This window comes from Cricetulus griseus, chromosome 5 (assembly GCF_003668045.3).
Source record: "Cricetulus griseus strain 17A/GY chromosome 5, alternate assembly CriGri-PICRH-1.0, whole genome shotgun sequence".
Taxonomy (NCBI): Eukaryota; Metazoa; Chordata; class Mammalia; order Rodentia; family Cricetidae; genus Cricetulus; species Cricetulus griseus.
The window spans coordinates 137,895,325-138,183,682 of record NC_048598.1 but is presented as its reverse complement, the minus strand read 5'-3'; the positions used below and the strand labels follow the sequence as shown (position 1 = coordinate 138,183,682).

Below are 288,358 nucleotides of genomic sequence, written 5' to 3'. Positions count from 1 at the left end.
AAAAAAGCAAAACAACTCAGAAAGCAATTGTGCACATCATCCAATTATTGTCCATTAAAATTTGTATGAGGCCAAGTAAAATTGTTTGGTAGACCCTGTGTGCACAGATGAATGCCCTAGCCAAGAGGTTAATTTGACTAGTTATATGAAGATCTATTCACAAACAACATCTTAGTGGGTTCAAGGTCAATAAATTACTTAAAAATCAATAATAAATGGACAACTAAAACACTGTCCTTAAATCAAAGCTGTATTTTAGAATTTCACCCAAACTCAACCACCTTGCTATGCATGTAGAACATGGCATATCCCTCAGCACACTGAAACTGAAGCATCAAACATGAGACATCAGATATCAGCCACTCAGTATGAGCATCTACTTTTGCCTTCCAGAACCTTCAAGCATGGCAAGGTGTTGCTTCAAGAAGATTGATAGCCTGCCCCTTTAATATATATTCATGATCTTTCGACATACCTTCTTTCTGTAACTGCTAGCAATCGGAGATGTGATCATAGCAGATGCCCAGACCTCAAAAAACAGAGGGGAATTGTCAACTGCTTCAGCTCCTTAAGGTACTTTTGACATTTTGTTATACTTGCTTAGATATATTAACATAAAAGCAACATTTTTCTTGAAGATATGAACAACTTTGCCCTGTCCTGCAGTGAATAGGTCTAGGGCTCTTCTGTTTCAAATGACCACTCCTAACAGGGAATCTATTTGATTTCTAGTTTGGGCTAGACTCTGAGCTCCTCTCTTTCATGGTCCTGCCAGGTTTGGGGGTTGTTTGTTGTTGTTGTTGTTGTTGTTGTTGTTTTTGGGTTTGGGTTTTTTGTTTTTGTTTTTTTTTGGTTTTTGTTTTTTGTTTTTTTAAAAAACAAAAAACAAAAAAAAACTTTTGTTGGACATGGGATGATTCCACCACTGCAAAGAGCCTGCTTCTACCAAGCCATCCAGAGCTTTTTCCAGTGGGATCAAAGGTGCTGCTCATTTGTGAGCATGCATGTTTTTATACACTGGGAAGGGCAAGGAAGCATTGTCTCAGGCCACAGAAATATCTGATCTTACATACCCCAGACAGCAAAGTACCTCCTGCAAAAGGGATCTTATTAAAAAGGCCTATTACTGAGTGTCGTCTTGACTCAGGCTGCCACCCGAAGGCCATGTCTGGGTCTGTGGCCCTGTAGCAGCAAGGGTCTGGATTGACATATGCTGCTTAGGTTACCACCAAGCACCATGAAGATGCCTGGGGTCAAACCAGCCACCTGAGACCAGGTTCGTATCCAAGGACCAGGATGAAGCCATGTGTGAGTGGCCTGCGCTGCTACTCAATGACATGGCAACATCTGGGCCCATGCTGCTGCTGAGGGCCATGTCTGATGCTTCTGTAGCCTTCGAAGGCCATGTAGACACAAAAGATCAACTGCCACTAGTGTCTCAGGGCCATGCCGTCACTAGGGGGCAGTGGTGATGTCCAGAACCAGCTACTGCTAAGGAATATATTGGGGTCCATGGTCCTACCATGGCTGGGGGTCTGACCTGAAGTCTGGGTCCTGCATTGCCACTAATGGTCATGTAGAGGCCCAGGAGAGGCCATGATGGTGTCCAGTCACCACATGGCTGCTGGAACAATTCCCACCTGTGATGGGGAATGCCCTTCTGTGTATGTTTATTCTTATTGGCTAATGAATAAAGCACTGTTTAGTCAATGAGGCAGAAAGATAGGTGGGACTAGGAGTCAAGGAGGATTCTGGGAAATGTAGTAAAGAAGTCTTGCGATCCAGGCAGGAAGTAACATAACAGGCCGACTTATATATAAGCAAGGACAAGAAGGAAGTCATTCCTTTTCTCTTGCTCTTCCTCCTGGTCTCTGCTCTGGAGTAGCCATGTGATGCCTGGTAGGGAGAAAACAATTATTCTTAGTAGATTTTTGTAAGAAGGGAGCTTGTACCAGTCTGGACATGGCCACTCAGCAGAAATGAGGAGAGTGCAAGTTGAAAAGAATAGCAGGAACAGAGAATGAAGAAAGGATAAAGCTCATGAGAATATTGTTGAAGGTGTTTAAGTATAATTCCTACTGGATTATTAACCACCTGAGGGTTTCTTGCAAGGAAGATGGATCTGCAAAAACTGTTAGTCAAGCTTCTCACCCGGGGGAACCAAAGCCTCTCATGACATAGGCAAATGGGCAACTTGGCAGTTGAGTTCCAGGCTAGATGTGTGACTAAGAGACAGGTGTGAGGACAATGTCAACATTTTTAATTGAATCAGGAATGGTCCATGTGTATCTAGGTGTCTCCCACTCCCTCTCTTGGGCTGAATGCCAATAGCTAATGGCAAGCCTGTGTGCCCTTGCAAATAACCCATACTAGCACCCAGACCTGTGCTGTGCTTGTGAAAGGCCAGGATAAAGAAGACCCCCTCAGCAGACAAAATAAGGCCTAGGATATAGGGTGGCTAGCCGGTTCAGCAACTCTGTTCCAGGAAAAGGCTAGCCATAAAAAGTTAGATTAGAATCTTACAAGCGATCTTAAGGAATAGGGAGCTTCCCTTTGTGATTTCCCTCGGGACCTTTCACTGGTGTTTTGGGTTGGGGTTTCTTCCCTCACTGGTATTCTTGGTATTTTGGGTTGTGGTTTCTTCCCTAGGGACCTGGTATTTTTGGTATTTTGGGTTGTGAATTCTTCCTTTAAAAACCCCTATTCCCAGCCATTCTGGGTCAAAACTCCTCTACCCCTGAGTGGGATATGAGTCTCAGCCCCAGAGCGCTGGTTCCTGTCAATAAACCTAGTGTGATTGCAGTAAGGACAGTCTCTCGTGAGTTCTTGGGGGGAGGGGTCGCGTCATCCGGAGACTTAAGTGAGGATCTTCCCTCTCGGGGGATCTTACACTTGCTGCACACAGTCCCTTCCCAGGGTGGAAGGACATAACCAGCAGAGTTAGTGAAACATTAAAGAGATGCAGTTCAATTAATCAAACCACAAGAACTCAATACCTTAGGCCACTAAGTGGGAAGTTTAGAAAAGCTACAGGCTCAAAGGCTAGCTTGAAGTCAGCAAAACCAGGTTGTTTCACTGATCTATACATTGTTTTCTGAAGAGCAATTGTAGATTTTCAATGGGCACACAAGAGTATTCTGTTGTCTCTCAGTTGGAGTCCATGGGACAGATTTAACCTGATTAAGATAAATCCAGCTACTTATCCCAATGATCTTTCCTGCCATCAGAGTGTCCAAGATGGCAACATAGGGTTCCCTCCATTTAGGAGTAAGTTGCTCTGACAGGGAGCCTACTTTCCAAGTTTTTAGTAGTACCCATTCTCTGTTGATTTTTGGATCAATAAGGCTATGATCTGGGGCTAGGAAATCCTGGATAGCAACTTCTCTAACTGCCCTTGGAAACTGTTCCAAATTAGTAAAATGTTTTAGCATCTCTCCAGGCTTCAATCTGCTATTAAGTCTTTATATAAGTATGGTTGCCCATAAATCATTTTGTGTTCTTGGGGTGTCCCATATCCTTAAGGCGATGGGGAGTATGGTTGGCTATTTTTCCAAAGTCTCTTGGCAAAGCATGACTGAGCATGTTTTAAGGTTTGATTAGCTCTTCCTACTTTTCTAGAGTAGAATGTAAGAATGTAAATAATATTTAATGTCTAATGCCTTTGTCACTTTTTGGGTCATTTGTCAAGTAAAGTAGGAGTCTTAATTTTGTAGCAAGTGAGGCAATCCAAAGCCAGGGACAATTTATCTTGGAAAATAGTCTTTGCTACTTCTGTAGCTCTTTCTGTTCTGGTGAGGGAAACCTCTATCGGCCCTGTGAACACTTTATGAGATAAATTTGAGATCTTGGGGACAAGTGGTGGAAAGTTATGACAAAGTGGAGTGTTTGTGTGGCAGTTTGAAAGTGTGGTGGGTTGTAACAATTAGGTTTTTTTGTTTTGTTTTGTTTTGTTTTTGAGACAGGGTAACAATTAGTTTTAATTAGCAACTTGATACAACCCAGAGTGGTGGGGGAAGAGAGTCTCAATAAGGGACTATATAAATCATATTGGCCTCCTGAGCCTGCCCCTCACCAAGACTGGACCTTCCCAGACAGGAAGGCCCACCCTGAGCCTGGCCACACCTCACCCTTGTCCCCTGCCTGCCACCTGAGGTGACTCTGGGCCCTGCTCTGCCCCCAACTTCCCCCATCACTCCCTCCTCTCTTCTCCCTGAGACTGCCTCTTGTCAAGAGTGGACTTGAAAGTGTGGTGGGTTGTAACAATTAGGTTTTTTTGTTTTGTTTTGTTTTGTTTTTGAGACAGGGTAACAATTAGTTTTAATTAGCAACTTGATACAACCCAGAGTGGTGGGGGAAGAGAGTCTCAATAAGGGACTATATAAATCATATTGGCCTCCTGGGCCTGTACAAGACTGATCCAGACCCCAGAACATGGATGTCAATAAGGAGGCCTCTGCACTCCAGGGAGCCTCTGGTAGTGGATTAGTATTTTTCCCTGGTGCAAGAAGGGACTTTGAGAGCCCATCCCATATGAAGGGTTACACTCTGGCCCTGGACACATGGGGAAGGGCCCAGGATCAGCATAGGAAGACTTGGTGGACTTTGCTGAGCTCCCGTTGAGGGCCCTACCCTGCCTGGGGAGTAGTGGGTGGATGGGGTTGGGGGGATGGGCTGGGGGTGGGGGAGAAAGTTTGGGGGTGAGGGGAGGGAGAGGGAGAAGGGACTTGAAATAAGCTTGTTCCCTAACTAGAACTAATAAAATAAAATAAAATTAAAAAAAAAATCATATTGGCCTCCTGAGCCTGCCCCTCACCAAGACTGGACCTTCCCAGACAGGAAGGCCCACCCTGGGCCTGGCCACACCTCATCCTTGTCCCCCCTCTGCTCTCTGCCCTCCGCCTGCCACCTGAGGTGAGTGTGGTCTCTGCTCTGCCTCCAACTTCCCCCACTACACACTCCTCAATTCTTCTTGAGACCACCCCTAGCCAACAGTGGACCCACCCAGACCGGAAGGCCCACCATGAGTCAGTACACACCTCACTCTTGGTTTCCCCCTCCTCCCTCTGCCCTTTGTTTGAGGAGACTAGAAGAGAGGGAGAGACCCCACCTGCACCCACTGGAAAAAGGGGTGGGAAGACGACGGAATAAGAAAACACTCAACAACAGAAGGACCAATATGACACCACCAGAATCTAGGGACTCCACACCATCAAGAACTGAAAAGCCCAACACAGAGGATGAAGAAGAGACTGACGTTAAGAATTATTTTATGAAGATGATAGAAACTATTAAAGAGAAAACAAGAAAATCCCTTAAAGAAATAAAAGAAAAAAACAAGCAAAAAATTATATGAAATGGAGGGAAACAAACCAAAAAATTCAAGAAATAAACAAATCTCTTAAAGAAACTAAAGGAAGCCAAGAAAAAACAACCAAATAAGTAAAGGAAAAATTCAAACAGTTCACAGTTTGAAAGCAGAATTAGAAACAATAAGGAAAACACAGAATGAGGGGATGCTGGAAATAGAAAAGCTGGGTAAATGATCAGGAACCACTGATGTAAGTATAACCAATACAATACAAGAAGTTCTGAAGACCCGCTAGAGGATACACAGTCATCCCCCAAAGAAAATCTCAAGTCCAACAAATCCCTAACACAAAATATCCAGGAAATATGGGATACCGTGAAAAGAACAAACCTAAGAATAATAGGTATAGAAGAGGGTGAAGAATTTCAGCTCAAAAGTACAGAAAACTTATTCAACAAAATCATAGAAGAAAACTTCCCCAACCTAAAAAAGGATATGCCTATGAAAGTACAAGAAGCTTACAGAACACCAAATAGATTGGACCACAAAAAGAAGTCCCCTCACCACATAATAACCAAAACACCAGACTTATAAAATAAAGAAAAACTATTAAGAGCAGCAAAAGAAAAAGACCAAGTAACATAAAGGCAAACCTATCCGAATTACACCCGACTTCTCAATGGAAACTTTGAGAGCCACAAGATCCTGGAGAGATGTTCTACAAATGCTAAGGAAACATAGATGCCAGCCCAAACTAATGTATCCAGCAAAGCTTTCAGTCACTATAGATGGAGAAAACAAGATATTCCACGACAAAACCAGATTTAAGCAATACATATCCAGCCTTACAGAAATTACTGGAAGGAAAAATCCAATCCAACAAAGATAACTATCCTCAAAAAACCACAGGCAATAGATAATCCCACTTTACCAAACACCCAAAAGGGGGGGGGGGATCCACACATAACAACAACAACAACAACAACAAATCCAAAACAAACAAGAATCAACAATCAATGGTCATCATTATCCCTCAATGTCAATGGTCTTAACCTGCCTATAAAAAGATACAGCCTAATAGAATGGATATGAAGACAGAATCCATCCTTCTGCTATATATAAGAAACACACCTCAACTTCAAAGACAGGTGTTACCTCAGAGTAAAGGGTTGGGAAAAGATTTTCCAATCAAATGGGCCCAAAGAAACAAGCTGGTGTAGCAATCCTAATATCTAACAAATAAGATTTCAAACTAAAATCAATCAAAAGAGATGAAGAAGGGCATTTCATACTCATCACAGGAAAAGTCCATCAAGATGAAGTCTCAATCCTGAACATCTATGCCCCAAATACAAAAGCACACACACTCATAAAAGAAGCATTACTAAAGTTCAAATCACACATAAAACCTCACACACTTATAATAGGAGACTGTAACACCCAACTCTCACATCTAGATAGGACCACCAGACAGAAACTAACAAAGAAACAAAAGAACTAACAGAAGTTATGACCCAATTGGGTTTAACAGATATCTATAGAACAATCCATCCAAACACAAAAAAAATATATACCTTCTTCTCAGCACCACATGGAACCTTCTCTAAAATTGACCACATACTAGGCAACGTAGCAAACCTACACAGATACAAAAAAAAATTGGAATAACCCCTGTATCTTATCAGACCACTATGCTTTAAAGTTAGAATTCAACAATAGCACAAATTGCAGAAACCCTAAAAACATATGGAAATTGAATAATGCGCAATTATACCATTCCTGGGTCAAAGAAGAAATAAAAAAAAGAAATTCAAGACTTCCTAGACTTTAATGGGAAAGAAGACACAACACACCCAAACTTATGGGACACTCTGAAAGCAGTGCTAAGAGGAAAGTTCATAGCAATAAGTGCCCACATGAAGAAACTGGAGAATAGTCATATTAGAGAATTAACAGCGCAACTGAAAGCTCTAGAACATGAGGAAGCAAACTCGCCACGGAGGAGCAGATGCCAGGAAATAATCAAACTAAAGGCTGAAATCAATAAAGTAGAAACTAGGAAAGCATTACAAAGAATCAATGAAATAAAGAGTTGGTTCTTCAAGAAACTCAACAACATAGACAAACCTTTATCCAAACTAACCAAAAGGCAGAGAAAGAGCATGCTAATTAACAAAATCAGAAATGAAAAGAGAGACATAACAACGGACACTGAGGAAATCCAGATAATCATCAGGTCATACTTTGAAAACCTGTACTCCACAAAATTCAAAAATCTAAAGGAAATGGACAATTTTCTGGATAAATATCACTTACCAAAATTAATTCAAGAACAGATAAGCAAGTTAAACAGACCTATAACCCCTAATAAAATAGAAGCAGTCATCAAAAGTCTGCCAACCAAAAAAAAGCCCAGGGCCAGATGGTTTCAGTGAGGAATTCTACCAGAAATTCACATTGTTCCACACAATAGCACACAATATCAGCAGAAGGGACATTGCCAAGCTCTTTCTATGAGACTACAATTACCTTGGTACCCAAGCCACACAAAGACACAACTAAAAAAGAGAATTACAGATCAATATCCTTCATGAACATGGATGCAAAAATATTAAACAAAATACTGGCAAATCGAATCAAAAAACACATCAGAGAACTCATCCACCATGATCAAGCTGGCTTCATCCCAGGAATACAGGGATGGTTCAACATACGAAAATCCATCAATGTAATCCACCATATAAACAAACTAAAAAAGAAAAACCACTTCCATCAGCTTCTGGATGAAGGCTCTAGGATGGCATATAAGCCAGTCATCAATCTCATTGTCAGGGGAGGGCATTTTAGGTAGCCTCTCCACTGTTACTTAGAAGGTTAGTTGGTTGGTGGAGAGGCAATGGTGGAGAGGATAACCTAAAAGCCCTTCCCCTAAAATGAGATTGATGACTACTCTTTATGCCATCCTAGAGCCTTCATCCAGTGGCTGATGGAAGCAGAGACAGACATCCACAGATATACACTGAGCTGAAATCTGGAATTTAGTTGAAGAGAGGGAGGAATGAAGAGCGAATGAGTCTGTACCAGGTTGGAGAAACCCACAGAAACAGTTGGCCTGAACAAGAGAGCACATCAACCCCAGATGCTGTTTGGGAGGCCAGTACAAGACTGATCCAGACCCCTGAACATGGATGTCAATAAGGAGGCCTCTGCACTCCAGGGAGTCTCTGGTAGTGGATTAGTATATTTCCCTGGTGTAAGAAGGGACTTTGAGAGCCCATCCCACATGAAGGAATCACTCTGGCCCTGGACACATGGGGTAGGGCCCAGGCCCAGTACAGGAAGATTTGGTGGACATTGCAGAGCCCCCATTGAGGGCCCTACCCTGCCTGGGGAGTGGTGGGTGAATAGGGTGGGGGGTAGGCTGGGGGTGGGGGAGGAGGGATGGGGGTAAGGGGAGGGAGAGGGAGAAGGGACTTACATGTGAAACAAGCTTGTTCCCTAACTTGAACTAATAAAAAAATTTAAAAAGATAAAATAAATAAAAAAAGAAGGTTAGTTGGTGTCATCCTCGTAGATCTCTGGACATTTCCCTAGTGCCTAATTTTGCTTTAAACCTATACTGGCTCCCTCTTTGATGGTATCTCTTATTTTGCTCTCTTCTATTCTTCCCCCTACACAGCCTTCCTGTTCCCTTATGTCCTTTTCACCCCCTCCTCTTCTCCCTTTCTCATTCTCCTAACTCTCTCTCCCCTCCCCCATACTCCCAATTTGCTTAGGAGATCTTGGCCCTTTCCCCTTTTCCAGGGGTACCATGTATATTTCTCTTAGAGTCCTCCTTGTTGCCTAGCTTCTCTAGTGGTGTGGATTATAGACTGGTAATCCTGTGCTCTATGTGTAAAAACCATATATGAGTGAGTACATACCATGTTTGTCTTTTTGTGACTGGGTTACCTCTCTCAGAATGGTTTCTTCTAGATCCATCCATTTGCCTGCAAATTTCAAGATTCCATTGTTTTTTTCCACTGAGTAGTACTCCATTGAGTAAATGTACCACATTTTCTGATGGAAGTAGAAGCAGATACCCACAGCTAAAAACTGAACTGAACTGGAATCCAGTTGCAAGAAGAAGTGATGAGAACGGGGTCAAGACCATGCTGGTGTGGTCTTAGTTCACAGACTGACCACTGAGAAACCAGCATGGAATTGATCCAGCCCCCATAAATGTGGGTGTCAGTGAGGAGGTCTTGGAAATATATGGGGCCTCTTGTAGTAGACCAGAACTTATCCCTAGAGTAGGAATGGATTTTAGGACCCCATTTCACATAGAGGGATATTCCCTCAGCTTAGACACATGGGGGAGGGTCTAGGCCCTATTCTTTGACAAAATCCAACATCCCTTCAAGATACAGATCTTGGAGAGATCAGGAATAACAGGAACTTGCCAAAAGTAATCTACAGATTCAATGCAATTCCCATCAAAATCCCAACACAATTTTTCACTGACCTTCAAAGAATAGTACTCAACTTCATATGGAAAAACAAAAAACCCAGGACAGCCAAAACAACCCTTCACAATAAAGGAACTTCTGGAGGCATCACCATCCCTGACTTCAAGCTCTATTATAGAGCCATAGTCCTGAAAACAGCTTGGTATTAGCACAAAAATAGACAGGTTGACCAATGGAATCAAATTGAAAACCCTGATATGGACCCACACACCTATGAACACCTGATTTTTGACAAAGAAGCTAAAGTTATACAATGGAAAAAAGAAAGCATCTTCAACAAATGGTGTTGGCATAACTGGATTCTGACACGTAGAAGACTGCAGATAAACCCATATCTATCACCATGAACAAAACTTAAGTCCAAATGGATCAAAGACCTCAACATAAATTCAACCACACTAAACCTCCTAGAAGAAAAGGTAGATGGTACCCTTGAACAAATTGGTACAGGAGAATGCTTTCTGAACATAACACCAGTAGCTCAAACATTGAGATCGACAATTAATAAATGGAACCTCCTGAAACTGAGAAGCTTCTGTAAGGCAAAGGACACACACAGCAAGAAAAACACCAGCCCACAGAATGGGAAAAGATATTCACCAACCCCACATCTGACAGAGGGCTGATCACCAAAATATACAATGAACTCAAGAAGCTAGCCACCAAAACACCAAACAATGCAATCAAAAAGTGGGTTGCAGCACTAAATTGAGAATTCTCAACAGAGGAATCCAAAATGATTGAAAGGCACTTGAGAAAGTGTTCAACATCCTTAGCCATCAGGGAAAGGCAGCTCAAAACTACTCTGAGATACCATCTTACTCCTATCAGAATGGCTAAAGTCAATAACACCAATGACAGTCTATGCTGGAGAGGATGTAGAGAGAGAGGATCACTCCTCTATTGCTGGTGGGAGTGCAAACTTGTGCAACTTCTTTGGAAATCAGTATGGTGGTTTCTCAGGAAAATGGGAATCAGTCTACCTCAAGATCCAGCAATTCATCTCTTGGGCATATACCCAAAGAATGCACATTCATACAATAAGGACATATGTTCAACTATGTTCATAGCAGCATTATTTGTAATATCCAGAACCTGGAAGCAACCTTCCAAGTTCCCTCAACTGAAGAATGGATAGAGAAAATGTGGTTCATTTACACAATGAAATTCTACTCAGCAGGAAAAAAAAAACAATGGAATCTTGAAATTCGAAGGCAAATGGATGGAACTAGAAGAAACCATCCTGAGTGAGGTAATCCAGTCACAAAAAGATAAGCATGGTATGTACTCACTCATATTTTTAGACTAGAGCAAAGGATTACGAGTCTACAATCCACACTGCCAGAGGAGCTAGGAAACAATGAGGACCCCAAGAGAAGATTACATAGTCCCTTGAAGAAGGGGAGGGAGACAAGAACTGCTAAACAAAGTGGGAGCACGGGGTGAGGGGAGAGGAAGGAGGTGGGAAGCAGAGAAGGGGAGGGGAAGGGGAATAAGAGAACTGAGACAGGGGAGGAATAGAGGAGGGCAAGAAAGAAGATGTCTTGATAGAGGGAGACAGTACAGGTTTGGAGAGAGGTCTGGCACAGGGGAAATGTTAGGGGATTCACAGGGATGACCCCAACTAAGAATCCAAACAGTGGTGGTGAAGATGCCATTGATGCCCTTCCTCTATAATGAGATTGATGTCTACCTTGGTTACCATACCTAGAGCCTTCATCCAGTAGCTGTTTCAAGCAGAAACAGGCACCCACAGCAAAGCATTGAACCATACTCCTGGAATCCAGTTGTGGAGAGGGAGTAGGAGCAAAGGAGCCAAGAGATTGCTGCAGAAACTGTTGACCCTGCCTAATGACAGCATGGAGACCCTAGTCATAAAGCTGGGGAACAGCATTGGACAGAACCAAGCCCTCTGAATGTGGGTGCCAGCTAGGAGGCCAAGACAGTCTATGGGAACTCTAACAATGGAGCCAATCTTTAACCCTAGGGCACAAATGGACTTTGGGAGCCCATTCCCTATGGAGGGATACTATTGCGGCCCAGATACAGTAAGGAGGGCCTAGGCCCTCCCCCAGATGATATCTGACTTTGAAGGTCTCTGGCGGAGGGCCTCACTATCCCTGGGGAGGATTTGGGGATGTGTTGTGGGGGTGGGGTGGGAGGGAACATAGGAGGATAGGAGGGTGAGGGAATGGGGGGAGTGAGTGTGTAAATATGAGTAGTAATTAAAGAATTTTTTAAAAAGATGATACCAAGAAAAAACTCAGATTGGCTTGTTTGCCTTAATTAATGTGGGGAAATGGAGCCCCAGAATGGGCAGCACCATTCCCTATTTGTGCTGTCTAAAAGTAGAGAAAATTTAGTACTAAGCAAGCATGCCTTCACTCCATCACTGCTGACTGTGGATGTGCTGTGAGAACCTGCCATTGGGATTTCCCCACAGTGTTGGACTGTAACCAGGAGTTGTGAACTACAACAAACCCTTCCTCCCCTAAGTGGCTTTTTTGTCAGGATATTTTATCACAGCAACAGAATCAAAATGAGGACAGGAACCAAATCATTGAGAGGCAATTGCCTCTTAGAACTGTATTTATAGTTTTCCTACATGTTAGGGGAGTGGAGTCTACACATTTTTACATAACAGATGCTGAATAATTCAGAAAGACAAATGAACCTGACCCAAAAGCATCTGCTTGGCAAACAGGAATAGCCAAGAAGAAGAATGAAGCTACTTGCTATAACTATATCCTGTTCTGATAGCACTAATTAATCTTCCCCAGTTTAGAAGCAAAAATAAAAGTATTGCAGTTACAATCATTTCTGGGAGTCATAAATAGGCTACAAGAGATCTCTGAATTTATTATGATTACCAAACCTTGGGAAAAGACAGGGAATACATGTTTAAACCTATGTAGGCAACCATACTCTGCTGATAATTTTGTTCTTAGTAACACAGCCAAAGAAGAACATTAAAATAGTGAGTATGCTCTGGCTCAAAAACAAAAATTTAATTAGTCAGAAAAAAATGTTGTGATACAGTAAATTCATCTCCATAATAAAGACAAAAGGTGATGAAGCAGTCTTGGCTGGATAGTTCATCTTCCATCTTGATCAGTAGGAGACTTAAAGAGAGATTAAGCATTCGAACAGATGTACATACTCACTGAGAGATGGGAGACACAGAGAGAATGTTTTATGGTGTTACAGCATTGAGGATAGGGATCTAATTATTCCAGTGGTGAGCTGACATTCTACATAGCTATTTCCTTGGGATTGAAACATTATCTTGAGTAAGAACTAGCTGAGGAGATTCAGACAGTTTATGAAACTTACTAGGCTCAGGGAATTCTAAAAGCCCCAAGTTCACAAAGACTTTCCTCAAGGTTATAGAAAGCAGTAAACAATTGCTGGGGAGAGGAGACACTGGCCAGCAGAGCTGCCTGCAAAGCTGTGTGGGGAGCTCCAAGAATACAGCTTTTATGAGCCATCTCCCACAGTGGAGTGGACTTCTCAGCCATGCAGCTACCTTTGATCATCCAGGAGCCTGTAACTCTTCACCCATACTTCTGAAAGTAACCCCAATAAACTAATTTACTAAGTTAGGCTTGGGTGGGACTGTGCCTTTGGTCTATGTAGACACCCTATCTTAGGTGGGTAGACATTTGGCTTCCAAAGAAGTTATGAAACAAAACATTAAAAGACTATAAACACATTTGTGGTGTTGTATTCCACCAGCTAGATGGGACCTTCAGACCAACCCAAGACTCTCAAGTGTTCTGAGATCTGAAATATGTAAAACCTTTCATCTGGTTGAAGAGTCATGGACCCTGTATTAGCTGTATCATTCAGACAGATGTATCACCAGCCTAATCAATGCTCTAGTTTGAGGCTGGGGCATTGGAGCTGAATGGCTAATGCCATTTAGTAAAATGGTCCTCATCTCAAAGGGGGTTGCAGGATCATGCTAATGTGTGCTTTAACTTAATGCAGGCACACTAGGAAGAACTGATGTGGTCTATAACTGGCAGAAGTCATTACACTTTAAAAAGAATTCCAATGTGAATTTCCACATCAAACAAATAAGAGCCTCCTGATGTATTGGCTGTTACCATTACTACTATGCACTACTGAATAACTACTGATGCTTTCTGCTTTGTTTTGTATGATGGAGCTTTTCATGGCCTAGTTGTGCAAGCCCCAAGGATTTAGGGGGCTGGGCATGAACACTTACAGTCACTGAACATCAAATTAGGACAAGGCTTCCAAGTTCATTGTCTCATGCCAACGAAGATTAAAGACACAGACACTCCTCAGAGTATACAAAGTAGAAAGAAGCTTTATTTAAGAGAATTGCAGAGAAATGAGAAATGGAGGGAAAGCAAGAAATTAAGAAAAAAAAAAAACTGATAGAAGTTCCCAGAGTAGTGTCACTGGCACCAGCACCAGCGACCAAAGAACCGGACCAGGCGAGAGTCTGTGGATTAAGGACAAAACTCAGGTCATTCGGTAGAAGTGAATGCCATCGGTTTATTGCAGCCAGCAGCTTATATACAAGAGGAGAAAGGAAAACATCACCTGATAGCAGAACGCACTCCCACGCCTCATCATAAACAAGGAAACCACAACCCCTGCCCAAGGCCAACGAAGCAAGAAGGGGATGGGGGCAAGGCATAGTGTTTCAATAACAAAAAGGCCATAACAGGATGGCCTTTAATAGTGGGCGAGGCTTAGAAAAACAGGAGGTACCTATGGTTATGCTGGAAAACAACTCACAGAGACCCCGTGGGGGCTGGGTCCCAACATCTCCCCCTGTTTTGTTTTATAGATGACATGCATGAAGTTTACAAAAGTCCCTCCACGACAGGCTTTCAGTTGTCCCACCTCACAAGATAATTTTGCCACTTCACGAGGAGCAACATAAACGGCACAACATCCACAGGAGTAATCCACATCCACAAGCGCAATCCAGTTGTTCTTGTAATAAAGTTAGTTATAAAAGTCCAAGTTGTATTTGTCCATCAGTAGCATTTTGAAGTGACAGAGTTGATGCAACCTCTCCAGAAAGCTGATCCAACGTGGCAGCAACAGCAGTTGTCTGCCTCAGGGCTACACCAGCAACTGCAGCAGCACTTGTGGCCTCAGCAATGGCAAGGGCAATCTTGAAATCTCTTTTTCTCGATAGGTTAGGGGAAACCTCGTGCTCACATTCACTGACAATGGAATCACTCCTGGAACTCGCACCAACACCATGGAGTCTTTAGCTCCCCAGCCATTTGTCAATTTGCAGGATCTGGAAGAACAGAGACCCTCCCTCTGGCGGTCCAGTTTGTTATCATCATCAGCCAAACTGGGGCATGCAGACCCACAGGCATCACTATTAGCAGTGCCTTTACCAACGCCCAGAAGATTTCTTGAGGCTGGACCTTCGTCAACAGCAACAGGGTGCACACAGCACTCAGGAATCCAAACCAGGGATAGAGTGAAAGACCCCTATGGGGTGAGACCCTGGGGTGAACACTTGGGAATGTGGCAACCCCAATCACCAGGCAAGAGCAGAGGAGTTGGACCCCAAGCTGGGGTCTAGGGGCTTCTTAAAGGCAAAAACTGCAAACAGATGGGGTCTGGGATGGGTGAGGGTAACAGTTCTGATTGGTTCATTCCAGGTGGCCGACCACAATCTCCAAGTGCAATCTCTGGGCTCATGGGTTCTTCAGGGCAGTTACATCTCTATCTCTGGGAACCATTTGTTAGGGTGGAATTCTTCAACCTTAATGGTTCTTTCCTGTTAAGGTCATAAATTCAGATTCTCACATATCTGCAAAGAAAACATCTTAGGCTGGGGTCCTTCAGGATCTCATTGCATAGCGGGCAAAAGAGATTCCACCCAGCCAAAAAGAGAAGCTTTTAAAAAGGGTAGACCATAAGTTTGGAGGCCATAAATCACAGAGTTTCCATGGTTACTTAAGGTCATACAAAGTACAGAGTTAGTCAGTAACTATACATTTTAAGGGAGATACACTTGACTGAGATAAGACAGGGCATGGGCTTGCAGGGTTAGAGAGTCACAGGTCTGTCAGTTATCCCCTGGGCTGGGGATCTTTATGACCAGCAATTAGCAAAGGAATGTTAACAGGAGTGGTGGGCAGTTACCTCTCCTTCTCTGAGAGCAGAGGATCAGGCGCCAGTCATAGCACTCCTCATTTAAGGAGTTAAATTTTTCTTTATAAACTTTTATTAATTTGAATTTTTGGTCTCTCAGGAGCATTCCTGGAAAAAATGCAAACAGGTCCCCTCGCCCGCACTAATACAGGGTCAGGGCCCCTCCAGATCCCCGATGAAAGCTCTTTCCATCTAACTTCTCCATAAGCATGGTGGTCACCCTGCCAATTTCTATCTGCCACGGAGTGACCTTGTTTATCGATCAACAAAAAAATTAAAATATATAAAACAGTAGACAAATGTGTATTGGGGGTGGTAGTATACTCCCCCTTTTTGTTTTGATTAGATAATTTTTAAGTGTAGTATGAGCTCTCTCAATAATAGCTTGGCCTTTTGGATTATAGGGTATGCCAGTTTTATAAGAGATAAAAAACTCAGAACAAAATTTTTTAAATCCATCACCAGTATAGGCAGGCCCATTATCTGTTTTAACACATTTAGGAACATTCATATAAGTAAAGGCAGTCAAGCAAATGAGCCTTAACATCTTTAAGTTTTTCACCACTATGGGCAGAAGCAAATATCATTCCTGAAAATGTATCAATGGAAACATGAACAATTTTTAATTTCCCAAAGGAATTTATATGGGTAACATCTATTTGCCAAACATCATTGGGTATCAAACCTTGAGGATTTACCCCTACTAAAGGAGAATGAAAAAAAGGTGCACATTCAGGACACTGAGTAGCAATTTGTAATGCTTGACCTTTGGTGCATCCAATGTGAAATTTTAGTGATTGGGTATTAATATGAAACTTATTATGTAACTACTTGGCCCTATCATAAGAACTGGAATCTTGGGTTATAAAAACCTGTTGTGTTAAAGAATCTACCAAAACCTTGCCCTCTGCCAAGGGTCCAGGGAGTCCAGAATGTCCCCTGATATGGCCAACAAAAAGTGAGCACCCTCTCTGCCAAAGCAAGGATTGCACCAAGAAAAGACAAGAATTCACTTTGGAAACTGGCACAACATATGCAGAAGTTTCAAGAGGCTTAATAGTTTGAGCAACATAAATACTATCAGTATAAATATTAAGGGGTTCTTCAGGAAACAATTGCAAGGCCAGAGTCAAGGCAGTTAGTTCTGCCAATTGTGCAGAAGAAGTGCCAATATTAATAGTTTTAGCTATTCCTTCAGATACTACAGAGGCTGTACCATTCGCTGAACCATCAGTAAATACAAGATGTCCCTGCGGGAGAGCTTCAGCATGAATTATTTTTGGAAAAATAACTGAATGTGTCTTTAAAAATTGACATAATTTATGATTGGGATAATGATTATCAAATTTACTAATGGGAGAATAACAAAGCATGCTCCAATCATCAAATTTTTGACTTAAATAATTTAGCTGTTCCTTATTACAAGGCATAATAATCATGTCTGGTTCCTTCCCAAAGGTTTGTAAACTCAGTCTTTGTGCCTTCCAAATAATTTGCAGAATGGCTGTACAATATGCAGTAACTATTTTGGAGCAAGTGGCAGAAGAATGAATCCACATTGAAGGACCATCCTGCCAAAATACCCCCAGCAGGGCATGTTTAGAAGGAAAAATTAACAAACTAAGTGCTTTCGAATGATCCATATAACATAGGTCAGCCTGTTCTAAGGCTTACTCTACCAATTTTAGGCACTTCCTTGCTTCTGGTGTAGGAGATAAAGGGAGCCAACTTCTGCCTGCCTGCCCTGGCAAATCCCACCCCGGGATCTGCAGGCAGACTGAATCGGTCCCTGAGGACCCTAGGATCCTGTCTCTGCTGAGTTCGCTGGGTCATTCCGGGCCCCACAGAGTGCAGAGAGTCCAGAGGTGAGCTGATTTGGCCCCTAACTTGGGCCCAACTTCCATCTGCCCACCCTGGCAAATCCTCCCCAGGAATCTTCGACAGGACAACTCGAACCCTGAGGTCCAAGTAACCCAGAGTCTGCTGACATCTCTGAGCCAGTGCTGCTCTCACCCACCTGGAGAGCGAGCGCCTCAGACCTGCCTGCACCCAACTTGAAACCCATCAGAGTATCAAAGTCAATTGCACACACCTGAAGAGAACACCGGACCCATACACACCAGGAAAGGAAGTGATACCAACTGTACCCATTGGAACAAGAGATGGGAAGACGACAATATAAGAACACATCCAACAACATGAAAACCAATATGATACCACCAGAGCCTAGGGACTCTACACCAGCAAGACATGAACATCCAAACACAGAAGAAGCAGAAGAGAGCAACCTTAAAAACAGCTTCATGGAAATGATAGAGATTCTAAGAGAGGAAATCAGAAAATCCTTCAGAGAAATGGAAGAAAAGACAAACCAAAAGATGCAAGAAATCAAGGAAAGCCAAGAAAATACAATTAAATAGCTGAAGGAAACAGTTCAGGACCTGAAAACTGAATTAGAGACAATAAAGAAAACACAAACTGAGGGAATGCTGGAAGTGGAAAAGCTTAGTAAACAATCAGGAACCACAGATGCAAGCATAACCAATAGAATACAAGAGATGGAAGACTGAATCTCAGACGCTGAAGACAAACTAGAAGAAATAAACTCATCAAGCAAAGAAAATCTGAAGTCTAACAAAACCATAACACAAAATATTCAGGAAATTTGGGACACCGTGAAAAGACCAAACCTAAGGATAATAGGTATAGAAGAAGGTGAAGAAACCCAACTCAAAGGTGCAGAAAACATATTCAACAAAATCATAGAAGAAAACTTTCCCAACCTAAAGAAAGACATGCCAATGAAAGTACAAGAAGCCTACAGAATGCCAAATAGAGTGGATCACAAAAGAAAGTCCCCTCGTCACATAATAATTAAAACACCAAACGTACAGAATAAAGAAAAAATATTAAGAGCAGCAAGGGAAAAAGGCCAAGTAACATATAAAAGCTAACCTATCAGAATTACACCAGACTTCTCCATGGAAACTCTGAAAGCTAGAATGACCTGGATAGATATTCTACCAACTCTGAGAGAACATGGATGCCAGCCCAGACTACTATACCCAGCAAAGCTTTCAATCACTATAAATGGAGAAAACAAGATATTCCACGACAAAACCAAATTTAAACAATATGTAACAACTAATCCAGCCCTACAGAAAGTACTGGAAGGAAAACTCCAACTTAAGGAAATTAACTACACTCACATAAACATAGGCAATAGATAATCCCACTCTACAAGAACACAAAACAAAAGGCAGGGTAAATTCACATACAATACCAGTACCAACAACAAACCAAAAACAAACAAGAATAAACACTGAATGGAACTTAATTTCCCTCAATATTAATGGTCCTAACTTGCCTATAAAAAGACACAGGCTAACAGATTGGATACGAAGACAGAATCCATCCTTCTGCTGCATACAAGAAACACACCTCGAATTCAAAGACAGACATTACCTCAGAGTAAAGGGTTGGGATAAGATACTCCAATCAAATGGACCCAAGAAACGAGCCGGAGTAGCTATCCTTGTATCTAACAAGATAAACTTCAAACTAAAATCAATCAAAAGAGATGAAGAAGGTCATTTCATATTCATCACAGGAAAAATCCATCAGGAAGAAGTCTCAATTCTAAACATCTATGCCCCAAATACAAAGGCACCAACATTCGTACAAGAAACATTATTAAAACTCAAATCACAAATAAGGCCTCACACAGTTATAATGGGAGACTTCAACACCCCACTCTCACCACTGGACAGGACCACCAGACAGAAACTTAACAAAGAGACAAAGGAACTAACAGAAGTTATAACCCAATTGGGATTAACACACATTTATAGAACTTTCTATCCAAACACAAAAGAATATACCTTCTTTTCAGCATCACATGAAACCTTCTCAAAAATCGACCACATTCTCGGCAACATAGCAAACCTCAACAGGTACAAAAAAATTGGAATAATCCCCAATGTCTTATCAGACCACCATGCTTTAAAGATAGAAATCAAAAACAAATCAAAGTGCAAAAAACCTACCAACTCATGGAAATTGAATAGCACGCAATTGCAACATTACTGGGTCAAGAAAGAAATAAGAAAGAAATTAAAGACTTCCTAGAATTCAATGAAAATATTGACACAACATACTCAAACTTATGGGACACTTTGAAAGCAGTACTAAAAGGAAAGTTCATAGCTCTAAGTGCTCACATGAAGAAACTAGAGAATACCCACACCAGAGATCTGACATTACAGCTGAAAGCTCTAGAAAAAAATGGAAGCAAATTCACCCCAGAGGAGCAGAAGCCAGGAAATAATCAAAGTGAGGGCAGAAATCAATAAAGTCAAAACAGAGAAAACAATTCAAAGAATCAATATAACAAAGAGGTGGTTCTTTGAGAAAATCAACAAAATAGACAAACTGTTATCCAAATTAACCAAAAGGCAGAGAGAGATCATGCAAATTAACAAAATCAGAAATGAAAAGGGGGACATAACAACGGACACTGAAGAAATCCAGAGAATCTTCAGGTCATACTTTGAAAACCTGTACTCCACAAAATTGGAAAATTTAAAGGAAATGGACAATTTTCTGGACAGTTATCACTTACCAAAATTGAATCAAGAACAGATAAGCAACTTAAACAGACCTATAACCTCTAAGGAAATAGAAGCAGTTATCAAAAGTCTCCCAACCAAAAAAAGCCAGAGGCCAGATGGATTCACTGCAGAATTCTACCAGGAATTCAAAGAAGTGCTAATACCAATACTCCTCAAATTGTTCCACAAAATAGAAGCAGAAGGGACATTGCCAAACTCTTTTTACGAGGCTACAATAACCTTGATACCCAAGCCACACAAAGACACAACTAAGAAAGAGAACTACAGACCAATATCCCTCATGAACATTGATGCAAAAATTCTCAATAAAATCCTAGCAAATCGAATACAAGATCATATCAGAGAAATCATCCACCATGATCGAGTAGGCTTCATCCCAGGGATGCAAGGATGGTTCAACATACGAAAATCTATTAATGTAATCCACCCTATAAACAGACTGAGAAAAAAAAATGATCATCTCACTAGATGCCGAAAAAGGCTTTGACAAAATCCAACACCCCTTCATGATAAAGGTCTTGGAGAAATCAGGGATAACAGGAACATGCCTCAACATAATAAAAGCAATATACAGCAAGCCAACAACCAACATCAAATTAAATGGAGAGAAACTCCATCCAATTCCTCTAAAAGCAGGGACAAGATAAGGCTGTCCACTCTCTCCATACCTCTTCAATATTGTCCTTGAAGTCCTAACTAGAGCAATAAGACAACAAAAGGAGATCAAGGGAATACAAATCAGAAGGGAAGAAGTCAAACTCTCACTATTTACAGACGATATGATAGTCTACATTAATGACCGGAAAAACTCAACCAGGAAACTCCTACAGCTGATAAACACCTTCAGCAAAGTGGCAGGATACAAGATTAACTCAAAAAAATCTGTAGCCCTACTATACACCGATGACACATTGTCAGAGAAAGAAATCAGAGAAACATCACCCTTTACAATTGCCACAAACAACATAAAGTACCTTGGAATAACACTAACCAAAAAAGTGAAAGACCTGTACCATAAGAATTTTGAGTCTCTAAAGAAAGAAATTAAAGAAGATACCAGAAAATGGAAAGATCTCCATGCTCTTGGATAGGCAGGATCAACATAGTAAAAATGGCAATCTTGCCAAAAGCAATCTACAGATTCAATGCAATCCCCATCAAAATCCCAACACAATTCTTCACTGACCTTGAAAGAATAATTCTCAACTTTATATGGAGAAGCAAAAGATCCAGGATAGCCAAAACAACCCTGTACAATAGAGGAACTTCTGGAGGCATCACCATCCCTAACTTTAAGCTCTATTACAGAGCTATAGTCCTGAAAATAGCTTGGTATTGTCACAAAAATAGACAGGTAGACCAATGGAATAGAATTGAAAACCCTGATATTACCCCACATACCTATGAACCCCTGATTTTTTACAAACAATCCAAATTTATACGATGGAACAAAGAGAACATCTTCAACAAATGGTGCTGGCCTAACTGGTTGCAGACATGTAGAAGACTGCAGTTAGACACAAGCCTATTGCCTTGCACAGAACTTAAGTCAAAATGGATCAAATACCTCAACATAAATCCAGATACACTGAACCTATTATCAGACAAAGTGGGAAATACCCTTGAATTAATCGGTACAGGAGACTGCTTCCTGAACATTACACCAGTAGCACAGACACTGAGGTCAACAATTGATAAATGGGACCTCCTGAAACGGAGAAGCTTCTGTAAGGCAAATGAGACAGTCAGCAAGACAAAACGGCAGCTCACAGACTGGGAAAAGATATTCACCAATCCCACATCTGACAGAGGTCTGATCTCCAAAATATACAAAAAACTCAAGAAGCTAGTTCCCAAAACACCAAACAATCCAATTAAAAAGTGGGGTACAGAACTAAATAGACAATTCTCACTGGAGGAATCTAAAATGGCTGAAAGACACATGAGAAAGTGTTCAACATCCTTAGTCATCAGGGAAATGCAAATCAAAACAACTCTGAGATGCCATCTTACTCCTGCCAGAATGGCTAAAATCAAAAATACCAATGACAGTTTATGCTGGAGAGGATTCGGAGAAAGAGGAACACTCATCCACTGCTGGTGGGAGTGCCAACTTGTACAGCCACTGTGGAAATCAGTATGGTGACCCCTCAAGAAAATGGAAATGAGTCTACCACAAGATCCAGCAATTCCACTCCTAGGTATATACCCAAAAGAAGCACATTCATATAACAAAGACATCTGTTCAACCATGTTCATAGCAGCATTATTTATAATAGCCAGAAACTGGAAGCAGTCTAGATGCCCCTCAACCAAAGAATGGATAGAGAAATTGTGGTGCATTTACACAATGGAGTACTACTCAACAGAAAAAAACAATGGAATCTTGGAATTTGCAGAAAAATGGATGGAACTCGAAGAAACCATTCTGAGCGAGGTAACCCAATCACAAAAGATAAACATGATATGTACTCACTCATATGTGGACCTGCTTTATGATACACAGTAGTGACCATGCTTTATCAGAGCTGTTTTTACTGATGTTGCTCAGAAGGGTTTCCTCCCAGATGATGACTGAGAAGCTAATTAAAAAAAAATGGTGCCAAGTACCACAAAAGTAACAGAACTGTGCTGTTTTCTGGGATTTTGTTTTTTACTTTTTTGTTGTTGTTTGTTTGTTTGTTTGTTTGTTTTTTGTTTTTTGCTTTTTAAATGGAGTGTGCTGGATGTCTCTACAATTTTGTTAAAATGACTGCAGAACCTGGAAAAGCTGTTGCTGCTATTGATGCATAACATATTGCCATTATTGCTTTTTTATATAAATATGTATATATGCTAATTGAAACTCAAATATGTGATGAATCCAAGGTGTTTCAGAGAGTGCTCACCTGTGCATGCAAATTTGATTTCATCTTTAGTAAGTAGTAAAGTTATATGCTTGCCAAAAAAAAAAATAAGTGACACACTGGAAGACAAATGTCACACAATTTCAATTTTATGTGTAACCTAGAAATGATGAACTTATGGGAACAGAGAGCAGAATTGTGGCTATTAGGCTTCAATGTGGGTTTTTAACAATGGGGAAACGATTGGTTTAAGGATATAAAACTGCAGTTGGACAAGAGGCATGGACTCTGTGAAGTCTTGAGGTCTACTGAGAGCATGATAAATATGGTTGATAACAATATGCTATATTTTAAAAGTTGTGAGATAGTATACTTTAAGTGTTCTCAAAACAAAAATGATGAATATGTGTGATATAACATGTTAATTGGTTTAATTTAGCCATGCCATTGTGAACATACTGTATTGTGTATCATAATTGTATATGACTTTATTTATGAACTAAATAAATGAATGAAAAAAAAGAAGGGACTTTGAGAGCCCATCCCATGTGAAGGGATGCTCTCATCCGGGACACATGGGGGAGGGCCTAGGCCTGGCCCAGGATGATGTTGGGGAATTTGGGGAGCCCCCGTGGAGGGCTCTACCCTCTATGGGGAGGGGTGGGGGAAAGGGGATGGTGAGGATGGGGGAGGGGGAGAGGGAGAAGGGATTGACATGTGAAATTATAATTTGTAAAAATTAAATAAAAATTTTTAAAAAAGGAGATAAAGGGAAAGAATCTCCTTTCAAAACATCAAAAAGAGATTTCAACTCTCCTGAGGTCATTTTTAATGAAGGTCTAAACCAATTAAGATCTCCTAAAAATTTCTGAAAATCATTTAGGGTTCTCAAATTATCCATTCCTAGATGTATCTTTAATGGTTTAATTCCCTGTTATAACAATTGATGTCCTAAATATTGATAAGAGTAAATTTGTTGCACCTTTTCTGGTGCAATTATTAATCCTTGATCTCCCAAGACTTGCTGGAAACAAGCATAATCTTGTAAAACTAAATCTTAGTTGGGTGCAGCCAGAATACCATCCATATAATGTATAATATATAAATCCTTATATTTATTTCTAACAGGTTGGTGGGCTCTGGCCACAAACACTTGACACATAGTAGGACTATTTGTCATTCCTTGAGGCAGGACCACCCAATGATATCTAGCCATGGGTTCATTAAAAGTAAGAGAAAGTATCCTAAAGGCAAAAGCATTTGCAATCTTGTTTATAAAGAGGGATGGAAAAAAAAAAAACCTTAAGATCTATAACTACAAGAGACCAATCTCTAGGGATGGCAACAGGGGAGGGCAACCTGGGCTGGGTGGCACCCATGGGCTCCAAGGTAGAGTTAATTGCTCTCAAGTCCTGCAAAAGTCTCCATTTGCCTGATTTTTTCCTGATCACAAAAATGGGAGTATTCCAAGGGGAGGTGGAGGGAACAATATGCCCTGTGGCTAGTTGTTCTTAAACCAAGGCATAGGCTATTTTTTTCCTTAGAAAAGGGCTACTGTTCAACCCACACCGGCTCATCAGATATCCAGGTAATGGGAATAGGTGGAATACGAGGTTGTGCAACAGCGGCCCTTGGGATAAATTTGTATTTCCCAGACCTATACGGTTTTCTGATAGTCGCAAAACCTGATCCTCAGCATTAAGGCATGACGTACAACCCTGAATATGCTTTCTAAGTCCATCTCCTGGTTTCCATTCTATTCATCATGCGGTCTACAGGACAAGTAGTCAAAACAGCGCCCATACCCAGAAGGATATCACGACCCCAAAGATTAATAGGCAAATGGTTTAAAACAAAAGGTTGAAATGTCCCTTTATGACCCTCTTCATCTTTCCGATGTAATATCCTACTACTTTTCCAAGGAGCAGTAGAGGTTCTTATCCCATGAAGAATATATGAAGATTGATCCAGTGGCCAGTTCTTTGGCCAATGTATCCTGCAAATAACAGAAGTATCTGCTCCTGAATCTAGAATACCCTTAATGGGTTTTCCTTCTACATATAACATCATTGTAGGTCGATCTTCAAAGGTAGAAGTCCAACAGACCAATTGGCCTGTAGAACCGAACCCTGCATTTCCTCAGGAAGGTCAGATGGTGGGATTATGGTTCCCACATTGGGGCATAATTACAAGCTGGGCTATTCTTTCTCCTTCTGGAATAACCAAGACTCCTCTTTCTGCTGACACCATAATCTTTATCTCTCTTGTATAATCTGGATCTATAACCCCCGGTAAAATTCTAATGCCTCTCGTATATGCACTACTCCTACCCAGAACTAGTCCTACACTATTTTTAGGAATTGAGCCAAAAACTCCCGTGCCTAAGGCTTGGGGACCCATTTGAGGTGTCAGTACTGCTCTGGAGGTGGTGCACAGGTCCAATCTTGTGCTTCCTGGTGTTCCCTTTGGGAGGTCTGTAATGTGTAAGGGTTGTTTTGTGGAATGAATCAAATGGGGTTGGTAACATTGCTCCATACACTCTGGTTTGGGGGCCCCAGAGCGAGGCACTTCACCCATTTCCCTGTTGAGAGATTATTGGGTTACCATTGATGTCCATCTTCGATCTACAATCATTGCCCCAATGCCTGCCCTTGCGGCACTTTGGGCAGAAACCTGGGATGGGCCTAGCTTTCTTCTTGGGGCATTCTTTTCTGAAATGGCCAGACTGACCACATTTAAAACAACCTTTGTTATTTTTATTACCTTTCTGTATAGCAGCAGCTAAAATTTGTCCCAAAGCATGATTCCCATCGATATCCATACAAATCCTAATAAAATCATTAAGAGACTTCTGGCGATAAGGTCAAAGAGCTTCCTTGCAATATTTATTAGCATTCTCATAGGCTATTTGTTCTACAACAGGCACGACAGTTTCTACTGAGCCAATTATCCTGCCCGCCAGCTGTAACAGGCGCTCTACAAAATCTTGAAAAGGCTCAGAGGGTCCTTGTAGGACCTTGGTCAATTGTTCCCCCGCAGCCTTGTTAGGCAAAGCCTTCCAGGCCCTAAGTGCAGCAGTAGCAATTTGTGCATAAACAGCCAGATCATATGCTATTTGTGCTGGCAGGTTATTGTAAGTGCCAGCTCCAGTAAGCATACCAACATTTCTTTGAGGAAAACCTGCCTGTGTGTTCATTTTGACTGTGGTGATGCATGCCTCCTGAAATTCCCCTGGCCGTGACAAATAATCTCCTCCATTAAGCGTTGCTCGAGCAAGCTGTTGCCAATCTTCGGGGTAAGATTAAGTGTTGAGAAGGACTCCATCATAGCTATTGTGAATGGAGCCAAAGGGCATAACTGCAGACAGCCTCTTTCAAGTGTTTAAGCTCCTTAAAGGTAAGGGGCACATGCTGCCGCATCACCTGTCCTGGATTATTAGGGTCAGGGACTTCTATAACGGGGAAACCCAATGACTTCCCAAAAACTACCCCTCTGGGAGATGAAGCATTATGATCAAGAACACAAGTAGTATAATCCTCATAAGCAGGGGGAGCAGATGCAGGCAGGCGGCAAGGTTTATTCTTTATGCTCTTATGTTTTTCCTTAATTCCCATCTCCCTTAATTGCTTTTGTAAATCTTTAATTTCCTCTTCCGATTCATTTTCTTCCTTAAAATGATCCTTATCCTCATCCTCTTTATCACTGGACTCAGATCCTCTAGCAAGAGATTGACGAGAAATGTCACCTTGTGTGGTTGCAAAGGTTTATCTCTATCTCTGATATTTGTTCCTTAATCTCGATGTTCTTACTTAAGAGGGCATCCTTGACTAATCTCCATAAGGAAAAGACTGACGTAGGCACTCCATCTGGTCCTTCCTTCTGAAGAGTATTTTGTAAATCACTCTTTACTAGTTCCCAATTTTAGTCCCCCAATAGTCAAAAACCAGGGACTAGTCCTTTCTAAGACCCCGAAAAAACTGCAAACTGTCTTTGTTTTAATGTCTGTGCCTTGCTGTTTCAATAACTGAGTGAGTTGGTCCTGTAAAAGTAACGACGAACTTGAAATCCCCATTTTGACAGTCACTTACCTACAGTAGAGTTACTTACTTTTGATTCGGCACTGTCAACCCAAATGTGCTCCTTCTTGTCTTGTGGCCACAATTGTTAAGAGCAGTCCATCAGGATGCCTCTGCTTTCCAGGATCTCGGTGGGACCTCCAATTGTCACCGGTGCTAGCACCAGAGACCAAAGAACCGGACCAGGCGAGAGTCTGCGGATTAAGAAGGACAAAACTCGGGTCATTTGGTAGAAGTGAATGCCATCGGTTTATTGCAGCCAGCAGCTTATATACAAGAGGAGATGGGAAAATATCACCTGCTAGCAGAAAGAACTCCCATGCTCCATCATAAACAAGGAAACCACAACCCCCGCCCACGGCCAACAAAGGAAGAAGGGGATGGGGGCAAGGCATAACTTTTTAATAATAAGAAAGGTTCATAACAGGATGTTAGTGGGCGAAGCTTAGAAAAACAGGAGGTACCTGAGATTATGCTGGAAAACAACTCACAGAGACCCAGTGGGGGCTGGGTCCCAACAGAGTAGGATGGTTTTCAACACCAGAAATGCCACCAAACTTCCTTTTCTATGGTTCTTATAATGAGTAAGGTAGAGACTAGACAAAGGCTAAAGTAATTAGTATGAAACTGGTTAGTTCTCTGAGCTATCATGGGTTAGAAGACCCACATGCTCTATATGTGTTCTCCTGGACCAACAGGAAGGTAGTCATGTGCTGTTTACATGCTGCCTAACCAGCTAGGGGAGGCTAAAGCCCCCTCAGCCAACTTCTGACTTGTGCTTTCTTAGCTGCTGTTCTTGATTGTCTGCTAGCTAAAAGTGGCTGGTGTTGCCACTGTCAACCTTGTTAGTGTCTCTCTGTTAATTAGACCATGTTCCCCTTGTTTTTGTATTCACCTGACCAGCTCACATGGCACAGAGTTAACCCTATCACAACCACCAAGATGTCACTGCAGTTTGAGTTTTCTCATCTTTAGCTCCTTGTCTGTGAAGTGCTCTGTGGTGACCTCCTAGGTGGAAGCTGCCTGTTAGAAGCTATTCTTATTTACAACGTAGCCTGCTACAATTAGTACACCAGAAGCAAGAGCGGACAAGAGGACAATCAATAGCATCTTCTATCGGTTCTTCCCTGGCTTTGGGAGGTGGTAAGGAAACAGATGGGTAGGCAGCCTGCTGACACTAGCCTCGAGCCCTGTCTCTCTCCTCTTGTCTATCTTAGTTTTCTCATACCCCACTACAAGTCCTCTTATTCATCTGCTTCAGTGCTCCAGATTTTATTATCTTAACCTTCAATCTCCCTTTGACCCTAACGTCCATCCTTACCATAACATTTGTGAGTTGCTTGGAGTTTTAACCAAAGGTCCTTTTCCCTTGATTTATTGACTACTGAGAGCTAGCTCCTGTGTCACTACTATCCCTTAGATTCTGACCTACCTGTAACATGTCACAAGTCATATAATTGTCACAGCCACCCTTGGAAAAAGTCTAAAAGTACCAAATACTGGTGAGCATGTACAGCAAGCAGAATCTTCATGGTGGGAATGTAAAATACACATCAACTTTAGAAGATAATGTAGCAATTTCTTAAAAAGTTAAACATGCATCTACCATATAATCCAGCCCATGCACTTTAGATATGCACACAATAGCAAAGGAAATGTGTGTTCATACATATTTTCTTGCACAAAAATATTCATAGTAGTTCTCTTGAAGGTAGGTTGAAACTAGACCTACTCTAACTGTCCATTAACTGGTGATTAGAAAAGAAACTGCTCTTCATCCATACAACGAGATACACTTAGCAATAAAATAGGAACTACTGTGGAGGCCATAGATGAATATCCAAACAATTACACTGAATGAAAGAAATCAAACAAAAAGAGTACCTACCATGACTGTATTTATGTAACACTTAAGAAGATGGAGATGAGTGCACACAAACAAAAACAGAATGGTTGCTTATGTATAGGGCAGGAGAGAAGAAACTATAAAGGAGCACAGGGAGACCTGAGGGTCTCCTCACATGCTCATTTGTGGCTTCACACAGATATACATATGTCAAAACTTGCCAAATTATGCACATTAGATATGTTCCACATGTCAATTACACCTCAATAATGCCATTTTTAAAATCCTGAACTCAGTTCATCAGATTTTGAGAATGGAAAGGATGAACAGAAATCTGTTTTACGGCCTCAAAAACATTTGGGAATGATGTTAAGTATGTAAGGAATCCATGTTTACCTCCCCTCGGCTGGCCTTCACATACTTTAAATGATACATCTTGCTGGCTCTCTCCACTCACCACCATCTCTGTCATTTTTAAGAGAAGAATGAACTACTCTTTATATCTTGGGGAGTCTATAAATTACATATATAGCCAACATTTACAAATATTTTAAAGGGAGTGCTCTTCTAGCAAGGTAATATCACATGAAAATTTTCAACACAATAATCTCTCACAGTATCAGTAACTCTTATCTGCAAAATGCATTAAGAAACTACAAAAGCCAGAAATTAAGAAGAACTGGCTCTGTGGGAATTACTAGTTATTACTCTTCAGACAAAGCTATCTTTTTCTCCTCTGCTTAGCAAGACATCTGTTTCTGCCCTTCCCTCATCTGCACTCAAGCTTTTAACCTAGTCTGCATGCCTCCATTTAGATTGATTTGCACCAAAGGTCCTTGAACGGCCTTGCATAAGCATTATATCGTTATGCTCAGTCTATGAAGACTACCATCTAATGGTCTGGCATTCAACTCTTCAAATCTGCCATCCTGTATTCTAGAGTCTGGACCCCTTTACAGTACTTATTCAAAGACTGGATGGCATACTCTCCACATCATCTCCGCTTCTGAGAGTGGAGGCAGTTTTTCTGAAGGGTACTTTCCAGGTACAGGGCCACGCAAGGCTTTAACAATTTCAAGATTAGAAAGATACTAATGAAAATTCGTAGTTGGTAAGTCCACAAACTCCAGAATTAAACATCTCTAACTTGAGCTTCCATCCCTGTCACTTGCTGTGTGGAAATTTATGCCTAATTTTTGATCACTAAAATGGGGCTTAAGCTATTTTAATAGCACTCCCTCCTGTTGTGAAATACAGAATTGTGGCCAGATTCTGGCATATAAACCCAGCACTAGAGAGGCAGAAGCAGGTGAATCTCTGTGAGTTCAAGGCTAGCCTGGTCTACAAAATGTGTTCCAGGATAGCCAGGGCTACACAAAGAAACCTGGGAGAGGGGTAGCCAAGGGGCTCACAGAGTCTGGACCAACAGCCAGGGAGCCTTCATGGGACCCACCTATGCTCTCTAGATATGTGTGACCGTTGTATAGTTTGGTCTGTTTGTGCGACTCCTAGCTGTGAGAGCAGGAGCTGTTCCTAATGCTTTGGCTGGCTCTGGGGAACCTATTCCTCACACCAGGTTGCCTTGCCCATCCTTAATACAATAGGAAGAGCTCAATTCTACCTCAGCTTCATGGGAGGCCTGTCCCTTTCTGAACAGAAGCAGAGGAGTGGATGGCGGAGGGGGAGGAAGGAGGGCAAACTGCCGGTGTGATTTAATTTAATTAATAAAAGAAGAAACCCTGTCTCAAAAAAAAAAAAAAAAAAAAAACAGAAACAGCTAATTGTGACTAATCTTTGAGATATTTTCATATATACATATACATGAAATCAGTATCTCACATAGTCATAATGTACTGAGCGGAGGGGGAAAGGGCCTTTGCTTTGTGGGTTAGAGATCCCAAAGACCTAAAATCAAGACTAGTCAAAAAAAGATACGGTACCCAAGTTAAAAAGGCCAAGGATGCTGGAGCCCAGACACCAGCTCCCCAGGGAAAACCCAGCCCATTTCCGGCGGCCCCACCCACCTTGTCACTCCGGACCCCGCCCCTCTCCGCGAGGACCCGCCCTCCTACTCGCGATCCTGGCTCCGGATTGGGCAAGTCTGAAGGCTGTACACACACCCGACACGCGCACGCCAGGCGGGGCCCTCGCGCCTGCGCAGCAGTGCGGCCAGCGGCTGGCCTGGCCGGGCCGCGGGGGGAGGGGGCGGCCCGCGGAATCCTGCTCCGTAACAAGCGACGCGCCGCGCCCGGCGGTCCGGCTGCGTGGGCCGCTCGGGTGGGGCTGAGCGCTGCGGCTGCGGTGGCTGCCGCCGCGGCGGGCGCGATGGAGGCCGTGCCGGAGCCCCCGCACGCTCGCCGGGGGCGGCCGAGGCAGCCGGAGGGGCTGGTAGATGCGGCGCGGCGCCGCGGCGGCGGCGGCGCCCGGGCTCTCCATGAGCGAGCGGCGGCGGCGACGGGTGCGGCGGCACGGCGGTCTTCGGTCCCGCGGGAGGTAGGCGCGGAGTAGTGGCCCGCGCCCCGAGGCCTGGCCGCCGCGGAGGGAGGCAGGAAGGGTGGGCGTGGCGCGCGGGCGTGGACCCTCATCCCCCACCCCACCCCACCCCACCCCACCCGGAGGACTGCAGATCCTGGGAGACCCTCTGTAATGCGGTGCTCGGTTCCCGCGACAGGTGGTCGAGTCCTCTGGGGAACACCCTGTGACCCCTGGGCATGACAGCGCGGGAAAGGGGTCATGTTGGTGGAGAAATTGAGGTTGGGGAGTTTCCCTGGCTCCGTCCAACCGAAGGAGCTGGGATGGAGGCAGGTAAGAGCCAGAGAGTACATCCTCCTCCGGTGACTACGTGCCAGAAACTCGGGGCTATTCCAGTAAAGCTCTTTGCAGCCATCTCCCTCCTCCCTACCTCCCCCCCCCCCAAGTTTTACTGCAATTTACATTTGGACAACTGACCGATTTACTGCTGGAATTTTTAAGTGTGCTCAAGGTCTTCCAGTGTTCCCCTTTGAAGTTAGGTTCATGCCCTGTATCTAAGCGTTGCAGATTATAATCATTGCTTTTCAGAGCTGTGGTTATTCTTCATTTGATCACATCCAAGACATAATTTGAACAGAAACACTAAGGGTTTATTCTTCCCTTTCCATGTATAATATTTAGGAATCTGAACTTGGGCTCCTAATCCTTGCTACAAAATTATTTAAAATTCAAGAGCAAATGAAGATCATGAAAAGTTTTTCTCATATTTAAAAATGCTTGAATGACTTTTTAATTCTAAATGAAACTGGTCAATTTATATTAAGAAACGTGTTTGTTTCCTTGGCTTCAGATTTGCCACACTCTATTTCAGAGTAATTGATGAGAGCCAGTGTGTTAACAGACTATATATAAATACCCGTATTTCAAACTAAATATAGTACCAAGTAATTTAGAGTGCAGTATCTTGTCTCAAGTGGGAAACCGTTTACGTGTTTAACGCACAACAGAATTTGGTAGAACCACAGAGTGGTTTTGAACTTAATTTTGGACATAAAACACAGGTTTACACTTGTGTTTGTGTTGTGTTTAGGATGATATTTGAAAAGAACAGGCTGTCCCTGGTGTTGCTTGCCTTTAATTCCAGCATTTGGGAGGCAGAGGGAGGTGGATCTCTGAGTTCAAGGCCAGCCTGGTCTACACAGAAAGTTCAAGTACATCCAGGGCTACCAGAGAAACCCTGTCTTGGAAGAAAGAAAAAGAGAGGGGGGGGAGGGAGAGAGTGAGAGACTGACTTTAGCCATTTTCTTTCTCCCTCTCTCTTTTTTGTTGCTCAGATATATCCCCTTTTCTTAAAAATAAACTTTTCTGTAAAAGTAACATTATAAAGCAGTATTGTAATTTATAGTTATTTATCCAAGTAAAGTGAAGCAACTTTTACAAAACAGTTTCAGTAAGAACCTTTTTTTATTGCTTATGTAACATATGTAGGACACAAACACCTTTGTTGAAGTAGTGTCAGTGACTTTAAAAGCAGTATTTGGCTGTCCTCAAGGAAAGGGGAAGTATGGGTGTCAATTTAAAAGGGAAGGACACTCCACTTTATTCCCAGAACATGCAAAGGGGAGAGTCGGGATATTAAGTTCTAAGAGTCTCATAGCATGGGCTCTGTAGTTAGGATGAATACTAGCACAATCCTAGGTGGCAAATAAATATCCAAAGTGAATAGAAATAATGGCTGTGCTAATATTTGAAATGCTGTGTTCACTTCTCTTTGTCTTTCAAAGTCAATGCCAGATTAACCTTCATGTAGAGCAGCAGGTCATTACACAGTTGTTTTATAGCATAGATGCACTTTGCAGTATAATTAATATAAAAACCAAGAGATGGCTCTTTTGTACTTGAAAATATCAGCGAGTGTCATTTCAGTTTCTTACGTTGAACTGCCTGTGTAAACAAGGAACTGAAGCATAACTTGTAATTGGGGAGGTAGAAAGAGGCTTACATTAAGAATAAAACCAATTGAATTTAATATGTATCTAGTTTTATGAGCATGTTAATTTTGCAAACTGATAAGCATTTCTCTATGGCAATTATATCTTTTAATAGCTTTAATTTTCATTTATGATTTATTACAAGGTTTTCTTATAACACAGGTAGAAATTAATATAATTAATTAAAGGCCCATCAGATGGTCATTCTATACCTTAAAAGGGGGATTTGGCTGTTTTTTTTTAAGATTGTTCTGATTTTATATATTCAAGTGTCTTATGTATGTAAACTGGAGTTACAGGCAGTTGTAAGCCTCTGTGTGGGTGCTGAGAACTGAACCCAAGTCACCTTCAAGAGCAGCAAGTGCTCTTAACCACTAAGCCATCTCTCCAGCCCCCATATCTATTAAAAACTAATAAAAAGCCTAGGTATCAAAGCTCATTTCTTTAAAAAAAAAAGATATTTGCTGTGTGTGTGCACACGCACACACGAGCGTGCATGGTCTCTCTCACATGTGTGTGGCCACTCATAGCATAGCATGTGCGGAGATCAGAGAGCAACTTTCTGAAGTCAGTTCTCTCTCTCCACCCTTCTGTGGGTTCTTGGGATTAAACTCAGGTCTCCAGGCTTGAATGGTACTATCTTGCTTTCTGTCCCAGGTTTTGACTTCTTCAATGATCTTTTCAGAGACCATGCATATTTTCAGTGCCACACAAATGCATTATATTGTTGTTGTTGTTATTTTCATATTGGGAGGCCATCTAACAATGTAATTTGACTCTGTCAGTACATTTATTTTCATTTAAATGTATCTTCCATTACATGCTTCATTTTGCACTTTTAAAATGCAGGATGAAGACACTGTTTGAAGAGATCAAAGCATCAATTAAAAATAACTATAACCAAGATCGATCATTTTGGAGGCCTGTTCTTCCTTGGGGAGGAGTTTTTACTATCAAAGCTGGCCGCAAAGCAGTATCCTGTACACCCCTCTATGTTGAAATCAGACTGAAAAATACCTGCACCATAGATGGATTCTTGATGTTACTATATGTCATTCTTAATGAAAATGAAAGTTTCCCCAGGGAACTCTCTCTCCATTTTGGCAGGGAGTTTGTAGACTGTTTTCTTTATTTAATGGACACCTACAGTTTTACAACTGTGAAGCTGCTTTGGATTTGGGACAAGATGGAAAAACAGCAATACAAATCTGAAGTTCATAAAGCTTCATTAATAATTGATTTGTTTGGGAATGAGCATGATAATTTTACAAAAAATCTTGAAAATCTCATGTCTACCATTCAAGAGAGTTACTGTTCTAACTGGCGCTGTCCGACCCGAGTTCAGGAAGATCAGCAGCGCACAATTAGTATAAAGTAAGTTGCTCTCAATTCTATTCTCTTCACATTTCGTTTTTAATGAACTTTGCTTAGTTGCATGCATCTATGTACAAAACCACCTGATAACTTCTTAGTAGAAAAAGAAAGATACCCAATATTCAAAGTGAATCATTCTTGGTCCTAGTTTACAAAGTTCTTTATGCCCTCTTAAATGTTTAAACTTCAGTGTTTTAGAGTGTTTTATCTTTTGAATGGTAAACTAGTCTGTCAAGACTAGTTCTACATAAACAAGAAAACTAAAAATACTCTTTTGTGGCAAGGCCAGAGAATATTTATAGTTAGGAACTCCAAATTTGGCTTCTCATATCTGGAGAGGATGTGACTGAGAATCTCTAGCATTAAGTGCAGACGGTGCTGGGGGTAGCTGAGTGGTTTTGGCTTTCATCGAGAACACAGACTTTCATGATGCTGAATGATGGTGGGAAAAGCCACGCTGAGAAGACCTGGTGGAGTGACGGCAAACATTAGCTGTCTCAGGACTGGTAGGGAAAAGGACTGATGCCACGAGTGAATCCAGACATTTCCAGACGTGAATTTGGCTGTAGTCAGGAAAAACAGCTTACTAGTTTGGAAATGCACATTGTACATAAGCATATGTTATCTATTTTCCTATATTGCTGATAAGATGGAGTTGATTTGACACCCCCGAGGGGGAGTTTTTTCTGTCATAATGGACTAAAGTGCCTCATAATTTAGTTTGTTTTTTTAGAATTAGCATCTTGTCAATCGGTAAATGTTTTACATCTATAATTTGATACTGTTTTGTATTTCCCTCACTTATGTCTTTCATCATACTGTAGACTTTTAAGCTTATTTTTTGTAATCTTTTTATTTAAAGCAGGCTCTGAAGTTTTCAGAGCAAGCATTTCTAACAGATGAGGCAACGAAAACAAGGCACAATTGTTAGTGGCTTACTCTACTAATCAGCTGTTGTCTGGAGTCTGCATCCAACTTTCTGCTCACCAGAAATCAACTGCTGAGACACATTTTTTTTTAAGTTAAAGAAGCAATAACTGTATACATCAGGATCAGTTTACAGGAAACTTTATCCAGGCGATATTTATTGATTTCAACTGCTTCTATAGTATTTGCCTAAAACACAAGCCTGGTCAGGTATACTCTTGCATGACTGTAATGCCAACATGCAGGGAGTTGAAACCAAAAGAAGGATCATTGTGAGTCTGAGGCTAGCTTGGGCTACAGAGTGAATTTCAGCCAGCCTGAGCTAAGATTGAGATCCTGTCTTAAAACAGCCCCAAACCAAGATATCACAGGTTGTGTGTTTCATATCATTTGTTCTGCTCATTGTACCCTAGCCTCTAAAATTTATCATTCCAAAAATGAACTGAACTGTTCAAGCCATTCTTACTTGCATTTTGCTATTGTAGTCCTCCCCAAGAAATTCCACATGGAAACTTGATAAGACTGGCTGTGGATGAGTTATTCTGTTCCAAGATTGAACTTTGTGAAGAGCGTGGGTGAGTATAGGATAGACATTTCAAAATATTTCTATTGTGTTAGAAAGAAATCTAGACTGGTAAGATCTTTAAAATTAATATACTTCCAAAACAGCAGTGCGTAATAATACATGTAGTCTAACAGTTTTTCAGTGTTCCTAGTCTAGTTTAGTATGTCATCATATGTTGTTTTGTTATCAGATATAAATATACAATATGGTACTATTACCCATTGATGAATACAAAGCAAACACCTTTCTCTTTTTCCTCATTGCTGAGTAGGTACAATAAAACCTTGGTTAACCGGAACCTGGCTAATCAGACCCTCAATTAAATGGACTTTTTTCTGCATTCCTCATTTAGGAGAAAGGTAAATGAAAACCAAAAAAATTTAATATGGTAAAAAAAAAGTCAAAAGGGGCATAAATCCCAATCATTTAGCAATTTCTATGTCCACATTATTTTGTGCATTAAAAGTTACTATTTAGAAGTCTTATAATACCATAAAAGATCATAAAATAATGAAAGATAAAAGATACACTGATTATTTTTAAAACCCCCAAAAGAGAGAGAGAGAGAAAGCATACTTTAGCAACATGTTCTGAAGCATATGATTTTCTGGTTAACTTAGTGTAGTCAGTAGTGTTTGTCAACCAGAAGTCTGTGCCCTGAGCATTCCGGTTAATCGAGATTTTACTGTAAAGTTGTATTTTGATCCATATGCTTAATACTTATTAATACCAAAGAGAGAGAGAGAGAGGATTTGCTTCATATTAATAGAAGATCCTAAGCCTAAAAAGGTGGCATTTTCTTCCTCAGTTATCAAAACCATCTTGAAGAGAAAACTGTATATATAAATAACAGCTATTACAGTGGTTCAACAGATTCATGCTTTTATAACTTTTAATATAAACAATCAACTTTTCTAGGAGTTTTTCAAGCATCACTTCTAGTATAGAGAATAGACTATATAAACCTCCGGGACTAGGAAAATAAGATAATAAAACAGAATAGAATCTAATCTAATATCTAATAGAATATCTATGCTTACTCAGAAATTAAATACAGTTCAGAAGTGTTGAAAAGCCATTTGTCACATGTATGATAATGTTCATGCCCACTTTTCATTTTAGGTGTGGTGGTTTAAGAGAATTTTCCCAACGAATTTTCTGCCATGGGGCACCCCCTTTTGTTGTGTTAAATATGCAGCATTGGAAACCTGAAGATCTGGCTTATGTACCCTATTACTTGGATTTATCTGATCACAAGTAGGTAGTGTTTGTTTATTTGCCCATTTTATGAAACTAGAAAAAAAACTTCATCTGCCATGATTTTTACTAGCCATTAAGAAGATATTGTTAGCTGAATATGGTAGCACACACCTTTAATCCCAGTACTCTGGACTCAAAGACAGGTGGGTCCAGGTGAGTTTGAAGCTAACCTGTTGTACCTAGGGAGTTCTGGACCAGTCAGAGCTACACAGTGAGACCCTGGTTAAAAAATATAGTACGTTAAGAAAAAAATCAAGGCTTTCTAGATTCTGAGATTTCTGGATTCTGGGATCAGAGTCCACGTTGAGGAAGCCTGTTACTAACAGCATGCATAATGATTAGACTGTTTTCAAACCTAGTCCTGCCTTTTACAAGATCTGTGACATCTATCAGTTGTCTTACTGATAAAGCAGAAATGATAGTGTACATCTGGAAAAGTAAATGCATTTTTAAAAGAATGACTTAAGGCCGGTTTATCCTAACAGTTTTTATACATTGTCATGGAATGTGCAGGTATTTGCTGGAAGGTGCCACTCTGTTTAACAAAGAGGAACATCATTATTCTGCAGCTTTCCAGATTGATGGACATTGGATGCACTATGATGGCCTCAGAAATGTGAATTTAATTTTGTTAAATAAACCCCCAGAGTTTCTCCTCTTGTCATCATTGGTTTATATTCGAGCAACAGAGAAATAAATATAGACTGATGCTGAATAAAATTGTTCTCCCGCTTGCCCATGCTCCCCTAGATGAAGGGCTCTTGTTCTGTATATACTTGGTATCCAAGGAAACAGTTCAACTATACTAGTTTCAGAGATGTATTTTTCATTGTTTTGCCCCAGGTAAATGTTTTATATGGAAGATCTATGCAAAAAATGTATTTTTAAGTATTTTCTGGGTTATTTTTATATAAGCATATGTTATGTTCAAATAAAATGTATTTCGTGGCCTTTGTAATTTTTATTTATATATACCTCAACAGTTTTTACAGTTCTATCCTTAAATCCAAGAAAATACTTGTCATTTCAATTCTAAATTTTCCTTTTTAGGTACCTGAGTAAATCCTAGGGTAAAAGTCAGCATTTTGGTTATCTGACTATTTCTTTGCCTTACCTCCAAAGTGCACTATTGGATTCAGTAGGATTTGAATGTGCAGCTCATGGATGAGTTATTTTACCCATTACTTAGTTTATTCTACATTTTGCCAATTTCCTTGTAGCAATTTAAAAGCTATATACAAAAATTTTCTGTAGATTAAACCATTTCTTTGTAGTAGCAAGTTACTGTAACTGTTGCTGAAGTGTACATCCACCAGTACATTTCAAGCATTAAGTAAGCCTCTGATTTCAGTTACTGTAAGCATTACAAACACATTACATAGCAATCCTAAATATCTTACCGTTAAATGTAACAAAAATTTCCCAGTAAGTTATTTTGCAGACAAGGCAACTATCAAAAGTATTAGGCAACTGGATATTTATTAGTGTTGGACTAATAATAGAAATGTATTTATGTATTTAAGAGGAAAATGGAGAATCTAGTAATTTTTCTAGTTTAGTTTTTTTTATTGGTACAAAAGAAAAAATATTTTTAAAAAAATCAGTAACATCTGGCTCTCTGGAAACTCCTCATTGACATCAGGAGGCTTGGGTGTGTAATGCCACGGATGCAGAATCAAAGCATTTTACAGTTAGCAGAGCTTCATGTTTTGTTATAAATAACCTAAAGTCACTATCTTTTTGCAATTTGAAGGGAAAATATTTTCAAGGAAGAATACTTGATGAAGTATTAATTTTAGTGTTTACATTACAATAAAATAACATTGTTTATACTTGGGGATAAGATTTGGTGCAGTATATCTGAAGACTTTACATGACAACAGAGTTCACTGCCAAATACCAAACTGCTAAGGTTTCATTATAAATCTTCCATTGCTGTGGTGCCATGTTGAGATAACATGCTGTAAGAGTGGGAAAAGGTGGGTGAAATCTTGCTAACACTGTCTCATTTGAGTAAATATTATTAAAATTATTTTTAATATAAGAATAAGAATGGCATTTAAAAAATAACCCAGGGTTTATCTAAATAAATCCCCAAATATGGTAAATGGAATTTGATTTACAGCAAGCTTTTCTAGTAACAATGTATTGCATGAATCAAACTATACAAAGCATAGATACTAGTGTATACATACATATATACATACATACATACATACATACATACATACATAGTATGGTTACATTATTAATGACTTAAGTTGTTAATGCAGATTCTTCAGGGAATTGCACTTTATTTGGAACATTAGTTTATTGTACAATGACTTACCTACCTCACAGGGTTGTTGTGAGGGTAAAGATGTTAAAATTTTTACTACCTTGAACATGCTAATAAAAATATTTCTACCTCTTTTGTGTATAGGCAGTCTCCCAGATTGTCTCTTACAAACTTTTTACCATTTAAAAAAATTATTTAGGTATTCTTTTTTTTTTTTTTGGTTTTTCAAGACAGAATTTCTCTGTGTAGCTTTGGAGCCTATCCTGGCACTCGCTCTGGAGACCTGGCTGGCCTTGAACTCACAGAGATCCACCTGCCTCTGCCTCCTGAGTGCTGGGATTAAAGGTGTGCTCCACCAACGCCCAGCCTATTTAGGTATTCTAATATCATGAAAAAAATTAGTAGTAGCTCATATCACTAATGTGTGGTGGGATTTAAATATGGCTTCTGGGCCCTGAGTGGTTGGAGTTGAAGAACAGGTCACTGGCTTTTAGAAAAGAAATTACCCACAACTGGCAATCAGTGGATAAAATCAAACAAGATCAGCTAGAATATCCATAGAATGTGATGGTGGAGAAGAAGGATATTCTTTTTAAGTTAGACACCCTTTGAGAAATCAAGCTGAAGAGAGTCAGAAGAAAGGGAATATTTTCTTTAATCAAAATGCCACAAACTACCACTTAAAGGGGAAGAAGTAATTTTATAGATTTATCTACAAGTGCGTGGGTTAAGGTGAACGGTGTCACCTTCCAATTAATGCCAATCTGAGATTTACTTACTAAAAATGATTTTTATGCATGTGTGTTTCTATGTAGTGTGTATACATGTATGTGTTAGCTTGTGTTCAGTACAGAAAAGGTGTGTATGCATGCATTCATATGTGCATGTGTTTGTATATGTGCTCATATGTTAGCTTGTGTGCACTACAGAAAAGCTTGTGTATGTACGCATGTGTTTGTGTATATGCATGTGTGTTAGCTTGTATGAACTACAGAAAAAGTATTATCTTTGTTAAATAAACAAGGGATTGTGCAGTAGATTGCCCCAGTTCTTGGATTAGGCTTGTATTATTTAACATGTCTTGCTCAAATTTTTTATAAATTGAAATTTGCGTGTCGAGTTTTTGGTTCTATTTAGGTTTTTTATTTTGCCAATTCATCCATTTTGGGAAGTCTATTGAGATAGACAAGGCATCAGCTCATAAAGCATGTTCGCCTGGCAATCCCACTTCTAGTGATGCCAAGCGTAACAGTGATTGATCATGCTGTGCTTCAAATCTGTGTAGCTTCAGCAGCTCTTGGTGGTTGCTGCTGGAGTTGTGGATGATTTACCAATCCTGTTGTCCTTTCAGTATTTACTTTCTGGGATTCTGCAAAGGAAGTATTTCAAAGCAATCATTTGATTACCTGATATGTAAAAGAAAGGCAGTGGAAAAGGTTACTCATTGCTTATTTCCTTTCACCTTAATGGACACATTGAACTTTTTTCCATATATCAATTTATTTATTCATTGGGAATTTCACATCATGCACCCCAATTTCACTAATTTCCCAGTCCCCTGATATCTACCCTTACAGCATCCCCTTCAAAATTTAAAAAAAATCAAACCAAACAAAGCAACCTCTTTAGTCCCCAGTCTTTCCCTAATACCTCTTCGTTCATCTCAGTGGCACTGGGAGTCATTGTGTATCACACAGTATACCCTTTTGTTCAATCAGCTTTACTTGCGGATGTTCATTGCAGTGAATCATTAGTCTGGTTCAAAGCCCCTGGTTTATGGTACATCATCACTAGACTCTCACGAAACTCCTCTTGGATGTCTGCATGGAGATTCTGTGGGTATTGTTCCATAGGATCAGTCTCTTCACTCACACCAGCAGGTCCTAGATGGGGTAGATGTTGGGGTTGACCAACCCAAGACCCGGTTGTGAGCCTGGGTGTAGCTGAGCTACTCAGTCTCAACTACTGGGGCCAACTACATCAGGTGAGGGGCAGAGACAGTCTTCCTATGCCCAGGCCAAGAGGTCCAGTTCTCCCACACCCATGTTGAGGGGTGGGTCCATCTCTTGAGTGGGAGGGGCAGCTCTCCCATGAGGATTAGAGCCAGCTCTCTTGCTGCTGTATCCAGTAAGAGGCAGGGCCAGCTATCCCAGGATCAGTGAAGGGCGGGACCAGCTTAGCATGGCCCTCAGACTTCAACACATATTTCTTCTGGCCCCCTGTGGTAACACGGGCCACAGACACCAACACAGACCCCAGCTGCAACAGGACCACAGACCTAGACACAGCCCTTGGCAGAAGCTCAAGCCTGGATGAGACTATGGCTCTGGGTGGCAGCACGCACCACTCAGATCAGCATGGCCCTCAGACACCATCAAGGCTACAGGTCATGGCCCAGAACCCAGGCATTCACACAGACTTTGGAGACATGGACATCAACACAGACCCTGACTGCAGCAGGGCCACAGACCTAGAAATGGCCCTCAGCTGCAGCTGTGGCCCAGTTGTCACAATGGCACTGAGTAGCAGCACAGACCACTTGGATCAGTATGGCTCTGGCAGCCTTTGGACACCAATGAGGCCCAGCCTCTGGACTTCCATTTGGTTTTTGGTGGTAACATGGGACATGGATGCTAACACAGACCTGGGCTGCAATAGTACCACAAACCCAGACAAGGCTTTCAGCATCAGCCTAGGCCTGGGCATCACCATGGCCCCAGATGGCAGAGCAGGCCACTCAGATCAGTATGGCACAGCTGCAGCATGGTTCTTAGACAACAACATGGCCTCAGGTGGCAGGGCAGAGCCCAGACACCCCCACAGCCTTTGGTGGTAACAGGAGCCTAGGACATCAACTCAGACCCTGCATGAAGTAGGCCAGGAACCCAGACATGAGCCTCAGCTGCAGCTCCGTCCCTGACATCACCATAGCACTGAGTGGCAGCTCAGGTCAGTATGGCCCCTGTGGAGGCACAGCCCTCAAACATCTACAAGGCCACAGGTGACAGCTCAGACACTGGGCATCCTTGTGGTTCTGGTGACAACATGGGCCATGGATGTAAACACAGCCCCTGGCCCTCTGAAGCAGCTCAGGGCTAGACATCACCACGGCCCCGGTGACAAGCAGGCCTCCCACATGATCCTATTCCTATTCCCTCAGCCCCTTCGCTTCTGTCCACCTCTCTCCACAGCACACGATCCACTCTGCTTCTCTTTCTCTCCCATTTCTCCAGCCTACATTTGCTTGTCATAATGACACCAACCCACTGGGCACCACAAGGCACTGTGTAGGCCCATGGATGCCTTCCAACCATTCCAGGCCTTGAAGACCTAGGCTGGCCGGTAGCTGGCTAGCGCCTGCCTGAGCTGAATAGCATCAGGAGGGCCTGCCCACATTAAACTTTTTATGTGTTTGCTCATTTGGAGACAGAATCTCATTATGTAGCCCAGGCTGGCCCAAAACTTGACAGCCATCCTGTCTATGCCACTCCAAGTACTGTTTTTTCTGAAATATGTAGTACATTATCCATAGTCACTACACTACACAATAGAGAACCAGAATGCATTTTAACCAGTTAACTACAACTTACTACCCATTGGTTGACATTGCCTCATCATATCTGCCCCTTTACCAAAACACCATTATTTTCTCAACTTCTCTGAGGTCAATTGTTTTTCAGATTCCACATATGAGGTCTTACTCATGTCTATTTCTTTGAAGAGACACGCACTGACCACAGCAACTCTTTTTTTGTTTTTCATACCAACCACAGTTTCCCCTCGCTTCTACTCCCCCATCCACTCCTCCTCCATCTCCATTCAGAAAGGGGCAAGCATCCCATGGGAGTCAACACACCCTGGCATATCAAGTTCAGGCAGGACCATGCTCCTCCCCCCTGCATCAAGGTTGGGCAAGGCAACCCAGCATGGGGATTGGGTTCCCAAAAGCCAGTTAAAGCACCAGGGAAAGGTTCACAAACACAGCAAGCTACACAACTGTTACCGACATGCAGAGGGCTTAGGTCGGTCCCATGCAGGCTCCCTAGCTGTCAGTCCAGAGTCAGTTCAGGTCAGCTGTTTCCCACAGCAGCCCTTAAAAAGGAAAACATTTAATTGGTGCTGGCTTACAGTTTCAGGGGTTTAGTCCATTATCATCCTGGCAGGAAGCATGGCAGCATGCAGGGAGACATGGTGCTGGAGAAGTAGCTGAGAGGCCTACATCTTGATCCACAGGCAGTAGAAGAAAAAAATGTGTACTGGGTATAGCTTGGACATGTATGAGACCTCAAAGCCCACCCCCACAGTGAGACACTTCCTCCAATAAGGCCACACCTACTCAACAAGGTTACACCTCTTAAAAAGGGGGAAATGTGGTGATGTTTGTGATCTAACAAATAAAGCTTGCCTGAATATCACAGTACAAAGCTAGTCACACTAGTTAGCCATAGAGGCCAAGCAGTGGTGGTACACACCTTTAATCCCAGCACTCAGGAGACAGAGGCAGACAGATCTCTGTCAGTACAAGGCCACTCTGGGCTACATAAAATTGATCCAGTCTAAAAGAGAAACAGAGCTCACACACAGGTTATCCCAGCACTTGGAGTGACACACTTTAATCCCCGAACTAAGGAAGTGTACACAGGAGTGATACAGCTGGGCAGAGAGAGGAATATAAGGTGGGAGGAGACAAGAGAGAGAGACAGTCTAGGCAGAAGGCAGTCTGAGGAATAGTGCAGTCTAAGCAGTCTGAAGAGGCAGTCTGAGCACTGGTAGAGGTACCAACTCTCTTGTGGCTGGGTGCTTTGCTTCTCTGATCTTCAGCAAACTTTATTTGCTAGATCATAAACAAAATGTCCAAGCATTCACACACTTGTCTATGGCACAATTCCTATTCAATCCACCACAGATGATATTCTAGTATTGTGTAATTATATTTTCTTTGTGCATTCATCTGGTGATGAACACTTTCATTGTTTCCATTTCATGGCTACTAGGAAAGGGCTACAAGAAGTAAAGGAGTATTCACATTGCTTTGGAATGTATGTATGTATCCTTTGTATACATAGCCAGAATTAGCATTTCTGGAACATACGGCATTCTATGTTGTTTTTTTTTTAATTTTGAATTATGTGTCTCTGTGTGTGTGCATATAAGTGCAGATGCATTCAGAGGTCAGAGGTCAGTGGCTTCCGGTCCTATAGTAGAACTGTAACAACAGTTATGAGCTGCCTATGTGGATGCTGGGAATTAATCTTGGGTCTTTTGGAAGAGCAGTAAGTGCTCTTAACTGATGATCCATATCTCCTTCCTGGTAGTTCCTTTTTTTTTTTAAAGAATAATATCTTGTATATCTTGTTCATTAATTGGAAAAATACAAGATTAGAAAAACTGTAAAAGAGAACATATACTTTATGCATAGACTCAGAGGTGTTAGCTGGATCCATTGCTTTGGACTTGAGAAAGAATATCATGACAGTGGGGACAAATAGAAAAGGTTGTTCACATCATGGTGGCCAAGAAGCAAAAAGGCGGCTCAGGAACCAGATCTATCTTTCCAGGGGACATTCTCCATGACCTACTTCCTACAACTTTCCTTTTTAAAAACATGGGTTCTGTCTTAGTTAGGATTTCTTGTATTGCTGTGAAGAGACACCATGACCATGGCAGCTTTTATAAGGAAAACATTTAATTGGGGCGGCTCGCTTACAATTTCAGAGGTTCAGTCCATTATCATCACCATGGAAAGCATGGCAGCGTGCAGGCAGACATGGGGAGGTAGTTGAGAGTCCTACATCCCGTAGGCGATGGAAAGTCTACTGAGACACTAGGTGGTATCCTGAGAATTGAAAACCTCAAAACCCAACTCCACAATGACATGCTTCCTCCAACAAGACCAAACCCATTCCAACCAGGCCACACCTCCTAATAGTGCCACACCCTATGAGATTGTGGGGGCCAGTTACATTCACGTTGCCACAGGTTCAGAGGATCAAATTGAGGTTCTCATATTTGCAAAGCAATTGCTTTATTGACAGATCTATTTCCCCATTCCAAGTTTATTTTGATAACTGGTGAGATATGGTGGCCTAGTTTTAGTCTGCTATATCTTGACATACAGTGGCCCCAGCACCACTGATTATTAAAACTTTCCTTTCTCCAAAGTATGTTTTACCACTGTTGTCCACAAATCAGTTGGCTGTAAGATGTGTGGGCTACTCTTCCCCTACCCCATTCCATTGGTCTTTTGAATGCCAGTATAATGATGTAAAATATTTTGTAAGACAATAGTGTGATGGTTTATGTACATCTTAAAATTTTTTTACTGTGGTATCATTGGTATTTTGGCAGCAATTACAATGAATCTTTGGGAATTATGGACACATTTGCACATTGATGCTCCAATGAACCTTAGATGCTTCTGGGCATGTATGGTGTGTGTGTGTGTGTGTGTGTGTGTGTGTGTGTGTGTGTGTGTGTAAAGGAATATTATTCAGGTCTAAAAAGTGAAATCAGAAATTTTGCAGGAAAATGGATGGACTTAAAGAGTGTGTAACAGACAAAATGACCCAGTCTCAGAAAGAAAAACAAAAGCTCATGTTCTCCATCATATGTGCATCTTAGCCTATAATGCATACATACATTTAAACAAATATGTGTGGGTATGGTGTAACATTTGAAACAGAGAACAAGAAAGGATAAAAGATAAAATCCAAACTAGTGAGTCCACATATATAGTATATATGTTATACTTTAAGATCTCTCAAGGGATAACACATTTTCAATGCAAAGTCAATCCTTAAACCGACAGTGTCTACATGTGATTTCATGAGGGGTTGTTACCTTACTGGGAGATTTGAATTTTAAATTGTTTGTTGTTTGAATATTTCTATGGACTGTAGTTCTTTGTATTATTAGTGTCTCTTATTCTTTTAGCATGAATTTTAGCTATTCATGTTTCTAAAGTGTGGAAACTATTAAAAGTATGTTTAGAATATTGTAATTTTGGAAACTCCGAATTCCTGGGAATATGAGGAGTGGATGGGGGAGTGTGTGCATGTGTATATATTAGATCATTATCTATGATTCTTCTGATGGACAACTAGGTTGGCTCTACTTCCTTGCTATCATAAATAGAATAACAAATATGGATGTACATATATCTCTATGGTAGAATATGGAGTTCTATGGTTATATAACCAAAAGAAGGGTAGTCCTTTTAAGTTTTTGAGGAACCTCCACATTGGTCAATCACATTGGTTGTATTAATTTGCATTCCCACTGCAGTGAATAAGAGTCATCCTTTCTTGATATCCTTTCCAACATTTGGTGTCAGAATTCCCGACAATGCCCTTTCTGACTGTGGTGAGGTGGTGTCTCATTATCTCATAGATTTTGCATTTCCCCAATGACTAGGAATATTGAACACCTTTAAAAGTAGTTATTGGCCATTTGTGGTAGGTTTTTTTTTCAGGTTGTCTATTCAATTTATTAGTCCCTTGTTGACTGGTGGGTTTTCTTTTTGCCCCTGGTGTTTAACTTTTGCAGTTCTTTATTAATTCTGATATGAATATTTTGTCTGAAGTATTACAGATGGTGAAGTTTTTTGTTTTTTTTTTTCTCCCTTCTATCGGCTGTGTGTTCTGCAGTTTCCTTTACTGTGTGGTTTCAATCAATTGCTGTGTCTCAGGAATGTGAAGACTTCATTAAATGCTCCTCCCCGCCCCACTTTATATTTAGCCAGATTTGTTGAACTTCTTTTCTCTTAGGAAAAAAAAATACAAAAAATATTTGAAATAATTTAAAATATTGTCAAAACTACAGAAATACAATGAAAGAGCTTTACTAGAGCTTTTCTGAATTAATCTATCCATTTGCATGATTGTTTCATCTTTCCTTTTCTTTCCCCTTTCTGAGACAGGGTCTCCCCATGCAGCATAGGCAGAGCATGACACTTAGTCCTCCTGCCTGGTCTTGAGGTCTGGTTTGGCATGAGAAGGGGCTCTGCATTCCATTCAGTTTGTTTCAGATTCTTCTAATTCATCTTATTATTGTGCACCACTCCTCTTTGACACAATTGTCCCAAATGAAAGAAACATCTAGCAAGTTGAAGAAAGAACCCAAGAAGTTCAGAGGAAGCTCCTAAAGTAGGAAATTTTCTATTGTGTGTGTGTGAACTGGGGGTGGGGGGGGTATTCTTGAGTACTCTGTTATTTCTGGTTGTGCCAGTGGCCTTGTCAGAGGAGCAGCAGGTGCCAATTGAAGTTCAAGGTGTCAGTCCACCAGGAGTCAAATTCCTGATGAATCTTGAATAGACAACTCCCCCCCCCACACCTTCCCCTGTCCCAAGAAGACCACAGACTCCAGAATTTCTTTTACTTCTGCTGTGTGTTTACATGCTTGTTGCTGCCATCTTTCTCTGGTATCTGGCATGGTGTGAATGGGTGTGGGTAGATCCCCACTGCTATAATGTAGTGTCTTTATCTCATGGAAACATCCTGCCCTACTGGGCATTTTTACGTGTGATTATGAAGATGATTTCTTCTTAAGCTGTACTGTTTAATTGATAATAATAATGTTTGTTCAAATAGAGTTTTGATGATAAAAATATAAACAAGGAAGTGTCACACAGCTAAAACACATGAGTTTCTGTTGAGGAGCCATAGACTGTGGCTTAGGTAAATGATTAAGAAAATCATTTGATTAAGAAAAACAATTGAGTCCCAGCAGTGAGTCAGGGGCCAGCTTGGTCCACATAATGAGCTCCACAATGCCAGAGCTATGTAGAAAGACCCTGTCTCAAAAAACAAATAGCCTCCCAAAAAAGGAATCTTAATTTCAATATTTTAATAGTCCACCTTTCCAGATATTTCCTAATACACTTGACTTCATGTACAATACACTTTAGGCTGTATCTGTTAAGTTCCAAAATTAAGTCTGAATTTCCCCCAACATATGAAGTCACAGAAAACTGACTCAACACACACAAGGCCTGCACAGGTTCAATGCAGACAGAGTCACAGCACTAACAGGGGGAAATGGACATAAGCTCCCATACCTAATCAAGAAGCAACCTTCAATCGATATTTGTTGCAAGGGAAAAATGAGTTTTCTCCAGTGGATACACTGGGTATATAAACCACACTTAAGTGTAAGGACCATATCCAGTAGAAGATGGCCAACACAAGACCAAGTCAATGGTATTTTTGTAGTTCTTTTCATCCCAAATTGTTTTGGACTTTTTGTTTGTTCTTTTATTGGTCTTTTGCTTGTACATTCTGGTTTCTATTTTTGTGTGTTTCTTGTTCTTTTTGTTTTGTTTGCTTTTCATTTTTTAAAGAGAGAACATGGCTTGGTATATAGAGAGGATCTAAGAGGAGTTTGGGGAGAAAAAAGCATCAACAGAAAAAAAAATTAATAAAACATTTTTTCAAACAAACAAAAAAATCAGGCATAGGACAGTGAGCTGGCACTCACATAACTCACAATTGAGGTGTCAGGCTGGCCCAAGTCCCTGGCCAAGGGGAGTCAGCCCCTTCAGGGAAATAAAAACTACACACTCTGCAGACCTGTTATTGCCAGAGTCCCCCTAAAAGAAAAAGTTTATAACAATTTCCATGTTGGTAGCAGTACCCCTTGAGCCGTCCCCCTTCCTGACTCAGTGCTGTGCCCCTTTCTCTCAGAGACAGTCCTTCAGATCTTACCCCAATAAAGCTTTGTTCTGTAGCCTCAGTGCAGCTTCAGTGGTTTGGCTCCCCTGTAACCCTTACACAAGGCATCTTTAAGTACTTTTGTTTTTCACAATTTCATTGACAGCTATTGTTTATGAGATTTTAAATTTGTTTTGCAAGGATGTTTTAGCTGCACGTGTCTGTGTGCTACATGTGTGCAGTACCTGCAGAAGTCAGAACAGGATCCTCTGGAACTGCAGGTTCTGGGAATTGAACCTGGGCCCATCTGGAAGTCCCTTCATAGCTATTGTTTTGATAACAATATTGAATGTCAGGACCATTTATTGAAGTAGTTCATAGACTAACAATAGTAAACAAATTTCCCCTTCTCGTGAAATCCCTTCTGACATAATTTACATCTTCCTTAAAGTTGGTTGCTAGGCATTGAAAAAAAAATCATGAAGTGTCTTTTGCAAGGAAACATGGCATTAGGGATCACAATGTTAAGCAAACTAAGCCAGACTCCATATTAGGGTACCACCAAGTTTGGTTTGTGGAACTGACAAAGAATGGTACACCCTGAAAAGACCAACCCAGAGAAAGTTAAAGGGACAGATTGGAGAGATATGACAGCAGTAGATGCTGGGTGGAAAGTGAAAGTGACCAGGCAAGAAAGTGGATGCCACAGTCACTGAGGAGGCAGCAGCATGAGATGGGAGGAAAGGAAGAAGGGGAAGAGGGGTGAGAACGGGGCAGAGGGAGAGAGTGAGAGAGGCAGAGGAGGAGAGGGGAATAAAAACTACAGTTGCTATTAGAACTGCTCCCAAGGTGTTTGCTGTGGGCTCTGGATCCTGGGCCCTCCCTTTCCCGGTTCATTGCTAGGGTATTCTCCCTTAGGCAGGCTTTTTTCTCCTCCAGTGGATTTTTCCTCTAGATGCCCTTAGGAGTCGGCAACAGTCCAACCCTGGAGCAAGCAGCAGGTCCTCTTAAAGGGGCTGCTCCATCCCTGCTTTCCAGATCTGGCTAATCAGTTCACCCAACCCTCCTTCACTAGCATTACAGGCTTGTACTGTGAAACTGTTGCACCTTATCTTTTGTGGCATCCGTGCGTCCGTCCGTCCGTCCATCCATCCATCCATCCATCCATCCATCCATCCAACCATGCAAAAGAAGAGTGACTTACGAGTTAAACACAACAAAGATTAGTTTAGTTCACAGTAATTATTACATGATACCAATTTACATTTTTCAGTTTTATTTTAAACACTTCACATTAAATGAAATATAACTATAACCATTACAGAGCATTACCACAATAATATGCACAAAGAACTCTTAAAATAAAAAAGGATACAATCTTCAACAAGTTAAATGCCAATTTACTATGTAAACAAAAATAAAATAAAACCCTGATGCTAAAAAGTATCTATTCAGAGGTAAAATACAGATACAAAAACATTTAAACATGAACCTTACCAACAAGCAACCACACTCTGCAACAGAGGACACCCACTGGTACTTCACATCTACAATGCTTCAGAATCCTGTTAAACTCACAGCCATCTTCTGGTTCATGACACGGCACAATTCATAAGGCAAAGATATAGGCATTATCATCCAGTTCTTTAATTTCACATGTATATTAAGGCAAACTTGGAACTTTTTGCTTGGTATTTTAAAATAAGTGGGACTTTACACATGATAAATTGACAAAATTAAAAGTAGAAGACATGTGGATATGTACTCTGAAAGACATAGGTGACAATTTTTCTCTCTGCAGAGATGTAAACTAGAGTTTTATTTGACCATATTCACACTAGTAAGATTTGTAAACCTTTTGTATTTAAAATGTATTAAACTTATTTTCCAAATGTGAATATCAACACTGAATTCAGTACACACTGGAAGTGAAGAGCCTATAAATTCCCAGCCACAGAATCATTGTCTAATTAAATCTTGTCTAATTAAAGTGCTGTATACAGTGGGAAAGAAAGGGTTAAGTAGCAGAACAGGATGTTAACTTGACATGTCCCATAGCTGTGTAACTTTCTGGATAGAAAGTTTAGAGAGATTATCATAAATTTATTGAACTTTAAGCAGTAACTTTATTGTAGAATTTGATTTTCCTAAAAATGAGCACTTTGGTGACAATACCAGGAATCCAACGCCACAACTGAAAACAAAACAAAAAGCAAACAACAGAATCCAGCATGTATATATACATGTATTTTCCTCAATGTTAGCCAGAGCCATGATGTTCTAGAAAATAGGTTTGTGTGTTTCCCTTCCTAGTTTTGTTTTTCCTGTAGGAAATATACTATCCAATTCTAAGAAACATGGAAAAATTTAAAAGTAATTTGTGTGTGTGTGTGTGTGTGTGTGTGTGTGTGTGTGTGTGTGTGTGTGTGGTGGTGGTGGTGGTGGTGGTGGTGGTGGTGGTGGTGGTGGTGGTGTGGTGGTGTTGGTGGATACCCAAAGAGGCCAGAAAAGGGCATCAGCTGGAGCTGGAGCTATGGAACAGTTGTATGCCTCTCTGCTTGTTGGAAACCAATCTCGGGTCAGCACTTAGTTTTAACCAATGAGCCATCTCTCCAGACCCCACTGGATTCCAATAAAACTACAATTTTGACAAATCTTGCTTGTGTCATTAAAATCTAACTGGACACTAAGTATTTGTTTATATATAAACTAAGCTTCAAGTCACTTCCTATGACCTTGGAAATAAGGAATTAGGTTATAGATTTTCATAATCATTATTGGAATAAATGAACTCCACTGTAGTTTACTCTTTTGAGTGAAGAATATATCCTACTTACATTTCAGTAGATGCCACCACAGCATCTAATATGGTGTCTCACACATATGTCAAACTATAAAAACCTTTCAAAACCAAATTCCATTTTCCTATCATTTGATACTAATCCTATAATTTGATATTCATTCATATTTAAACAATATTAACAATAATATGAAATTTGCAAATATCCTTTGGGTTTACCTTAAAAAAATCAATTAAGTTCTATTACTACATACAATAAATATTAAATAACCAAACACTGCATACACATTCTTTGACATAATTATAGAAGACAAGTGACATTACAATTGATTAGATTATGTTTCCCTGTCACTCTTTTCCAAAATATTTTGGGCAGTCTTAAATTGCCTTCAAGTTCTTGATTGAACATATATATACACATATATATCCAATATATATTGAATGTATATATGTATATAGACATAAACCCGGGGATTTTTGCTCTAACATTTTACCCTTTTTTTGCATAGGAAACATGGAGCTTTACATTCACAACTTACCAGCACAGTATTCATACGAAACTTCTCAAATTTGAAGAGAAATCTCTGTTGTAAACTTACCAGGTGTCAGGACACATATTTAGCTCTGGTTACTATGAACAATACAACAGGATTCCTAAAATACAGTGTATTTCTAAATTTTAAGTGCTAAGTTTTTTTTGCTTTGTATGTTTTTGTAACTTTGTTTACAGGATCATGATCCTACTGTTGCCCAAAATGTTTTGCATTTAGTTTTTCAGCAAAATAAAACTTAAAATTAAAAAAAAAATAGTACATACTTTTGATCTAACTTAGCAAATGACTATGTATTTTATATGAACTATATACTGGAAACAATATATGAGTAAAGCACTGTTGAAATAGAATGTTCAGAAAAGATGTGTTTATATTTAAAATAACTTTCTAGTCTTTCAAATTCACTTCACTTTTGTGAGGAAGAGATTAAAAGTAGCATAACAAAATACATTTAATAATTTGACTGATATAAACAAAAACATCTAAGCTGGGGATTTAAAAGTGAGTATGTGCAGGAATCTACTTTAAAACTCTTTTCTTTAAATACGGTTTAGACCAACCACAATAGTGCACCTTATTACTATTCAACAGATTTATTCAAATCAATGAAAAAGTTATTGCTATGTGTCACTATGATATTCAAATAAGCGACACAGAAAATACTTAGTTGATTTTATTAGCTCCTGTTGAGTTCTAGGTTAAAAGAGACTAAAAATTACTTGCAAGGCTTCATAATCTGTGCAAATATTTGTAGAGCATGGTGTTGTTACTTTATGACTAAAGATGATTTTACATAGCTTCATAGTATATCCTCAAATCTACAATGGGTAGTTTATGGAAGAACAAGAAAAACTACAAATTGCCCAGCTATAGTTTTTGGGCAGTAACATATATGCGAACAGGTAAAGCTAGGCTTTATAATTACAAATGGCTTCTTAACGATAGAGTAGTATGGCACTTAAGAATGAAGGATGAGTTCTTTTCTTAGGAAAAAATATTCACTGGTCTTATAGACGTTATAAAGAGAAAGAGAGTGTAGGTAGGTAAAAAAAGAAAAAAATAAATGAGAAAAATTACTAATATGAAAATGCAAGTACCAACAGTAATAAAATGCAAGTTAATGTGTTTAAGACTAACAGATATTTATTAAACCATGCTAAAATAAGTTAACTATTTTTTTAAAATAAGCTGTCAGTGGCTGTAACAAACAGTTTTGAAAGATAGTTTCTTTAATCAAAGCAGAACCTAATTTAGAACCATTTATTCAAGTAAACATCGAGTTCCAGTTTTCCTCCATAAGTTAAAAATACTCAGTTACCTAAGAAATGAACAAAGTAACACACACCTGCCTAGCATGTTGTGTTCAGTTGGTGCATGTGTTTGGACATGTAATTTCTAGAACAAGAAGAAAATAGTAACAATGAAACAGCATCACTCTTTAAGTCACCATTCAAAAACCATGGGAAGTATAACTCAAGCCATTCAGATGATTTTAGATGTTAACATTAATGCAATCACTAACATTTTCCATAAGCACAAATAAAATCAAGCCAGTAAAAATGAAAGATTATTATAGTACATCATGCATCTCACATTGAACACCCAAATAACATTGGTTATAGCTTTGTTATACATCCTACATTTAGCACCATTTTAATATTTGAACACTGAAAAAAAATTAAGACCTTAAAAAACTAAAATTAAGAATATATGAAAAACCAATATGCATCAAGGGTGGTACCAAAGAGCTTTCAAATATATTTACATTAACCATCAGAAGCCTGCTGTGTAACACCAAAGAACAACTGAAACTGACACGATTAGTTTTCTATCCATGCTTACCAAAGCACAGATGAGGCCATCTAGCCCATGTAGAAAAAGCATAAACAAATGTCACATCTTAAAACAGAGCCCCAAATAGGATAATAAAAGCCATTGTTTTGCAACCTCATCACACTAGTAGCCCTAAAATCATTTAGCAGAAAGAGCCCTCAGGTGACTGACATGTTATTTACAATCCTTGAAAGTACCCAAAGTAAAAGCAGCCCTTTTTAAAAAAAACAACATGAAGTATATGAATTTGCAACCAACAATCACTATCCACATTCTGTCCAGTCATTCGATGCACTCCAGATTGGAAGCTTCTCTCATCCTATTAAATCATGATATAGATCAAGAAAGAAGAGCTTAAATTATTTAAAACAAAATTAAAAAGCAGCAAGGTTTTCTCTACATTTAGGAATATAAAAACTAATCTATCCCAGTCTTAGTGGAGAAAAGTGCACAATTCAATTGATTAGGTCTTTCCTTTTTTTTTTTCCTTTCTTTTTTCTTTTCTTTTTTTTTAATTATTGATTCACTGTAAAATCAAGAGCGATTCAAACTATTTGTCAGTTCAGAGTACCCAACAAGACTTTGAGTCTTCATGCCACTTCAAGTTAAACAAAGCAATGCAGCTTTCAGGTTCAGGACACTGGGCATTCTTTCCTATGGCCCCACCACGTGCGATTTCCACGACTTCACACTTCTCATAGTGCAGTTAATCCAAAATTGCAGCGACAGTATATCATGCCAGCTGAGTCCAGCCATGTATCTGAGATAGGGTCGTATTTCTGTACTGTGTTCAAATAGGAAGACCCTGAGTGACCACCGACTACATAAAGGTAGTTGTCAACTACTGCAGCACCAACTCCTAAGGCAGGTGGGGGAGAAGAGAGCAAACAGGTTAATTATGAAGTAGACTATGTCTCACTGAGAATAAAATAATTCATATTTTAGTGCATTTTCAAAATAATTCATTTCAGCAACCTACTATAATTGTACAAGCAATATAGGCTTACTAGAGAAAACAGAATGAACAAAAACCTCTTAGCAAAGCAGTCATTGCCGTCACCTCTGCTCTTTATTCTACTCTTCCTCCCTCCCTACTACAGGAAAGTACTTTCAAAATATGCTTTTAGTTTTGACACACAGTAATTTGGACTTGCTCACAGGGTACAGTGCCACATTTCAGTGCATGCATAGAATGTACAATGATCAGATCAAGGTAACTAGCATACTTTTTGTTTTTTTGAGACAGGTTTTCTCTGTGTAGTTCTGGCTGTCCCGGAACTCACATTATAGTCCAGGCTGGCTTCAAACTCACAGAGATCTGCCTGCCTCTGTCTCCCAAGTGCTGGCACACATTTTTTTTTTTTTTTTTTTTGGTTTTTCGAGACAGGGTTTCTCTGTATTGCTTTAGAGCCCATCCTTGCACTTGCTCTGTAGACCAGGCTGACTTCAAGCTGGCATGCATTCTTAAAGTACTAGGAAGAAAGCAGTATATTTATAATGTATATTTGCATGTCTTTCTATAAATTTGATAAGGTTTTCAAATATATCATACTATGTAGATTATGTCTTAAAAATTCTCTCTTGGGCTGGAGAGATAGCTCAGCGGTTAAACACAGACTGTTCTTCCAGAGGTCCTGAGTTCAATTCCCAACAACCAACTTAAATGAGATCTGGTGCCCATTGCTGGCATGCAGGCAGAAGACTGTCTACATAATAAATAAAACAAAAAAATTAAACAGAAAAGAAAAAAAATCCTCTCTTAGAGGCCAGGCATTGGTGGTGCACGCCTTTAATCCCAGCACTTGGGAGGCAGAGGCAGGTGGATCTCTGTGAGTTCAAAGCCAGCCTGGCTACAGAGCAAGTCCCAGGACAGGCTCCAAAGAAATACAGAGAAACCCTGTCTCACCCCCCCAAAAAAGAATTCTCTCTTAGATATTACCACCTGTAGTTCAAAAACAGTAAGTCTATCCACATTTAAAGCATTCTCATGTTTTTATGGGTTTCCCTATTAAGTGTGCCCAGGAAACTAGTATGGTTAAATAGTTCATTGTATTTTGTGCTTTTAATTTCTCTTGAGTTCTTATGATTCTGGAGTTTCTTCAATCATAAAAATAAGAACACTCACCAGGTAGTGGTGGCACATGGCTTTAATCTCAGCACTTGGGAAGCCGAGACAGGCAGATTTCTGAGTTTGAGGTCAGTCTGGTCTACAGAGAGAGTTTGGGACAGCCAGGGCAACACAGAGAAAGCCAGTCTCAAAAATCCAATAAAGAAATAAAATAATAATAAAAAATTTCTAAAGCATTTTCATCATTTAAAATTGCTCTTTAAATAATGTCATTTGAGTTTGGGTTCAAAAATAATAATTTCTCCTTATACCTAAGGATGTATTTTTCTTTTTTCTCTAGAAACCCTAAAATCCAGTCCTTTTTTGACTGAACTATTCTACTTGCAGAGGAAAGAATAAAAGAATATTTGATAATAAACACAAAGATACTGATTACAAAACAAACAGAACAGCTGGGAGAAGGGGACAGGAGAGATGGCAGAGTAGACACACAGTACTTTTAGACATCCTTAAGAGTCTGAGGAAACGCTGGATGGGTATGAAACAGACGGCTACAGTAAGGAATTGCAAAACCCTGGTGCACAGGATCAACCACAGCCCTGTGATTTCTCTATTGCAACCAGCAACGGCACAGACTTGAATGATTTGGACATTCCCAGAGGACGACGCTAAACCCACACAGGCAGAGTGCCTCTGATAGGAGGAATCACATCCAGGTTGTGTCCTAGATTCATCTGGTGGGAGCAATTTCAGAGGGTTGAGCCAGCAATTCTACATTAACAGGCTTACACACCATACAAACTCTGACAGGACTCAGACTGCAAACAGCCCTTTGTAATCTAAACTGTAGGGACTCTATAGGGAAAAACTGACTTGCATACCAAATCTAGAAAACAACAAGAGTGTGTGTTGTATGTGTGAAATATGTGTATATATGCATGTGTCTGTGAGTGTGTGTGTGTGGGGGGGGTGTGTGGTGTAAGTGATGTGTGTGTGTATGTATGCATATGTGCTGTATGTGGTGTGCAGTATATGTATATGTGTGAGGCATGTATGGTGTATATGGTTTCTGTGTAGTATGTGTAGTGTATGTGGTGTGTGTGTGTGTGTGTGCGCGCGCGCGCGCGCGTGCGCGCTCCTTTGAAGAGATACTGATAGTTTTCCTCTTTCCCTCCCTTTCTTCTCTGTGTCTCTCTGTCTCCTTCCTCTCTTTTTTTCTGGATGGCCTGTCTCTATTTACTTTGCACTCTCCCTATTATTTTTAGTGTATATGTATGTTGTATGTATAGGTATATCTGAGACCAAAAACAAAAACAAAACCCACCAGTAACGACTGAACTCTAGATGCCTAGACCCCATAAACTGTATGGACAATGAATACAATATGTCTCTATAAATTAGCACCCCTAATTGTAATGCTCCTTGAAAAAAGAAACTTAGTTGGTGCATAAGACAAGGTTTTCAAAGCAGAAATGATTAATATGTTTAAGGAATCCAAAGAGGATACAGAAAGAAGATAGTGAAGCGTAGAAAATACCTCCAGGAAAATAAAATCAAAGAAGAAGAAATTTCCCCCAACTTATGATTATCCAGGTATAAGAGATCTATGGAACACCAAGTAGATAAGAGCAGAAAATAAGTTCTCCAGGACATATCACAGATGGTCCTAGAAGAAATACTTCAATCTGAGGACAGGGTAAGCACACTCAAGAGGATGCAGAACTACCAAAATGACAGGAATTAATACACACTTCTTTTTTTTTAATCTCTAACAACACATTTTCCTTTTTAATTAAATATTATTTTATGCATGTAAATATTGGTCAACATACATGTTTGTGTACCACATGTGTGTCTGATGCCTGTGGAGGTCAGAAGAGAGCATCAGATGCATCAAACTGGAGTTACAGATGAGTGTGAGCCACCACGTGGGTGCTGAGAGTTGAATACAGGTCCTCTAGAAGAGCCAACATGTGCTCTTAACTGCTGAACCATTTCCCGACCCCCACCTCTAATACACTTTAATTGTCCCTACTTACTTACTGACATATACCAACTATATAGTAACTAAATCTTCTGTATACTCTGAATACACACCTCTTAATAATAACTCTAAATATTAATGGTCTTGATTCCCAAATAAAAATATATGGTTTGGCAAAAACAAAAAAACACATGTAGGTCAACAGGATAGAAATAAATTCCCACAGCTATAGCCACCATAACAACAGAACAAAAACACACACTGGAAAAAAGACAGTTTTTTTTAACAAAAGGTGCTGGGACAATTAGAAATCTGCATGTAGAAGAATAATACTAGATGCCAGTTTTCACCCTGTACAAAAATCCATTCAAAATAGATCAAAAACCTTAATGTATGATCTGAAATTTTGAACTACAAGAAGAAAATGAATAGAAAATGGCTCAAGCCAGAGAGGCATTAGATAACAACTCTCTAATCAGGACTGCAGCAGCTCAGCAAACAGTAAATGATAAAATAAGATTGGACAGCAAAGGGAACCACTACCAGTGAAATAGCAGCCTACAACCCAGAAGACATGCTAGGCTAGATATGTATCTAATAAGGAAGGAACTAGTATTCAGAATATATACATGACTCTAACAAAAATCCAAATAACTCAGTTAGTAAATGAGTAAACAAACTAGAGAATTCTTGAAAGTACAAATCCTAAGCACATGAAAAAATGTTCAACAGTCCTCAGTTATGAAAGTACTGTGGATCACAAGTGTCTTGAGATTCCATCTTACACCAGTGAGAATGGCTAATATTCAAGGAAACAGCATGTGCCAGAGAGGACACATGGGATAGGAACTGACAGACCATTGGTAAAAGTGTAAATCGTTCCATCTATGACTGAAATCTGTATGGAATTTCCCACAATACCCCAAACAGAACTCCTACAGCATCCAGCCATCCCACTGCTTGGTATACACCCAAAGGAAAGAAAGTCAGCATGTAAGAAAGATACCTGTAAACTCAAGCTTATTGTGGGAGGCAGATGGAGTCAGGAGAAATGGCAGAAAGATTACAGGCCAGTATGTAGCACAGCAACATGAAATTTAAAGTGACCCTCCCTCAAAACAAGGTAGCAGAGAACCAACTCCTGTAAAATGTTTCTTTGACCTCCACAAACATGCACCACACTGTGTACCTGCTGCTCTCTTTCGCCCTCTTTCATTTTGTATCTCTCTCTCTCTCTCTCTCTCTCTCTCTCTCTCTCTCTCTCTCTCTCTCTCACACACACACACACACACACACACACACACACACAATTACGCAATATTTTTTCTGATAAAATAATATCTTTACTGTTAAGGTCCAAGATGATAGTATTATAAGAATATCACTATATAAAGCATAGCCATGGATGCTGAGTTTAATTAGTGAACACCTCAAGATGTAGTTTAATTCTAGAATATTTACAGAATATTTACATGCATAAGTCCAGGTTTCAATCCCCAGTACCACAAAACAAGCAAACAAACAAAAGAAGAAATAAATAAGTATTACCTGTCCTGGGCTCTTTCATTGGTCTACACACTGTCCATTGGTTTTGATGAGGGTCATATCTTTCAATGCTTGACAAATGGGAGACACCATTATGCCCACCTACCACAAAAATAAAACCTAGCATAACTCCGACACCAAAGTGAATCCTTTTATCAGCCATGGATGCAACCATCTCCCAGGAATCCTTACTTGGATCGTAACGCTCCACACTGCAAGTATTTACATGAGGAAGAAATTAATTCATAGGTCATTTTGCTATTCTTTCTGCCAAAGCAAAACTAAAACTAAGTAAATAGATAAAAATAACAGTAATTTGGCCCAAATGTTGATGTATCTGTTTTCAGGTACAAAAGTTTATTTTGTGGACAGGAAACAACAATAGCTGCATGTTATTCTTGTATATAGTTAGATAAGATACCCATGAGGGACTGGTTGAAGGACCAATTTCATGGATGCCCCCATCCCCCATACAAAGTGGTGATATAGTGTATATATAAGCAGAAAACTTTTTCATTAGATTGCTTGCAATGAGTAAAATACCACTCCAAGAGATAAAATTCTTTAGAACATCAGTTTTTGGGTTTTGTTTTTTTGGTTTTTCCAGACAGGGTTCTCTGTGGCTTTGGAGGCTGTCCTGGAACTAGCTCTTGTAGACCAGGCTGGTCTCGAACTCAGAGATCCCCCTGCCTCTGCCTCCTAAGTGCTGGGATTAAAGTCATGCTCCACCACCGCCCAGCTAGATCAGTTTTTAACTAAGGTTTAGAACTATGATTCACAGTACATACAATCTTGTAAACTTTACCTTTTCTTGCCTATATTTCTTCTTTATTCCAAGAATAAACTACAAAATACAGAAATCTCTCATTCTCACTCTAGTAGTGTGATGACATGTCTAGTATGACCGTAGAACATAAAAGATTTTAATTTTAAAAGCTGCTTCTTTAAAAAATTATTATACAGGGGCTGGAGAGATACCTCAGAGGTTAAGACTCTTCCAGAGGTCCTGAGTTCAATTCCCAGCAACCACATGGTGGCTCACAACCATTTGTTATGAGATCTGGTTCCCTCTTCTGATGTGCAGATATGCATTGTATACATAATAAATAATAAAAATTATTATACATAATATTTTACATATATTATACATACACACCTAAATAATATACATACATAAACATGGCTGTAACTATACTGTAAAAAAGAGAGAAGCACTTGAGAAGTGGCTCTTTCCTTCTATCATAGGGCCTAAAGAGTAAACTCAAGTTTGCCAGGCTGGTACAGCATGCACATTTACCCACTGAGCAATCTTTTATTTATTTATTTTTTTTCTGAGACAGGGTTTCTCTGTGTAGCTTTGGAGCCTATCCTGGCACTCGCTCTGGAGACCAGTCTGGCCTCGAACTCACAGAGATCCGCCTGCCTCTGCCTCCCGAGTGTTGGGATTAAAGGTGTGCACCACCAACGCCCGGCCCACTGAGCAATCTTAATGATCTAAGATTTTAATTTTATGATGTTTTATAATGTACTGGAGTACATGAGTTACACTTCTATTTTATTCTATTAAGTAATGTAAGAAAAGATCATGCATACACACAGATATACACATAGCTGCATCATATAAAAATCTAAATTTGTCTCATTTGTCTTAGGTTTCTGAGCTCTAAAATATAGTTCACTATATTAGATGAATATAAAATTTAATAGGAGAGATTTGAATCTCAGTGATAAAAAACAATTATACTTAGAACAATCTAAATTCTTAAATGCCTGTCAATATCACTTAAGCATATTAAAAAGCCCACCTATACAAACAAATTATTTAAAATTCAAAATGACTATAAATTGTGCTTCCTGCAAACATAAGCAATTCAATTATCATGTTAAATACCTGTTCATGTGAGCAGGGCCATACCCTCCAATGGCATAAATCATTCCATCCAGAACAGCTGCAGCAAAACAACTTCTTGTGGTGGTCATTGGGGCCACAGGCTGCCACTGTCTGATTTTGGGGATATATTTCTCTACAGATTGCAAGTAAGACTGTCCATCATATCCACCTAAAGCATAAAGTTCTCCTGCAAGCACTACTACTCCAAGAGTACTTCGGCTCTCGTTCATTCTCTCTAGAGAAGTCCACGTATTTGTATCAGGATTCCAACACTCCACTGAATTTTCATGTTTTCTGACAGTGACACCAGGACGCACACTAGTTTCAATACCACCTATAACATAGACTTTTTGGTCTAAAACACAGATTCCAAATTCATATCGAGGAATATTGAGGGGCGCCAGACCAATCCAAGAGTCATTCTGAGGAAAGTACATCTCCACACTAATGAATAAGCAGAAAAATAATAGATTAAAAACCTGAAATGGCCCATCAACAAGACTTGCATTAGTAATCAAGGTCATGCAAATGAAAACTACAATAAATCATGATGCACCTTCCAGATTGCTTAAAGTACAGCCAGAAAATAACCACTGGCAAGAGTGTTGTGCAAACATGAACACACTATGGCTAAGAATGTAAACTGGTACAAACTATTCTGGAAAACAATTTTATCTAACAAATTTGAAAATATAGACCTTGACTTAGAATTTCATACTTAATGTGTCTTCTCTATTGAATATCCACTATAGCCAATTTTGTAGTGGGCAACATATCCAGAAATGCTCAATGGAGCACAAGACAATAATTCATCAAAAAGAAAATGCTAAATAAGATGTAGTAAACATCTGTCCTGTGACTTAGAAATCACCAGAGAGCAATCTCCTTTGACTCCATAGGCTGAGCATAGTGTGACAGGATGTAGGCGTAGGCCTGAGGAAGCCTTAACTCTATATATGGTTTTGTTGGGTTCTGTTCACTCAATACCTCACAGTATGTGAAGTCTTATAGTCTCACAGTTCTCGAGTCTCCTTGTTGCTCAGCACTTAGCAGGCTCTCTGCAGTTCTATCTCTACCATAAACTGCTGCCTAGACCTTCCATTGTTTCTATGTATTCTTAGAAACTTGTGTAGATAAGCCGACAGTGATTGTGTTTTGAATCTCTGCTGGGTCAAGCTGCAGCTGGGCCTGCTTGAACAAGAGCTGGAGTAGTCAGAGTGCTATGCTAAATGCTGTGCCCAGAGTCCTGAGGTGCCTTTAATTTGCAGACCTGTGGAGGGCGGCCTGGGCCTATGCCTAAAACTGCTCTGCCCACCTAGAGCTGTGGCCCTGTGGTAAGAAGAACATCCACAAAGTCTATCAAATGCTGCCAGTCTCTCTTCCTCTCCTGATGGCAGTTTCTGACTTCCTTATATCCATGCCGGTCTCATTGGTCTGTGGGATTCACACAGCCACATCTTTTGTTTGCTCTTAAGCAAACCTTTTCAACCCTTGGCATGCAAAGGCTGTGAATTTCTCAACTTTTCCACTCTAGCTCTCATTAAATTATAAATTCTATCTTTAGGTCATTTCTTTCACATCTTAAGTAAAAACAGTCACACAGAAAAACTGCTGCTTAGAAATTCTTTTGCCAAGTAACCTAGCTTACTGCTCATGTACCATATTATTTGCGTTCTTTGCAAACTTTTAACAAGTTCTTTGCAATTATGTAACAAGGGTGGCATTTCCTCCAAGTTCCAAGTCCATGTCCTTTGTGTCTGTCTAAGGCTACATCACAACAGCCCTTTACCACCCATACTTCTCCCAATATGCTGGTCATGTACTGTCACAGGTAAGGTCTCAGAAGATTCAGACTGCTTCCTCTTTGTTAATCTAGAACTGTATTTAATATTCTATTCAAGAAAACCTAGTAAAATTGTCCAAATCCGAACAACATGTACCCATTATCCAGCTTCCAAAATGCTTCCACATTTCCAAGTTTTTGTTACAGCAACAGTCTTGTTTCTTTGTACCAATTTTTCTGTCTGTTTTCTGCCATAACAGAAAATTATTGATTGGGTATATTATAAACAACAGAAGTTTATTTGGGTCATGGTACCTAATGCAGGTCCAAGATCAAGGGTCTGTCTCTGACCAGGGTATTTTACTACATCATAACGTAGAAGAAGCTATTAGAAACACACAAAAGGGGGACCAAAGGAGCCAAAGTCCTCTCTTGTTAGGAAAAGCTCTTAATCCACTCATGACAGCACATGCCCATGCTCTAACCACTTCTTGAAGGTTCCACCTTTCAGGAAATGTTGCATGGAGGATTTAGTTTCAACATGCACATTTTGGGAACACATTCAAACTGTAACAGAGTACATGTACTGAAATAAGCTGGCATGAAAAAACCAGGTCAGAGACCTGCTTGGTCTTCAGCCTGCTCCCCTCTTTATTTTGGCATCTTCTTTCAAATACACTCAGATGTTTCTATTCAAGGACAAAAAATAACAAAATCAAACCTTTCCAACCACCCACTGCTGTCTTCACTTTCACCTTTTTCATTCATTCTCAACATGGTATAAAGTATCTACAGCATTTCTACAATTTCATTGGAAGTCATTAATGGTCTTTATACTACCACATATAACAGTTACTATCTTTGTCTTTCTGGACCTTTTCTTCACACTTTAATCTGTTGAACATTTCCTTCCTTCTAGACAAACTTAAATTCCTTGGAGTCCATGACAATATTTACTCTTGGTTTTCTATCCCTAAAATGTTTCTGGATTGACATTCATTAATCAATCATTTTTCCTTTATTTATGTCCTTACTGGACAAAAAAAAGGGGGGGGGGACATTTATGCTGATAACAGAGTTCATCAAAGACTTCATAGCTTAATTTTACTTTTCAGTTCTGTTGTGAGACCACTGATACATGCATTCACATTCAGTAAGCAATAGGACACTTTTTACTTGGATATTTAATAGGTACTTAATCTCCATATGTCTGAAACTTGAGCACACTAGTCCCTTAATGTGGGTCCTTCTTGGTAGTAACCCTTCAATCCATTATTCATTACAAAATCTCATCCATATTTGCTTTCTCCCTCTCCTTCAGCATCCTCCTCTATCCATCTAAAAACCAAATTCCATCAATTTACTTTCTCGAAAAATTTCTTAAACTCCCATATTCCCTTGCCCGTTGTTGTTGTTGTTGTTAAGATATTTATTTTTGTTTAATGTGTATACTTGCATGCCTGGTGCCTACAGGGGCCAGAAGAAGGTGTCTAGAAGAGGGTGTCAGATCTCCTGGAATTGGAGTTACAGATATTTGTGAGTGCCAAAGGGTGCTGGGCTCTGCAAGAGCAGCCAATACTCTAAACCACTAGGCTTTATCTCTGGCTCCCCTTGCCTGTACTTCTACAATAGCACCTCATCTACCCACTCAGAGGCTAATCCTGGTTCTTCTGTGTTCCTCTAAAATGCAGCCAGAATGATCTGATATGTAAGTCTGATCATTATACTACCCTTTAAAATACTCTTTTGTTACATATATAAGCATCGTCTCCTTGGCATACAGTAATACCAGATACGGATCACATTGACAACTGTTTCACTAGTCAATCAGAACTTTTTATTTTTCATTATCAAACAGTTTTTATTTTTGTTTATGAACTACACTATACCATGCCATTATCTCTGCACATTACCTCATCGTCCCCTTCTCTGCTTGACTCTTGTTTTCCTTTTAATACTTACCTTAGACACTAACTTCCATACAAAATCTTCACTAAGTCGTCCAAATGGAATACTCCTCCTTAATCATTGCACAAAATTATTTTTATCATTGCATTAACATACTATATGAAATATCTGGCCCTTTAATAAATTATGAATTTATTGAAGGCCCTTTAATCTGGCATTCTTTGGTATAGAATTTAACTGAATGATCATTAGGTTGGCTCTAATTTTTCCAAGTTGTTAATAATGCTGCAATAAACATCTTCATGAAAATAATACTTTAAATTTTACTATGATAGGCTCAATGAGGAAAAGACTACTAGATATGAATGTAAGAACATTTTTCTGATTTTCAATGACAAGTTCATTGTTGTTAATATTTGAGAAACCAAGAGGCAATTACACAAGGATTTTTTTCAATATGTATTCATATTTGGAATTTTGTCATGATGTCAGTTATTCAGTTCATGCCAATATTCCATTCTTTTAAGCACAAGTCAAACAATCAACATGTGTGATTACTGCAGAAAATACTCTACTTGTAGCCCGATCTTAATAACAGTATTTCTAGGCTATAAAGGAAATGGATAGTGAAATTTGTTTAAATATTTATAATATATGAAATGCCATTGATCAAGTTTCCTCTAACTAGAAAAAGAAAAAAGTTTACCAGAGTTTTGGAAATGGCCAGAAAGATATCCACAGTATTAAAAGAATGTATCAAACATGACCATTTTCATGCACTGATCTCTATGAAATGAAAGACAAAGAACCTCAAGCTAGATTGTCAGTGTTGAAGGATGACTTGCATACAGAACTTAATCAAGGCTGGGCAAGTTACACAGCCATGAGCTAAAATTCAGTCCATCTGCTTTTACAAATAAAGTTTTATTGGAACACATCCATGCTTAATCATGCCTATGGTTGCTCTCATCCCACAAAGGTGGAATTAAGTAGATGCAACAAAGACAAGAGGGCCCACCAGTAGTCTGAAATATTTTCCATTTGGCTCTTTACAGAAACAGACTGTCAATCTTGGTTGTAAAATATTAGGAAAATAAAAAGAACTTTTTACAATTGTAAAAAGCACAATGAAAAAAAAATTTCACATGAAAGTTATTATTTATGGTAGTTTATTTTCTCATTTCCTTGATTTTCTAATTAATTGTTTCCATCCAAACCCACTCCTGTCCTCAGTCTGCCCTCATCACAGGTTCCTAGCTCTCTTCTTTAGCACATTGTCAGAAGGAAGAGGAGGAGGAAAGGGAGAAGAGTAAGGAAAGGGAAGAGGGGAGGAAGAGGAGGAGAAGGAAGCAGAAATAATGAAACATTAGAAAAATTAGTATAAAACCAGGTTAGATAAATGTACACACTTGGGGTGAGAAGGACTAACAACTGAGTATAATAGAGAATGTATGGAAATATGATTAAAATACTCTCATAAATATTTTAGGAAATAAGAGAAAGAACACCAAAATAGCAAGTAAAAGGAAAATAAAATTATTTTTTAAATATAGAAAATTAGCACATTTAAAAGGCACAGTATCTGTTAGCATTACTCCTTTAAAAAACCCATTTATTTACCTATCCAAACAGGCAAAGAGTCCAGATTTTCCTCCTACTGCACACAATACTTTGGGAGCACAACGAGGTCGTGTTATCAAGACGGTCTGATGAGACAGTCTATGTTCAGGCATGAAGTGGTACTTTAGTGCTTCATTCAAGAGATGTTTACAAGTACGATCATCACGGATAAGATGATTTGCTTCATAGAGCCGAGTGAGGAACTTAACACTCAGCAATGGTAATCGTACACTGTTCAGCAGCTGTGCTAAGTATTTCTGGCGTTCTTGTACATCATACTTGATCCAAGACTCTAAGGCATAAAAAACTGTCTCTTCAGTAGCTACATTCAAGCAATCATTGGAGACAATTTCATCCAAATCAGCGTGCGTAAGCTCAAAAAACTCTTCTGTCTGGCAAACAGATTCAAAATTCTGGCATATGTATTTAGTAGCTGCCAAATAAAGGTCATGACAACCATACGTCTCTGCAAAACGGGAAATTCCAATACAGTTACCAGGGTCAAGCTGGCTTTCAAGAAATGCACAACATTCTTTCAGGACAAGTTTTATCTGGAGTAGGTTTGCTGCTGGCAGGAGAGATTCAACCGTATCCTGAGAAATGAAAACGGTTCCCGTATAGGCATACTCCACAATGGCCTGCAGTGCAGCTTCATCAATGCACTGAAACTCAACCTCACTGTTCTCTTTCTCAGAAAGGTTGCCAGTGAACATAGCTTTAAAGTATGGGCTGATGCTGGCAAGTACCACTTTGTGAGCATGAATTTTAACATCACCTACTCGAAGAACGATGTCACAGAGTTCGTGATGCTGACGAAGGAGATTCAAGCCCTGCAGAAGTTGTTCTGAATGTAAGTGGGTTAAGTTAGCAAGCATGTAGGTCGGGGATGTGTGGTCCATCTACAGAAATTAAAAGACACAGACAGTTATTTCAAAATACCCATGCCAGTGTGAATCTGTGTCCCAAGAGCCCAAGTCAGACTTGTTTATTCGCCACTTTGCTGGGTTTAAACAATGAACACTAAAACAGGAGACTTATAGAGATAGAAGGAATTTAGCTGTCATTTAATGCAACTCCTTAGTTATAGATATTAGGAAGTGGAGAACTAAAAGCCTTAAGGACTTTCAGACACAAACTAAATTTTTCATTGATTATTTTCATTAAAGACTCAGCTATTACTACAATAAAATACAAACATATGGAGAAAAAGTTGCTTACAGCTAAAGTAGTTTTGAAACACTAGACATTTGCTATTTTCTCAATACCGTTTGACAGCAACTTTGCAAAGCATAAAGTTCCATATAAGGATTTATAGCACATGTAATTCCAGTTTATTAAATTGTCTCTTCTTATAGACTCAATGCTCACTAATTTATATTCTTTCCAACAGCAGCCTTTCACTCCAATAATGCTCGTGTGATTATTAGGGTTACAGTTCTCTATATAATGTACTAACTCCCAAATACTTTCATAGTAAGTGCTAACTATTGTCTATAATCTTCCCTTTTTCATGCTCCTTTCCTCAATACAAATTTTCAAAAGTCTAGGTTAATATTAAATTTCTCTAAAAGTCTATTCCTTTACAAGCAATTGACTTAATTCTATATGTGTAGACTTGTAACCCCCCTCCCGCCATTTGTCTGATTTAACAAGGAGAACTGTATTCGGGCTGGATAGTGGACAGTGAACAATCAACAATGCCAATGGAAACAAGAAAGATAGAAAAGGAAGAACTAGACACTTTATAAGAATATATTTCTCCCAGACTAAACAATCACATTCCAAGATAGTTACAAAGACCTACAAATGAGATTCTGAACTAAGTAAGACCAGATACAGGGTTGGACACTAATCTTAAAAGCAAGACTAAATTTTATAAACAGTCTGAGAAGACTCATCTTAACTCCAGATACCTCTCTAAAATTAGCAATGATGTGATTTATTACCTTAAATGGATTAAGTCTAGTCTAAATGAGCTGGGAATGATAAGGCACGTTAAAGACATTGCTTCTTCTCACCACGAGCTTAGAGTTTTCCATCTAAAAAGTGAGTTGGTTTTTTTGTTGTCGTTTGTTTGTTTAGAGGCTAGTAAAGAATTCTATAATGCCTCTCAAGGTTTTTGAAAACAAATCTAAAATTATAATTTAGTCCAGGTAGGTAAATACTACTAAAAGAATGGGGCCTGGAGGGAGGAATCCAGTGGTGTACTGTAGAATCATGACCACACTCTGGCTCTGCCCTTTCCCTTTATAGTGATGATGAAGTGACCATGGAGGGCAGCAAAACCAATGAACAACAAATTAAGAACCCTAAAAGACCTGACATTTAACATATATTTTGATAGGTATAAAATATAAACATTCCAAAACACTGGCACAAGCATAAAGGAGAGAAGTAACTAATGTGAGGGATGTTTAGACAGTTTAGGGATTTTAGTTTCAGTACCACTTTAATACCCTAATCTGATGTGGGTTTAAGCTTTATTAACAGAACTATAATGCACGGAATATCAGAAAGGAGACTTTCACTTTGTTCTGGAAATGTCAGTTCACATCAGGTGCATAGTCTGTAGGCATTATCCTAAAGGGAATTGAAACAAACCATAATACCCCTGAAGAGAAGAATTTAGATCATGTTGAATGACTAATAGTACTGAGTGTACTGAGTCTAGAGAAAAGGAAAACAGGGTTATGTGGCAAGCCAAGGGATAAAAGCTGCTCAATTATAGTAAGGGTTGATTTGAGAATTAGATGAATTTATACATATGAAATGCTTACAATAGCATTGATGAGTAAGGTCTTGACAATCTCATTGACTTTTTATTTATTTGTTTGTTTATTTATCTATTTATTTATTAATTTTGGTTTTTCGAGACAGGGTTTCCCTGTGTAGCTTTGGAGCCTATCCTGGAACTAGCTCTTGTAGACCAGGCTGGCCTCGAACTCAGAGACCCACCTGCCTCTGCCTCCTGAGTGCTGGGATTAAAGGTGTGTGCCACCAATACCCGGCTGACAATTTCGTTAACTTTATATTCATGAATTTTTTTTAGTTGTTTACCTGAGTGGTATTTAGCCCTCTATGTTGTACTACCATTTAGTATTAGATAAGAAATTCAGTCTAGGATCTGTGGTACATGTGTTATAAATGTATAATACAATATAACTTGTAAATAATACATGTACACACAATATATATCAGCACATGTGTGATATATATTACACAGATCTAGATGAGCACAATATAATTTTAAGAGACATAGCTCTAGAATCAGACTGCTTGGGTTATTATATTGTCTAAACTGTTTAATAGCTCTATGATCCTGTGAAGGTCATCTGAAAGTCTCAGTCTTCTCATGTGCACAGCACAGCAGAACAGTTATTAAAAGGGGAGGAATGTCTTTCTGTTGCTGGCATATAAGTACCCAAAAATGATTAGATGTTACTTATTATCAGTGTTAATATTAGCCCTAAGAAGACTTGAGTTTTCCCGCCTACAAAGTGACTCTCCTGTGTTTACCAAAAAAGGAAGGAAGCTAGCTTACTACCAACTGAACAAATACAACTAAGGCCAATGCTGCACTATTCTTTCAGTAAAGATACAGTGAGCCACGATATGATTTGGATAATGTATTAGATTTAGACAGTTTACTTCTTAGACAACAGAAAAAATGGCTCTATAGTAAACGGCCTAGATCCTTGACCCACCCATAGAAAATGACAGTGCCGGACAAGAGGCTGGCTGCCTGACTTCCTACTAGTTCTTAAGGATCTAAGCTTACACTCTGTGAAGCTAAGCAGTTTTAAATTCTGTGGTTCTATTCTAAAAGGGTCTGGACATCATCATAACTTAGAACATGGGAGAACTTATCTCATGACACACTTAGAAGATAAGATGGAAAGGTTAGTGAGAGATGCCCCACATTAGCTCCTAAGAGCCCTCTTTTTCTCCAGTGTTCCTGGAGAATCACAAGGTACACTAAGACTCTGATATGCTTCCACCTTGCTGTATAGGTTGATGCAAAGTCAATAAGGTGCTATAGCAAACCTGTTTCCATACACTTACATTCTTAAGAGTACTTCTTCATCTCATCTTAATCAATGTGTGAACTATTCATGTCAAGTGTCAGTTTATTCTACACCAGATTAATAATCAAAACTATCAAAAATTAAAAATAGATGAAGAAAGGGCTCTGGTAAAGAACACTTATATACGTTCTTTCCACCATATTGGCCAGCAGGTGAAAACACTTTGCTGATCATGCTTCATGGCTGAGTTTGAATGACAGTTTGTTCTCTTTCTCTCTTACACACATGAACAATAAATGAAATTTAAAATTTTTAAATTAAAAACAATTATTGAGATTAAATACACATAAACCATATTTTAATGCTCAACTAAAATAATTATAAATAAAACTTTAAAAAGGGAATGTAAAAAATAGGAACTTAAAATTAATGACACCAGATTTAATATATTCCATTATTAAAAATTTTAATTTGACCTCTTTCCTTTCTCAGGAAATATGTCTTAAAAATTTACAGAAGTTATTCAAATATAGGGCTTAAAACACGGTGTTTGTACCAAAGTATCAGTATCACTTAGGGTCCTGCCAGGAGGGACTATTCCTGTACCTCATCACAGATATAGAGTGAGGAAACACAGGGCTGAGGGGAGGCCAGACAGCCTGCTTTCAGCTCTCCTGGTTTTTTCCAGGCTTTGAGAATCAGGTCAATTATTTCTAGCCTAAATACTGCAAATTTTACTTGCAACTTATTCAATATTCATAGCTTTTATTGTAATTGGTTCTCAGGTATTTATCCATAAATGCCTAAAAGTAACTCAAAGAAAAAAATAATTTCTGATCTTCAAACCCCATGCTATTAAATAATTTTACAATGTTTCATTTACCTCAGTAACAACCTTGTGGAGAAGGAAGGGCAAGTACCATTGAAAACAGGAAAGAGGAGTGAACAATATATGAACTAGAGCCAGAAAGGTCTGAGTTAAGTCTACATTTGGCTACCTAACAGTTTTGTGACTTTGGGCATATGTTAACTTAATATATAAATACATAAAATATGTGATATCAGAGCTGAGACTGGTGTTTCACGTCTGCAATCAAGCACCGAGGTGGCTGAGGCAGGAGATTTATGATGAGTTCCAGACCACCCTGAGATACAAGGTGAGATCCTGTCAAATCTAGAAAAGTAAGCCTATAAAGAACAAATGATAAATGGTAAAAAATGGTAAAAAAAAAAAAAACTTAACAAGTACTATATATATGAACTGAATTAGTCAATACTGAATAAACAGTATCAATGTCAAAGTTTCAACAAGGCAACAGCATTGTAGTTTATTTCTGATGATATTCATGCTGTGCTAATATCAATAATACGTTAAAAGAAGACGTCATAATTTTAGGTTCTAAAACAAAGATAATAAAGATCAGGCTTCGAGTTTAGTACCTATCTACTTAACTGACATCTAAGCTACAAAGAAGTGGTGCAGAAATCATCTGGGAGGCAATTAGTTGCCACCATATAAATACAGATCACAGCCATAGCAAGTAAATAGAGAAGAAATTAGAGTTGCTTCAAAAAAATATATATATATATGTATGTATATATACACGTATATGTGATTTAACAAATCAGATTCTTATCATAACTGCTGTCATTAAATTCTTTTCCCATTGTTCAGCTTTCCTTACAGTAGAACTCAACCTACTATAATATATATTTACCAGTATACATCTACAGAATAAAGTGGCAATATTGCATTTTCTCTGAAAATTATTTTCATTATATGTAGAAAAACAAAAGTAAAATTAGCTGCCTGTCATTAATAAAACTCCTTGTGTTTTGGGTTTGGAAACATGTAGCAGAAATAAATATAGAAAGACCCTGTCTCCAAACAACAAAAGCTTATAATTCTTTAACATTATTAAAGCTCTGACATAAATAACTAATAAGATTCAGAACAGAAACAGAAAAAGGCAATTAAAAACATATAATCAAATAATACATAAAAATATAAAGATTAATTATGGAAAAAATCAAGTTTTATCCTACAGTTTTGGCATCCTTTTCACTTGTCACCAAACTTCTAAAATCTCTAAGCATAGCAAAACTAATTTGAGTTTTCCTTTCTTCTGATCCTTAAACTGTATCTAATACAGATGAAGGATATAGAATCTGTTATGAAGAATAGATAAGTTAATATTTACTAAGCAGTTAGCACAGTATTTGGCACATAGCACACAATAAATGGACTAAAATTATTGGTTCCATTGTACTTAGTAATGACAACTTAAATTATACACATTTTTATAGTTTGCAGAATTTACTTTCATTTCTAATATTTCAGGGATACCTATAAAATTTGCATAAGAACATACAAAGTGATTTGTTGTGGAATAGAATATTTGTTTAATTGTGTAAAGATGTGTTGCATTTGTTTTGTTACAGAGTAACTGTTTAACTATATAAAGATGTGTTGGATTTGTATCTGCTGCATTTGTTTAACTATGTAAAGATGTGTTGCATTTGTTTTACCTTGCCTGCCTAAGGCAAGTCTAATAAAAAGCTGAAAGGCCAATTGCCAGGCAGTAGAGGGATAGGCAGGGCTGGAGGACAGAGAGAAATAAGTAGAAGAAGGAATCTAGGCTGGAGAGAGAACGAGGAAGAAAGGGGAGACATCCAGGGCCAATCAGGCAAGCAGCCACCAGACAAGCAGATAATGGAGGAAGCAGGAAAGAAGGACATACAGGATGAAAGAAAGGTAAAAACAAAGCCCCTAAGCAAAATATAGATGAAAAAAAAAAGGTTAAATTATGTTATAAGAGCTAGTGGGACGAGCATAATATAAAACCGAGCATTCATAATTACCACTAATAATAATAAGTCTCCATGTCATGATTTGGGGGCTGGTGAACCAAGAAAGTCTGCTACAGTGACTCATCCAACAAATTCATTATCTCTAACTCTGGAAATAAGACATTATCTAGAGCAGCTGTGACTATCCTTCTTAAGCACGGCTGAAAGAATGAAAGTAGCACATGCCTTCCTGCAATCTGCTACCTTGGTTTAAATTATTTTGAAAGCATTGAAGTTTTGCTTTAAATTTGCAATTTTCAGCATAGCCCTAACTACTTCATTTCAATTTCCCGAGGCTTACTTTTACAATATAACAAAAAGTGTATTCATATTCTATATTCTTATTAAAATACTGTTCTTTAGCACATGCCTTTACTCCCAGCACTTGGAAGGCAGAGGCAGGCTGATCTCTGAGTTCAAAGCCAGCTTGGTCTACAAAATGGGTTCCTGGATAACTAAGGTTATACAGAGAAAATCATTTCTTGAAAATCCAAAGTGGGGGGGCAGGTCCTTTATCTAACTCTATTATTGCATATGAATGCTTTTCTAGTAAATACAGAAAGGACTCCTAAACACTTATATTTTTAATAGATATAAAATAAAATATATTTAAACAAATAAGAATTATATTCTATAAGATCATCATAAAAGATAGTAAAATATGCAACAATGAAGTCTCATTTCCTAAATATCCACAATCAAACTAATGTATTTTCCAAATCTCCAAGGAGTCATAATGTAATAGATATAAATAAATTACAATCTGTAACACTCATTGAGCCACAGGGAACTGAGAGAAAGGACTCATCTTGCTTTGCTCTTTTTGAAGGAAAGGGACAGGGCAACTGCTTGACTTATGGGTCTAGGTCCCTTGAGTAGTGTTCTTTATAGGCCATTTTTAAATTTTTGCCATAACTAATAATGAAATATCATTCAAGACTTTCTAAGTTCCTTTTCTTTGATACCAATTTCCACACAACCTTAGTCTGGTTAGTAACTTGGCTTCTTAAGTTCTTAGATCATGAAGAGTATGCTGGAGTTTTCAATGTGAAAATTCTGATCACCAGAAAGAATAACCTTCTGTGCCAACATAAACTGGAATTCTAATGTGTACATTCTAATGCACACATCATCCTCCTGTTTCCTTTCTCGTGGACTGGGTTCCTGAAGCTTGGGTACATATGAATACAAGTATATATTTAAGCTTTTTAGGTTGGAAATAGGAATCTGGGAAGCCCTCCTCCCATCCCCCAACCTGTGCTTTTTTCCATAGTACTGTGAATGTCATCCAGAACCTTGCATATGCTAGGCAAGTTCTCTACCAAGACCCAGCCACTTGGCAGTCAGTCTTTCTCACTGACAGGTGTTACAGTTATCTCTTGGTTTTCAGTCCTGTCCTTATTCTGCCTCTAAAAATAGAAAAGGGGTGGGGACAGCAGTGCTTTTGTTGTTGTTTTTCTACCAAGCTTGGGTAAATCCAATTACTCATCAAAATGATCAGGAAAGCCATGTATGTAGCTCAGTAGCAGTGCATTTCCCTAGCATAAGCAAAGTCCTGGGTTCAATGTCCAGCACAGTAAAATAAGACAAAACAGCAGCAGCAAACCACAAACCAAAAGCTAATGAGAAAACTACCTAGGCTTTCAACAAAGCATAGGCAACATGGTCTTACAGTCATGTAGTCGTGACTACATGACTACTTTTAAAAAAAGAAGAAAAAGAAAAAAGAAAAGAAAAATCTATGATAAATTGTGCTGTAATAAAAATAGAGAAAATTTCAACTTGCATCACCAGTAATATCAGTTATTGTCATAAAGCACTTTGGCACATATGACTCAATTATTCCAAGATTTCAAAAAGTAATATGGCTGGGTATGGTAGCACATGGCTTTAATCTCAGCACTTGGGAGGCAGAGGCAGGCGAATGTCTGTGACTTCAAGGCTAGTCTGGTCTACAAAGCAAGTTCCAGGATAGGCACCAAAGCTACAGAGAAACACTGTCTCAAAAAAAAAAAAAAAAAAAAAGAACAAATAAACAAGTTCAAGGCCAGCTTGGACTACACATAGCAACAGTTATGTTTCAAATACTGAAACAAAAGTTGCTCTTTCATACCCAAAGCGTTTGACCTTACAGGAGATACTCTTACTTTTACTTATAGTTTCATTTGCAAAGAGAAAACACCCATCAGCTATCAAATTCTCAGTTCGTTTAAAATAATGTCTATCAACCCTAAATCCTCTGGGCAGAGTCCTCTTAGGACTGTGATGCCAAGAACTTGCACCACAGCTGAAATTGTCTAGTGATCTCCGTCTCCAGGAGACCGAGAGTCTGCAGAGACACTCGAGGATCCTACTGGGAGATTGGAGAAGTGCAGGTGGGGCGAAGGGGGTGAGTCCCACAGAGGAGCTACCTTAGAAAGATCTTAAGCACTAGGTCTAATGCAAAGCGGTTAGCTAAATAGCGGAAAGTGCGGATTCTGCACATCTTTAAGGAAATTTAGTGGTGCGGACAATGAAAAGTGACAGAAGCCTTTTACACTCCACAGCCAGCAGGCGGAGAGGAAAAGGAAGCATGGGAGAGGACGGCGGAACAAGAAAGGTTCCCAAAGACTTGGAATAATTTTTTTTTAAAGAAGAAAGGAAAAAAAAAGGAAAAAAAGAAAGGTACTCAGTCTATAGGAGTGACCTTGGCTGGGTTCTCCTGTACTGATAAGCAGTCTGCTGGAAGAAAGGATCTCACTCGGGATGGCAGAGAGTAGAACGTTTACAATGGTAACCAGCCCTGCAGAACATGTCGCCTCTGTGCCTGCTCCGGTACAGACCTTTACCTCTTTACTCCGGCTCATGTGGCACACAGGCAACACTCGGCCAAAGCCTGCACCGCGGGAAAACAGCAAAACGGAAGATACCTGAGTCCCAGGAATTACACCTGCAACGACAGGAGGAGGAGCCACGGAAAACTGGAAGCGGGACAAGATCCCCAGTTGCGCTGGTCAAACCTCAACTCTTACGGGTGGGGCGGGAAACTTCCGCCCCGTGCAGGGAAGCGTCATTTCCGTCTAAGGTCTTGACCCCGCCTCGCCACGCTGGCTACGTTCCAACATTCCGATTTCCTCTTCCAGGAGTCTCCTGCCTAGGCTAGACTCCCTACGTAGACTACATGACCCAGCATGCACCTCGGGACCCTGGTTTCCGGGTCAAGAGGTCCGAGCGGGGTGCATCACCATGGAAGCGCTCGGTTTGGTCACGTGGTGGCCCTGGTTACGCCGGGTGGCGGCGGTGGGGTCCCGGGCTCAGGCGGGGGCCATTTTGCCGGAGGCTGGCTCCGGGAGTAGAAGGCCCGAGTGGCCTGGCAGCTGACGGAAGCCGTTCCTCGCCATCCTCTGCACCTCGGGCGTCGGAGAGGAGCTGGAAGGCTGGGCTTCATCCAGCCCTCCCAAGACGGCAATGGTTCCCTCCAGCCATCGCTTCCTGACGACCCTCCATGGCGGCCGCGCCTTCCGAGCTGCTCCTGCTGCCTCCTCCTGCAACCCTCGGTTCCTATCGCCTCCCGAGCCGCGGTCGTCCTTCCGCCCCAGGGACTGATGGTCGTCGAGCCGGGGCCACCATGAGAGGCGAGAAAAATTACTACTGCCGTGGGGCTGCGGGGGATCACGGTTCCTGCCCCTCAACGCCGTCGCCTCTGACCTCGACCCTCCTGCTGCCGGCGGACGTGTCAAGTAGCTGGTCGGGGCCTGGCAGTGGGCTGTCGGGAGGAGATGAGGAGGAGACTCGGCTCCTTCAACTCCTGCGCGCCGCACCGGATCCTTCCGAGGCGTTCCAGGCTCTGCAGGCTGCCTTGCCGCGGCGGGGCGGCCGGCTCGGCTTTCCCCGCCGCAAGGAAGCCTTGTATCGGGCGCTGGGCCGAGTGCTAGTGGAAGGCGGCGGCGATGAGAAGAGACTCTGCTTGCAGCTCCTCTCGGACGTCCTTCGGGGCCAGGGGGAGGCGGGTCAGCTGGAAGAGGCCTTTAGTTTAGCGCTTTTGCCCCAACTAGTTGTCTCGTTACGAGAGGATAATCCAGCCCTACGGAAAGATGCGCTGCAGATCCTGCATATTTGTCTGAGGCGTAGTTCTGGCCAGGTCCTGAGAACGCTGATCCAAGGCCTGGAAAGTCCAGATGCCCGGCTTAGAGCTTCCACCGCGCTGTTGCTCCCTATCTTGCTTACTCCTGAGGATTTGTTGCAGGGCTTGGATCTCACGGAGATAATAATATCTCTGGCCCGAAAACTTGGCGGCCAAGAGATGGAACAAGAATCCGAGACAGCATTCTCGACACTTCAACAAATTGGAGAACGACTTGGTCAAGAGAGGTTTCAATCGTACATCTCTCGTCTGCCCTCTGCTCTGAGGAGGCACTACAACCGCCGCCTGGAGTCCCAGTTTGGAAGTGAGGTTCCTTATTATTTGGAGCTAGAAACCTCTGGGTTTTCTGAAGATCCTACCCCTTGTGTAGTGGCTCTTTCCAGTAGCAATCTTAAATTTGGGATTATTCCTCAGGAGCTGCATGCAAGATTGTTAGATCAGGAAGACTATAAGAACAGGACTCAGGCTGTTGAAGAACTAAAACAGTTGCTGGGAAAATTTAACCCAAGTTCTACCCCTCATTCTAGTCTTGTTGGTTTCATTAGCTTGCTGTATAATTTGTTAGACGATTCCAATTTCAAAGTGGTCCATGGCACACTTCAAGTTCTGCATTTACTGGTCATTCGCCTGGGAGAGCAGGTACAACAGTTTTTGGGACCAGTTATAGCGGCTTCTGTGAAAGTGCTAGCAGACAACAAGTTGGTGATCAAGCAGGAATACATGAAAATCTTTCTAAAGCTAATGAAAGAAGTAGGCCCTCAGCAGGTGCTTTGTTTGCTCCTGGAAAATCTCAAACATAAGCATTCCAGAGTCAGAGAGGAAGTAGTGAACATTTGTATCTGTTCCCTCCTGACCTATCCCAGTGAGGATTTTGACTTATCCAAACTGTCTTTTGATCTTGCTCCAGCTCTTGTAGATAGCAAACGCAGGGTACGCCAAGCAGCTCTAGAAGCCTTTGCTGTTTTGGCATCATCAATGGGCTCAGGTAAAACCAATGTCCTTTTTAAAGCTGTAGATACTGTTGAATTGCAAGATAATGGAGATGGAGTGATGAATGCTGTGCAGGCCAGATTGGCCAGAAAAACTCTACCACGGCTAACAGAGCAGGGATTTGTGGAGTATGCAATACTCATGCCATCTTCTGCCCAGGGTAGGTCAAGCCATTTGGCACATGGAGCAGATACAGACTGGCTTATGTCTGGTAACAGAACTCAGAGTGCACACTGTTACTGTGGTGACCACACGAGGGACAGCATGCAGCTGTATGGATCCTACAGTCCAACGATCTGTACCCGAAGGGTATTAAGTGCTGGAAAGGGGAAAAACAAATTACCATGGGAAAATGAGCAGCCTGGAGTCACAGGAGAAAATCAGACCTCCAATTCCAAGGACACTAAAGATACGGAGCAGGTATGCTTAATTTTCTTGAGTTGAAAAATGAAAAATTTACAACGAAAATTTCTGAATTAAGTGCTGATTTGGACATCCATTACAATGGTTATGTAAGTCCATTTAGTAGGGTTCCTTCTTGATTAAATTTGAGGATCAATGTGATAACGGACAATAAATGGGTTTCAATTATGGCTTATTGTTTTCATCATGTCATTCTTCTCGATCATACAACAAACACCAAATACCTAGTAGGTACCAGAATTAGTTCCAGTTCCAAGTGGTTTCTGGAGAAAGTTGCAAACTGGCAATTAACATGTATTAAGTGCTAGAATAGAAATACAGGGTGTTGTGTAATACCAAAGGTAGGGAAAATAGTTCCATTAGACAAAGCAAAATAGCCTTCAGAGGTCTGATCTTTGAACTGGGATTCCTGTCCCCCAAAAGCTTTCATTTTAAAATGTGTAAATCTACATGTAGATTCATAGTATAGTCAGTACTCATGTACTTCATCTGTATTTGCCTGTTTACATTGTGTAATATTTGCCCCGTAGTTTATGAACCATTTGATAGTAAATAGACATATTTTGGATTTCACTCCTTAATATTTTGACATACGTCTTCTAAAATGTTATTTTCTAACTATTACTGTGCTTTAGAATACTAACAGTAATTAAATAGTATATAGCTTTTATTTAAATTTCTCCATTTATTCCCAGTGTTTTATATTTTTTATTTTATTTTATTTATTTTATTTATTTTATTTTACCAACCAAGATCCAATCATGGTTGTTGTGGCTGTTGTCTTTTATCCTAGTATTATGTCCCTACCTTTTTGTGGGTTTTGTATGTTTTTTCATGGTAGGCCCCTTTTCCTCCTGAAGGCTGGGGTAATTGTTTTGTGCAGTATCTCACAATTGCTAGTTTGTCTGATTGTTTCTCTATGATTAGACTGAAGATAAAAATTCTTAGGAAAGCTCACACCTTTAATCCCAGCACTCGGAAAGCAGAGGCAGGCGGATCTCTGTGAGTTCGAGGCCAGCCTGGTCTACAGAGTAAGTTCCGGGACAGGCTCCAAAACAATACAGAGAAACCCTGTCTTGAAAAACCAAAGGAGGGGAAAATTCTTAGCAAATATATTACCTAAGTAATGGATACAGCACAAAGGGCTTGTCCCACCTTGAGTAACACATCATTTATCGCTTGATTTAAACTGACAACAAGATCCATTATAAAGGTATATTATTCCCTTTACCATAAATGTTACATACCTCAGTAACATTTTACTCATTGTTCTTGACATCCAGTGAGTATTTTTACTTTTATTAAAAGTTATTACATTGGGGGCCATAAAGAATGTGATTAAAGACAAAAAGCATTTCTTCTATATTTGTTGCCTAAAATTCTTTTCTATGTGTAATTATTATACCTATAATTTTTGCTTCAAGCTGGGTGGTGGTGGCACACAACCTTTAGTCCCAGCACTTGGGAGGCAGAGGCAGGTGGATGTCTGTGAGTTCGAGACCAGCCTGGTCTACAAGACCTAGTTCCAGGATAGCCTCCAAAGCCACAGGGGGATCCTGTCTCAAAAAAAAAAAAAAAAAAAAAATTTGCTCATTAAATTCAAGTTTGTACTTTTAAAGATTTATTTCTATTTATGTGTTTCTGTGGTTATGCCTGTGTGTGTGTGTGTGTGTGTGTGTGTGTGTGTGTGTGTGTGTGTGTAAGCCAGAAGAGGGTGTCAGATTTGGTGAAGCTAGAGGAAATAATAGGATTCTGTAACTTGGCCCAGTATTGGTGCTGGGGACCAAACTCTATCCCTGTAAGAACAGCAAGATCCCTGAACTGCTGAGTCTTTTTTCCATACCCAAATTAAGTTTTTAAAAATTTATTTATAATTCAAATTTTTATTAAAAGTAGATTTTTTTAATGCATATATATTTTAAACATGGTTTCTCCTCGCCCAACTCTTCCCAGATCCTCCCCAACTCCTCAGCCACCCAGATCTACAATCTTCCTCAAATTAGGAAATAAACAGGCAACTAAAAAAACAAACAACAATCCAGAACAGGACAAAATAAACAAACAGAAAAAAAAAGAGCCAACAGAAAAGCATCAGAAACACTCAAACACATAGAAATCCCATAAAAATATAAAATCAGAAACATAATACATAAGCAAAAGATCTGCAAGGTTTTAAAAAAATGCCCAGACAAAGCATTATGGGACAAAAATTTCCAAAATCCCATTTAGTTCATTTAATGTTGGCCATCAGCTTGAGTTTTTTGGTGCTAAATTACCCATGTTTGACCAGTGGCTGGCTCCTGTCATCTTTCCTTGGCTCCTGTCATTTTCCTTGTTTCACACTGGGATCAGCTGTTTCCCCATAAGCTCCTAATATTGACAGTATAGTAGAGTAATAATATTTCAAAACCAAATTCTGCATATGTTTTCTCTCATTGCTAATTCTTTCCATTGCAGATCAGCCTTTTCAGTGGACAGAACCAAGATGTTTTTTGTTTTTTGTTTTTTTTTTTAAGTAAGTTCCTCTGAGTAATTCCAACTGAATTGGGCAATGCAGGTTCTTTGTCATTTTCTTTTATAAAAGCCTAGCTTCCAACATCATTGTAAATAAAGTTCAAGATTTTTTTGTAGTTCTTTTGGTTTTTGTTTTCGGTTTTTAATTTTTTATTTTTTTTCCCTGAAACAGGGTTTCACTATGTAGCTCTGGCTGTCCTGGAACTTGCTATATAGACCAGGCTAGCCTTTAACTCACAAAGATCCACCTCCTGAGTTCTGGCATTAAAGGTGTGTGCCATTATGCCCAGCTCCATAGTTTTGTTTTGTTTTTTTGTTTTGTTTTTTTCTTTTCTGTTTTTCAAGACCAGGCTTCTCTGTGTAGCTTTGGAACCTGTCCTGGTACTTGTTCTGTAGACCAGGCTGGCCTCAAACTCACAGAGAACCGCCTGCCTCTGCCTCCCAAGTGCTGGGATTAAAGGTGAGCCACATTTATCTTTTTGCAGTAGTACTGAAGCAGATGGAACTGACTCCTAAGTGTTCTCATTTCTTCCCATTCCAAGGAGTTGTATTTAGTTTTAGTTGTATTTGTGGTGCTGGGCTTGAATCTAGGGCCTTGACGTACTAGGTAAGATGTTTAAGTACTTACCATACTAGTCTGAGATGTTTAGTGGGTATGTTAAGATTCTGTTCTGGCAGGGCATGGTGGCACATATTTGTAATCCTAGCACCTGGGATGGGGAGGCAGGTGGTTGAGGTGTTAAAGGGCATCTTTGGCTACTTAGTGAGTCAGAGGCCAACCAGGGCCACATGATACCCCATATCAAAATAATAATTGTAATCATAGTAATATTCTGGTGCTGACCATAACAACAGGAATCAGAGAATAAATGCATTTCTGAAATGCCAGTTTGGACTAATTTATATGAAAGCTGTGGTGAAACTGAAATTTACCATAGAAATCAAGTTGTCGATATGTACTCAGAGAAATGCTCGTAGAAATACACTATAAGTTATCTAAAATGAGGGCATGGACTAAATAGATGAAAATGTGCAGCTATAAAGTGTATATGTATATTATTCTTGTTACTGTGTGTTTTATAGAGCAGATCGGGGATGATAGCTACACTAACTGCAAAGTGCAAGTGGCTTGTGAATTCCCTGCCCCTCCCCCCACACTTAAATAGCCTGCCCGGGAACCTCCAGCACATCATCGGTAGCACATCATGGTGGTAGAGTCAGTGAAAGCATAGTAAGAAGAACAAAAAATTCATCTTTTATGTTAGGCTCCTGCTTTGATGATATATGGGGTTTTGGCAAGGGACCCACCATTGTGGTCACAATAAAGAACAGTTTACCTGCCATGCACAATCTCTGTGTTATGAATGCTTATCTCTTCTCCCCTTCCCACCTCTAGGGGAACACATCCCTTATTTCCACACTTTTGCCTTTTTCTGAGTTTTGTGAAGTTGTAGTCAGACAGCATCTGTGCCAGCCTCATAGAATGAGGCAGGAAGTAGGTCTTATGTGGCTGCCTTCTAAGTAAGGCTATAGAAAATAGACATAATTTCCTCTGCAAATGTTGAATAGATTTCATTAATGAACACAACTGAGCATGGGGCTTTTTGTTCTGGAAGGTGATTATTTATTCAATGAATCTAGAGGCAGACCTGGTCTGTTTCATCCTAATATTGATGTGACTTATGTGCTTTTCTTTCATTTCTGCTGTTAGAAGTGTCTAACTAAAAGCTTATCCGTTTTATTGATCTTTTCAAGAAGTCAGACTTTGGTTTTGCAGAATGTTTCTCTTGATTTCCCATTTTTATTGATTTCTATGCTAATTTTTATTACCTTTTTTCTCTGCTTTCTTTTAATTTAACTTGTTCTTTTTCTTGTTTACATTTTATTTACTTATTGGAAGAAAGTGGGGAACATTCATGCCATAACACGGGTAGGAAAGTCATAGGACAACTTGAGGGAGTTAGTTGGTTCTCTCTTTGAGCTGTGTGGGTTGGGGGGGGGTTGACCTCTGCTCATCAGGGTTGGCTGCAGTGCCCTTACCGGATGAACCATCTTGCTGGCCCAACAACTTTGATTTTTAATAATGGAAATAATTTTGTCATTCCAGAAACATCTTTATCTAATTTGAAGTTTGTTTAAATTTCACTTAATATTGTTTCTTTGACTACGTGTAATTTACAAGTATATTTCCAATTACTGGTTTGTTTTTTAGTGTTGTCTCTGTGTTGCTGATTTCTAGCTTAATGTCTTCATTAAATTTCTTAGTATGTTTTATAACCTAGAATGTGTCGTCTCTTTCTGTTTGTGTGTGTACATGCATGAGAGTGTGCTTTCTCAATTGTGTGTAGAGGCCAGAGTTTGACACTGAGTGACTTCCTCTACAGATGTCTACCTTCTGTACTGAGATAGGGTTTCTCATTGAACCTGGAGCTCAAGGATTCTTCAGCAAGCCCCAGTGATCTTCCTGTTTTTGCCCCACCCACTTCTCACAAGGTTACAGACACTGGTCCTCATTGCTTATACAGCATGTATCTGCCCTTCTAACTATCTCCTTAGCTCATAATGTTGTATTATGTTGATGAATGTCCTGTGTGAGCTTGAGAACAATACCTAATTGTTGTTAGATGAAATTATCTATAGCTGTTATATCTAGTTCATTCATGTTGTTGAGTTCAGCTGTCCTTTCTGTTTTTCTCCATGGATCTGTCAGTTTCTGATACAGAGCTGATGAAGTCTCCAACTGTAATAGTGGATTCATTTATTTCTCTTTGCAGTTTTGCTTGGATTTCCATCACATAACTTGACACTATGTTGTTATTAAAGATGATTTTATTTTCTAGGATTATTGATCCCTTTATCTTGTGGTACTAAAGCACATACTGAAGGCATTCCCACTTGCTCTTCCAATGTTTTTTATCTTGCTTTCTCACAATTGCCAAATTTCAGTTTATATTAACATGTACTTGTATTTTTGTCTTTTTCCTGGATAGCCTCTTACATATTATAGGGTTTTTTTTTTTATTTTTTATCATGACCTAATTATTCCAGCCTTGTTGCCATATTTGATGCTGATTCTAATGCTTTTCATTTTCTTCTATCTGTGGTTTTGTTACTAGCTTTGGTTTGGTTTAGTTTTTTTTTTTTATGCCTTGTAAGTTTGGTTGAGAGTTGACTTTGGTGTACTAGAGAAAAAGTTAGTGGTAAATAGATGTTAAAGTGAAGGGCAGGTTGGAGAGATGGCTCAGCACTTGGGAGCACTGATTACTCTTTCAGAACACCCAGGTTCAATTCTCAGCACCCACATGGCATCTCACAACTGTATGTAACTCCAGCTTTAGGGAATCCAACACCCTTACATGCACGCAAAACACATAAGAAAAATGCGCATAAAATAAAAATAAATTAATTTTAGCAGGGCAGTGGTGGCACATATCTTTAATCCCAGAACTCGGGAGGCAGAGGCAGGCAGATCTCTGTGAGTTTGAGGCCAGCCTGGTCTACATAGCAAGTGGCAGGATAGGCTCCAAAGCTACACAGAGAAACCCTGTCTTGGAAAAACCAAACCAAACAAAACAAAATAGGTGTTTAGTGTGGGGGAAGTGTTCTGTAGTCCTGTAATTAGGAGCGGTCATGCCTGCACTCTGGATTCAGAGATCCACCCATGCATGCCTTTAACCTCCTGAGCCATTTGTATAGGGAAAGCTGACTGGAGGGAACTGTAACTGACCATTTCCCTTCAATTGGATCACTTAGGTTCTGGTAGAATTTCAGCAGATCAGGCTTTACTTAAAAGGAAAAGCTTCTTCTCAGGGCAGGCCTTGGTAAGCATAGAAAAGCTCTGTGTATTTCACAATAACTGCTAACATTTTCTCTTTCCTTGCAGAAACATTTAACTTTTTACTTCTCTCCTCAATGTAAAGTCATGATAGAGTTCCTGGAGGTAAACGCAAAGAAGAGTGGGGACTCACTCCCTTGTGACTTGCTCCTGTCTCTAGAGCTGTAGCTTTCCCTGTGCTGCTATTGAGCCTCGAGCAATTTGTTAATTAACAGTTCTTTTCCCTGTCCTACCTTTGTCTACCTCAGAAAGTTCCGCCTGTCGGTTAAAATTCTAAGTATCTATTTGTTGCAATTTGGCTTTTAATGACTGTCTCTGGTGGATAAACTTACATGTTTTGAATTGGTGTTAGAATTTCTCATTTCCTTACACACTGGAGTGTAAACTAGATGTCTTCCCTCTATGTGTATGGGCACCTGCATGTGCGTGCATGCCCATGCTTTTGTTATTGTGCGTCTGTTTGTAGTGCTGGAAATTGTACGTGGAGTCTTACACGTGGTAGGTGAATGTTCTACTGTGTTCTGTACCCTCAGCCCTCCTTGACACTATCAATTTTCACTTTTGATAATGTATTTACAAAGTTTAAAGTCAACCACAATTACTTTGTTATTTTAGTATCTCTTTTGTTTTTTAAATAAATGGATACAGTTTTGCTCCAAATCTCTAATAGAATTAAAGTTGTAAGCCTCAAGGCATTCATGAAAGTAAAAGTTGGAATAAATTTCCAAAACCCATTAATAACGTTATCAATTTATGTATTAAGGTAGCCTGGGCTAAATGGCAGATTTGAGGTCAGCCTATATAAATCAGTCAGTCAATCACTCAATAACAGGCTTGGTAATGTATTTATAGCTAAGTTGGTAAAGTGCCTGCCTAGAAAGCTGAGATTGAGTTCAGTCTCCAGTGCTTCAAATATTGGGTCTGGTGGCTCATACCTGTAATCTCAGCATTTGGGAGTCAGAGGCAGAAAAATCAAGAATTTAGGTCATCTTTGACTACATAGTGAATTTGAGCCCAGCCTAGGCTATGAGACCTTGTCTCAGTTCCTTCAAAACAAGCAACTTTGGTATTGGAGCTTGTCAAAGTCATGAAAGTTATCAGTGTAAATGTTAGATGATTACCAATAAGTAGTTTTCTTTTTAAAATTCTAGAATTCTCTGTATATGAAAATGTTTACTTTTAATATTTGTAAAAAAACATGAAAATTATGATATGGGAAATAGAGAACTGCATATTCTCTTTGATGTGGAAGCTAACAACAACAACAATAACAAAAGTCAACCTGAATGTAGAAGCGTTATTAGAGTTTGGAAAGGTAATAGGGGAGGATGGGTTTTAAAAATTTGAAATTAATGTAAAAGAATCCTTACTGGGTTACCTACTCATGATGGGGGATGTCCTTCTGTATATATGTTTCTCTTACTGGTTGATGAGTAAAACACTGCTTAGCCAATAGAGGCAGGAAGATAGGCGGGACTAGGAGACGAAAAGAGAATTCTGGGAAAGGTAGGCAGAGAGACGGCAAAGAGACGCCATGTATGCATTATAGAAAAGTAAAGAACAGAGTTGAGGTATAGTAAAAGTAGCATTTCTATCTTGGAAGAAAAAAATAGTGTGTCATATTGAATAAGTTTATTGCATACTCAAGAATATTTTTCTCTTATCTGAGTTTTGTAATTGGATCTAAATTGTTTTTTTCATATTTATTACCAAGGAGGCTTAGCAAAAATTTGCTAACTCACTCTCTTCTCAGTTTTCAGCTAATGACCTCATCCCATCTCCAAAACTAAAGCCCTCTCAAGGAATGCCAGTCAATGATGATTTATGTTTTAGCAAAAAAAGGTCAAGAAACTTATTTCAGAGTAGTCGGGATTTTAACTCAGATTCAATTCCTACGTGTGGTAATGGTAAGTAAATGTTTAGGATAATAGGTGTGTTGAACTAAGTTAAAGATTCTCTAAACTTCATTATCCATTTGAGGGCTTATAAAAACTATGTATAATCCAACAAGCAAGTCTTATTTAATAAATGCTTGTTGAAGATTGGATAAGAGTGGGCACTTTGGCATAATTGTGTCATGAGATCATAGGTCTCATGGCAGGCTGTTAGTAATGTAGGGCCATCGTCACTTAATAAGCCTCTAATGTTTCCTGAGAATCTCTGCATGTCAGATGCTTTTCTTAGTGCTGGGGGTGTGCCTTCAAGAAAGGCATAACAAAGCCAAAAAAGTTTGTATTCTATGCTGGATGTGGTGATTGCATACCTTTAGTGCTAGAACTAGGGGAGGAGAGACCAACAGGTCTGAGTTCCAGGCCTTGTCAACAGACAGTTTCAAGCCAGCTATGACTACATAGTGGGACCCTGTCTCAAAAACAAAGCAAACAGAAAAGCTTCAATTCTAGTTGAGCAGGGGAGCAAATATTAAATCAGTGTAAGACTTGGTAGATTAGATTTTGATGTGGAAGAGGAATAGGAATATTTTAAACTATATGATTAAAGGCAGCAGTATTCAGGAGGGGATGTTTAAAGCAAACCAGTAGATGTGAGGAGAGAAGAGCAAGTGATTTCAGAACAGAATAACTAAGATAGTTGAATGGAGGACTTGTTTCACAAAGGTGGCAGAGACTAGAATGATAGGAATGAAATGGAAGAAGTGCAAAGCTGAAAGTTCCAGACATCAGTTGTAAGACTCTTTCTTAGACTACTGAACCAACTAGCCTTTATTCCGAGGAGAATTTTAAAGAAGTGCTACCACTTGCCTTATACTTTCCAAGCTCATTCTGGATGTTTTAGTTAAAACAGGGGAAAGGGGGCTGGAGAGATGGCTCAGAGGTTAAGAGCACCGACTGCTCTTCCAGAGGTCCTGAGTTCAATTCCCAGCAACCACGTGGTGGCTCACAACCATCCGTTATGAGATCTGGTGCCCTCTTCTGGTGTGCAGATATACATGGAAGCAGAATGTTGTATACATAATAAATAAATAAAATCTTTAAAAAAAAAGGGAAAGGAAGACAAAGGGAGAGTTCCTTGTCATAATCCTGGCTGAAGTTTACAGAGGGCTTAACCAGCATAGCAGTGAGAAGTGATTGGATTCTGATTACATACCGTAGGTAAAAATTGACATGATTTGCTGATAGATTCCTTACAGAGAGTGAGAAAAGGGAGGTAAAAAATAACCTAAGAACTTTTGCCAGAAAAGATGTTTAATTGTGTAACTTTCATAGAAAGTAGGTATTCTTCCAAGCATGATGGTGTATGCCTTCAGTCCCAGCACTGGGAGACTCATGAGACAAATCTTTCTGGGAAATGTTGGCAGCTTGGACTGTCACAGATAGGTACAGATAGGTAGTAAGACAGGCAGTGTGGGTTCTGACTTACAGTTCCTGGGCACAACCAATGGCCATCAAGATAAAGTTATTTATAAATACGTGAGATTTCTGACACTAGCTCATATGCTACTTCGTATGATCATAATGAAAACTTGTTATAATTAAATACTGGTATTTTTCATAATTGTTATTCTAAAATGTTACACCTTTTAATTTTGACTTAAATATGACTAATTAAAGTTTATCAAATTCTGGTGAAGGCTAATGCAAATTAAAAATAACATTAAATAAGTACTATGTGCATGCAGTTATTTAAATTTTAAAGCTAAGTAGGATGCATTGTGTTTTTTTTTTAGAAACTATAACTTTCTGACAGGTTGTTTCAGATAAGACAGGATATAAAATGGACATGATGGCTAATGCCTGTGGTCTGAGCAATTGGAACGATGCAGAATTGCCATGACAAAGTCTGGGCTAGCCTGGGCTACATGGTGGGAACCTGTTTCAAAAAAAAAAGGAAAAAATGGAGGGGTGTAAGAGTATATATACAAGTGTATACACGACTGTATACACAAGGAGTTGTGAAAATTGATCTGATGGTAGCTTATTAGAACACTTGCCTAGAACACAAACTCTGGTTTCCATCCCAAGAACCATTATTTTAAACACACACACAAACAAAAAAGGTTGTGCCTGTTTTTGCATGCCTTTAATTCCACCACTAGGAAGGTAGAGTTAGATGGATTAGGAAGTTCAAGGCTAGCATAGGCAGTGTCACCACAGACAAAAGCAAAGCTAGGACAAAAGTAATGCAGAAAGAAAGATAAAATAACAGAATTAGTCAGGCTTATCAATAATTGCTGCCAACTAAATAAGAACTTACCATTTAAATTATAGTGGATGGGACTGGAAAGATGGCTCAGTTGGTGAAGTACTTGCCTTGCAAACATGAGGACCTTTGATAGCAATCTCTGGTATCCCCGTAAATGCCAGATCAGGACAGTGCACCTGTAATTCCAGTGTTGGCAAAGCAGAGAGAGGGTGATTCCTCTATTTGACTACTGTCAAACTACTTTAGCCTAGTCCAAAAATAAGGTGGAGAGCAGTTGAGGACCAGAGCTGGTTTCCACATACACATATATACCTGCACTAAGTAAATAAATTAATTAATGCAGTTGATAGTTTTTTCTCTCTGAAAAGCAGGTGTGTGTGTGTTGGAGGTTTATGGGGTAGCAATACAGCTCCATTGTAGAGAATTTGCTTAGCATGTGAAAGACCCTGTAGTAAATGCTAAATGTCACACACTTTTAAAAAGTCATTATTTAAAAGTTATCAAAAGTAAGTTGGGAGAAGATAAAGTGTAGAAAAGCTACAGTAGACGTGCTCAAAGAATAAGTATGTTGATAATGAAATATTTCCACCAAAATTATAAGAATGATTCACTAAAAATACTTTTAATGTATGTACTTGAGATAAATGCATATACATGCTTACATAATACAATTTTATAAAATTACAAGAAGAAAATAAATTTACAAGTATAGAAATTTTCAGTAGGATAAGAAAGCTTGGGATTCAAAGATATGAAGTGTTAGTGCTTAAAATTTCTTCTATGCCTGACACCATATAAAAACACAAATGCTGTATGGGGGGATCCGAATGTGAAAAGGGGAAGAGTCTTTGAACTCTAAGACAATGTGTACATATAAATAACATATTCTTGTTGTTTTGTTGCAGTATATACTAGCCTAAATTTTGGCAGTAAGACACAGCAAACATTTGGTAGTCAAACAGAACGAACTTCTTCATACTCTGGTTCAAATACAAGCCCAGGACCCTTTATTCTTCCATCCTATGCTCTCTCATCTCCTCGAACTAGTCCAAAGCACACATCTCCTCTTTCTGTATCTCCAAAGAAATCTCAAGATAATTCCACTAGTTTCTCAAATTCTTGGCCTCTTAAAAGCTTTGAAGGACTATCAAAGCCAAGTCCACAGAAAAAACTTGTCAACCAGAAATCATCTGACCCTATAGGTAAGAACGTCGGTAAAGATTAATGCTATGTTTATGTTTGAATACATGCTTTGTAGTTAATGTATTATAATGTTGTTAGATTTTAAAACCTGGCTAATTATATTTTCTTCTGACCTATAAATATTTGGGAAAGTATTTAACAATATATTTAATAGACAAAATAAATAATTGAAATTTATTTGAAGTGGCCATTTCTTTCCTTACATTGCCACTTTAAGACATCTTTTCAGAATCAGGAAAGTAATAATGCTTTATAGTAGAAAGGAACATGTTGTTTAAGGGCCTGCTGGCAAGTGTTACCATTCAAATATAAAATATCCTTCATATTTTACTATACTATCTATTCATGTATTTGACATTCCCTAAGTATTTATTATTTGCTAGAATTATTGTAAAACATTTTCTTTTGTTATTAACTAAAATATTGTCTCTTAATAATATGCTACTCTCATATCATGGTATTAGCATATAGGTTCATTCAGACAAATTCAGCTTCCAAATAAAGTGTACAAAAAGGCATTCCTTATATCCTTCATGCTTTCCTGTCCTCAGCCTCTAAGATAAGATGTTCTGCTTTAGAGATACCCACATAACTAGAGTTCAGTTTATAACCATAAGCTCAGTGCTTTCATCTTCAGCCTATTATGTCACAACTTTCTCCTCATGCTGATCCTCCATATGCTTTTACTAATCTATTTCTTTTCCCTATAAGAGCAAATATCATATTGAAAACCAAGACTTTGGTCTGTGAGTGTGACACAGTGGTAGAGCTCTTGCTCTTAGCATATGTGAATTGTTGATTCTGATCCCAGAATCTCAGGGGTGGGTGGGTGTGTGTGTGTGTGTGTGTGTGTGTGTGTGTGTGTGTGTGTGTGTGTGTGTGTGTGTGTGTGTGTGTTGTGTGTGTGTGTGTTTGTGTGTTCACTTGGTCTTCCTATCAACCAGTGCTGCTTCACATATACCAGTCACTGAAATATTGCTTGTATAATTAAGTCAAACCAAAAGAATAACTTTCTGGCTTATTTTGAACTTTTAAAATTAACAAATATTAATCATGATGACTGATAAGGTAGCTTAGTATATAGTATTTTAATATAATATGCAGGGATTCCGTATGCTTATTTTTGCTGTATTTATTGGGGAACACTGGTGCTTTTATTCCATTTTATTTTACATAATAGTCTGTTTCTAATATAAGATAATTGTTGCACTTTCTTGTTGGGGCCGCCAACCTGTAAATAACAACTTTGAGGCTTATTATTATTATGAAAGCTTGGCCTTTAGCTTAGGCTTGTCTCAACTAGCTCTTATAACTTAAATTACCCATTTATATTAATCTACGTTCTGCCATGTGGCATTACCTCTCCCATCTTGCACCTCCTGTTTCCATGTTTAGCTGGTGACTCCCATCTTTCTTCTTCCTAGAGTTCTCTTTGCCCATAAGTTCCACCTATACCTTCTTCTTAGCTATTGGCTGTCCAGCTTTTTATTATACAAATCACAGCAGTATATCTTTGCACAGTGTATAAATATTCCACAACAGATAATGTACTTTTTAATTTTAAAATACTATATTCTAAATACTTATGACTCAAACTTACTCTGAAGATAAGGGAAAATAAAATACATATTTTTCATGCAGGAGAAAATTCTCAAGAAAAAATTACGCCAGTTCAACTTACACCTGCCTTGGTGAGATCACCTTCTTCCCGAAGAGGCCTAAATGGGACAAAGCCTGTCCCTCCCATACCTAGGGGAATAAGCCTTTTGCCTGATAAAACTGACTTAAGCACAGTAGGACACAAAAAGAAACAACCTGATGATATTTGGAACAGTGAAAAAGATAGTCTTACAATTGATCTTTCAGAATTGAATTTCAGGGATAGAGATTTGGACCAAGAAGAGGTGAGAACTCATTTTTTAATTATTAAAAAATCTTTAATATCCTGTAATATAATTGCTGCATAAGGAAAATAATAGTGCTTTTATGCCATAACAGTTTTTCTTACATATAAAAATAATTTAGTTTGGGGGCTGGCAATGTAGCTTACTTGCAGCTCAGTAAGTTGCATGACTTTTTAGAGATTCATTGCTTTGACATGTAGCTCTTACAGGTTTTATGTACATTTCATATTCTATAAAATGGCTTACTCCAGTTTCATCTCCAGGATGTAAGGAGCTATAGTAGCTGATTAGTTTCTTTCACTTGTAATCTGTAATTTCTACTTTCAGAGTCACTGATTCAGTACTAATTGAATTCATATAGTATATTCAATCATTTTGTCATTTGCCAAAATGCCATGGTTAATAGTAGGGGAGAGTTGTCTTCATAACAGCTCATAGCCTAGTAGGTTGTTTATTAGCCCAAGCAATGGAGTCTAGTTTTTATTCTCTGCATATATTAATATCCATTTTGTTTGCACTAGATGGAGGAGTGGCTAGCTTGGCAAAGTTAATGGCATTCAAATATCTAAGGAATATATATATATATACATATATATATATATGTATATATATGAATTTAATCTCACGAGTTGTTTTCTTTCTTTTTCTTAGATGCAAAGCTCTCTTAGGTCCCTTCGTAATAGTGCAGCTAAGAAAAGAGCCAAGCTGAGTGGCGGCAGCAGCACCTCTGATATTGACAGTCCCGACTCTGCAATGAAGCTTGAGCTGACCATGGACTCCCCATCCCGATCGTCCTCTCCCAACATCAGCTCGTACAGTGAAAGTGGAGTGTATAGCCAAGAATCGTTGACCTCTTCTCTTTCTACAACTCCCCAGGGGAAGAGAATAATGTATTTCATTTTCTGACATGTTAATATTCACTTATAAGTGTGATTTAGACCCTTAACACTGTATCTGCAGAAGACTTAAAACCATTTAATTTTTAGTTCTTAAAATGTTTAACTACACCAGGCGTGGTGGCACATGCTTTAATCCTAGCACTGGGAAGGCAGAGGCAGGCAGATCTCTGTGAGTTTAAGTATAGCCTGGTCTATGAGGCAAGCTGCAGGCTAGCTAGAACTATATAGTAAGACCCTGTTTGAAAATAGAACAGAAAGCGTTTAAATGCCTTGAAGATACAGTGTGGAAGTTTACACATACTACCTTCCTTGTTTACCTTGGATGGAATAGGGATAGAGAATGTGACTCCATCTATAACTTAGAGCTCCTAATTATTATGGGTCTGGTATCAAACACCCAGTTGTTTTCCTAAAATTTATTCCAATTCTCTTCATCTCTTAGCTCTTTTCTAGATCATTTGCTTTTTTGCCAATTATGTTATTTTTTTTTTTTTAATTTTAACTCATCGAGAGTTCACTCTGGTTTATGAGTAAGCTCTTCCCAGCTATTGCCCCACTATTTCTTAGAGCTTGGGACTCCATACATGTAGCTCATGTAGCCTACCCAGTGAGGAGTCATCCTGCTTACAGAATAGTGCTGGGATTCAAGCCCCGGCTATCTCATACCAGCTTTCCCAAAAAGCCTCTGCTCTGAAAAAGTGACCCTCACCCTGGACTCTGGGCATTTCTGTGACCTCATAGAATTTGAAATATTCACCCTTTATTTGGACTGAAAGTCCATAGTAAAATTGCCATGATATGGGTAGAGAGATGTATATTTAAATAATTGCTAAATAGCTTCTCTAAATAGTGATATAATTTTACACTACCATTGGTAATGTGAAAGCTATGACTTGCTTATTCTTGCTAAAATTTGATGGGTGTCAGCCTTTGTGGTTTTTTAGGGGGAGGGGTTGTATTTTTGTTTGTTTTTGGCTTTATTTGGGTCTTATTAATATACAGACATCAGAAGTAAATTTTTAAAATTTAAAATTATTTTCAATTTAATAAACCTCTCACAAATGGAGGTAAAGACTGTCTAATTAAAGGCCAGGCATGGTGGTAATCAAATTTAATTCCCATTACTTGAAAGTCAGAGGCAAACGGATCTCTGTGAGTCTTTACAATGAGTTCTAATACAGCCATGACTACATAATGAGACAGTCTCAGAATCTGAACAAAACAACCCCCACAAGAAACAACAAAATATTTTTAGCCACAGTTCTTTGTTCTTCATGCTCATCTAGTATCCTAATGTGTTAATGAAAAGAATGTACAATGAGTGATAAAAAGTGATGCACAGCTCTGGATTCCAAATGTTTATTGAAATTACTTTGTTTCATTAGGTCTGACATATTTCCAACATTTGGATCAAAACCTTGCTCAACAAGACTTCCTTCTGCAAAGAAGATCTCCCATGCTGCTGAACAGAGTCCCAATACAGGTATCTTGTTTTTGTAAATGTGCTTTATAAAGACTATGGCTGATTTGTATTATTAGAAAAATAAATACGTTTTAGATTTAGTTTTTGGTCTCATCAATTGACAATAATCATAACTCATTAAAAAGCCATTCTAATGAAAGTGAATACAGCTCTAGTTTTGAAAGAAATGTTCACTTAACTCAGTCATTGATTTCCCTATGCCAGGTTCTTCCACTAAGTATTTTTATTTAGCTGGGCGGTAATGACGCACACCTTTAATCCCAGCACTCGGGAGGTGGAAGCTGGCAGATCTCTGTGAGTTTGAGGCCAGCATAATATACAAAGTAAATTCCAGGACAGCCAGAGCTACATAGAGAAATCCTGTCTCAAAAAAACAGAAAAAAAAAAGATATTTTTATTTAATTGAAATGCATTGAAACCTGATGGTCACCATTTTGAGACCTCGATTAGTAATTCTAATGCTGCTAGCTAATGCTAGTTAACTGTTACTTGTTTTCGTGCACATGAACAAAGTTAAACACAGAAACGCTGTAAAAATGATAAAGACATCATGCCTTTACTACAGATGTTTCCAGTGGATGTTTCCTCATAGATTTTTACAACTATTACTGCAAATAGCACTGAATTTTCTAAATGATTTTCCTGTACCATTAGTAGAAACATTTACAACTAAAGCCAGTGTCTTCCACCAATGTCTAGTATCTGGATTAACTGTTCAAACTAAGGATTTTAAAAAGTATCAGTTCCTTCTGGAAGGCCTTTATCATTTAAAATGATGTTTTAGTTTTATTATTTTTAGAGAAGGTCTCATGTAGCCAAATAATCTTGATTTGTTGTGTGAGGATGGCCTTGAACATCTGATCTCATGCCTTGATCTCACAAATGCTAATATTCCTCGCATATATAACCATACCAGTTTTATGTGGTTCTGGGGATCTAACATTGCTGAAACCTTTTGTCTACTGTTTTCCTAGCCCAGCTTCCAACAGCTAACACTTTTCCAACTATTTTATTTTCATTAAAGTATTGCACTATTAACTATTTGTTTTATTTTATGTGCATTGGTGTTTTGGCTGCATGTATGTCTGTATGAGGTTGTTAGATCCCCTGCAACTGTAGTTCCAGACAATTGTGAACTGCCATGTGGGTTCAGGGAATTGAACCCAGGTCCTTTGGAAGAGCACAGTGTTCTTAACTGCTGAGCTATCTCTCCAGCCTCAAGTATTGAATTATTTTAAAATGAAGTATATTATTATTCCTTGCTGGTTTATAATGTAGCTATGTATAAAAATGGGCAGAGATGCAAATATGTTGAATAGGAATTTTTATTTAGTCAACATTATGTAGCTCCAGTAGTGGTAAAGTATTAGTATAGTATGGACAATTTAAATATGCAAGTGTGGACTAAATTCTTTGTTACTTATTAAAGGGACATACACAATAAGTGTTAAATTTTATTCTTTATTAGAGATATAATACTATTCGAGTATTTGCAATAGGCTAGGCAGTGTACTAAGTTCTTTATGTGTATTTGCTTGCTCTCTCACATGCATGTTTGCTCTCTTTTTCTTGCTTGCTTGCTTTATTTTGCAGGTATAGGGGATGTACAATAAGGAAGACCTCACTGTGTAGATCAGGCTGACCTTGAACTTATCATATAGCCTGTGCTAACCTCAAACTCAGGGTTCTCCTCCTGCCTCAGCTTCCAAGGCACTAGGACTTTTTATTATTATTATTATTATTATTATTATTATTATTATTATTATTTTATTTGCATTGGTGTTTTGCCTGCATGTATGTCTATGTGAGGCTGTCAGATCTTGGAGTTATAGACAGTTGTTAGTAGTAGTTGTAGGTGCTAGGAAATGAATCTGGGTCCTCTGGCAGAGCAGTCGGTACTCTTAACTGATGGGCCATCTCTCCAGCCCTGCACTTGGACTTCTTAAGCATACACTACTATGTCTAGCTCGTTTCCTGCATTTTACACATGTGACAGTTCTGGGAAAGTTTCTACTCTTCTTCCCATTTTACACACATTAAAGGTCTTCAGCAGTTAAGTGACAGGGCAGAAACCTATAGTCTGCTGAGCATGATTCCAGATAGAGTTCTTAATCGTGTGAAGTATACTGCTTCATTAGCCAAACCTTTGTACCCATCACATGGGAGCAGAAGAGAAAGGTGTGAAGAATGTAGGCCCCTTTAAATCCACTATTTTAACATTGGAATTTTTTTCTTTTTTGTGAGAAGTTAAGGATGTTATTTGTTAATTTAATCAGTTAAGTTCTTGATTTGTTTTTTGTAGCCCCACTTGTCCTTGAACTTTTTATGTAGCCTAGGCTGACTTCAGACTTGTAATCCTCCCCATCTCTAGTTCTTGGATGCTAGGATTACAGGTATCCACCACCACATCAACTTCAACATACAATTATTTGGTCGACTCTTTCAAAATTACATTTTTTATTTAATTGAATGTTATATAGTTTAAAATACGGTAAAACTTTAAAAATTACCAACATAATTTTTAATATTATGCTACTGATCTTTTCAAAAGGGTAGTTAGCAAAATAGATTTAGAGAAGATATATGCACCTATTGTAAATATTACCTAAATTATTTAAATAAATATGTATTTTATTTTATAGGGATTACAACATCCACTGTAAGCATAATTGGTCAACGTATGAACTATGGGTTTGGATGTGGTGATTTTGAAGATAATAGGTCACATGACATTTCACCTAGTGCTTTAAAAATACAAAATAAGGAACACCCAAGACATAAGCATACAAAAGGTTTGTAAATTTCATGACAAATTAATTTTTAATATTTAATATGACTCATAATCTTCTCTAAACATACCAAGAAAAAAATAACTAAGAATTCTTTAAGGTTTTTAACTTATCATTCTACTGATAGGTTTTTTTCTGAAAAAACTTTTTAGGGATTTATGGTCTATGCTCTTGTCTAAAGGAGCCAATGCAAAGGACTAAACATTAGCTAAAACTAGGAATCTCTGGGCTTTACCCCAAGAACGTGCACAGGTACATACATACAAACAGATTTTTCTGTAAGACATTTCATCACTCACATGAGAACAGTCATGTGAATAAATTGATTATGTAAGTGTTAACCATGGAGCCAAGATGTGGCAACAGGAATGTACCTTCCTTACGATAGAACTTCTGGTTATCACTAGCTCTTGTTAACTGTTAGATTTTAAAACTGCAATAGTGAACAGGATTTCATGTGAGTGCTTTATCCATTTCCCAGGTTACTCCATGGTAGCTGCCTTTAAAGCAATTTCCTTAGTCAGCATAGTAGTTTCTACATGTCGTCTCAGCACTTGGGAGCTTGTGGCTAGAGGATTACCCTGAGTTTAAGGCCAGCTTGGAGTATGGGTTCCAATAAGTAAAGAGTTGCCTTTTTTTTTTTTTTTTTTTTTTTTTGCGTGTGGCAGCTGAAACTGCTAAGATCATTTAAGCTGGGCATTAAATGATCTCAGTCTGCAGTCTCAGCACTCATGAGGCAGAGGCAGGACACTTGGGCACTTGAGGCTGCTTGGGATACATAGCAAGGCTCTGCTTAAAAAATGAGAAAAAAATGAAAAAGGTAGGGGGGCAGCCTCTGTGCTTCATTTATTACTTCTGATCATCTTAAATTATGGATGGGGAGGCAGTGTTAGGATGTATGCATGTGTGTGTGTAGAAGTAACCAGCTAGCCTAGGAAAGTATACTTTGCCTTGAGATTGACCTCATCTGTTTTGGGACATGAAATTTTTTCCTCCACTTTCACTGCTTAGCTTTCTGATGATCATTTTACGACTATGTGATTGTATGTTTCTCTCATCTTCAACCCTGGCCTGTGTAAACTCCTTAAGGGAAGAAAGGTTTCTGTTTTTGTTGTTTATCTCTTTGGTATCTAGAGTATAGTGGGTATTCTAATTTTAAATATTCATTGAATTAATTGATTTGTATTTATTATGAAATAAAGTTTCAATTTTAAAAGGCTACATAATATCCTGAAATATACTATGAGTGTTTTTAAATGTGCCTTTTTGCCTTTCTTTCTTTGTTTCTTTTTTTTTTTTTCCATTCCTTTTTCTTTCTTTTAGGACTTACAAGGTCATCAAACTTACAGCAAATTTCCAGTTTTGACTTCACATCTATAAATACCTTATCAGAAGACTCAGTAGTAATTGTTGGAAAAGGTATTTCAAAGTTGTCTAGCTTTTAAATTTATGTATTCATTACACATAAGCAACACTTGTCAACATTAAATTGAAATAATTAAAAATGAATACTTAATTTCATATTTCTGCCCTTCAATGAAACTTTGGGACGTTCATGTTAGTAACTTTCAAAAAGTAGTTCGATAATTCTGAGACAGTTTAAGGATAACTATGATAATTTTATTATAGTTAAAGTCAAATAGCAGGTTTTATCAGTGTCATAAATAATAGAACTTTATTATTTCTAATGAAAATTCAGAGTGAACCCTTGTTATAAGGTTCAGAGATGCAAGGGGACCTTGAAGATACATAGTTTCAATATCTTTAAATATTACTTTCTATTTCTTAAAATAATGTCTTAGTTACTTTTGTCATGACTATAACTAGATACCTCACAAAAAGCAACTTAAGGAATGAATTTGGCCCCTGACTTATTAGAATATAGTGCTTGGTGGTGGGAAAGTCATAATGGCACAGTGTGAGCTAGGTGCTCATAGTGCATCTCCAGTAAGGAGAGCAGAAAGATAAGTGCTAGCAGAGACCATGGAAGATACTATTTCACTATGGTAGGGAGGCATGACAGCAAGTGGCAGTCATGGCGGTAGGAAGCAGAGACGGCAAACTGGGAGTAGAGCAAGGCTGTGATTACTCTAAGCTAGCCCTTCTAGTGGCACTTCAACAAGGCCATACCTCCAAAACCTCCCCAAGTAGTGTTACCAAGTGGGGACCAAGTGTTCAAATGCCTGACACTATGGAGACCACAGTTTTATTCAGTAGCCTCTTAAGGACCCCCTTTCATGGAACCTATTCCTATCTCACATTGCCTGGACACCCTAATTTTCTAGGATATAGATGCAAGTTTCCATGGCCTTTTATCTCTTACTTTTTGCCTGCATGCAAAATTACCATGTGGATTATGCTGCCAAATTCTGCTGCCAGCTTGGGTTGTAATATTTGGGTGTTTGCAGGCAGTGCTTCACACTTCTGTCATGTTGTGTGTGCAGGCAGGAAGCAGAGTGAAGTGAGGGCTGGTGCTCCAAAGTTTCTTTTTTTAGCTGAAAAACTAAGATATGGTAACATACACAGCAAGGAAGGCACCCTTTTCATTTACTTATTTATTTTCTTCTCATATATTACTTGCTGACCGGTTTCCCTTCTTTGTCTCTTCCTAGCCTTGCTTCCCCCACCTCCTGTTTCTCCCCAATCCACTCCTCCTCTATTTTCCCTTCAGAAAAGGGCAGGCCTCCCACAGATATCAGCCAAACATGGCATATCAAGTTAGGAATGGATCTTTTTGTTCCATATTATGAAATAGATTTTGCTAGAAATAATTTGCTTGATAATCTCCTCTAATTACTTCTAGACAATTCTTGAAGATTTACAGTCTATACTTTCATTTTGTATTGTGTCTTGGTCAGTGTTCTGTAGTGTCTCATGTTTGTTTGTGCCCCACGTTGAGGGGTCATATGTAGTTGACATCTGTAGTAGCCCTACATTGCAGCTCCAGTCTGTAGGAACCTGTCTTTTCGGGGGCTTCAGTTGTATCCAGCCATCTTGCCCGGTTTGTACCTGAGAGGGGGAGTGTGGATTGAGGAAACGGCAGGTAAAGATACTAAGGAAAAGATAAAGACAGAATAGAGTTGGGAGGGCATTCCAGTGAATACTGGACATGCCAAGTTTGTTCTTCAACATTCTTATATACCCCAACCAAAAAGGGGAAAATGGCAATAGACTTCTTTATCAAGATACAAAGAACAAACAGACTTTTCTTCCTTAATTCTCCAAACATTTAGTAAACCAAATCTCTGACCTTGATGGTTAAGAGTAACCACACCAGAGACCAAGTCTTTTCTTATTTAGATAAGACATCCATGCCTTAGACCTTTAGGTCTTATAACTTCAACATTGGAATAGTAAGGGTAGTTTTGAACTCTCTGGACCTTAAGTCAAGATGAAGTGAAGCCATTTTTATGGATCCTGACAGTGTTCTAGTGCTATGAAGAGACTGTACCAAGGCGACTCTTATAAAGGAAAACATTTCATTGATACTGGCTTACAGTTTCAGAGGTTTAGTCCATTATCATCATGGTGACAAGCAAGGCAGCATGCAGGCAGGCCTGGTGCTGGAGAAAGAGCTGAGAGTTTTCCATCCTGATCTGCTGGCAGGAGGAAGATAGAGACTCTGGGCTTGACATGGATTTTTTTTAAACCTTACATCCCTCCCCCAGTGACACACTTCCTCCAACAAGGCCACACTTCCTAATGCTTTCTAATGGCAATACTCTCTGATGACTAAGCTTTAAAATTTATAAGCCAGTGGGGGCCATTCTCATTCAAACCACCACATCTTATATCCATGGACATATTTTTACTTGTCTAGTTTTCCATATAAATGTTTCTATCTCAGGGTTTCTGCTTTCCTTTCTTCCTTGGGTGTCTAAACAAATCCCAGTTCAAAGTTGTGCTCTTGGAAATCATCTTCAATACCTAGTTCACATCAGTCTTATGAATCTTCCCTTCAACTTGACTTAAAAATGCAATTTTGACCCATGTCTTCATGAATGGCTATCTTCTTGCATGGGTAGGATATTTGTTTATACATTTCATGATTATTTAACTTGTGTTTCACAGCATATTGTTTGCTTCTTAAATGAAAACCCTTAAAATTTGTTGTCTGGAGTGCCATTACAGAAACAATAACTGCTTGATGGTTGGTTGATTGCAGGTGTATTTGGAAGTCCAAATTCAGCACCAACAACTTGCAGCCCACCAGTGATAGACACTGTGGAACAGGATACATTTTCAGTGAAACCCAGCATTGAACCGCCATCAGGAATTTATGGAAGAGCAGTCCAGCAAAATACTCCATCATATCTTGATGTTGAAAATGACAAAGATGTAAGCTTCTCTACCATTCTTTAACTACGTCATTATTTTCTTTATATGAGATGTGGGATATCAAACACCTTTTCATTAACAACTTTAATTTTATTTTGTGTGTGTGTGTGTACACACATGCTGGTGTGGAAGTCAGAACATAACTTTGTGTGTTGGTCCACAACTTCCACCTTATTTGAAAGAGCATCTCTGTTACTGTGACTAGCTTTTGCACAAGCTTCTGGGAATTCTACTGTTCCTATTTCCCGTCTTGCTGTAGGGAGAATTGGAATTACAGATGTATAGTACAATACCTGGCTTTACTTGTGTTATAAAGTTTTGAGTTCAGCAAGCTTGAACAGCAAACCTAAACCTCTCTCTCTTTCTTTCTCTCTCTCTCTCTCTCTCTCTCTCTCTCTCTCTCTCTCTCTATCTATCTTAAGACAGAGTTTCTCTGTGTAACAGCTCTGGCTGTCTTAGAACTTGATTTGTAGACCAGGCTGGCCTCAAACTCACAAAGATCCACCTACCTCTGCCTCCAGAGTGCTGGGATTAAAGGCGTGCACTACCACCACTTGAACAGCAAACTTGAATAACACTCTTTATCCACAGAGCTGTCTCCTCACTTGATTAAAATTTTAGGTAATTGAAATTTCTGAATTTAGTCACTTAGATTGTTGATACACAGTATATAAATATATAATATTATATTGCATAATATGTTTTATGCTGCACCTGTGCTATATATATTATGATTGTGAGTGTATATATTCAAACAGTGACACACTAATGCTCTTAAGCACAAGTTTAATTGGATGTTAGTACTACATAATTCTTTCAGATTGCAGGAGTTGTAAAGTAAGGACTGAAAAGCATGTAGTTGGTTTTACCTGTAGTTCTAGCACTTTAGGAGGAAGAGGCAGGAGAATCAACTTGATATAACCACATTGAGAGGGCAAGGCCAAGCCGTACTATATGAGACCCTGTCTCAAAACAAAAAATATCATTTGTCTTATATAGACATTTAATATGCTTATGTATCTCTTTCTCCACACACAATTTTCTAAGATAAAAATATTTTAAATGTCAGACTTCCTGAATGCATCCAGATATGTACGTGGACTTTTTTGTCCCACCAGCTAGTTCCAAATAACCACTCAGAGATTTATTATTAATTATAAATGCTTGGTTGATAGCTCAGGCTTGTTACTAGCTAACTCTTATATTTTAAATTTACCCATATTTCTTAGCTACCCTCTGCCACGTGGTGGTACCTTCTTTCAACATGGCATGTTCAGCTTGCTTCTGTGTGACTTTTTTGTTCTGGTGACTCTTCAGACTCCACCCTTTTTCTTCCCGGCATTCTCTCTGTCCTGAAAATTCTGCCTAGCTATCAGCCAATCAGCTTTTTATTAACAATGAGAGCCACACATTTTACAGTTTACAGAAGGATTATTCCACAGCACAAATATTTCAACTTTTTCATGCAGACTAAGGTTTCTATGGCAAAGTCTACTTATGACAAGATGAGACAAAAGAGAAAAGAAGAAAAAGAGCTTTTTGATGCTAAAGATGGTGAAAGGAAAGAGCTGAATCCCTGGGAACGAATAAAACATACAGGAACTGAGAGATTGACATCTGAAAGTAAGTAATTTTGTGAATGCTAGTTAAAATCATGTCCAGTATAGTTATAACAGAGATCGGTGGAGTCAGTAGATGGACCCAATTTATTAAGTTTTGGTTCTGCATTTGATTAGCTTTAAGAACTGGGAACAGGCTTCAGTTTTTTGCATATGTAAGTATCCAGGTTGTTTTCATATCCAGATTAACTCAACAGTCCCTTGCATCCTCACTGGAAATACTCCTCTTTCACTAGGAAGTGCTATTCCCTTGTTACAGTTGAGGTAATTAAAATAGTGAGTTAGTTTTTGTTATGTCTTGGTCAAAGAGGTACACTCTAAGGCTTCTAAGCTGGCTCAGAGGGTAAAGGCACTTGTTGCCAAACCTGATGACCTATGTTTGATTCCCAGGAATCTAATGGTGAAAGGTGAGAACTCTCAGAAGTAATCCTCTGCCCCCCTACAAGTGCACAGTGGCATGTGTTTACACAAATAAATGTAATTTAAAAATTAAGTCACTACTGATCAACTGTTCAGTTTGTCCTTGAGTGCTACTATGTTTTTACATGTAGGCAAGAGTAGGTGCCATGATTTCTGGGGTATAGCTTTGGAGTGTGTGTGTGTGTGTGTGTGTGTGTGTGTGTGTGTGTGTGTGTGTGTGTGTGTCCATGTTCAGGTGTGTGCACTTATGTGTTTGTTTTGTGTATTTATATATGGGTTTGTGGAGGCTACAGGTTGACATCTAAGTCATTTTCTACCTTGTTTTTTGAGTTGGAGTCTTCACTGAACCTGGATCTTATACAATCAGCTACACTAGCAGGCCACAAGCTGCAGTGATTCTTCTCTCTCTGCCTCCACTGTGCTGAGATTAGAGGCCTGTGCTGCCATGCCCATCTCTTTACATGGGCCCTAGGGCTAGAAACCAGGTCCTGATGCTTATGTGTCAAGTACTTTACTGACAGCCATCTCCTGGGATGTCTTTAAGACCACTGAATAAATTTTGGCTTTAGTACAAACTAGGAAAAAAGAAAGGGTTAAATTGAAATTTATTTTGTGAGCTTTAGTAAACGTTAAGTACTACTACTTAATTACTTTTGTTAAACTAGACTTTGTGGACTATATTATCAATCTTAAATTTATGTTGAGTTCAAAGTACATATCAACAAGAAATAGAAGAAAATTAATGCATAAATATAATCTTGCACAAAATTTTCTAAAAATAAAAATAAAATGGTGTAGTTTTATTTTTATTTTTATAAGAAGTGCAGAACTCTTCTTGACTCCTGTGAACATAGAGCTCAGCAGAAGGGAGGTTGGTTTGTAGATTTGCTACCTGAACATGGCCCTACAACCTGTTAATGTAGGCAGTTTTTGAAAAATTTCTTTGCCATTTTTAAAACAATTTCCCCACTCCCCATACTTCCTCCCCTCTCCCCTTCCACCCTCCTGCAGTCCCCCACACTTCATTTTACTCAGGAAATCTTGTCTTTTTCCCCTTCCTAGGCAGATCCATGTATGTCTCTCTTAGGGTCCTCTTTCTTACCTAGGTTCTCTGGGGTTGTGACCTGTAGTCTGGTTGTCCTTTGCTTTCTGTCTAATATCCACTTGGTATTTGTGAAATTTAACCTATTAATATTCTCAAATAATTTCACCGTGTTTTAATCTTATGAAAGCTAGGGAGAAGGAGCTGGAGAGATGGCTTAGTGGTTAAAAATGTTGGCTAGGCGACCTGGTTCATTCCCAGTATTCACATATCAGCTCACTACTGTCTGTGACTCCAGTCCCAGAGATCTGATGGATTTTTCTGGCCTCTGCAAGCACCACACACACGCACACGCACGCACGCACGCACGCACGCACGCACGCACGCACGCACAATAAAACACTCACTACACATAAAGTTAAATAAAATACAATTTAAAAAGATAGTTTTAAGAGTAATAGTAAAGTACAAGCAGTAAAGAATCATAAGTTTGGGAGTGCCCATTGTTGCTACTGATGTTGACTGGTTTTGTCTATAATGTGACCTTTACATTAGATTTCTGAAGCCTATGACTGCTTTCTTAAATTGATTCATATATTACCTAAACATATGACCATACATAGGAAATGGTGTTGTAGACCAACCAGAATTTAAATATTTAGTTGTGTTTATAGTTATAAACATATCGGTGCTAAAATTTTCTAACAACAAGCTTCTAGTTAGTTATATCTCTATTTAAGAAGATTCCCTGGGGCTAGGGAGATGGCCCAACATTTAAGAGTATTTGAATTTGGTTCTCAGCAACCATATCAGGTGGCTGACAGCCACCTATAACCCTAGGTCCATGGGAGTCTGAAGCCTGTGGCCTCCAAGAGCACTTACACTCACATGCCCATACGCCCACCTACCCATAAATACAAACTTTTTTTTAATTAAAAAAATCAGTAGTTTCCAGTTCACTAGATTAGTGTTACCCAAAGTATGGTCTAGGTAAACTTTATATTTTTTTGAGACAGCATCTTGCTCTGTGGCAGTCTTGACTCAGCTTCCCAAGTTCTGCAGTTACAGGCTTAAACCACCATAACCAACTAAATAAACTGTTTGTTACTCATCTGTCTTTCTTAATGTCTTAGTTAAGGTTACTGTTGCTATAATGAAACAGCATGACCAAAAGCACTTTACTTGGGAAGGAAAGGGTTTGTTTGGCTTACACTTCCATGTTACTGTTCATCGTAGAAGGAAGTCAGGGCAGGAACCTGGAGACAGCAGAGGCTGTGGAGGGGTCCTGCTTATTGGCTTTCTCTCTTTGGCTTGTTCAGCCTACTTTCTTATGGAAGTGAGAACCACCAGCCCATGGGGTGGGCTCTACCCACAATGAGCTGAGCCTTCCCACATTAGTCACTAATTAAGAAAATGTCCCACAGATGTGCCTACAGCCCAGTCTTATAGAGGTATTTTCCCAATTGAGGCTTCCTCCTCTCTGATGGTTCTAGTTTGTATCAAGTTAACATAAAACTAACCAGGGCACCACCACCCCTAGCATGCCCCCCTCACAATTTCATGTTCTTTTCTTTTCAATCCACAGAGTCCTGTTAGTACTACCATATATGCATGGTGTTGGGGCTATCCTCTGGAGCATAGATGGTAGTGTTTTTAAGATAAGGTTTTATATAGCATAGCATAGGCTTGCCCTAAACACACTGTGTAACCTCAGGTGACTCCTGATCGTTTTGTCTCTACCTCCTTCCAAGTGCTGAGATTCTAAGCGTGTGTGTGTGTGTGTGTGTGTGTGTGTGTGTGTGTGTGTGCGTGCGTGCGAGTGCGTGATACCTGATGGAAAGTAGATCTGAACCAGGAAAGCTAATTGAAATGAGTTTATTTATTCTTTGTTTGGCACATCATCTTCCTTACATGTCAGCTACTATTTCCTAGCACCCACATTGAGTGGCTCACAACCACCTGTAACTCCAGTTCCAGGGAATCCGGCACCTTCTTTTGGCCTCTTCAGAGGCCCACACTTACTCATGTGTAATCCACACACTAGACAGTCTAGATGTAAAGAAAAAAGAACCTTTAAAACATTCATCAAGGTCTTTAATAAAGAACTCAATCAATACATTGTTGCGATTGGGTTTTCAATTTTTGAAGCATTTGTATGTATACTAGTGTACAGCATCAAATGAAAGTTCTGATATTTGTGATTTCAACATTTTCTTATCAATATCATGATTAATAATCTTTTATGATAACCATTTTCTAGTGCCTAATAACACCTTTTTAAAAATTATTACATGAAAGAGAACCAATGGATTTTTGTTCACTTACAAAAAGCCCATTCTCTATTGTCTTTTCCTTTCTAATACTTAGATATGGTCTTCTGCTGTTTATGCTGAAAGATGCTCCACTGCTTGAACGGTGCTTTGTATCTGGAAAATGTCTGGGAAATACCTGGAAGAAGCACCATTCATATTGTTACACATGGATTTAGGGTTAGAGTGTAGATAGAAGGAGAAGAGAGGGTGGAGGGATTGTCACAAGAATACATTCTATACATGAATGAAATTGTCAGAGAATAAATAAATAAAAATGCTTTATCAAGAGAAAAGCCCTCTTGATATACTGATATAATTCTCCCTAGATAAACTCTACCTTTTTTTTTTTCTTTTTTCTTTTATTTTTTGCTTATTTGAGACGGTTTCTCTTTGTAGCCTTGCCTGTCATGCAACTCACTTTGTAGACTAGAATAGCCTTGGACTCAAGAGCTCCGCCTGCCTCTGCCTCCCCAGTGCTGGGAGTAAAGGCGTGAGCCATCACTATCTGACATGTACCATCATTAAATTAGTAAGTGTATAGTAAAACAAGTATACATCCATGATTTTTTAATTAGACTATATTGATTTTCTTTTGTTCTTAAAACAATACTTTTTTTTAAAGATTTTATTTATTATGTATACAGCATTCTGCTTCCGTGTATATCTGCACACCAGAAGAGGGCACCAGATCTCATAACGGATGGTTGTGAGCCACCATGTGGTTGCTGGGAATTGAACTCAGGACCTCTGGAAAAACAGTTGGTGCTCTTAACCTCTGAGCCATCTCTCCAGCCCCAAACAATACTTTTTTTTTAGCTACCTCAGCCCCAGTCAAACAGCTTTTATGCTCTTAGTAAGCGTCCATCAAAGCAACAAACTCCTACGAGAAAAACCTAAGATCAAGATATCTCTTCCACCAGGAGATGGCATCTGTGCTGGGAGGGGGCAGAAGCTGGAGCCGACCCTCTGAAGAAGGCTGTTCACAGTTGCTACTCTCAGTGTGGTGGCATCAGGGTCCTTGAAGAGAATGTGTCGAATTTAGAGACCCCCATTCTGTGAAGGGTTTTAATGAACCCCACTGCTTAGAGTAAATAAAGGATAAAGCAAGATTGGTGGGGGATAGGTCCTAAAAAAAGTAATCCAAAACAATAACAGAAACCATAGATCTGGTATGGCTCATGAATTTATTAATAATTTTGGATGTACATCCTCCATATGTTGCTAGTGCTACAACTCAGTTGCTCTGCATTAGTCCTAGTTGTTAGAATTGTCATTCCTGCTAACCCAGAAATGCCAGTTGGTGTATTGCAGTGTCTTCTTGTAAATTGGATCTGTATTTTATATGACCATTCTTTTATATGAAAAAAGCTAATTAAAAGATACAGTTTTAAATAGATGTAATTAGAGTTATCACAAGATTTTTGTTGTTTTAACAATAAACTAATGCTACTAATGTTATGAGGAAATACTCTTATAATATCTATAGTTGAATACATTTATATCCTTTATATTAAGGTTCTTTCTTGCCTTATTTAATATTTTGTTTTAGGTGATGCATCTCCTGGAATCATTTCACAATATAAAGAAAGAATATCTTCTGTCACTCATAGTCCAGAGATAATGGATTCACTGGAATTACGACCGTTTTCCAAGCCAGAAATAGCCCTGACAGAAGCCTTACGGCTTTTAGCTGATGAGGACTGGTAAGTTACCACCCTTCTTATTACTAGCCATAGTATCACTGAAGATTATTTTATTTCTTAAGCATCTGAGTCTCCCGAACTTATTAATATAGCTGTCTCTGGCCCAGATGTATTAACAGTTATGTTTTAACCTGTATACCATAAGGACACAGTTAGCTTCATTATGAGCTATACAAAACCTTTGGCATTATACTGTATCTCATAATTCATTTGAAATATAATGTATAACAAGCAATTTTAGGAACAACTGCAGTATTGGAATCGTTAAAAATCCCAAATGCTGTGAATACTTGCCAGTGTTTCAGCTGGAGTGTCTGCTGGCTGCGTTCTGCCTCCTTTTCTGCTCTGTTCCCTTAGAATCTCCTGTGGTACTGTTCTACACCTCAACATCACTTTTGCTTCTGCTAGACTATGCTTATTAACATCAAACTGTGCCATTGAGCTTGGTTGGTCAGTGATAACACACACTCTTGACATGTGCCAGGCCATTGGCTTGATCCCCAGTAATCCCCCATCCTGCCCCCAGCCAATAAGTATGCTATAACATATATCTCCAATTAAAAAAAAATTCTCTATTAACTGTGTGCATTTCCCCATTTCTACCTCCCTGCCACACCCTTAAACTGAACATTCTCAAAAAAAGGACTTATTGACACCACAGTTTTACCTCACTTTACTCTTAGCCTTCTGTAATTGGCTTTCAATTAGGAATCACTTCACTAAAACTACACAGGAACTATTTTGCTAAGTCTACACTGTTCATTCTTGGTATCTTCGTCCTGGAAAACTTTTTTCACTTTTGCTTAGAAAAAGCAGTCTCCCTCTGATTCTTTTATTCTATTTTCCCTGGGGAGTACTGTGGAATTCAGTCCTCTGGTGTTCTCTAAGCTACTTTCATTCTGTACTTCAGGGACAGTCTTTCCTTAGCAATCATTTCTTGTAAAGAGCCACAAAGCATATACTTTAGGTGGCAAATGTCTCTACTGTGAATACCCAACTCTGCTGTTGTATGTTAAAGAGCTGGAGATGGCGCACAACTATAATCTGAGCACCTACCTGGGAAGTACAAGCAGGGAGATCAGGAGTTCAAAGCCAGTTCTTCTCTACTTCACATTCTTTATACTTACAAGATGAAAACCATCAAATCCGATGGTACAGCTAAATACCAGCTGAGTTCCCTCTCTTTTGTTAGTATCCACCTTTCATCTGACCCTTTAACTCAGATAATGAAGGATAAATACAAGCCATAGAAATACCTGGTGGTAGTTTTCACTGCTTTGAGTTATTTCCTCACTAATGAACTAACAAGTAGTTTTTTTCTTCCTTTTTTTCTCTTACTACTTTTGTATCTTTTGTTATTTGTCTCCTAATCTCTTTTTTGTTTGTTTGTTTTGTTTTTCAAGATAGGGTTTCTCTGTGTAGCTTTGGAGCCTGTCTTGGCACTCGCTCTGTAGACCAGGCTGGCCTCCACCTCACAGACATCTGCCTGCCTCTGCCTCCCGAGTGCTGGGACTAAAGGTATGTACCACCAATGCCCGGCTCTCCTACTCTCCAGAAAGAGTACTGGTTCTTTTATTGAAATAATAACTTCACTTGACTATTATGGTGTTCCTTGATATTAAAAGTTCTTTAAGCTGGACAATAGTGGTGCATGCCTTTGATCCCAGCACTCAGGAGGCAGAGGCAGGAGGATCTCTGTGAGTTCGAGGCCTGGTCTATAAAGCAAGTTCCAGAACAGCCAGGACTACACAGAGAAACTCTGTCTTTGAACACTCCCCCGCCCAAAAAAGTTCCTACATGGATTTTTGAGATTACTAATTAATAAGGAAGAAAATAGTTTCCTCATTGCCCCCCCCTCAAAAAAAGACATTTGAGATTCTATTCTAACTATATCCTGTTTCAGAGATGATTTTGTTATTTGTCTGTCCATAGGGAGAAGAAGATGGAAGGATTAAATTTTATCCGATGCTTAGCTGCTTTTCACTCCGACCTGTTAAATACGAAGCTACATGAAACAAACTTTGCAGTAGTTCAAGAGGTAATATCAGATAAATTGAGGTTGTTTAATTAATTAGGAATTAACATACACACTTGATTTTCACACTGTTTAGACAACTCTGTAGAGCATTCTGAATTTGTAATACTTGAAAAGTTATTCGATATTGATTTGGGGGGTAGATATATAATAACACATAATCATGGCCAAGTTGGTGGCGCATGCATTTAACCGTGGCACTGGAGAGGCAAAGCAGGAGGACTTCTGCGACTTTGAGGTCAGCCTAGTCTACTGAGTTCATGTAACCAGATGTATTAATTTAATGTTAAAATTCAGTCCCGAGTGATGTTGTTGTGTTTCTAACAGCGTGGGGGGGGGGGGCAGTTCATGTTTAAAAATTGTCTTTTAGGTAAAAAATTTGCGGTCTGGTGTGTCCCGTGCTGCTGTGGTGTGTTTAAGTGATCTTTTCACATACCTGAAAAAGAGCATGGATCAAGAACTCGATACTGCAGTAAGAGCTTTGCTGCACAAGGCTGGAGAATCTAACACATTCATAAGGGAAGATGTGGACAAGGCGTTGAGAGCTATGGTGAATAATGTAACCCCTGCACGTGCAGTCATTTCTCTCATCAATGGAGGACAAAGGTAATGTTCAACATAACCCCGAAACACCCTGAAACTGAAAATTAAATTGTGTTTCTGTGCATAGTGAGGATAAAAGCAAATTTTGCATAAATAATTTCTCCCTGATAAAAACTGTAAATTAAGCATGAGAAGAACCATAATATTGTTTTTCTAATAATATCACATATGGCCAGGCAATTGTGGCACACACCTTTAACTATTGTCAGGTGTTTTTCACTTCTGGGTACATTGGGACTTTAGGGTAAGATGACAGGCTAGAAGCTGCCTCTGAGCCTGGTATGGAAATGGAATTCTCAACAGAAAGGTTTTTACAACTTCAAATAGACATGATCAAGAAAAACCTCTCGATGATGGATCATAGTCAAGACGTAGAAAGTTGTAATGAACCCCATTATTATGTATAATTAATAAATGCTAATAAAAACATTGTTCCAAATGCAAAACACACAAAGGACATTAATGAAAGCTATGAGGAAGGGGCTGGCAAGAGGGATAAGCTGTCAGAGCTTCATGCCATCATGCCTGATGACCTTTGTTTGGTCCTCAGGACCTGCATGGTGCAAGTTTGAGGAGTTCCCACAGTGATCCACCGACCTCCACACTCCACACAGCATAAATACCCACATTCACACTCTTAATGATTTAAACAGCAACAACAAAAATAAACCTGTAAGGGAAAAACACCAGCTTACCTACAAAGACTGGCACATCAGAATAACATCAACTCTCTCATCAGCAACACTCAAAGCCCAGAAAGTGTGGAATGATACATTTTAAGCCATAGAAGTATATAGCTGCCAACTACAATTGTTATATATGGCGAAGCTATCTTTTAAACCTGATGGAGAAACATAATGCACAAACTAAGGCAATTCATGGTAACTAAACTAGCACTGAGGAAAATACTTCAAGGAATACTGTACATTAAAGAGGAAGAAAGTCTCATTCATGTGAGTACTGAAAAGAATTCATTTCATGCCAGGAGTTGGTGGCACAGGCCTTTTAATCCCAGTACTGGGGAGGCAGATGCAGGTGGATCTCTGTGAGTTCGAGGTCAACCTGGTCTACAAAGCAAGTTCCAGGACAGCCAGAGCTGTTACACAGAGGAACTCTGTCTCAAAACAACTACAAAAAAATCAAAACAAAACCAAAGCAAGAATACATTTTATGAGAGGAATAGATGAACACGGGAATTTATGCCATACCTGGCACAATAAGTGATTAAGCCCCTAGTGTGATTAGGGAGGAAGAAAAGAACTAACATTCCAACCAAGCAGAACCAGCCAACAAAAATCATTGCAAATTGGCAATCTTTCTGTAACAACCTTAAATATAAATAGGTTCAACTCTGCCATTTAATAGATGCATATCATACTGTGTGTGTTGTTGTACACCTTTAACCCCAGGACTTGAATGGCACAAGCAGGCAGGTGTCTGAGTTAAAATCTGCCTGCTCTACTTAATAAGGTACTGGCTCATTGGAGCTATATAGTGAAAACCTGCCTCAAAATAAATAAATAGAAATAAGAGATGTGGACCAGCTGACAAGATTAAAAACCAAATCCATCTGTTTATAGGAAGCACACCTCACTGGGAAAGATACCAACTGAAAGGCAAAACATGGATGTCAACATTTTAAGCAAATGGAAGCCAGAAGAAGCTAGTGGAGCTTGTTTTGATACTGATAGAGTTCAAAACAAAAGTAGTCAGAGAGACAATGATTAATACATATTAACAAAGGGAACAATTTATCATGACATTATAATAATTGCAAATGCACTTAATGTTGAGACTCCCACTTCAGAAATAAAACACACAGACACACACACATATATATAAAAGAAAGGCCAGAAAGGTCTTGATTCAGAACTAGTATATGACTCCATTGTCCTACTCAAGTCTTTCAGTAGGTCAGCCAAACTAAAATAAGACAAATAAACCTCAGCGTAAGGTGTGGTGGCTCAGTAGGTGAAGGTGCCTGCTGCCAAGCCTGACTACTTGGGTTCTATGCTGCATCCCATAACGGAAGAAGAGAACCAACTCCTGAATGTTGTCTTTTGACCTCCACATATGCACTAGGACTTGTGTGCTGGCACACTCATGCATCTCTCTCTCTCTCTCTCTCTCTCTCTCTCTCTCTCTCTCTCTCTCTCTCTCCACACGTGTACACACACACACACACGCACACACATAATAACAACAGATTAACTGGATTTAATAGCTATCTATAAAATACTCCATCTCACAGGTGTGGAATACACATTCTTTGCAGAAGCCCATAGAACCTTCTCTAAAATTGATAACAGTATAGGCTATAAAAGCAAGTCTTCTAAGAAAAAAAAATAAGTTATTTTTATTTTGTGTGCATTGATGTTTTCCCTGCATGTATATCTGTGTGAGGGGGTAGGTCCTGGAGTTGCATATGGGCTGCCATGTGGGGGCTGGGAATTTAACCCAGGTCCTCTAGAAGAGCAGTCAGTGCTCTTAACTGATGAATCATGTCTCCAGCCCCCAAAAGCAAGTCTTTTTTTTTTTTTTCCAAGACAGGATTTCTCTGTGTAGCTTTGGAGCCTATCCTGGCACTCGCTCTGGAGACCAGGCTGGCCTCGAACTCACAGAGATCCGCCTGCCTCTGCCTCCCGAGTGCTGGGATTAAAGGCCTGCACCACCAACGCCCAGCAAAAAAGCAAGTCTTAATAAACAAGAAGTAATTGACATATTTGATGTATCTTCTTGGGGAAAGATAACTAATGTGAGTCATTTGTGATTTCAGCCTCCCAGCGTGATTGATGTTAATTTTTTCCTTCTTTTTATTCTTTGTGTCTTTCAAATCATGCATCCGGATTCCTGTTCCTTCATGTCTTCCCTCTGCCCTTGCAAGCTCTCCCCCAAATGAGAAGTTGTTAAATTTTTAACAAATTGTTTGTTAAGCTATGACTGTTAGAAAATAGTTCATTCCTCAACTTCGATTGATTTGGGCATGTTTTCTTTGTAGCCATTTGCACATTGCAGTAAGAAGATGTACAGCACAGCACTTGGCAGATGTAGTAGAATTTATGGAACCTGAGCGTATTTTATCTGGAACAAAGGATATGGCTGAACGCTTATTGCCTGCTGCTGCTAAGTTTGCTCAAGATAGCTCACAAGAAACCAGGTGAATAATTGGTAATATTTCCTGAGGGGTTTTTGTTTGTTTTAATTAAAAATGTATAGGTATTCATTTTGTGTATGTGGTACATGAGTGTGCCATGGTGTGCATGTGAAGATCAGAGAACAGTCTGAAGTAGTCCAGTCTCTCCTTCTACCATGTGGGTTCTGAGGATTGAAATCAAGTCATCCGTCTTGGAAGCCGGTGCATTTACCCACTGAATCGTCTTGCTGGCCCCTAAGTTTCAGAAATAAGGCTTAAAGGGGGAAAAAAGGATTTTTTTTAAAAATGAACATTTTTCTAAATAGAAAGATGGGGTACTGGATTGATACCAAGGATAATCTTATTTTCCAATTTGTATATGATACCAAGCAAGTACATCATGAATTCTCCAAATGTACAGGTGCCACTTCATAATTCTTAGTAGTAAGTTGTTAAGTGACACAAGACTGTAATGGGCAGAAGTTCTAGTGGCAGAACTTCATTGTGGGCAAAAGTCAAGTAATATATTGAGGGGAAAATTATATTTTTAAAGCAACTATATAAAAACAAAGGAAAGAATTCACTTGTATAATGCAGGAATATGCTTAACAATATTATCAACAGAAAATAATGTATTTATACTTTGAATATTTCATGACTTTATGGTGACTATTACTTGAGCCAGTTTAGGAAGGTTAATAACATTCAACAAAAGAAGGCAAGATAATATTTATAGCATGATATCTATGGTGGTGGCAGAAATGTTTTATTTAGTAGGAAGCCTAGATTAAATTCCTCGCCTATATCTCTGTTGCCCTTCAGTAAGTTATTTAGCCTTTATTGGTCAGTTTTTGTAAATTTAGGAAGATTGGACATGGTAACCAATAGTGTCTTGGAAAAAACATCTAAAATTTTCTGGGAGAAATATGTAGTTTCTGGGGGTGGTGGCACATACCTTTAATCCCAGCACTCAGGAGGCAGAGGCAGGAGGATCTCTGAATCAGTCTAGTCTATAGAGTGAGTTCCAGGACAGCTGGGGCTACACAGAGAAACCCTATTTTGAAAACAAAACCAACCAACAAACAAAAACATTTAGAAATATTCAGGAGAGCCAGGCATAGTAGTACATATCTGTACTCCTAAAACTCAGGAAGCTGAAGCAGGCAGGATGATCTCAAGCTTGAGGTTAGCCTGGCCTGCTTAGAAGACCCTCCTCAAAAACAACCAAAACAAGAATTCAAGAGGATTAAATCATTGACAAGTTAGAAGGAGAAATAAAGGATTCTTAGTGGTTATGTGGGGTATGTTTGTATTTTACTAGCCCTTTTTTTTTCTTTTGTGTGTTTCCTTTTTGTACTGAGTCAAACCTAGAACCTAATATACTCGAGGAAAGTGCTGTACCACAGAGCTATGTATGCCCAACCAGTACTAAGCCTCTCTTTTAGTTCATGTTGTTAATAATTTATAGTTCAGAGAATGCATTTCACTATTTGTTAATATATGCCAAAGTACTAATTATTTCTCACAAATCCATAGGTATTATGGCCGTAAGATGCTTTTCCTCATGATGGGTCATCCTAACTTTGAAAAAATGCTGGAAAAGTATATCCCGTCTAAAGATTTACCATATATTAAAGAATCTGTTAAAAATTTGCGGCAAAAGGTATGTGAATTAAGTTTGTTGTGTAAAGTATTTTTAAAGCAAAGCTTATAAGCCAGACACTCACAGCTATTGCAAGGTGAAGGCCAGAGAGTCAAAGGAGGTCAGGACATCATCAGCTTTATATTGAGTGTTGATCTAGCCTTGGCAACATAGTCCCCAGTCTCAAAAAACAGGTCCACCCTCCAAATAAATAAATAAATAAATAAAGTAATAGATAACAACTAACTAAATAAAAGTAAGTACAAGGTGTATTTTTTCATAAAGGTAAAGAATATAAACAATTGTTTTTTAGATTATTCCTATGGTACCCATTTTGAAATAGGGCTAACCACCATTTTTTTTTTTCCTAACCTGAAATTCTAAGTAAGTAGTACATACATCTAAGGAGAAGTATATACTATCAAGCCTAAAGGGTAAATGTTTATTGCTTATTGAGATTTAAATTATGGGGTAGGAGAGATGGCTCAGTGGTTGAGACCACAAATACTGTTCCAGAGGACCCAGGTTCAATTCCCAGCACCTGCATGGAGACTCACGGTTCTCTGTAACTTGAGTTCCAGAGGATCCAGTATCTTCTTCTGAACTCATGGTCGCAGGCACACATGTGGTGCACAGGCTTAAAGGCAGATAAAACACATAAAATAATAATAAAATAATTTTTAAAATAAATCTTAAAAAGAAAACCTTAAATGATGGTAGGACATTGAAGGAAACTTTAAATGTGGTAGGCTGTTGTTTGGCCTATTACAATTGTAAGACTTGCATTGCAATTCTGAAAGTTTACAACCATATAATATTTAATATAGCACTTCATATCTATAACTAGAATTTTAATTTTTATAAAATGAGAGTAGTAAAATGTGAGAAAACATTTTGTGTTTAATGTAATGTACAATTTTTTATGGTTACATTTATTTGTTTATTGAAACAAACTTTTTTTATTTTTCTATACCACTCTCAGTTCCCCTTCCCTCCTCTCCCCTCCTCTTCCCTCCACTCCCCCTCACCATGTAATGTACAATTTTTGTATTGTAACTTCATGTCATTTTTTTTAATGACATGGGTTAAGGAGGACTCTTTATATAATGTATTTTTTTAAAAGATTTTATTTATTGATTTATTTATTTATTTATTATGTATACATATTCTGCTTCCATGTATATCTGAACACCAGAAGAGGGCACCAGATCTCATAATGGATGGCTGTGAGCCACCATGTGGTGGCTGCGAATTAAACTCAGGTCCTCTGGAAGAGCAGTCGGTGCTCTTAACCTCTGAACCACCTCTCCAGCCCGAGGACTCATTTGTAAAGGGTTATTACAAAGATGCATAATAAACAGGCATTTTAGAATTTCATAGACATTCTTACTCATATAGAACTTACTAAAATAGTCATGTAAACAACTGACTAAAATGAAATTGATTTTATTTGTGAGTCATTTCCAGTATAATAAATAGAAAAATGTCTTAATTTTTTTAGTGTGTGTATGCATGTGCAAATGTGCGTGTGTGCACTTGTTTGTGTATGTGTATATACCTGTGTACCATGATAAGAATGTGTGTAGGTTAGAGGACAACTTGTGGGAGTCAGTTTTCTCTTCCTAACATTTGGATCCTAGGAATGCAACCCACACTCTCAGGCTTGGCAGCAACTGCCTTTACCTACTGAAACAGAGCCTAAAATAGTTCTAACCAAATGTTTATTCTCACTCTTGATGTCATACAGAAATTTACTATTTGTGGATTATATTTGTTTTCTGTATAAATTTTAAGCCTTGAGAAAAGTACTTTAAGGTTTGGAAACATGGTTCAATGGTTAATGGTAATTAATACTGCTCTTGCAGAGGGCTTGAGTTCATCAACCATAGTGGACACCTCTCAACTGCCTGTAGGTCCAGCTCCAGGAGATCTAAGGCCCTCCTCTGGCTTCCATAGGCACTCTATTCAACGTACTCATTTGTATATATATACACATAATCAAAAATAAAATATAGTCTTTGGCCGGGTGGTGGTGGTGCATGCCTTTAATCCCAGCACTCAGGAGGCAGAGGCAGGCGGATCTCTGTGAGTTCGAGACCAGCCTGGTCTCCAGAGTGAGTGCCAGGATAGGCTCCAAAGCTACACAGAGAAACCCTGTCTCGAAAAACCAAATATATATAATCTCTTTTGTTTTTAATTTTAAAGAGTAGGACAGGGTTTGGTGCTACACACTTTTTTTTTATCCTAGCAGATGGCAGGCAGAGGCAGGTGGAGTTCTGTCAATTTGGCTAGCCTGGTCTGTAGAGTGAGTTCCAGACCAGGCAGTTCCATGGTAAGATCCTGTTGAGTAGTGGTTTTTGGTTGTTGTTTTTGTTTTTTTTTGTTTTTCGAGACAGGGTTTCCCTGTGGCTTTGGAGGCTGTCCTAGAACTAGCTCTTGTAGACCAGGCTGGCCTCGAACTCACAGAGATCCACCTGCCTCTGCCTCCTGAGTGCTGGGATTAAAGGCGTGTGCCACCAACGCCCTGCAAGAGTAGTGTTAAGTAATGGTGACTTAGATCATTAATGGGCAAAGCCCAGGGTTTAGTCCTCAATATGGCAGTGGTAGGAGAGTATATAATTTATAGCATACTAACATACATTTATTTTATAGTGCTGACATCAAATCTGTTAGTTTACCACTACTCTCAAGATATTTTATGTATCTAGTAACTTTAAAAGCCTATATTATTAACCACTTAACATTTCAAAGATTTATCATTTATGTTTGTGTATGTAGTTCTGAGCATGTCATCCTGAGCATGGAGGTCAGTGAACAACTTTGTAGTATTGGTTCTCCCCATTCAATTCCAGTTAGGTATCAGGGATACATTTGCAAGTGCTTTCACCCACTGAGCCATCTCTCTAGGCTCCATAAAACACAATGTGTTTTACCAGGCTGCTTTGAAAAGCCATTGTGTATGTTATCGCACTGCTAATTTAAATGTCTCCTGTTGACTTTGTGTTTACTTACAGGGTTTGGGAGAGATACCACTAGACACGCCATCAGCAAAAGGAAGGCGATCTCATACTGGCAGTGTTGGACACACGAGGTCATCATCTGTTTCTCGAGATGCTTTTAGTTCAACCGAAAGGTAGTATAATCTGATAGTCCGCACTATTTGAGAAATAATCCTCACTATCTCAACAATACTAGCTCAGTAGTATTTGTCAAACTGATGAATCTTAAAAGATTAGTAAAGACATGGAAAATTTGAGATGCCTAGTTTTAATTGGGCAGTTCTACATAGGTATCTTTTATATTTTTACATACATATGTCTTTAAAATTGTCTATGTATTTTAGTATAAATTTAATACCAAATTCAAGTCTAGAGTTGGCACATGTGCAGGTCTGGGGCCGGGGGTGTCATTGGTAGGATATCTTCCTAACTTGCATGAGGCCCTGGTTCTGATGCCCAACATCTCATAAACGACAGTGCTTATACATGTCTGTCTCCTGACACTTAGAAGACTGTAGGTCATCCTTGATTATATAGTCAGCATGAGCTCATTTGTAGCACAAATAATAAAAAACCAGAGACAGTTATTAGGGGTTCAAGCTGAAGATGAGAAAAGCAAAGCTGCCAGCCACTAGAAAGTTCTTACTTCTACCAAGGCACAAACTGAAGGGGCAATGGTGTCTTCAGAGTGATTGCAGACTGCAATCCTCTCCACCAAACCTCAGACTCCCTGAGACTGCACTGAGCTCCTGCCTTATATTCCTCTCTAGTGCTGGCATTAAAGGTGTGTCATCCTAAGTGCTGGGGTCAAAGCTGTGAGCTCTGTTTGTCTTTTATACTGATTCACTCTCATGTAGCTCAGGGTGGCCTTGAACTCACAAAGATCCATCTGCCTCTGTCTCCTGAGTGTTAGGATTAAAGGTATGGCCACCATTGCTTGTCCTCTATGACTAGTGGTTTAGGTGTGAGGCTAACTAGTGGCTTAGCTCTGTACTCTGATTTTCAGGCAAGCTTTGTTAGATTACAAAGTATCACTGCACTCACTCATTCATTGAAGTATGCTTTGTAAAATTTTTGCTGGATACAATGACTCAGTCCGGTAATACAGCACCTGGGAGACTGAGGCATGAGTGTTTCTATGAGACTAGCTTATACTGCATACCAGATTCCAAGCCAGAATGAGCTACAGAATGAGATTCTTTTTCAAAAAAACAAAATAACAACAAAATGCTTTTGCTGGTGTTGGTATATTCCCATAATCTCAGCTACTATTGAGGCTGAGGCAGGAGGATAATGAGCTCAGTGGCGAGTTTTGGACATCATAGTGAGACCATGTCCCAAACAAAAATGTGGACTGAGTGAGTGGCTCTTTGGATGAAGCTTGCTGTGTAAACCTGAGTATCTGAGTTTCAGTTCCCAGCAGAGATGACACTCCTACAAGCTCACTGACCAGCTAGCCTGGTACATGCAGTGATAAATAACAAGGGACCTTGTCTCAAACTAGGTGGACCACCAACATCTAAAGTTGTCCTCAGACCTCTAATCTCACCACTAGGGAAGCAGAGGCAGGTGGACCTCTGTGAGTAGGATGACAGCCAGGACTATTTAGAGAGACCCTGTCTCGAAAAAACAAAAGAAACAAACAAAGGGAACAAAAAAAAAAAAATGAACAAGATCAACAAAATAAATATGTTGATTGGGGGAAAATGCTGTTTTTAACTTGCCTGCAAAGTTAATCCTTTATTGGTATTAGAAAGTAGAATTTGAAGAGCAGTGTACTGTTCGCTAATTTGTAAGGCTGTTTATTGTGCAGTAATTGTCTGAACATGGAAAGTGACTTTCATAGAAGACTGCTTTCCTTCAAGGAGTCTGAAATGCTGTCACATCCTAGGCAGACACAATGAAAGTCCAGAGAAGAGTCTTTGTCTTTAATAAGCTTCCTTGTTAGACAGCATCTCACATTGGATGTGTTCTGTGCAGTGCTACTGGGAAGGGTCCCTTAAAAGCTTGCATCTAGCCAGACATGGTGTCATACGCCTTTAATCCCGGCACTGGGGAGGCAGAGGCAGGAGGATCTCTGAATTTGAGGCCACACTGGTTTACAGAGCCAGTTCCAGGACAGTCAGGACTGTTACACAGAGAAATCCTGCCTTGGGGAGAAAAAAAGTTGAATTTATAGTAAGAATTTTTAATTTTAGGCTTTGTAGGGAAGTAAAAATGAAATTTATCTTTCATTTTAGGGAAGTAACTGAAGTTCGAGAAGTCCCCAGAAAACCAGCTCCTCGAAATTCCTTAGAAAGTGCTGAGTACATTAAAGTCATAACAGGTTTATTAAATGCAAAAGACTTTCGTGATCGTATTAATGGGATTAAACAACTTTTATCAGATACTGAAAACAATCAGGAGCTTGTGGTTGGCAACATTGTGAAGGTAAGAAACACAAAGTTAATTTTACTAAGCTTTGTGTGTGTGTGTGTGTGTGTGTGTGTGTGTGCCCTACTACATTTCTAGAATTCAGAGGACAAATCTGGGGAGGTAGTTCACTCCTTTTACCCATGGAACCCAAGGATCATTAAATTCAGGTCCTTGGCCCCTCAAGATTAATCTACATGAAAAAGGAAAAAAAATTAATATAGCAAATCACCCAAAACCCTGGAGCTTAATTTATGTTATTTAAAAGTGTTAAAAAAATAAGTTTAATGACAGGAATGGATTACATAGGATTTGCTATGTTAAAAACATTCTAGGAAACTAAAATGTAACAGGAAAAAAAAAAAATAAGAAAATGGTCATGTTGGGGGCTGCAGTTCAGGCAGAGTGCTTGTTCTTCCAAATGACCCGAGTTGAACTCCCAGCACCCACTTCTGGCAGCTCATAGCTGCCTGTAATTCCACACCCAGGCACACACACACACACACACACACACACACACACACACAACACACACACACATTTCAGTTTTTTTTTGTTTTGGTTTGGTTTTTTGGCCCACTTATGGCCTTTTTTTTTTTTTTTTAAATTTATTTATTATATAAATAGTGTTTGTCTGCATGTTTGCCTGTATGCCAGAAGAGGGCATCAGACCTTATTCTAGATTGTTGTGAGCAACCATGTGGTTGCTGGGAATTGAACTCAGGACCTCTGGGAGAGCAGTCAATGCTTTTAACCTGTGAGCCATCTCTCCAGCCCCTGTTAAATTATTTTTAACATGAAAAATTAAAAATAAGTAAGCTTAAAGAATGATTAGTTAATGTCCTTAGCTTCATAGGTACCTCCTTGATTGCCTGACCTGGCTAAAGTCTTATTTAGGTGTGGTGATGCATGCCTTTAATCCCAGCACTTGGAAGGCAGAGGCAGGGGGATCTCCATGACTTTGAGACCAGCCTGTTCTATAGAGTGAGTTCTAGGGTAACCAGGACTGTTACATAGAGAAACCCTGCCTCAAAGAACAAACAAACTAATAGGATGTGTGTGTGTGTGTGTGTGTGTGTGTGTGTGTGTGTGTAAAGAGAGTATGTAGGAGAAATAAGAGGTGGCAAACAAGGATAATATAGTAGATATAAGCATTGTTTTACTTTAAATAATTCACCAACTTATTTTCAGATCTTTGATGCCTTTAAGTCTCGACTTCATGATTCTAATAGCAAAGTGAATTTGGTGGCTCTTGAAACAATGCATAAAATGATTCCTTTACTTGGAGACAACTTGTCTCCTATAATCAACATGCTGATTCCTGCAATTGTAGATAACAATCTCAACTCCAAGAATCCAGGCATCTATACTGCTGCCACAAATGTTGTTCATGCACTGAGTCAGCATGTAGGTAAGGAATCCAATTGGTATTCAAATTATTTTGATTTTACTTTCATGCTTTCTCATCCTTTGTATTTTTTATATGTTGAAATAATTAACATTTTAACTAATATATCTTAAACTTTTTTCATAGATTGTATTAGTGATGAAATACTTAAATTGACTGTCTTTTTTCATTGAGTTCTAAATTTTTACCTCATGAAATGAAATGTATTATAAATTTAAATATAAAATATAACTAATCCTTTTGGGACATAACATGGAAACCTATTGAGGACATTATAAAACTTTAAAAATCATTCTAAAAGCATGACCTATGCATGCCAAAAACTGGATTTAGTGGGTGGAAAGACTACAAGAGTCAGAGGACTAGGATGTCTGCTATGAAATAGTGTCTTCTACATAGGACAGGGAGGGAGTTGCATCAATGTTAACAATATGGGTATAAGAGGAAGACTGGAACAATGTTATTACCATTTGACTTGCCAACATAGATAGGGGAAATCTCACAAGTCGCCACCCTTACATGAAGAGTCACAGGCAATTATTGACTGCTATGAGAGAGAGAATCCGTCTTCTCCTCAGACAAGCCCCTGATAGGTTATACAATCCTAAATGGTCAGGCCAAAGTACATTTGTATATGAGTACATGAACTCAGCTGGATTTATTTATATATACATAAAATTATATATGTAACAATAATGAAAAGGTCATAAAGTTGAGAAGGAGTGGAAGACGTATAAGGAATTGGAGTGGGGAGATTGTGTGACGGAATTGATGTAAATGTTGTACTCATACATGAAATTCTCTAAGAAAGTATTAAAAACTTTAAATTGTAGTGATGAGATATCTCAGCAAGTAAAGGTGATTTTACTGGGTGTGACAATGTGAGTTCTATTCCTGGAACCTACATGATGGAAGGAAAAACCCCTCTAGCCTTTACAGAAGTCCCTGGCTGGCCTGGAAATTGCTATGTAGACCAGGCTGACCTCAAATACAGAGATCTGACTGTTTCTGCCTCCCCAGTGCTGGGATTAAAGGCATGTGTCACCGTGTCTGGCTAGATACAAGCTTTTAAGGGACTTTTCCCAGTAGCACGGTACAGAACACATCCAGTGTGAGATGCTATCTAAAAAGGAAGCTTATTAAAGACAAAGACTCTTCCCTGGATTTTCATTGTGTCTGCCTAGGATGTGACAACATTTCAGACTCCTTGAAGGAAAGCAGTCTTCTATGTAAGTCATTTTATATGTTCAGACAATTTTGCTTATGATTGGGATTTAATACAAAGATAGATACCAGACAAAATCTTTGGGTGAAAGCTCCAAGTCTGAAGGAACCAGATGCAAGCAAAACCCTTTTTTAGATGTCTCATTATGTAATGTGCACACACAAAATTAATTCTTTTAATTTGCAAAAGATTATATTAAGCTGATAAAGAGAAAGGATATATCCTGAGACAGAAACCTTAGCAAACTATACAGTAGACAAAGAGTTCATATCTAGAATATCTAAAGAACTCTCAAAACTCAACCTTGAGCAAAAAAGTCCAAGTAGAAAACAAGAAAAAGACATGAAGAAGCATTTCACTGAAGAGGACATATACATAGAAAATGTGCCTACAAAAATGTGCCCACAAAAGATATTCAGCATCACTTTGCCTTAGTGAAATGCAAAGGCAATTTAAGACACTAATCACTATATGAGTGTTAGAACAGCTAAATTTGTCATTTGTAAGTGTGACTGAAGCTAGAAAAATGGCTTACCAGGTAAGAAAGCTTGTTACTAAACCTGATGATTCCCAGGATCCATGGGGTGGAAGGAGAAAACTGACTTCTACTACACTTTGTCTGTGGCACACATGTGCCCATACAGTTACATGCACATAAAGGAAGAAAGTAGAAGGAACCGAATGCTTGTGGGCTGCAGAAGCAGTGGATCTTGAGAGTATATTTCTTTTTTGTTTGTTTGTTTGGGTTTTTGAGGCAAGGTTTGACTGTCTTGTTCTGTAGATCAGGCTGACCTTTAACTAACAGAGATCTGCCTGTTTCTGCCTCCAGAGTGTTGGCCACCACCGGCTGTCTGTTGAATACATTTCTAAGAGAGTATCAATAGTATAGCCACTCTAGAAGAATTTAAAGTTTCTTTAAAAGCAAAATATAAACTTGTGTAAAACATTACTTAGAAGCTGGGCGTTGGTGGCGCACACCTCTAATCCCAGCACTCGGGAGGCAGAGGCAGGTGGATCTCTGTGAGTTCGCGGCCAGCCTGGTCTACAAGAGCTAGTTCCAGGGCAGCCTCCAAAGCCACAGAGAAACCCGGTCTCGAAAAACCAAAAGAAAAAAAAAATTACTTAGACCATATCCAAGTCATAGCGTATCCTTAGAATACTATTTTGCAGTAGAAAGGAGCAAACTTGATATTTGGGTTGATTTGTATGGATCACAGAGGCATGATGCTATTTAAAAATAAACTGAGGTCATGCTCTATTCTGTTTGATTTATTCATATTTTCAAAAGGACAAAATCACTAGGTGATGAACATTCTAGTTGTTGCCTGCATTTATGTGTGATAGGGAAGCAAGTTTTGGTGTTTTTATGATTTAGTTCTTAAGTGTACTACAGGGGTACCTTTGTTGAAGGCAAGTCCTCAGTCCATGGAACTGATTGGAGGTTTTAGAAACTAATGAAGGCAGAACTCAATTATAACAAATGGTTAGATCATAGCAGACACTTCCTTGAAGGGAAGAGAGGACCCCAGCCTCTCTTCCCTTCCCTTCCTGAATTCCATGAGGTGAGCTGTTCACACCACTGTAAGCCTCCTTCATGATGTCCTGTACTGCCATTGGCCCAAAGTAAGGGCTAAGTGAGCCTGGACTCAACTGAAAGCATGAGTCTAAAGCAACCTTTTCTCCCTTAAATCCATTCTCTCATGTGTTTTATAGCTACAAAAGGGGCATAGTTAGCAAGATGTTTATGTGAAGGAGCTCTGTATCTTATTTGTTGCATGAATCAGAGTATGTGAACAAATGGAATAGAGCTGTGTATGTAGAAGGCTTGTCAGTACTATCTTTATAACTTCCTGTGAATCTTTTCAAGTTTGGAGGGAGAAAAGGAAAGGGGGAAATTATATAATTATAATAAAAATATTTTTCCTAAAAATCAAAATCACTTCATAAAAAACCTTTTTGTTGTTGTTTTATGATAAAGCCACCATCATTTGTGGTAGTTTCTTTAATGCTTTATGGATATTTTTATTTTCATCTTTTCCACAAAAATCTTACAGTTATAGAAAACTATAAGTAGGGAGGGAGAGGGACCTGGGACATGGGATTGACATGTAAAATAATTTTCTTCCTTATAAAAAAAAAGAAAACTATAAGTAGTGATTAAGTATGTGGGCCTCTTAATTTATTACATCTATACTGTAGAAATTATTTTTTCCTATTGTAGCTCATTCTTAGACATGTCTCTTTTCTATTTTAGATAACTACTTACTTCTACAACCATTTTGCACAAAAGCTCAGTTTCTAAATGGAAAAGCAAAACAAGATATGACAGAAAAACTTGCTGGTAATTAGTTTTAAGTAATAATTTCTAAAGTAATGTACTTTTATTATGAATTTTTATGGGCATATATTCATTGTAACCAATGCAGAGTTTATGGAGAGACATTTCCATGCAAGTATATCATAAAAGTTGACCATATGTTACTGCCCCGTCCTTTCCCCAGCTCCTTCCCATTATTCCCATTCAGTCTTCCAGGCCAGGCCAGGCATTGTCTACTTTCCTACTTTTCCTGTCCATTATCTACATGAAATTTATGACACACAGTGAGGGAAAACCGCAACATTTAGCTTTCTGAGTCTGATTTATTTTGCTTAAGATGATGATCACCAGTTATGTCCATTTTCCCACAAGTGATATTAAGGATAAACTGATGGGTATTTCCCTTTACTAGAGCTGTCAATTCCTTATCATTGCTGTACTGAATAGAAATAAATTGCATTAGTAGTCTAAAAAAGAACCTTTTAAGACATGTTCTCCAAAATATTCTTTAAAGTAAATCTAGGTCTGAGGGTGTAGTTTTATAATAGATTTCTGGCTTAGCACTCTGAAACACCTGGGTTTGATGCCCGGCACTGTGGAGTCTTTAAAGAGGAGAGGGGAGAGGAAGATGGAGAATTCTGTCCTTTGTTAAATGGGCATTAAAGTCAGTGTGGATGCTCAAGGAAGATTGATACTTCCTGTTTTGTTTGATGAAAGGTCCATGAATTGAGCTTTATAAATTGTACTTAACTGCATTTGGAAAATATTGAGATTTACTATAGGTTTGATGTTTCTGTTTAACCTTTTTTTTTCTCCCTGAACTAGTTGTCGTGTGTGTGTGTGTGTGTGTGTGTGTGTGTGTGTGTGTGTGTGTCACTCTGAGATCCCAATATTTGTAAGTTTTGCCTAGTTTTTGTTGTTGTTTGTTGTTGTTGTTTGTTTTTAAAGGCAGAAGCCCATATTTGGGGTACTTATTATTTAACAGACCTTTAATTTACTTTGGGAAAGCGCTGACTGTTGCCCATATTTTATGTTACAGATATTGTCATGGAACTTTATCAAAGGAAGCCACATGCCACGGAACAGAAAGTGCTGGTGGTTTTATGGCACCTCTTAGGGACTATGACACATAGTGGCTCCCTGCCTGGAGCTGGCGGAAATATACGAACAGCCACAGCTAAATTGTCGAAAGCACTTTTTGCACAGATGGGTCAGAATTTATTAAACCAGGCTGCATCTCAACCACCACATATCAAAAAAAGTTTAGAGGAATTGCTCGATATGACAGTTTTAAATGAATTATGAGTTTTTGATGAAATAGTTATGATGAACAATTTACATAATGACAACTGAAATCTTTTTAAAGCTATATTTTGCATTTTGAGTGCCTGCATCTCATGTCCAGTAAATTAAGTCAGTGGCTATGTTTATTTGCAGCCTATTTGTGAGTACAGATCTGTCCTTCTAGCCATCACATGAAAACCTGAAATAATTAATATAAGCTATAAGTCATGAAATCCATGACGCCTGGGATGAACTAAATTTTAAATGTTTTTGAGACAAATCCTGCTCATTTGCACTATTCTATAGAAACTGCAATTTGTTGCCCCATATGTACAATTAGATTTGTAATTAAAAATATACTTTTTATTATGTAATCATGTTCTGCTATGTCTCATTACTCTACCTTGTTTTATGAATTGGAAGAAAAGTCTTTTAACTATGTTATTCCAAAATAAGTTTTGTGTGCTATTTGTGAATAACATGTTTCTGAATCAGTCTGCTAATATGATTATGCAGTATTAGCTTGCTATTGCTGCTGTGTTACTATGGTATATTTGCTAAACTTTTGGGTTTAATCATCTGCACAATTGTGAAATTTAACAAGTTATAATAAAGCATGATGACCAAAGCTTAGAAAACATTAAACATTTGAATGCACGTTTGAGAAACGTGTTGAATGTAACTTTCTTATTTTTTTGTGTGCAAACACTAATTTTTTAATTTCTGTATGTCTGTCCATTTATAAAGGTGTTATTTTGCTGCCCAGTTGTGTAATTCTCAAAAATAGTGCCAGGTCTTCTATAGTTTTTTTTCAGAATTCTTGGGCTTACGAGTACTGTATGCATCTTAAAGAAGAAAAGGAATGTTATAAAATAAAAGGATTTATTTCTGTAGATGTGTGACAGGTGTCCTGTTTTTCTAACTCATATATGTTAAAATGAAAACAATGTTTTAGTACTGACCATTCTTTCATTTCATCAGCCCTAACAATAGTAACCTAAGAGTAGACCCAAGTTGTCATTCTCAACTTACAGGAAATTAGCTACATGACATGTGAGTCTCTTCTCCTTCCCTGATTTCTGAGAGCTAGGCTGGATGCATTTTAGGTCTTGCCTTGTTGTGTAATTCTGATTCCCTGGGTGTCTGTGCTTACTTAGTGTGTTTCCAGTCTATCGGCCCCCTCTGGGGAGGGGATTTTCTGGGAAGAAGCCGGGGTCTTCTGTACTCACAGATGGCAGTTGTACACTCCACAGCTCTCTCCTCCACCCTGCAGCCGTTGTTGCCAGGTCTGAAACAGTGCTATATCTAACTTTGGGGGAAACAGCAGAAGAATAAATTTTGAAACTATCTGAAGATAGGCGAAAGGGTGGTAAAGACTTAGCATTACTTTATATAATTCCATATTTTGTATTTTCTTATAGGTAAACTATAGGCCTGTACTTAAAGTTTGTTAATTATAGACTTTTTCCGAGTATGGTCAGAGAACAAATATTTTTAAGGAACTCTGAAGATAAAACTTCTGGATTCAAATTACAGCTTTGTATTAATTCTAGAACCAAGTTTATATTCAAATAATTGTAAATTACATAAGCAAAGGGATATGTGGTGATATATTATTTATGAAAGATCAAAATGGAAAGCTACCTGCAGCCATAGAGGCAGGCAGTGGTGGTACACACCCTAATCCCAGGACTCGGGAGGCAGAGGCGGATGGATGTCTATTAGTTCCAGGACACACTGAGATACACAAAATTGGTCAGTCTAAAAGAGAAGCAGCTCACGAAAAGGATCACACGCCTTTAATCTCAGCACTAGGGAGGTAGAGAAAGGAGTGATATGGGGGGGAGGCAGAATATAAGGCAGGATTGCAGTCTGAGGCTTGGTGGAGACAAGTGTGGTCTGCATTGCACTCTGAGGATTCATGGAGCCGGGATCACCCATTTCAGTCTGAGGTAGAAGATGTAAAAGCTAGTGACTGGCTGCTTTGCTTTCTCTGATCTTCAGCTTGAACCCCAATATCTGGCTCTGGATTTATATTATTCATGTTATAGGGATATATGTTGCATATATTTATATATAGAATACAACATGATGCTTTCCTATAAATACTTTTTTGTGTGTGTGGTGAAAACACGTAAAGCCTCTAAAATCATTTGCAGGGTACATTATTATTAATGGAAATCATTATGATATACAACAGATATACAGATCTTACTCTCACTTCCTTTAGTACAACCATTTTAGGCTACACATTAGATCATTTTATTTTATTTTTTTAAAAAGATTCATTTATGCCTGGCGTTGGTGCCGCACACCTTTAATCCCGGCACTCGGGAGGCAGAGGTAGACAGATGTCTGTGAGTTCGAGGCCAGCCTGGTCTACAGAGCGAGTGCCAGGATAGGCTCCAAAGCTACACAGAAAAACCCTGTCTCAAAAAAAAAAAAAGATTCATTTATTCATTATGTGTACAGTGTTCTTTCTGCCTACAGAGCAGAAGAGGGCACCAGGTTTGATGATAGATGGCTGTGAGCCACCTTGTGGGTGCCAGGAGTTGAGACCAGGTCCTCTGAGAAAATAACCAGTGCTCTTAACCTCTGAGCCATCTCTCCAGCCCACATTAGATCATCTTAGATCACAAGTTACATCATGTTTGTGGCTGTTCCTGGTTTATTTCACTTAGCATAATGTTCTCCATTTATACTCAAACTGCTGCAAATGACAGGGTTTCCTTTTATGTTTATGTATATAACATATTTTCTTGATCCACTGAAGGATGCTTAAATGGATGTCTTAGAATTACTGTGGCTGTGATGAAACACCATGCCAAAAAGCAAGTTGGGGAAGAAAGGATTTATTTTGCTTACATTTCCAGGACAGGAACTCAAGCAGGACTGGAGACAGGAGCTGATGCAGAGGTCATGGAGGAAGTGTTGCTTACTGGCTTGCTCAACTTGCTTTTTTTTTTTTTAATTTTAAATTTTTTTTTTATTTTACATACCAACCACAGTTCCCCCTCCCTCCTCTCTTCCTGCTCCCCCCCCTTTCCTCCCACTCCATCTCTTATTCACTCAGAGGGTAAGGTCTCCCTTGGGGAGTCAACAAAGCCTGGTATATCAAGGTGAGGCAGGACCAAGCCCCTCCCGCCTGCATCAAGGCTGAGCAAGGTATCCCACCACAGAGAATGGGCTCCAAAGCCACTCATTGTGGCTTTGTTTGGTTGTTTACTTGTTTGATTTTGAGATGGGATCTAGCCTTGAAACAATGATCCTTTTGCCAATTCCTCCCCTGTGTTGAAATGACAAGTATGAGCCTTTAAAACCAGGACTCAGGAGGCAGAGACAGGCAGATCTCTGTGAGTTCAAGGCCAGCCTGGTCTACAAAGCTACACAGAGAAACCTGTCTCAAAATAAATAAATAAATAAAAAATAAATAAAACAAATATGAGCCTCTTCACTTGACTCTTTGTGTGTTTACAATGTATTTCTTTAATGACTAGTGATGTTGGACATTTTTTTTTCACAAGCCTGCTGGCCATTTCCTTGCTCTTTGTGTGTGTGTGTGTGTGTGTGTGTGTGTGTGTTGTGTGTGTGTTGTATATGTATGTACAAGCACATAAGCAACATCATGTGTGTAGAGGTCAGTTGGAGGACAACTTGCATGAGTCAATATTCTCCTTCCACTATAGGAGCTCTGGGAATTGAACTCAGGTTGTCAGGATTAATGGCAAACATCTTTCTTCTGACCCATCTTGCCCTCCCATTTATGTTCTTTTGCTGTTTGAATCATGTGCACATTAAAAAAAATAGGATTCTTTGTTTTCTTGCTAGTTGTTTGAATTCCCTTTCAAAGTTGGCTATTAATCCTTCATCAGCATTATGGTTTGAAAATATTCATCTCATTTCAAGTGTTTTCTTTACGCTGTTGATCAATTCATTTTATTTATATTATTTATGATTTATTAAAGCTTGCCTGAAGATTCAGAAAGCAAAGTCAGCCTCAAGCTATAGAGAGCAGGCAGTGGTGGTACACATATTTAATCCCAGGACAAAGGCAGATGGATCTCTCTTGAGTTCAAGGCCACCAGGGCTACAGGAGAGTGAATCAGTCTAAAAGGGTAACAGACCTCACATCAAATCCCAGCACTTGAGACATATAAAAGATAGGATCAGAGTCTTCAGTAGTCACTCTCAGGAGTCTCCAGCCACACTGAGGAAAGCATAGCAGTCTGGGATTGCAATCTGGGGTTTAGTGGAGCCAGGATCCCCTTTCATTCTGAGATAGAGGTATGAGCTATTGGCCAGCTGCCTTGCGTTTCTGATCTTCAGCTTGAAGCTCAAACTGCAATATCAGTCTCTGGGTGTTTTATTTTTCGTGTTACATCTGTGCAGAAGTCTTGTTGGGGTTTGGTTTAAGTTAGTCTGGTCTGGACCCAGTCTCTTGATACCTAGGGTCTCCCATGTTGCTCAGGCTACTCTGGGGTTCATGTTGATTCTTCTGCCTCAACCTACAGAGAGCTGAGATTATGGGCATGTGCAGGAGCTTTTCATTTGGATGCACTTTATGTATTTCTATTTTTGAGGTCATATTTTAAAGAAACCTACAATACTTAAGTTTTTTGGGGGGAGGGTTCGAGACAGCGTTTCTCTATGCTTTGGAGGCTGTCCTGGAACTAGCTCTTGTAGACCAGGCTGGTCTCAAACTCACAGAGATCCATCTGCCTCTGCCTCCTGAGTGCTGGGAATAAAGGCGTGCGCCACCACCACCTGGCTTTAAAGTTGTTTTTTTTTTAAGATTTGCTTATTTTTATTTTACTTTCATATATGCCTATGTATGTTTGGTGTTTGTGAAGGTCAGAAGAGACCATCAGATCCCCTGGAAAGTGGAGTTATAGATGCTTATAGCCACTATGTGGGTGCTGGGAACTGAACCCAAGTCCTTTGCAAGAACAGTGCTCTTAAAACCTTGCCATTGTTCCAGCTCTCCAGCTCCACTTTCATGAGATTTTTCTCATGAAAACCTGGAAATGACTGAGCTTGGAACATCATGCTAAGTTAAATAAGTCAGGCTGGAAAAGGAAAGTATTGCATCCATCTCACACTGAAGGAACAAAAACAAAACCAAAAACTAAAGATATAGTGATAGAGAATAAAGCAGACAGGATGGGATAGGAAAACGGTGGTTATATGGCTTTAAAATGTGAAATAGTGGATACATATGAACAAATGCAGATAGCTGATGTACAAGAGGAGGACTGTAGTTAATAGTATTATGTTAATAGTCGTTTAAAATTATTTGGGGTTCTTGTTGAGTGAATATAATTCAGTTGCTTCTGCCCCATACATACACAGACATCAAGGAAACCCATGTGAGGTAATGGATGTGTTAATTTGCCGTAGAAGCACTTTACTATCCATGAATCCCATAGTATGCTTTAAAAAGAAGGAGGGAGGAGGAGGAGAAGAAGAGCGGTGGAGGGTTTCTTCCCAAATGCTGAGATTACAGGACTGTGCCACTATAGCTGGTAGCTGGGTGTGGTGATATATTATTTATGACTAATTAAAGCTTGCCCAAGGATTCAGAAAGCAAAGTCAGCCACAGGCATTGCAACCAGGCATACACCTTTAATCCCAGCAGGCAGAAGCTACGACTCAGAATTCAGAGGTAGACTGATTTCTCTGAGTTCAAGGCCAACCAGGAATACACATGATGGAATCGGTCTAAAAGAATAACAGATCACATGCCTTTAATTCCAGCACTAAAGAGGTGTAAAAGATAGAGGCAGGGTCTTCAGTATTGAGTATGAGGCATTCATTCTCCAGCCACGCTGAGGAGAGACTACAGTGTGAGGCTTGTGGAGAGCTCCTGGAGACAGGATCAGCCCTTTCAGCCTGAGGCAGAGGTAAGAACCTAGTTGCCAGCTGTGTTGCTTTTCTGATATTCAGCATGAAGTTTGAACCCCAATATCAATCTCTGGGTCTTTTATTTCATGTTACAGCTGGACAATGCTATGTCTTGAAAAGCATAGAAAAAAAAACTAACCAATCAAATAAACAAACAAAAAACCCTTGTACTGAATAGTCCAGAAAGAACCACTTTGCTCTTTTACAAGTCTAGATCTTAGAAAGAAATAGAACACCAAAATTGGGATTTGAGAAGTTACTACTTGCAAAGGTTGGCTTTAGGAAAACCTGGGGTCTGGAAGCAGCAGCAGCTAATGTGGAGAGAGACACTTCCATCAGACCTGAGACCCCCTAAACAGAGAAGGGGAATTGAATACTCCACTTCACTCCTCCATGCCATTCATTCAAGGACAACCGGCGGGATCCAACAGGAGCCAGGGAGCAAGGGAGACTGACAGTATGTAAGGGTCAGTCTCCAGAGAACAGAGCGGGCTGGCATAGACCTGATCAGGAGGAGGAAAATGTATTACAGTAATAAATAACCCCTTTCCTCTTTAGATTTTGTTCTTGGCTTGGAGATCATTTGACTTTAAATACTATTATAGATGCCACTAGACTGTAAGCTACAGTATTTGCTCTAATACTTTTTTCTTCCTAATGCCTATAATTGGGGTATAAAATTTAAAGTAAACTATGTCTCAATCTGTTTTTAAAGTGGTTCTTGTCGTTTTCATTTTGCCTCGGCTGCTGCTTTGAGTCTTGTGTAGCCTAGGCTCACCTCAAACTCACGCAGTTGAATATTACCTCAGACTCATGATTCTTCTGCTGCTACCCGCCAAGTGTGATTATAGGCATGTACCACGATGCCTGAGTAATTTATGTTTTCAGTGGTGAGAAACACATTTTAGGCTAATCATATGGGATGTTTTAGATACTTAAGAGCTCTAGCACAGTGAATTATTGGGAGTTAGAGAAAAACTGTGAGGAAGTTGGTGGGACTGTTAAAGACTGTCCTCTTTTGGTCTCTCTAGGAATTGCAAGCATGTTGTCCTCATACATACACACAGGCAAACAGCCATGTAAAACAAATACAGCTTTTTTTTTTGTTTTTCGAGACAGGGTTTCTCTGTGTAGCTTTGGAGACTATCCTGGCACTCGCTCTGGAGACCAGGCTGGCCTCGAACTCACAGAGATCCTCCTGCCTCTGCCTCCCGAGGGCTGGGATTAAATGCATGCACCACCAACGCCTGGCTAACAAATACATCTTAAGAAATATAGTGCCCTCTCTTGATTGCTCCTTCAGATGGTAAACACGTAAAACCTGCTGAGTTTTAGAGAATCCAAAACTGCCCGACAAAGAGGCAAAGGGAAAGGCGTGACCATTCAAAGGAAAAGAAATGCAGAATGTGGGGAGACGTTGGTTGTTTGGGAGCAGAGGCGCAGCTTAGGTGATTTATAGCTCACGGGGTTACAGCCATCTTAAAAAGAAACATTTCTGGAGTCCAATTCTAGAGGGAAGGTGTAGTGATATGATTTATTAAAGCTTGCCTGAGGGTTCAGAAAGCAGTCAGCCACAAGCTGACACACCTTTAATTCCAGCAGACAGAAGCTAGGAGGTGGTGGTACACACTTTTAATCCTAGTACTCAGGATTAAGAGGTAGAGGGATCTCTGTGAGTTCAAGGTCACCCAGATCTACACAAGAGTGAATCAGTCTAAAAGAGAATTATAGCTCACACCTTTAATCCCAACATTAGGGAAGTATATAAGGTCTCAGAGAGGCATTCATTCTCCAGCCACACTAAGGAGAGGCAGCAGTTTAAGACTTGGTGAAGAGCTCCTGGGTGGGTTAACCCTTTTAGCCTGAGCTAGAGGTGAAAGCTAGTGGCCGGCTGCTTTGCTTCCCTCCTCTTCAGCTTGAAACCTAGTATCTGTCTCCCAGTCTTTTATTTATTCGTGTTACAGGAAGGGCTAAAACCCAGTTGTGATTTTTACTGAAGCCCAGACAGCAGGCTGGTGAGTGATAAATAAATGTATGCTTACTCACCCTGTTACAGTCTTACAACGAGAAGACAAGAGTTTTACAAAGATATTTAGCAGTGGGAACTAGAGTCTTCACAACTGCTAAGATCGTCAACTCAAAGCTGTCTTTCTTTGCCCAGAGGGAAGCTTTATATATAGCTCCCTCAGAGCCTCAAACTCTCAGGCCCATTGAGGTTTCCAGGGTCAGAGCACTTGCGTGAATCAGAGCCCATACTGTCTTGACCTTTGGAGGATTGAGGCTGAATTTTTGGCTCTTTCCTGATAAATTTCTACGGGTAAAGGTTAGGAAAAATATTTCAGAGGTTTCCTTGGAGGCTGAAGTTGGGCAGGGAATACGTGGTGTTTGGGGAACACCGACTGAGGAAGAACAGTCTCTGACTGGAGACCAAGGAGGGCGGGGTCGATGGTGCCCGTACCACGTGACCACCGCGCCGCAGGATTAGCCAGCGCATGCGCAGTGTGTCCCCGAAGAGGCGGCGACGCTGCTGGTGGTGGTGGTGGTGGCGGCTGAGGGAGCTGCGTGGACTGAGGCGTTGGGAGGCCCATCTTTGGCGAGGTTGGCCCAGGCTTCGGCTCATGGCACCGAGCGGCGTCCGTCGTGAGGTAGCTGCGGAGGGCGCCCTGAAGCGGGTGGCCGGGGAGGCGCCGGGACGGGAAGGGCCTGCGCCGCCTCAGGCCGCACCGGGCCGCGGCCTCGCCTGCTCGTCCGGCTCGAGGCCTGCTGGCTGGCGTGCGCTGGCGCCGGGCTGGCTGCGCGTTTCCTCCCGGGTCCCACCTGTTGGGAAGAGCCGGGCTGGAGGGGTGCGGCGGGAGGGCGGGGAGCGAGCCTCAGCCTGGCTCTGCGAGCCCGCTTAGCTTAGCGTTGGGGCTGAATCCTGTGCCTCCCTGGCCCCGGGGAACACGGCGTGGCCGGGGCGACAGGAAGTGGAGGGGCTCCTGAGGGCCAGAACATCGGTCACTGCAAAACAGATACGGTAGGCAGGCGTCTGGGGGAGGGGAAGGGGCGGACGGACGGAAGGACAGACACGTGAAAGAGCCTGGTGGAATCCTTTTTAAACAATCGTGATCAGGAGCCCGCACGGTTCTGGGTACGGTCTTAGTAGTGATGCAGAATGTTTCAGATGTCCCTTCTGTTCGAGAACTTACACCAGAAAACTCACGTATTCAGAAATACTTTAAACGTTTTCAGGGGCTGGAAAGGGTAACGCCAAGAATGCTTCTTCCAAGGCAGCTTAGGGTGGGAACTTGGTGCTTTGTACTCCATGGCAGTCTTTTAAGACTTTTGAGAAAAATAACAACTGTTAAATCCCTTCCTCCCCTCATGTTTATAACTTCATTCTAGAGTTTAAAAATGTGGAACTTTCCACTGTTCCTCTAAGGCATGGCGGCTAGTGCCCTTTACCTGCTGAGCCATTTTGTAGGCCCCAGAATTTTTAAAAGACTCGATACTTAGTAATATTTCTGTCTTACAGTTGGATTGAGGAAAAAAAATATGTTGTGTATCAAGTGTAAAATTCAGATTTGTTCCGGGCGTTGATGGCGCACGCCTTTAATCCCAGCACTCGGCAGGCAGAGACAGGCGGATCTCTGTGAGTTCAAGACCAGCCTGGTCTCCAGAGCGAGTGCCAGGATAGGCTCCAAAGCTTCACAGAGAAACCCTGTCTCAAAATACCAAAAAAAAAAAAAAAAAAAAAAATCAGATTTGTGTATTTTCAAGGAGGAGCAGAATCTTCTGTTAATGTGTTAAGAATTCCGTGTAAGGCATAAGCTCAGAAGATTATGCAGACATTGTAAATATATAAACAGAATTCAGTTTCTGGGACATGATTGTTTAAAATGAGGAAACAAGGTCTGCCTGTGAACATCCTACTTAGTCTCTAAAAACCGGTTGCCAAAACCACTTGTTATAATAACCCCTTTCTTCTAAGAGGTATTCAGATGACTCATCTGTGGCTGAGACATGGAGTAATTTGTGGATTGTAAAGCCAGCTAGCTAGTTAACTAATGACTTCAGTTTATATATATTACTTACGTGGTTTATGGTAACAATCAATGATAGATCGTGTTTTTTATGCCTCTGTGAGCATAGGCATGCAAAGCATCAGGGGAAAAATTGTTGGGTCATATGCATAATGTTTATTGAGTTTACATCATTGTAAGTCATTTTCTGAAATTCCTTTTAATTTTTAAAATAGCATCCTGATTGTTAGGCAAGTATTTATTTAATAGGCTCCAAATAAAATAAACAGTTGAATTTACAGTATAGAGGGAGTGTTTCCATGTAATATATACTTAGGTTTTTAACCTCACATATTTGAGTCTGCCATCGATATCATTTTATAAGAAAATGGCATAGCATATGAAAGTATGCTTAGTAAATCATTAGCGTGTTGAGTTGTGGAATGAAGAGTTTTATTACTCTGAGGAATACCATTTTGCCAAGTCAGGGCTGGATATGTCATCTGTTCAAGGGTTTCTAGGGATACAACATTGAGCAAAACAAAGTTCCTTCCTCCCTAAATTTAATAATCTATCTTGTAAGATTTGTTCATCTGTATCAATAGTCGGGCAGTGCAGTATTTTAACTTATTTTTGAGGCAGGGTTCCTCTGTAGCTTTGGAGGTTGTCCTGAAACTCTCTCTGTATAGCAGGCTGGCCTCGAACTCACAGAGATCCCCCTGCCTCTGCCTCCTGAGTCCTGGGATTAAAGGCGTGTGCCACTTTTTGTACTGCACCCAAAATGGGTGTTGAATTGTTTGTGTATTTCAGTATATACTGTTCGTTTTCTTACTTCTTCCTCTGTGTGTATATGTCTGTAGTGGTATTTGCATGTCAGTCAGGTGGGTATGGAGGCCAGAAATGTGGGATACCCCATGGAGATAGAGTTGAAGGCAGTTATGAGCAGCCTACCATGAAAATCGTAGATGCTATAAAAACCTGAACCACCTCTGCATCCCAAATACAGGGTCTTCTATATAGCTCAAACTGGCTGGACTTTATGTAACACAATTCAGTACAAATGTGTAGGAGAGATAGTAATTATTACAATAGCAATGTGAATGAAGAGTGCTTGCTGCTTTTGTAAGGGAAACCAGGTTTGGTTCCTAGCACCCATGTTCGGTGGCTCACTGCTTGACTGTAACTAAAGTTCCAGGATATTCAGTGCCCTCTCTGATCCCAGGCACCTGCACACATATGGTGCTGTACATCTGTTCAGTCATACACATGGATGTGTAAAAATGTGGGCAAATACTGACTCGAACTTCTGGATCAAAGGAAAAATAAAGATCTGGGGTTATGCTTAGTATCTCTTGAAGAGTTACGTGATATCTGGTGGACAAGAGTTACCTATTCACTATGCCTCTTACATTATCTTTACTCGGAGAAAACTCATTTTGTCAAGAGGCAGTGTACCTAATCCAGGTAAGGGATTAGGAGGCTGTAAATGCTGTAAGGGCTCTGGGAAAACTTTTGCTTTTCTCATTAGAAAAGGACAGTTTTAACTAGTGTACTTCTGCCATTCATTTTCTTCCTCTTTGATTTTGAGCATTTCTTTAAACAGCTTCTGTCTAATGAAATAGTAGAAATTAACCAAGAAAATTAGGTGCCAACATTGACAATTGTAAGCTTCACAGTGCTTCTCAGTCCTCCTAATTCTGAAACCCTTTAATACAGTTACTCATGTTGTGGTTACTCCCAACCATAAAATTATTTTTGTTGCTACCTCATAACTACTTTTATTACTGTTAGGAATGGAAATGTAATTCTCTTTGTTTTCAATAGATGACCCCTGTGAAAGGGTTGTTCAGCCCCCAAAGAGGTCGCAACCCAAAGTTGAGACCCGATGCTAACACAATTCCTGTTGCATAAATTTCTTTTAGATGTGTACAGAGTATGGTCTTGAGGACCATATGTGTCTGGAGATAGCTAGCGGTCTAACACAAATAGTAGACTTACTTAAAACTTTGTGTGATTTAAATTTGGGGGAAGGAGTAGTTAACTCAGGTGCAGGGTTCTCCAGTATTATCTTTGTAGGTGATAACAGCTATAACAATATCAAAAGGTTGGGCACAACTTAACTAGTTATTGCCAGGTGTGTCTGGCCTTGTAGAACGTGCTTGTAATCCCAGGTACTTTGTGGCAGGAGGATTGATGGTTATTATCAATAGAATTTCTATTATTTGTAAACAGATAAATTAGTAAAATGTACTAGTTCTCCTGTTTATGTTTTTAGTAGGCAGATAGGGATTTAAAAAGTGTGGAGCAGGAGACATGGGTCAGTGTTTGAGAACACTTGCTCCTCTCCCAGAAGATCCAGATTCAGGTCCTGACCCCCACATGGTAGCTCATAACCATTTGTAATTCTAGTTCCAGGGGATCCAGCATTGTCTTCTGACCTTGGGGATTAAGCTTGCACATGATACACATACATGCAGGCAAAACATTTGTGCACATAAAATGAAAAGGTAAATCTACAGAAAAAATTTTTGGTCATGATAAATAAGTTTACTAGCATTTGGAATCTGTTTCTCTTTTGTGTATGTGTGTGTTTCTGCAGATCATTCACTGAAGACCAAATAAGTAGCTATGCAAAATTCTCACATGGATGAGTACAGAAACTCTGATAATGGCAGCACAGGCAACAGTTCAGAGGTAGCAGTAGAACATCCAGATTTTAGTACTGAGATTATGAACGTTACAGAGATGGAGCAATCACCCGATGGTTCTCCCAGCGTGAATGCATCTACAGAAGAAAATGAAATGGCAAATGCTGTGGACCTTCCAGTGACAGAAACAGAAGGAAACTTCCCTCCAGAATTTGAAAAATTTTGGAAAACAGTAGAAACTAATCCTCAGGATTTTACAGGCTGGGTATATTTGCTTCAGTACGTAGAACAGGAGGTTAGTAACTATTTAAATGGTCTGTATAAGAGGGTCAGAATAATACAGTAGTATCATCAATTCATGGCTTTCTGTTTTGTAACTAAAGTTTAATCTCTTAATGATCCTCGGGCTGAGTTCAATAATACTAAAAAGAAGCATGTATTTTAGCTTTGAAAATTATATAGCATTATGCGTTGTGCAAAGTATGTAGACACAATGCTAAATATTGTGTAATAATTGAGGTTTGTGTGTGGGTATGTAAAATTAGTGAAATAGTTACCTTGGGGATACGAGAATGCACTTCAGTGAGGTGGAGCACACTGGCCTAGCAGCATCTGTGAGATCCTGGGTTTGGTCCCCAGCTCTGGAAAACAAAGAAGCTACCCTACTATTTGGCAAAGTTAGTATTTATTCTTTCTTTGATGAAAAGTTCTAAGATGTTTAAACACCTTGTTTTATTTTCATCAGAATCACTTGACGGCTGCCAGAAAAGCATTTGACAAATTTTTCATACATTACCCATATTGCTATGGTTACTGGAAAAAGTATGCTGACCTTGAAAAACGACATGACAACATTAAACAATCAGACGAGGTGCGTACATCAATGAATACAGTTTTCTCTGTTAGGTACTGTAAGCCAATTAATAACAAACAGACTCTCTTTTTCTGGCTGGCAGTACCTACCATTTATGATCAAACTTTTTTTATAGGGTATTTTATTTGCATTTGTCACTATTGTGGCATTTGTAGCTAATATTTTCTCTCTTTGTTGGCAGGTGCGTTAAACCTCTACAGTTTGTCAAGCTTTGCAGTGCAAGCCTCTGTATTACACTGCAGCTTAACAAGTAGGGCAGGGCTTTTCTCTCACTTACATTTATTTCTCAATTTCCAAACAATATAGTTGGTTTGCTAGTCACGTTTGCTACGTCTTATTGCATTTTTGGTCAGACGCTGTCATTGATGCTCTAATGGGTCTGTGCCCTATGGTCTGTAACCCAAAGCCTGCCCACACAACCCGGTCAGAATGCAGGGACTGCTGCGCTTTGAAGATCAAGACTCTGCACGTGGGGATCAGAACATTGCCATGTTCTATCCAACCTCCACCCAAATGGTAATGGTAGATTATTTAAACAAAATTCCAGTAATTAGTATTTCTAAGGTTCACCGGATAACACAGTGTTGCCTCTCTTTTAAGAAGTAATTAAATATTTGAGGTACAGTTTATTGTTTTCTTCTTAGGTTTATCGACGGGGGCTTCAGGCAATACCTCTTAGTGTTGATCTTTGGATACATTATATAAACTTCTTAAAAGAAACATTGGAACCTGGTGATCCTGAGACAAACGGTACAATAAGAGGGTATGTTAAATATTTGATACTTAATGTATTTGAAGACTTAGACATTTAAGTATTCAGAGAACTATTCATAAATACTAAACTGGAAGTTGATATTTATTTGCTTCATTCCTGTTACTAAAAAAGTAGTACATGAAATAAACTTACTCTTTATCAGAGGTTAAGAGCACTGACTGCTCTTCCAGAGGTCCTGAGTTCAATTCCCAGCAACCACATGGTGGCTCACAATCGTCCGTTATGAGATCTGGTGCCCTCTTCTTTTTTTTTTTTTTTTTTTGGTTTTTTGAGACAGGGTTTCTCTGTGTAGCTTTGGAGCCTATCCTGGAACTCACTATGGAGACCAGGCTGGCCTCGAACTCACAGAGATCTGCCTGCCTCTGCCTCCCGAGTGCTGGGATTAAAGGCGTGTGCCACCAATGCCCGGCCTATCTGGTGCCCTCTTCTGGTGTGCAGATATACATGGAAGCAGAATGTTGTATACATAATAAATAAATGAAATCTTAAAAAAAAAAAAAATGCAATCTTCCTCTTTCCCACATCCCCTTAACTTATGTGTCTAGTTTATAAGTTTACTTGTTGCTCACTTGTGATTAATGTCTTTGGGGTGGGAGAGGGTGTTGAGATAGGGTTTCTCTGTGTGGCCCTTGTTGCCCTGGAATTCACTCTGTAGACCAAGCTGGCCACAAATTTAGAGATCCTCCTGCCTCTGCTTCCTCAGTGCTGGGATTAAAGGTGTGCACCACCACTTCGGGGCTAAGGCAGTTTATTAGCTTTTTGTTTTCATGTCTGCATGTTACGTCTGTATGCTACCTGTGTGCCTGGTGCCCCAAGAGGCCAGAGAGGGCATTGGATCCCCTGAATTGGAGTTAGTGACAGTTGTGGGCTTTGATGTGGGTGCTGGGAATTGAACCTGGGTTTTCTGGAAGAGCAAGTGCTTTAACCACTGAGCATCTCTCCAGCTCCACAGTTAATGTCTTAATGTCTGCCTCCAGATGTTATATAGTGTACAAATTTGTGAATTTTACAGACTGTTCTTCACCTTGTTTTTATTTTCCAGAATGTTATATAATATCTCCCATTTTTTTAACTTGCAAAAAATATGTTAAAGTCATGTTTTTATTTGTACAAATTTTTATCATAGGAAATAATTTTGCAAAATTGTCTCTGAATGTATATTTTTATGGAATGCACTAAAAATAGAACATCTGTTCTATCTAACAAAGACATTTTAACTAACATTCCTCAATTTTACACTTCCACAAATATATGAAAGTAATCATTCCCCCATGATAATTTTTTTAAGATTTATTTATTATTGGTTAGTATAGTGTTCTGCCTGCATGTATGCATACACACCAGAATAGGGCACCAGATCTACAGATGGTTGTGAGCCACCATGTGGTGGCTGGGAATTGAACTCAGGACCGCTGGAGGAGCAGTCAGTGCTCTTAATCTCTGAGCCATCTCTCCAGCCCCAATAACTTTCTTTTCCTTTTTCCTTTTTTTGTTTTTCGAACTAGCTCTTGTAGACTAGGCTGGCCTCGAATTCAGAGATCTGCTGGGATTAAAGACATGTACCACCACCGCCCAGCCCCAATAACTTTCTTTTAATATGGGTATATTAGGGTTGGAGAGATGGCTCAGCAGTTTAGAGCACTTGCCGCTTTTATAAAGAATATATGTGAACTGGGTGTTGGTGACACACACCTTTAATACCAGCACTTAGGAGGCAGAGGCAGGCCAATCTCTGTGAGTTTGAGGCCAGCCTGGGTCTACAGAGTGAGTTTCAGGACAGGCTCTAAAGCAATACAGAGAAACCCTGTCTTGAAAAACCAAAGGGAAAAAAAAGGGAATACATGCATATATCCTGTTTTCCTGTTTCTTTTTCAGGATACCTACAGGATAGGTTTCAGTAAATCTGTTTATTATGTGTATATATTTTAGTCATTTTGAGACTGTGGCTATTTTTCAGCATATTCATCTTTAATAGTCTTATTTTCCCTGGGGTTAACTACTTCTCACTCAACCATGTTTCTCATTTGTCTAATAGAAGGCTTTTCATATAGCTTTCCAAACAGGCCTGTTAATAAAATTTAAATCTTATTTTTCTTTCCCCTCACCCTTTTGTAGCTGTCTTTCTTCTCCAGTGTATAGTCTATGCTGTCATCTAGTCCTGCCATAAAGTTTTTGGATTTTTCTCATCACCATGGATCCAAGAAATGCCTTTGCTTTATTCAGGCTCTGTTGTTTATTGTCCTATTCTTTCTTGATTATGCCTACCTTGTAAGAAGTGTATAGCCAGTAGCTTCTTCATAAAGAATACTTGAAATAAAAAGTTATTTAAAAGCCATTCCGTTTTTTTTTGTTTTTTGTTTTTTTTGAGGAATCCTGTTGGTCTAAGGTTTACACTAAGCAATTTCTTTAGAGGAAGAGCAACTGATCAGCCTGTTGCCCACCATAGATTAAGCAGACCTCCATCTAACCATTCTCTATTATGTTATCTTTCTTTCCCCAGCTTTTTGTGGTATCTGGTAATTTTCTGGATACACTGAGATTGTTCTTGGGTAGTAATACTGTTTTTCTTTTTCTTTTTCTTTTTCTTTTTTTTTTTTCCCTGAGACTGGGTTTCTCAGTAGCTTTTAGTGCCTGTCCTGGAACTCACTGGCCTCTAACTCACAAGAGATCTGCCTGCCTCTGCCTCCTCAGTGCTGGGATTAAAGGCGTGAGCCACCACTGCCCAACTCTTTTAACGTGCGTACTCGTGCATGTACTCACTTGGCCTCGTTAGATTTATCTTTGTATAGTAAACATTTCTTCCAGTATTAATGTTTTTAAACTTTGTTTTGTGCATGGTAAAGGGGCTTACTGGTTAAAAGCACATGGTGTTTTTTCAGATGACCCAAGTTTAGTTTCCAGTATCCACATGTGGTGTTTCACAACCATCTGTAAATACAGGTCCAGGATATCCAGTGCCCCCATTCTGGACTCTGTATATACTCATAGTCATATAGACAGACAGACAGACAGACAGACAGACAGACAGACAGACAGACAGACACACACACACACACACACACACACACACACACAACAATAGAAATACTAAAAGTGTTTATAAAGAAAAGTAGTAAACTTTGTTTGGTGTTTATTATAGTTTTTTTCTTAATATATTAAAACATTCAGTCCTGACAGCCGAGATGGCTCGTCTTTAATCCTGGCACTCTGGCAGGCAGATCTCTGTGAGTTTGGAGTAGGGCTGGTCTACGTAGTGTATTCCAGGCCAGCTAAGGCTACATGATGAGTCCTATATTTAAAAATTAAGTTATTGGATTCTGAGTTCTGTGTCTTTATTACCAAGAGTATTAAATTCTGTATTTTTAATTTAAGATTTTATTTTATGTTTATGGTGGTTTGCTTGCATGTATGTCTACAATGTATATGTGCCTGGTGTGTGTGGAGGCTATAAAAGGATATTGCAGCCCCTGTAACTAGAGTCACACGATGGAGCCACCTTAAGTGTGCTGAAAATCAAAACTAACTGCTAGCCATCTCTTAAGCTCTGTACTTTAATTTTAAATGCTTTTCTATTATTTACCTGGCTATTGTGGAATGCACATTTTATCATTCCTTTTTGCTAAATAGTCCAGGCTTTCTTTGTTGATTTAACATGCCTCCCTTGTGCATACCTTTAATGCTAGCACTTCAGGAGGCAGAGGCAAGCAGATCTCTGTGAGTTTGAGACCAGCCTGGTCTATAAAGTGAGTTCTAGGGCAGCTAGAGCTGTTACACAGAGGAACCCTGTCTAGAAGAACAGAAAAGAAGATAAATAAAATTTAAAAAAAAAAAAAATGCTCCCCTTTATGTACATTAAATTCTCACACATTCACTTTTCTGTTTTTTTTCTTGGACACTAATCTGCTTAAAAATATATTTTTGTTTTGTGTGAATTAATGTTTATTTGTATACATATATGCATACCATGTCTTTGCTAAGCATCCAGGAAACTATGTCTTAATTTTTTATGATAATTTCAGGAAATGCTTACTGCCTTATCCTTATATAAAAACATTTGTAGTTCTAAGACTATAAAATTTGAACTGTCTGTTTTGCCTAAATTAGACATTGTGTTAAAAGATAAATTTAGGAAATATGGCCTCTTTGGTATAAATGCACCTAGTTGTTTTGTTTTTCACTTGAAATTTTATAACATTTTAAAACTTCTGATTGTATGTATATGGGGACAGTGTGTACTGTAGGCCGTGAGCTTGTGAGAATTCCACTGTGCAAGTCTGGAGGATGGAGCTCCAGTCCTCAGGCTTGCTGCTGGCAAGTTACTTTACCTGTTGAGCTATCTCACTGGCCCTTACTTGGTTTTAAGATGCTTATTTTGAAACTATGTACCAAAAAGTGTTTTTTTGTCTTATTGTAATGTTCATGTTGTACCCTGAGTGTATATGTGTGGGATCCCAGAGTTGACTTTTCAGGTGTTTCTCTTAGTTACTTGATGACTTATTCACTGCAGTGGAAATCTCTCAGTTGAACCCAGAGCTTGCCACTTAGGTTATTTAAGCTACCTGGCTTTCCTACTGCTCTGATTATGGCCAGGCTGCCATGCCATCACCTAGTATTTACAAGGGTTTTGGACATTTTAATTCTATTCTCACATTTATGTAGTTAGCACTTAACTTCCTGAGCCATCTCTCTAGTCCTGAGGTTTTGTTTATTAAACATCAAATCTAATAATAAACAGGTATCTCTTGAAATTTAGCTAAATACCATTAAAAAAAAAAGTGCTCCCACAATCAACTTTTAGAATTGAAAGGTGGTTTTGATAGTTCTAAATTCTATGCATACTTCTCATGAGTTTATATATATAGTTTGAGTCCCTTGTTCAGGCATTTTTGCTAGAGAAATCCTCGAATTGAGATACAGTTTGTAAATTCTTCAGTTTTCTCTATTCTAAAGGAATCATTATATTTGACATTTCAAATACATAACAAGTACTTCATCTACCATGTTCCTATTACTTCTTTGAAATGTGTACATTATACCTTGTAATTATGTATAAGGTAAACTGCACTTATCTTTTCCTTTTGTTTTTTCACTTATTCTTCCTTTAAGCAACTGTTCTATGATTGCTTCTACTTTTTCCATTCATGCATGACTAGGAAGCAATTAAATAATAATATTTAGGAGTTATTTTATTTGGGGAAGATAACTTAACAGCAATTTAATTTTTCAGAACTTTTGAGCATGCTGTTCTAGCTGCAGGAACAGATTTTCGATCTGACAAACTATGGGAAATGTATATAAACTGGGAAAATGAACAGGGCAATCTGAGAGAAGTTACAGCTGTGTATGATCGTATTCTTGGTATTCCAACGCAGCTCTACAGTCATCATTTCCAGAGGTATGTTGAAAGATCTTTTCTTTGAAATATCTTTGGTTATGTAGGTGATCAGTTCCCAATATTGAGCATTACAGTTTATTTTGAAATGTTATATAGGATCTTATTAGAGGAAACTAATTTTCTAGAGAATAAAAATTTATGTCTTAATTTAGTCATTTTTTCTGTATCTTATGAAATGTTTAATATACTAGTTTTATATTGAAAGTTATTCTTGTCCATTTTGTATCTGAGGTACTTTAGAACGGTGAAGAAATGAGATATAGTGTTTTATAAATGATTTTTTTGTAATACTAAATTCATATGGTACTTGGCAAATAATAAGTGCTTTTTTTATATTAATTTTTTGAGATAGTGTGTTTCTGTGTTCCTCTGCTGGCCTAGAGTCTTTAATCCTTCTCATTCAGCATCTCAGGATAATAGACATAAGGGGTTTGGCTAGCTCTTTATTTTATTTTTACAGCTTAATGATTTATAAAATGTACATTCCTGATGTTCACAAACATATGTTTATGTACAGTAAAGATTGCAGTATGGGTGTTAACTTCTTTCTCTCCCTATTCAAATTATTTTCATCCCATTAAAATTTTACACCCTGATTATCTGGTTATGCATCATAAATAACTTTTCAAGATCGTTACAAGTATTTAAAATTTCTGTGCTGTGTACTGTGGTTTCCATGTTTAGTTTTGGTTTTGTTTTCTTTTTTCTTTTGAGATAGGGTCTTGCTAGGTAGCTCTAGCTGGCCTAGGACTTACTGTGTGGCACCGGTGTGCCTTGACCTTGCATCTCTTCCTTCCTGTGCTTCCTGAGTCCTGTAGTTGGCGGGTGTGTGCCACAATGCTCAGCTCCATGTGTCTTTTCCTGCTGCAAGGTATCCCACTGATCAGAACCCAGAAAGTGAATGAGATTGTGTCTTTGCTGTTTTCTTTTTCTTTTTTTAACTCCTTAGTATGAGTGTAAGTAACATGTACTTCATGTGGAGTCGTTTTCTTTTGAGACTGTTTCAGCTAGCCTTGTACTTTTGATTCTCCTGTCTCACCTTGTGTGCTGAGATTACATGTGTATACCACCACACTAAGCTATTTTGTGGATTTTTGTTAATTGTTATGTGTAAGGTTGTATATTGAAAGTTTTACATGATATGAATTTTACAATTAAGTGTAATAAAATATTTGTAAACTACTATAGATAAATTTGCTAAAAATAGAAGTTACATGGACTTGTGCTGGAATAGGAACTAGAAAGAAAAATGTAAGCAGAGACATTGTAGGTCAGTGTCCTATCTCTATTGATGAGTTAGAGCAGGTAGACAGGTTTCTAGGATATAATGAAGTAAGTTGTAAATAATTAGCACAAGACTTGGTATTTGATAAATATGCATGTTGTACAAGTGAAGATCAAAGACAAGGATTTTTATAGACCAATTCTTGTTTAAAATGCGATGACATTTATGTTTGCAAGACCTTTATTAAGGAAATGCTAGCTTTCTGTTGCTGAAACAGTTGCTTTTTTATATTTTATAATTTTTGAGAGTTTCATACGTTGTATTTTAATCATATTTATCCGTTAATCTCCCTACTGTTCTTAACTGTAATGTGTGTGTGTGTGTAGTTTTGTTTTATTTTGTATTATTTTCTTAATACATAACCTATACACTCATGGTGTGTTAAGTCATCCACTAGCTGGTCAACCTACTAGCAACCAGCCATACTTAGAGAAAACTGACTTTTTCCCAGAAACCATTAACTGTCAATAGTAGCTGCCCATGGTCATTTGGCTTACTTCAATGCCTTAGTTGAAGCAGAACGTGCTGTTGGGAAGTACATGGTTTCCAAAGCTCCTCATTTCACGATTACCTGGAAACAGAAAAATCCTCTGGGAATGAGATAATGTCCTTCAGACAGCCTTCAATTTTTTTAAATGTGTGCTTTTCTTTATTTGCAACGGAGCTATATTCTCAGTTCTTCCAGATCTTTAGATTTTTATATATTCTTTTTTTTTTAAGATTTATTTATTTATTTATCATGTATATAGTACATGCCAGAAGAGGGCACCAGATCACATTACAGATGGTTGTGAGCCACCATGTGGTTGCTGGGAATTGAACTCAGAACCTCTAGAAGAACAGTCAGTGTTCTTAACCCCTGAGCCATCTCTCCAGCCCCAGATTTTTATATATTCTATATGTTCTATATATTTATAATATATATATAGATTGTGGCTTGTGTACATGAGTGCAGTTGTCTGTTTGGAGTATGGAAGAGGGCATCAGATCCCTTGGAATTGGAATTAGAGATGGCTGTGAGCCAACTAGCATGGGTACTGGGGACTGGACTCTGATATTTTATGATAATGGTGAGCCTTCTTTCCACTCCCCCCACCCCCCAAATCTTTTTTTCAAATGAGTATCCTGCTAGGTTTTATTTTTGTTTGATTTTTTGAGACAGGGTTTCTGTGTGTAGCCCCGAGTGTCCTAGAACTCATGCTTTATACCAGGCTGACTTGAGCTCAGAGATTAACCTGCTTCTGCCTCCCAAGTGCTGGGACCTGTTAGGTTTTTAAGCTTGAATATATGTGGTCTGGCACTATGGCTCAGTGGGTAAAGGTTCTTACTACTAAGCCTGATGACCTGAGTTCAATCCTTAGTACCTACTTTTGGAAGAAGAGCATGAACTGTCATTGTTGCTCCCTGGCCTTCAAATTGCCCCCCTCCCAAGAATAAATAAATTTACTATTTTATGATTTGTGTGTATTATATGAATATTTTACCTATACCTATGTATGTGTGCCATGTGTACTTGGTACCTGCCTCTGCAGGTACCTGTAATTTGAGTTTTAGGCAATTGTGAGCTGCCATGTGGGTGCTAGGAAATGAACTTCAGTCCTAAGCAAGCAAGACCAGCAAGTGTTCTTAACTTTTGATTCATCTTTCTAGCCCAATAAATGAAATTTTTTGTTTCTTTTGTTGGCTACTTGATTGGTTTTGTTCTACTTTTTCTTGAGATTAAGGTCTCACTGTTTAAATCTGGCTGGCCTGGACCTTAATTTGTAGACTTGGCTGGCTTTGGATTCACAGAGCTCTGCCTGCCTCTGCCTCTCAAGGGCTGGGATTAAAGATATACACTACCACACTCAGCAATTTTTTTTTTCAGATTTGTGGGAAAATATGTATGTGTTTGTCAGAGGCTGAGGGACTGAAGTCTTGTGTTTTTCTTTTAGATATTTTTTTATTTTATGTGTGTATTTTATCTGCATGTGTGTCTGTGTACCACATAGGTTCCTGATGCCTATGAAACTGGAAGTACAGTTAGGATGCTGGGAGTCAAACCTGAGTCCTTTGGAAGATCAAGCAGCCAATGTTCTTCAGCCCTCCTGTGTTTTTCTTGATTACTCTTTACCTTATGTTTTGAGACAGTATCACACTGACTTAGGGGTTATCCATTAGCTGGGCTAGCTGGCCAGCAAGCCCTGGGGAATGCTACTATCAGCTCTGTTAGTGACTTTAGCCAGAAAGTACATAACCTTAAGGGCAGGTAGTAATGGGAAACCAAGAGAGATCCAACAGCAATCGTAAAGAGACTTGGAGGAAAACCAAGGAATTGGTGATACCTCAGAAACCAAGCTGTGACGAAGATTCTAAAAGTAAGAAGACATGGTTAGCAGCCTCAGATGTTGAAGATAGAGTGTACTAGAGAACAAATACCAATTTAATTTTGCATGTATGGTAATTGGTGGCCTTAATTAAGCCAATGTCATTAGGTTGCTAAACAGAAATGTGTGGATAAGTAATTGGTAGGGGGGATGATAATGGAAACATTTCGTGATTGCTTTACAGTTTTAGTGTGAATTAGTTATGTCTTACTTAAATTTGCAAAGTAGATATCTTCTGTTTTTAGATTGGGAGAAGAGAAAAATCAAATAATCACAGAGTTGGAATTTACGTACCTGTTCTCTACATTGCACTGCAAAGACAGAGTGGAAACTATATATCATTAAGTGGTAGAACTTTAATACAAAGAAAGAAATGTTAGGATATTTTAATTTGTTTCTCTACTTATTTGAAGGAGTAATATGTAGGAGGTATCTGACGTGTGTGTTTTAATTCTTCCTTTAGATTTAAAGAACATGTACAGAATAACTTGCCTAGAGATCTTTTAACTGAGGAACAGTTCATTCAACTGAGAAGGGAATTAGCTTCTGTAAATGGACACAGTGGTGATGATGGACCTCCTGGTGATGACCTTCCATCAGGAATTGAAGACATAACTGATCCAGCAAAGGTAACCTTTTAAATCATATGTTCAGTGTGTAAGAAGCTAGGTAGCATATGTGGAAAGGTGATAAGTTGTGGACATTTAGGTCAGTATGATTTAAGTGTGAATTTAAAGGAGAAAGTTATAACCATGAGACATCTGGAAGTAATTTACTTTAGGAAAAAATATTTTACTATTCCTATCTATCCCTATTTTCAAAAAAACATAAGAAATTGGCTCTCTTTTTTTTTGTTTTGTTTTTCGAGACAGGGTTTCTCTGTGGCTGTGGCTTTGGAGGCTCTTCTGGAACTAGCTCTTGTAGTCCAGGCTGGTCTTGAATTCACAGAGATCTGCCTCCTGAGTGCCGGGATTAAAGGCATGCACCACCATTGCCCAGCAGAAATTGGCTTTTATAAATCATATTTAAAGGTCGGTGTGGTGGCCCTTAAAAGGCAGAGTCAGGTGGATCTCTGTTAGGTCTAAGACACTCTGGTCTCCATATGAGTTCTAGGACAACTAGTGCTATATGTACACAGACCCTGTCTCAAAAACCAAAGCAAGCTGGGTGTTGCTGGCGCATGCCTTTAATCCCAGCACTTGGGAGGCAGAGGCAGGCAGATCTCTGTGAGTTCAAGGCCAGCCTGGTCTACAGAGTGAGTGTCAGGACAGGCTCCAAAGCCACACAGAAAAACCAAAAAAAAAAAAAAAAAAAACCAAAGCAAACAAACAAAAATTATATTTAAAATATTAACATCTAACAATTAAAAACTCTGTACTAAAGACTGAATAAAGACTGAAATATGTGTAGAAGATACTTAAATGTGTGCTGTTGAGAATTTTCAGTATGTAACTTACAAGATTTTTTTTTCTTTTTTTCCAAGCTAATTACTGAAATAGAAAACATGAGACACAGAATCATTGAAATTCATCAAGAAATGTTTAACTATAATGAGCATGAAGTTAGTAAGAGGTGGACATTTGAAGAAGGTGTAAGTGTTTTGTTTTATAAGTCCTCAAAATATAAAAAGATACTCTTTTTTACTTTTTGTAAATAACTTTGAGGTATACTTGTCAATTGTATTTAACATTTTCCATGACCAGGTTTAGAATCTTACTGCATTCAGATTTCAAATGCAAGATTCCTGATAAATGTGCTTACATTTAAAAATCAACTTTATTGAGTTATACTTTATGGACAACAGAACAGCTGTTCTAAGTGTGGGGATTAAGCTCAGTTTGTAGACTACTTGCCCAACATGCATGAATCTCTGATCCCAGCACCACATTTAGACATTTCGATACCATGTTTGGTATCGAATCTTATAACTCAGCACTTGGAAGCTAGAGATAAAAAGGTTCAGAAATTAAAAGTCATCTTCAGTTACCTACTAAGTTCTATGCCAGTCTATACTACATCAAACCCTATCTCAAAAATTAAAAATACACACACCTCTCCATTTTTTCCTTATAAATTTAACTATTTTCTGACTGCTTGTGTAGGTGTATGTCACATGTCAAACAGTTTACCTATTTGAAGTATGCAGTTCATTAGTTCACAGATACTTACTACCATCAGCATGGTCAACTTGATTACATTTGTCTCGCCTTTCCTCGTCAGTTGTTCTTATTCTACTTACAAAACTGCAGCTTGGCTTCCTTAGCCCTAGGCTTAAGGTTTAATGTAGCTTTCTTTTTGTAAATTACCCTCTCATGGCCTAGCCTATGAATGGAGTTATACGTCTATTGTCTGTGTCTGGCTGTCAAAGAATTTGATGAATATACAATATAATTTATCTTAGAAATCAAAATAAAGAATAATTCCTTTACCTTAAATGGTCTCCTTGTCCATTGTCATTCCTATCCCTGTATAACTATGTTAAAATGGTTCATTTTAAAAATATGTAAATTGCTGGGCGTTGGTGGCGTACGCCTTTAAGCCCAGCATTCGGGAGGCAGAGGCAGGCAGATCTCTGTGAGTTCGAGGCGAGCCTGGTCTTCAGAGCGAGTGCCAGGATAGGCTCCAAAGCTACACAGAGAAACCCTGTCTTGAAAAACCAAAAAAAAAAAAAAAGAAAGAAAGAAAAATGTAAATTAGTAAATAAAACTAGTGTGTTGTCTCAGTGGTTTAAGACTGCGACTGCTTGCTGCTGTTATAGAGGATCCAAGTTTGGTTCCTAGCACCAATGTTGGGGGTCTCACAACTGTAAATCCAGTTCAGAGGATCCATCTGGACTCTGGACACTTATACCTGCATGCAGGTAGTGCACATAAACTCATGTAGGTACACATACACATACACATAAGTAAAAATAAAAATATGTATATTGCTTACAAAGACCGAATAATGGAAAATGTTTTCTTTTCTGTTGTCGAAATTATGGTGATTAAACTTAATTTAAAAAAATATTTTATGCCAGGTGTAGTGGCATATGCCTTTAATGCCAGCACTTGAGAGACCGAAGCAAGCAAACCTGGGAGTTTGAGGCTAAACTGATATACAGAGACTCTCTCTCAAGCTCCTCCCCCCAGAAAAAAAATAAAATTTTTTCTTTGTATTTGAAATCATTTGTATCATTGTACTTAAAATATTTTGGTTTATATTTATTGCCATGCAGTAATTTTTTTTTCAACAGATTAAAAGACCATATTTTCATGTGAAACCATTGGAAAAGGCCCAACTAAAGAACTGGAAAGAATACTTAGAATTCGAAATTGAAAATGGAACTCATGAAAGAGTTGTGGTTCTCTTTGAAAGATGTGTCATATCTTGTGCCCTCTATGAGGAGTTTTGGATTAAGGTAAGAAAATTATATAGTGTTTAACTTGAATATATTATAAACATTGATCTAGTGACTAACCTTTTTTTGTACTTCTGTTGAATGTTGTTCATATAACTATATCTGTTGCATTAGGAGATGGTCTGCTTGCAACCAGATTTGACTGCTGCATATGCCAACCTCGTTGCCTCTCTTCGTCCTTCCTTACAGAAACTAGTCTAGTGGTTCAATAAAGGTGCTGAATGGGTTTACAAATAGAATTTTATCGTTCTGTCACATATTTAATCACATGTTCAACTGTAAATTATTCAGTATTTCCTCTTTTCTGTATGTAGTATGCCAAGTACATGGAAAACCATAGCATTGAAGGAGTGAGGCATGTCTTCAGCAGAGCTTGTACTGTTCATCTTCCAAAGAAACCCATGGCACATATGCTTTGGGCAGCTTTTGAAGAACAGCAGGGTAAGGAGGAGAAGGTCCAGTTGATGTATTTTAATTAATTTTTGTGAATGGGTGTTTTGCCTGTATGCATGTCTATGCTTAAGTATTTGCAGAGACCAGAAGAGGGCATGGGATCCTTTGGGACTGCACTTAACTAATGGTTGTGGGTGCTGAGAAGTGAACCTGGGTCCTTAGTAGTAGCCAATGCTCCTAAATGCTGAATCTTATTTCCAGCCCATTTCCAGCCCTTCAATGATACTTTATGTAGCACTTTGTTAGTATGGAATTATAGGAATTGAGTACTGAGGGATGTATGAGGAAGAATTTGATAACTTCTATAAAAGCTATGTCGTTTCCTTAGCAATTCAGCCTTGCCATATCCTAAGATTAGCCATAGACAGTACAAAATAAGCATGGCTATTTATTACCTCTCCACACCCCCTCAAATAGAGACCTAGATTTAGCCTGTGGACTGTTTTTCAGTTCTTGGTATCAAGTCTATTTCAGAAATTTAAACAAGTGATATATATAAAGTCTATTTTAGAAATTTAAGTAAAAGTATAAATATTTAATTACTGTTTTAGGGAACATTAATGAAGCCAGAACTATCTTGAGAACGTTTGAAGAATGTGTTCTAGGATTGGCAATGGTTCGATTGAGAAGAGTAAGTTTAGAACGACGTCATGGAAATATGGAAGAAGCTGAACAGTTGCTTCAAGATGCTATAAAGAATGCCAAATCAAATAATGAATCATCATTTTATGCTATCAAACTAGCCCGACATCTTTTCAAAATACAAAAAAATCTTCCAAAATCAAGAAAGGTACTTTTGGAAGCAATCGAAAGAGATAAGGTATGCATATTTTAAACAGTAGCTTCCATACAAAACTAGTGCTTTTTCCCTTCGGCAACCATGATGAAAGATTTGGTCTATACAGTAATATATTTTATTACTAAATGAGGACAAAAGTCCCTCTAAACTGATGTTGCCATTTCTAACATTTTCTAATTATTTTTAATTTAAAGTTTGAGAAAATTATGATTTCTGAGTTAAAATTGTAAATATTCTGGTCTTTGTAATTAGCTTTTAGAAATTTTATGAATTTCATGATTGTGAAGTAGAATTAAAGAGCCCGGGAGAAGACTTTAGGACCAAAAGCAAAACAGTATCAAACAGTCTGATAATTTTCTTTTGCATAACAGTTACTTTTACCAGGTGGTGGTGGCGCACACCTTTAATCCCAGTGCTCATGAGTCAAAGGCAGGCAGATCTCTTATTTAGGAGGCCAGCCTGGTTTACACATCAAGATAGGACAGCCAGAGCTGTTACACAAAGAAACCCTGTTTCAGGAAGAAAAAAAAAAAATCCTTTTGTATAATAGTAAAAGCTAGTGTAATGAAAATGTTTCATTTTGTAGATTTTAAGCTGTATTGGGCCTGTTGAAAATACAAGTTTATAATTAAGTATATATAGTTACAGGTAAAGGTATAATATATAGATTATCCTTTTGTATTTTAATTTCCAAGCTAGACCAAGTCCAATGAACTAACATAGGATATTGAGCTTTAATTGATTGGCATGTAACAACATAACACAGTTTGGGAAATAATATAGAGTGGTGTTACAATCCACCAGTATTGCTAAAGAAGCATAGGGACTGTGACCCAGTAATAAATAGAATACCTGCCTACTGTTCTCAGTGCCACAGGACAGGGAAAAATATTTCCTAAAGAATATGTTTCACTTCATTATATACATGCTGAAAACATTGATATGAGTTATATTTTAATCTTAGATATTTATGCTTTTGTAGGAATATTACTAATTGTAGTAATGTTACTAATTGATACTTCTTTTTACTTAGGAGAACACAAAGTTATACCTCAATTTACTTGAAATGGAATACAGTTGTGACCTCAAACAAAATGAAGAAAATATCCTCAATTGCTTTGACAAAGCCATACATGGTTCATTGCCTATTAAAATGAGAATTACATTTTCTCAAAGAAAGGTGGAATTCCTTGAAGATTTTGGTTCAGATGTTAATAAGTAAGATCTTAAATCCATCATCTTTTTGAATGGAACATGAGCATTGTTATTTTGTGATGAGAATTTGTGGCTAATTTATATATTGCTAAGTTCATTTAAAAGTTTTTATCATGTGTATGATGTATATGAATGGGAGAGGGTTCATGTGTTACAAGATGTATATGAGGAGATCAGAAAACAACTTCATGGGGTTTTTCCTACCTTTTCATGGGCGCTAGGGATCAGACTCAGATCATCAGGCTTGCCTAGAGCAGGTGTTATGTACTAAAGAACCTTGTTGGAGCTAATGGTAAATTTTAAAATGTTTTTTAAGGCTACTTTTCCTTTAGAGACATGTGGAGGTAAATTCAGTTTTGTAAATGGGTATATGCTTAATAGGACTTAAGCTTTATCATCCCTTCAAAACTATTTTGTGTGTGTATATGCCATGGTGCACATATGGAGGTCAGAAGACAATTTGTAGCAGTCAGTTCTCTCCTTCCACCATGTGGGCCTCACAAAAATGATAAAAACTGAACTACGAGAGACATGAAGGTAGGAATGTGGGTTGGCTGTAGTTGATGTAAAGCTCAGTGGTAGAATATGTGTCTGTCATGTACAAGACCCTGAGTTCAGTCCTCAGCAATGTGCACAGAGCTAGGATAGGACTAGGTGGAAAAGGAATGCCATTTTGTCTCAGCTTGAAAAAGAAGGTAGATGTGGTCACACTCATCTTTTTACTGGACTCATCCTCCTGAATCATAAAAGTTGAGGATGATGTAAGCATTTGCAATAGATTAGAGGGCAAAATCTAAACTTAAGATTTAAATCTGATAACCCTGAAAGTAGAAATACTACCTAAAACATTGGTAAAGTTCCCATATTTCTCTCTTGCTAGTAAGTAAATATCCCAGTGCCTAATAGGCATGTATATGCCTTTGCTGATAATGATTTACAGTGATTTCCACTGAAACCATTAGAAACTTGAGTGTCTATATGCATGTGCTTGTTTTTGATAGTATGTAAGTTTTCATCTTGACACAGCAGCTAGTGTTTTCAGTTCAACTAGTCAAATCATACTAAGTATTTTATATTTATGTAGTATAAGATTTATAGCCATTTAAATGAAGACAGGTACTGTTACTTTAGCTGATGGAGAGAGGCTCACTCAGATACCTAAATTTTTCAAGTCATGTATTATGAGTATGGAATTAGACCCTATTTCATAGTTTCTGCTCTTAACTACCTTGTATACTATATAATCAGTACTTGTTTTACACTAATGAAGGTACATAGAAGGACTGACTTTATGTAATGTCAGCTTTTCATTGGGATAGTATGATTCTTGGGTTCTACAAAAGTATATGAAATAGTATATGCTTTATCTGTCAAGCTTCCTAGAAGAGATATTCTCATTTAGTTCCTACTGGATTCTGATGAAAGAGAGAAGCACAGTGATGGAAATAGAATACATGTAACATGCATGAGTGGAATAGTATGTGCCATAGTCTAAGTATTGAATTCAGGGCCTTGTACATGGTAGTTAAGTACTTTACCCAATGACCCAGTGGTTCTCAACCACTTTCAAGGGACTACATATCAAATATCCTGAATATCAGATATCTACATTATGATTCATAACAGTAGCAAAATTAGTTATGACGTAGCAATGAAAATAATTTGATCGGCTGGGCGTTGGTGGCGCACGCCTTTAATCCCAGCACTCGGAGGCAGAGGCAGGCAGATCTCTGTGAGTTCGAGGCCAGCCTGGTCTATAGATCGAGTTCTAGGACAGCCTCCAAAAACAATACAGAGAAAGCCTGTCTTGAAAAACCAGAGAGAGAGAAGGGGGGGAGGGAGGAAGGAAGGGAGGGAGGGGGAGAGAGAGAGAGAGAGAGAGAGAGAGAGAGAGAGAGAGAGAGAGAGAGAATGAGAGAGAGAGAGAGAATGAGAATTTGATGGTTTGGGGTCACCACAACACGAGGAACCATATTAAAGGGTTGAAACATTAGGAAAGTTGAGAACCACTGCACTGAACCATTGAACCTACTTCTCCAGAACAAAGGCCAGGTTTTTTTTTTTTTTTTTTCTGTTGTTTTTTTAAATTGTATCCCTAGCTCACCTTGGATTCAGAGATCTTCCTGCCTCCTAAGTGTTAGGGTTAACAGCATAAATAATACATATCACACCTGTCCAGAACAAGGATCTTGATTGCATTGTTCAGAGCTTCTACCATCAGCACTAAACAGCAAATTCTTAGAATTGGCGCCTACAGAATTAAATGAAATATCATTTTGATTTGGTGGTAATATCCAAACAAATTACTGGTTCAGTGAGAAGGTACTATGTAGGCCCTGAAACATCATGTAGGTATGCAACATCTGGGTATCAGAACTAAGATTTCAGTCTTAAAAATGATTCCAGTTAAAAATAGATGTAAGTTGTTTTTTTAATACATCCCTATGGATTTTCTTTTCCTTCCCCTTCAGGCTTCTGAATGCATATGATGAACATCAAACACTCCTAAAAGAACAGGATACCTTAAAAAGGAAAGCTGAAAATGGGTATGTAACTTCATGATAAATTGGGAAGGGATGCTTAAAAGGAATAAAAAATTCCATATGGAAATTGAGAATTCTTTTTAAAACATGCACTTTTGAGTGTTACTTTTGTGATAATGCATACTTTTTATGGCTTGGGAAAATGGCTGAGCAAGTAATAAGGCCACTTTCAGCCTACCACTCTCCAAGGTACAAAAATGAGGATTTCATTGAACCTGGAGATAGACTGAGAGTTGGAAAGCCATTAGGATGACTGGAGTTTGGCCACTGACCTTGGGGATTGTAGTTAAGGAAATGCTTATAGTTGGAATGACACAATCTTGTGGCAGTCACAATGGGATTGTGTAGCTAGAAATGATTGGAGGTAAGTTTATGCTGTGATGTTTGGTCAACTACAGCATAACTGCTTAACTGTTAACAGATTATGCAGAAATGTGTATTGTGTATACAGTTTCTGGTGTCTTACTTGGTTAGGATTAAAGGCATGCACTACCACACCAGACTAACAAATGAAGCACAGGTCACATCCATACCTTAGGCCAGTTTGCCATCTCTGGCACAAAGAAAGAACTGAGGGTGTAATTTGTCAGCAAGAGCTCACCCTGTATAAATGGAGAGCTGTAGATTTGTGGAGAGTAACAAGGCTATAAAGTCAAAGGCCAGATTGGAAGGAGTTTTACCTTGTTAAAAAATCTGAAATCCATTACTTAGAATGGTCATTTGAGGACAGGGATCAGTACCATCTGTGCTCTTGGCAGTTATTCTAGATGGCAACTCATGAATGTATTAATGGTAGGTAAAGTTCTTAGGATGGAGAAGTTTGGAGATTGCTCCGTAACAAAAAGTAAACGGGGCACACTTAGCCTTTGGTCTATTTATCAGTTTGTCTAGCTAGGCTCCCCCCTCCCCCAGTCTTACAAACAGCACCTTGCTCCCAAAAGATGGTTGAAAGCATTAACTAAAACAAATGTATATAGTGTAATCATCTAGAAAAGTTCCTATCTGGGAAATTTGAGTTTCTATTTTGACCTTTTATATAGTTCAGAAGAACCAGAAGAAAAGAAAGCCCACACCGAAGATATGTCATCAGCGCAGATCATTGACGGGGACTTACAGGCAAATCAAGCTGCATATAATTACAGTGCTTGGTATCAGGTAGGTCTTCGTAATTTATTCTTTGCAGTGGTTCTACATTGTATATTTCCTTATGTGATTTAGTACTGGAATTTCACAAGTTAATTTTATACTAGTATGCTGACATATTTTACTTTTACCTTTTCAGTACAATTATCAGAATCCTTGGAATTATGGACAGTATTATCCTCCACCTCCAACCTGATGGAAAAATGTAAATTTCAGATTGGTTATATGAGAAATTCAGAATTATTTTTTTGAAGGATGTAAACATAGCATAAGCTTGTTGTGTTTGATAATTTGTCTTCCCAGTTTCTGTGTAACATTTGTTTAGTTAATAGTAGAAAATGTCAATTAGTAGTGTACCATAGAAACTTTCCTACCATTTTTAAAATTTACTTTATATTGGAGAACTATTTTTTTTATTTTTACTTTATTTTCATTAAGTGGTCTAGAATTCTATTGCAGCTCCTGCAAAAGATTTGTAGCCTTAAGTGTAGGGGAAAAAACTGACTGCAAATCATGTCAGTTACAAGATTCTGGGAAAAAAAAAATAAGGGCTGGTTATTGAGAATTTTCTCTCCTTATAAAATAGATTTAAAAGAAAGATTTTTAATCTTAAATCCTAAGGTTGTGTATATGTTTCAGTTATAGTTGGAAATTTGGCTCTAATTGTAAGAAAGATGAACTATTAATATTATAAATGAGAAAGTATAATGTCAACATCCCCTTTTGAAATGAAATATCAAAGTATGTTTTGAAAACTTTGTATCTAGAATGTTCATGTAAAACTTGTGAGGAGTAAGCTTTCATTTTGATCAAAGTTATCGTTTTTGTAATAAAAATGACTCATGCAGCAATTGTTTATGAATTCATTTGGGGGAGGTACACCAAAAATATAGATTAACATTATTTTGAGGTAAGATTTCTCTAAATTTATTATCTACCTACCAGGATGTTGCTTCATGTTCTTAACCTTTCACCATAGAGTAATATTTTTAAAACGCCCTAGAGAAAGCTAGCATTCTATTTGGATGAATCCCCGAGTCCTATTTTACCTAATCTGAACATTAATACAGCAACACAGAATAACTCAGTCGAGTCAAGATAATCCATGACATTTTTATTGAGCCTTGTAGTTTATTACATGAGGTAAAAGGAAACGCAGTTCTCTTTAATACTTTACACAGCTATAGTAAAATATGAAACTTAAAGGGGCTCCCAGGGGATTACATTTCTCAAAAATTGAGATCAAGTAAACAAGCTTTAACTCCTTGAATTTTCCAGTCCACTCTTCCCTTAAAATAGTAACAAGCTCTAATTAGTCACATTAAGTTTCAAGGCCAAGTTTTTATTGTTGTTGATGTCTTCAGAGCTGATGCACTGGTTTCAGTCAATATCTACTAATTCCACTTCAAAAATGAGTTTGGTATTTGGTGGAATTCTGTGAGAAATGGTCAAGGTAAATTTGATGAAAAGTGCCTCTCCCCCAGACACTATAAATTTGGCTACTAGTAATTTAAACTCAAAAAGAAGAGTGTTGGTTTTGGTCCCAATATTTGTGTGCTACAGACAGAATTAGTTCAAAGATAGCCCAGGGAGGTTGTTCCAATAAATTTAAGAGGAAAAGATATGTATTTGATTCAGAGGCTAAAGTTTCCTAAGTGATCAATAGAAACCATAAAAGTTGAGTTTCAACAAGTATTCTTATCAAAATGCCTCACTAATGCTACCAAATAGTATTTAACACATCTAAGTGTATCAACATTTGTATGAGGCAGAGCATGGCGCCACTGTGAATTTAAAGCTAAGTTCAGGAGTGCTCCTTGGCACACAACTTTAATGCCAGCACTGGGAGGCAGAGGCAGGCAGTTCCAGGGTAGCCAGGGCTACACAGAGAAACCATCTCCAAAAAAAAAAAAAAAAAAAAGTAATGGTTTCAAACAATGCTTTCACATGAGATGAAGCTGAGAGCTAGCTGTTTTGTTAGAAAATGAGACAGGGTTTCTCTGTAGCTTTGGAGCCTGTCCTGGAACTTGCTCTATATGTGAATTTAAAATTTTAAGACTAGAGAGGATTACCAATATAAATTTCCCTCCCTATCACCCACAAATTGTACTATCAATACTAATTTGGCCAACAAGTGTAGAAACAACAGCTAATAATTACTTTTCACTTAACTGTTAAAAGTCTAAATGGTCTAGAATCATTGCCTTTCTGCTTTTTGTAAATGCTGACAAACCAGTTTGTCATAGAAGTACTGTAATTATTAATAAATGCTTATTAACATTTGTCTTGTAGTCTTCATTTTACATGTGGTAACTATTATTTGTTCATTTGATTTCTAAACTTTGAATTCTCACTCAATTAAATGATACTGTGGCACAAAACTGACCCATAAATATGACCCTTGTGTGGCTGGAGAGATGGCTCAGAGGTTAAGAGCACCGACTCTTCTTCCAGAGGTCCTGAGTTCAATTCCCAGCAACCTCACGGTGGCTCACAACCATCCATTATGAGATCTGGTGACCTCTTCTGGTGTGCAGATATACATGGAAGCATAATGATGTATACATAATAAATAAATAAAATCTCTTAAAAGAAAAAAAAAGACCCTTGCATCTGGAGGATTAGAAATTTAAGGTTAGCCAGAGCTACAGAAGACACTTTCTCCAAAAAAGGGATAAATTTACCTTTAAAAGATGAAAGTTGGAATTTGGGCTGGAGAGATGGCTCATCGGTTAAGAGTGCTGGCTGCTCTTCCAGAGCTCCTGAGTTTAATTCCCAGCAACCACATGGTGACTCACAACCATCTATAATGAAACTTGGTGCCCTCTTCTGGCATGTACATGCCAGAACTGTATACACAATAAATAAATCTTTAAAAAAGAAAAAACAAAGCTGAAAATTTAAAAACTAATTAGTGTTAGTTGTTAATATGGTGTGCACTTTTAATCCCCAGGACTTTTGGAAGCAGACATGATTCAAGACTTGTCTGTACAGTTCCAACCTGGCAAGGATACATAGTAAGACTCATCTCAAAAAAAAGGCAGACCTGTACAGCCAGGCACACTCCCAGCCCTCGGGAGGCAGAGCAGGCGGATCTCTCTGAGTTCGAGGCCAGCCTGGTCTACAGAGCGAGTGCCAGGATAGGCTCCAAAGCTACACAGAGAAACCCTGTCTCCAAAAACAAAAACAAAACAAACAAAAAACAAAACAACAAAAAAGATCTGTTCAAAGTTTGATTACTTTGTATCAGAAGAAAGTATCAGCCAGACAGTGTGACATTCCTGTGGCCTCAGTAGACAGAACTGCCTAATCAGGAAAGCTATACAGAAATGATTCTTGATTTGACAGCTTATTTCCACAGCATCTTTCACATCTCCAAAAAAGGCTACTTCATTTATGTGCATGTGTGTGAACACATACCACAGTGTGCAAGTAGGTTCCAAGAGTCTGATTCGGGTTACAAGACTGGTGGCAAAGACCTTACAAGCTGAGCTATCTATCTCACTGGCCCAGATCTTAAATATGTGGGGGTCTTGTGTTGGGGTGTGTAATAAAGGAAAAAGGATACTTGGCATCAGGCTGTCCTTTCTTTCCATAGGCCCATTCTGGTTCAATCTCCAGTCGAGCCTTTTCTCCTTTACTCATAGTCAGGAGCGCTTCATCCCACTAGAAACAAGAACAAAACACATGGAATTACAGAACAGCAAATATACATATTTTTTTTAAATTCTATTGGTGCTGGAAGATGGTTTATAAATTACGGGACCTTAACACTTTTGCAGAGTTCAGTTCCCAGATTGCACACCACACAGCTCCTATCTACCTGTAACTCCAGCTCCTGAGGAACCCCCTGTTCTGGCTTCTGTGGGTACTTATATGCACATAACATACAGAACACAAAAATAATTATTTTTTGGTTTGAGACATCCTAGTTTTTCTATTTAGCTGTGGTTTATGCAGCCTTTGTACACCAGGCTGGCCTTGAACTCATTCAGAACCACTTGCCTCTGCCTTTCAAGTGCTGGGATTAAAGTGTGTGCCATCAGGACTATAAAAATAATTATTGGCCAGGCAGTGATGGCTCACACCTTTAGTCTCACATTTGGGAGGCAAAGGCCAACCTGGTCTACAGAGCTAGTTCCAGGACACCTAGGGTAGTTTCATACAGAAACCCTGATTCAAAAAACCAAAATAATAATCTTTTAAAATTTATTATTTCCCTAATGTAATGTGCTTGGATAAATTCCTAAATCTTTGTCTTCAGTTTCTTCAACATGAAGTCTCAAGTTAAAAGCAAAGCTCCACTCAAGTCTTTTTTTCTTGTTAGGCTAGAGATCTAACCTCATACATGTCAATCAAGCTGCATCTTTTACTTAAACCTCTGACTTGCTGTTTTGCTCAGTTTTGAGTTCTACACAGGAATCTTTAAGCCTCAAAGTAAACGTTTTGGATGTCACCATTTGAGTTTCTGAGGAACTACAATAAAACAACAGGCAATCCCTAAATTGAAAAAAAGCTACACAGAGGAACCCTGCCTTGAAAAAACAAAAAAGAAAAGTAAATATAATTTGAGGAAATTATCAACCCAACTTGTAATTTCTTCAATGTAGTATGTAATAATAGTTAATCCTACGTAAGCCTAACTTATCCTTAAGGTTTGTTATTTCTCATGTTTGGACAAATAAAAGCATGTTGTGTCTCAAAGACTTAGTATTTCTTCTAAGAACATACAACAAAAAAGCTATATACTGTTTTTAAAAAAGTCTGTATCTCTGTCTCCCCTCCCTTCCCCCACCCCCTTTTCCCAATAAAACTTCCTTCTCATGTTGAAAAAAAAAAACAAAACAAAACTTAGGAAAGGCTGTTTTTTCCCTCTGGTAAGCTTATACTACTGTATGAGTCCCCATTATATTAAATTATACTTCTTAAAGCTTATAGCTCTGGAGTTTTGTCAGTATTCTAGTTTGAGACAGGGTCTCTAAGTAGGCCTGGCTATGCAGGAACTTGATAAGTAGATGGGTGGAGCCTCCAATTCAAGGTCTAGCTGCTTATCTGCTTAGAGTTCTGACATGAAAGACGTGAATAAGCATGCCTGATTCTTAACTTTATGGATGGGGAAATTGACACCAAAAAAACTTGTACCAGGTCAGTCAGCAAGGTTACTAAAGTCTGACTTTAAAGATTATTTTCATTCTATCACCAACCCTAATTATTGGACTTTTCAATATGTCTATTGTGTGTTTTGAATGATAATGACCCATAGGCTCATATATTTTCCTGTTTAGTCTCCAATTGATAAACTGCTTTGAAAGATTAAGAAGTGTGGCCTTTCCAGGTGTGGTGGGGCACACCTTTAATCCCAGGATTAGGGAGAAAGCTGCAGGTGGATCTCTGCCTACAAAGTAATACCCAGAGAAACCCTGTCTTGAAAAACAAAAACAAGTGTGGCCTTGTTGGAGAAGGTGTGTTCCCGGGGGAGTGGGCTCTGTGGTTTTAAATGTCCACACCAGGCCCAGCATCTCTCTGCCTGCTGCCTGCAGATCAGGAAGTAAAGCTCTCAGCTACTTTTCTAGCACCATGCCTTCATGATCCCTTACCACACATTAATGGACTATGCCTCTGAAACTATGCAAACCTCCAATTATATGAGCTGGATGATCATGGTGTCACTTCACAGCAAAAGAATAACTAAGACATATTCAGAATCTAACATAGTAGGACCACGCTAGTCAAGTATTCCATCACAAAGGTGCTCACCACCCCCATATCCAAACTTTTTAAGAGCCTTACACCACAAACAACATCTGTTAGAATACCCAGGGATTCTACTTACTCCTCTGATAACCTTGCCTACTCCGACCTTGAAGCTTAAAGGCTTGGCATTTTTCTTCTTCTTTGAACCTGCAAAACAGATTTACACTTAAATATTGCAGTTTTAATTACCTTCTAAACTGTAGTATTAGGTATTAAGAACTGCCCAACAAAGTCACAAAAATAATCTTAAAACATGTTTCAAGTATGATTGTTGTAACACACACCTACCTACAGTAGCCTCAAGGTGAACATACTGTAAAAGCAGAGAATCAGGACCACTAAATAACATGCTGTACTGCCTCCTTTCTTCTTTGGAGGGAGAATTTTACTATGTAGCTGACCTAGAACTTACTACTTAGACCTTGAATGTACAATGAATTTCCTGCCTTTTGTCTCCAGAGTGCTGGGATTATTTGTATTTTTGTCTTTTACATTAAAATCTTAAAAGTATTCAGGGACATTACTGGGTTTGAATATTGCTTTTTCCTTACTAACCTTATGAGACTTCAAGGGAACCTATTAAGTGGTGATTAGATAAATCAGGGATATAAATGCTTTTTCAATAGGAACAAGTTCCTCACTCCTGTGGAGCTGTGGCACTGACCTCCCTCAATCAACATAAGTGCTACCCTTTATTTAGTCCCCACATTTTTAGGGCAGAGAGCACATGACACCAGGTGCAGAGCAGATGACACTTCCACTGAGCTCTTAGAGTGCCACAACTAAGAGACAAGCTAAACCTCTTGAATAGTCTGTTGGTTATAAAACAGATACAAAGCTTTCCTCCAGTCCTACCTTTGCTTCCCAAATAAGATTAGCCAGCCGACAACCCATGAATGGTAGACCACCAAGAAAATCCTGGTACAAAAGACACCAGGGACAAGTAACAGCAAAGAAAAAGAAATAGCCCTTGTTCATCTCTCTACTGCACAAAAGATAAGACTTACTTGTTTGAATATTAGTATCAAAAACAGTTCCATCCGGGAGTGTCCCTGTATACCAGCAGTGAACAATGTCTCCCTTTTTGGGAAAGTTTGTTTTATCTCCCTTTTTTAGAATAGATTTTGTATATTTAGGTGGACCCTAAAAATAAAATACATAGTTATTTATGTCCTTTTAAAAAAGATGACAATACTGATAGGTAATGGTTACCAAAGTTAGATCAGAGTAACAAACTACTTGTAGCCAACATGAGTCAAGAAACCATCTTAATACAATGATGAGAATATTATTCACATGAGGCCAAAATTTAATGTCAAATAACTTATAGCATCCTTCGAAACTAAAATTCTTAAGGCATGACTTTGTTAATTATTCAGTACCATAAATTCTCAAAGTTAGAAAAGCAATACTAAATTCCCAAGGTACTGTGACATCCCCTATCCCCATACCAGCTTGTATTACCAGATATTTTTTAGCACATCTAATAAAAATGAATACAGTGATACTGCCTCCATCCACAGCTTGAACATGACCCCTCAAGAATCTTAGATAGAACTAGGAATGGTGGCACACATTCCCAGTAGTCAGAGAAAAGCAGATCTGTGAGTTCAAGGTCAGACTAGTCTACATATTAAGTTCCGGGCCAGTCTGAGTTGCAACAAATTTTTGAGGGAAAAAATGCTCATGCAAATAAATGGTTTCTGTATTTAGAAATAGAGCTGCATTATCCAGATTAATTTTTGGTTTACAAATCTTTTAAAACAAGAAGCAAGGCTAGGTATCAAGGATTTAAAATATATTTTGTTCCTGAGTTTGGAAATGAGAGAAACAGTATTTTTATTCTTTCCTCCTTACCTGTCACAACTGGTCAAGTCATGCATTCAACTGTCTGCCACCCTTGACTTTAGATTCCTGCACTTCCCAAACGAGTTAAATTTGGTCAGTCTCTCTGCTAATAGTCTCACCCTTTCGTAAAGATTTTATTGACCAAACTAGCCAGGGTCTTATCCTCTTCTGGGCTAGGTCTGAATCTTGACCTGTGAAGACTAGAGGAGCAGTAACAGTTTCCAATATCTCAAGGGCCTTATTCTAGGGGCTCACCAGACATCCTGCAAATCAGATATTTACACTATGATTCATAACAATGGCAAAATTAGTAGCAAGGAAATAATTTTATGGTTGTGGATCACTACAACATGAGGCACTGTATTAAACTGCATTAAAAGGGTCACAACATTAGGAAGGTTGAGAGCCACTGCTCTAGGGTTATCCCTCTGAGAAATTCAACACTTTAAGAAGATTCTACTACTGTCTGTTGCAGTCATCGCTAAAGGTTAAGAAGGCTCTTGTCTCAGTCTGTGGTTTAAGAGCCTAACAGGCAACACATAGGTTTCCTACTACACCTTGGGTCTCAAAAACATCTGTACTTCCTGCTCCTGTGAAGTCTTTGCCAATCCCTCTTCCTCACTGTTACTCTTCCTTAAAAGGTCCAGTCACCCATTCATGTAGATGGAGCTTAGCTCTGAACAAAACTGTCTGTACAAATTTAAAGTCTGCTGGGTATATCTTTGACATAGGTAGTTCTTGACTGAAGTTCAAAATTACTACTCTATTCCTGAGTTGAATTCCCAGCAACCACATGTTGGCTCACAGCCATCCACAATGAGAACTGGTGTCCTCTTCTGGCCTGCAGGCAGAACACTGCATGCATAATAAGTAAATCTTAAAAAGAGAAAAATTAGTACTCTCAGGACTGCAGTGGTGTCAGGACTGCAGTGGTGGCACAAGCCTTTGATCCCAACACTTGGGAGGCAAAGGGAAGTGGATCTCTGTGAGTTCAAGGCCACCCTGATCTTCAGATAGGGTTCCAGGACAGGTTTCAAGGCTACAGAGGAACCCTGTTTCAAAAAACAAACAAAAAACAAAGGCTACTGTAGGGGAACTTGTAGCCACGCCTTCTTAGCGGCTGGCTACAGATCTGCCTGACCATGCCTTGCGAGGGTGTGGTCAAGATGATGTAGAGTAAGAGTTTGAGTTGGCCTAGTTTCGCTTTCAGTTTTCACCCCTTTCTGCTTGCATACTGACTGATGCCACACCGGCTGGCTAGGTTGCTCTGTGCTCCCGGCTAGCAGCCGACCTGCTTTAGCTGAGCTTCCCAGAACCATCCACCTAGAATGGAGACAGTTTCTAGCTGCCTAGAGTCGAGGTAGGCCTTGGGTTTCAGCAGAGGCTTCCCCTGGCCACTGCTGCAGTAAAAGCATCTGTTTAAGTGGTTGCTGCCGCAAGGCCGTATACTCTCTAAGATAAGCACAGCTGCTTTTGTGACTTCTCTCCACTGCTGACCAACTGCTGCCAAAAGCGGCGCCGAGTTGCTGAACGCCTGTGTCACCTGCTGGTCAAAGATAGTTACTGCATCTGGAGTAGAAATCAGGTAAAATTATGGCGGAATATTTATCATTTGCTAAAAGATAGTTACTGCATCTGGAGTAGAAATCAGGTAAAATTATGGCGGAATATTTATCATTTGCTAAAATTGGTAATATTTTTGCTTATTATGTGAATTCAATGATTGAGGAGAATGCTAATCTGCCAATTATGGAGTATATATGCCGTAATGGTAGTTAGCTTGATGGTACAAATAATATTACTAGCTAGAGGGCTCAGGAACAGGGACAGAGATAACCTCACCACCTGCTTGCAGGAAATAACAGCTTTATGCAATGAGGTTTTGGAGAACAGATTAGGTCAGACCACAATTGTGCAGCAAGTGGAACAGAGATTATTTATGATAAGAGAAACACAGAGAGAACCTCGATGTCTGAGGCCTTACAGGCTAGGCTGTCAGAAGACTGTGGCAAGCCAAAGAATATCTGTAGCCAGATAGAGATAGGCAACATTACCCAGAAACTAGATGCAAAGGTGCAAAGTACCCAGGATAGGGTTGAAGAATTGGACAATGGCATTCAATCAATTATTGAAGCCTCCAAGGTAGCAGATCACAAATTTGAGTCTAGATTTGAATGTTTGGAAGATAATTTACAGTACAGGGCTGACAGATTACATAGGTCCATACGGTTGATTGCTAAGGACTCAAAATCAGCAAATCATGACCTCGAATCTAGACTTCAATACCTAGAAGGCAGTTTCCATGCCATCCAGATGCTGCCTAAAGATGATCGTATTAAAGACCTAGAAAAACATGTAAATGAGCAGTTAGAGCAATTTACAGATTCACTAACATGCTTGGAATCTTTTATGATTAAGGAGATTGAAACTTTTCAAAATGATATCATTATGAGGCTTAAAGATCGTTGGGATGCCTCAGAAGCAAAATCATTCCAATATCAGGCACCTATTCCACCCAGGTATCGTGACTATTCTTCTAAGGTTGTTACTCGTACACCATTAGTGTACCCAGCTACCATGGTAAAAAAAGCCAGCATCTAAGAAACACCCTCATGGACGGATGGCTTATGAATAGCAACCTATACAGCTGAAGGATCTTAAGAATATTAAAGAATCAGTTGTCTCATATGGTCTCCATAGCCCATATGTTAAACAGCTATTACATTCATGGGCAACCTTTAACAGGGTGACACCCACAGATTGGGAACGATTGGTAGCAGCTGTACTTGAAAATTCATGCCAAATCCAGTGGAAGGCATTAGTAAGGGAAGAGGCAAAGCTCCTTGAGCGTCAGGGCATAAAGGAAGGTTTTGAAGCCCCTCTAGATAAGCTTCTTGGTCAGGGTATTTATGCTGACCCACAGATTCAGGCTGAATATGATGACGACATACTGTCTCTATGCAGGAAAGCAGCATTAAATGCCTGGGATAAGGCTCGTGAGCCAGGAAAATGCCTAGAAGCTTAATCCAGAATAGAACAGGGACCTACAGAACAGTTCCAGGACTTCTTACAAAGGTTAACTAGGGCAGTAGAATTACAGGTAACAGATCCAGAAACAAGACAATCAATTATATATGCAATAGCTTATGAAAATGCAAACCCAATATGCAAAAGAATACTTTTGCCTTTAAAGATCAGATCAGCTCCTCTAGAAGAAAGGGTTTTGTATGCAGCCAACATTGACTATAATGTGCAAGATACTGAAGTTTGGGTAGGAGAAGTCATCTCCAAAGGTTTAAAACGGCAACAGGAAATTAAAAGTTCTAGAGGTGAGGATGTAAGGGCTTGGCAAGAAGCACCTTACAGAGGTCAACATAGGTACCAAGAGGCTAGAGGTTACTACTACTATGAACCAGAACCTTCGGTAGGAAGAGACTTCCCCTGGAGACCACAAAGGCACCAGGAACCTAGATGTTTCAACTGTGGTAAAAATGGGAGCTACTAAGAGAAATTGTAGCCAAACAAATTCCAACAATGCGTCATACAGAAGGCCACTGCCTTCTGGATTGTGTAGAAGATGTGGTAAGGGCAGACACTGGACCAATGAATGTAGATAGGCCCGGGACGTAGAAGGAAACCCGTTAAGGTCAGGAAACCCCGACGGGGGGGGGGGGGGGTGTCTCAAGAAGGCCCTCACATCGAGAAAGGTCGGGTCATTCACAGTAGCAGTGGGAGAGAATCTCTCACAGGACCATTAGACAGTTCTTTGTCTACTGTGAAAAATGATACTGCTTTAGATGGTAGTTTGAATAGTGATGAAGAATCAAGTGTGAAAGGACAAAATGAGAAACGCATATTTTGGCAAGCTTCTATGAATGATAAAAGGCCTCAGTTGAGAGTGAAAATTAATAATAAAGTTATTTCTGGCTTATTAGACACTGGGGCAGATGTAACTATTATTACCCAAAAATCTTGGCCTCAGAAATAGCCTCTTAGAGAGGCAAATGTACAATTTTTAGGAATTGGAACTCTATCTAGAGTTCGACAGATTGTTAACTCAGTGGTCTACATTGGACCAGAAGGACAGAAAGGGATACTGAAACCATATGTGGCAGATATAGCTATAAATCTCTGGGGTCATGATCTCTTACAGCAATGAATTCTCAAGTACAGCTGCTACTAGTTTTTACCAGTCTGGGCATCAGCCTGTTAAAGGTTTCCCATGAATATAATAGCTGTTTTACATATGGGCTATGGAGACCATATGAGACAACTGATTCTTTAATATTCTTAAGATCCTTCAGCTGTATAGGTTGCCATTCATAAGCCATCCTTTGGAAATAATTCGTAAGAAATTTTCACAATCTCTTGTTTATCATTACATGGATGACATTCTTTTATCAGATTCTAATAAGGAAACTTTGGAACATATGTTTGAAATGGTGAAGGAAGTTCTGCCTCGTTGGGGGTTACAGATTGCTCCAGAAAAAATACAAAGAGGAGATTCTATTAACTATTTAGGTTACAAGATAGACTTACAGAGAATCAGACCTCAAAAGGTACAAATAAGAAGAGATCGTTATCAAACTCTTAATTCTCTTCAGAAATTATTAGGGGAAATTTCTCAATTACAGACGATTATTGGTGTAGAAGGACATGACTTAAAGCATTTAAAAATGGCCCTTAAAGGTAATAAGGACCTAAACAGTCGGAGAATATTATCTGCTGAGGCAGAAAAAGAGTTATAATGGGTAGAAAACAGAATATTGGATGCGCATGTAGATCGAATAAACCTTGATTTGGACTGTTATCTTGCCATCCAGAGAATACCCTTCTGGGATTCTGATGCAGAGAAGACACTATATTGGAATGGATATTTCTGCCACATAAACAGAATAACATAGAAAAGATTTCTGATTTGATTTTAAAGGGAAAATTAAGACTTCATCAACTGATTGGAAAAGATCCAGTAGAAATTATAGTACCTTTAACTAATGAGGAAATTTCCTCCTTGTGGAAGGATAATGAATATTAGCAAATAGCTCTTACTGACTTTTTGGGGACAATTAGCAACAACTATCCCAAACTGACAGAATTAAATTCATAAAAAAGACAGTTTGGGTTCTTCCACGTATTATAAGACAAACTCCCATTTCTGGAGTTCTTACCTTCTACACTGATGCCAACAAATCAGGTAAGGCAAGTTATAAAGCAGGTGAGGAAGTAAAGTAGTTCAAAGTCCATATACATCTATACAGAAGGCAGAATTATATGCAATTCTCATGGTACTTATGGATTTTACAGAACCTCTTAATATAGTTACTAAATCCCAATATGCTGAGAGAGTTGTATTACACATTGAGACTGCATAATTTGTTCCTGATAATACATAATTAACTTCTCTGTTTTTACAATTACAGGAAACTATCAGAAACAGAAGTAATCCTATATATATTACACATATCAGATCCCAGTGGGTCTGCCAGGCCCACTAACACAAGGCAATGATGAGATTGATTGCCAGCAGGTTGTAATCCTAAGGGCATTCGGAGAAATGAGATTTGGCAGATGGATGTCTTTCACTTTGCAGAGTTTGGAAATTTGAAATATGTGCATCATACTATAGATACATTCTCGGGGTTCCAATGGGCTACTGCTCTTAACTCTGAAACAGCTGATTCTGTAATTACACACCCGCTAGAGGTGATGGCAGTTACGGGTATACCTGCACAAATAAAAACTGACAATGCTCCAGCATATGTCTCTACAAAATTGGAACAATTTTTCCAATATTATAACATAAAGCATATTACCGGTATACCACACAATCCTACAGGACAAGTAGAGGTTGAGAGATCTAATAGAACACTTAAGGAGATGCTCAACAAACAAGCTTGGAAGACTAAACCCCCCAAACACAGGTTGCATAATACTTAATTGACACTAAACTTTCTTAATGCCAATGAAAAAGGACAAACAGCTGCAGAAAGACACTGGACTTCAGAAAAAACTGCTGAACTCAATCAGCCGGTATACTTCAAAGATGTACTAACCTCTGAATGGGAACCAGGACATGTGTTACGTTGGGGTCGGGGTTTTGCATTGGTTTCTATAGGAGAAGAAAAACTTTGGATACCATCTTGACGAGGAGAAATGATAGGTATTCTACTAAGGTATATCCCAAAGGAAAGGGAAGTGTTTTGCTTTTATCTTCACAGGAAAACTCATCTCCAGAAGGCAAAGGACACTGCATGGGTAGATGCTTAAGAAGAAAAGGTAGCTATAACCATCAAACAAAAGGAACGTGCCATATGGTAAACTTTACAGCTGTCTCTCAGAGAGCTCTATTTCTCTTTATTTTCTAGTCCTTATTCAATTAAACCAATGCTGGATTTAGAGGGGATTTGGCTTTCCTCCTTTAAAGTCCAAGCACGTTATTTAACTAAACTTTAGTGTTTCTGTATTGTATCAAGAAGCCAATTGATGTAATACAGAATGAAAAAAGAATTTGGGGACTGTCTTTGTCTTTTCTTGGATCTTTCTTTCAAGGTGTACACCTCTAATAATTGTTATGCTCTCATGGTTGCATTCCCCAGCATGTGTACATACACAAGCAAACATTTCTCTGCTAATTGTTTATGTTTGAGTCCCACACAGTCAATGAAGACCTGCCTGACAGCAATCCCTGGACTCCCTGGAAAGAAAATGGGCCACACCTCCTTGACTGAACTGGATCCAACTTGCTCCATTTCTACGGACATTCTGGCCAAAGCTTCAGATACTGACTTCAATCAAGTTGAGGATTTCAAGCTAGATCTTCTACCAAGAGAATCCCATCTAACAAGGACTGGATACAATCCATTCAAAACTTTCACTACATTAACATTTTCTTTCTACAGGACCCCACATGACTATCATCGTCCCATTTCAGCAGGAAGTAATTTGGAGGATGCTACGTCCCCTTTCCCCATTGTTGTCACTTAGGATAGTGTATATACCTAGTTAGGGATAGCTTCCTATTGTTTATGGTTGGGACTGGAAGGATATTTGCAGGCTTGGACACCTCTTTCAGATGACTTTAGGATTTAGTTAAAATAGTTACGGTATGATATAAGCAGATTGTTGTATCTTCTTATATTTCACCTTTATGATTATTAATTTTGGATACTTTACACTGTTAAGTTTTAATCCTCTTTTAGACTAAAAGGGGAATTGTAGGGGAACCTGCAGCCACCCCTCTTAGGGGCTGGCTACCGGTGTGTCTGACCACGCCTTCGAGGTCAGGGTGTGGTCAGGGTGACGTAGAGTGGGTGGCGTTGTATTTCTCTTTCGGTTTCACTTTGGTACTTGCTGTACAGACCACTGTCTCGCCGACTGGCTAGGTTCCTCTGTAAGTAAGGCTTTTCCCTATTAAATACCCTTATATTTCTACCTGACTCCATATTGGTAATTTCCCACTATAGGCTACTCTCATGCCAAAGATACAATCTTTGTGGAATACTGTCCATTTTCAAACTCAGGACAGCTGGCAACCATTCTCTGCAATGCTTCCTGAAAGCCTCTAAACCAACACCTGACACTAGGTTTCAGTTTTTTAAAACAAACACACACACCCACACACAGAGTCAGAGATGAATCTTTTTTTTCTTTTTTTTTTCTGTTTGTTCATTTGTGTTTTGGAGACACGGTTTCTCTGTATTGCTTTGGAGGTTGTCCTATAACTCACTCTGTAGACCAGGCTGGCCTCAAACTCAAGAGATTCACCTGCCTCTGCCTCTGCCTCCCAAGTGCTGGGATTAAAGGCATGGGCCATCACCCAGCAACTATATTGCAATTTTATAACAATACTACATCTTATACAAGGAATTTTGCTTCCTCAGGAACTTAGTATCGTCTGGAGACATTATAAATTGTTACAAGTGGGAGGGGCTTAGGGATTGTTGTCCTTGCCTAATTTCTGTTGGTATGACTGTGACAAACATCATGATCAAAAATAACTTGGGTGTTGTGGAACATTACTTTAAGATGTGCTGTGGAACATTTAATGATGCAAAGATGTGTTGTATTCTTTTTTTTTTTTTAGGACAGGGTTTCTCTGTAGCTTTGGAAGATGTCCTAGAACTTGCTCAGTAGACCACCCGGCTGTGTTGTATTCTTTTATGTTGCATTTGTTTAACTCTGTGAAGCTGTGTTACTTTGCTTGACTGGAACACCTAACTGGTCTAATAAAGAGATGAATGGCCAATACAAGGCAGGAGAAAGGATAGGCGGGGCTGGCAAGCCGAGCAAATAAATAGGAAAAATCTGGGCAGACAGATCAAGGAGCAGGATAAGGAGGATGACTCCAAGGGCCAGCCACTCAGCTATGCAGAAAGCCACAGAATAAGAAATAAAGAAAGGCCGGGCGTTGGTGGTGCATGCCTTTAATCCCAGCACTCGGGAGGCAGAGGCAGGTGGATCTCTGTGAGTTCCAGACCAGCCTGGTCTACAAGAGCTAGTTCCAGAACAGCCTCCAAAGCCACAGAGAAACCTTGCCTCAAATCCCACTCCCTCACCCCCCCCCAAAAAAAAAGAAAAGCTGGCTAGAAATAAGCCAAGCTAAGGCCAGGCATTCATAAGAATAAGCCTCTGTGTGACTTATTTGGGTGCTCGGTGGTGGGCTCCAAAAAGAACTAAAACCAAAAAGGTAAAGACCCAAAAGAGTAAAAAAACCAACTACACTTGGGGAAAGGGTTTATTTTGGCCTTCATGTCTCAATCAAAGTTCATAACTAAGTCAGGGAAGGAACTCAAGGCAGGAGCAAAGGCAGGGACAGATAAAGGAAAGGTACCGGCTTGCTCAGCTTGCTTTCTTATATAACCTTAGATCATTTGCCTAGGGTGGGCTGGGCCCTCCCACATCAATCAAGAAAATGCCCCCACAGACAAGCACACTGACCAATCTGATGGCAGCCAATCTTCAATGGTGGTTCCTCTTTCCCATGTGACTAGTTTTGTCATAATAGCAAAACCAACAGCACGAGATACATTAAACATACTATAGCCCAGTATAGTGTCCATCGACAAATATTAAATTGAGCCCTAAAGCTCTCCTTTTGCCCGGACAAACACAAAAAATAAGCAAAAAAGGCTAATTTGGGCATGGTAGCCTATGCGAATCCCAGCCATTGGGAGACTGAGGAAAGAGGATTGTCACGTGTCACAACAAACTTCTGGGGTTTTGTCCCTGCTTCCCATCTACTTGGAGTGCTAGAATTGCAGACAATCCACAACCCCATCTGGCTTAGCAGGGGTTTTAGGAGTTCCACAGTCCTCTCTCATATAATGTGAATATTTTTACCAACTGAGCTACTGCACCAGCCCATTACTGTCTTAAGAGAAATGTATCCTATAAGCTAGATGAGGACAATGAATTGAATTCTGATTTTAGAATATTGTCTTTTGATTATGGCCACAAACTAACCATACTAACATGAATTCAGACCAGGCCTAATGAACACTTTGTGCCTGTACTTCATTTTTTCCTCTGTAGTTTCATAGTACAAGCATAGAAAATAACAACAGGGATGAGTACAGTATTACTAAGACTACAAGAGCCAGGAAGAGAGAGAATATGTAATTGACTTCAATGTCCCCAATTTAATAAAACAAAGGAGAGCTAAGGACCCAGGAGAAGTAAAAGGAGAAAAGTATTTATAGGACTTCTAAGCCAAGAAATAACGGTCAAAGCTATAGATCTTAACAAAAATTATCTATTAAAATTGTCTGGACTGTTTCTAGCTCTTAAAAAATTATGTTTTGGCTGGGCGTCAGTGGTGCATGCCTTTAATCCCAGTACTTGGGAGGCAGAGGCAGGAGGAATATCTCTGTGAGTTCAAGGCCAGCCTGGTCTAAAAGAGCTAGTTCCAGGACAGCCTCCAAAGCCACAGAGAAATCCTATCTCGAAAAACAAAACAAAACAAAAAACCAAAAACAAAAACAAAAAAACAAAACAAAAACAAAAAAAAAAAACAAACCAAACAAACAAAAATCTCAAAACTGTGTTTTACTAGAAATTCTTTTTCTTAACACACACACACATTTGTTTTGAGACAGGGTTGTATTACATCACCCTCACTGAATTGGTATTCACTATGTAGATCAGGTTGCACCATTACCACCACCCCCTTTCTTAACTTTCTAACAATGTATCATCTTGTCTTATAACATTTTCATTAGGATACACTATGCTCATTGCTTTTGAAACCCTAGTAATCATAGATTTATTTACTTTTGTAGCCACTCAATAGTTATTCAATAGATAAAACAGTCATCAAACATAGTTATAACAAAACTCCAAATTGTTCTTTGTATACATACTCACAAACATTAATTTGCTCTTTTTGGAAAAGACTGCAAGATTCACTGGTTTTAATCACATAACTATTTGACTTTACTACATCTTAATTTACAGTCTGTGAATACATACCTGAGTGCTATAAAACTAAATGTAGATTATTATCACTGATACTGACTGCTTGCAATGAATAAGTGTAAAGCTGGGCCTAGAATTCCTGTACTTAGGTGGGTAAGGCAGGAGGGAAAAAAAAGTTTCAAGCCAACCTTCAAAAAGCTAAACCCTAAAAAGCAAAACCCTTTCTCCAAAGCAAATAAACAAACCCCCAAATGGTTAATCAGATTCTTCAAACTTTATGTAAGAATGTTAATGTTAAACCTGGGATGGAAAAGATGAGACATGAACCCATACCCTGAAGCCAAGCCTGGCACATCATGTTCATTAGAAAAGCTAAAAATAACTTAAAAGGAAGTTTCTTTACTTCAGAGCAACTTAGCTCCCAAATCAGGTTCTTAAAATAGTTCAGAAAGCCTGAGAGGTCTGGCCAGAAGCTACTGCTCTTTGGTTTACTTCTATACTAAGAACTGGGAGGGGTACACCTTCGCTTTGAAAAGTAGCTGTACTCAACCATGCCTAGTTTATTTACAAAGCAAATGTTAGCTAGCTGGGCTGGGGGCTAATCCCTGCTAGTCAGGTGATGGAGGCCAACCTGCACAATTTAGTGAAGCCTTTCTCAAAATTAAACAAGTACTTGGAATTAATCTAGTGGTACAGCACTTGCCTACCATGCACAAGGTCCTAGGTTCAATCCCTAGTATTAAAGGAAGAATAGTAAAAGCCATCATATACAAACCTCATCAAGAGTCTCTTCAGATTTGGTTTCTTTGGGTTTATCGTCATTAAGTTTCACATTTTTCACTTGTTCAGACACTTTACTTACAGTTTCAGTACCCTTGAAACGCTGTTAAAAAAAAAAAAATTCTAATATGAGTACTAGAGACAGGCCAGTAACTAGGAAGAGTGTCTAGATTCCACCATTCAATAAATGAGCACCTGCACAATGAAGACACATTCATGTATCAATAACTCAAACAAAAGCAAATCACCCAAGGGAATCATGTAAAATCAAAGATATTACTGGTTATGATGACCCTCAAACCATTTCATGGTATAAATTCTAAACAAGCACCATGACCTTCAGACAAGGATATCAGACACATACTACTCATGACTATTTCAATAACAACCCTTTTCTGTAGATGGTGGTCACTCTGCAGTAAACAAACACTAGAGGGTTTCTTTCAAACTGTTTTTATCACCTAAACTAGTCTAAGTTCTCCCATGACATAGAACTCACTGTTTCCACATAACAAGTTATAACAGTGTAGAGAATGTCAACTGGCTTATGGATTTATGACTTAAGAGTGTGTGTAGTGATTCATAACACTAGGTTTTTTTTTTAAGTCTGTTTTTTTAAAAATAACACCAAACACTCAGCCATGTTGTAAAGTAGCCTTGCTTGATATAGCAGAAAGTCCAAATTATGATCACAGTTAAGAAAAACTGCAGGTGGAAAAACCTCAACTTATTCTTCAAAAAAAAAAAAGTACATTTAAAATTTGTGTATGAAAATAAAATTTCTAAATGAAGTTCTTCTAATAGGATGTTATCACTTACCTTAGTTTCAAAAAGATGGTTGTAGGCTGTAACCAAATGGTCCTTATTAGCAGTCTTAGCTACATTTTTAATGTTTCCCAATAGCTTATGCTCTGCAAGAAACTATAAAGAGAAAAGCTCATTAATTAAACCAATTTTCCTCGGAGTAGGAAGGATCTAAATTTAGAAAATGTTGTCTGGAGCTAAGGATGTACTCAGTAGGCAGATGCTTGCCTGGTACACACAAACCCCTGGATCCATTCCACATACCACATAAACTGGTTTTGCTGACGCACACCTGAAATCCCAGCACTGAGAGGTAATCAAGACCATGGCCAGGTACATAGTGAGTTCAAGACTAGGCTGAGATACATGAGACCCTGTCTCAAAACAAGGAAACAGAAAGAAAATGTAGCCTAGTGTGATGAAGCTGTAGTCTGAGGCAGTAGGCTCCCTTGAGCTCAGGAATTCAAGACCAGTCTATATAGACAATAAGACCCTGTCTCAAAAATCAAGAAACTTAAAACAATCTTTTTGTGCTAGCTGCTACATTTTCTTTCTTTCTTTCTCTCTATTTTTTTTTTTTTTTTTTCCTTCGAGACAGGGTTTCTCTGTGGCTTTGGGATTAAAGACGTGTGCCACCATCGCCCGGATAGCTGCTATGTTTTCAATAGTAATAATGAAGAAATAAACACTGTATTTTATATCCCATTCTTAAAAGGCATATTTTAAATATTAAAGGGTTAGACATACAGTATATGGTAGACAGATTCATTCTAACCTTTCTCCCATTATAGAATACACAGAGAAAACTATCTAGACATTAAGCACAGTTTGAGCAGCTGCTCCTGGTAGAATGATATTTATATGCCTTCAGAAGCTCACCACATCAAGCAAAACAAACAAACAAACAAACAAACAAACAAATGTAATATAACAAAGCACCTTTGATGATAAGCCAGAATGCAGTTTTAGGCCATCTTACACTACTTCACAGTTAAGACTCTCAAGAAACAAATAAACAAAAAAAGCAACAACAATAATAAAATCAATTCATAGTATGTTTATCTTAAATCAGGCGAGGGTTAGAAATCTTGTGTTAAAAATTTTTAAAAAATTCTTGTGTTTGTCAGTGAGTGTGTGTCTGTACAGACATACAAAAAGCATGCACGGTGTGCTCATGGTCCTTGCTTTCCACTTTGAGACAGGGTCTCTCTTATAGGCTAGGAGTCCTAAAAGCTTCCAAGGATTCTCCATTCTTCACTTCCCATGCAGCACTGTGAAATAAGTACTACTACTTCCTGTAGCTTCAGACGGTTCTGTACATCCTAACTCACAGCATCACACTTGTGTCAAACACTTCACCCATTGAGCCATTTCTCCATCCTTTACTGTATTTGGAAGTTGCTGGTCTCCAAATTTTCATATTTTTTAGCACCTAGGTGGTTTTTGTTGTCGATTTTTTTTTTTTTTTTTTTTTTAAGACATGGTTTCTCTGTGTAGCTTTGGAGCTGTCCTGGAACTCACTCTGTTCCAGACTGGCCTCAAGCTCACAGAAATTCACTTGCCTCTGACTCCCAAGAGCTGGGATTAAAGGTTTGTGCCACCATCGCCACCACCAACCTCTTTTGAGAAGCAGTCTCAATAAGTTACACTGGCCAGTCTAGAATTTACTATGTATATAGTTCATGCTGACCTGGAATTCACAGAGATCTATCTACTTATACTTCTGGGATTAAAGGTGTGCACCATCACATGTTCTACAAATGGGTGGATAAGATGGAGACACGGTTGAAAACTGCATTAAAAAGAAATAATTTCAATGATAAAAGACTAGCAAAATATAGAAGTAATCAGTTACTTCAGCACTCTTGTGACTTTTTTGAATAAGTCTAAGAAGATGTCTAAAATACAACTATCTAATTTTTTACAATTAACAGAAATAATGACCATCAGCTAATTAAGGTAAGAAAATGATCATTGGGGACCATGGTCAGTTTAACCTAACAGTATAAAAGAAAAACAGTATAAAAGGAAAAAAAACACTTTAAAGTCTACATTGGGATAAACTGTTTAAAGACAGACTAAAGATGTACAGTATTGAGGTATAAATGTCTAACTCTTTTGTTGGAAATCAGAATGGCTCAAAAAAAAATAATTCCATTAAAATGGCATAAGGGTCTATCTGCATGGTGTGTTTTCCTTTTCATTCTTGTACATTCAAACATGAAGCATAGTGCCTACTCCTACTACACGTTATATAAAAAGTAGCTGAACTATATCCTGATGCCACATTATGCATATTCGAGGAACTGGAAGTGTAAGAGTTCTTGAATCTCCCTGTCAAGATCCTAAGTGAAAATACAGTCCTTTCAAAAGAACCCAGAAACTTACAATTGTGGTAATAGTACGACTGGAAAAACACAGGCCTGGGTTTTGAGAATGATCACTGGAAAATATGCATTTAAATGGCTGTCACCGAAAGCATTTTCGTACTTTGGAATCACAGAACACTCGGTATTTTGACATTTTAGAATTTGAAAAACTGTAAGAAAATCAAATTCAGGCAGCACCTTCTGATTTTAGGTGGTAGATGGAAGAACAACAGCGTGTACCATCATCATTCAGCAATTTAAAGAGATAAGGAACACGACGACATGGTGGCGCATGACTCTTATCCCTAGTACTTGGGAGGTGAAGGAAAGGGGATCAGGAGTTTGTAGCCAGTCTGGACGACAGACGCTGCCCTCCAAAAGACATTAAACAGGGGTGGTTGTTGGTGGTGACCAGAATGATCATTTCTGAAGGACAAAAAGTCAAGTCTGACAAAAATAACCTGTGACTACAAATGGGTGGCTAAGATGGAGTCGAGGCCTAAAACTGCATTAGCAAACTACAATTTTTGAAATCTGCGTGTTTATAGCCATAGGAGACCCCAGGATAAAAATCTCAAATTGAATTCCCTTAATTATAAAGGTAAAAGGATTTTGTAACAAGTTAAACCATCCTATCTCGGGCTTTTCAAAATCACAGATTATTACAGCTCGGTATTTAGTAAATTGATAAGTAAGATGCACACACGTCTCCCTCATCTTTACACCCCTCCCATTTCCCAGTGGCCAGCACTCTGCGCCCGGGAATCCTGCATTCCCCATTCCTCGCCCCCGCCTCAGACGCCCACATCTCAGGTTCCTTTTCTCAGGCGGCCTTACAGGTCTCAGCTGAGATTTAAATCTACGACTGCAGCTAGCTCGCCTGCCCTAGGAAACGAGGCCGATCCCCGCGGAAACAGGGGCGGCCCAAGGGGCGGGAGGGTGCGAGCTCACGAGGGCCGCTCGGGCCTGGCCCGCACCGGCCACCGAAGGCGAGGGCGGGGGCACCGAGGAATCCGGGATGTAAGGCATCTCAGGGGGGTGAAGCGGCCCTGGATCGCCCCGGCCCGGCCTCCCAGGTGCCTCTGGTACCGAATCTGAACCGTGATCCTGCAGAAACTTGATAATGTCCTTCTTGGGCAGCTGCTCGCTGCGCAACTGCTCCACGGTCCATGCACGCTGGGGAACAGCCGCCGCCATCTTCCCCCGCTGCCGCCGCTGCACTGAGCCAGCCCGCCTCAGTCCAGCGATGCTCCGCCCCGGGGCGTGGCCTGGGCTTGCGCCACGCTCTAGGGGCGGGGCCTCCGCCTTTCTGAGTCAGCCCGCCAGTCCTGCGTAGCCACGCCCTCGAGGCGTGGCCAGGGCATGCGCCATGCTCGAGGGGGGCGGAGCCTTCGCCTTTCTGGGCAAGCGAGCCTGGGTCCAGGCGTGGCTCGAGCACTGCAGGCCCTCAGGGGCTGGTTCTCCGCCTTTCGGAGCCTGAAAGCCTGGGTCCACGCGTGACCCCGCCCCCGGAGGCACTCAAGGGGCGGGGCCGCCGTGATCCTAAAAGGAAATGGGCTCGTGGGATGTCATGTCTGGGCTGCGAGGACTCTGTAGGGTCCTCGCAGAATGAGAAATGTGTGTGGGTGGCTTCTTCAACTGAATGAGGTGATGATGTCAAACCTCCTTAGTTTGATGCTTTGTGTGGCATTCCTTGGTCAATCATTTAAAGAAAAAAACAGCATTCGGGTCTGCATCTCATTTTATCTAGTTCTACCCTACTCTCATCTGAATTGGCTTAGTCCTTGCCCATCTAAACTTTATTTACACAAAACTAAATGCAAACTGCCCCCAACCGAACTGACAGATGTTTGTGTACAAACAAATTTAGAAACTTGAATAAAACACTGGAACGAAGCTCCACTTAAAACGCCTCTTTGCAATAGTGAGGGTGGTGTACAGCAGCAGCTATAGGGTGTGTTTGTACTTTGCTTCAGTAACTGATGGAACGCATTTGTACCGGTAACCCAAGTACGAAGTAGAAGGGTATGGCTAACAGAACTGCACAGGGACGCTTACAGCTCTAAGCCTGTAACTATTATGTAACAGTGCAGACACAGTGCAAGCCCGCAGCACTTGGAAGTCCCTATAGCCCCTTGCAAGCTGAGGCAGGGCAGGGGCAGTTCAAGGACGTTTGGGTCTACCTGGGGAGTTCCAGGCCAGAATGAGCCTCAGAGCAAGATTCTGTGTGAAATAAAAACAAACAGAGGGAAAAAAAAAATGAAACCCCAAGGCAAAATCTTATCTTTTCGTTTTCCAATAAATACAGGGCCAGAGCGCAATCACTTTTCTTTTAGACAGGCAAAGTATCAAAATAATGGGTTGCCATCTCTAACACAGAAGACTGCACTTTTCTTAGCGTAAGTGGAGAAAAATCGGAATTGTTTAACTCTTCTTACTTTTGCTTTTACTTTCATCTTCGGGTTTAAATATTCAATAAGGTTAATACTCAACAAATTATGAGTATACATTAGTCATGACACCTCATCACTGGAAGCAAACTAAAACCTAGATTCTATTTACTTACGTACTTTTTTGGCTTGGAAACTCTCTGAAGCCAAGGATGACCTTGAACTCGTGATCCTCCAGCCTCTACTTCCAGCAAGAGTTACCTCGCCTAGTTGTAGATGGCATTTAAGCGCTCGCGGCGTGGGGTGGGGTGGGGTGTGTGTGTGGGGGGGGAAGGGTAACAAAACTGAAACAAAACCCAAAAACTTGCAAAGGAGACCAAATGCAGAGCCCACCCTCGCATGTGCACTGCGCATGCGTTTCCGCAGGTTTCCGGAGCAGCAGCCAATCATATCCCCGCCGAAGACCAGGCGGCGGCTTTTTCAACCCGACGGGCTGCGGCCAGCCCCGCCCCTGGGTTCCACAGTGTCGCCCGCCAGAGACTGATGGGCGTCCGAGCCTCGGCGGTTGCGCGGCCAGCCTGGCGGGTCCGACGGCGGAGCGCCGCTGCTGGTGGGCGCCATGAGCGGACGGCAGAGAACGCTCTTCCAGACGTGGGGCCCGAGCCTCGTGCGAGGCGCAGGCGCTGGGGTCGGCAGCCAAGCGCGCTCGCCCGCCGTGGCGGAGGCGCCGCAGGAGGAGGATGACGACGAGGTGCTGCTGGTGGCGGCGTACGAGGCTGAGCGGCAGCTGGATCCCGAGGACGGCGGCTTCTGCGCGGCTGCGGGCGCCGTGTGGATTTACCCTACCAATTGCCCGGTGCGCGACTACCAGCTGCACATCTCCCGGACCGCGCTGTTCTGCAACACCCTGGTGTGCCTGCCCACCGGGCTGGGGAAGACCTTCATTGCGGCCGTGGTCATGTATAATTTCTACCGCTGGTTCCCTTCCGGCAAGGTAGTTTTCATGGCACCCACGAAACCCCTCGTGACACAGCAGATGGAGGCTTGCTTCCACGTCATGGGCATTCCGCAGTCTCACATGGCTGAGATGACAGGTATCTGAGGAAAAACTCGGCTCCCTGGGAAAGGCTGGCTCTTGTGTCAACTAGCCAGGCGGAAGAATTCCCCAATGCGAATGTTTTCATCTTTCCCCTAAGAACACCCACCGTCTGTCGGTAGCAAAGCCAAGTCTGATGCATTGACTTGCTTTAGTTGCTTTCAGAGATATCATGTAAATTGCCAGTGTTTTGAAGCAATTGTGTGTGCATGCTGAATGTATTTTTTTGGCATCCTATCCAAGAAGGATTTCCCCATTGAAGAGTTTGCTTCTCCCGGGGTTTTATGTTCTTTAGGAATTATCTAAAGACATTGCAATTGTAATCTTTTATGAGCCTGCTTCCACCCTTGGGTTGCATCACAGCTCCAAAATGCAACATTACAACGAATTGTCCAGTTGTTTTCCCCTTAAGGAGAGTACCAGAGCATGAATGTATTCAGAAACTAGGCCAGGATTTTTATAGCCTACCGATGATGGTCTAAAGTTTCCCAATGTTTACTATCTTGGTGTGTGTTTCTTCTGTTTTGTTATGAAGTGGGGATTTGCTGTATAGCCCTGGCTGGCCTGGAACAGGAGGTGTAGAACAGGCTAGGCTTGAACTTACAGTTGTCCTTCCACCTCAACCTCTAGAGTGATAGGATTACAGAGGACTGCCACCATACCCTGTTCCAATGTCACTTTCATTCACAGGTTCAACTCAAGCTGTCAGCAGGAAGGACATATGGTGCAGCAAGCGGGTCCTTTTTCTTACACCTCAGGTCATGGTAAACGACCTTACTAGAGAAGCTTGTCCTGCTGCCCGAATAAAGTGTCTTGTGGTTGATGAAGCTCATAAGGCTCTTGGGAACTATGCTTACTGCCAGGTAATCATTTTGTTAAAAGCTCTTCTGTAGAGGAGGCATATACTGGGTTTTTTTTTTTTAAGGATTTATTTTTATTTATTATATATACAGTGTTCTTTCTTTATGTTGGCTTGCACCTCAGAAGAGGACATCAGAACCCATTACAGATGGTTGTGAGCCATCAAGTGGTTGCTGGGAATTGAACTCAGGACCTCTGGAAGAGCAGCCAGTGCTTTTATCCTCTGAGCCATGTCTCCAGCCCTCGAGAGACATTATTAAGGAGCATTTGAGGGACAGGTCTAAATGATGGAAAATGTTGCTGGTGTGATTATAAAAGCTTCACACTCACTGTGTCAGAGCACATGGTGAAGGGAATACACTCCCTGTCCATTCAGGCTGGGTCTGCTGCTCTTTTCCTTTTCTTTTTCTTTTTTGAGACAAGATGTCACAATGTAGCTTTGCTGGCCTGGAACTCACAGAGCTCTGCCTGCCTCTGCTGAGACTAACAGCATATGCCACCACGCCCAGCCCCTAGCTTGCCTCCTAACTTTAACAAGGCCATTAATGTCAAATGTGGAACATGTTTCTTGGCTTCCTTCCCAGTTGAAGAATTTGCTTCTCCTCATATCTTATGCTCTCCCATAGGAATTATCTAAAGACAGTATATTTGCATTCTTGCACAAGAGCCAGAGCTCCAAAATGAAACATTCCAATGAATTGTCAAATTGTTCTCCCCTTAAGTAGAGCACCTGGCATGAAAGCATTCTTAAAGTAGGCAAGGCTGTTTAGTCCATCGATAAGCCTGGTCTTAGTTTAGGCAATAATTTAAAGTAGGACATATGTGGAATTTAGGAAGTAATAATCTAAACTTTGGAAGTGGATATATATTGCAGTAGTTTGGCATTTGGGTAAGATGACAAACAATTGTCAGTGTTATAGGAGTTAGTGGCATAGTATATGCAGTACACCTAACTGCACTTTCCACTTGAGTACTCTGAGAAGCACTCTGACTCAGTTGGGTTCGGTCATAGAAGCCATTCATCTCTTTACACTAAATACAAATGATCTTCTCTTTCCCTCTTCTATGAAGGAGACATTGTCTGTTCTGTTCTACCTTGGTATTTTTCATAAAGCTTTTTTTTGAAGATTTGTTTTCTCTTTACACACACACACACACACACACACACACACACACACACACACACACACACACGTGGGTGGGTGGGTCTACACCTGTGATTGAAGGTGCCCTCGGAGTCTAGAGTAGGTTGGTGAATACCCTAGAGCTAGAGTTCCAGACGGCCAACATGGGTGTTGGGACAGAAGTCAAACTTTCTGCAAGAGCAGTATGCACCCTTAACTGCTGGGCTGTCTCGCCAGCCCAAGTAGCCTTTATTATATGTGTCCGGTTTGGAGGATCTGTTGCTATTGTTGCTGTTGAGACTGGGTCTGCCTGTGAATCCAGGTTGGCCTCTGACTTGGGATATTCCTGAGTCAGCCTCTAGAGTGCTGGGATTATATGCATATGTCATCATAACCCATGACTGTGGAGATGTGTAATATCCATTATGCAGTGGATAGTAAAGAGGACAGATCGCAGAGGAATTTTGAAATCTGACATGTATAGATACTAAATAGCGTAGAAAACAGTAAAGCTGGTGGTTTTACCAAAAGTGATGACAGTAGGTTGAGGACAGAGAGTAGGAATAGAAGTGGGAGAAAGAAGGAAAGGAATTTGACTGCCAGTTTATGATCTGTAGTTTTCTTGGAGATAAGTATTGTTACTATATTACTCTGTATTATCCTAGGGAGAATTATCTTTCTTATTGCTATCACTTTAGCTATATCTGGGAAATATATTTATTTCAGTTTTTTGTTTCAGATTAATACAGACTGTGTTGAAATTTACATTTTAGGAAGATATTTAATTATTGTTTCTTTTTGTATATTTATTTGTTTTTTGTTTTTGTTTTCATTTTGGGGGGTCCAGAACTGGCTTTGAACTCACTCTGTAGCCAAAGATGGCCTGCAAGTAAATGCTGGTCCTTCTCCTTCCCCAATGCTGGATTACACTGCACCCATCTTGAGAGATAGTTTAAACTTATTCTAGCTCCTTTGAAATTGCTTTTGTAGAATTAGCATTTATTTAGCTCATTTTATTTTCAAAAGGTGTCTAGGCATTATGTGATTTTTGTTTTGAAGCAGAGTTGGAATTTAATAAAGATATTTTAATATAGGCTTTAGTACAAGGATTAAGAGAAGGTGTCTAGAAACTTCTGAGAGACACACCTGAGAGCATGGGTATAGGCTTCTCTAGGAAGAGTCATGGAAAGTGAGACATACCCAGTATGAGTACATGTTTCAATGAATACAATTGACATGTATTGACTTAACTAATAACAGAACAGCCCCTGAGTCATTCTAGATACGAGTGACAACATGCCCACAAGCTCCTTGAAACTTGAACTCGCTGTACTCCTCAGTTTCCTGGGAGCTGAGGTTGCAGGCTCCCACCATATTCATACTAAAAAGGATTTTTTTCTAAAGTACCAACCCAAAGAGCAGTGTGTTTATATCCTCCTTGCTGCGGCGATGCCTTTGCTTTTCATCCTTCACTTCTAGCGCACTGCTCACTTGTTTTGTTTTGGTTTTTCAAGACAGGGTTTCTCTGTGGCTTTGGAGGCTGCCTCTTGTAGACCAGGCTGGTCTTGAACTCACAGAGATCCACCTGCCTCTGCCTCCCAAGTGCTGGGAATAAAGGCATGCACCACCAACATCCAGACTGACTAGTTTTGTCAACTTGACACAAAGTAGAGTCACCTGGAAAGAGGGACCCTCAACTGAGGAATTGCCTCATCAGTTGGGATTATGGACATGTCTGTGGGTCATTTTCTTTTCCTTTTTTTCTTTTTGGATAGGGTTTTTCTATATAGCTTTTGAAGCATTTCCTGGAACTCCCTCTGTAGAGCAGACTGTCCTCAAACTCACAGAGATCTGCCTGCCTCTGCCTCCTGAGTGTTGGGACTAAAGGCGTGTGCCACCACCGCCCGGCTCATTTTCTTGATTAATGATTATTGTGGGGTGGCCAGTCCCCTGTGGGTGCTGCCACCTCTGGCAGGTGGTTCTAAGTTGCATGAGAAAGCAAGCCTGGCAGGCTAGTTAGCAGCCTTCCTCCATGGTCTCTGCTTCAGTTCCTGCCCTGACTTCCATCCTTTCATCCCATAAGGAAATGAACTTCCACCATCACTTCAGCCATCAACTGTAACTTGTCAGATGAAATAAACTCTTTCCTCCTGAAAGTTGCTTTTAGTCAGTATTCCCTCACAGCAGCAAAAAGCAAACTAGAAAAACACTAAGACAAGATTAGTTATTGAAAGCCGGATGTTAGTGGCGCATGCCTTTAATCCCAGTACTCTGGAGGCAGAGGCAGGCAGATCTCTGTGAGTTCGAGGCCAGCCTGGTCTCCAGAGTGAGTGCCAGGATAGGCTCCAAAGCTACACAGAGAAACCCTATTTCGGAAAACCAAAAAAAAAAAAAAAAAAAAAAAAAAAAAAAAAAAGATTAGTTATCGAAGATACTTTATTTTGCATAAAAGCTTTTGTTTCTGCCATGCCGGAGATGAACCTTAGGGCTTTCCTTGTACATGCTGGGCAAACACTTTTCCTTTGAAGCTACATCCTCAGGCCTTTTTATCAGTTCTGGTTTTTCCTCTGTTTTCTGGACCTCAGTCTATAGCCCAGGCTGGCAGAGAACTCATTGTGTAGCCCAGGCTAATCTTGATTTTTGCTAGTTTTCCTATCTCAGCCTCCTGTATTCTGTGCCCCATCATGTCCTAGCTTATTAGTTCTTAATCAAAATAGTTTAGAAGTCTGCTTTTTGTGTAATGTTATGCCTTTATATGTAATGTCTAGCATCTTTTTAAAATTGTATTAATTAATATGTTTTGAGCAGTAGTAGATTCAGTGTGAGTATCTGGAAACCTAAATCATTTGTTTATGGGATGAGATGATTAGTGGTAGTTCCATGCAGCAGAATATCCTGGTGTCAGTGGAAGAATAAACCATAGTAGACCAGACATAATGTCTTGTTTAACCAAACTATTTTTGTTTTCGCATTGAGCAGATGAAACTACAGTGCTTTTTTTTTTTTTTTTTTTTTTTTCCTAAAGGTTGTAAGGGAACTGGTCAAATACACAACTCACTTTCGAATCTTGGCTCTTAGTGCCACACCAGGTAGTGATATCAAGGTAAGTGCTGTGAGTTTCTATTATTATGTGTAAGAAAATACAGATTTTTATATGGGGCCAGGTCAGTTTTCCATTTTAGTGTTTACCTGGTTTGCTGTGAGGACTGTGGCATTTCCGCAACTGCAGAATGTTTCTTTGTCCTCATAGCATCTGTCCTGCTGTCCCTTGCCCCTCTTTTATTCCATTCTTTGTGAGTCAGGTTCTGGTCATTGTGCCAGGCAGGCTTCTTGCTCAAGGGATCATTCTGCCTCAGCCTTCAACTTGGTTACTACTGCATGCTTGAGCCCCAGCGATAACAGGGGGGCTGGGACTTGAATCCAGAGCCATAAGCATCTGTGTCAGTGCTTCTCCACCCCGCTGTGTTCCTAACCTCTTTTTAATATGTATTGAGTCATGGTATTGCTAAGGAAGTAGCCCAAGCAAGTCCTATCCTTGTTTTAGCCTCCTGAGCATTGGAGGCCTGTGCCACCTTGCCTGGCTAGTTTTTTTTTGGGTGGGGTGGGGTGGTGGTGGTGGTGGTGGTGGTGGTGGTGGTGGGTGGTGGTGGTGGTGGTAATCTTCCAAGTTTCTTGGCATCAAGACAGCGTAATGTATACAAATTGAAATATTATGACTTTCACATTGACATTGCCTCCTCTGATGTTAGCACTGATATAACTGTACATTTAAACCATAATATTAAAACTGACACACTAGTAAGTCTTCTGCAGATCTTGGTTTTTCCAAGGTGCCTCCACCCTCACCCCATGCCTCTTAGCACTCTGGGTTGTAATCTAACTTCTCTTTTCTCCCTGCAGCCTGTCTTATTGCTCAGTCTCACTTCCCATGACTCTCTGGTTCTGAAGAGTAGGATCCAGTTATTTTTGTAGAATATCACTCAGTTTGGGTCTGTCTGGTGCTTGATGTGGTGAAGTCATATTGCTCGGTTTTTGCAAGAAGGTTGACTTGGAACCTTTCTTGGCATAGGCTAGCAAGGAATGCCTGCTGTGGATTGGTCTCTTCTGGTGCTGCTGATCTTGACCTGCATTGGTTAACGTGATATGATCTAGTCTTCTGCATTGTAAACTTAGCTTTCTTGTAGAGCAGAGTTGCTGAAAGCCTGCAAATATCCCATTTCAGCCCCTAGTTACAGTTCTAGCTGCAGCAGTTATTGCTTTAACATTTGCATGGTCATCATTTCTTATCTCCTTTCCCAAACTTCTTTTACTTTTTAAAAAATTTTTGGGAAGCCAGGTGGTCGTGGCACACATCTTTAATCCCAGCACTCAGGAGGCAGAGGCAGGTGGATCTCTGTGAGTTCGAGACCAGTCTGGTCTACAAGAGCTAGTTCCAGGACAGCCTCCAAAGCCACAGAAAAACCCTGCCTCGAACCCCCCCCCCAAAAAAAATTGGGGGGACAGGGCCTTAAGTTATCCAGGGTGGCCTTGAACTCACTATGTAGTCAATGATGACCTTGAATTCTTTTTCTCCCCCCCCCCCACGCCTCAAAGGGTTTCTCCATGTAGCTTTGGAGCTTATCTGTAGACCGGGCTGGGACCTTGAACTCTTGATCCTCCTCCCTCTGCTTCCTGAGTGCTGGGACTATAGACATATATTACCAGGCCTGTTTTTATGCTGTGCTGGGGATGAACCAAGTTACCATGCATTCTAGTGCAAGCACTCTACTGCCGCAGTATTCCCAGCCTTAAGTTTACACTTGTGGTGTGACTTCTGCAACAAAGACCCATGTTCTCTCAAAATCCTATTTACTTATTCATTTCTTTATGTCTGTGGGCACTAATGTAAATTTATTGTGTTTCTGTGGACTAAATGAAGCATTATTTTGTTGTCAGTTGTCCTAGCTTTTGCCCCATTTTTAAATGGCTTCTGTGTCTATTAGTCATATATCGCCATACTATACCACCTGTTGCTTTAAAAATATATATTTTGCATCACAAAATATTTATGCTCATTTAATGTTTTTTCTGTTCTGATCATTGCATCAGCCATTTCTCGAAGGAACTCTGGGAAATAGTAAAAATGCACTTTGCCCCAATTGGTGCAGCATATGGAACCTGGGCAGCACACTCTGCTTGCATTCTGCCACTCGTGCAATACCCCAGTCCCCAAATTGAATTCTGCGTTCACCTGCCTGACATCCTGGTTTCTTTATCTGTTGACGCTTTCCAACATTGTTTTACCTCTCGCAAGCTGCAAGGCTCTTCTTTTCTCTGTACACAATCTTCTTGTGCTTATCCTTTGTTCGTGGATCGTCTTCATGACAGTTAGAAATTTGCTCTCATCTCTCCTTTAAGTATGCTTGATTTTTCTCTCAGATATTAAATTGTTGCTTAAATATCTCCTTAAAAAGGATCTGTTTTAACTAAATTATCAAAAGTCAGCTTTCCTGATGTTAGTTTTTCTTTTTTATTATTTGTGTGTGGGTGCACCTGTATGTGCATATGTGTGTGTGTTCATGCTTGTGCTCGAACACAGAGCCCAGACGAGGATGGCAGGCATCTACCCTCCTTATTCCTTTGAAGGTAGACCTGTCACTGAACCTGCTAGGCTAGTGTCTGTCCATCCCCAGGGCTCATCTGGTCTCCCTGTCTCTGCCCCACCTTACTGGGTTGTAATCATGCACATACAGTCACACCCAGCTTTTCACTTTTACTATGGTATTGGGTCCAAATGTAGTTCCTTGTGCTTTTAAAGCACGTACTCTTACCCACTGTATCCTCTTTTCAGCTTCAGATTCATCATAATCTGCCTTTTTAAATCTTTCTGCCCCAACTAAATTATAAAATACATGCGTGCAGTGCTTAGGCCTATTTTAGCAATAGTTTATCACTAACTGAATGCCTGGTCTGTGGAATTTACAGATATTTGTTGATTGGGTATGGTAGCTCACAGTTGTGATCCTAACACTTACAGGGCTATCACTGGAATAGTACCTCTAGTTTGAGGCCACCCTGAATTATATAGTGAGATCCAGGCCAATCTGAGCTACAATGAGACTGACTCAAAAAACAAAGAAAGAAAATATGGAACAACAACAAGAAAATTGTTGAATGAATGAAATATAAAAAAAAAATATTTCTGGATATGGTTTTGGAAATGCCTTTAGTTCCCTCACTGAGGAAAAAGAAGCAGGCAGATCTCCCTAAGTCTGAGGCCAACCTGGTCTATGTGGTGAGTTCCAGGCCAGCCAGAGCTGTACAATAAGATCCTGACTCAAATAAATAATAGCAAATGAAAGCCTTCATTTTATGAAATAGTTATAAAAATGTAGTCCTTAGATCAATGGACCTCATATAGTACGGGGGAGTATTTGGGTACACAAAGGTGAGTGAGATGTGATTCTTGTTTTGGAAAGTTATTTTATTATTTTAATGTGTGGATGTTTTACTTCCATTGATGCCTGTCCCCTAGAACTATAGCTAACACACAGTTGTGAGCTGCCATGTTGGTGCTGGGAACTGAACCTGGATCCTTTGGAAGAGCAGATAATACTCTTAACCATTGAGCCATCTCCCCAGACCCTAAGCTATGGTTCTTGTCCCAGAGGATTTTTTGAGTTAAACTAAGTCAGAATTCCTTTCATTTTTGTTTCACATTTATGAAATAGAGTCTCACTTTGTAGCTCAAGTCAGGGTTGAAACTTAGTGCAAAGCCCAGGCTGGAGTTAGCTGAGACTCTGCCAAGCATACAGTTGCATCTGGGCTTGTTTTGTTTCTTTTTAACTATTGATCACAGTGTCAGTGCTGTAGTCTTCTGATACAGTCATTTTAAGTCCCAATGCAAACTTTGAGTGAATTTTACCTCAGAAAGGTATTACATCATCTATGTATTTATTTGTTTATCCTTGTGTTTTTGATGTGGGGGGTCTTATGAGCTCAGTCTAGCTTCAGATTTATAATTCATCGTGTTATCTGATTTACACCTATACTTCTCTGATTCTGCCTAGGCTGTACAACAGGTGATTACCAACCTACTAATTGGGAAGATAGAGCTTCGTTCTGAAGATTCTCCGGATATTTTGCCCTATTCTCATGAAAGACGAGTTGAGAAGCTTGTTGTTCCCCTGGGGGAAGAACTTGGAGCCATCCAAAAGACATACATCCAGGTAAGCCATTTTCATCACTTTGGGGTTCTGACAAATGAGCCAGGGATGGAATTATTTCAGTTAGAATATAGCAGAGTATATATACAGTACTTTGTTTCCTATAATATGAAAAACATCTCTGAAATTGAAACTTGGGGTCAGTCAGCCCCATTTTTATATGCACAAAACCGTTTTTTCTTTACAAAATGGGCCATTTGTAAAACAGATTAATAGCCTTAAGCTGGATATGGTGGTGTTGAGGTTGACCCTGTCTGCCTAATAAACGTATATTTAAATGACTTGCAACTTTTTTTGTTGTTGTTGTTCTTGCATCGAGATAGAATCTCCCTATGTAGCCTAGGCTGGACTTGAACTTGTGACTCTCTTGTCTCATTCTCTTGAATATTAAGATTACACAGGAATTGTGGGAGGTCCCTGCAGGCTTTACAGCCCACAGGGAAATGATCTGTGTGAGGAAAGAATGAAACTCAGTTCAGCCCCGTTTTAGGTAACTGGTTCTAGGCCAAGACTTCTAGAGTCTGACATCAGAGTGTTTATTTTTGGCATATTTAAGCACAGCACAATTTTGGAAAAAAGTTTTCAGATAACAATGAACTCAGTTCCAAGCTTAAGGCATGTTTTCATTGAAGTTCTTCACAGTGTACATATGGCTTCATCTGTGAGATGGGTTCTTGTTGACTTAGAAGCAGTACTGTAGGTAAGGGTCTATGGCATCGATTCTTAGCCTGTGGGCTGCGACCCTGTGGGGGCTGCATATCAGATACTTCCCAGTTCATAACAGTAGCAAAATTACAGTTATGAAGTAGAAATGAAATAATTTTGTGGTTGGGGGTCACTACAGTATAGGAACTAACTGTATTAAAGGGCTGACGCATGAGGAAGGTTGAGAAGCACTGCTCTAGGGAGAATGACTGAGGTAATCATAACCCCTGTCCATAAGATAACATGCAAGTCACTTAGGTTGTGAAGTACAGGTGACATCTCTCACAAGGACAAGTTTTATGGACTAGAAGTAGTGCTCAAGGTTTTAGGGGGAAAGGGTATGCAGAAAGTAAAACATAAATTCTGGGGGTACAGGCTCATCAGACAGCAAGGGATCATCAAGTTGTAAACTACAACTTTCCTGGAGAACAGCCAAGTATCTTCTCCCCTTGGAGAGCTCAGCTGTGTGTTTAACTTTCCTGACTTCAGTGCTTATCTGTGGGCACAAGGAACTTTTTGCCCTCTATAGGGAGTGTGGCAACATTTCTGATGGGGGGGGTGGAAAGAAAGAGAATTAAGTATGTACTCCTAAATGTATAACTATATCCACCTCAGTCTGTACAGCGTTACATATATGTGCGTGTTTTCAGCACAAAGTGAACATATCTGTCATTCAGCTAGAAGTTCTTTTGTTTTTGAGACAAGGACTCACAGAGATCTGCCTGCTTCTGCTTTTAGGTGCTGGCAGAAGTTTCTTTTTCTTTTTTATGTGCATTGTTGTTTTGCCATGGATATCAGGTCCACTGGAACTGAAGCTTTAGATAAAGACAGTTGTGATCTTCCATGTGGGTGCTGGGAACTGAACCTGGGTCCTCTGGAAAAGCACTTAGTGCTCTTAACCCCTGAGCCATCTCTCCGGTCAGGTTTTAAGGACTAACCCTCTTTTTTTTTTTTTTTTTTTTTCCTTTTCGGTTTTTCGAGACAGGGTTTCTTTGTGTAGCTTTGTCACCTCTCCTGGCACTTGCTCTGTAGACCAGGCTGGTCTTGAACTCACAGAGATCCACCTGCCTCTACCTCCTGAGTGATGAGATTAAAGCTGTGTGCTACCACCACCTGGCTCAGAAGTTTCTTTATCTTTTTTTTTTTTTTTTTTGAGGAATACTGTTATGTTTTTATTTTAAAAAAGGAAAAGAGAAAGCTGAGGGATGAGACATGTTGACTAGTTTATTATACGGCCCGGCAGAGTATGGAGACTAAGAGAGAAGAGGAACAGGGGTAATGGCTGACCGCTATGGCCGGTTGCCATAGAGGCAGAGAGAGTGCATAGGTGAGAGAGAGCCAAGAAGAAACAGAGAAGGAGAGTAGAGAGGACTTTATAATATTCTTACAATATGGATTTTCAAATGGAAGGGATTTTCCTTGCCAGATGTTGTCTAGCATTATCTTGACACTTTGTTGTTGTTTTAACTGGGAGCAGGGGGACAGGGGAAAAAGGGTATACAGTACTGCTCCTTCCTAGTACATAGAGAACAGAAAGTGACTAACATCCTGCAGTGGACACATTAGCCACCTCACCATGAGGAGTTCCCTTGCCCAGTTACCATGTACCAGTATTGTAGCTGCTGAGAGACTGCTAGAGTTTGATTTTGGAGGCAGTTCTGTCTGTCCTTTATAATCAGTCTCACAGGAGAGAAGAACTGAGTGTTTTCAAAACTTCATTCTCATGGATGAAAGATGGTTCTCATTTTTTCCCACTTAGCCCACTGAGAGATGGGTAAAATTTCCCTTTCCTCAAATCTGGACTTGCCCTGATTTAGAGAAATAAGCTAGTAGGCCAGGCATACTAGCTTATAGTGTTAGTTTCAGCACTTGGGAGGCAAAGGCAGGCAAAGTTCTGTGAGTTCTAGGCCAACTTAGTCTATATAACATGTTTGGGACCAGCCAGGGCTATGCAGTGAAAATCTTGTTTGGGAGGGAGGGAAGAAGGAAGGAAGGAAGGAAGGTTGGGGATGTTAAGTGGTAGAGCACTTGCCTGCCTGCCTTGTGCAAGACTTTGAGTTCAAACCCCCAGTGCTGAAGAGGAAATGAAAAGAATAAATATGGCATTAAATTATAGTTGAATGTAATGGAATACATGCTTTTGCCAACTCTTAGGTGGATGGTGTCTGGATATAAAGTCAGTGCTTTGGAATTTCAATATCTTGTGTTCATTTAAAAATTAACTTCATGGTGTATTTTTATTAAATGAAAGCTTTTAATATATAATGAAGTCATTATATTTGAAAAAGGACTTGAAAGTAAGCTTGAACTAAATTTCTTTACAATTTCCAGATTTTGGAAACATTTGCCAGTCCCTTGATTCAGAGAAATGTTTTGATGAAAAGAGACATCCCCAATCTAACAAAATACCAAGTAATTCTGGCAAGAGACCAATTTAGGAAGAACCCGTCACCAAATATTGTGGTACGTATTTTCAAATAAATTTCGGTGACTGATTAAAAGTTTATTGAGTGCCTTGTAAAATGTAAATGATAAATTCTTAGGTATGTATTAATTAGTTCAAGAAGAATTTACATACTATTTATTGTAGGTGTGGTGGTTCACATTTGTAATTCTTGTATTTTGGAAGCTGAGGTGGTAACTGATGCCCATGATTTCATCCTTGGGGAAGTTGAGGCAGGAAGATTGCTGGGTTGCTCAGAGTTCTAAGATAAGGCTACGGGTGGTGAGCTCTGTCTCAAATAAACAAAATAGGTTAGTGGAAGGAAGACAGGAGAAAAGGGTATGGGAGAGAGGGAAGGAGGAAATTATGCCCTAATCAAATACAGGAAAGTAAGTCTCGTTGAGCTTTTAAAGCACCTACAGATGTCTCTGTTTGTTTCTGTATAATGACTGTAGCCATACCTGTCTCTGTGGTGCTAAGATTAAATTAGTTGTACAGGAATAGACTTAGAGCACTGCCTAATATCCAGTGTGACCATGATGACATGTTTACTTGGCATTGCATACTGATTGAATGTGTGTCCTATCTGGGTGGCACATATCTACAATCCCAGCACTTGTTAGATCAAGGCAGGAGGATTGCTTTGAGTTTGAAGCCAGACTGGGCTATATACTGAGTTCCAGGCCAGCTTGAGGCCACATAGCAAGAGCCTTGGATACACTCAAACACAGAGAGGGGCTGGGGGGATTAGCATGAGGCTAAGTCTATTCAGTTGTTTTCCATTCCCATCATACCTCATATATTTGCCTCGGTGCTTGACCTATGATAGATAATTATAAACAGCTTTGAAAGAACACATGAACCAATATATTGCAAGTAATTTACCTATGAAGAAAAATGATAGATACTGGTTTCCTGTTGATTTTATTTTTTTAAGGGACAGGCTTTATAAGGAAACTACAGGATACTTCCATAGCCCCACCCTGTAACATGACCCCCTGTAGAACCATCAAGTTATAACTATTGTAGATGGTTGGTTATTCTGGTCATTTGAACCATATTGTGTTACAGTAACAATTGGCACGGAGGGTGTATCTTCCCTTTCTTCTCTGGTTAAATTTGACGTGTGTGTCTTCCAGGGAATTCAGCAAGGCATAATTGAAGGAGAGTTTGCCATCTGCATTAGTTTATATCATGGATATGAGTTATTGCAGCAAATGGGGATGCGATCCTTGTATTTCTTCCTTTCTGGAATCATGGACGGAACTAAAGGTAAGTTACATGAAATTATTTTAAAGAACAATGAAATGTGTTATTCTGGTTCAGGGCATTGAGCAGTTGGAGCCAAACTTCAGTTAACTTTTTTTCAATTAAAAATAAATTTTTTTCATGCAATATATTCTGGTCACTGTTTCCTCTCCTTCATCTTCTCAGCAGTCTTTCCCAGTGATCCAACTCTACTCATTCTTTCTCTCTCTCTTTAGAAAAAAAACAGGCGCCAGGCGTTGGTGGCATACGCCTTTTAATCCCAGCAGTCGGGAGGCAGAGGCAGGCTGATCTCTGTGAGTTCGAGGCCAGTCTGGTCTACAAGAGCTAGTTCCAGGACAGCCTCCAAAGCCACAGAGAAACCCTGTCTCGAAAAACCAAAAAAAAGAAGAAAAAAAAAAAAAGAAAAAACAGGCCAAAAAAAAAAGAATAAAGATTAAATGAAAAAAAAAAAGCACAAAACAAAGAGTATGAGAAACACATATACACACAAAAACAAAACCAATAATTACAAAATCAGAAGCTATAAACTCAAAAAAAGACCAGTAAGGCAAAAAAATACCCATATAATACAATTTGAGACACAAATCTCCAAAAAATACCTTTGAGTTTCGTGATGGTGTCAGTGGGCATGGGGCCTTAGAAGTACGGTTTGTATACCCAGTGAGACGCGATTGGAGAAAGCTAATTTTTCCTTTGGAAGCTGTTGTCACTTGGAGACAGCTTCTAGGCTAGGGATGGGAGCGTGTGTCCACTTCCCCCTCAGTGCTGTTTGAGTTCATATGTGTCAATCCTGTTGGGTCCAGAAGGCTTTGTTTTCCTTGGTATCCTCCATCCTCTCTGGCTCTTACACTCCTCGGCCTCGACTTCTGCATAGCTCCCTATCCTGAGGGGAGGAGTTTGATGACGACATTGGTAGTATTGAAGCATCTGTACTGGCCTGTCCTGAGGGTTCTGACAGGATACACCCTCAGCTGCAGCCACTAAGAGCACCACCTGTGCACATTTTAAAAGGGCCCTGCCTACCTCCCATTTTTCTCTGTTTCTCTTTTTCTCTGTTACTCTCCTGTCTCTGTCTCCCCCACCACCCTTTTCTCTCTTTACCCCTTTCCTGCCACTCCTGTCCGAAGAGGCCAGTGTCCCCGCTCCCCTCCACCCTTTTCCCATTCACTTTCCCCCAATTAAAAAAAACCCTCCACCCAAGCTCTGTCTCTTGAGCGCCACTTTTAAAAATTACAACGGATGTCTCATTTAGGACTGGCTATTCCAAGGTCTTTCATTCTCCTCACATTGTACAGATGTGGGTTTCTGTGTTAGTTCCCATCTACTACTACAAAGCCTCTATGAAGGTTCAGCAATGCCCTGACTTACGGTATGCACTGTGTCCTTTGGAGTCATTTCATTACTGTGTAACTTGAGTTAACCTTAAATATTTTGTCTTTAAAAGCAGTGGGCTAATGTAATGAAGTTCATATTTCATTGTTTTTGATAGCTTGCTAGAAAATAATGCATTGTAAATGTGGAACTAGGCTATGCAGTAGTGATACACTCCTTTAATCCCAGCACTCAGGAGGCAGAGACGAGGGAATCTCTGAGTTTGAGGCTAACCTGGTCCAGGATAGTCAGGGCTATACCCTGTCTCAAAGAAACAGGCAAAAATGTCAGACTAGAACATATGATTGACTTTCCTGTTAAAATCTGATAATTTGCCTTCATAGTTAAAGTTTAATTTCTTTTTAATAAGCAGTAAGTGTCAACAGCTTTGCTCTTGATTATTTGTGAAACCTTTTCATACTTTGTGAAGGAATGACACGGGCAAGGAATGAGCTTGGCCGAAATGAGGACTTCATGAAGCTCTACAATCACCTGGAAAGCGTGTTTGCTCATGTGCGAGATCCTTCAGCCATCGATGCTTCAGCTTTCAAGAAAGGTGTGAATTCCCTGAGAAGTTTGTGTCTGTTTAACCAAATACAGTGAGTGGTAGTGCTTGCAAGGTAGGATCCCATCAACCCAAGACTTTAGGCCAGCCTCAGCAGCATGGCAAGACCCCTTCAGAAAAAAGTAAAAAAACCGTTTATGGTTTTTCTTGATTAAAGTTAATGTTGAAACTTCTCTAGGTTCACATCTGTCTATACTTTTTTCTCCTGGTATAACAGTAGGCCTGCCTGTTAAATGCATTTTCTTCAGTAAGTTAGGATATTAAGGTTGATGAATACAAATTTGTATAAGGCTAATAAACTTTAAGTAGTAGTAACTGGTAGTAAAAATTGTCAGAACTTCTCAACATTGAAGTATGGTTTAACTACAGGTATTTTTCCCTTTTACTTTGCTGAGACCATTTGAATTCTCAGAATGAAATTTTCTTGAAAATTAAGGTTTTTGTTTACACTTACATGCTATTGAGAGGATACTTACATTTGACAGTTAAAAAAATAAGATTTTAGTGTTTGGGGCCTTTTTTGAGACAGGGTCTCATGTAACTCAGACTAGCCTTGAGCACTTTCTGTAACTGAGGCTGGCCTTGAAGACCTAATTCTTCATCCTCTACCGCCCAAGTGCTAAGTTTACAACTGTGTACTACTGCATCTGGTGGAAAAATTTAAGTTTTTTTGTTTTGTTTTGTTTTGTTTTTGTTTTTCGAGACAGGGTTTCTCTGTATAGGCTTGGTTGTCCTTGAACTCACTCTGTAGACTAGGCTGGCCTTGAACTCAGAGATCTGCCTGCTGAGTGCTGGGATTAAAAGCATGCCATGTTTTTTTTTTTTTTTCTTTGTTGTAGATTTATTTTTATTACTTTTAAGAGTGTGGTTGTGTTCGTGTGCTCTCACTCACTTGTGGAGGCCAGAGATGTAAGATCCCTCTGGAGCTGGAGTTACAGGCAATTGAGTCACCTATTGTGGGTGCTGGGAACTACACTCAGGCCTGCAAAAGAGCAGTTATGCTCTTAACTACTGAGACAACTCTCCAGCCCCAACATGTTTTTTAAAAAGATATTATTCCACAGTAAGATAATTACTGTGGGCTGAGCCTGGTGGCACACATGTTTAATCACAACCCTCTGGAGACAGAGGCAGGCAGATCTCTGTGAGTTCAAGATCATAATTGATATGGGAAAATATAGAGAAAAATAATGTTTGTTTGTTTTCTCCCCTTTTCAGGAAATAAAGAGAAAAATTTTTTCTATAGTCATCCAAAGTTAAAGAAACTGGAAGAAGTCATAATTGAACACTTCAGGTCATGGAATGGTAGGTAACAATTAGGCAAAGTAGTTACTAAAGAAAACCTAAAACCCGAGGGAGACGGTGGATTCCAATTACTCTGGATAAACATATTTAGAATTTCTGAGAAAGTTTGGATGGTCAAGAGCAAAAGAAATGATGGGATTTAAAAAATAAGGTTTTACATGAAAAGTTTAGTTTTGGGGGCAATATAACAGCTTAAGTAGGTTTAGTAACTGCTGTGGTCTGGGTCACTGGGAGACACAGGAGAGCAAGTGGCACAGTCAGGAAAGCGTTGCCCTTACCAATTCCTTCCACTCCCCAAGCACCGAGACACTGGGCAGTGCCAGAATGAACATAGGCTGCCTCATGTGGTAATCGTTGGCAGAGGTTGAAGGGCTAGCAGGTTTGGAGCTCGCTGGTCCCATTAGACAGAGCATGTAGTGAAGATGGGGAGGGTTGCAGTCAGCTGGAGCTCCCCAGTGCTTCCGTCTGCAGAGTGTGTAAAGGGAGGCGACATGCATTGGTTGAATTGATGGACTGGTCAGGTATTGACCCAGATACTGACCACTATTTTATGATATCTAATGAGAGACAGGGAGTCCAAAGTGTCTTTCTGAAGTGGTTACTCATGAGTATGCAGCTTCAGGCTTGTGCTTGCTAGCAGTTCCTCTCTAAATGCTGTTTTGTTTTCTTTGGATGTGGTCCTGGGCATTGAACACAAGGCCTATCTACTACTGGTGTATTTTCTTAGCCTTAAATACTTTTTTAAAAACATAAAGTATTTCTTGTTCCACAGCTAAAAACACCACTGGAAAGAAATGCCTTGAGACCAGAGTAATGATCTTCTCCTCATTCCGAGATAGTGTGGAAGAAATTGCAGAAATGCTTTTACAGCATCAGCCCGTTATTCGAGTGATGACATTTGTTGGCCATGCTTCAGGGAAGAATACAAAGGGTTTTACCCAGAAGGAACAACTAGAGGTAATTATTATTGATTTTGTAGGTAATGAAATAAAAATAGAATGAATTAGCTGTGTTATAACCCATCTTCTAATTGCTTACTTAAAGATAATTTTATAAGCAGGCCATGGTAGTGCATGCCTTTAATTCCAACCCTCAGGAGGCAAAGACAGGCATTCTCTGAGTTCAGGGCTAACCTGGTTTACATAGAATGTTCCAGGTCAGCCAGAGCTACATACATAGCAAGATTGTCTCAAAAACAAAACAAAATAACCCCCCCCAAGAAAAACCCCCAAACTCCAGCAACAGCAAAAAGGATAATTTTATAATTAATATGCAAGTAAAGATAAGTATGTTTTGAAAGATCAGATCATATGTTTATATAGTTTTGAAGCATTTGTTTATACAACCATGTAATTATTTTTGGTGTTTTGAGATAGGAGTTATATATAGGTCTTCAACTGCTGATGTTCCAATCTCTACTTCCCAAATGCTAGGATTTCAGATATATCCGTTCCACCTGGCTAATGTTTAATGAGTCTATTCTTGTATCTCTAGCATGTGGCCATGTGTGTCCCTGGGTAGGGTTCTAGGAGTAATGAAACATTATTTTAACTTTTTACAAAGATTTTTTTAGTGTACAGAGTGGGGAGGGGTTATGTATATAGAGGCCAAATGTGCATGTCAGATCGTTTGGACAAGTTGAGGATGTCAGTTCTCTCCATCTACCATCCCAGAGACCACACTCAGGCTCTGTGGCTTGCTGGCAAGTGTTCTTACATGCTGAGCCATCTTTCAGGCCTGAGACATTCTTTCTGATTTGCTTATTTGTTGAGAGACAGGGTATTAACTTTGTAGCCCTAGCTGGCCTGCAGCTCAAGGATCCTGCATGCTGGGAATAAAGGTGAGCATCACCATGCCAGCACTGAACATTTTTAGTTTAGATACACCTGACCATGTGTTTAGTTCTAAAATATGATAAATGGAAATAATTGCCTCAGGATTTTTACCTGCCTACCTCTCCTTTCAGTGATGCTAAAAGTAAAACCTGGGCTTCCTCATAAAATAAGAAACATAAAGTTGTTAACAGGTTCACTTGGCATCATAGTCATTATTAAAACAAAGGAATTACGACTGTTCATTTTTATCAGTGCTGTTTTGACTTATTTTGTCATTTTACGACCCCCCCCCCCTTCCGTGTCCTTAATGCTTTGAAATCTGATTTCACTTTTTTAAGGTGAGTAAGAAGACCTGCAAGATCTGTGATTCTGTGGTTGATGTTTGAATTGTTTGTGTTTGAGGTGGTGAGACAGTTCCGTGACGGCGGGTATAACACGCTGGTTTCTACCTGTGTTGGTGAAGAAGGTTTGGATATAGGAGAAGTCGATCTTATAATATGCTTTGATGCCCAGAAGAGCCCAATTCGCCTCATACAGCGCATGGGCAGAACTGGCCGTCGACGGCAAGGCAGGATTGTTGTTATCCTCTCGGAGGGACGGGAAGAGCGTGTAAGTTGATTGTGGAATCGTAACAACTCAAAGACAACTTTGGCAGACTTTTAGCATTCAAAATCCAAACCCTCCGGGTAAATGCGGCTTATATTTCCCCATTTTTTATTAGATTCGTAATGTTTTTGTCTGATTATAAGAGTTTTTGGTAAAATTCACTTATTCAAGAAATACATTTTACATCAACGTAACTCAAAGGCACCTTTCATTTCAACAACTAATATACATTACTTGATTTTACTGTTTCGATATACTTTTTTTTTTTTTTTTTTTTTTGAGATAGGGTTTCTCTGCATAATAACCCTGGTTGTCCTGGAACTTGCTCTGTAGACCAGGCTGGCCTCAAATTCACAGAGATCCATCTTTCTCTGCCCCCTGAGTGCTGGGATTGAAGGTGTGCACCACCACATTAGGACAAATTCAGGGAGCAAATACACAGTTTCACATCACAGAGTCTCTCATCATCTATGGTAGCTTTTAGAAATTGATTTAAAATGTTTTATTTACCCTTCAATTCAACCTGAAAACTCAATTTCCTGCAGTAGGACTGCCCATGTGATAATAATGTGTGTGATACCCATGAAGAGATCCTAATGAATGTAATGTTTGTGTGCCAAGTAAAAGCGGGTCCACACTCTGACTTTATCACCTAACCAAGCCACCTGGTGTCTTTATTTAGTTGTGCGTTTTCTTATCTGTGAAATAGTAGTAATGACTCCCACTTAATGAGCACTGTGCATTGTTTCAAGTGTGCTGGAGTCGTTGTATTATTTTATTGTCTATTCTGGTCCATGCCTGTGAGCAGAGTGGCCTTTTTGTTGTTGGAGGCAATGAAGAAAGTGGAAATAGACAGATGACCAAGCTGAAATAAAGGTGTCATTTCCTCTCCTGTAAATCCTCTGCCTCGCACTAAGTATAGCTGTATACTTCTACAGACGCTAGCCATCAGAAGCAGTAAGCCAATAAAAATAAACAGGCCCAGGAAATTCTCACAGACATGTATGTATATTTCCTTTCTGCAAATAGTTGTTAAGCTTATATAACAGTAGATTTTATAATGGTTCTCCTGATCTGTTTTCCCACTCAAGACCACAGCAACCCTGTTCTCTACTACTTAAGTGAATCAGAGTTTAATTTTGTGTTTAAAGTGATCTCGAACATAGTAATTGCTATTATAGCTAAACGGTTATTATAAAATCAGTGAAATTTTATATTGTGTGTTTGTTTTGCAGACATACAACCAGAGCCAGTCCAACAAAAGAAATATTTATAAAGCTATTTCAGGTAACAGGCAAGTGCTTCATTTTTACCAAGGAAGTCCACGAATGGTTCCTGAGAAAATCAATCCTGAATTACACAAGATGTTCATCACACATGGAGTCTATGAACCAGAGAAGTCTCGGAGTGTGCAGAGGAAGTCACTGTCCTCAAGGCGTGGTAAATAAAGCTTTTGCACTTGACACATTCTTTACCCTCCTCCCTGTTCTTAGTATGCCCTATTTTTGTTTTACACTCTGGGTCTTTCCTTCCCATTTGTACAATGTCAGGATTCCTGGAGCACAGGCTCCAGCAGCTCAGGCTCCTTTCTGTTACTTCTCACAAAGTGTGTCTCTAGATGAACAGGCTGTCGCCTCAGTTGAACCCAGGTGCCCTCCCTGCAGCTTTGTTTCTGTCCTGCTCCTCCTTTTCCTTCGTCTGTTCCAGGAAGCATCTTGATTCTTACCCTGTTTACCATGCTCATTGGACATGGACACTCTTGGCCTTAACATGCTTGTTTGCAACAATGCCAACAGCATGCTGAGTTAGTAGACACTCCCAGTTTTGTCATGGCAAGGATTATAAAGCATTCCTTATTGAATTGTTTTCTAAAAGGCTTGGAACTGGAAGATGTTGGCTTCACCTGAAAGGAACAGCATTCCCTATCTTTCTTTTTTTTTTTTTTCCTTTAGAGAGAGACAGGGTTTCTCTGTGTAGCCCTGGCTATCCTAGGACTCGCTCTGGAGACCAGACTGGCCTCAAACTCAGAGATCCTCCTGTCTCTGCCTCCCGAGTGCTGGGATTAAGGGCGGGCACCATACTACCTGGCATATTACCTGTCTTGATACAGTATTTCTTCTTTGAAAAACTCAGTGTATGTTCTAAGATGTTTTCAGTATTCTCTTAGGAAAGATAAGAGATTGCTGATGTGACAAGGGGAAGACACGGTATAACAGAGGGAGAAGGAAGTTTTCTCCTCTAGATGTTCACCCAGGCAGGGACAGCCCTGCCATGCACATTCCCAGGATTAATGGTAACTTGCTACCATATAGGAGGACACCGCCATCAGCTACACAGCCTTTCATTATTCATCTCAGTGTACTATATTTAGATGCCAGCCTGGACTACATAGCAAGTTCTAGGTCACATTTGAGACTGTCTCAAAAATCAAAGCAAAACAAAATTGACATATTTGCTAGTGTCCATTTTTCTATCCCCCATTCTGATTTTTCTAGTGTCTTTGATTCAAATTATGTGACTGTGTTTTATAGTTTCTCATAAACCATCATACATGTGCACTAGAATATAATTCATCGAGGTATAGAGGCCTGAACTTCTTTTAAGTAACTGAGCCACTGGAGTTTCTTCCTGTTTAAAAACTGGGAGAGGGGACCTGGAGAGATGGCTCAGTGCTTCAGAGTACTGGCTGCTCTTCCAGGGGATCCACATGGTGACTCACAACTGTCTGTAATTCCCTGTCCCAAGGAAATCTGATGCCCTCCTTTGGCACATAGACATGCATGTAGGCAAAAAACACCCATACACATAAAATAAAAAGAAATAAAACTTAAAGTAAGCCAGAGACCCCCTAAGATTATTTATTTAGCTCAAGCTCTTAATTTTTTTTCAAAGTCAAGAGTTGGTTTTGTTTATTTAAAAGTAAAACATAATTGTTATGATTAAATAATAAGCATTAAGTACAATAATTTAAAGTACTAAATTAATAAAAAAATTCTGCATGTAATGATATAGAATAATACATGAAACAGTGGGTTCAGTAAGGCAATATCCCTGTGTATTTAACTTATTCAGTTAAGAAATATTACTCTTTGTAACAAATTACATTGCTTGATAGAATTCTGGCAATAGCCCTAATTCTCACCAAAAATATAACAACAACATATGTTAACTGGTTTGATCAGAAATTACTTCTCTTATAGAAATATATACTTAACATATGTTTTGCTTGTAAATTATGTATCCTTTTTTGGTAGAGGGAAGATTGTATGACATCAGGGTCTTACATTGCCCTGGGCTGGCTTCAAATTCCCTATGTTGTAGATGGCCTTGAATCTTTGATCTTTGTACCTCTTCATCCCAAAATCTGGGATAACAGGCGTGCAGTCAAGCTCTTAATTTTACAGCTGGGAAAACGTGTCAGAAAACTTGCTTTTATATAACTTTCTACACAGTACTGAGGAATAGTGCAGACCAAAGTTTCTGAGTTCCTAGTTTAGTCACCCTTTGAGTTTTTTTCTGTCTGAGTTGGGCCGGAATTCTGCTTCACACTCTCTATTCCCCTTGCCCTTTTCTCCTCCCATCTGTCCCTTCTTTTTTTTTTTTTTGTTAAGATTTTATTTATTTATTATGTATACAACATTCTGCTTCCATGTATATCTGCACACCAGAAGGGGGAACCAGATCTCATAACGGATGGTTGTGAGCCACCATGTGGTTGCTGGGAATTGAACTCAGGACCTCTGGAGGAGCAGTCAGTGCTTTTAATCTCTGAGCCATCTCTCCAGCCCCCCCATCTGTCCCCTTCTTAAAACTTAAACCCAAAACGCTGTTGGTTCTCCCTCCCCTGAAGCTTCAGCTAAGCATTTTAACACTGCTATGCTGGTGCTAGTTTTCATTTGTAAGTTAATCTAACTCATTTGCACAACAGATTTTACATAAGAGTGTCCAAAAGAAGCTAGGGCTGGGTCTCGTTTAGACCTAGCTCTGTCCTACTAATGATGACACCCTGGCTAAGGCTCGCTCTTAGGCTAAAACGACCAAGAGGCGAGCGAGAGAAGCTTAGACAAAAATAGAATGGAAAAGTCAGGCACGGTGCTTTGACGTGACCCGTTCTAGTTTTCAGAAACAGTCTTGGTTTGGCAGAACCAGAAGTTATTTTTACACAGAGTTCAGTCAGTATTGTGTATTTTGTGTTTGTCTTGCAGATTACTTTAAACCTCTTTTCAGCTATTGTTTTGACTTCTAGGAATGAAAGCTACTAATTCAAATAAAGATGGGCTCTTATCAAGAGAGGAGTTTAACCTATGGAACAAACTCTATAGGTTAGGAGACAGTGACACGGTGAAAGGAGTGGCGTTGCCTGAGTCTCACTTCCCCTCTTTACAGGAGGACAGAGTGGTGAGTTGACGGTGTGCAGTGGTTATGCAGTGGGTATGGCAGCAGTGACAGGCTTGTGGGTGGAACGTCAGTTCACGTAAAGTAATGATTAGTTTCAAACCGTCAGGCACTGCTAGCATTTCTCTCGCTTGCTTTCGTGTGTTTTATGTAGGTTGTACTTTGATTTCGTGTGACTTGGTCATCGTCATCCTGAAGTACAGCACAGGTTGCATCACTGTTTACCTGTTGCATCTGAGGATTCTGAATCTTACTAGCATATGTTATGTTGTCTTTTGTGCCTTTGTGCACCCTGGTCTTATTTGTTTGTAATTTTAGTCAAGACTTTAAGTTGGATGCTCTTGCCTGCATGGGCAGACCTGGTGAGTTTAGTTACAGTGGAGAACTGACTCAGGTTGTACGTACTGGGAGCTGGAAGATGCTCCGGGATTGTGTCCTCATATGGCTATGTCATGTTGTAATCCCTAGCAGGGAGAATGACAAATGGCAGTGGGCAGGTAGAGTTGTGATCAGTTTATCAGAGACATTATGGGTGTCACTTCATTATATTGTGGGACCTGTGTGCAGCAAAGTAATGATTTCAAAATCAAGCATAACTTTCTCAAATATTTGCTCCTAACATGTTTTACAGAAACAGGAATATGCTAAATCATAACTCAAAAGACGGTTAATTTTAAATGTATTTAAAAGACCATCTTTATACTTTATAAAATTACCTTCCTTTTTTCCCCTTAAGAATTTTAGTTGAAAGTGCCTGTGTGGATTTATTTAACTGATTTATGCTAAACTTGTTATTTGCAACTGAGCATGTTTCTAAAATTGGCTTGTGAAATCGAATTTGTTTTTTTTTTTTTTTTTTTGAAATCCTAATTAAGACTAAAGAACCAACTACTGGAATTCGTCAACTCTCACTCTCCGAATGGAGTGTGTGGCAAGATCACCCGCTTCCTACACATCAAGTTGACCACTCAGATCGTTGCCGCCATTTTATAGGCGTTATACAAATGATAGAAGGAATGAGACATGAAGAGGTAGACTTCCCATTCAGCTTTCTCTCCATTTCCCTCTTCCCTCTTGTTCCCTCCTCCCCCTTCTTTTCTCTTTCCCTCCCCTCTCATCCTCTCTCTGTCCTTTTTTGGAGGCAGGATCGTTTATGTAGCTTCAACTCCAGACTAACTGCTTCAGTCTTCTGAGCCCTGAGGTTCCAGGCATGTGCTGCCCATAATCCTCCTGGCTCTGTGGCTAGGGCTTTCTCTTGCTAGTATGCCAATGAGACTAGAAAACTAGAATCCATAACATTGATTTCCTCATTTCTTCTTCCTCCTCTTCCTACTCAGAAGTGTGGAGAGGTGGGTGGTCTCGTTTATGAGCAGCCGAGGAATTAGGACTGAAGAAGCAATTCCTACAGAGGAATAGGGAATGAGACCACAGCTTTGACTGATGACAAAACAGTAAGACAGATTCACCACAAAAGTTCCTGGTTGGGAATTTTTAAAAAGGTCTTGGTTGAGAATTTTGCTTGAAAATAGAATTATACCCAAAGCTGTAGCCTACCATTGTTTTAGGGGCCTGGAAAAGTGTTTTTGCTAGGTAGGGGTATATGCCTATAACCCCAGTACCTACAAGGCCAGACCCAGTCTCAAAAAGCAAAACAAGCAAACAAGGTTTGCTATTGAGAATTTAAGTTTACTATGTGTATGTATTTTTAGGAAATTGAATTTTTAAGTAAACATTAGGTTGAAATTGGTCTTTGTAGGAAGAGCCGTCACAGTGGTTCTGTGTCTTGAATACTGAGATTAAAATATTAACCAATGATTTCATAGTGATGTCATTTAGTTTTTTTTCTTGATTTCTTAGAATTTGGAGGATATAAAAAACTCAATTAAATGACATTGTTTTTGAGAATTTTGTTTTGTTTTGTTTTTTGAGACAGGGTTTCTCTGTAGCTTTGGAGGCTGTCCTGGAACTCACTCAGTAGACCAGGCTGGCCTTGAACTCAGAGCTCCACCTGTCTCTGCCTCCTGAATGTGGGGATTAAAGGTGCATGCCATCACTGCCTGGCTAGAAAAATATTGTAATATAGGTTGAAACTCATTTCTTATAATTGGCTCATTTTGTTTTTCTGTGACTTTTTCCTGTTTCTTATTTTTTTTAGGATGAATGCAGCTATGAACTGAAAATTAAGCCTTTTCTACACATGGAAGATGTCAGGTCAACATTTAATACTCCTAGGAATGCAGATAATAATCTAGCCAGTGTCACCAGTGTTCCTCACAAGATATCTTCCTTTAGACCGAGTGTAGATGAAGGCAGTTCCTTCTCGGTGATAGTATCTGACGAAGTGTGTGCTGAGACTGTTAGACAAACTCCTCCCAAATGTACTGAGATTACTTCTCTGAGGGAAAAAGCTTCTAGAGCAATGGGGAAAGACCCGACTAGTGAAGAAAGTGATGACGATGCAGCTTCTTCAGACACCGGCAGGCGTTCTCCTGCAGAGGCTGTTTCCTGGGTAGACCCACTGAAGGGCGAGAGGGGGGCAGGTGCAGGTGGCATCACCGCTCTGCCTACTGATAGTGAGGATGATAGCCACCCAGGACCATTACTAATGGAGCGTCAGGCTGCAGATAAATCTAACTCATTTGCCCGGTATTCCTTAGATTCTGGTTATAGCAGTTTCAGTGATGAGAAATCTATTTTGTCACGTTTGTTTCTTCCATTGGAAGAAGAGCTGCACCCAGATGAAGCAGCCAAGCAGTTTCATGACTGTCACCTAGTGACAGAAGAGGTACGCGCTAATGTGGAGAGATTTTTGTCCTATTCTCCCCCGTCTCTCAGTGGACTCTCAGATGTGGAGTATGAAGTCACTCAGGGTTTTGAACTTGACAATATGTCCTGCTCACCCAGCTCAGAGGGTGAACACAGTCATAAACCTGCTTCTCTGATGTCACACTCGGCTGTGAATTCTCAACAAAATGTAGAGATGAGTTCAGTTAAGCATATTAATCATCCTTCTGAAAAACATTGTCTCTTTGACACAGTTGATAACAAGATTTCTGATCAGCCTTCCTGTGGCTCTGATAATAAAGCCCATAATGGCATTAAAAATGAAAATTTAATATCTAACAGTTATGCTCAAATCCAAGCAAACCTCGAAAACGATTTGGCTGACAAAAATAGCCATGATGATGGTGATAATGACCCCTCAGTATTCACCAATGAGGGTGAGAGCTTACTGTTATTTGAAGATAGTATGGAAGAGTTAAATGGTGTGAGCCTTTCTCCCTCCACCAGTAATAGTCGGCCCCCGTGTGTGTCAGATAAAACTCTTACAAGTGAAATGGTTCCAGTCTCTCACTTCTTAATTTCTGATGAGCTCTTGTTAGAAGATGATTCTGAAACCGAAGATCAAATCCTCTGTGATACCAAGAGTTGGAAATCTCATGAAAATCTGAAAGACGGACATGAGGAACCGAAGAGTGAGGGACATACCTTTGATTTCTCTAGGGATTTGTTTTCCGTTACCTTCGACTTGGGATTTTGTAGTGCAAGTTCTGATGATGAAATCACAGGACAAGGCTCAGGTAGGAGTAGCACTTGGGGAGCAGCCCGTCTCCCTGGATGGCATTCTGATAACAAGGAGATAGAAGGTGCCAGTGATGCTGCAGATCCGCCAGGGGGAGCCATATCCCCAATCCCCACAGGAAACGGGCAGTGTTGGCACTCTGCAGAGAATAAAGAACCTGCGTCTCCCCACTTTGCCCCATGCTTGCCAGTAAAGGAGAGAGTTATGAGTACGCCACTTTGTAAAGCAAACATGTTGAGCCTGAGTTTTAAGACAGGAGCAGGCATGCTTAAGACACCAGATTCTACCAAGAAGAAAGACAATGTACAGAGTTTCTTGAATCCAAGATTTGACGATTTAGTAGAAGAGCCCAAAAGCAGTGATCAGATCTTTCTGCATCTGTCCCCTCAATGCACTAAAGGTAAGAGTCCATCTCTATGAGATCTATGAATTTCTGGAAAACAGTCCAGAAGTTATAGGCATACATATATATATACACTTGTATATATAATTAGATAATTATGTGTAAGCTGACAATCACTAGTGGGAGACTTGAATCTGTATGCACTGGAATGCTTCGTGCTCTTTACTGTCAAATGTACAAAGAAGTGTAAAATTTGGCACAATTAATCCAATCAGTGACATAAGACATTTGAAAAATGCCAGTAAAAAATGTAGCAATAACTACCAAATGAGTAATAAGATGGTGGCTGTCAGCTGGGCAGTGGTGGCGCATGCCTTTAGTCCCAGCACTTGGGAGGCAGAGGCAGGTGGATCTCTGTGAGTTCAAGGCCAGCCTAGTCTACAAAGCTATACAGAGAAACCTTGTCTCAGAGGGAAGAAAAAAAAAAAAAAAAGACAGTGGTTGTCTAAAAAGTTTAGAAGGCAGTGAAAAGATGTTGAGTTAGATTGGAAAGTATTCATGGGTATTGTCAACTTTCAGTTTGACTCCTCAGGAATATAATTTAGATGTAGAAAATAATAAAGAATTGGGGTATTAAGAACAATGAAACAAAGAAAATTATAAGCTTTTGTGGGGGGAGAATTTGAAGTGTTAATTTAATCTATTTAGAAGGCTAATATCAGACCACAAGAGCAAGGGAAATGCCTGGATTCTATGGTCTAATGTTACAGAAAAACTAGAAATATGAGGATAAGTATTAGGTATTAAATAACTTAAGCCAGTTGTGGTGGTGCATGCCTTTCGTCATAGCTCTCTGGAAGCGGAGGCAGATGATTTCTGAGTTTGAGAATGGCCTGGTCTACATAATGATTTATAGGTCAGCCAGGGCTATATACTGAGACCCTCTCTCCAGATAAAAACAAAACAAATTGACTTAAGATGAGTGTGGTGATGTGTACTCAACAGTCCCGTTGTCATCCAGGAGACTGAGGTGGGAGAGTTGTGAGTCTGAGACCAGCCTGGGCTTCATAGCTGGTGAGATCCTGTGATTTAGTGTCCTTTAATCCCGGTGGGACTTTCAACTCTAATTGACTTATAGACTACTGTCTTATTGGGTTGTTTATGGTTTTCCCCCTATGAGTACAAAATCAAAAGCAGGTGTAAAATGAAAGGAATTTCCTCTAAATCTTGTTTTTATGTTATTCAAGGTAAGAACATGTTTGAAGGACTGAAGTAAGTTCTAGAAATCTGTTTGATTTTCTTTGTTCTGTTTTAGGAACAGTGTCTTACTATGTAGCTCAGGGTAGTATTAAATTTGAGTTCCTCCTGATTGCAGGCGTATACTGCCATACCAGTTAAATAGCATTTAATTTTTAAAACAGCTTAGGGAAGGCTCTGATACATTTCCTCACTAGTTATACTGTCGCTCTGAGCCTTAAGTTCTTTAATAACATCTTTATTGCTTCTCATTGATGGTTGCAATCATTTTTCCAGTTTTGTGTCAGATCTAAATTAAAACTTCTCCTTGCCTTGTACTTAACTATTATGTGCAATATGATGAGCAGCATGTGGATAAAAGAATTAATAAGGGAATCTGTAGCTAGTACTTTTTGCTTCTCCTAATTAAAAGAGGATTTAGCATTATTTACCATACTGTGTGTTTTGTTTGGTGGTGGTGGTGGGAACCCTTAAAACTCCACTGAGGCAGTTAAAGAGGATGCTTTCTGAAATGATTATTGCCCTAGCTAAACAATTTATCTAACTCTGGCTTCATTAAAACATAATGAAAGTGCCAGGATGGTGGCTCACACTTTTAATCCCAGCACTCGGGAGGCAGAGGCACATGGATCTCTGTGAGTTCAAGGCCAGCCTGGTCTACAGAGTGAGTTCTAGGACAGCCAGGGCTATTACACAGAGAAACCCTGTCTTTAAAAAAAAACAAACAAAAAACCAAGATAACAGAAGAAAAGACAATGGGAATATGCAGTGTTGAGTGTCTCACTCCATTTTAGTAGGTATTAGAGTCAGAATTCCCTTAGAGCTGAAAGCTCTTCTGAAGCATGGGGACACTGCTTCCAATAGGATTAGGAGGTGCTGACCATGAGTGCACAGGCATCATTCGCCCATGCCTATCTCACCAGTGAAAGGTCCTGGATTAGGTCTCAGGGCCTGTGACTGTTCTTCATGTTTCCCAATTCTGTCTCATTGTATGTCAACCCTGTAAGGTTTGTGAGCCCGATTCCTCTTGATACAATCTTGGGGATCTGGGACTAGGGATTTAGTTCAATGATAGTCTGTGTAACTGGGCTATAGGTTCGTCCCCAGCACTGCAAACTGAGCATACACACATAGCAAATTGAGCATACACACATAGCATATATACATAGCAAACTGAGCATTCAAAGGCCTCAGTCATTACTGTCAACTTTCCAGCTGACCTTTGCAGATCATGTCTGCTGGACTTGGGATCAGAGAGCCTGAAAGAATGGGGCAGACTGCAGTCTAATGCTGCAGACAGCCTTACTTCAGTTACAGTGTACTTTTATACATGAGTGACACAAAGACAACAATGATCCAAGGACAGTTGGTTTTTGTTTGTTTGTTTGTTTGGTTTGGTTTGGTTTTTCGAGACAGGGTTTCTCTGTGGCTTTGGAGGCACTGTCCTGGAACTAGCTCTTGTAGACCAGGCTGGCCTCGAACTCACAGACATCCACCTGCCTCTGCCTCCCAAGTGCTGGGATTAAAGGCGTGCACCACCAACGCCCGGCTAAGGACAGTTGTTTGAGTTCAGAAAAACAGCATGAAAACATGTAAATAAATGTCAGTAAGCATGGACTAAATATTAACAGAACAGCCCATCCCCAGAACTTTCTCAGGACAAACCAATTTAAAGACAATTACCTGTCATGTAAAATACATTAATTATATCTGTCTGGGAAAGCACAAAACCAAGGCAAAAGGCCATATCCAGATTCAGGGTGCACTGACCAGATTCTGACATCCAAGAATAAACATGTCTTATAAATTGAATGTAAATGTTTGTCACAGGAGGCATGAACTCAACATCCAAGAACAATCAATCAGTGAACAAAATGGACCTGAGGTAAAAGACCCTCTGCCATTTTTCCTTGAAGCCTCTCTCACAGTTCCTCAAGGCATCGGTCACGGTGCATCATTCTTTTGTCTGTATTCAGACCTGTGACTAGGTGCATTTCTTGTAATAAAACCATGAGAAATCTTAAGAAATGTTCAGAAACGGATTTCTAGTGGAACTTGGAGGTCACTCCATCACTCACTTTCCCTGCCCATGGATCTTTTGAAAAAAAAAAAAAAAGCCCTTCTCTACTTTGGCATTCTGCTGAGACACCAGAAGATAATTCTGTAAACCCCATAGCAGGCTTGCTGTCTGCCAGGGCCTTTGAGGGCCATCCGTTAAAAACAGAAGGTGCCTTTTGTCTGCCTGCTAGGTTCTGTGTGATGTGCCACTTCTGGCCTTCCTGAGGTCTTCCCCAAACATTTGCTGTCACACTTTCAGCTTCATGTTTTCCTGTCTGACCTCTGCATTTGGTAGTTGAATGTAGGATTTCTTAATTTTAGTTTTTTTTTTTTTTTTTTTTTTTTTTCTAGAGAGGTTGGGAATTTTTAAAACCATTAAGTTTCAACTGCTTTGTGTTTAAAAGGGGTATGTCTCTACTTTGTTTTGCTGTCACAGCAAGAATCAGCTGCTGACACTTTACACATCTTGTGTGTGAGTTCTTAGCTGTCTTGAGGACATTTCCTAGTTTGATTGATTGACTGATTGATTGATTATGTATACAGTATTCTCTCTGCAGGCCAGAAGAGGGCACCAGACTATATTACAGATGGTTGGGAGCCACCATGTGGTTGCTGGGAATTGAACTCAGGACCTCTGGAAGAACGGGTGTGCTCTTAACCCCTGAGCCAACTTTCCAGCCCCCCTACTTTGATTTTTACCATGTTAAACTTTCTTGACATGATTTCTAAGGGATTCTTTCCTCTTACTTCCAGGATGATTTCTGTTCAGCTCTCACCAATAACCTCCCATAAGGCGATCAGTCTTTTCTATAAACAATTCCTAAGCCTTTGAAAAACCACAGAAGTTCCCAGTTTCTACTCACAGTCTAGTTCCAAAGCTACTTCATTAGTGTAGGTTTTGTAATGGTGGCTCTTCTTTCTAGAATTCAAGATACATGGTGATAAATGTGCTGTGTAACGACCTAGTCCCAAACCCTAATGGCTTAGAATATAACGTTATTTGAGTGAGTCAGGAATCCAAGTGTGGCCAGGTGGGCCTGGCTCAGGGTATTGAGGTTACTTTCAAGACTTTGGCCAGGGCTTTATTTTAGTTATTTGAAATCATGACTAGGATTGGAGGATTTGCTTTTCATATGTTCATGCATGTGTGCACAAGTGTGCAGATTTGTACTCTGGTGCATGTGCATGAAGCCAGAGGACAATGTCATGTGTCTTCCTCTGTCACTCGACACTTTAGTTTTTGAGACAAGTGCTCACTCAACTGTTTGAGCTAGGCTGGCTGGTTCTCAGGGTCTGCTTTCCTCCTTTCTAGTGTTGGGATTACATGTACACAGGACCATGCTTGGCTTTGTGCTTGGTGCTGGGAATCCAAACTCAGGTCCTCAAGCCTGAGCCCATCTCCCCAGCCCCTGGAAGAGGTGTGTGCGGTCTTTCTTCCTTCTTTCCTACTTTCCTTCCTTCCTTCCTTTGTGCGTCCTTCCTTTCTTTTCTTTCTTTCTTTCTTTCTTTCTTTCTTTCTTTCTTTCTTTCTTTCTTTCTTTCTTTCTTATGTGCATTGTTTTTGTCTGTGTGAGGGTGTCAGGTTCCCAGGAACTGGAGTTGCAGACAGTTGTGAGCTGCCATGTTTGTGCTGGGAATTGAACCTGGGTCCTCTGGAAGAGCAGCCAGTGCTCTTAACCACTGAGCCATCTCCCTGCCCCCTGGAAGATGTGCTTCCTTAAGCAGGCTTGTTCACAGTACTACTGGTGGAGACGTCGCTTTCTTGTTTGTAACCTCTTCATAAGAGAAAGCAGATGCTCCAATGCCTCGTGTGACTTTGACTTATAAATAACCCACATTCCCTTCTAATGTATTCTTTTTTAAATTGATTTTTAAGTGTGTCTTTGTCTTACTTGTCTACTTTTCAATTGTTGTGAAGACCTGCCGAGGCAACTTATAGAAGAAGGAGTTTATGGAGCTTACAGTTTAAGAAGTGAGTCCATGACAATCCTGGTGGTGGCAGCAGGCAAGCAGGCATGATGCTGGAGAGGTAGCTGAAAGTTCTACAACTGGAGCAGCAAGCAGCAGGGAAACTAAGATACTAGGTCTGGTTTGAGCTTTTGAAACCTCAAAGCCCACCCACAATGACACAATTCCTCCAACAAGGCCACACCTACTCCAACAAGCCCACACCTCCTAATAGTGCCCCTTCCTGATGACTGAGCATTCAAATATGTAAGCCTATGGGAGTCATTCTTATTCAAACTACCACACTCAAAACACATGCTTGCTTCTGCATAAACACATGCATATGCGCTCATAGGCATACTTGAAAATCCAGAAGAACCTTTTAATGTATTTGTAGCCTATATTTTCATGATTTAATTGCTTCAACTAAAGTTCTATAATTCATGGGCACACAGGGCCCATCGGATGGCTCAGTGGGTAAAGGCTCTTCAAATCAAGCATTATGACCTGAGGTTATCCCAAGAACACACATGGAGAAAGGAGAGAACAGACTCCCACAGCTATCCTCTGATCTCCACATGTGTTCTGTGCCATGTGAATGCCCCTCCCATACACTGTAAATGATTTTAAAAATTGAACGTGAGCTAATAAATTATATTTGCCTTTTTTCTCTTTACATTTTACTTTTTAAAATTCTGAGCCTCAGTTAAATATGTATTTTGAAGGATTTGCTTTTTTTCGATATATATGAGTCGTGTTTTGCCTGCATGAATGAAAGTATATCACATGCTTATAGTGCCTTTGGAAATCAGAAGAGGGAATTGTATTTCCTAGAATTAGAGTTACAGACGGTTGTAAGTGCCATATGAATGCTGGGAGCTTAACCCTTGTCCTCTGCAAAAGCAGCCAGTGTTCTTTTTTGTTGTTGTTGTTGTTTGTTTCCCCAAGGCAAGTTTTCTCTATATTACAGTCCTTAGTGGTCCTGGAACTGTCTCTGTAGACCAGGCTGGCCCCTGCCTCTCCCTCCCGAGTGCTGGGATTAAAGGCGTGCACCACCATGAAGCAACTGCTGAGTTCTCTTTCTAGCCTTTAAATATGAACTTATTAGCAAACTAGTGTTCTTTGTTTTGTTTTGTTTTGTTTTTTTGTTTTTCGAGGGACGGGGTTTCTCTGTGGCTTTGGAGGCTGTCCTGGAACTAGCTCTTTAGACCAGGCTGGTCTCAAACTCACAAGAGATCTGCCGGCCTCTGCCTCCCGAGTGCTGGGATTAAAAGCATGCACCACCAAAGCCCGGCTAAACTAGTATCTTTTATTCTCCTCTATTTTTTTTAAGACTTCTAAAATCTTTATTTTTTTTAAATTATGTATATATGTGTATGTCTTTGTGACCATATGCCACATGTCTCGGTATTCTTGAAGCCCTGAGGTTATAGGGCTTGTGAGCTACCTGGCATGGACAGTGAGAAATGGACTTGGGACTTCTGGTTGAGCAGCAAGTGCCTTTACCCACTGAACTATCTTTCCAGCCCCTCGATGTCTTATAGAACTGTGTCTGTATGCTGAGTATGCTGGTCAAACTTCTGAAGATCTTTTATTTGTTTGGTTGAGACAGGCTCTTACTATGTAGTCCTTGCTGACCTTAAACTTACTGATATCGTCCAGGCTGGTCTCAAACTCACAGAGATCTGAATGCCTCTGCCTCCGAGGTGCTGGGATTAAAGGTGTGCACCACTACACTTGGCCTGATGACCTTTTAAAAGTGAATAATGAGGTTGTCATTAAGAAATTTAGGACTTTTTATTGCAGTCATTGATAAAATGGTTTCTGATTGACCAGATTCACTTTTCAATTAATTATAGTTGAACACTTAACTAGTGAAAGTGAAGATGATGTTTTCCTGAGAAAAGCTAAGAAACCCAAAAGAAATGTCCTGAAGTCCCCTGAGGTAAGTCATTCATTTATCACAGTGATACAATCAGGTGAAGGCCATGCTCTTTTAGACTCTGTGTCACATTTTAATTAAACTGTTTATCTGTTTTATATAGGATCAGAAAAACAGTGACATTGATTCGCCTGTTCATGCTGTAAAAAAGTCCAGGGTTCTTAGGGTAAGTAAATTCTTGGCAGTGTATAATGCCTAAGTTCTTTTTATAAGAAGGTTTGCTTTTTATTATTTCTAGGAGTGTGTGTGTGTGTGTGGGGGGGGGGGAGTGTGCACGAGCACCAGCACCTGAGAAGCAAGAAAAGGGCATCAGATGCCCTGGAGCTAAGGTTACAGCACCTAGGGTGCTGGGAACCAAACTTGGCTCCTTTGGAAGAGCAGTATATACTCTTCAGCCATAATACCTAAATTCTTTCATGATAAGTAATATAAGAAAAATGTGCGCAGAAAAATGATAGTATATTTGATCTTACAGATATACTTAACAGGTAAAAAGATAATATAACTTACGTGATTAGACTTAATACTTCTGCTAAAGAAAAGTATTTATTAGAAACTTCCCTAATGATAACATGTAGATAATACAGAAACAGACATAATAGAGAAGAAGGTAGTTCATTGAGGTGTAATTATTGAAGTTGAGATAAGAGTAAAGTAGCCTTTAGCCTAACCGCTGGGAGTTTTAGTAAGCTTCTTGGGAGAGGATGGAATATGTGTCACAGCTGACAAAAGGGGGTAGTGGGCCAAGAGAAGGTGCTGTCAACAGAGTGAACAACTACACAGTGGCCCACGGAGGAAAGTGCACCTCTGTGCTATGAGGTTTTGATCTGGAGAATTTGTCCTGCCTACTCCAACCCCAGTAACTTGTAATTGCTTCATGTTTAAAATAGTGTCTTTAACTTCCATTGTGTTTGACTGTAGCACATATCCACAGGTGATACTTCATAGATCTTATGTCTAATCTAGGATCATTTGGACATTGATAAACTTTCTATCCTCTTACTGGCTTCATCTTACTGTGTAAGAACAGTGACTACGTGGTCTCAGTTAACATTCCTTACTGCTATATTTCTTTTTCTTTTGTTTTTCTCTTTTTTGAGACAGGGTTTCTCTATAACCATATTGCTTTCTTGATTTTTGTATATTTGAATGGACTTGTGAAATCCTTGAAAATCTAAAGAAAACACTGCAGGTTTTCATCAGATAGATTGGATCTAATAATAAGTTGAGTGAACACATACACTAATACAACTGTTACCTGATTTGACATTTGTGGGTCTAATTAGTGAGAACAATTTTATTCTAAGAGAATGCTGAATCAGATACTTTATAATTAAAAATAAAAATAAAATCAATCACTCTTGAGAAATACAATGCTAAGTGAATACAGTTGTTTTTTTTCTTATGTAAGTGTTCTGTTAACTTTTTATAGTCAGAATTATCATCAAGTGACGAGAGTGAGAATTCTCACACAGCATCGGAAGACTTCAAGGATCACGACAGGAAAGCCAGAAAAGGCTTCAAAGTTCGAAAGAAACAGAATTATGTAAAGGTAATCTTTCCTTAGTCTCTTTAAATGTATATACTATTTATTACATGCACACATATACATCTGTATTAGTACACAGGTGTATACTTATACACATTAGAGATAGATAGATAGATAGATAGATAGATAGATAGATAGATAGATAGATAGATAGATAGATAGTTTTGTCTGTGTGTATCTATGCACCATGTATGTGCCTGGTACCCACACGGGCCAGAAAAACCTATTGGATCTTCTGGAATTGGAGTTACAGATGGCTGTGATCCAGCATGTGGGTGCTGGGTGAGTGAACTTGTGTTCTTTGAAAAGCAGACCATACTGTTAAGTGCTGAGCCATCTCTCCAGTGCCTCAAAACACAGTTTTTAATGAAGTATTTTCCCACACTTACCTGGCAGGGGAGATACCATGATCACGAAGGTGATTTCCCCAGGGTGAGCCTTATCCATTGCACTTGGGATGTGCTGACCCCTTCGATTTCCCCAAATGCAGGAAACTCGACTGCATAATTTGTGGTAGTGGGGACTGTGTTCGTGATCCTACCTAACAAAAGAGAAAAAAAGAAGTATTTTCCTACCTGTTTTGTATTTTTTTCTCTGAAATTAAAAATCTCAAAGTGTATTACTTTTTGTTTTTCTTTGTGTTCTGTCCTTATCTTGTTAGCAGTGTGTTATTGTGAATGATTAAATGAAGAAATTGGAATATATTGAGAACTTATTGTTCAAATTAAAGAAAATGTAGAGACAGTCCTGAGTTTTAGGAAATTTGCTTTTACAAAAAAAAAAAAAAAAAGAATTTGTTGCATCATTTGCTTTGTGTGTGAGGCAGGGGTTGGTACATACATGCCGCTGCAGGAAAGTGGAGTCGGAGCACTAACTACAGGAGTCAGTTCTCTCCTTCCACCATGTGGGCCCCAGGGATGGGGTGCAGGTGTCAATCTTTTCAAGTTTATACCTGATTCTCACTGATCAATCCCATTTTTTCCCTTAAGTATTTTGAAAAGTTCTTTGTACCCTTCCCTCCAGTAGGTACCTCTGATATTCTTTATTTCCATGCCAGGGCTTAGTTTTTAGGTCTGTTGGAAACATCCACCTAGTCGACTAGCAAATTAAATGCCGTTTTACCTAAAATTATCAGGAGAAATTTTATACAGGTATAAAAATCTTACTTTGGATTTTTGCTCTTGAAAGTGTTGACAAGAAAGCCACTTCCTTAAGAGCAATATACATGGACATAGTAGCTGGCTCCAGCTCACAGTAAATTGTGTTGCCCAGTGTTGTTCCCTACATCAGGAATGTGTAAGGTACTAGCCATGCCATGATCTCAGCAGTACACATTGTGCACATGTAATTAAATATCAAACTGTACCCCATAAATATATATAATTACATGTTAATTCAATTTTGAAATAAAACCTTTATAATTTCCAGAACAAAAACTGTAAGAGAAAATTATTTTTATTTTCTGGGTGTCTTCCTGTTTCTTCATAGAATATAGCTCGGATGTTTCTAGATGATGAAGCAGAGATTTCTGAAGAGGATGCAGGATGTGTCTCATCAGATGAAGATGATGAGCCAGAAAATGAACAGGATTCATCACTTCTTGACTTTGTAAATGACCAGACCCAGCTTTCACAGGCTCTGAATGGTAATGCTGTTATGATACTTTGTAACTAGTTCCAGTGTGTCTAATGTCATGTTTAAATATGGTCTCTTTATTAAAAGAAACTTGGCTATATAGGTATTAAATTCAGTATGTACCAAACCATTTTTGTTCATTTTCCTTTAAATCCTGTAATACTTGGTTTTAGGCTTTTTATTTACGTAGGCAGCTCAAGCATCAAATGTTCCTTTAACTAGTGTTTGGTGCCTTCCTTTTGCTGTTAATGTAAAAAAAACACCCAAGAATGAGATGCTAGAGAATACAAAAGACCTTACTCAATTTATCAGATAAGGGAGATCTGCTTTCAGAAAATAATGTGGTCAAGTAGTGTTAGAGCAAGCCCAGTTCATTCAGAGCTGATGATTCAGATTGTCTACCATCGAAGTGAGAGACGTTCTGATTGGCTCATCAATATTCAGGCCTTTCAGAGATCAGGTTTTGTCATTTTTCTGTGTTTCTGCAGACTTTGATGTAATTTAAAGCTGCAAAGTTTCTTAAAGGCCATGAGTTTAAAGAAAAAAAAAAAACTTGTTTATGGACAAATTTCTCCATACTATAATCATGGATACAGTCTCCAGAATTAGGTGTGGTGCCCTCAGTGGTCAATAATGGATAGGGCTTTTGCAGATCTCAGTAACATTCAATGATAAGAGCAATTTCAAAGGCAGCAGTGCTCCCAGACTAGCATCTTTGGAGGGAAGCAGGAGGCACAAAGACAGCAGTTACATCACTGTCTATCTGGCAGTGTTAATACAGTCGCTCAATCTCTTTTAGAGCTGCCGAGGCAGTACAAAGGATAGTGGTGGCTCCTGTGAGAGTAGTGCTGATGGGAGAACGATTAGATTTTGGAGAGCTAGGGGTGACAGGGTTCTCAGTGCAGTTGCAGAGTGGATGGGTGGAGTTCTGCTACACAGCCAACAAGATGGAGTGCTTTGAACAAAGACATCGAGTCTCCACTTAGACACAGCACCTTTGAAAGAAAAGATTTTGGGCTGGAGAGATGGCTCAGAGGTTAAGAGCACTGGCTGCTCATCCAGAGGTCCTGAGTTCAATTCCCAGCAACTACATGGTGGCTCACAACCATCTGTAATGAGATCTGATACCCTTTTCTGGCATGTAGGCATGCACACAGACAGAGCACTGATACCTAAAAAAATTAGAGAAATAAGTAAAAACTTTAAAGAAAAAAGAAAGATTTCAAAGCTGTTATATTTTTTTTATTTTTTATTTTTTTATTTTATTTATTTATTTATTTATTTATTTATTTGGTTTTTCGAGACAGGGTTTCTCTGTTTAGCTATGGAGCCTATCCTGGCACTTGCCCTGGAGACCAGGCTGGCCTCGAACTCACAGAGATCCACCTGCCTCTGCCTCCCAGTGCTGGAATTAAAGGCGGCAAAGCTGTTTTGAAAGTACAAAGAAGCCAGGTGGTGGTGGCGCACTCCTTTAATCCCAGCACCCAAAGTGCCATAAGTAACCAGGGGCTCTCTTGCCTCAATTTCTGCAGTGCTGTGATGTATTTGGGTTTTGGATGAGATCTTACTATGTTGCCGAAGCTGATCTATACATACAGACATACCTGTGTCTGTTTGTGTATGCATGTGTATGTGTGTATCTTCTCCATAAACCTTTTCTTAATGTTGAGCCATATAGACTTGGAGTGGTCAAAGTTAAATGAAAATTTTCATGTAAGTGATCTTGCTGACTTATTTTCAATTTTTCTCCTTACCCAGATTCCGAAATGAGAGCTATTTACATGAAATCTGTACGTAGTCCACTGATGAGCACTAAGTACAAAATGGTCCGTGAGAAACATAGCAACATGAACATTTTCTCACAGGTACTTACTACAGAATAGTAGAGGGTTTCCTAGTGCGATTTGAAATGTAGTTGTATCAACAAAGCTTCCGTTCTGTCTTTAAACTTAGGAAGTCAGATCTGGCTTGAATAATTGTACTGTGAAATTTTTCCCAGATGTGAGAATTAGCTTAAGGGAAATGAATAGAATTTGATCATCTATTAATTAATTTTCATATGTCATACCTCTTTTAAGAGGTTTCATTTTTCATAGAAATGTTTCTAAAATTTACAGATGGATCTTTCATTTCTTTGTTGGTGCTTTGCAATAGGATTTCACTATGTAGCCAAACGTGCTATGTAACTAAGGTGCCATATATAACTAGAGATTCTCCTGCCTCCCCCTCCTCCTCTGGGGTGCTGGGATGCTGTTGAGTTTTGGAGGAGATCGTGCTGTGTTGCCCATGCTGATCTTTGTTTACTTACTGATTGCAGCATTGGTGATGATAAACCCAGTGACTCCCACATGCTAGGCCAGTGCTGTATCTAGGCCAGTGGTTCTCAGCCTTCCTAATGCTGCAACCCTTTAATTCCTCATATTGTGGTGACCCCCAACCATTAAATATATTCATTGACACTTCAGAACTGGAATTTTGATACCATTATGAATTGTAATATAAGTATTTTTTGGAGGTAGAGGTTTGCCAGAGGGATCTCGTCCACTGCTCTAAGCTCTTACCCACACATATCCATTGGATTTGAACTCAAAAGATCCTTCTGCTTCAGTCTTCCATGTGGCTAGGATTTTAAGTACACACCGTGATGCATGGCTGGGATAGCTTTCCTTTAAGGTAATATTTAGAGTAATAATTCTCTCTATCCATAAATTGCCATGTTCACCGTAATAATAAATCTCTATACTTAATGCTGTGCTTATTTGGTAACATGACACAAGTTTTTCTTATTTACTTTTCTGGCTGCCTACAGTTGACTGTAAATTTCTAGAGGGTAAAATGTTATCTTTCTTTTTCTTTTATAGTTTTTCGAGAAAGGGTTTCTCTGTGTAGCCTTAGCTGTCCTGGATCTTGCTCTTCAGACCAGGCTAGCCTGGAACTCACAGAGCTCTGCCTGCCTCTGCCTTCTGAGTGCTAGGATTAAAGGTGTGTGCCACCACCACTGCCTGGCTCTTTTTTTTTTTTTTTCTTTTTTTAAATCTCTCAGTCCTCATTTCCCCCCATAATGAAGGTACTAAGTACATGTTCATGAAATGGGATAAACATTAGTGCCTCAAAGAATGTAAATTCAAACTAGTTAGAAGATAAATATTTTTGTCTATTTATATTATAGATTCCTGAGCAAGATGAAGACTATTTGGAGGACAGTTTCTGTGTTGATGAAGAGGAGTCTTGCAAAAGCCAATCATGTGAAGAAGAAATTTGTGTTGATTTTAACTTAACTAAAGATTCCTTTACAGATGAGAATGTAAGATATAAAACCCGATATGCAGAAAAGCTAAAGCAAATGAGCATGAAACAAAGAAAGAAAAAAAAGAAACTCTCTAGAATTATCTTACCAGATGATGATTCTGATGAGGAGGAAAATACTGTGGATGACAGAGAGAACTCTGGTACCCACAGAAGCACTGCTGACAAGCACACACAGCAGGGCCACCAGTGCAGTTTAGGCCCCCCCGGGTCTTCAGCGAAGTCCTTAGTCCTTTCTAATCCAGCAGCGAATCAGAAACCCACACAGAGACCACAGGCGATACAGAGTGTAATGGATGCCCTTCCTGAGGTCGTGAGTCTCAAGGCTCAGGACCACAGTACAATCACTTCCACTTCATCTCCGTGTACAAAGGCATGTGGGCAATATCCAGTAGAGTTGAAGGTATGTATGAAAATGAAGAAAAGTGCCATCATATTTATTTAAAAGAGTTGTTGTGTGTGTGTGGGGGGGGGGCGGTGTTTTCTTTTTTGTATTTTATACTAAATAACTAAATCAAAGGGGAAAAAATAGTGCTTTGTTTTGTTCTGGTTTTGTTTTGTTTTGAAATGGGGTCTTCTGTAGCCCAGATCAGTCTCAAACATGAACCTGGGGTTGGCTGGCTGCCAGCCTCACTCTAGGTTCACTGGAAGATGCTGTCATATAAAGGATTGTGACAAAGAGTGATAGGGCAGGACACTTGAAGTCTTTCTGCCTGCTGCAAGTTTACAGGCAGGCTTATAACCACAAGTGTGCATATGCCACGCATGCGTATACTGCATGTTGAATTAGTCACAAATAATTGCTGCTGTGTGTTGAGTTGTTTAACATAGGGTCTTGCTGTGTAGCGCAGACTTGGCTCAAACTCTTTAGCCCGTGTTGACCTTGAACTTCCTACCGCAGCCTCCCTGGTGCTAGGATGGGCAGGTGGATTCCACCACACCTGGCTCTGCTTTGCCATGTTTTGTGAAGGATTTTGCATTTAATTCATAGCAGATATTGGTTGTAGCTGTCTTAGAGTGTCTGGCTTCATAGATGCTGATCTTGTAGAGCAAATTAAGAGAATCCTCAAGTTTTGAGAAAAGTTTGCAAAGTATCAGCATTACTTCTTGTGTAAATGAAGCCACATGCTCCTGGGCTTGTTAGGGTTAGTTATTGCATCTCTCCTTCCTTTCTTTCTTTCTTTCTTTCTTTCTTTCTTTCTTTCTTTCTTTCTTTCTTTCTTTCTTTCTTTCTTTCAAGACTGGTTTCTCTGTATAACAGCCCGGCCAGTCTTGGAAGAACTCGCTTTGTAGACCAGGCTGGCTCTGAACTCACAGAGCTCCACTTGCCTCTTGCGCTGGAATTAAGTGTGCACCACCACCATGCAGCTACATCTCTCCTTTTTATCTAGTAATGTTTCCTGTTTTTTCTTCAGTTGGTTCCACTAATTTAGGTGTTTCTAGAAACTCATCCACACCATTTAGGTTGTTCAATTTGTTGGCCTATTGATGCTCATTGTATTTATTTATTTTGGATTTTCGAGACAGGGTTTCTCTGTGGCTTTTGGAGGCTGTCCTGGAACTTGCTCTTATAGACCAGGCTGGTCTCGAACTCACAGAGATCCGCCTGCCTCTGCCTCCTGAGTGCTGGGATTTAGGATGTGCCCCACCACCACATGGCCCATTGTATTTTTTTTATAATCCTTTTTAGTTCCTTAAAGTTTGGGATTTTTATTAGCATATATTAATTGTACATAACCACCAATAATGATATTTTCATACATGTATATAACATATTTTGATTATATTTACTCCCATTACCCTCTTGTCCCCCTTTTACTCCTGATCCCTTTTCATTTTCCTCACCTCCACTTTTATATCTCTTTTGATTTGGTGACCCAGTGAATTTCCTTAGGGTCACATTTCCTTAGGGCATGAGTGAGAGATTATTTACAAGGGAATGGGCATCTTACCTACGTGGCTATACTGCAGAAAATGGCTGTCTCCCACAGCAAACGGTGACTGCCTATCGAGCCTCAGGTTGGGGCGGGTCCTTGTGGGCCCCCTCTACATTGTTCCCTGTTATATTGCTAATTGTAGTCATTTCAGACTTTTGACATCTATTGTTGGTTTGCTTGGTAGTGACTTTTTTTGTGGGAAAGGTGGTTTTAATTCTATTTATAGGAATAAGTGATTATTTATGGGGCGTGTCTCCTATAATCCCACCACTCAAAACCTAAGCCAGGAATGTATGTTTGTGGCCAGCCTGGGCAACACAGGAGTGGTCATCTTGTTTGCTGTGTAGTAGGCAAACTAGGCCAGACCTCAGAGCAGCTGTTTCTCCAAGTTGCTCTGGTTCTCTTTGTTGGGGGAAATAGACTTTGGTCTCTTTGATTCTGGATTAGTTTCTAGGCCTTTTCAGTGGTCAGAGCTATGAAGCTTTTAGAATCACACGACAACTTTGGAATAATGGTCTCGGTTTTTAATATCAGAGCAGTTATTGAGTGTTGGGAGATGGCTTGGCAGGTAACAGTTCTTGCTGCATAAATTTAACATGAGTTTGGTCCCATGGGGCCAACATAAAAAGCTAGATGTTGTAGCTGGCATCCCTAATCCCAGCACTCATGTGGCAAGATGGCAGAGACAAGAGAATCACCCCAGAGCTCGTGGGGTCAGCTAGCCTGAAGTGCGCCGTATGGCAGAACCAGCAAGAGAGACCCTGTGTCACCATGGTGGCAGGAGAACTTGTTCTTTAAGCCACATCCATGTGTGGCACGCTTTGTCTACACTTACAAACACACTTAGTCTACATACCCACAGTATAAACCAGTACAGTTAATGGAATAAGTTCAGGAAGTTTTGAGTATGTCGATTCTTTGATTATTTTCATTTAAAGAATTCATAATTATTTACAAATTACTTTTATTCTATTTGCCCTGTCAGCTGGGTCTTTAAGTTTTTTTTTTTTTTCCCACTTCTTAGAGATTCTCTGGGCACAAATTAAAATACACAAAATAAATTCAGTTTGCAACTGTGTTTATACGTTTTACTCTCATACAAAGGAAATCATTTAAAATATATGTACATTTGTTTTTCTATTTTATGAGCTACATAGGAAGATCCATTTATATTTTTAATCTCCTTTACTTAGATAATAGCATCCAGTGCACACTTGGCAGCACTTGGCTTTTCATTTCAGTACCATCCAAGAGTTTATACTACAGCAGATATCTATTGTTTTACCCCTATAATCCTTACTGTGTGATTGTATCATACTTTCAACCATTTAATATCTGTGTGTATTTGGCTTGTTTCGAATCTTCCACTCTATTTGTGTGTGGTGTCCTAATGTCAAACCCAGTGTTCTGCTATTGAGCTGCATCCCAGCCTTTGATGTTTTGAGACAGGATCTCTTTGGTTTGGGTTCTTCCATTGTGTTTTCTTGCTTGCTTGTTTGTTTGAGGTAGGGACTTATCATCCTATAGCCCAGGCTGTCCTCAAACTTTGATTCTCCTGCCTCAGGCTATTGAGTGCTAGGGTTATTGGGGCCTCCAACCATGTCCAGACAACCTTCTTGTCCCTTTATTTCTTATAAATAGTTCTCTAACAATGCCCATGTGTTCCCACTTGTCCTTTTGAGATGGATTTCTTCTGTGGCCTTGCTATAGAAGGCAAATGTACACGAAATGGTGACAGTTCTCTTAACTTCTCCATGGGGTCTTTGCCTTCTTTTTCTACCAGCAATTTAGAATTCCTGATTGTTTAGAGCCTCACCAACAGAATATAATCTATCTTGTGAGAAATGGCATTAGCATGTACAGTTTTAAGGTGGCATTTTTCTTGTCATAGCAACATTTGCATTTCTTTTTGGAGAACACTTAAAAAGTTTTTTATTGGAGGATTTTGCCAACTGTGTAGGTATTGTTTGTACTTTGGCTTCAATCTCACTGTGCTAGAAAGCTTCATTGGTTGATCAGATTTTAAAAAAGATTCCCTGTCACCACCAATGTCAAGATTAACTGGTTCTTGCTTTCTGCTTTCATGTAATCGATTTCTTTAGACAATGAATAGTTTTATTTTTTTAAGCAGAGGTTTTGTACAACATAGTATGCATGTTCTTTGTACACCTCATCTCTACATAAAGAGCTCATTCTGAGCTGGTTTGGCAGCAAGAATTTGGGTTTGTTTTTTCTCCATTAATTTTCGGGCCTCTCATTTTTGTTTTTGACCTCTGTGCATGTAAGCTGGTCATGTGTCATGTTTCCTACAGTGCTAAGTGTGAGTTCTGATCTTGAGCTACATCTTCAGCTCCAGTTGTTTTAAACTGTTCCTGCAAAGCTGGAGAGAGCTAAGCAGTTAAGAACACTTGTTCTCTTGAAGGAAATCCAGGTCAGTTCCCAGCACCCATGTTCAGTGATTTCTTTTCTGTCATTCCTATAACCACCTGTAAATCCAATTTGAGGGGTTCACTCTTTTCTGGCCTCTTTGGGCACCTGCACACATGTGGTGCACATACATACACACAGGCATGCATGTGCACATGCGTGCGTGCGCACACACACACACAAACACACACACACAGGGTTTTCTTTTAAGTATTAGCAGGGTTGGGCAAGAAGGCTCCGAGGGTAAGAGCGCTTGCCATGCAGCCTTGTTATTTGAGTTTGATCCTTGGTTCCTGTGGAGAGATATCTGTAAGGAATTGACTCCAAATTGTCCTGTGTTCTCCATATGTGCACCAGGGCATGCACCCATGCACACATCATGTAATAATACAGTTTTTGAAACTAAACTTAAAAAGACTAGTGGGGTTTAGACAAAGTTCAATGGACAGTGCTTGCCTAGCAAGTGTGAGGTTCTAGGTTCAGTCCTTACTACTGCCTTCTCACTTGACAGAGAGAGAGAGAGAGAGAGAGAGAGAGAGAGAGAGAGAGAGAGAGAGCATGTCATTTAAGGGTTAGGGGTGTAGCTTAATGGTAGAACACTTGTCTAGCATGCAAAAGACCCTGGGTTCACGACTATAGAACAAAGAAACCCAAACATACAGTTAAGGTTTGTTTTCAGCTAGATGTACTTTCTGGTTATCTAATCCCCAGTCCTTTATTCCTGAGATGCATTTCAGTCTGCTTTCGTGTTATTAAGACATTCTTTTCTCTAGCTTAAAAATTATATTTTCCCTGTAAAAACTTCTTTTCTTCCTGCTTGGTTTAGACTTCATTGGATTTCATTGTCTTCCTATTCCTTTTGTTGGTTGTCAATGGTAGCTTACTCGGGGCCGTTAGAGTGGTGGCTCCTTCTATCTCCAGTCACATTTGTCATGGTGGACTTTAAGTAAGGGATGTTTTCAGCAGGGAGAATCAGTGTCACGTGTGACATTCATAGCACTGATGCATATTCAAGACAATGTTTTCTCCTTTCAGGTTGGTGATCAGGAGAAAGGCAGCATCTCGGCAGCATCCTCTTCTAATACAGTCCCTAGACTTCCACAAGAAGGACACAGAGCTTGCATTCTTGTAGACAGTCGGGAAATCACTTCTGGTTTAGAAGTCATTTCTTCGCTAAGAACAGTTCATGGCTTACAAGTAGAGGTTTGTCCTCTTCATGGCTGTGACTACATCATAAGTAACCGCATGGTGGTAGAAAGGAAGTCTCAGTCTGAAATGTTAAATAATGGCAATAAGAACAAGTTCATCGAGCAGATCCAGCGCCTGCAGAGCATGTTCCAAAGAATATGTGTGATTGTGGAAAAAGACAGAGAAAAAGCAGGTTTGTCTTTTCAAATGTTTACAAGACTAAACAAAACTGACTGTTATTTAATTATTCTTCTGCTGCCAGGGTATACCATTTCTTACTTGATACCAGTATGCTTTTCATTGGTCATTGTATTTTAATGAGGCTTATGAAATTGAACAATGAGAAACCAAAGGCAAAGCAGACTGGTCATAAGACTTTTCCAGGAACAGCAGAAAGCATGAGTACCTTTAGTAACCACACCTTTGATTAAATCCCTTGTTATCTTGCTTTGAGGATTAAGAGTAACCACACCTTAGACCAAATCTCTTGCTATCTAGGTAAGACATCCATACCTTAGACCAAGCATCCTTCAGTAGCTACTCCTTAGACCTTTAGGTCTTAGGACTCTAACCTTGAAAGAGCAAGGGTAGGTTTGAACCCTGTGACCTTAAGTCAAGATAAGAAGCAGAGCCATTTCTATGAACCCCGACAGAGATCTGCCTGTCTCTGCCTCCCAAGCGCTGGGATTAGAAGCACACGCCACCACTGCCCAGCAAGATGCTAGAATTCTAATAAAGTAGATCAGTTATTCTCCCTGATTTTAGTTACTAAACTTCATTTTCCCTGAATATGAAACTTTTAGGAGACACCTCAAGAATGTTTAGAAGAACGAAGTGCTATGACAGTCTGCTAACCTCCTTAGTTGGGGCTGGAATCCGAATCCTTTTCAGCTCTGGACAAGAAGAAACTGCATATCTCCTAAAGGAGCTGTCATTGGTGGAACAAAGAAAGAATGTTGGCATTCACTCAGCAGTGCTGAATCCTAGTAAATGTGAGGCACTTCAGTTCTATTTAAGTATTCCCAGCACAAGTTATATAACTGCCTTAAACATGTGTCACTGGTTTCCATCTGTGAAAAAGATGGCTAACAGGTATGTCTATTTTACTAGTATTTGTAAATGGTTACTATTTTTTTTTAAAAAAAATCTTTGAAGCCGGGTAGTGGCTTTAATCCCAGCACTCGGGAGGCAGAGGCAGGTGGATCTCTGTGAGTTCGAGACCAGCCTGGTCTACAAGATCTAGTTCCAGGACAGCCTCCAAAGCCACAGAGAAACCCTGTCTCGAAAAACCAAAAAAAAAAAAAAAAAATTTTGTGTGTGTGTGTGTGTGTGTGTGTGTGTGTGTGTGTGCGCGTGCGCACGCATGCGCGCGCGCACACACACACACACACACACAAACGTCCCCCAGCCTGCGACAGTGTGCACATCAGAGTCAAAGGAGTTGGTTTGGGAGTTGGTTCTCTCCCACCATGTGGTCAGGCTTGGTGACAGAAACCTCTACCCATCTTGCCAGCCACTCTGATTCTTATAAAAACATTTTCTATGCCTTTTGCTTATTATCTATAGAGTTCGTATTGTAAAAGTTTATACCTTGGAATTCCCGCTGGTACCTTAGTATTTTTTTTTACATCATTTTATCCCTTTTAACGCTTCCCAGCTATGCTCTCCCCAAATTGATAGCCTCTTTTATTTTAAATAATTGTTATATACATATGTTACATTTGTATATAACATATACAATATGTTATAACATATATACATATGTTACATTTATGCACAAATTTATGTAAACATCACATGCTCAGTCCATTTTGTGTGTATATGGTTTCAAGGCTGAACATTCTACACTGGAAAGGTAAGAGGCTCATCCCTGGGGGAGGCTAATTTTCCTTCTCCCAGAAGTCATTAGTTGCCTGTAGTTCTTTGTCTGTGAGTGAGACCCTGGGAAATGTTCCCCTTCCACAGTGACACGTGCATCGGTACTGCCTTGCTCAAGTCTTGTTTACGCAGTCATTTATATTGTGTCTTGGTCCTTGTTGAACTGTCTTGTCTTTGTGAGCAGATGCTGTCCTGTCCACCATCCTATTGCTAGATTTCCCATGGAGCTTATTTGTTGATTTTCATTGTCAGCATTGCAGGTTGGGTTTTCTTGTTTTGTTTTGGTGGTTTATTTATTTTTTGTACTGCCTTAGTTGATTCAGCTGTTTTGTGTTACCAGTAAGTTTATTCTTTAAACATACAATCATTCCTTTGACTTCTGTCTGGGATCTCATCTAACCCACTCCCACTAGATGCCAATATTGTATAACTAGTAATACTTTGACTTGTCTTGGTTTTTGTGTTTATTCTTCCATGTGTATATATATTTGTTATTCTAGTTTTTAATCATATATTATGTTCATGTAATGGATGTAAAACTTTATATCTTAAACTTGCATTTTTCTGGTTACTAATTAAGTTGGTAGTCTCTTTTTAAATTAAAATATAATTGATTCATCCCCCCTTTCCTCCTTCCTTCTCCATCTCATGTCACCTTCCTCCTTTCACTTATAATGATGGCCTCTCTTTATTGTTATGCACACATACACATAACTATATAAATACAACCTGCTGAGTCTGTGTTACTTGTCTGATTTAAGGGCTGTCTACTTGGTACTGGATAACTAATTGGGCCCATTGGGCCCATTCCTGGAAAAGACTAATTGTCCTTCTCTCTGCAGTCATTGGTTGCCTGTAATTCTTTGTCTATAGGTAGGGCCCTGAGAGAATTTTTTCCCCTCCATGTTAGTATGTCTATTGTTGTCACTTCTGTAGGTCTTGTTGAAGCAGCCATGTTCTTGAGGTGTTATGGGTGTACCTTCCCTATCATTTCTAGGAAATGCAATCTCACAAAAGATTTCCCGGTCCTCTGGCCCTTATAATCTTTTCACCACTTCTTCCTTAAGCCCTCAGTGCATTTGGGTTGTAGATGTATCCACTGGGTCTGGGCATCTTACAATTAGATTATCTCCACATTTTGACCTGTTGTGGTTTTCTGTAATGATCTCCCATCTGCTGCAAAGAGGAGCTTTATATGTATAATATATGGGTGTGTATATCATATATATCCAATGTTTATTATATATAATGTATTTTATGTAACATACATGTATGTGTGTATGCTTTGCCTCCATATATATCCAGAAAAGGATGTCACATCCCAGGGTATTAGAGTTACAGACAGTTGAAGCACCATGTTGGGTTGAACTTAGTTCCTGTGGAAAGAGTAACCAGTGATTGAAATCATCTCCCCATTCCCCAAAAGCAGCTTCTTTGTTGAAGACAGAGTTACATTTATCTGTGGGTATCAGGTTAAGTTTTAGAATATAGGTAGGAATTATGCTTTCTAGTAAAGGGTCTCCTTCAAGATCCATGATGTAATAAGCTACAGGTAGTTGACAAGGTTTAACGTATCAGGCATGGTTTCCCTTCTGTTGAGTAGGCAGTTAAACAGCTATTGACCACCACAAGATATGAGTGCCAGTGACTACTGCACTTTTAGAGGTGTCTAGTCCATTGTGGTTCACAGAGAGGTAGAGCTGCTGATCGTTTTCCTCCCTTGGCAGCTTTCAAAGCAGTCTGTGTCCTAGGTGTGTGGTGCCTTCAGCAACCAACAGGGGCTTACCTTTAACCTCCTAGAGGCCACATCAATAGCCTATATTATGGGGCCGGAGAGATGGCTCAGCGGTTAAGAGCACTGACTGTTCTTCCAAGAGGTCCTGAGTTCAATTCCCAGCAACCACATGGTGGCTCACAACCACCTTGAATGAGATCTGATGCCCTCTGCTGGCATGCAGGAAGAAGACATAGTAAATAAATGATAAAAAAAAAAAATCTTAAAAAAAAAAAAAGCCTATATTGTTAAGAGTCTTGTCTGACCCTAAATAACTACTCAAAGGGAGGTTTCTCATGCCTGCTACTGGAGTTCTACTAGTCCATGGCTCTTGTGGGAAACATTGTCAGCCAAAGTCACATAACTTCATCTAAGCTATATTTATAATATTCATTTATATGTATTTGTCATGTTAGGTAAATATTAAAAATAGGATAATTCCTTAAGGCTTTTTGCAAACATCCTAATGCTAAGGACATATTAGCTAGCTGCATAAGGGAAGAGGTTTTTTGTCACTGGTAACTGAATACCGTGCTTCATACCTACTAGGCAAGTGCTCTACCAAGGAGTCACATCTCTAGCCCGAGGCATGATAAAAATGGTGAATTTCATAAATGCCAGGTTCACTGTTTCTCTTTCTTTTCAGCTCACCTGAAGAAATCTCTGCGTGTGCTCAAGTAACTCATCAAAAGGCTGAGGAGATCTACAGATATATTCACTATACATTTGACATACAAATGCTACCAAGTGATCTGAATCAGGAGAGTCTAAAATCTGATGCATGCTCAGCACTTAAAGTATGATTATGAAAGAACTCTCACTATACTAATATACTTAATAATCATTGTAGTTTGTAATTACCAGTATAAATATGTAAATATTCCATGTGGTAAAGGTATCTTTATATATTATATACTTTTTTATTTATAGACTATAATTTATTTTTAAAAGGAAATCTTTGGTGTTCCATAATCATTTTGACCAAACTGTGAAACAACTTTTTATTGAATAAATCAAGGCCGTGTGAAGTGGTGTTCATACTGGCTTAAACATCTAAGAAAACAAGCCAAGGGACTGGGAGATGATCAGCTGCCTAAGTTCTTGCTGCACAAACCTAAGGACCTGATAACCTGAGTTCATCCCCAACACCCAGGTAAAGACCAGATACACGGGTGCACACCTGGAGTCATAGGGCTAGGGAATTTAGAGACTGGAGGATAATGGGAGCTTGCTAACTAGTATGGCAGAATTGGTGAGCTCCAGGTTCAGTGGAAGACTCTGTCTCATAAATAAGGTGAAGAATAATAAATGCGCAGTGGTGGCACATGCCTTTAATCCCAGCACTGTGGAGGCAGATGCAGGTGGATCCTGGTCTACAGAGTGAGTTCCAGGACAGTTATGGCTACACAGAAAAACCCTGTCAAGAAAAAGGAAAAACAAACAAAAAACTGCAGTAACAAAAAATATCTCATGTCGATTTCTGGCCACCACATACATATATGCTTGCCTGTGTGTATACATCTGCATATATACACCTATGATGAGCATGATGACTCTGGTGATACACACCTAGAATATCAGCATGCTATTATCACTATGAATAACTATAAATAATACATAGCCAGTAATGGTCAGGATATGTTTAATAAGTAAATGCCAACCAACAGGAAACCAGAGCAAGCCGAAACAGTAGACAAAAGAGAGCCACCATGTGCCTTGGCTATCCCTTTAAACCTTTACCATGTCACCTTGACCACACCCTGATGGGCGTGGTCACACACACACGTATCCAGCCCTTAAGAGGCGTGGTTACCGTGTCTCCCTACATGCTATAACCCAAGGCAGTAGGTACTTGAGTAACTTGTACTGCATATGAATTGTAATACTCAACATTTTAAGTATCAGCACCCCTACCAGGTGGCTCACAAATTCGTAATTCCAGCTGTGGCACATCCAATTTCTCTGGCCTCCTTTGCAATGCACTCATACATACACATACAAACACACCAACACACACACACACTAAAAATAAATGTGTTAAATCTAAATATGTATACCAGTAAAATGTGGTATGTTGTAAAACAAATGATTGAAGATCAAATATTTAGTCAACTATATAACTTCCACCAAATGTATCCAAGTACAGTACAGTGTTTTAACATGAACTTGGAGGGGTTGAGACAGGGTTTCTCTGTGGCCTAGGTCTTGTAGACCAGGCTGGTCTTGAGCTCAGAGATCCACCTGCCTCTGCCTCCCGAGTGCTCGGATTAAAGATGTGCACCACCACTGCCTGGTTTAAAATGAGCTTTAACTCATTGTCTTATGCTATAAATATTTTAAGATGGGTCTGTTTCTATCTGTAATGTGAGACTTCTGTCCGTGGCTTTCCTCGCCTCCATTCTTTCTCCTATTGAGTAGTTGAACCAGTCACAAGACAGCTTCCCTAACCTTATACATGACAGGACTTCAGATGCATCTAATTCAGCATGCATTTTGTTTCCTATCAGAATTATAAAAATGAGGTCTTGAAACAAGTAGCTTGTTCATGTTTACACTGGCAAATTCAGAAACAAAACTCAGGAAGAAACTTTTTACAAAAAGTTACTTAATTCTGAATTTCAATCATCTGAAATAATTTTAAAACCCGATCTCTTAAACTACCACTCACTCACCTCTTACTTGCTGTTCAAAATTACATTAAAACCAGAAAGTATTCAAAACTATTGGCCACCATGCAATTAGCAATTACTTCAAATCCAAATCCACACACTGATTATTCAGTATAGGCTTAAAAAAATTGCTAGCTGTAAAGCAAGTTTAGTGGCCTTCTAAAACACTACCTACTAACCTCAACCAGCAAAGCATCACGTTAGAGATTGACAGCTTAAATTCTGTTCTGTTTAGGGGGACTCTAAAAGATCCCTTCTTTTGTTCTACTAATACCGCTGTTTATTGCTGGCCATTTAGGGGAGGAGTACTACTGGGGATGGAACCTGGCACTTTCTGCCCCCTAACCACTATGCCCAGCCTCCTCCTACCACTTAAGAACTTCCTATTTTTTGTTTTGAAAACATCTTTTATTAGTTTTTCTTTCTAATTGAGTGCAGGTTTCTGTGGCAGCCAGAAGTGGGTTTTCTATCTCCTAGAGCTGGATGGAATATCAGGTAGTTATGTATTGTCTAACATAGGTACAGGGCACCAAATTCATGTCCTCAACAAGAGCAGCCAGTACTCTTTTAACTGCTGAGCCATCTCTTGACCCCCTTAATTTTGTTTGAGACAAGGTCTTAGTAAAATGTCTAGGCTGGTCTCATACAAGTTCCTTCCACCTCTGTTTCCCAAGTAGCTGAAACATGACTGAAACACAGGGCTAGCAACTAGCTTAATACAAAAGCCTGCTCTACATATTGAGTTCTAGGGCAGCCAGGATACACAGGGAGACCCTGCCTTGGTGAGAAGAGAGACCAAAAGAAAGAGAGGGGGAATGAATGAATGATTTTGTACTCTGTTCTAGTGTGTTTTGGGGAAACTTAAGAGGGAACAGTAACTGTAAGGCCCTCCAGGATCAAGAGTGGCAAGGCCCCAACCCTGAGGACCTCCGAAAGACATGTTCCACCCACACAATACTCTAAAGGCTATGGCCCAGTCCCTCCAGATACAGGCAACCAAGCTCCACTCTGCAGAGTAAAAAGCCCAAGCTCAAGACTTTAAATCCCACCAATTCCACACTCTGAAAATCTCCACCCCCAAGAAATCCTACATAAACCCTTTCTTCTGCTAAGTTCTCTGCTGCTTGCCCAAGCAGAGGCAGCCACCTTTTCTTGCAGGTGACCCTGTTTGGACACCCCTTGGGGTAGGGGGCGAGAAGACGAAGTACCAGACACGGGTACTGGGAGTGGGTAACAGAATGCTGTTAGGCCTGCCTTTATACCCCTCCCATTGGCTCAGGCAGCTGACTCTACTGCCTTGTCCTTTTCTCACTGGTGCCTCCGGTCAGGTGTCTCTTCCTCAGCAATCTCTGGGCCTAGAGGCAGGCTTGGCTCAGGGAGGAAGTGCCTGCCATGCATGCTCATGCAGGCTGGCCTGGGCACCTGAAGCTTGAGTAGACTGGCCGGCAGTTTCTCCTACAACCTTCCCGAGTTTTTCCTCCCAACAAATATGAGGTTTGTTGTACGGTGTGACTTTGTGGTACTGCTTGGCTCCATTCTGCCAGATTACCTTTCTGTCCAAGCTTTAACACATGCATTGGGAAAACCTTCCTCCTCAGAGCTTTAACACTTAGGATAACAAAATGCATTCTTTTCCTGATGAAATTTAAAAAAAAACTCTAGAAACATACTACACAAATTTAACATTTTATTTGAACAGTCTGAGCACAAAGGATAAATGAATATATAGTGTAACCTGAGGACAAATAACTTATTTCAAGCTTCTAAAGGCGCTATTGGAAAGGGAAAACCTGGTTATTATGACCTAGTAATTCCTTATAACGGTGGATCTATCAACTATACATGACACGGCTCAAGAATACAACAGAAGCTGTCCTCTGGTACCCTTCACAAAGTAATAAAGAGTAATGAATTAGAGATAGAGGTTTCACAAACAGACCAACTTATGGTAAATTTTAAGAAAAACTATTAGAAGAAAACATATAGAACATAAAAAAAAACAATTTGAATAACATAATTTAAATAGTCAACGAACTCTGGCTTATACCAGGTGGCAAGATACTACAAGTTTTCATTCAAGTATCCACCAATCCAAGCTCTTTAACTCCAGCCCCCTCTCTCCTGACTTCTATGTTTTTAAAAAGGTATTTAAAAACCTATTTAAGACATGATTACTATAGTACACAGACTTGGGTGTTTAAGAAACTTAAGCTTTACATACTTTCCTATTACAAAAATAAAATAAATACATACATAGGCAAAGAAGTTTTACTTGTGTTTTATTGCAACACTAAGGAATATTCTATAGGATGTTAACCTTGCACACAAATATAAGACATCTTTGGGAAACAAATCTGCATTCCCTTATTACAAGGACAATACCCATTCTTCAAATGACAATACAAGTATGCTCTGCTTGATGGTAAAAGTCCTACTATCAATCAGAATTTGAAAAGTAATAATCTTTCTCTTCTTCATCTGATTCTATGGCATCAACGAAATACTTTGAAATAGCAGTGTTATCACCTAAATCTGTAAAGACAAATTTTATGAAACAGATTAATATATTACTGGTAATTTTAATAGAACTGAAAGCAACTCCAATGAACTAAATGGTAAGTGTGTCTACTTGAGAACCAGTTAATTTTAACACCATCAAATAGAGATCCTATTGTAATAGAAATAAGGTACAAAATAAAGAAATGCAATACCTTTGTTAAACAGGGCTTTTCGTATTGGTGTTGGAGATGACAAATCATTTTCAACCTACAAAAGAGGGTGTGTTAGTAGCAAAATTGTATCTCTTGTGATAAGGGAGTTGACTAGACAGTACAGTCCTACATAAAATCATAAAATCAAGTATGCTTAATCCCCAGAGGACTGTAAACATAGGCCTGTTATATCACTTTCAGTCACTAAAGCAACCACATTCTTGAGTTTATGCAGAACAAAATCCATAACTTAGTTTCTCACCGTTGGCAAATATTTATACATGTAAGAAAATAAAAACTATTAAAAAAAGAAAGAAAATATAAACTAATGCTACAGAAGGCAAAGAATCGTCTATAGCCTATAAAAGTTGGCTCAATGTACTCAGTACTTATCTTGAATAGAATGTATTATTATCCCTGTGAGATTATATAAGACATCATTTACTTCTCATAACCACTCAGTAGCAGGCCATTTTCATTATCTAAATATGCATAAATTAGAAAAGTCTAGTCACTTGCTTAGTGTAATGAGGCCACTGATAATTAGACCTTGAAATGAGTACTTTGAACACAAAATTCTTGGCTTTTCCTACACTAACACACTGGCTACAAATACCAGACTATGAAAAGAATTAGGTAAATCACAATTTTATAAACTGCTTAATTTGAACACATTAAGAAAAACAATCAAATAGGCACAATGGTAGGTGCCTTTAATCCCAACACTTGGGTTGCAGAGGCAGGCAAGAGTTCTCTGAGTGTGAGGCCACTAGACTTACAAAGGGAGTTCCTGGACAGCCAGGGCTACACAGAGCTATGTAGTCCTACCATGTCTCAAAACAATAACAGCAAAAAAAAACAAAAAAAGGAAAGAGAAAGAAAAATGCAGTTTCTTTCTTTTTTGGGGAGTGGGGTGGGGTTTCGAGACAGGGTTTCTCTGTGTAGCTTTGGAGCCTATCCTTGCTCTGGAGACCAGGCTGACCTCGAACTCACAGAGATCAGCCTGCCTCTGCCTCCCGAGTGCTGGTATTAAAGTCGTGCGCCACCAACGCCCGGCTGAAAAATGCATTTCTAATAGGAAAGACCCAACGATATATCAGAATTTACCTCTCCTCATTTAGTAGAGAAAACAATCAAGTGTATTAGTTTGCTATCCATGCTGATCCATGCTCCATAGATCAACAGAAAGGACATCACCTGGGATTATTAAAAACAAATTTCTCAAGCCTACTGCATCAGAATCTTAACAGGATCCTTAAGAGACTCCTAAGAATATTTAAATTAAGGAGACACTTACTTAGGGTACTTTATGAACAAAAACAAAACAAAACAAAAAAAACAGAAACAGACTAGAAGTCTAATCTTTGGGTTCCTATTTCAAGGCTTCCTAACAATGTTAATTTCAGGGCATTTTGCAAGAAATTTCCATTCTCATTAAGGAATATGGAGCTGGAAAAATCAAGTATCTGAAGATTACTGAGAAGCAGTCTGCTTAGTTCACTTATGAAATAGATTTCTTTTAAAGAAATGAGCCACTAGATGAATTTTAAACCAAGGTCTACCATGAAGCATTATTTACTATTTCTTGTGGCTAAGCCCATGAAGACAGATATGATTATATAACCCAATCTAAGAGGAGTTTTACTTAAGTAAATCTGGAGTATAAAGACTTTAAAGAGAGGAAGAGATGGCCATATCTAGCCTGAAGAATTACTTTACTAAATGAGTAATCTCACAGTTCATCTATGTAAATTATTCTTCAAAATTAGCTACTTTAAAAAAAAAAGTAGGTAAATTACCTTTTCTAGAATCTAAATACTTGGTTATCTATTACAAAAACATTCAGAAATTTAAATTAAAAAATTTGAAATTAAAAATTTTAAAGGCAATACAAAGAGATAAGAGGGTAGAAAAAAGATCCCAAATTTGAGAAAAGAAGGGTATAACAGAAGGTTTGGAGGAAAGAAAGGAGAGGGGGAAATGATATAATTACATTATAATCTAAAAAAAATAAAAGTTTTTTAAAAAGACTTGTTTTTTTGAGACCACAGACTCCTGACTGCTACTCCTGATCCTCTAGCTTCCACCTCCCAAGGGCTGGGATTGTAGGTCTGCACCAGCAGTCCCAGGTAAGGTGTGTACTTTTGAAATAGTACTGGAGATTGGACCCTCTGCCTATGGGCATACTAGACAAATGTTCTACTACTGAATCATGCTTCCAGATACAATAGAAGAGGTTTCTTTTGTCCAGGGTATAATTCGTTATTAAGGCAACCTTCAAATAAAGTTATTCTGTGTTTGAATTTTAAATACTGGAATGTAAAACAAAAATTGAGTCATTAAATCTAAAAGACTCTCGACCTGTTTCAAAGCTGTAAGAGATTATATGAAATTCTTATTTTATAAAGGCCATAAATCAGTAAGTCTGGAAAAAGTTGCTGAATAGATAGAATAGTTTTTATATTGCTTAAAATGTCCTTTCTGGACTGGTTATTTTCCAATTAGTTTCCAAATGAATTTTTAGCCCTTCTTATCTTGGTTCAATAGATTCAGTCTAGGAGCTGTCATCTATAATTCTAAAGTGCTTATGTATTTACTTCACTAACAACTTCATATCAGAGGGCAGAGACTGTTAGACAATTTCTAACTACCAGAGTTTAACACGCATTTATAACTTTTCTACATAAAAGTGTTGAACAAATAAAAACATACTTACTGTTTTTTTCCTAATGTTGCCCCAGGCAAGGCCTCCTTTACGCCTGCCAAATTTTTTAGCATTTTTTTGCATATGGAAAACATATTTATCATAATCATCACTGTATAAACACAAAATAATATCAAGATGTCAAGTCAGCATTATTATAACTTTATCCATATGTTGAATAGCAATTAATAAAAATCTAAAATTTACTTATATTCTCTCAAAAGAATATTCTAGGAAATTACTATTTGCTTATTGGTCACTATCCCATTGTGGTGGTTTGAATAAGAAGGGAGTGGTGTTACATGAGAAGGATTAGGAGGGATGGCCTTGTTGGAGGAAGTATGCTACTGGGTGTAGGTTTTGAGGTTTCAAAAGCCTAAGCCATTGTATGTATTTCCCTGCTGCCTGCAGACCCAGATGTAGAACTCTCAGCTGCTTCTACAGCGTTATGCCTGTCAGCATGCTCCCACCATGATGTTAATGGACGAAATCTCCGGAACTGTAAGCAAGTCCCAGTTAAAGCCTTTCTTTTATAAGAGTTGTTCTAATCATGGAGTCTCTTCATAGCAACTAAACAGCAACAAAGACATCCATATAGGTTTATTCCTAAAACTCTTGACTTTCTGTCTTTGGCATTTCCCATTCACTTTCATTAATCTAAGTCAGATATCACAGTTGATCACTTCGAGGCTATGATGTACAAAAACTATCAATTTACATCTTTCAGTTATATCAAGTTTCCAATCCAACTTAGCAAGTCTTTTTCTTTCTAGATAATTGTGTTGCTTGTGTTCTCTATACTCACTGTGCAGAGTCTAGTTTAGCAAAGATGACTGGTCTGTAATCTACATACAAAAGCTGAAATCAAACAGATGGTTATTTGCATCCTCTCCCTTGGCATCAAGATCTTATATGTATAATCTATTAGGTTTTTTCCTTATTGATGATTTTGGAGCAGCTTCAAAAATATGACATGTAAGATATATATCTTAATCACAAGCATTGCTGTGCAAATGAATAAACCAACCAGCTGCTAATATACTGCTTGGTGAATGACAGGTCTACACAGATTAATACCCTACAATAGACCTATAGTTCTACTTTCCAAATGATTGTTTTGTACAACAAAAGTTAAGTTTTTCACTTTAAAAGTTTTAAAATTGTCATAAAAAGCAACCATATACAAACTACGCCCCCTTTCAAATTTTGAGACAGTGTCTTACTATGTAGCCCTGATGTCCTCAAACTCTGATCTGTCTATCTAACTTCCAAGGGCTGGGGTCAAAGGCATGTACCACCATACTCAGCAAGCTAACTTCTAGCAGCCTTGAACAATGAAACACTTAAGTAGGATTCTGGGTCAAAGTTCAGTTATATTAATAGTTACCAACAAATGCAGCTGCACAGATATTGATGTGTATTTTTTCATTAATATGCCATGAAAAAGGTTACTGATTGTTAATTAGCAGTAATGCTAAATATATTTGAGAAATGAACATTTTTTTATTGTTACATTCTTTTTAAAAGATTTTGTAGTATTAAGTTTTAATCATGTGTGCATGTGGAAGCAGGAGGGTTATACACAGCAGTTCCTTGCTCATGGAGGCCAGAAGACATAGTCAGAACACCTGGAGCTGGAGTAAATAAATTAGTTGAGAACTGCCTGACCTGAGTGCTAGGAACCTAATAAAGGTTCTCTGCAAGAACACTAAGTTCTCTTTACCATTGAGCCATTTCTACAGACCAAGTATAACATTCTTCTCTGTTTTTATATTGTTTACAGTGATTGGTAGCAGGTAAAACATAAAATTATTAATCTTTTCATTAGTGATTTCTGAATTTTGTATTTTTGTTACAAACACTATTAACCTGACAGTATAATACCACACAGCTTCACTAGTTTTTTTTTTTTATATATTTTAAATTTTTCAAGTAAAATTATTCTAATATTATGTACTGATTATATCCTTTAATTAATTTACTGAAACTATCCATCCTAAACTTTTAGAAGTACCTATTTTTCATTTTTTAAAAGATGATAACTCTTCCTCCTTGGTGCATTTATGTTTATCAATTCACAAAATATTTCAATGTTCTTGAATAAATGAAAAATTAACATCACATTCATATTTACCTTTTTACAGAGGCTAGCATACCAGGACTGACATGCTGACACTGTGGAGTGTCTGTCAATGGCAAAGTAATTGATAATGGAGATACTGGATTCCTTTCCATATCTAGCAGAAAATCATCATCTTGACTGTATTGAAAGCTCGGCAACTAGAAAAAAAATATTTCCAGCATGCACACTCAAAATTTTCTCATTACAAAATAATTTTGTGGATTTAAAAAACATAGACTACAAAGTCAAATTTCTCTTGTGGAAAACACAGCCTATTTCTAAAGGCTATGGAGAGCAGAGGTAGTCAACTATTTTCTAAACATCATTCAAGCTTTTAGGCTTTATAATTAACATAGTCTTTCCCAATTCCTCAAGCTTTTTATTGAAGTATGAAAGCTATAATATGAAAATAAATGAGTAGGGTTGTGTTCCAATAAAAGTTTGTTTATAAAGACAGGTAAAAGGACTAACAAGATGGCCCAGCCAGTAAAGGTCCTTTTGAAGCCAAATGACCTGAGTTTAATCCCTGGACTTATGTAAAGTTAAAGTCAGAGCCTAGGGCCTGGCACGTGTAACAACAAAGCAACATCCTTAGTCCCATATGTTAGCTTTAGATCCTGCAATTATACTTAATTTCTTTAGTTTTGAGGAGTCTTTCTACATATAAGATCAATTTTATAGCACTCATCCCATCTAACCTTATATACATTCTTCATGAGATTAAGCAGACTAATTATATTTTACAGACCTCAAAGCACAAAACAATTCATTTGTTATATGGGAGATTTTTCAACTGCCACAGCTGCACCACTTGTCTCCTGTAGTGCGGGGCCCTGTCTGGGTTCTGAAGCAACACTTGCAGTGCCGGGGCTAGTTGTTTAGCATGGCTGAGCCCCTGTTCTATAACAGTACACTGACATCTGTGAGGACCCAGAGATGGAGATTGAAAGGTCTCTATCCCCTAGAGCTGTGTGAATTCCAATTGCTCTCTAAATGTTCAGTTTCTAAGTCTAAGCTTTCAAAGTGCAGCTGTCTACCCTGTTGCTTTACTTATTCTTTGTGACAGTAAATGAGTATCATCTATCTTGTAATGTCCTTGGCCCATCTCTTCATTTTGGATTAAATACTCAAGAGCAGACCCTAGAAACTGGTAAGGACAGCATATATCAGCAGATCTCTTCCTATACTTTGTTCATGTATGTAAAGACTACACAGATCCTTGACTTAAATATTAGTGGTAAGTATTTAACAATATATAAAAGTGGAAAACATCAAAATCAGTATAAAATGCAGATTTGGGGGCTGGAGAGATGGCTCAGCGGTTAAGAGCACTGACTGCTCTTCCAGAGGTCCTGAGTTCAATTCCCAGCAACCACATGGTGGCTCATAACCATCCGTTATAAGATCTGGTGCCCTCTTCTGGTGTGCAGATATACATGGAAGCAGAATGTTGTATACATAATAAATAAATAAAATCTTTTAAAAATTAGTTATTAAAAAATGCAGATTTGATGCATTCAGCACTTACCAGTATTCTTTGTTTCTGCAAGGGTGTTGCAGTGAAAAAATCATCATGGTTATCTTTTGGCAACTGCTCCAGACAATCCCTCACTTGTCGTTTCCTTTTAAGAGTTCCCACTCTAGCAGTGATCTTAATAGTCTTTTTCTCATCAGCACTGTCTTTCTCACCTAAGAGTTAATGAAACATTTTGATAATGATCTGGTAATTTTACCTGCTTTATAAAATAGAAGTATCTCTTATCCTGTTTCCTACAGAACAAGTAATTTTTAAATACATTTTAAAATATTTATTTTATTTTATGTGTATGTGTTCTTTGCCTACATGTGAGTATGTGTACCACATGCATACTTAGCGCCTGTGAAGGTCAGAGGAGAGCACTGGACCCTCTGGAACTGGCATTATGGATGGTATAAGGCACCATGTGAGTTGCTGAGATCCAAACTCAAGCCCTCTGCAAAAGTAACAAGTACTCTTAACCTCCGGGCCATCTTTCCAGCCCCACTCTCACTGTTTAAAAAAAAGTGTTGTTTTAAGAATGATTTAATTCCCATGTATTTCCTTATACAGACTAAGGGTGGGCCTGCAAAATGACTGCATAGGTAAAGGTAGCTTCCTCCAAGCCTGACAACCTGAGTTCAATCCATGGGACCTGCATGGTGGAAGAGAACCAACTCCCTAAAGTTGTCTCTAACCTCCATGCTCATGTCTTGGCACACGCACACCAACAAGCATGCAAGCATACACATGCACATATACACATATAAACAAATTTGTAAAAAAATCAAATTAAGGGGCTGGAGAGCTGGCTCAGAGGTTAAGAGCATTGGCTGCTCTTCCAGAGGTCCTGAGTTCAATTCCCAGCACACACATGGTGGCTCACAACCATTTGTAATGATATCTAGTGCCCTCTTCTGGCCTGCAGGGACACATGCAGTCAGAATACTGTATACATAATAAATAAATCTTAAAATATTAAAACAAAAAAAAGGTAGGAGTCAGTCTCCCATCTAAAACTTTTATTCCTGAAGCCAAACCCCTAACAAAGCTCAGTAGGCACAGCTCAGACACAACAACAACAACAAAGTGTGGTGGCCTTAGAAACATGGCACCTTGATACAGGCCCATAGTCCAGCTACTTGGGAGGCTCTCTTGAGTTCAGTTTGGACAACAAACCAAGACCTTTGCCCCTCCAACAAATAAATTAAATATCACAAGGTGCTCTGTGTGTGTGTGTGTGTGTGTGTGTGTGTATCTCAGGTTGTTGACCTCTTTAATTATTGCTGGGTACAGGAAGATAAAAAAGCTCTTGGTCACATATTGGCTGTGGCTGATAATGAAGACATCACAAATAATTCTTCTTATATTGAGATGAATGCTGTTATTAGTTCATGTGATACTCTTAGGAAGTCCACAAAGACTAGAGAGTAGGTTAAAAATGTTAGGAGCCAAAGAGATCTACATAGTGTGTTCCAGAATAGTCAGGGTGGTGGTGATAGCTGGGTAGTGGTGGCGCACACTTTTACTCCCAGCACCGGAGGAGCCAGAGTCTCATGGATCTGTGAGTTTGAGGCCAGTCTGGTCTACAGAGTGAGTTCCAGGATTGCCAAGGCTAGACAGGGAAACACTGCCTCAGAAAAAAACAAAACAAAAACAACCCATACCCAATAAAGTTACTCTGTGAGATCAACTTGCTTTATTAGTCGATATTATGCAAGGACATTAGGTACTCTCTAAAGCTTACAATGGGGACTTCGAGCCAGAAGTGAATCTTAGATTACAAAAACAAAATTTGCTATTTTTTCATAAAGTATGACAGGGACTGTAAGCAAATGCTCAAGTTAAATTATACTCCCAGATACTGAATTATTTATCCAACTTCAAACTTACTAGAACAAATTCTGAGCAAAAGGCTACTAAATTATTATTGGTAGAGTTAACCACATTGGTTAAGGCTTAAAATATTATCTTTCAAGTTCTTTCTAGATTTTAAAATTCGAAAGAAACAATTGATACAAGATTCACAAATGTAAAATATAATTGGTAAGCATTTAGAAATATACACTATAAACACTCTGAGAAAATAATGATAAAAGTTACCATTTTGGACCTTGAAATTGGCTTGCTTTTTCTTTGAGACATGTTTTTGGGATCTTTTGCCTTGGGGTTCTTCTATGTATTTCCTCTGGCATTCCTCAGCAGTTCGAGAACCTACTGCCATAGCTACATCTGACCAAAAACCAGGCTTGTGCTTTGGAAGAGACGTAAAAGCACTATGGGAGACCAAAACCAGTTAAGGGAAAAAAAAAAATTCAAGTCAATAAAAACAATCTCCTGAGAGCACAGTGAGTCAGTGATATTTACCAAGTTGGAGAACAACTAGTCAGAAAATGATACCAATCTCTCTCTGTTCCATAACTTTCTTATTATAATGTAAATACAACATGAAGAAGACATAACTGTACATGTCTAGCAAAATGCTTGCAAACTGTTTCTATTAAATATGAAAGCTTTTCTAATCTTTCAACATTTCTCCCCTGAAATTCAACTATTCAATGATTTGATCTTTGAGGGAATTCTGGCATAAATTAACTTCTATATATTGTTTACCAAGTGTTACTAGTGCTAAGTCTGCTAGATGAACTCCTAGTTCTTACATAGTTTATGGTTAGGGGTGAATGGTCATGGTCATACATGATCAATGCATGACAAGGGCTTACATGGAAATATCACACATTAATACATACAACTGATGTTTTAATACTACTATTAATAAAAATGAAGCTGGAACACCTGTAATCCCAGCAGCACTAGGGAAAAGTGAGGCAAGACAATCAAAAGTTTAAGGAAAGTAATACTATGTCTCAAAAACAAGACATAAATACAAGGTAGTTCCAATTCATCCTATAAATGAAACTCTGAAAGTTCATTTGCAAATAACTGTTTAAAGCCTACCCTACTATTCCTACCTCCCTACACTCTCATTAAGACTATGTTGTGGTTAAGGTGAGGCAGTTCAGCCAGATGGTAATTAATTCAGTCAATTACCCTAAAATGGTACAGGGTTAATACTCCTTACCTCAGATACTTAAGACACACTGTTTCAGATTTGAGATTCATATACAATAACTTGGATGGGATTTAGTCAGAACATGAAATTAATTCATGTTCATATATATCTTCTACAAACCGATCACAGGTGCTTATAGTTTTGTTTTGTTGACAGCTGGGAAGCATTCTACCATTAAGCCATATCAACCTCTAGAAGATAATTTCATATAGTCATTTTTAATGTGTCTTATGTTCTACTGTGATTCATCATCATAAGAGGTTAAGCATAGTATTTTCCACTAGTGTTATTTGTTGGCACAAAGAATCTAAGATTTTGGAGCTTTAAGATTAGGGATAATTAGCTAATATAATATTATTCCAACTTTAATCAAATTTCCTAGTAGTGTATAAAGCTATTGACAAATCTAGGACTGTTTATATTCTAAATGAACTATTTTTCATTAAAGAATAATTCTTAATGCATTTAAAAGTCAGTAATTATCAATTACTTCCAGGTTATTCCAGGTAAAGTAATAAAGCAAATTTAATATGTAATCAAAGCTGAATAAAACCCTTGCTACAACTCATGGCGATCCCCTGACTGACATTAGTCTGCCACATTCGCACTCTTTCTTCAACTTTAGTATTCCATTCATTCTAGCCTTTTGGTCAAAATTTCTAAATATGTTCTCTTCTTTCTAAATGCCCTTTCTTCAATCTTTGGCTCACTTTTATCTTTTGCCTCTTAGTTCACCTACTCATCTAAACTAGGTCAAACTACCTTTATAGTCTCATCAACACATATTCTCATAAACTTGTTACAGTAACTACTATATATGCTAAACATCTATCTTCTAGGTTATAAACACAATAAGAAATACAAAGCAATGAGCTGATTATTAAAAACTACTTGAAGATTTCAATTCACAAAGTCAGACAGGGAAGTAACTGCATTTTCCAGATGCTCATCAATCACTGGGGAAGACTAGAATAGGTTTTGGTGTGGTGCCACAAGGGGACTGGATTACAGACAAGGAAGAAAAGCAAAAGAACTGAGAATTAGAAAGGACAAACAAAATTTGCCTGAGGGCCCATTTCTTGATCACTTTTAGCCTTAAATCTAGCTTAGATGGGGATACAAAAGGGGAAAAATGGACATTCACCCCAGGTTTGGTGATATGTAACATTCCAGACGTTTCCAATTGAGCCCCATCAGTTTACTTTGCTAAACTGACAAAAACGTCCAAGCATTCTGTCTTGGTTTTAACCACACAGTCCAAGAAACATAGCACACTTACTTTACCTTACTAGAAATAAAGTCTTTACAGTCCAGAAATGTTACTATCTCTTGAGGAGTGAAGAGTTAGCTGAGAAATCATTAAATAAGGCCCTTCCTGCTGCTATAACCATTCTGCAGATATTCCAGAGACAAAACTACTTACCGATGAAGCCTCTGCAATTCTTGTTCATTCCATTCCTCATCATCAATTAAACCAGGTAGATAGTGGCCTAACAGACGCTCGTTCCTTGTATCAGATCCCTTAACTTCAACTGGAAAGTCCTTGCTAACACCAGATTTTGGAAGAGTTTCTTTAGCAGAAGAACTAGGTTTCTTGGATTCAATATGAGAACCAGTGTCACCTTTAGAGTATGAAACCAGTAGGATATCTTTTGTGACATTGCATATGTTCTTTCTCTCGTCAGTCAGCCTTTCTTTGGTGTTTTTTGCTCTGGTTTTACTTCTGATCTCTATTTCATTCTCATTACATGACAAAAGTGATGAGCACTGGCTATAAGATGATCCGGCTGCTTGACTTTTGGTTTTCAATTTCGAGGGCAACTTATAATTCTTCTTAAAATCACTGGTGACCATTTGCTTATTTTTAGAGCAAGGTATCTGAATTTTCTGTCTGACAGTCAGTATATCACATTCACTGCAATCTTCTTTGGGGTAACTTTTATAACTCACATTGTATTCAAAGGTCTCTGAGGACTTATGGGTAGAACTTACATGCACATCTGACTCACTGTCTTCTTCAGGCTTTGATTTGAAAACATCTGGTACTCCTTTGATACAGAGATTGTGCTCCATACATCTTTGCTCTATCACCTGTCTAGTTTTAAGTGGTGTTACTAAAACATACACTTCCTTCTGATTCTGATGCAGGTGTTTTCTGTCTTTGTCAGAGGCAGTCGGTTCTGGTGATTTCAGGGCATCAACGGGTACACTTAATACTTCAGTACTCTCTTTTTTCATTGAACAAAACCAAACCAAAACCAAAATCTCTTAAGTACAGAAAAAAAAATACTTTTTCAAAATAAAACAATTTTCCCCACAGGTTACACAAAAGCACTGGTCTATTTAGATCACTCCTAATTCAAATGTAAGCATTTGGTTATTTACACAACCCTGCCAAGGGCTTCCCAGTTTACTGGCATACATGTAAGCTTTTCTACCTGCTCTTCAATATACTTTCAATCTTTCACTGACCTCAAATTAGAACCATTCTCTATGGGTATTAGAATACCTATTTTTCAAATCTGCTTGGGCCTGAACATTGTTTACTTTCCCTGAAAAGTTTCCTGTAGTGGTTTGAAGCAGAATGGTTACCATAGGCTACATGTTTGAATGACAGTTAGTGGGACTGTTTTGAAGGTGTGTCACTGAAGACCAGGCTTTGAGGTTTCAAAAACCCATGCCATTCCCAGCTAGCTCTCTGTCTCATGCCTGAGGGTCAGATGTGAACTCTCAGCTCCGGCTCCAGCACCATGCCTACCTAATGCCATGCTCCCTGCCATGACAGACATGGACTATCTCTGAAACTAGAAGCAAGCCCCCCAATTACATGCTTCTTTCTATCAGTTGACTTGATCATGGTGTTTCTTCACAGCAATAGAACTAAGATACTTATTTAAGAATAATAAATCACCACACCATCATAACAAAATGCTGAAACTATGTACACATATCACGCCGTAAAAGATAAACAACAAAATAAACAATTGTCAGTAATGGTGGGGGAAACTGCAAAATTATAATTTATTTGATTAGTACCATTATCCTATTGAAAAGAAATCAGATAAATTTCTGCAAGATTTTTCACGAATATCATAGATTTACAAAGTATTTTCTTCCATTTCCTTACATAAATCAAATAAAGCATTCAGTTAGATCATTTCATTCTACTTAATAATCTCAATAAACAGCCAGGCAGGGGTGGCAGTGGTGGCACATGCCTTTAATCCCAACACTTGAGAGGCAGAGGCAGAGGCAGGCAGATCTCTGTGAGTTTGAGGCCAGCCTGGTCTACAGAGTGAGTGCCAGGAGAGGCTCCAAAGCTACACAGAGAAACCCTGTCTCAAAAAACTAAATCATCATCATCATCACAATAAATATTCAGCCTCTCTCTCTCTCTCTCTCTCTCTCTCTCTCTCTCTCTCTGTCTCTCTCTCTCTGTCTCTCTCTCTCTCTCTCCCCCCCAAGACAGTTTCTTTGTGTAGCTTTGTAGACCAGGCTGGTTTTGAACTTAGAGAGATCTGCCTTCCTCTGCCTCCCGAGTGCTGGAATCAAAGGCATGCATCACCAACACCCGGCTCATTCAGTCTCTTTTAGGTACTTTAAATTAACTTGGTTAAATCTAGTAGCCTAGACAGTACTGTATTCCTCACCACTTTTATGAATTTTGATAGTTGCTCTTCATTCTCATTTTTCAGTTATAGTAAAATATACCACTAGGCCCATGAATTTATCAAAGCATGAAATCTTGAACTTGTTAGTTTTCAGAGAAAAGGCACTTTAAACTTTGGTATACAAACATTTAATTACTCTGAAAAATCAACCTTTAACAAACTTTAACTATGGCATTAATTTCATAACAGGAAACATTACATATGAGCAGATTTAAAGCAATATATAACTTTCAGAGATAGTTACTTAGGGATCATTTTTAAGACAAACCTATAAATAATATATTTAAAGTAACATGTTATTTCATTAAATAATCATTTTATGCACAAATAACTACTTTAAACCATTAACATATTTACCATTTTACATTAAGAAACTTAAAAAGATCATTTATTATGTTAAAAATTATTTTAAACAGTTACTATCCTAGTCATTACACAACTACCAAAGATATTACCTTGCTTCTGACTTCGAATTTTCTCTTCATTTATTTCTTCAGAATTATCAAAGTTTTTTGAAGGACATTTTCTGCAATCTTCTTTTTCAGTTAATTCCTTCAAAGTAAATAATGTACTTTTAACAACTACAATGTAGATGTGATTGTGGGCATTTCCATAGCATGCATAAAGTATTGAAAAATTTTAGGTACTTGCTATTCTACAAATTTCATTAGTAAAGCATTCACAAAGTCCTGTTGGAACTTAACTTTAGAAGTAGAACACGTGGTTACATGATCCTACAAAAGTCTTATTTGCAATTTTACTTTTTAAAAAATATTTACTTTTTAATTTATGTGCATGTGTCTAAATATATGCCATGTGTATAAGTGTGTCCAAAGGAGGCTAGAAGAGGGCTTCAGACCCCCTGAAGCTGGAGTTAAAAAAACTTTGAGCTAACTGATAAAGGTTATGGTCACAAAATAAAATACTGGAAAACAGGAGGCATCCCTAACCACAAAGACCATATCTGCAGTTTTTCATGTACTTTTTAATGCTTTATCTAAGACTTTACTCTCCTTTTGCTATTGTTGCTGGTACTTTTTTAATGAAAAATGTAAAACAAAATAAAAATCTCTAAGTGCATAAAAGATGGCTCAGCAAGTACAAAGGCTGATCCTCTGAACTTGCATGAGAACACTGCCTCCTGCAAACTGTCTTCTGATACACAATTGCTTGAGGTAGCACACATATACCCTGCCCTTCAAATAAATAAATGTAAGTTTTAAAACAAAATAAAATATAACACCATGGGAATTAAAGTTAAAGCTAACAGAGTTTTCTAAATTGGAGTTGAGGCCATCAAAGGAGACAGACTTAACAGAATTTTTCCTACTGCCTAGAGATGTGAACTGTGGTTATTTGACTGCAGGCAGCTATAAAAGATAATTACATTGTATCCAGACATTCAAGATGATAAAAAAAGTTACTGAAATTTTATCCTATGGACATTTTTGTAAACTATATACTTAAAAATTTAGGAGTACTGATACAAACCAAGGGTATATCTCTCATACATAGCAAATATTCTACAAACGGAAGTATATCCCATCCCTATGATTTTTTTCTCTATCATTTATCATACATGGTCCCTGTCACAAACACCTGTTTAACTTCAACAGCAGTTCCCTCAAAAAATAATTTTTGCTGCTCAATGTGAGCTTCTCCTTTCCTAACTTCTTAAACACTGGCTCAAAGAACTCTGGGTCTATTTTCCTGAAACAATTCTTGGAATTCTTAAGATCTGAAATAGAACCCTTTTGACTTTTGCAGTTTCTGATTTAGGATTGATCAATATAAATGACAATTAATCAAAAAGAAATTGTATCTTTTGATGCATCCTGAAACTTTTCAGGTACCACATTATATTCCTAAACATCAGGACCTTACTTAACTAAGTTATATATGCCATTATTTAAATAGTATTACTTACTTGGTTATTTAAGAGCCTTAACTGTGGCTTATTTCTACAATTATTATATCCAATGTTTATTTCCGCAGCTCCTGGCAACCCATCGTGCTTATTTTTCTTCATTTCTGTGAATTCAAAGACCTAGCGTTAAGTAATTACAAAGAAGATTCAGTGTTTTTCAGCAGTTTACGGTGTTCTGTGCCTGTGCTGCCATCACCCTGGAGATTAAGGTGGAGTGTTAGCAATATAAGAGACTATCTCAGGGAAAGGAGGGAGGAAGGGGGGAGGAAGAAAAACAAGAGAGTGAGAAAGAGGGAGAGGAAGGGAGGGGAAGAAAAATGGATGGAGGAAAAAGATAAGCTGCTTTGCCATATTAAAGAATTAACTATGGAAAGAAAGATCTGTGAAATGAAATGTCTTATACATTCACTATAATTTGATCACAATAAAATATTTTTTGTAGGACAGACTACTCTCTATAGAGTATGGTTTAGTTTAAATCCCTTTTATTTTCCTAAAATAAAAATAAATAAATAAAAATGAACAATAATATTGTTTATACCTGCCTTGAATCCCTTATTATATCTAATAACAGATTAGTATAATTTTCTGAATTTATACCTATACATCCAAACTAAATAGAAAGCTAATGATTGTTTTTCCTTTATTTAAGTATGAAATTATGTTTCAGTTAATTTATATGCTTCAATGTATAATTAAATCCACATTATTTTCCGCAAAATCAAATTTTACAATATTTTGTGGAGAACTTTTATTTTCTCCATAGGAGTGTCGTAGCTCATGGGCACCCACACTCACAAACACTAATTCAAAAATTAATTAATTAAAATAAGGACTTTTGTTTAGCTGCTATTTTTGCTTTTTATGGCTGGATTTTGTACTATAGACCAGACTGACCTTGAATTCTAGATGTTCCTGATTCATTCTTCTAAGTGTTGGGATTAAAGGTATGTGCCAAAACATCTGGCCCTAAAGGTATTTAATTACTCCATTAGAAACTGTAAAGATACACAACAGATGGCTCTGACCCTTGAGATTACTATATAGTATAGGAAGCTAATACTATAGTAAATCCTTCATAAGATGCTTATGTAAGTGCTATAAACAATTTTTTAAGCTACAATACTATGATAAAATGGTTACAGCACTACATATGGAAAATTAGATAATTAAAATAATCATGTCATTTTACATTATTATGGGTTGGCACATTTATATAACCTCAGTTGTTTAATGTGAGGCACAGTTAAGGGTTGTTTTTTTCCACTTCAATTTTATGGATATGCAATGGCTTCAGAGGCCAGAAGAAAATATTAGATTCCCTGCAGCTGGAGATACAGGCAGTTGTGAGCTGCTTGATATGGGTGTTGGGAACTGAACTCAGATTCTCAGCAAGAACATTTCATGTTCTTAGCCACTGGGCTATCTCCAACCACGGTTTTTCATTATTTTCTTGTAGAAAATGTAATAATATATTGGTAACACATCCCACTTGCCTCATGTTTTCTATAACATTTGTAAGCAATCATATTTACAACTCAGCTCTCTTTCCCAAGAAAATAACTCAGGGTTATTTTTCATTTTGGAATTTAAAAAGGAGGGTAGGGTGGGCAACAATAAGTAATATAGTCCCAGGACTCCAGAAGACGTAAATGTTCTAGCAAAGTCAATAACCAACCTACCAATCTTAAACAAAAGAAACAAAACAAAACAAAACAAAACAACAACAACAAAAAAACCAACAGTGACTTTTGTAAAAAGGAAGGATTGAGAAAGATCTAAATCTTTGGTAAGTGAAATTTTTGCTTTTTTTTTTTTTTTTTTTCCTGAGACAGGGTTTCTCTGTGGCTTTGGAGGCTGTCCTGGAACTAGCTCTTGTAGACCAGGCTGGTCTCGAACTCACAGAGATCCACCTGCCTCTGCCTCCCGAGCGCTGGGATTAAAGGCATGCGCCACCAACGCCCGGCTGCAATCTTTCTTTGAACTAAAAAAGAATTAGAAAAGTTCAATGAGAAAGGGAGTTCCACTGATATAACAACATTAGAGTGAGATGCAGTGTATTTACATCGAACATAATACCGTTAGCAAAAACAATCTGCAATTCTCACAAGTTTTAAAATTGGGCACAGCTCTTAGCTACAAAGTTAAGGTAAAATCCAAGAAATGTGCATAACAGATTTCAGTTAACTTTTATCATCTATATAATTCAGAGGACTATAAGTTACTCCTTGTATATTATTAATGAGAGGAAGGTAGTGTTAGATGTAGAGTATAATGTCAGAAAAGAGCTGACATAGAACAGTTCTGCCAACTACCTCTATGGCACTTGCCAGTCATGAACCTATGCCAGTTCCTCCACAAAAACAAATATAGATACTTGTCTCTACTACATGATTGCTGGTAACCTAAATATAATCTTTTATTGACCGGGGTTTTGGCATTGTGATTAAAGGTTTATCCATGAAATAAAAAGCAATAATGATGATGAGCAACAGTCTGCAGAGTAGTGAAAAAGCAGGAATTTCAAGGTACTATTTAGTCAAAGAGCATCACACTACATATTATCTACAACATATGGTGTTAAACTTATTAAGACTCTACCACAGTAGCAACAAAGAAAAATTCAAACATACCCAAGTTATCATTAGTAAGGTCATAAGTGATGTTGGCCTTCTGGAGGACATCTGTCTGTTTATCTTTTGCATCATTATTCATTGATTTTTGTTTTTCATGAAGTCTTGCAGTTTTCTGACTGGTCTCATTCCTGTTCTTTTCTCCAGCCCTAAAACAATTGTGTTATTTTTTTTTCTCTAATATTGGTTCTCAAAAAAAAACTGAAAACTTCAACCCACAAATAATAGAATGATCAAGGAGTTCAAGGCCTGTCTGGGCTACACATTGAGATTAACGTGTTACAGGAGACCCTTTTCAAAACACAAAAGCACAAAAACAAAAGACGGGGCTGGAGAGATGGCTCAGGGGTTAAGAGCACTGCCCATTCTTCCAGAGGTCAAGTTCAATTCCCAGCAACCACATGGTGGCTCCCAAGCATCTGTAATTCTGTAATGTAGTCTGGTGCCCTCTTCTGGCCTGTAGGGACACATGCAGGCAGAACACTGTATATCATAAATAAATAAATAAATAAATAAATAAATAAATAAATAAATAAATAAATCTTTGAAAAAAAAACCCAATTATTTAAGCAGATTGAAGAAAACTACAGGACAGGATTATAAAACACTATTGTGCATTTTCCTATTTTTGTAAATAATGTTTACTGAAACACAGTCATGCTCATTCAATTTACACTTGAATAAGCTTTTCTCTTGAAAAGACAAATTTGATTGGTTGAGAAAGAAGTTAACATGTCCGGAAAAATACCACTTGGCACTTTACAGGAAAAACAAGTCACCAATTCCTACTATAAGTTACTTGTGCTTGGATAAAATTTAAAGCTCTTTATCTCCTACTGGCTCCCAAAGAACAAGAACTAATAAAATTTTACTTTCAATGTCTGCTATGTACTTGGCAGGTAACACTCAAAAACTACTGAAAATAATGGAGAAAAATTAATCAAGAACTTCAGACCAATATTTGACAACTACACACCATTCAAAGGGTAGGTGATTGAATTCTCCTTAACATATGGCTCAGATTTTGTTTGCTTTTGAACTTACTCAACATGACAGAAATTCCAATAAAGCATTATTTCTAAAACACCTATGATCACAAAATACTCCAAAACTAGCACATCAACACAAAAACCCAACAAATGAAAACCACTTTACATTGATTACAGAGGCATATACACATGAAAATGAGTGTTATATTCTGTATCTAAAGTGAGTACATGTTAGGGAACATAACTTATACCTTGATGAAGCCGATTTAAAAAACAAAAACAAAACAAAAAAAAAAGTTAAGGACACTTTACCTTAATTGTTCTAGAAAATGATCAATGTGTTCCTTCCAATTTCGGGGGAATCCAAACATAAATTTTCTTATGAGATAACAGGGATACCCTATTTAACAATAAGCAAAATAAATACATAATTTTTTAATTTAGAAAAAGAAAAAATTAAAATGATCCAAAAGCCCAGAATTTTAAAGAGCCATCTCTAACTCACTGTCAATCAATAAATGCATACTTGTTTTATTATATGATAAGTAATGCTGGAATACTGAGGACACATCAGTTAAGCAAATAAAAATTACTACATATTTGATGTCTAGCGTGTAAGAGCCAGGAAGTAAAATCCATTGCCAGACTGGTATTTACAGAAAAAGTGGCTAAGCATTTTCATGGGAGAAAGGGAGAGGACAATTTAAAAGGGGGTAGCCAGGGAAATTCTACTGAAATAGGAAGCCAAGTTCTGGGAACCTGGGAGAATGAGTCATGTGGCAATATAGAATTAGAATATTAGAAACAGGAAAATGAAAAGCCTGTGACAAGAAGACAACTGGTCTGTTTATGAACTAAGACTAGCAAAGCTGAACTGCCATGAGGAGTTAGTAGGAGGCATTTACTCAAAGAGGTAATAAAGGTAGTGGGGTATGTGGGACATTACAAGGGTTAGGGTCAATTTATGAGCCTGGGTATTTAAGAAAAAGGAAAAGCTTTGGAAAGATTGAACTAATAATGATACCCATTTACCTGCTTCTTTCATGGAAATCTGGTCTATCAATCCTTTTAATATATAAATGTTGCCCGATAATGTCCTAAGTTCATTGTGTCTAATCCGCTCTACAATTACATTACTATGCCAATAAACATCAGTCATATCTCTAGGGAAAAAAAGGATAAGCTTAGTAAGGAGAACATATTTACACTTTACAAGAAACTGATATACATGTAGAAGCATACAAATGTATATAATAAAGTGTAGTTATTTTGAGCCAGGTAATATATAATCTCAGCACGTAGTAAAAGACTGAGGCCATGACAACTAGGGCTTCTCGGTGAGATGAAGTCAGATCACCCTTGCAAAAGAAAAGTACTAATTTTGTACTTTCAGCTATGGCAACAATAAAGGCATTACTAACCTAATTACAAAACACTTGAGGGCTAACCAGTTCAGAACTCAACTGCTTGTCTAATGTAATCCTCAGAGTATATGCCAAGAACTATACTGTGGTCAATCAATCTATCTAATATAAAATATAGTGGTGCATGCCTTTAATCCCAGTACTCGGGAGGCAGAGGCAGGTGGATCCTTGTGTGTTTGAGGCCAGGCTGGTCTACAGAGTGCCAGGATAGCCTCCAAAGCTACACAGAGAAACCCTGTCTTGAAAAACAAACAAACAAACAAATAGCATTAGCAAGAAAACAGAAACCAACTGTCATCAAGTATTTGCTGTCGGCCAGAAATGTTATTTTTACTTACTCAGATGAGGTCTTGCTTTTTTTTGTTTTTTGTTTTTTCATATTTTTATTTAGTGTGCGTATGCCATGGAATTCTAAGGGGTCAAGCAAGACACAGCTTCTGGGGATCGGTTCTCTACTTCCAACATATGGGTCCCAGGGATCTTACTAAGATTGTACAACCTGGCAGCAGGCACCTTTGCCCTCTGAGGCATCTTGCTGGCTCCTGGGTCTTACTATGTTACCCAAGATAGCCTTGGACTTCTACATTCTCCAAGTACCTGAGATTATCGATTACATATGCACTCCTACTCCCTCCCTCCTGCTCCATGTTCTGAAATGCCAAGTAGATCACATAATTTTAAGGCATTTTTGTCTTTTCGTAACCATAAATACAAAGGCAAATGTTTTTAGCTTCCATTTTGTAAAGAGGTTTTAGTTGAGAAAAAAACATAAAGTTGCAAGTCACTGATCTAGAAATCTAGTCTTTAAATGAAACTAACAATAAATATAAAATTAGAACCAATTATGAAGATCTACTAGATAAGTGCCGAGCAATAAACACATACATGAGTTATAAGGAAGTTCTCTCAACTGAATCAAGACATGGTCTCTCTCAATAGCCCTGGGGAACTCTGTAGACGAGGCTGGCCTCAAACTCAGCTACAGCCTCTTGCCTCTAGAGTATTGGGATTAAAGGCTCACACCACTATAGCTTCATTTAACATTTAAATCAAACTCTAAAAGGCACTGCTCTTTAATACTGTAAATATTAACTCATTTAATACAACAACCACCTACAACAAAGCTGAGCACTAAGCATAAGGTGAAAGTTATCCTCAATGCATAGTAGTGCAAGGTCAACCTGGGCTACATAAGACTGTTAAAACAAGAAAAGCTTCTCACAGTGTTGGTCATAATATTATTACCAATGTATTAATGAAGAAATAGAGCTTCGCAGAGTATAAGCAACTTGTTCAAGTGACATTGGTAGTAAGCAACACTAATCGGACTCAAAAAGGCAATCTAGACATTGCATCCTAGACATTCTGGAAAAGGGAATAAGGCAATAAGATAGACAACTAGACTTTACATATCCAACCTTAGAAACCAGGATATTTCATATTGTTCTACTATAAGTCATTTTACTAGGGAGAAACTGAGTTAAACTCTACTTGTCTGACAATGTTTTCACTTCTGAGACAACCAAAATTATATAATATGCAACTACTTGACAGCTTTAAATAATTTTGATCCTTTGATGGATCAGTAATTTTCATCAGCTAACTTTAGCAGTTTATACCTCATGAGAATGTCTTTTGTACAAAGATGCTATTTGTCATTGATCACTTACATAAAACCAACTTAAATGTTAATAAAAGAACACTTAAATGTTATACTTACACCAGTTTTCCTTCTACGCATATAGCTGTATTATTATTGATGACTTTAATCATCCATTCCTGTAGCTGGACTGCCTGATCAAGCATAAAACAAAGAACTCATTTCTTATGCTACTTTCAAGGAGGATTATAAAATTAGCATTAAACATTAGAAAATCTGAACTATAAGAAAAACCTTATAACCCTAGTTTTTTCTTACCCATCTATCCAAAAATCAGCCCATTTTAAACAGCAATTCTGTTTGTTTGTTTGTGTTTTTTCGAGATAGGGTTTCTCTGTGAAACAGTCCTGGCTGTCCTAGAATTCGCTCTGTAGACCAGGCTGTCCTCAAATTCACAGAGATCCACTTGCCAAGTACTGAGAGAAAGGTATGCGCTACCAATGCCCAGCTTAAACAGCAATTCTTTAAAACTTCCGTACTGAATAAAAGAAAAAATAGAGACATTTAACTGAGGTTGTACTATATTGCTTGACTATGATACAGGAAGATCTGCATTTCAAATACTCATATAAAATGGCTTAGCCATAAGGGGGAAGAGAATCTTAACACACACATTGAACCACCAAATCTTTTAGAAAACACAGCAACTTTGAGGGAACAAAAAAATGCCAAATATATCATATACCTTGTCTCCAAAAAAATTAGAATATATTTTTGTTAAGCTGATTTAGAGTTACATTTTCAGTTTCTATACACCATAAAGGTCACAGCTGGTAATAAACATTCAATACCATTCTATTCCAAAGCAAGCAGCTGAATAACTCTGAAAATGTTTTTAGTATAAGTAAAATGTCATTAAAATATAAAATTTTCTATGAATACTGATAATAAAAACATTTATAGTTCATAACAATTTATTAACATAAACAAAGTGTTTCTGAATAGAACTAAAGTCAAAATTAATAGAATAACTAAAGAGTGCCATTCACTTTAAATAAATGTATGAATTTACATATAATGGCAAGTTTCCTAGTGACTTTAAGCTGAACCAGGAAAAGATGTTAAAATGGGTGGATGGTCTTTGGTATTGCATTTCTTAGTCATTCTTTTAAAATATAGGTATTTGGGCATGTAGCTCAGTGACATGGCATAAGTCCCCAGGTTTGATCTCCAGAACTGAAAAAAAGATTAGAAGACTAGGATTAATACTATTTTCACCACATTTGGATATACCAGCAGGCAATGGGAAACATGAGAGAGCATTCCTTGGTGTGCCTTAGATTCACTAGTTATGTTATCTTTACAATACTAGAAAGAAAGCACCATCTCCATTTTACAGAAAAAAGATAAAATATATCTAAATAACTTTCCTGTAATATATTAGTGGAATTGATGGGTTATAAGCCAAATTCTAGAATCTTGTAATATACTACTTATTTAAAACATGCTGTCATTAAACATTTGAGCTATAGTCACTGTTCTAGACATTGGGGATTTGACAAGAGATAAATTATATGCCATTATAGAGTAAACATAGCCTGTGCATGAGAGCATACTGGGAGGAAGTAGAAGCAAGAAGGAAGGAGATGGTATCCAAACAAATATATACATAGTTACTATGAATAATAAAAGCATACAGAGGTGCTTAAGACAGATAGTTAAGAAAGGTCTTGGAGCAGAGAACTGAATAAAAGAAAGCAAAAATCCACATGGCTTAAAAGATTTTTTCTAATTAAAGAACAAATTAAAAAGCCCTAAATAGGTAGCAGGGAAAGCACAATTACTTGAAAGGGGTAAGAAAGAAGGAATATTAAGTTTGGAGATTTCACTCCATGATGAATGATGTGAAGAATGGTAAACTATGATGTGAGATAATGCTCTTGTTCACTCATACTGGCTTAATAAAACACTGATTGGCCATTAGCCAGGCGGGAAAAGGAGAATTCTGGGAAGAGGAAAGGTAGACATGCAGTCACCAGCCAGATGCAGAGGAAGCACAATGAGAATGCCTTACTGAGAAAAGGAACCAAGCCATGTGGCTAAACATAGATAAGAACTATGGGTTCATTTAAGTTGTAAGAGTTTGTTAGTAATAAGCCTGAGCAATAGGCCAAACGGTTTATAATTAAAACAAGCCTCTGCGTGTTTATTTGGGACTGCATGGCTGCAGGACTGGGCAGACAGAAATTTTCATCTACAAAACTGGAATAAAGGCATAAGTTTTTCTTCTGTCACTAGAAGTTACTGGAAAAATAGCATTGAGAGTTGGCATATAATGGATGAAATGATGGACCACAGAAAATCTGTATGGGATGAAGAGAAATGAGGACATGTGACTGTAACAAACTAGTAGCATCAGAATATTGAGCATAGGGTAGGTATAAAGATGAATGGGGAATTATAATAACATGAGAAACGTCTTCATTGAGAATCTGGTACATACCCTAGCAATAATGAGATATGAATAGGGCTCAAGTAGATGATAAATATATTACAGGGGTCATTAAACAGAAATCGATGGGTGGCAATGCACACCATAATTCCAGCACTAGTGGATCTCTGAGTTGGAGGCCAGCCTGGTCTACACAGAGCAAATTCCAGGACAGCCAGGACTGCTACATAGAGAAACCCCATCTCGAAAAACCAAAGAGAAAGAGAAATGAAAGAGAAATTGAGGTTGTTTGTATAATGCCCCTTTCAGCTACAGCAAGTAAAAAACAATGTCCATAGAACATAGATAACAGAATATTGATGGTATATATATCTCAAGTTGAAGAGGACACCGTATAATGAAGACCTGAGTATGAGTGAGAAACTAGGTCAGAGTTAGGGAATGTACAAAACTATCTATGGATGAGTCCTGGAAGGCTTGAAGTTCTTATGGCAACTGGTATAAACAGCATGGTAGAGATGAAGAAGTACTAGGAAATCTTAGAATATTTTTCAAACTTTTCTCATACATTAATTCAAGATCTAAATTGTCATCATTAAATTTAAATATTTGTAAATGATACACTGAGATACAAAACTGCAACTACTTCATTTTAAAAAATTGAGATAGAATTAAATAGCATCTCAATTTGATACCCACTGTCATTTACTTAAAACTTACCAAGCATACTTTTAACAGTTGGGAATTTTACACTGTCCTTTTCCTTTTTTTCAATGCTGGAAGATTAAGCCTGGGATTTATACCATGCTTATATTTCTTGAACTGACATTACATTTCCTTCAAAAGTGTGTCTTAATGTAGCATAGTTTAAAGTTTTTTTTATTGCTCACCCTATATATAACTTTACATCAAGAAAAATTCTCAACTTTTTTTCCATTTTTTAAAAAGGTTTATTTATTTATTATGTATATAGTGTTCTGCCTGCATGTATGCGTGCATGCCATTAAGAGGGCACCAGATCTCATTATAGATGATTATGAGCCACCATGTGGTTGCTAGGAATTGAACTCAGGACAGTGCTCTTAATCTCTGAGCCACCTCTCCAGCCTGAAAATTCTCAACCCTTTAGTTGTTAAATTAAAATTCTTTTCTATTGCAAATATTGTTAGTGATACCTCAAAAGTCAGAAAAGCAGAAGCAGGAACAATGTCAGCATTCATTTATTACAGGCATAAGTGAATTGTTGACATTTACTAGTAATAGAGCAAGACAAGAATTAATGACTGAGTCACCTTACTTTCAACCCATTCATCTTTTCACTGGGATCATAGTTGCTACAGTCAATAATAAAACAAAAAAAACATAATGAGACTTTATGTAAAGGGGCAATAAAAATAGAAATAAATACCTGCCTTAAATATCTTCCTACCTGGTATTGTTTAACAATCCTTGCAAGCTTTGAGACCTGCCTTTGAGACTGGCGAGATACTGTTCGTTTAAGTATTGGACTTGCAGGTATAATTTCAAAGGTATCTTTTATGGAATTTTGATGAATAGTCCTTCTCAAACCTGTATTTTTATTTTTTTCTAAAATATCCTCTTTTGTAGTTCCTTCTGTTGACATGTCATTGTCAGAAGTTATCAACTGACTATGATTCTTAATAGGAACACAACGAATACTAACAGTCTTAATATGAGTATTTTCAAACTTTTCATAAGTAGAATCAATGTCTTCCAAAACAAATGTGTCCTTTTTGGACACAGTGGTTTTAACAGTGTTCTCCTTTGAATGAAGAAGTTGTTTAGCAAACTGAGCTCTGGTTAATGTCTTGCTTGAGATGCTTGAAGCTGTAACATTTTCTTGTTCTTGGTTCAAAACTGGAAGCTCTGCCAAAAATACAAAAAACAAAATTTATAGAAAGGCCCTATGGAAATAAAAGTTGTTTTACACTACTTATATTAAAAATACATCAAATTAGGAGTGTTCCACCCTTGTGTTCTCTAGTTTTTGTTTTTGTTTCTTCTTCCTTCTGAGACAGGGTTTCTCTGACTAACAGTCCTGGCACTTGCTCTGTAGTCCAGGCTGGCCTCAAACTCAGAGATCTGCCTGCTTCCCAATTGCTGAGATTAAAGGTGTGAGCACCATCATCACCACCACCACCACCACCAGCACCACCAGTTTTATTGTTGTTGTTTTTAAGACAGTCTCTCTATGTATCCCTGGTTATTCCGGAACTCGCTATGTAGATCAGGCTAGCACCAAAACCACCTCTGCCATCTGAGGGCTAAGGCATGCATTATCACCACACCCATTTATTGTAACTCAAGGTTCAGAGATAGTTCTTACTGCCCACTGGTAACTACCTAGAACATTTAACAATACTCTGAAGTAACTGGCAAAAAAAGAAAAAAAAAAAAAAGGAAAAAACAAAACTGACAAACATATAAAACAAATAACACACAAGAGTTTGTCATAACTCAAATTGTGCCTTTCTACTTTCTTTTCCTGCTGGTGTTGAATCTTTTGTTTCTGGGTGTGGTGATTTGCCCCTCACCGCTGCCCCAAGCTCATCCAGTTGAATGTTAAGTCACCATTTTAGGAACTATTTGAAGGATTAGAAGGTATGACCTTGGTGGAGGAAGTGTGGGTTTCGTGGTTTGAATAAGAGTGCCCCACTCTGCCTGTGGATCTGGATGTAGATCTCAGCTACCACCCTGCATGCCACCTGCTTTTCCTGCCATGATAATGGACTAAGCCTCTGAAATTGTAAGCAAGCTCCCAATTAAATGCTTTCTTTAGTTGCTGTGGTCATGGTATCTCTTCATAGCAATAGAGCAGTGCCTAAGATAGTGGGAATGATGTTTGATGATTCCAAAGGAACTTCTTGTAGGTTGGCACTTTAGAAAGAGAGACAGAGAGAATAGTCTTCAAAATTTAGAAGGCATTTGAGTCAGTAACAATCAGACTAGTATAGTGTGCTTTCATAATAAATTTCTCTTTACTATTGCCCCTTGCCTTTACTTCACTCTCTATACATATGCTGAGGGGAAAAAAAAATCAAATATTTCCAAATTACAATTTGCCTTTTCAAGAGAAAAGCATACTATTAAGCCTCTGTAAACAGTCTCTGGCCCTGATTCCTCCTTGTACAAGCAGCACCAAAGACAACGGTGCAGTTCACCAAAGCCACGGGAGCTATCTTTACTGAAATTCTGGATTAGCAACACATTCCACACTACTGTGTACCAGAGGATGCCAAAGCCCTACGGGAGTCCTTCTCAGGTGGTCCTAAGGGCATGAACAATTAACAAAAATGGTGGGGTCTAACCCACCATTTAAAATTCAAAATATGAAATCTAGTTGCAAATCCCTTTGACTTTTTTTAATGTGGTAGGCTCTCATATAGTCTAAGTTGGCCTCAAGCCTGAAAGCCTCATGAACACTGGGACTACAGGAATATATCAATCACCATGCCCAGCTTTTGACATAAGTTTTAGGCCTTCAAAGAAATGAAAGTTTGTCAACTAGACAAATATGGACTAGTAGTACTATTTTCACTTTATTCTGATTATATTTTAAATCTTTACATTTAATGCATTTTTGAATACAGAAGTGAGGTCTTTTTCCCCCACCATAAAAGGGAAAATACTTAAAATCTGTGCCAGAGAAGAAAAAGATCATTTTATGTGTGCACATTTGGACAAAGAGTCATCAGAATCTCAGATAAGAACCTTATCTGCTCTAAAATACTATCACTGACTCACATACTCACACACACATATACATACATAGTATGCACATACATATATGTATATATACATGTTATATATGCATATATATCATGCTACATCATTTCATTTGTTCCTTTTTATCCTCCTACTTCCTATAAGAAGTATTGTTTTGTATACTCTTTGATCTGTACCCCAAACTCTCTTATAGTTGTTAGGCCTGGTGGCACATACCTGCAGTTTAGCACTTAAAGACTAAGATATGAGACTTGAAAGTTCAGGTTGGCTTGGGTTGCATAGCAAGACCTTCTCAAAACAAAATCTTCACAAGGCTAGTGACAGTGCTTATATAATATACTTGAGGCTTCATACTTAATCCCCAATATAAGAAAGGGAGGGAGGGAAGCAGGAGTGAGGAAGAAAGGAAGATTTCTAGTTTTCGTTTCTTACCACTTCTCTATTTTTTCAGACCAGGCTATGATATCAACAATTATCCCTATCATAAGACATACCCCCCACACACATGGTATTCCTGACTTTCTTATCTATCATGTCCACTTGAGCTGCCTCTTTATTATGATGCACTAAACTCACAGCTAGTCTCTGAATTTAGGCTAGGTTAGTTGTTTGGATATACATCTATTACCTCACAAACTTTTGTACCTAAAATCTCATCTTCTCATTGAGGCTTATTCTGACCACAGAACAACTTTCACTTTTACTACACTTTTGTTGTTGTCTTTTGAGACAAGGTCCCACTATACAGTCCAGGCTAGTACTAACACAAAGTAATGCTCCAGACAACCTCTTCAATGCTGGAATTTGCCATCACGTCTGGTTCCTTTTTTTTTTTTTTTCTTCCCCTCTTCTATTATACCACAAAAATTACTTTTAAAGTTCTCCAGAATGTGAACAGGCATTTTGGTATTCTCTTCATTATGATATCCCAAAAGTGACTGACACATTAAACAGATAAAAAGACATTGTAGTTTTTTAAATCCATGAATAATTAAACTAACCTCCTAATGAAATATTACCGGATTGGAATGGTTCTTTTTTTTCTTCACAGAGGTAGGTTTGTTGCAACTGAATTTTCTCATCTCTGTTAGAAGTGAGGACTTGATTATGTTTGTATTTTGGTGATCCCAGCATGCTACTGCTCCTTGATGCCTGTTCTTGTTTGCCATGCTGTACTTTTTCTTTCATTCGCTGAAAGATTTTTCTTGGTGTTTCACAGTTCATTTCATTTCTTAATCCATTCACATTGGACTTTATAGCACTGATATCAAGATCCCTGTTTGAAGGGGCAGCCTCTGAGAGCATGGTGGATTGAAATATGTTTTTATTGTTAGAAGTTGCCATTTCTAATAACGGATTCTTTTGATAGTCATTCAACTTCAGAGAGGACTTCTGATATTTCACCAAATCTTTTATAGGAGTAAGTGTGCCTGAAGGGATGCTGTCAATAAAGACTGCATCTATAGGCATACTTCTTGGAGAAGACAAATGAATTCCTGAATGTTTCAAAGATGTTGCAATCATCTTGATAAGACAGTGGCAACAAAATACTTTTTATAGAAAATTCAATCAACACAAGTTTCCAGGCAGAACTTCAACAGGAACCCAGAGAAACCTGTAATAAAATCAATTGTTACCATTATTTGGTGATTTTTAAGTTTACTGATTTTCTGTAATATTATACCATTAAAAAGGCTTAATTGGTTTTTATCCACACTAGATAATTTATATATCACAAAACAGACTAATATTTAATATTTTTATTAAATTACAATTTTCATCCCTTTTCAAGAGAAAAGCAGTTTGGCATTCAAAACTGCCTTCTTACAAAAATGAGACACCATTCAACAAATAATCTAGTTAATAACCCTAAATTCTGACTCATATATATCCATTTTTGAAATTTACCTGATAGCTATGGGAATGTGTTCCTTTAAGGGTTTTAGAGCTATCCAGGATGAGGTTTCCTGTATATTTTTGATTCTGATGCTAGAGCTGTACCCCAGGACCTTGAGCATGCTACACAAACATTCTACTGCAGCACTGATATTTATTCAAACATCAAGTCTTTAAGGTTCCAATCTAGTATTTGCATAAAGAGAATGACATCTGCATTAGGTACTACATTACGCTATAAAAAAAAAGTTAACAAATGTACTTCTCTATATGCACTTAAGAATTTGTAAGGCACCGGGCGTTGGTGGCGCACGCCTTTAATCCCAGCACTTGGGAGGCAGAGGCAGGCAGATCTCTGTGAGTTCGAGACCAACCTGGTCTACAAGAGCTAGTTCTAGGACAGCCTCCAAAGCCACAGGGAAACCCTGTCTCGAAAAACAAAACAAAAACAAAAAAAATTGTAAGGCATGGCTTACAATGATCCTAATGAATTCAGATTCGGATTACGCATCTAATTATTTAAATAGCCTGGCTCTACTATGCTACAGAATATTTAAATTACAATATGTTAGTCGAAAAATTCAAATAAAGAAGTAATTTGAATTTATCATAATTCTTTAAATGCATTGCTATTTAGAAATTTTGAAGAAGCTTATTTATTTAAATATAAATGGTCTTAAACTTGTTTTTTTCTTTTTTAAGACACATTCTTGCTTTACAGTTCAGGCTGGCATCAACCTTGAAATATTCGTGCCCTAGGCATCTTGGTGCTGGGATTCCGGAGCACGTATTAACACATTTGGCTTTTTTTTTCATATGTTAATTGTATTTTTCCACGACCAGAACTAATAATTCCATGTATAACTGTATATTGTATTAATACTTAGAAATTAATGTTTCACTGCTAGGTGCCTGGTGTTATGGTGGAAGCCTCATCCCAGGCTCTGGAAATGTTATGGTGGAACCCAAGCCCCCTTCCCTATCTCTCTCCAAACCCTGCTGCATCTCAGAAAGTAGACAAATGACCACCCCTCCCCCACAGATGTTTAAGACCACTCCCACAGGGTATTTAAACTGCCACCCCACCAAACCCCCAGAAAAATAGATGTGTGGTTTTCCAGTCCCCTCTCTGGGGCTGGAAGGCCACCTGAGAGCATTGTATTCATTAAATATGGGCTTTTTCTAATTCGGTTTGATATGGTCTGATTTGGATTGCTGCACTGGTTGAGATGCCTATCGGGTAGAAACTTTTCACCTAGAACTCACCAGTCAAGATTGATAGCAACTCTTACTATTGATTTATAACAATTCTAATAACTTTTTACATCATCTAAATGGAAAAGACCTAATATGGAAAATATTAACACATATGGTATGTAGTGACACATACCACATACTGTATTTAGCACTCAGGAGGTTGAAAGCAAACATGAAGTTAAAGCTAGCCTGGGCTATGAAACCTTGCCTCAAAAAATAGAAAAATAATTACTAAAGCAACTAGATCAAATGTTATCGATTTTTTTTCAAAAAGTGAGTAAGTGAATGGTTGGTTGTTGGTGACACATGCCTTTAATCTCAGCACTCGGTAGGCAGAGGCAGGCAGATCTCTGAGTTTGATGCCAGCCTGCTCTACAGAGCCAGTTCCTGGACAGGCTCCAAAACTACAGAGAATGCACCCCACACACTCCCACCCGTGTGTGTGTGTGTGTGTGTGTGTGTGTGTGTGTGTGTGTGTGTGTGTGTGTGTGTGTGTGTGTGTGTGTAAGCAACTTGAATATCCATATACAAAATCTTACTTTATGTAATAATTAATAAGGGGGAAATACAAGGAAGTATTTTTCTTTTTGTTTTGTTATTTGTTTGGGAATTTGTTCTGTAGACTGTGCTGGCCTTAAACTCAAGTGATTCTGCCTCCTGGGACTAAAAGTCTCTCCCACCACACAATGTTACTTGAAGTATTTTTCTGTATCTTGTAAGTCTGGCCCTGTGACCAAAAAGAAACAAACTTGTAATTTTCTCACAAATTTTAGCTCAACAACTATGTATTGATATGTTTTGTTCATTATTTTAGCACTGCTAGATATTAAATCTAGGGCCTCAGGAATGCTAGGCATATAACCACTGAGCTAAAGCCCTAGCACTCAATAGATGTATATTCATCAGGTGGGCAGTGATGGGAGTTAGTAATATTCACTAACACTACCAATAAAACTACAGTTTCTCACCGGGCATTGGTGGCGCACGCCTTTAATCCCAGCATTCGGGAGGCAGAGGCAGGCTGATCTCTGTGAGTTCGAGGCCAGCCTGGTCTACAGAGTGAGTGCCCGGATAGGCTCCAAAGCTACACAGAGAAACCCTGTATCGAAAAACAAAACAAAACAAAACAAAATACAGTTTCTCAAAAATAAAAATGAATAGATTATACAATTGCATGGGAAACTGGCAAAGTATGGTCAAATTGACCTAATCTTAGTTTCTGGTCTGAAGAACTGCTTCACAAAACAAACTGAAAACAAGCCCAATCTGTACCAAAACACAGCAATTTCAAGAAGGGATAAAAGTTGGCCTGAGGCTCAGGTCTATGGGCTATTTGCACAGCAGGAGGATCCAAGTTCCAGGCCTCCAAGGGGGCTACAGAGCCAAGTCAACAACAGATCCTTTCAAAAGAAAAGATAAGCTTGAGGCTACAGCAGTGGCAGACACTTGCAGCCTGCCTAACCTGGATGGCCCTAGGTTCTTAGCGCTTAGCAAAAACCATAAGCAACTCACATGTCAAGGTGACTGCAAGGAACATAGCTGAAAAGCCATTGTGTGCAACTTTAAATAATGAATGCAAAAAGAGACAGGTCTCAGAAAACAACCCCCCAACAGGCCAATGGAAAGCTCGGGTGCAAGCCTAGCCCAGGGCAGGGCCAATATGCTAATGATCTCCAAGATGCTGCTGATATGCCAGTGGGCCAGTGGACCAACCTACAAGATGTGAACCCTAAGAGAGCAAAACTGCCGCCTAACGAAAGATTACAAAATTTACACTTCTGGGAATGGTGTCTAGGAGTCTGTGCCATGCTCTGACCTCTGCGTTGGCAAGAGGACTTGAGACCCTAGCCACAGTGAACTTTAGGCACTGTCGCTAGGCTCAGACGGACGCGCCAAGTCAAAGTCCTACACTCTCAAGGGCCTCCTGGGACTTCCACCAATGCAATCATCCCAGCCTGCTATGGCTCAAGATTTTCACTGAATACCTGGGTCCAGCCCGCACACTTTCGAAGCATCATCGTCATAAAAGATTCCCCAGTGGAACCCTGCAGAAGCATTTCTGCCCAAACAACTGTTCTCCGCTTGGCGAGATGTCTGTTATTTTTTTTATATTATCATGATATAACAAATGTCTGTGTGAATAATCTGAGCGCATGCGAAAGACAAATCTTCCCGGGACATCCTAATTGCGCCTTACCACCTTTAGGCCCGTGCTCTCCCCACGACAACTCATTTATAAAATTCAATTCGATGTACTCAACAGCAAAAACAATGTAAGTAACGACATTAAAACTTTTCAGCATTTAAAGGCAAAACAGGGTTTATAACCACATTTAAAGAGGAAAACCAAAACAAAACCACACGCTTATGATCATAAACCCGTAAGACAACAAAGACAAAACAGGCCAGCCCGGAAAACATGCATACAGGTAGGTAACATTACATGGACCCAGCAGGTTATATCTAGGGATAAACACACACACATACATGTATATACACACACGCGTGCAACTGTTATGGGCGACAAAGGAACCACTGGATTTCGAGGTTATATCTAGGGATGTGTATGTGTAGAAACATACGCATGCAACTGTTATTGGCGAAAAAGGAACCAATGAATTTCAAAGCGAGTAGGGAGGTGTGTACAGGAAGGGTTCGGAGGGAGTAAAGGGGAAGGGAGAAATGCAGTTAAGTTATAACCCCAAAATTAAGCAACAAGTGCACGTGACTGTAAGTAGTTTTCTTCCCTGTAAGGGCTTTGCACTTTTCAAATAGTTTCCCTAACATCTTAAGATGCCTGCAACAAGCAGGGGATTTAACTCTAGGGAGCGCAAGCGGATGTTTCTGCGAACGCTGGGTCCCGAGACGACGAGCCGGGCAGTGAGTGACACGTTATCCCTCCCGGACACCCCTGACCGGAGAACACACGTCGCGAGCACCCCGGCATTAGCGCGCGGCTGTGCCCACACTGCGTGATCGCGAGCCCCGCGGACGAGCCGGAGCCGGAGCCGGAGCCGGAGCCGGAGCCGGAGCCGGGCGGGGGAACCCAGCGGACCTACCTCGGCGAAGGCGGGCGCAGGGCTCCAAGCCGAGGGGCCTAGCGCCCCGGTGCTCGCTGCGCCGCAGGCCGGCGCACTGACGCCCGGGCTGGGCGGCACGCGTGACTGGAGGCGCAGACAGCAGCTCCGCTCCCCTGAGGAGATCGCCTCCCTGATTCCCGTAGCAGCGCTGGATTTCAAATCCGCAGAGCCCGCCCCCCGGGGCCCGGGATTGGGACGCTCAGAAATTGCGTCAGCGAGCGTCTTCCACGGCCTCCCGGAAACAGACAGACGCGCCCACGCGCCGACAGGACTCGGCTGCGTAGGGAGACCGAGTGTGACCCGGGACCCCGCGGCGGAGGCGGCGGCGGCGGCTGATGCGCGGGATTTGTTTCTCTCCACAGGGAGTGCGCTCAGCAGCGCCTGCCCTCCTCCCGTGATGCTCTGCGTAGCCAAGGTGGACGACGGTTGACGCCCGGAGCTCTCGCTGCGCGGCTGGAAGTTGACTAAGTTTGACCCTTCCCGGCCACCCTTGGGCGTCTCTCAGGCTGCGCTCGCAGTTTTGAGTAAGAATTGTCCCCAGGAAATAGACTGAACATAAAGTTATATCCGCGTTTTAGCATTTAACTTGAATTATCCCGGCCGGAAGTGCAATTTTCTTTTGAAGCATCTAAACACCACGGTAGAGTAAAACACTTTTCTCAATGGACATCCGTTTGCAGTGCCTTTCATGGCCCCTAGAGGGCGCCTTACCTGTTGGTAGCACACGCCTGTGAGCCCATCGCTGGAAGGCTGAGGCAGGAGGATGGAGAATTGGAGGGCGGCCTGTAATACACAGTGAATCGCTGTCCTAATTTGGGGGTGGGGTGGGGGGCTCAGTAATTTAACATTAAGAGTAGGAGTGAGCCGGGACAATAATGTAGCTCCGTTCCCAGCTACTCCAGTGGCTTCTTTTTCTATCTTTAAAAGATTTATGTATATTGAAGGGACCAGCTCCCCATTTCGGCAGCCACCACAGTAACACGTGCTTGCCATAACCTTGCCTTGGTCACTTAGAGGTCAGATGCCTGCCTCGTAGCAAGGAACCAATCTGATGTTAGCTGGTGGTGCTATGCTTTATGCCTCTGGGTGTGCTTTATGGACAAGTGCACAGCAATAACGCACAGAGCATAGCAACCACTCTAAGAGGGCCTATGGGCCATAACAACCAGTTGATCAATCAACACAGGGCAAACCCTCCAAGGCTAGAGGCACACCAATCCTGAGCCTGTGCGTACCCCTAGACACTCCCCTTACGCTGCCCTATAAAGATCTGTACGCAGCGGCTTCGAACTGTCTTTGAGACCCGAGCTAACTTGGGGTTAGCTTGTTAAACTACAATAAAGCCTCTAGCAATTTGCATCAAGCTTTCGCCTCCGTTCTGTGATTGGGGTGGCCGAGGTCCTGGGCTAAGATCCTGGAAGCCTGAGATTTCCGAGGGTCTTATAACATGAATATTCCTGCATATATGTGTGTGTACAGCATGCCCACGGAGATTGGAAAAAAAAGACTCCTCTGGAGCTGGAGCTACAGATGGTTGTGAGCCACTGTGTGAGTACTGTAAATTGAACTCAAGTCCTCTGTAAGAGCAGCCAGTGTTCTTAACCACTGAACCATCTCTCCAGCCATAATTTTTTTTTTTCTTACCTGCTATCTGACCTTTGGAATTCATGAATGTGGGTCAAACACTCTGCCCCTGAGCTACATTCCCTAGAGCAGTGATTCTCAGCCTTCCTAAGGCTAAGTAAGACACTTAATACATTCCTCATGTTGTGGTGAGCTCCGACCATAAAGTTTTTTTCGTTGCTACTTCCATATCTGTAATTTTGCGACTGTTAGGAATCATAATGTAGATATCTGTGTTGTCCTATGGTATTATGAGAAGACCCACAGGTTGAGAAGCTGCGCTAGAAGCTTGGGGAAAGAATGCGCCACAAGTAGGGTCATAGACTTTCAGAATGCAAGCCTAGGTCATTGCTATTTTAATATAAGAGATCTGCATGTGAAAGGGATAGTAACTGTCAGCAGACTCTAAAGCAAATGGCAGTTAAGTACTTCTCAGATGCCAGAGGCATTAATCCACTCCTGGATAAAGGGCTTCTACCTTCTCCCACACCCCCTTAATTTCCCTTTCTTTCCTGCCACAATCAATAGGAAGTGCTGTGAAGTCATGCCGAGTTCTGTCTCAAAAAATGAAATAAATAATAAAATTAAGATAATGTGGGCATAATCACTTGAGAGCCAGGCGAATGGGGACATTTTGGTAGCCTATAAAATGAGTCCTAGCAGGGCAGTGGTGGTGCACGCCTGTAATCCCAGCACTCAGGAGGCAGAGGCTGGTGGATCTCTGTGAGTTTGAGGCCATCCTGGTCTACAGAGGGTGTTCCAGGACAGCTAAGGTTGTTACAGAAACACTGTCTCGAAAAAACAAACCAACAACAAAAAGAGGAGTCCTGCAGTGTGTTAAGGTGGAGGTTCCACCCAAGCCCCCCTCCCCCATCTCCTCCCAAACCCTGCTGCATCTCCGAAAGCCCGCCAAATGATGGCCCCTCCCCCCAGAGATGCTCAAGACCACTCCCACAGGGTATTTAAATTGTCCCCCAGAGAACAGACTTGTGTTTTTTTCTGGTCTCCCTTTCCTGTCTTCTCTCTGGTGGCCTGGAAGGCCAGGTGGAAGCATTGTACCCATTAAATGTGGACTTTTTATAATTCAGTTTGATTTGGTTTGGTTTGGATTGCTGCATCGGCAGAGAGGCTTATTGGGGTGTAAACCTTTCACAGTGATCTTCACACAGGACAGCACAAAACTTCAGAAATAAGACTGAGACATGGAATACAGACTCCCAGGCAAAAATAGTGTTTACTCAAAATTTGTGGGATGACAGCCTATAAGCCACAGCCCGAGAAGCTAGGACTCTCTTCCAGAAACAGATGGAAGCAGATGCAGAAATCCACAACTAACCATTGGGCCAAGATCCTGGAGTACAATGGAAATGAGGGAGGAGAGATAATATGAACAAAGGAGTCAAGACCATGATGGGGAAACCCACAGATTCAGCTGGTCCGAGCTAGTGAGAGATCACTGGACTCAGGTCTGACAAACAGGGAACATGCATAAGACCAAACTAGGCTCCCTTAATATAGGTGGCAGTGGTGTGGCTGGGGCAATATATGAGGCCACTGGCCACAAACTGGTCAGTGGAGCCCAATCTATATGGAGAGATACCTTGCCCAGCGTAGACACAGGGGTGTGGGGGTTGGGGAGGTGCCTTGGTCCTGCCTCAAGGAGATGATGGGACACAGTAGACTTCCTAGGTGAGGCCTTACTTAGAGGGGAGGAGAGGAGGGAGGAGGAACTGGGATTGGAATGTAAAATAATTTTTAAAATGTTTAAAAAAGTAAAAATAAAAAGTGTGGGATGAGGCACGAGGAAGAGAACTGACAGAGAAGTAGGTTGGCCTCAAAAGTCTGAGAACAAATGGTATTGAACAGGTTTCTGGAATATTCCAGGGTCTGAAATTTTCTACTCCTCATAAAGATGTCCCCAAATAAATTTGGTTTCAAGATTTGTTTGTGTGGGGTATGGACTAGTGGCGTGTTACACATGGAAACATCAGGCACTGATCTACACCTGGTGGGCTCTCTCTTGATGATAAAGAGTAGGAAGAAGTGGGTAAGGATTGTTCCTATAATGTTGACAGGGAAGATTTTACTGTCAGTGGGTAGCACCTTATAAATTAAGGACTTGGAAGCTTGTCTCTTATTTCCATGATACCACAGTCTAAGGTTCATAATACCTGTTCAGAAAACCTAAGAGACAGAAATTAGTGAAAGGATTTATTCAAAACCACTCCTGAAGAAAGTGGAGAAGACTTTTCCTATCTCAAAAACGCAACTTAGCGCAGGAAAAGGGACTCGGGAGTGGCTGCATGAATTGGCTCTCTCCTGTTACAGCAAAGAGTGGGATTTACCTTTAGGTGGACACATGAGATTGTCTCAGACTTGAAATTAATAGAGTTGGGCAGGTTCATAAGTTCCTGCCTGAGGAAGTCAGATTCACCTAGGGCTAAAGAGATAGGTGGATTAATTATCCCTTTAAGGAATTATATTTTCCCATCCCAGAATTCCTGATGCCCTAGCGTAACCCCTGTGAATTGTCATGAAGTTTGGCTGGGGTCTGCTCACCCTTCTGAGTCCTGGCTCAGAAAGGTGACTTGTCTTTTGCGAGCCATCCGCCATGGCGGGTGGGTGAAAGACCCGAGCTAACATGGGGTTAGCTCGTTAAGTTACAGTAAAGCCTTGTGCAGTTTGCAGCAAGCTCTGGAATCCCCCTGGTGATTGGGGTGACCGAAGTCGTGGCCTGGGACCCTGGATACCGGAGTTTTCCGGGGGTCTAACAGTCAGTCGTTTAAATACCATTTATATCAAGGGATCCACTTCAGAATCATGTGGCAGCATATGTAACTGTTTTATCTTTGTGTGTGTATTTGTGTGTTTCTTTGACTCTCAGGTGTTTGACATGTTTGAAGATTTCCAGTCTCATTCATTTGGTGCTAAGCCGGTGGTCATTCTGCCTGAGTCTCTGTGAGTTCTGGAATTTGTCATGAGCCCCACACCTAACATCATGTCCCCCCTTTTATTGAAAATATATTTTTTCTTCACATAACATATCCCCTCCTTTGACTCCTCCCAGTTCTTCCCCACTTCTGATCCCATCTGGATCCACTCCCTTTTTGTCTCTCATTAGAAAACAAGCAGACTTCTAAGGGATAATGATTGTGGTTGTTTGAAAGAAAATGACCTCATAGGCACATAGGTAATGGCACTATTAGGAGATGTGGCCTTGCTGGAGTAGGTGTGACTTTGTTAGAGAAAGTATATCATTAGGAGATGGGCTTTGAGGTCTCAGAAGCTTAAGCCAAGTCTAGTGGCTCAGTTTCTTCCTATTACCTATGGATCAGGATTTAGAACTCTCAGCTACCTCTCCAGTACCCTGTCTGCCTGCATGCCACCATGTCTCCCGCCAAGATGATAATGGACTAAACTTCTGAAACTGTAAACCAGCTCCAATTAAATGTTTTCCTTTATAGGAATTAGCTTTATCAGCTGGGTGGTGGTGGCATTATACCTGTAATCCCAGTACTTGGGAGGCAGAGGCAGGCAGATCTTTGTGAGTTTGAGGCCAGTCTGGTCTACAAGGTGAGTTCCAGGACAGCCAGAGCTGTTACACAGAGAAATCCTGTCTCGAAAAACAAAACAAAACAAACAAAAAAGAGCTGCCTCGATTGTGGTGTGTCTTTACAGCAAGAGAACTCCTAAGATAATGATAAACTGTAATAAAATAAAAAAAACAATAAAATAAAACAAAACTGATACATCATGGATGGACAAGACAAACAAACAGAAGGAAAGAGCCCAAGAGAAGACATTAGAATCAGAGACCTACTCAGGAGTCCCATAAAAACACTAAACTGGAAGCCATAATACATATGCTAAGGACCCAGTGCAGACCTGTTCAGGCCCTGTGCATGTTGCCTCAGTCTCTGTGACATGATATGAGCTTTGATCATTCTGCTTCAGAAGACCTTTGTTATGGGATATTTGTACACTGTGTGAAGATATGCTTCTGTGATTGGTCTAATAAAAAGCTGAATGACTAATAACTGGGCAAGAGATATAGGCAGCACTTTCTTGCACAGAGAGCACTCTGGGAAGAAAGGCAGGAGTGTTCTATAGCAGAGCAGAAGTGGGTGGGGGTATTTCTTTTAAAGGGTCCCTTGCACCTTCGTGCAGACTATGTAGTGATGTAACAGCCGTGGAACCCTGGGCTGACCAGGGTACTGCCTGAGTGCATTCTGCCACAGGGGATAGACCAGCATAATGCCTGAATTGTTACAACACCCATTTTGATAGTGTCTTTTTATCGGCAAATTGAGACCATTGATGTTGAGACATAATAATAAGCAGTGATTGTTGATTCCTGTTATTTTGTTGTTGTTGTAAGTGGTGGTGGTATGTGTATGTTTGTTTCCCCTCTTTTGATTTGCTGGTCTGGGATTATTTATCCCCTATGTTTTCTTGGGTGTAGTTCATTTCTTTAGGTTGGTGCTTTTGTTTGTTTTTGCTTCCCCCCCACACTGCCTTTTGCATTTGTAGTTTAAAATTGCTTAAATTTGGTTTTATCATAGAATGTCTTATTTTCTCCATTTATGGTGAATGAAAGTTTTTCTGGTTATAGTATTCTGGGCTGGCATCTGTGTTTTCATAGATTCTGTATCACATCTGTTCATGCTTACCTGGCCTTTAGGGTCTCCAATGAGAAGTAAGATGTATTTTTTTGTTTTTTTGTTTGAGACAGGGTTTCTTGTGAAATAGTCCTGGCTATCCTGGAACTTGTTTTGTAGACCAGGCTGGCCTCAAACTCACAGAGATCTGCCTGCCTCTGCCTCCCGAGTGCTGGGATTAAAGGCGTGTGCCACCAATGCCCAGCGCTACTGTTTATTCTCTTAATGACGGCCGTTTTGATTGGAGTGAGACAGAATCTCAGGATAGTAGTTTTGGTTTGCATTTGTCTATTTGCTATTTTTCCTGTTGCTATGGTAAATACCATGACAAAAGTTACTTAAGGGAGAAAGGGCCAACTTTAAATGGGATCTAAAGTAGGGAAGAACTCAGAAATAGGTGCGGGGTACGGTGCAGGTGACCTTACCACTTGACTTGTGCAATGTGTAGAGTATCATATATGATACTAGAGTTTTTGTTTTTGTGAGACAAGATGCTATGTAGACTGTCGAAAGTTATGGTGAGAAACTTGTAATGTCAGCTCCCTAGGTTCTGTAGTAAGACAGTGCCATTTTCAGTAAAGAGTTGTATGTTTTGTTGTTGTTTTTTCTCTTTTTGTTCCCAAGCCCCAGTGAAGACAGGATGCTTTGCCATGTAGCATCAAGTGACTGTGTATGTAGAAATCATTCTGAGGTGATTCTGTCAGGTTCCTTGCCTGGTAAAGTTAGGCAACTCAGTACATCTTGTGCAGTACTAGGTGAACCCATACACTTGGGAGCAAAGATGAGCATGATTGTGATCACACAGCACAAACCAGATTCTTGGCATAGTGGTGTAAATGGAGTTCTCAATTGGTCTAGACAATAAAAATCCAGAATCAGATATAGAGGGAAATGCTGAGAGATCAGAGAGAAGGAGCAAACCACCACCACACCTTACCTCCTTAGCATCTCAGCCGACAAGAGAGGGATTTCCTGTTTCTCCCTGCTTATATCCTGTTTTTGCCCAGCTACTGTCCATCTGTACAGATGTCCAGACCTCTATGATTAGCTAGTGGCAAGCTCCATTCTCCGACCCTCAAACAGACTTTATTTGTACAAGCAAGATATCACCACACAGTGGCACTTGAAACTTACATTGTTGTCATTTTCTCTAATGTCTATGAAACATCCCACCTGAAAGATAAAGGCAATTAAGCTTAGTGATAGAGCAGCTCAGTATACACATGAATGTCAAAAATCCCCTCATTCAAGTTGGCTCTTCCCTTTGCACAAATACATTTATACCTTCCTTCATTGGCATATTTTTCCTGACCGACCACAGCTTCTGCCTCATTATATTTTAAAGCCATTAACTTTCAAATAATTTTATGTGGAATGTACTGACTTGCCTCTTTCAAGAATTATTGCCCATAACTTTGTCAAATTCCCTTCTTTTTCGAGCAGGAATCTTATTCAGTGTGTAGATTAGTTACCATCATGACCCAAGAACTGTACATCACCACCACAGTGGTGGAATTTTTTTTCCAGACAGGGTTTCTCTGTAGCTTTGGAGCCTGTCCTGGGATTAAAGGATCACCAACAGTTTTTAACTCTGCCATTATAATTTGTTTCTTGAAATGTAGGATGTCTCACAAGACTTAAACTACTTTAAACTTTTACTGCTGTGGTGATTAAAAGAACACACTAAGTTCAAACTAAGCAAACAGTAACTAAGATTGTTATTAAAGGTAATGATCTGATAGAAAAGAAAATTGTTTAGAAAATTAAAAAAAAAACTTTTAAATGAGACAGAGTCTTACTATGTATCTCAAGTTGGCCTAAAGCAGACTGGCCTGAGCATGTAATCCTCTCTCTTCAGCTTCCAGAGTGCTGGAATTATAGTCATGTACCAGTGTACCTGGCTAGCATTGTGTGTGTGTGTGTGTGTGTGTGTGTGTGTGTGTGTGTGTTTTAGTCAGGGTTCTCTAGAGGAACAGAGTTCATAGGATGTATATATATTATATATCAATATTAATATCATATATATTGTGTATTTATTAGAATGACTTACAGGTTGTCATCCGCCTGGTCTGAAATAGTTGAATATCTCAGCTAGTCTTCAGTTTGTGCCAGAATTCCAAAGAAGTGGAAAGTGAGAGCAAGCAGACAAAGAGAGCAAACTTCCTTTATAAAGGCTGATGGCAGGTGTGGGCTACAATAAAAGTGGATCTTCCTGTCTCAAAAGGTCTGGATTAAAGGTGTATTTTCCACTGGATGTAGTGGCACATGCCTTTAGTCCCAGCTCTTGGGAGGCAGAGGCAGTTGGGTCTTCTATGAGTTCAAGGACAGCCTGGTCTACATAGTGAGTTACAGGACAGCCAGAGATGACATTTTGGGAAAATAAATAAATACATGTGTATATTCCCACTGCAAAGGATCCATATTAAAAAGTGGATTTTCCCACTTCAGATTAATTAAGAAAAAATTCCCTCATAGTTGTATCCAGCTGCTTGCTTGGTTTTAGTTAATTCCAGACATAGTTAAGTTGACAACCAAGAATAGCCATCACAAGTTCAACCCTTGTCAACTTGACACAAATCATGTCTCCTTATGTCATGTATAATTTCCAAATGAAAACAATAACCAGGTCATAATTACACCAGACATGTTATAAATATCCATTGCATAATTGCAAACACATTGTAAATTTAGGTAGCAATGTCCCGTGAGGGATATTCTTTTTATTTTTTATGTATACAATGTTTTGCCTGAATGTATGCCTGCAGGCCAGAAGAGGGCACCAGATCTCATAACGGATGGTTGTGAGCCACCATGTGGTTGCTGGGAATTGAACTCAGGACCTCTGGAAGAGCAGTCAGTGTTCTTAACCTCTGAGCCATCTCTCCAGCCCGAGGGATATTCTTTTAGTATCTCAAACTTAAATATAACCACTGATACTTTCTTTATTGATGTTATATTAGATGATAAAGAACTCAAGGAACCTAAGCACAAATATCTGTACAAATAGATTCATAGCAAAATATAACAGAAACACTCACGTCAGTTATAGTCCTTGTTCCTGCAACTGGTCATATGGCTTTAGCTGGTATTTATATTACCCTCTTCTTCTAGACATTCTGTATTTACCCTCAGCAAGCACCTCAGCAGGTCTTGGTTCTTTTCCTGGAGGAGTGACCCATACTTGGATTAGGTTGTTGTAGTTTCCCACTACTTTAATCACAGGACATGGTAGCATTAAGAGATGCCCTAAAAGATCTCCTGTACATAATCTTTCTTACTGCCATTGTAAAGACATAGTTACAGTGCCAATTTCCCCTTGGTAATCTGGATCAATTACTCCTCCTAACATTGTTATTCCTTCCTTAGCCTGTTCTTGTCTTAATAGCATCAGAAGTCCTTAAGGGGAAAGTATGAGCTTCTAGTTTAGTGGAATGTTTGTTGTGACTCATGTCAGAAGCAATGCCCCCTTTTGGAACCAAAACTTTTAGGCCAGTAGAACTTAAGGTTGTGAAAACAGGAAGCAAAAATTTCTTAGTGGGTGAATGGGGTGATAGTAAGTAGAACTATTCCCTTTTCCACCCCTTGATTGCTGGCCCCATGGATTCTGGCTATGGAAGAAAATGTACCATATAGTGGCTACTGATTGAAAACCTATACCACATTCTGGAGGATGTTGTCCACCTAATTGATACTGTAACTGTGTCTTTAAAAGGACATCCCATCTTTCTTTCAGGCCAGCTGCTTCAGGATAGTGAGGAACATGGTAAGACCAGTGGAATCCATGACTGTGGGCCCACTGACTTCTCTGACTGTGAAGTGAGTTCCTTGGTCTGATGTTGGATAGGCTACTCTGAAAGTCCACAGATGGTTTTGACAGAAGCGTTATGAGTGCAGAATGCAAATCCATGCAGTAAGTATTTACTCCAGTATGGACAAAACATTTCCCTTTCCATGGAGGTAGTGCTCCAATAAGTCAACCTACCACCAGATCAGGTCACTGGCTGGTCACCCCAGGAAATGGTGCCATATTTGGGGCTCAGTGTTGAAACCAGCTGTTGGCAGATCTGGTTCTCAGCAGCAGCTGGAGCCAAGTCAGCCTTGGTGATGGGAACTCCATGTTCAGAGCCCACAAATAACCCTCAATAGGCAATGACAGGAATAGCTAGGAGAGGAGGCTGACTGTCCACAGAACTGGTCATCATATCTCCTTTTTACTGAACTCTTCCTCTGCTGAAGTCACCTTCTGATGAGGAGTTACATGGGACAAAAGTGTCTTTATAG

General features: G+C 39.3%; 7 protein-coding genes and 2 non-coding genes across 24 annotated transcripts; 6 read left to right on the top strand and 3 right to left on the bottom strand.

The window, feature by feature from the left end:
• The first annotated feature begins 31,622 nt into the window (after positions 1-31,622).
• On the top strand, positions 31,623-40,384 carry CUNH14orf28 (chromosome unknown C14orf28 homolog). 2 transcript variants are annotated; one of them, XM_027416489.2, is made up of 5 exons: positions 31,623-31,867; positions 34,687-35,211; positions 36,624-36,713; positions 37,826-37,960; positions 38,477-40,384. In XM_027416489.2, exons 1-5 carry the CDS (start codon positions 31,767-31,769, stop codon positions 38,658-38,660), a joined length of 1,035 nt encoding a protein of 344 aa, XP_027272290.1. In that variant the 5' UTR covers positions 31,623-31,766; the 3' UTR covers positions 38,661-40,384. The 2 variants fall into 2 exon arrangements, with proteins under 2 accessions (XP_027272290.1, XP_027272291.1); XM_027416490.2 differs by lacking the exon at positions 31,623-31,867 and adding an exon at positions 32,002-32,179.
• Positions 40,385-51,519: 11,135 nt separating this feature from the next.
• On the bottom strand, positions 51,520-77,809 carry Klhl28 (kelch like family member 28). 2 transcript variants are annotated; one of them, XM_027416498.2, is made up of 5 exons: positions 77,659-77,809; positions 67,875-68,773; positions 62,564-63,007; positions 60,676-60,884; positions 51,520-55,934 (listed from the first exon to the last, which is right to left on the bottom strand). In XM_027416498.2, exons 2-5 carry the CDS (start codon positions 68,771-68,773, stop codon positions 55,771-55,773), a joined length of 1,716 nt encoding a protein of 571 aa, XP_027272299.1. In that variant the 5' UTR covers positions 77,659-77,809; the 3' UTR covers positions 51,520-55,770. The 2 variants fall into 2 exon arrangements, with proteins under 2 accessions (XP_027272299.1, XP_027272298.1); XM_027416497.2 differs by having other exon boundaries at positions 77,578-77,791.
• A 237-nt stretch (positions 77,810-78,046) lies between these two features.
• Positions 78,047-130,458, top strand: LOC100756381 (TOG array regulator of axonemal microtubules protein 1). Of its 3 annotated transcripts, XM_027416491.2 has the most exons (20): positions 78,051-80,282; positions 88,388-88,541; positions 91,701-91,997; positions 93,640-93,902; positions 94,554-94,792; positions 96,187-96,284; positions 98,927-99,076; positions 100,397-100,492; positions 103,239-103,411; positions 104,881-105,034; positions 110,354-110,507; positions 112,440-112,545; positions 112,913-113,148; positions 116,144-116,302; positions 117,815-117,941; positions 120,935-121,053; positions 123,160-123,349; positions 124,523-124,742; positions 128,219-128,305; positions 129,321-130,458. In XM_027416491.2, the coding sequence occupies exons 1-20, from the start codon at positions 78,234-78,236 to the stop codon at positions 129,584-129,586; spliced, it is 5,337 nt and encodes a 1,778-aa protein (XP_027272292.1). In that variant the 5' UTR covers positions 78,051-78,233; the 3' UTR covers positions 129,587-130,458. The 3 variants fall into 3 exon arrangements, with proteins under 3 accessions (XP_027272295.1, XP_027272292.1, XP_027272293.1); XM_027416492.2 differs by lacking the exon at positions 98,927-99,076; XM_027416494.2 differs by lacking the exons at positions 88,388-88,541; positions 91,701-91,997; positions 93,640-93,902 and having other exon boundaries at positions 78,047-80,282.
• Positions 130,459-137,973: 7,515 nt separating this feature from the next.
• Positions 137,974-164,646, top strand: Prpf39 (pre-mRNA processing factor 39). 5 transcript variants are annotated; one of them, XM_027416499.2, is made up of 14 exons: positions 137,974-138,111; positions 142,067-142,410; positions 142,861-142,986; positions 143,634-143,752; positions 148,992-149,159; positions 153,274-153,439; positions 154,294-154,401; positions 156,046-156,210; positions 156,525-156,651; positions 157,215-157,483; positions 158,496-158,680; positions 161,149-161,223; positions 162,261-162,375; positions 162,503-164,646. In XM_027416499.2, exons 2-14 carry the CDS (start codon positions 142,096-142,098, stop codon positions 162,557-162,559), a joined length of 1,995 nt encoding a protein of 664 aa, XP_027272300.1. In that variant the 5' UTR covers positions 137,974-138,111; positions 142,067-142,095; the 3' UTR covers positions 162,560-164,646. The 5 variants fall into 5 exon arrangements, with proteins under 5 accessions (XP_027272300.1, XP_027272303.1, XP_027272305.1 ...); XM_027416502.2 differs by lacking the exon at positions 137,974-138,111 and adding an exon at positions 143,343-143,505 and having other exon boundaries at positions 142,387-142,410; positions 142,861-143,239; XM_027416503.2 differs by lacking the exons at positions 137,974-138,111; positions 142,067-142,410 and adding exons at positions 143,171-143,239; positions 143,343-143,505.
• On the top strand, positions 157,536-157,622 carry LOC113830965. The gene has a single exon (XR_003485524.1). It is a non-coding gene; the product is annotated as a small nucleolar RNA SNORD127 (small nucleolar RNA).
• On the bottom strand, positions 163,457-185,577 carry Fkbp3 (FKBP prolyl isomerase 3). The gene is made up of 7 exons (XM_027416505.2): positions 185,421-185,577; positions 181,978-182,079; positions 181,154-181,261; positions 169,125-169,260; positions 168,197-168,264; positions 165,932-166,029; positions 163,457-163,798 (listed from the first exon to the last, which is right to left on the bottom strand). The coding sequence occupies exons 1-7, from the start codon at positions 185,526-185,528 to the stop codon at positions 163,744-163,746; spliced, it is 675 nt and encodes a 224-aa protein (XP_027272306.1). The 5' UTR covers positions 185,529-185,577; the 3' UTR covers positions 163,457-163,743.
• A 1,646-nt stretch (positions 185,578-187,223) lies between these two features.
• Positions 187,224-239,363, top strand: Fancm (FA complementation group M). 5 transcript variants are annotated; one of them, XM_027416506.2, is made up of 23 exons: positions 187,224-187,815; positions 188,508-188,680; positions 192,828-192,905; positions 196,852-197,010; positions 200,044-200,175; positions 201,295-201,427; positions 203,226-203,351; positions 204,579-204,665; positions 205,438-205,622; positions 206,903-207,109; positions 208,342-208,546; positions 211,353-211,504; positions 212,377-212,532; positions 213,657-215,484; positions 222,549-222,634; positions 222,735-222,797; positions 224,064-224,183; positions 225,669-225,825; positions 227,574-227,680; positions 228,985-229,524; positions 234,521-234,866; positions 235,477-235,765; positions 238,972-239,363. In XM_027416506.2, the coding sequence occupies exons 1-23, from the start codon at positions 187,341-187,343 to the stop codon at positions 239,126-239,128; spliced, it is 5,961 nt and encodes a 1,986-aa protein (XP_027272307.1). In that variant the 5' UTR covers positions 187,224-187,340; the 3' UTR covers positions 239,129-239,363. The 5 variants fall into 5 exon arrangements, with proteins under 5 accessions (XP_027272307.1, XP_027272308.1, XP_027272310.1 ...); XM_027416507.2 differs by lacking the exons at positions 227,574-227,680; positions 234,521-234,866; positions 235,477-235,765; positions 238,972-239,363 and having other exon boundaries at positions 187,341-187,815; positions 228,985-229,122; XM_027416508.2 differs by lacking the exons at positions 187,224-187,815; positions 188,508-188,680; positions 192,828-192,905; ... (4 more) ...; positions 204,579-204,665; positions 211,353-211,504 and having other exon boundaries at positions 205,486-205,622.
• Positions 224,562-224,721, top strand: LOC113831399. Its single transcript, XR_003485523.1, has one exon. It is a non-coding gene; the product is annotated as a U1 spliceosomal RNA (small nuclear RNA).
• A 3,298-nt stretch (positions 239,364-242,661) lies between the features above and the next one.
• Positions 242,662-278,146, bottom strand: Mis18bp1 (MIS18 binding protein 1). Of its 4 annotated transcripts, none has more exons than XM_027416513.2 (16): positions 277,776-278,146; positions 272,583-273,178; positions 269,246-269,703; positions 265,485-265,558; positions 263,373-263,503; positions 262,653-262,740; positions 261,352-261,500; positions 258,719-258,822; positions 257,247-257,343; positions 254,544-255,387; positions 252,151-252,323; positions 250,060-250,220; positions 248,544-248,689; positions 246,422-246,521; positions 243,706-243,760; positions 242,662-243,526 (listed from the first exon to the last, which is right to left on the bottom strand). In XM_027416513.2, the coding sequence occupies exons 2-16, from the start codon at positions 273,085-273,087 to the stop codon at positions 243,432-243,434; spliced, it is 3,180 nt and encodes a 1,059-aa protein (XP_027272314.1). In that variant the 5' UTR covers positions 273,088-273,178; positions 277,776-278,146; the 3' UTR covers positions 242,662-243,431. The 4 variants fall into 4 exon arrangements, with proteins under 4 accessions (XP_027272314.1, XP_027272313.1, XP_027272316.1 ...); XM_027416512.2 differs by having other exon boundaries at positions 272,565-273,178; positions 277,776-278,142; XM_027416515.2 differs by having other exon boundaries at positions 254,544-255,300; positions 272,565-273,178; positions 277,776-278,141.
• Positions 278,147-288,358: the final 10,212 nt, after the last annotated feature.

Excerpts from the sequence above, each read along its gene's own strand:
- Fkbp3 (XM_027416505.2), bottom strand. The coding sequence starts at position 185,528 with ATGGCGGCGGCTGTTCCCCAGCGTGCATGGACCGTGGAGCAGTTGCGC. Across the intron at positions 181,262-181,977 it reads ACCATCTTTTTGAAACTAAG|CGTTTCAAGGGTACTGAAAC; the intron begins GTAAGTGATAAC and ends TTTTTTTAACAG. Across the intron at positions 163,799-165,931 it reads AAAGGACAGCCTGATGCCAA|AATTCCACCAAATACCAAAC; the intron begins GTATCCTTTTTC and ends CATTTCTCACAG.
- LOC100756381 (XM_027416491.2), top strand. The coding sequence starts at position 78,234 with ATGGCGGCCGCGCCTTCCGAGCTGCTCCTGCTGCCTCCTCCTGCAACC. Across the intron at positions 80,283-88,387 it reads ACACTAAAGATACGGAGCAG|TTTTCAGCTAATGACCTCAT; the intron begins GTATGCTTAATT and ends CTCTCTTCTCAG. Across the intron at positions 93,903-94,553 it reads GAGATTTGGACCAAGAAGAG|ATGCAAAGCTCTCTTAGGTC; the intron begins GTGAGAACTCAT and ends TCTTTTTCTTAG.
- CUNH14orf28 (XM_027416489.2), top strand. The coding sequence starts at position 31,767 with ATGCGGCGCGGCGCCGCGGCGGCGGCGGCGCCCGGGCTCTCCATGAGC. Across the intron at positions 31,868-34,686 it reads GGTCTTCGGTCCCGCGGGAG|GATGAAGACACTGTTTGAAG; the intron begins GTAGGCGCGGAG and ends TTTAAAATGCAG. Across the intron at positions 37,961-38,476 it reads TTGGATTTATCTGATCACAA|GTATTTGCTGGAAGGTGCCA; the intron begins GTAGGTAGTGTT and ends TGGAATGTGCAG.
- Mis18bp1 (XM_027416512.2), bottom strand. The coding sequence starts at position 273,087 with ATGATTGCAACATCTTTGAAACATTCAGGAATTCATTTGTCTTCTCCA. Across the intron at positions 269,704-272,564 it reads CGGTAATATTTCATTAGGAG|AGCTTCCAGTTTTGAACCAA; the intron begins GTTAGTTTAATT and ends TATTTTTGGCAG. Across the intron at positions 246,522-248,543 it reads ATGCTAGCCTCTGTAAAAAG|TGATGATTATGATAAATATG; the intron begins GTAAATATGAAT and ends GTGTTTATACAG.
- Fancm (XM_027416506.2), top strand. The coding sequence starts at position 187,341 with ATGAGCGGACGGCAGAGAACGCTCTTCCAGACGTGGGGCCCGAGCCTC. Across the intron at positions 203,352-204,578 it reads TGCTTCAGCTTTCAAGAAAG|GAAATAAAGAGAAAAATTTT; the intron begins GTGTGAATTCCC and ends TCCCCTTTTCAG. Across the intron at positions 222,635-222,734 it reads ATGTCCTGAAGTCCCCTGAG|GATCAGAAAAACAGTGACAT; the intron begins GTAAGTCATTCA and ends TGTTTTATATAG.
- Prpf39 (XM_027416499.2), top strand. The coding sequence starts at position 142,096 with ATGCAAAATTCTCACATGGATGAGTACAGAAACTCTGATAATGGCAGC. Across the intron at positions 149,160-153,273 it reads TACAGTCATCATTTCCAGAG|ATTTAAAGAACATGTACAGA; the intron begins GTATGTTGAAAG and ends TTCTTCCTTTAG. Across the intron at positions 158,681-161,148 it reads TTTGGTTCAGATGTTAATAA|GCTTCTGAATGCATATGATG; the intron begins GTAAGATCTTAA and ends CTTCCCCTTCAG.
- Klhl28 (XM_027416497.2), bottom strand. Across the intron at positions 60,885-62,563 it reads GGCCCTGCTCACATGAACAG|TGTGGAGCGTTACGATCCAA; the intron begins GTATTTAACATG and ends AAATACTTGCAG. Across the intron at positions 55,935-60,675 it reads AATGAAAGAGCCCAGGACAG|GAGTTGGTGCTGCAGTAGTT; the intron begins GTAATACTTATT and ends CACCTGCCTTAG.